This window comes from Zosterops lateralis (assembly GCF_965231275.1).
Source record: "Zosterops lateralis genome assembly, chromosome: 17".
Classification (NCBI taxonomy): domain Eukaryota; kingdom Metazoa; phylum Chordata; class Aves; order Passeriformes; family Zosteropidae; genus Zosterops; species Zosterops lateralis.
Window position 1 is genome coordinate 2,000,084 of NC_139777.1, and position 274,376 is coordinate 2,274,459.

Below are 274,376 nucleotides of genomic sequence, written 5' to 3' on the forward strand. Positions count from 1 at the left end.
TGGTTTCCTCTGTCTGGAGGCTTGGGGAGTGTCTGAGAGCTGCTGGGTGAAACCCTGGGCTGGAGACATCTGGCCAGGGATCAGATCAGAGCATCCCGCTGGCCCACAGCCCCTGCTCTGCCTCCTTGTTTGATCACACACAAGATGTTTGTGTATGCACAAGTATAACTCATGATGACACAGGGCTTAAGGTTGTGAAATCTTTGAGGCTCTTCTGGGTATTCCTGTGGGAAGAGAAGAGTTATCCCTCAGATAATTTCCATAGGGAAATAGTTAATCTCATGAACACCAGAGGTTGTTTTCTAAAGGGAAGGCAGGGCTGTGGGGGAGCGTGGTTAACCATGTAGAGTGAAGACAGGCTAAAACTCATAAAGGAAAAATATATGTAGGAGTTTATAGATGTGTATGAGTGTATTAGAACTTCAATTTGAGATCACTGACTGAGATTAAAATGAGCTGCTGTAGAGCTACACCACTTACAGAGAGCTGAGAGCAATGTTTTGAGATGGATGGTGGCCCCACAACTTGATAACTGAGAACATGCACAGTTGTTTAAAGTCTATTTCTTTAAAGTGTTGTTTTTTTTGGTGTAGTTTGAAATAATGAAAAACTTACTTTAGGATTAATGCTCCTCCAACTTCCTGAAAATTCCCACTCAGTTTTGAATGTCTGTGTGCTCACTCTTGGGCTGTTGGGAGTTAAATTTTCCTCTTGACTCAATTGTGGAAACAGTCTTCATTTATCGTTTCCCAGTTTAGCTCCCGTATTAAAATTATAACAAGGCTGGGATTTATTTTTGTCTTGTGTACATTTATCTCCTGTGTATCCTTGTGTCTATTTTTAGACCTCTGCTCCATTGCTAAATGGATTGGCCGAGTTCTTGGGGACAAAATATTGAAGCATATGACTTATTCTGCAATACCCCCCAGCCACTCAGCTCTGCAGTATTCATAGTGCCCGGGTTTACCCAGTGCTTGTCACAGCTTATTTTAAATGCTGAGGATGCAGTGGGCAGAGCCAGCAGATAGGAGATCTTAAATGGCATATCAATTTGTAAGTGAAAGGAGAGAGGAGGTGGACCTGGAGGGGAAGCTCCAGCTGAGAATAAAGGGATATAACAGTGGGGTGTGTTTGGGAAGCAGCTGAGTTGTATGGCCTGGGTACAGCCCCCTTGTTTAGGTTTTTTTTATTATTATTATTATTTGGACCTTTTTTTTTTTTTTTTTTTTTTTCCTTGACAGGATATTTCTGTTTCAGACTGAGAATCAGGAAATGTTGAATCCTCTGGAAGAGGACTGATGTGCTGGTTGGATGGCTATACGCTTACCATTTTCTGAGTTAAAAAACAAGCTTTACATGGGTTCCAGCCATGTTTCAAAGCCCCAGTGGCTTCTTGCCAGTCAGTGGCTGAACACTTGTCCTCCAATTTCTACCTGACTTCTTTGGCTTGCACAGGAGTGATTTGTGTTTCTGATGATCTTTCCTCCTGGTTCCACATCCAGTCTGAGCTAGCTGGGTTTTTTTGGTCTTTCAGGGATTTGCTCTGTTTTATAATTTAGCTGTTGAGTAGCTTCACCAGGTTCTTGCTTTGCTTTCAGGATCTGTTTGTCCATGTGGCCTCTGATGTGTCTGCAGCTTCTCTCCCAAGTGTTAGGAAAATCCTCAGGCCTCTGCACACTGTATTGTTATACCTTTCAGAGGTCTAGTTTTTGATGCCTTTAATTTTATTTTTTTTTTAATTGCCTGGGCAGTGCTTTTGGCAAGGACATGGTCCAGAACTCACAGAAACAGAGAGGACTCTTACTGGAGTAAAGCATGGCATGGGATCAGATTCTTGATTTGGTTTTTATTCCCTTCCACTTTGTTTCACTGAAAGATGTGACGAGCTGCTTCCCTACTCTGATTTGTTGGATATTTTTTCCCTTTCTCTGCTGTCTGCAGACTATACTCTGCTACTGGACTTCTTGATCCAGTTGGAAAGACATTGCCTAGTGATGCCAGCTTTTGCACAGATCCTTGAATGAGTCGTCTTTTTCCACCTCCTCCCTTCTTTGTGTTCCTCATCCAACATCCTTTGGTTCCTACATACGTGCCACATGCTTCCTTTGTTTTGCCTGTGTTAACAGAATTTTCTGACGTGGGAGCCTGTTCCAAAGGATGTGGCTTGGCCCTTGCAAAGCTTTTTCTCTCTGCTGCAGCTCCTCTGGTAGAGGCAGGTGTGCCCAGTGTGCAGTTTTACCTGGGATGGGTGTGTTTTTTGGAGGCTTTGGCTTGTGGAGCAGGGGGATGGTTTAGCCCTGGCCATGCAGCTGTGGGTGCAGGAGACTTGGAGCTGCACATAGGACTGAATTGCCTGAAAGATTTTTTTTTTTTTACTGTGGCCACAGAATTGCTTGGCAGGTGGAGGAGAGTTGATCAAACAAACCTGCTTCCACCAATTGTCCAGCTTTGGTATTTCTTTGTGGTTTTGTTTTTTTATTTTTTTTTTTTTTTTAAATTTCATGGACTTTAAAGCACGGGTGATTGAACAGCTTAATTAACTGTGGGAACTTCTGGAGAGAACTTACTGGGATTTTCTGCAAACCTCGCTGCCCTTTTTATGTTTTTGGCACAGCAGAGTTGCTGTGAGCAGGCAGGCTCAAGAATGTGGCCCAGGTAAGATTTTATCACCTGAAGAGAGATCAAAGGGCCTGTGCAGTTGACTCTGTTTGGCTGTTTGCTGGTGGGAACCAGTCCCTGACCTGGTATCCCTACCTGGGCAGGCTGCTCGTGGAGCCAAGGTGCACCTTGGGCACACTGTTAATCTTTGGATTATCTCCTCTTCCACCTGACACCTCAGACTATTTCAGAGGCCGTGGAACTGGTTGCAGGAGGAATATCAGCAGTGTTGTTGTGGTTGTAGGAGCTTTATGGAAACCTGGAGGTTTGTCATGGCCTACCAGCGTGTTTTCAGAGGTGATAGTTCTTCTCCAGGTCCTGTCAGGGAAGTCATCATGTCTGGATCCCTTGGCATGGATAAACAGGTGCTTTCCAGGCCATAAGAACCACCTAAAGGTGGTACAGGAGCTGTCAGTGGCTCCTTCTCCAGGGAGAGCAGGAAGACCCACCTTGGAATAATGGTGGTTATAACAACAAAGCTCTGACTTGTGTTTCCAGCGTCATTAGCAGCGATCAAAATTGATTTTCTAACATATTTTCCTTGTGCTCCCAGCAATTTTTCTGTGGTCAAATCTGCCTTCTTTTCTTGTCCCTGTGCATGAATGGATTGTGTTTGGAGCTGGCTTCCAAGCTAGAGAGTCTGCTTCATCCTGACACCCAGCACTGAACGTGCCCTGAGTGTCCAGAGGCTGTACACGATCGAGCACACACTTAATAGGTCTGGAATTGTTAAAGGTCAAAGATATTATTGCAGAAGGTTCATTTTAAAAAAACCAACAAACAATATTCTATAAGAGTTGCTGGTGGTTATTTCCTTTAAATCCTTAGATTTGGGGTTTGAGGGGTAAAATTAATAAATGATGTCTTAAAGCTGAATAAAGAAATCGCTATTGAATGTTCTAATATCTTACAGATGCTGTGAGGTTGTGGAGTTTTATTTTAAATTTAACAATGGGAGTTGGAGTAGCTCCAGCACCATAAAGAATAGTCTGTTTAATTAAGGGTTTAAGCTGGAGGAGCGTGTGTAGTGTGTGATGCCATTTTAAAGTTTCAGTGAGGTTTTGTAGTTGTTATTCCTCATCCTGCATCATTCATCCGTGGGGTTGGGATCATGGTGGGGCTGGGTGTTCCTTACCCAGAGAGCAGATGTTGATCTGTGTAAGAGCAGTAAGGTTTCTCCAGATGTTTTAGCCTTGACTTTGCTGTTTTCTCTTTCTTGTGACTCCTGATGGCCACCTTAAGGTGCTGTCTTTGCAGGCACTGTGCACACGGTGTGTTACACACAGGAGGAAATGCCAGCTTTGGTTTTCCCTAATAGTTTGAGGTTTTTCTTCAGGCTGTTTTTTAGTCATGTTCTTACAGATGTCATCTTGGTCATAGCAAATTGGGATGGAGGTTTTGGGGGAAGGGGCAGGAGATTTGGATCAAATGCAGCCTGCTCTGGAAGGTGTCCTGATACATGTTGAGGTTTCATTGCAATATAGGAACATGTGGCATTCAGCAGAGCAGGGCTAAGTCCCATCCCCATGGAAGTTCTTCACGTTCTGTGTGGTGTGGCTTGTTCACCTGTAAATGGGGTGAAACCCAGAAAATTTGCCATTAAAAAGAGACCAAATTATTATTCTTACCTGTGACCCTCAGTCCTCATTAGAAAAAACAACATTAAGAGATTTAAGGTTGGCACCTCTTACACTTCAGCCCATTCTAAGCTCATGGGATTCAAGTAGATGCTCCATGACAGGTCTGGTTTTTCTCTCCCCTCATGTGTGGCTCTGCTTGGCTCTGTGGTGGCACAAGGGGTATTTAATTATCAGCAGCAACAGCTGCTGCTCTTGGCCACCTTGCACACTTTGGTAAAGGAACCAGCATCTGCCAGGGTGTGCTGCATCCTGGTTTGTGCTGAGATGATTGCCTGACTCTTTTTATTTATTTATTTATTTTACTGTGGGAATTAGGAATTGCAGCCTTGTATCAAAGGCTGAGCAGCTGTGAGCCTGACATGTACCAAGGAACCTGTATGGTGTGCATTTAGTCTCTCCTGGTATGTTTATTCCCATAAAATAATTAATTGAACTAGAGCTCCAAGCAGTGTTATCACCTCTACACATTAGAAAATCATAATCATGCTCTGCAACTTAATGAGATTTAGAAAGAAATGTTCTTTTTTTTTTTCTTTTTTTGGTTTGCCTTCTGGTTTTGAGTGTTAAAAACTCCCAAGGGTTGTGCATTTGAGCCTTTCCTGGAGATCATGAGGGCAGTGGGCTGCTGTGTGCAGAGGGCTGGCCATGGAGAGCCACCAGTGCAGAGTAAGAGCCTTTGGGTTTCCCAGCATTCTTGCCAGAAATGGAGCTGGGTTGTGAACACTGGCAACACTGTCTTGAGAACTGAGCATTGAGAATGGAGCTGTGTTTTTTGTGGTGGCCTTGGCTCTGCTGTTTTTCAGTCTTCCTTTTAATTTCTATTGTTTTCTTTGCTTATTTGCTAACTTGCAAAATTCAACAAATTGCAGAGGATCTCCCAGCCCTTGGGGTGAGTTTTCCTCAGGGCTGCAGCGAGCCAGCACACGGTGGTGGCACTCACTGAGCTCATGCTCAGAGGTGTAAATGCCACTGGGACCTGCTGGCCTTCAGGTGATCAGGGTCTGTGCCATGTGTGGAGCTGCTGGGGTCATCCTGGACAGTGTGTCTGTGTGTAGTCAGGGTAAATATTAACTTCCCATGATCTTGGAGGCTGCTGTGTGGGTGTGTGTTAGCTGCTCATTTCAGTAGGATTTGGTTGAAACCCTATCATAAGGCTCCTTAACTTCATCAGTCTTCCTACACTGCTGACATTAATGATGGCTTGAGTGTCTTTTCCTCTTCTGTTTGAATTTTGCTGCTGTTTCTCAGTCTTGCCAGGATGTATTACTGTTTTTAACTAGTTCAGCTTCAGAATAAGCCCCAGCTGTATGGGCAGGTTGTCCTACACTGCCACAGGGGCACAGGGCATCTCAAGTGCAGCTGGTTCTCCAGGACATCCTGCAATGCTGTCCCAAAAGGACATATGAATTCTCCCAGCATTTGATAAGAGTGGATTTGTAAAGCATCTTGTTTTCCTGAAGCTCTGCGTATCTCACTTGTAGCCCCACCAGGCTGCTGTGGCAGAGGGCAGTGACAGAACCACATGCACAGAGTGTTAGTTTGTGGTCTGTTTTCACTCAGGCCGGACGAGCTGGAGGAGAGCCTCGCACGCAGCTCAGTGGAACCAACGAGCAGAGCAAATGGACCTGCTGAGTAACAGACTGAAATAAACCTGGAAAAGCCCAGATGGGGTTGTGGCACTTACTGCAGATGCTGTGTCTGTGACAAATCAACAAATCCAGTAGATGGGAAACTGTTCCTGTGTGCTGTCCCTGGGATGAGGAGCATCCCCTGCTCCACCGCCCGGTGGCCCTGGACTGTTCATCTCAGCAGTGCAGGAAGGAAATGGTTAAAGGAGGAGAGGTTGTCAGGTTGGGTTAGCCATCAGATAGCTAATATTTTAGAGGTTTTTCAGAGCTAAGCTATAAAAAGGCCGTAGCAGTATTTCAACTCGCCCATTGTCTGCTGGAAGCCAGCCAGCGTTGCCATGCCGACGAGGAATTATTACTTGCTGCCAGAGCTGGAGGAAAAGCTCATACTTTTGGCTTCAAAACAGGAGGGGTGGACTTATGTAATCCACTGTGTTTATAGGCTGAGACTGGCAGGAGCATTGAGAAATAATTACAGGCTTTCCATTTCATTTCCAGATTGGTTTTAAGGCTGTGTGGCCTCGCTTTATTTATTTATTTTGAAGTTAAGAGGGTGGCTGCTAAAGATGCAGGAGGTGATGTGGGGATGCTGCTAGGTAAGTAACCCCCCACTTCCCTGCCCCGGCCGGCTGGGCGGCTTTTGTTTTGGTGGCGTTTTTTTGTGTGGAGAACTAAACTAGGCCACAGCAGAAAGAAGTTGCTTTGAAAAAAAAAAAACTGGGACTTGGCCCGGCGACACAGAAACAGTGTTTAATGCTGGAGGCTGAGCACACACTCCTGCGGTTGCCCGGCTGCTCTGCTGGTGGAGGTGAAGTGTGAGGTTTTGTGAGCCCCTGCTGCTTTCCGAGGTGATTTTTATCCCTCCTTGGTGGGGAGCATGTAATTTTAGGGCGAGGAAAAAGGAGAGAAAAAGTTTGGAATTTTTTTTTCCCTCCCTTTTGGACGTCTTGGTCTCGCGTGTTGCTCCGTCGGCTGGAAGAGGGGATTTGTCAGTGGGATCAAAGCAGTTTTGCTGATGTTTCGTGCTTTTGAGAGGTGAATTGCAAAGTTTAGCCTGTAATTAATGTGGGTTTGTTTGTCCCGGGAACAGTCAGCAGATGATGCTGTGATTTGGGTTTGCCTGAAAAGCAGCGCTCGGTGTGTTTTGACCTGGGTCAGGCCAGTGGGAGTTTGCAGCTGCAGGGAGTTACTGCTGGGGAACTCTCCTGCAGAACTTTGGGAATGGGTGGTTTTGCTGGTTCTGAGGGTTGTGGTGCTGTAATCTGAGGAAAGACAATTGTAGGGTGGTGGGGATTGCAGGAGAGATGGTGGACTTTAGCTGGGCTGGAGGGGAATGCTGCAGGTGGGACGGGAGGGCTGTGCTGGGGCAGAGTCAGAGCTGGGCTGAGCTGTGCTGCTCCTCATGGTGCTCAGTTCTCCTTCAGTAAATGAGAATCTTGCAACTGTGACTTTTTAAACCTCTCTAACATGGGGTGTAAAGCTCCAAAGAGTGAACAAACCCCATTTTTGGAGGGGATGAAGAATGCTTTGATATGCTGCAAACTTGCTGCAGAGATTACAAAGGTGTATAGAAGCTGCAGTGTGCTGTGATTTTTTTTTTTTTTTCTTTCACTCCTACTAAGGAGTTACCTTCTCAGTCCATGCTAATCTGCTTCTTCCTACTGTTGTACGGTGTGTACAGATAAAATATCCCTTCTGCTGTGCCAGTCTGCTCTCAAGAGTGGACTCCAGTGGTGTTCAGCACTTGTGACTCAGAGATCCTGCACTTCCATATGACCATATTTGGGCCCTGTCTTGAAACTCAGGAACCCTGTCTTGTGTACTCAGTGGAACTGATGTACATAACAGCTTGTTGAATGCACACTGCAGAAATAAACTGCTTCTTCCAGTTTTCCACAGTTACAGGAAAAAAACTTGGGAGAGTGGTGACATGCTTTCAGTGGGGAAATGTCCCTTGAAACAGCAGGTTTGCCTGGTGTTATCAGAGACGCATGGGTGTGTTACACAAAATAATTCAATCATTTAATGATCCATAATACTGCTCTAACTCCTACCACAGATGCTGTTGGATTCAATGCAAGTTGGATTTGTTACTGCAGGGGTTTTTAGGTTTGGGGTTTTTTTTTCCCCTCTTTCTGGGATTCATGCCAAGATGAACTGTATGTTCTGTTCGTAAGAGCTATGAGTAATGTATGTGTGAATCTATAACATAAGTAATATGAGGATATAAAATGTGTGAGTGTGCAGGATCTGTGTATCCTGTGTCTGCAGAGCACCTCACACACGCTCCGTGTGCGTTCTCAAATGGGGTGTGATACATGTCTGGGCAAAATTAATGACATGCCTTGGAGTTGCTGCTCACTGCAGAGCCCTGTCTGATGGCCTCATCACAGAGAGCTGAGCTGAAATCCCAGTCACAGCCACGCTTTGGCTGCTTAATTGCCCTTTTGGAGGAGTTACAAATTAAGAGCTGGAAGTCCCTCCCTGTGCCTTAACGGAAGCCAGCCCTAACGGAGACAAGAGGGATGCTTGTACCATAACCTGATGTGTTCTGTGGGATTGCTGGATCAATGAGGTGTCTGGGGGTTTGTTCTTTGGAGCAAACAGGGGTACAGGGAGTGCTGGGGGTCCTGCTCTGCATCACCCCAAGTGGGTGCTGCTCCAGGAGCTGCTGTATGAGTGATGCACTCCAAGGCAGGCCTGCTGCTTTTAGTCAGATTTTTTTTTTTCCAGATGAATAAAATGGGCTTTCACTCATAAATTATTTTTCTTATGTGAAAAATGAGAAGGTGGCAAGTGGCCAATTTCTCCGCCTCCCTCTTCCCAGCTCCGATGAGGTCATTGCCTCTTAAAGTTTATACCACGCACTGTGAGACATGGCTGGAGGAGCGAGGAGGCAACAAATGACTCTCCTGGAGCGGGTGGGAGTGATGGCCCCCCATCCCTGAAATGTTAGTCAGCCGTAAGTGATACCTGGGCAGGCACAGTGGGGAGGGGGCCTGCTACAAATCTCTGAGAAAAACCTTTCTAGGATCAGATCCGTGTGGGAGGGGAGTGCCCTGGTCACTGCTCTGCTCCAGGTATGGAGCACAGCAGGATCTGGGGTGCTTTGGGTGCTCCATGGGGTGCTGGTGCTGTTTGGTGGGCTGCCAGGTGGAAGGAGGCTGGGTATGTGCTGTGCTGAAATGGGACCAGCAGCAGTGCTGCCATTCCTGCTCTGAGTTTGCTCTTGTGTCCATTTACTTTTCCTCGGGAATTTCCTCAGCGCTGTTTTTGCGAAAGTTTGTGACCCAATGGAGGATCTCTCTAAGACCTTTGTGTCCCTGGCTGAGTGGCTGCCTGGAGGAGCTGGTTTTCTTTTCCCTTGAACTCCATGCTGAGCTGTGTGTGGATTCCTGAGCTATTGTTTTTTTTCTGTCTGTCCCCCCCTCGCCATCCCAGGGTGGAAATGATACGGAAACAGGAGTGCCCAGACCATGAGGTGGTCCCTGGGGCTTTCCTACACACTCCTTCTACCCCAGGAGGGGATTTGGAGAGCTCTACCCTCCTCCCCACAGCTTCCACTGGGGTACCTGGGGACAGTGGCCCACATTGTCTGTGGTTTTCAGGTGCAGCATTGGCCTGAAACAACTCTTTCTTAGGTGCCATCATTGATTATTGCAATATCAGAGCTTATTTACTGCCTGGTGCCTTTGCTGTGGCTCTGATTTTGGCTGGACTAGGCTGCACATTCAGGAGTGGTCAGGGAGAGGACTCTTGATGAGTCTCTTACTGTTGCACAGCCCTGTCATTGCTCTGTGGAGGTGTGATGGGCTGAAGAAGTACAGATGGAAGTTAGGGAGGAGTCCTACATGTCACTGTGCTTTTAGGCACAAACTTCATTTAATAAAACCCAACCTATATTAAAATTTCTCTTGCATTGCAGCTTGTCTGTTCCCTGGAGATCATTGAAGCGTCCTGTTACTTCCAGCTGCTCTTGTGCTGCTGCACCCCAGTGATATCTTCCCTTCACCAATTCTTTGTCTTTTCCCTTCTCCTTAGCAGCCTCATGGATTTTTTTTCTCCCTGTCGACACAATACAATCATTCCTTGTTAGCCTATCTTGCTCTTTCCTCTTTCAAGGAAGGGAAGGAGCAGGGGAACCAGATCTGATAATTCCAGTGAGTAGAACTGTTCCCCTGAGCCCTTTATAAAGAAATAAAAAGGCTCTCCTTCTCTCTGCTTCTCTTTGAGTACAAGCACTTTACCCTCTTGGATTCCCTGCAGGCTCCTCATACTGCTAAAATTGAAACATCAAGATGTCTGAGGCAGCAGGAATTACCATCAGTGTTTTGACACCTGGAGGTACAATTTCTATTAGCTTTTATATAAAAACAACACCAGTTTTGCCAACAGAGTTCTTGTTAAATAATGCATGAAGACCCCACTCCTGACAGTCGGTATTTTTCTTCCACTTTCCTGGACTCTTGGATAATGGCTTAATTTTTTGTGACCATTGGGGAAAACGATACACACTCTCATGTGGAAATATGTGTGTGGACACACAAGTGCTTAACCCCCAGGCAGAGAGTCAATTACCCCATTTGCTAATTAATGTGGGGAGACAGGGGAAAGCAGTTTGAGGTTGGTCTGTTGAGCGGGCTTGGATCACTGTTTTATTTTTTTGGAAAACAGCAGAACACACTCCTCCTGAGAGCTCTGATGGCAAATCAGACTGTTTTCTGTGTGATCTGAGAGGCCCTGGGAGAGGGTCTGCGTGCTCCCAGACAGGGATGAGCACAAGGGGTCATCAGGAATGAAAAAGGGAAGCTCGTGGTTTTGCCTGGATGGTGCTCGGCACGGAGCATATGCTGTGTGCTCACTTTTGGGGGAAATGAAGTGAAACAGAAGGGCACAGCATGTGGATGTGACTGCTAATAGTGAGAATCAAAGTACAGTTTTGACATTTCTAACCTAATAAGTGGTGCTGCATGCGAGAGCCTGCTTATTTTCCTTTTTCACCATGAGATGCTTTGACAGAGGAGTAAAGTCCCAATTTGACATTTCTGTCATTTTAACTAAAGAGAGAGATTACAGTAAATTGGATTAAGTGAAAATCTTCTTCAGATGTTTGTGGTTTGGGCTGATTTATGGATAGATGTCATTTGAACGTCATTCTGCATTTTTTAAGCATCTGCTTGATGGTTGCTTTTAATGCTGTTTCTGCAAATAGTCCACGCAGAGGAGGGAAGGCTGAGCAAGCAGCAGCACCCCGTGACAGAGCTAATGCTGGTGTGTGGCATGGGGACAGCAAAACACTGTCCTTCTCACGCTCCTGGCCTCACAGTGCCAGATTCCGTAATGGGTGCTTGCTTCTCATTTGAGTTCCTGTTATTAAACTTCGTTATCTTCTGCTGAAAGTCAGTTAAATGGGATTTAAGAAGTATTTTTTCCCACCCTGGAGAGACATGGTTCAGTGCACACATTCCGTATCGTGCTCTTGGCAGATCTGGGGTTGCCTGTTGCCCTGCGACCGGCGCTGACGTTCTTCTGGTTATGCTGATGCAGATCCTTCACTTCACCATTCCTGTGACTTTTCCAGGACCCAAAATATTCTCCTAAGCATGTGCTGGCTCACTGACATGAGCAACAGCATGTGAAAATACTTTGTCCATGCGTGGATATTTCCAAAAGATAGTGTTGAAAGTTCTTCCATTAAACTTACGACCTGAGACTTCTGAAATTTATACATCCTTGGTGGCTTTTAAGCTATTTAGAAGCTGCTGGTGCCATTTGGAAAGCTGCATAATCTCTTGTGGGTGATGATGTAATCAGCACTGTAATCAAATCTGCCAATGATGTCATTGCTGGAGTGAGTAGTCCAGTGTTCCCTGGTGCAGTGATTAGTGGGATGAGATTGAAGTGTCAGTGCAGTTGGTGATGGGAAGTGGGATGTTCCCACCCTGGGAGGTTGTAGGGCAGTTGTTGGCCAGCACTGATCCTGGAGCTGCCTGGGGCTGGGAGTGAGACTGTAAAAATTGCCTTAATTATCTCAAGGGTTGTCTTAAATTGTGTCTGTGTTTATTTTTACTGTCCTGGGGCAGGAAGGCACTGCCCAGGTGTAAGTTACAGAAAGGTGCCATGGGAAGCAGAATGTATTGAATCTCATCTTCTTAGGGTGAGCTGGCTGGTGCTGCTTCACATCTTCCCTCCCATCTGAGCCCCAGTGGTTTGATTTGCAGGGTCTCAGCACTGCCAGAGTTTTCTTGTGCTGCTGTTGACACCAGGGCTGTGGTGTTCTATTTTCTGCCTCTGTGCTCACCTCAGTGCTTTGCAGCATCCTTGCAGCTAAAAGACAAGATTTTGCTTTTTGTCATGCAAGCATTTTGTGCCTTGCTAGTGACTCAAAGGGTAATTCTTTAAACATTTTCTATGCTATTTTTCATGATATGATTATTAGTAGAAGATCACACTACTGAGGGAATATACATTTGTAATCCTGCTTAATGGCTGATCGTATCCAGCTGAGTAACTCTCATTGCATAAGGGACAGTGACCTGAAATCTTTTTAAACCATTGGACAGGATGCCTTTCCCTTCTCTACTTAGCACACATGGGTGTGATACAGACTTTAAATGGTTTAAAGTTTAACTGTTTTGCTTTGAAATTTGAATACCTGCTGATAACTAACCTTTGGGTTGGTGTGCCGGAGAGAACGGTGGTGCTGCAGGGTGTGAGTGACTTTAATGTGTCAGTCTGTGTGTTAAACTGCATCTCTTGCTCTTTGGGATTGCCAAGCAGCATTTACAAAGGTTACCTGGCATGAATAACAGGAGGATCAAACAGAAGAGCTGGATCACAAGGCTTCTCAGGCAGGTTCATGAGAGGGGCTGGGGTGGGAGCTCCGGGGGATGGCTCTGGCACTGGGGGAAAGCTCTGCTCCATCCTCTCCATCACATACCCACAGGGAGGGCAGTGTGTGGTTGGAAGAGGTGCTCCTTCATCTGCCAGAGGTGATAAATCTCCTAGTGACTGGCAGTGGGGAAGGAAGAGGGTTTTTCCCTCTCTGATGTGGGTGAATCGGTGCTGTCTGTGATGGATTCTCACTGCGACAGGCTCTAAATGGGAACTCCCAGGGGAAATTAGCCTGCAGCTTTTGCCTTTATTAAATATTCTCCAGTGCCATCCCAAAGGACCACTTTCTAGTGCTCTGCAATGTTTCATCTGTATTTTTAACAACACCTACATGGAATGTGGCAATACATGGTCTATATTTATATTAAAGCTTATGCACAAATAGTTAAGAAATGATAGATTGCATGTTCTGTTCTTCAGGTCTGTAACGTGATGGGGTCCTATACGTAGGTGTGGGAATCTCAGCTGGAGATATTGCAGATTATTACAAAGTCCAATAGCTTACTTAGAGTTAGGGCTTATAATGATTGATTTAGCCATTTATTCAAACACCTATTTAATGATTGATTAAGCCTTTATAAACTATTTGCAACTTTTAAAACGGGACCTGATGTATTGTAGCTCCATTAGCATCCAGCTAATAAAACAGGCTGTGGACCTGTAACACCGATTTAGTTGACAGAAATTATATTTCATGTGTTGAAGTATTAAGTACCTTGTTACAGATAGTTCTTGGTGTGTTTTAGGCACAGAAGTACAATCTGCTCCCTTGCTTCTGCCTGGTGTCTTGGGAGCAGCTGTGGCAGAACTTTCTGCATCCTGCTCTGTGTCCAGAAGTGTGCTGTATTCTGGATTTTCCTAGAATCTAAAAATGGGTGTGGTTTGAAATGACCATAAAGATATCTAGTTTCAGCCTCCTGCCCCCCATAACTTCCACTAGATCAGATTGTTCAACCCCCCATCCACCCTGTCCTTACCTTTATTTAACCAAGTACTAGAACCTAGAGATAAATTCTGTACACAAGATTATAGAAGACGGGCTTTTTAAAATCTGACTTCTTTGTCTGTGCGTAAAAGCATTTTTTTTTTTTCCATGAACTGCTCAACTTTCCATTTGCTTGAGCTGTACAGAGCTGGCAGCTGGGATGAGCTGTGTAATGGGATATCTGAATCGCAGCAGGAAAGCAGCTCCAGTTTAAGCAGACCTGATTTAAAGGCAAATTCAGTCAAACCAGTACAAACTCCTGCTCGGAGAAATTAAAACTGCTTAATATCCAATTGATGGCACTTCTGCTCAGGTCAGCAACTGCTGCTGAGGGATCCTCAAGTGGACAATGAGTGGAACCTCTCAAGTGCAGGCTGAACAAGGTACATCCCTGATGCTCTGAGCTTCTCATGGGGCTGTAGGAGGTTGGTGAAATTTGGCAAGGGCTGACTTTTGCTCTGTCCCCACTCCTGCCTAAGTAGATGACTTTCTGCCCACATATCTTGGTGACTGGTGTGGGTCTGAATGGTAATGCTGTCCTCTTCCTTGGCAGTCTGAGCTTGTAGGGCTTGGAAATATTGTGGCAAGGCTGATGATGTAAATGAGCACATGGGGACGTGGGAATGGTCCTGCCCTGTGGGTGGCTGATGTAAAAACAAAACCGAGAAGCCTTTTCCAGGCTTGGGCTGGGGAGCAGGGAGGTGGTTTTGTGGAAGGCTGCAATTAATATTTCTCCTTCCATGTTACTAAACAGTTCAGCATTCATTTCTTTACCTCCAGCATCTGTCTGCAAGATTTGTGTGTTTGTTTCTGCAGATTTCCTACTCCTGGGCAACCGGCCACGCCGTAGGAAACGGAGGGAGAAGGGGTCGGCTCCAGTGGCCTGAGCCCATTGTTCAGTTCCCAGCCAGCTGTTCTGCAGCTGTTTGCACTGCAGAGACCACAGTGGTTTGAACAGAGGGGGTTTCCCAGAGCTTACCCCTACTCTGGGCAGGAGGTGATAGATGAGGGTGCCCTCTCTGCCTGTGGCTCCCTCCAAGGTGGTGTGTTTGGGTGTTGTGTAGAATGCCAGGTGCTTCTCTTGGTCGTGGTGATAGAATGAAGAAAATTGAGGTTTATTTACCCTATCTAACTGCTCAAATATTTTCTTTCCTTGATTTTTTTCTCTTTCTGTAAAGTTTACCTCTTTTACCCAGGGATAAGAAATAAACTGTGGGGGGACACTAATGAATTGCGAGAGGGGAAACAGCAAATTCCCTTTTGGGTAAGAGTTTACTGTTCAAGCCTTGACCTTGTTAAAACTCGTTAACTCAATAAAAGTTCGAGTATTTAAAGACAAGCCACTTCTTCCTGCCTTGAGGGGCATAATTAAGTCATTCCACACCCCTTAAACCAGAGCTGTGGGAGGAGGACTAAGGAACTCCCTACCCTGCCTGCCTAAATCAGTCAACAACCTTCCACCTGGGTCATCTCTGTCCTGCACCTCTGAGCTGTGTGGAGCCACTGCTGGAAGGCTCTGGAAGTGCTGGGAGAGTCTGGCAGTGATTGTGTGGGAAACCTGCTATTTCCCAACTGCTGGGAGGATGACATTGCTCCTTTTGAAGGATAGGCAGCTCTTCCATTGGTTGAAATTGTGGTCAAGTGTTTTGTATTAAAGCAGACTGAATTTCCTGAGTAAAGCATGCAACAAGAGCTTCACGATGTGTGTGTGTGCTGTGTTCATCCATAAAAATTCCTGTACAACTGTTCCTGGACAACTTAAAAGCTGCAGAGTTATCCCAAAGATGGAAACTTGCTGTTTCTCCAGTTTGAAGTGGCGTGTCTGTGCCTACCAAGCTGTAATCAGTGCCCACTGGTGTGAATTCTTCTGGAATTGCAGCTCCAAAGATGGACAAAGAAGGACTTTCTCGTGCCAGAGAGCCCCAGGAGCACACACACACTGCCCAGCTGTGCAGTTACTCCCAGAGGAGTAACCCTGGTGTGACTGCTTTACACCTGGAGTGCTGTGTGTGCCTCTTGGCTATTTAAAAAGCATTTAGCTTCATTTTTGTTCTTTTTTTGGTTGGATTTGTGTTCCCTGGGTGGGATCAGAGGCTTTGCAGGAGCAGTGGGAAGGCACTTACAGGCACCACAGCTATTCTCAGTGAAATCCAGCATCATTGGCTGCTCCCAGTAAAGCAGCAGGGTTGTTAAAGGCAGTTGTCTCGTGAGCAGCTCAACTGCCCAAGCAGAAGTCCTGGAGATTTGGGGACAATAATCGTCTTAGTTATCCCTGTCTAAGCTGCCCTGTTTCAACTTGATACCACGGGAAACTCGTTGCCTCAGCAGAGACAATTTTGGACTCTGTGTCTCTTCCAGCTGTGCGTGACAAACGTTCATCTTCAGTTTAAATCTGAGGCCTTCATCAAGGTTATTAGCTCAATGCATGAGAGTACTGGGAAGCATCCTTAAGTACCTCCCAGATGGACTCTGGAAAGATTATTATGCCGTAATTTGTTTCTATAGCTCCACAAAAGCACTATTTGACCTTGAGACTGTGGCTCTCCTATTTCCTCTGCTGGCATTTCCCAGTGCTCTTGGTCTGAGTTCAGTGACTCGAGGATAGAGCTGCTGTTTGCCCAGGAGCTGTGCTGCCCATTGCTTTGTGTCACACGTTTCCCTCGTGGTTTTGCTTCTGTTCCATGGCTGATAGGTTGGAGGGTGAGAAGCCCTTTGGAACCTTGGCCCTGGGACAGGTGGTACCTGCTTGTGCCTGCACAGTGGCAGCAGCAAATTGGGCCAGTGACTCATTTTAGGAACAGCTTGACATTGGCAGCTCAGGGGTAGTTAAGTAGTTATTAATTATTATTACTAAATAGCTTTGAGTTCAGCAATTGCTAAACAGGATGGACTGATAGCCCAGGGACTGGGCATTTTGCCAGCAAACAAAGCAAAAGTCTCCCCTCCCTCCCATGTGACGGGGCAGGGACACCAGAGTCTTCTGACCCCAGTGCTCATTGCTTTTCCCTGGAAAAGCAGACACTTCAGGATATCTCGTCTGTGTAGCATGAATTACAGTCACCTTTCAAGGACTCCTGCAAACTAGTCCTCCCAGGCTCCCAGAAACCTGTAAATGACAGGCTGAAAACCACCACCCCGAGCCCAGGAGAGGCAAATGACAAAAGGTCTGACCAGGCTGCAGTTGAAGAAGTGTCCTGATCACCAAGGCAGGACTCCTGATCTGCTGGGGAGTGACTGACAGCTTTGGACAGCTTGTTGTCAGCAGGACTGAGCTTGGCAGGGAAGCACTGAAATCCTGTTTGCCCACTTGCACGAGTTCAGTTATTAAACACATCAGGAATCCCCATCTGTTTTGTAAGCCTGTCTCTAGAAACATAACCCAAAGCCTGGCTCCTGCAAAGTGCCGTTTGCCTTGGAGTGAAGCTGGAGGGAGCTGGAGCTGTGCGAGCCTTTCCTTCTTTTCAGGGTAAGACTCCTCTGTGGATTCAGAACAGGTTTGCTGCAGTCTGCAGTCCAGGCACAGGGCTGTGGTTTATCTACAGGGTATTTTTGACAAGGGGATGGAGGAGGAGGAGGAAGTGGAGGTGATGTTCTCCTGCTCCCCTTCCCTCACTGCAAATTGTCCTCATTGTGTGCAAACATTGGAATTTTTTGGTGCCTCTAGAGAGACTTTGACTTTCTGTCTAGAAGCTATTAATTACCTAGACAAGAAAAGCAGAACATAGCCAATTAATGGCTGCTACCACTTGGACCTGTCTGTCCGACTGATGTGCTGCGAACTAATGAGCAGCTCCTTTCTCTGGGCCACCAGTGAGCCAGAACTCCTCATCAGTGTTCCTGGGGAGAAATGAAAGCAGCAGCAATGTGCAGGAACAAATAGCAGGAATTCAGTTATTAACCTGGGCTGAAAATTGACTCTATCTGCTAGTAATTACCTGGAGGATATTAGGAGGAAGGCCTAGGGGAGGGTTCAGAGCTGGAATTTGACAGACCATCACAAGTGGCTGAGGTGGTGTTACCTCAGTTCCCATCTGGAGTTTGGGGTGCAGGGGTGTGCTGAGCATGTGGAACAACTGCAGTGAAAACCAGGGTTAGTTTAAAACAGCTCTTCTCCCAAAAGACTCCATCCTTCAGTGATATTTTATGGCACAGTTGCATTGCATCTCATATATTTTTGAGTGCCTTGGTTTACAGGTCATTTAATTTATTTGCAGGCTTCGTTTCGGTTCCCCAGGGTAATTCTGTTCCTTTGCACGTGTCTTCCTAGGGAGGCATTAAATTGTGCAGTTTGTCATAATAGTTCAGCTTTTATGCTGGCAGTTGGTGCTCTTCAAAGATCCTCGTGTGAAGTTTAGACTCCTGAATCATTAGAGGATCATGAAAGAAAAGGAATAATTTAGAAGGCAAAGATGTTTTGTCGCCTTTGAAAATTGGGAACGTGCGAAAGGAGAAAATGTTTAGTGGTACAATCTGCCTCAAAGAACTTATCTTAGGAACTCCAGAAAATGAATTTCCCTTCTTTATTCAGGATGTAAATAACCGAAAATGTCACTCCTGAGCTGAGTAATTTGTTCAACAAAAGGATCTGGAGGAGATGCCTCCCCTCTCTTTCATGAACGTGCCCGAGACATCAGAGGACCTGTCTCTTTAGCAACATGAACTGAAGGGTTTGAAAATCAAACGAGCAGCGTATTCTGTGAAAAAAATATATATAAATAAATCTCGCAGGTGCCTCGTAATCTGCCTTGCATTTTAAAAGCCTTGTTTGTCTGGGCAGCCTGGGCTTTAGGTGAGCTCCTGGGAGCAGCAAGTGGACGCAGAGGTGATGTGTTGTTACAGCGACGGTTGTTAATGTGCTGTTTAATGCACTTGGGAGTGTGGCTGAAATTGCCATATGCTTACAGTATCATTGTCAGCAAGGAATTGCGTGGGTTTTTTTTTTTTTTTTTTGATTTAAAACTTGCTGGTGTGTGTTTATTCAACTGAGATTAGAACTGCGTAACAGTTCCAGCGTTTAAGTCCGTGTTTAATGTAAGAAGGGGGGTAGCTGAAGTGGGGAAGATGGTGTGAAGTGTGAGCAGGGGAGAGAGAGAAATGGGCTCTGGAAGTGGGGAGAGAAGGAGCTGTGCCCTGGAACAGGCTGTCTGCACTTGCACCATGGTTAAAATTGCCTGGATCCTGTCCCAGGTGGATGTGGCAGCACAGGGTGAATGTGAAAAACGAGGTTCACTTTTTAGTAAATTTTAAGGAATATGTTTAATAAAATAATTAAGACAATTAGGAGATAAGAAAAAACCAAAAACGGCCGGCCGGGTGACTTGGCACTCAGCCAAGTCCACACCTTGCTTTCTCAGAGACACTCGTTAAATACCCTTTTCGTTATATCGATATATGAAATTCCATAAACTAGTTTCCATATTCCAGGAACTGCCCTGCATGGTCCCTCCTTGGGTCCGCCTTTTTAGAGCATGCGTGTTTCGTGGCTGTGTCCTTGTTATCGCGTCCAGCTTGGGCCTTGGTCCGTGCTTTCTGCGGGTGGTAGATGCTGATACTTGGTGTTATCAGTAGCAGAGTCTTCTTTACATGTTCACTGGATGTTATCCCAACCAAACAGACAGTTCAAGCAGCTGCCACATCAACTACTCCCTTTATATCTAGTCTTACCAATAGCAGAAATAAACTTATATCCTTAATATCCTTACTATGTTATTAATCATATAGCACACATCTTGCGAAAAGCCAATTTTATAATACACACATATAACAAACCCCACCTCTTCTTTTTTTATAATTAATTTGGCTTTGAGCCATATTCCTTGTTTTCTAGCTTCCATTATTCCTCTTATAGACACTTACTTTCCAACCAGTCACCACTGGTTCTTAAGTTTTCCACAATTTAATATTTTCCCAATTATGAATACAACTATCTAATTTGGATGGGTTATAACAGTGACTGTCGATACGGGTATGTGTAATAAGAAAGGAACCTCGGTGTCTTTTCATATAGGACTTTCAATAGTATCTGTAGCATGATTTTGCCAATATCCTTTAAGGCAAAAGACAAAGAATAAGTGAAGTGACAGAAAAAGGAATAACAGAGGTCTGGTATGGCTTATACCTCCACCCTCCATGCCTATGGGGTTGCTACCCACAGCAGGAGTATATGATCTTCTTGGTGGCAAGTACAGCGGCCAACCCAGTCTTGCCCTCTATTTCCTTGTTAATTCTTTTTGGTTGTTTGTTTGTTAGTTTTCAGACAAATTGCCTTTGACTTTTTTTTTTTTTTAACCGTAATTCTCTCCACTGTTCCTCAGGTATTTCCCACTCAACAGGCACTGGTAATCCCCATTTACTGGGATATATGTACACATGCATCACTAAAAGGCAGTAAAGTCTTTTAATCCAAAGGCCAGCTGCAAAGCCTTTTTAGAACTGACAATTAATTATGCTGGCCATAGCTGCACTTTGAGTAAAACTGCATCTTTAGTTCAGCTATTCCATGTACTGTGATTTTTCCACATGATCATTTTACTGAAATTAGGGTGTCATCTTCCTCTCTGAGGAATCACTTCTGCTACCGTTTAATTTTTGAAAGCTTCCACCTTTTAACTGTAACTAGGATTGAGGGACAGGTTAAAAAGAAATTTAAAGAGAGAAAAAAATTTACTCAACAAAAAATAACTTAAACTACAGAGTGAAAAGGAGAAAGAAGAGAAAAAAACCAACAAAAAACAACAGAAACTTCTTTTACCCCTTCTGATGTTAGAGTTTTATCATATTGAAGGTTTCTGTTGGGCCAATCCTCTGCTCAGCCTATTCTTAGGGCAGGAAGACAAGGAATTCTTGCTATTCTAGAAGATTTTCCTTCACTATTTAGGAGAACTTAAAAAGGTACATACACTATAGGATTTATTTCTATCTAAGGCAAACACACTCACTCAATTTGACATGCATTGATTTGAAAGATTAGATACTCCTTAGAAACTTCGATAAGAACCCCCTTTGACAATCAACACCACCAGTTTTGTGAGCTAGGTCTCATCTGCAGCCAGCTGGAAAACTAAGAAAAAAACCAAAAAACAAACCCTTCCAAAACAGTTTCTGCAAAATTTATAGTAATTTATCAAGCAGGGAAATAAATGAAACTACTAGAAAAATTTTGCATATACCACAATAATATTTCCAAGCAGCAAGTATCTTGTCATTCATACTATCTCTCCTTATATTTCACAAGAAAATCTGACATCTTCTTATATAAAAAAACCAAAACACTTTCAAAAGTTTCTTAACAAAGACACACAAAGAACTGCCCATAGAAAAAGAAAAAAAAACAAACAAACAACAAAAAAAACTTCTCAACCAATATCTACATCTCAACCTCTGTCTAAGAGGCGAATGACAAAGTTTTTCCACCTTATAAAGTTATATAATTAGTACCTTAAATTATTTTTGATCCACCCACTTGAAGAGCAAATCTTTATATCCCTTCTCATGACTTCTAAATAGTAGAAGAAAAATTTGCTCTTGAGAATAAACCTGACAGAACTAGATTTCTATCAGTAATTATCTGTACCTTGTTGTGGGGACAACGCTGCCAGCGTAACTGAAGAATGTCCTGTATTGGTTACAAATGTTGTGTGTGTACACAAAGGAATCACAGCTCCTGTATTAACTTTGACACAGTACCAGTTTAGTTGAAAACTCTTTCCTTAGTTCCCACTCTGCCGGGTAGTAGTTCACCCTATATTTTGTGAGCACTAACATATCCTCTTGGTATTTCACATAGGCGCTCTTCTCTGCCCTCCTTCTTTAAACAAAACAGATTAATAAGTAATAAAATGTCTTTAAGTTAGTATGAAAGAAGTACCTTAAACACACACAAAAATAGAAAAAATAAAAGAAGCAAAAACATATTGTTTGTTCTGTAAGATATAAAACCTAAAATAAATTAGCCAAAATGTTAGGGATATGGAGCCCGTCTTCTTCTTGTGATTTTCATGTACCTGCAATATTATACAGTGGAGTGACATAAACACTTTCAAAAAAAAACCAATATTACATATTTCAATTTCAACTCCCCACACTAGAATTACTTGAAAGTCCATTTCCTTTGTAGCTGTGAAGAAACAGAGGTAGCATTTGACAGACCGGACTGATTTTTAGGTGTTATGCAGAGAAGTAAAACAGAGAAAGTCCTTTGTCCAAAACTTCCAAATTTACTTGAGTCTTTTCCAGTTCATGACCACTCAGCTCTGTTTAAAATTCAACTTTGTATCACCTGGTTTAGATGCTACAGTTCATTCTTGGGTTCTCACACCGGTCTCTTGATTTTGCTGACGTTGATTTAAAACTTGCAGCTTTAGTTTTTCAGCCATACCGCAGCTTCAGTGGCCTGCAATACCTGAAAAAGCATCTTCCCACTGTGGGGTTAAAGAACTTCCTCTCCCATTTTTGCAATTGTAAAGCTATACCCTTTTAACATTAATTTCTCTTTATTTCATAATTTAAACATTATCTCATAGGGTGTTACTTTCAGGTTCCAATCTGGGTTGCATCTGGACTCCCAACATACATTTTACTCATGGCATTTGAGCATTAATTTTGTTTAAAAAAATTCCCAATAACAAAAGATCTAATTTCATCCATAATTCCTTCTTCTTCTAATTCCTTCTTATCAAACACCAGAACTCTCACAACTCTTTTGACTCCAATCTCCTGTTCCATTAAAACTATTCCTTCCTATTTCTGAGGTCACCCCCCAGCATTTGATGTCTTATAGCTATCTCTTTAGGCAATTTCAATGCACTCCCAAAAAACAAAAACCAAACCAAACAAAAACAACTTCTAAGACCTCTAAGAATTTCCAAAATTCTCAAAAAACCTTTCAAGACCTCTAACATAAGACTCTCCAAGCTTCTGTCCCACCTTCAGGATTCCATCCAGTCACTGCCTGGTCTCCTCTCTGCCATCCAACAGCCCGAACACCACCCCCTCCCTTTTTCCCCCGAGGCACAGAAAACTCATCAGCTCAGCAGCACAGCACCATGTGCTGCATACTCTATCTTTCAAAACAAAAACTCCTATTTTACTTCAGCAGTCTATATTACACATACATTCACTCAAGAACAACAATAACAACAACAATAAAAACTCTTCAAAATTAATTTCCCCATTAATCTGCAAAACTGCACCAATTCTCTTTTTAGACAGCCCTCTTGAACTTGAATTCTTCATTAATTCCCTTGCAGTTCCCCCTTTTCCATTCAGACATTTTAACCGTTTCAACAATTCACTTCTTTAACACAAATAAACTCCACAACAATCACACCTCTTCAGCTGCACTTACTTCCACTTACACAAAGACAACACAAAAAGATTGGTACCCTTTTTTAAAAAAAAAATTGTTAGTTTTTACTCATAGGTATTTGACTAACCCCCAGATGTTCTTAGATTATCACACTTTTCAAGCCTTTAGTATTCCTCAACCTGGCAGCCTTTTCCAAAGCCCAGGTGTCTTGGACCTTACACCTGCAAGGCTTTTTTGTGTTTCTATCCTCAATCTGGCAAAAACCCCAAAATACCTATATTTGGCCAAACCCTAAATGCTCTTGGGTCTTACGTAACCCTTTTAATTCAGCAGCAAGTCTAGGTGTCCTTTGCTCTCTTCCTTTAAGGGCTCCAGCCCCTTTTCCTGGGACCCCGTCCCAGACCAGGGGGTTCAAACGTTTCCCCCCCCCAGTATCCCGTTTTCCCAGTGGGTTGTATAGGAAAACTATCGGCTCCCTTCCTGAGGGTCCAACCCCTCCCTGGGACCGTCCCAGCCACCCGGGGTTTTTTACAACCCCTCTTTCCTCTGGGATCCCGTCCCAATCACTCGGGGGTCGCATTCACACTTTTTATCTTTTGCTTCACCTCTGTGCTAGCCGTTTCCCTTGCGAGATAACGAACAGCATGAGAAGCCACACCACACTCACTTCACCAGTCTGGGGTATCCAGCCAGTGTCCCATTCACACAGCACACAGACCCCCCTTTTAACCCGCTCCCCTGAGAATTACTCACAACCATTTTCTTCCTCAGGTTCTTCGTGCACGAGGTTTTTATGGAGCAAAAATACTGCAGTTTTAGGGAGCCTTTTCCCTTTTCCTTACTTGCTTTTTTCTTTCTCCTTGCTTGTCTCTTTGGATGTTTACCTGCAATCCCCAATTCTCACCAGGAAAAACAAAGTTTTGGGCCGCCAAAAACCCAGGCGGGGCGCCTCCCTCACTCTGCTTTTCCTGGGGTTTCAGGGTCGAGGTATATCCCGGCAAGAGCCCCCAAATTGTGAAAAACGAGGTTCACTTTTTAGTAAATTTTAAGGAATATGTTTAATAAAATAATTAAGACAATTAGGAGATAAGAAAAAACCAAAAACGGCCGGCCGGGTGACTTGGCACTCAGCCAAGTCCACACCTTGCTTTCTCAGAGACACTCGTTAAATACCCTTTTCGTTATATCGATATATGAAATTCCATAAACTAGTTTCCATATTCCAGGAACTGCCCTGCATGGTCCCTCCTTGGGTCCGCCTTTTTAGAGCATGCGTGTTTCGTGGCTGTGTCCTTGTTATCGCGTCCAGCTTGGGCCTTGGTCCGTGCTTTCTGCGGGTGGTAGATGCTGATACTTGGTGTTATCAGTAGCAGAGTCTTCTTTACATGTTCACTGGATGTTATCCCAACCAAACAGACAGTTCAAGCAGCTGCCACATCAACTACTCCCTTTATATCTAGTCTTACCAATAGCAGAAATAAACTTATATCCTTAATATCCTTACTATGTTATTAATCATATAGCACACATCTTGCGAAAAGCCAATTTTATAATACACACATATAACAGTGAATATTGCAGCATGCTAGGTTGCCAGACAGGGGGTTGGGCAGAAGAGGAGGAGGGTTTGGTTTGCTCCTTTGCACAGCCCATCTTGCCCCAGCAGATGTGCTTTTTAGTTTCAACTCTTGCATTTCTGTATCTGGAACTTTGGGGTGGGTTTCCACCACAAAATGGGGCATTTTCAGCAGTTTTTCCATCCCTGGGGTTTTGCCAGTAAGTTCTGTTAGTCTGCTTTTGCTGTCCTGCACTGGTTTTCTTATCTGTCTCCTTTTTGGCATCTGATTGTCACTCCTTTCCTTTCCTTCTCCAGTCCCCTGCCCTGTTTCCCTTTGCAGTCCCAGTGCCCGGGTGGTTTCATGTTTAGTTTTTTTTTTAATTTCCTCTCCAGGCGTTTCCATTTGTCTTTGCAGATCATCTTCAACAAAGGCCTTGCATGGTCTAATTTGTTTTCTATTTCCAGCCCGGACTTAAAAATAACTCCTTTGTTCCATGAATGGCCTGTGCACGGATCCAAATCCCACCTCCCCCCCTCTTTTTTTTTTTTTTTTTTTTTTTTTTCTTTTTACAGTGTGGGGTTTCTGTTTCACTGTTCCTTGTCACTATCTTTAATTACTTGAAGTGTCCCTTTTGGGCATTTAGGCTGCAGCTGGCAGTCGGGAGCTGTGGGGTTGCGTGTGGCCCCTTGTGTGTGCTGGCTGTCCCCACTTCCCTGGGAGCAGCCTGGGAATGGGTTTGCAGGGCTCTGGGTGCCTTGGCACAGGAGCAACGATGCTGTTGCATAACAGGAGCAGCTCTGCCATCACTGTCCCTGCTGACAGGCTCGCTGCTCAAAGAGCCATGCGTTGTCTGCGTGGTTTACCAGTCTCAACTGCAAAGTCGGGAGGTGCTCGTGTTGTTTGGATGGTGTCAAAAGGGGGGAATCCAACAATGGGAATAGGGAGGCTAAAGGAAAAGAAGCACGTTAGGACTGGATTTGAAAAGTAGAGGTTCAAACCAGCCGTGTTTGATGCTGACCTGAGGCTGGAGCCATGGCCAGGCTGGCACTTGGTGTGTGGCTTGTGCATTTTAATAAGACAATGTCCCTGCAGCTGGGGATTGATGACCAAGTGCTCCTGCAAAGAGAAATGGGTCAGTCTTGTTCTTTTAAGTACATACATGTCCCTTTGGGAACCATCACAAGGTCACTTGCAGCCCCTCTGCTGCGGGCTGAGATGTATTTAAAGCATGTGAAATCCCCTGCAAGTGCTCCCCTGACAAGGAGGAGCGCTGGGGCGGGTGCACAGATGTCTCGTCGGCTCTTGGGGAATCAGATCCTCCCTCTGTGGGTTGGGGTCTGAGCAAGGGCTGTCAGGGACAGGAATCACAGTGCACAGTCAGCATGTCCTTTCCAGAAGCGTCAGGCTGGGAGCAGCTGGCCTAGCAAACCTGCTTTTCGAAATGCTACTGGGAATGGGGCTGGCAGAATCCAATGCTCTGACCTTGCTCTGCGCCGCTGCAGTGCCAAGGTCTGTACACAAATGCTGGCAAAGGTTATCTTGGGGCAGAGCTAAATGTGGGTCCCATGCCCAAAATAGCTTGGAAAGATTGAAAAGGAGAAATACAAGTGGCAAATCCTGCTCTGTGGCTTTGGGCAGTGATAGGAGCAAGGCAGAGAAGTCATCTTTCATCGGGGCTTGGAACCGGTTCTGTGTGGAGCCATGCTGTGGCTGGGAGAGCTGATGCAGCCTGATTGCAGCTATGAGACAGCAAACCAGGATGAGAGAGAGACTTCAGCTCCTGAGCTTCTGACATCCCCTCCATGGCCTTAGGGACCGGTTGTACCTTCTTACAAAGGCAACACCCTGCTCTGAGCAACTCTGTCGTGGTGCTGCAAGGTCCCTTCTTCCCCCAGATCTGCTGCTGTAATTGCTTGTGCATCCACACCATTGGTCAGGCAAGGAAAAATATCTAGTTCAGAAGTCATCTGGACAAAAGAGGGAGGAGAGCTCTGCCAGCAGGGAATTGGACAAGAGCTGTTTTGGGTATTGATGTTGCAGGAGCTGCTGGGAAATTTTAGGGTCTGACCATCATGTGCAGAGTGCTGCCAGTCTGGCTTGGCTTCTGTACTCCTCCAAAGCAAGGAAAATGTTTTAGGATCACATGCAGGTACAAGCCTTGATCCCTGGAGTTGAAATAACTTCTCTTTCATGCCACAGAGCTCAGGATGTGCCTGATCTTTCCTGTTGACCTCGTGCTGCAATGTTAATGTAAAACCTCTGTGCTCTGCTGTGATTGAACTGTGGATTCCCGGGCTGCAGACATTGACATTGTCGTCTTTGTTGTTCTGAATAGAGCCCTAAATTTGTGGCAGACAGCCTGCTTCCCCTCTTGAAAGGGCTTCATAGATACAGTACATACAAATATTTGTGTATAATGTCAACTGTCTTCCAAGAAAATTTCATGCACATATTGATTAGACAAATCCATTAACGTTATGTGGTGGTGGTGCATTTCTTAGGAACGTCTCTCTACTCATTTTCATCGCGTCTTAATTATTTCTGCTTCCACTAGCCCTTTAAAGCAAGAGAGAGTAAATCTCTTAGCTGCTTTTCAGGTCTGGTTTTGATCTAGAGCTGCACGTCAGTGGGGTGGAGGCCAGTGAACAGTGCACTCCTCTGTGCCACACACAGCTGGGTGCTGGGGTTTTTTAGGTTGGTTGGACTCTTGGAGGTGGATATAACAGCTCAGTATTAATTAAGCATCATTACAAAGATCTCCTTAACTTCTATTTCAAAATAACACGAGTTGACTGGAGGATATATACCTTTTGTTTCTTGTTTGAGGAGGAAAATTGTCATGTACTTAGCATTTGATTAAAGATGACTTTGTTGTTTTTTCCAAAAACTGCATCATTTAATGTAATTAAATACAAGCTTTGTTGTCAATACTCTTCAGTTAAATGCACTGGTGAGTGCCAACAGCATTTCTCTTATTTGCCATGTCTGCGTGGTGTGCTGGTACTAGTTTTTGCCTTTTAATGAGGGGTTTTGTAGTCATTTTGTGGGCTGCCTCTTAACGTCTTCTGTAGACCATCCATGGTCCGTAGACCACAAGTTGAGTAACATTACTTTGGACTTGGGAAATAAAATATTCTGTTAATCTTATTTCAGCATGTCCTTGCTTTAAAAAAAAAAAAAAAAAAAAAAGTGTATTTTGAACTCGAGCCATGTGTTTTCATTGGGATCTTTAGAACTTCTCTGAGAACAGATGAACCGGTATTTTCTGTGAGCTGGGAGTGCCTTGTTGTTCTCACCTTTAAGATAGATGAACTAAGGCACGGGGTAATTACAGCAACTGGCCCATATTTGTGTTGTGTCAGGGAAGGCAGAGACCTCACCTGGGAATCCTGCTCTCCCTGAGGAGTCCAGAACAAATCAGGAAACTTTGAAAAGCAACAAGTGCGTTGAATGATGTTAATTACTTTTTGGTTTTTTTGCAGCTGGATTTGATTGCAAACCCCTTCTTTTAGACCTGCAGGGTTTTAGCAGGGTCCTGCCTGTATCAGTGTAGGCTTTGGTGTGGTAAAGGTCCAGGATGGAGCTGTGCAGCCCTGTGTTGTGGGCTGGGAATCCAGAGGTGACTGGAAGGTGTTGTGCCCCTCTTTTGGCTGTGAATGTGCTTGGCCCAGTGCTGTGCACTCCTTTAGCACAGGGACACTGCTGGGAGCTCCCCATTAGCCCAGGGACACTGCTGGGAGCTGCCTGGTGCTGGGGCAAAGCTCTGTGGCATGTGGGCCAGCCTGCAGCAACTTGCTGTGGCTTGTAGTCTGCTTTTGTGGTGTGAATTGGGAGAACAGGTGATGGGGAAACAATTTTAGACGGTAAATGGCACGTGAAGAGGAGGAACAGCACAGCAGGGTGGTGGCAGGGGGAGGATGGGGGTGTTTTAAAGGCTTCAGCAGTGGGGAAAGAATCCTGTGAGTCTTTTAGCAGGTGAAAATAAACAGGTACAGGAGGTTCCACAGACACTCGCCTCCTCTGCAGGTTCATGTTGTAGCCTTCATTCTGGTTTTGGTGATAACCTCCAGCTTTCTCCTGTTCCTAATCAGAGCCCATAAATCTCCTGGTACCTCGTGCTGTAATGGCTAATGCAGGTCTATGGGTAAAACACTCTCAGATGGAGACTCTGACTGGGGGGGGGAAATACCTTTCCTGTGAGACAATGTCTGTTCTTCATCAAAATCAGTTGAGAAAGTAAGAACTAAACAGTTTGATTTTAAAGATTTAAAGAGCCTGGCTGCACTCTCTCTCTCAACTTCCACTAATCTATTCCTATTGTTCGTGTTCCTCTCTTAAAAATAATTAATAAAGAGTTTTGGAGGAGGAAGAGGAGGCACCCCAGTGTGTTTTGCTGGGAAGAGGTGGCCTGGTGGTGTCCCAGCTGCACCCAGTGATCTGAGGCATCTGTGGAGCTGCCCCAGTGCCTTGGTGACCTTTGGAGTCCTACTGTGGCAGAAACATCCAGGGCCTTGTGCTTGCACTGGGATCTTGCTGGTGACCTGCTGTTTGCAGATGTGGAAATGCACAGAAGGTGCTTCTCACCTGTTTGCAAGGACCCTGTGATTTTTATTTTTGTTTCCGCAGGGCTTCTAACAAGAAGCCTCAGTAGAGGGAGAGGTGTTTTGCTGCCCTTGTTAAAGAAAAAAATCCTTTTGTGCTTCTGCTCGTTTGTGATTAATGCAGGACATGGCTCACAGACACTGTGCCTTGGTGCAGGATGGTTTTGTTGGCCCCTGTGTTTTCATTCTGTGTCTGTATTCCTCTACTAGACAGTTAACTTTCTTTTAGTTGTGCACACCAAGGCAAAAAAGCTTTTAAATTGTTACAGAGCACGAAACCATGTGGCTTTGCACCTGGTGCTGTGTTTTAAGCTGAACTGCTGATCTGAAGAGTTTAAAAAAATAAAAAAAAAATCCTATTTCTTTTACTGTAGACAGCTGCCTCAGCATGGTCAGGTCTACCTGCTGTGCTTCCAGGAAGCCTTGGCTTGCTGAAAGCTGCCAGGGACTCTGGGTTGGAGTGTGTGTGTGTGTATGTGTGTGTGTGTGTGTGTGTATATATATATTTACATGTGCTAATTAACTTGTAGGTGGCTGCAAGCCAAAATGTCCGAGTTTAAATCTGTTATTGGGAAAGTACCTTAAATTACTGCAGATCCCTCTGAGCATTTGGAGCCCTCCAGAGCCCCATGCACGTGTCCTTGGCAGCTGCAGGGAGGGTTTGCCCCTAGAGCAGCACTTGGAAGGGTTGGGAGGGTGCTGGTGTCCCCTGGGTGGGTGCTGGTGTCCCCTGGGTGGGTGCTAGTGTCCCCTGGTGTGTCCCTGGAGGGTGAGCACAGCAGGTTTTGAACCACATGCTCCTGGCACAGCCCCCAGCCTGGGGTGGGAATCAGTGATTAAAATCCCATCCAGTCGGAAGCAGGAGGGGAAGTGGGACAGTCATACTGGAAGTATAACTACGCCTGTTCTGGGTGCCTGTGAATTCCCCCACATGCACAGGGGCTTTCCTGCCCGGGGTGGATTGCACTGAGCACGCCAGGCTCCTGCATGGGGAGCCTGTCTGGACTGGGATGAGGGTCTGGCTGCTCCCAGGTCACCGGTGCTTCCCTGGGGTGGCAGGTAAGGTGCCCTGGGGCTCAGCAGGGCTGTGTGGGTCCAGACTGGGGGGAATCCCAGCTCTTGTGCAGGGAGAGAGCTGAAAGCAGCAGGGACCTGGTTGTCCCTTTGCACCCTGCCTTGAGAGCTAAACCTTGTCTTTTTCTGTTTGTCACTTGGTAAAATACCTTTTTCAGAGAGACTCACCTGATCCTCATCAGGAGCGTGGTGATGTCTTTGTGTGTCTGTCATCCTTAGGCTTCACTGAAAAGATGATTTCTGTAAGATTTGACCTCTGCATGAGAGGGCCTCCCTGGTCTGCCTTTCCCCTGGCTGTCTGTCGTGCCTTGGCTGCCCAGGACCGTTGTCTTGGTTTGGTTTTATTTCTGGCTGTGAGACTGTGTTGGTGCCAGCAAACCAGGGAGGCAGCCCTGTGCCTGCCTGCAGCAGATAGCAAGGGGTTTATCAGCACAGGCTCATCTGTGGTCTCACAGAAGGGAAAAGAAATACAAAAAGAAAAGCTTCCTCTTTCTTTATTCTTTTCCCCCCCCCTCTTTCCCACCTCCTTTTTGGTTTTTGTACACGCCAACTGCTGTTTCAGTTGAAATTGCGTTGGCTGGGGCTGGTTGTGCTCCCCATGCACAGAGACCACAAGTGTGGGGAGAGGCTGCTGGGAGCACTGGAAGTTTCCTTTGCTGTTCCTGGTGTTCTGCTGGAAGAGTTTGATCCTGCCAAAGACCTTGCACAAATCCATCCATAACACGTACCTGCGCTGGGGAGGAGGCGTGCACAGCGTTGGGTGGGATGTGGAATGAGTTCCAGGGACCTGGGGCTGTCCCTGCTTGGGATCAGTCCTGATAACATCTCCTGACCCAGGCAGGCAGCAGTGGCAATTTATGCCTTGTGTAACTAACTGGTAATTTGAGAATAATAGTTAGTGCACCTCACACTGACAGCGATGAAGGGCAGCGTTTAGACCTTCAAACAGGAGGCTTAAAATCATCACCAAGCAAACAGTGTGAAGTATCTATAAGTAACTTGTAAATCTCTGCTTGGAGCCAAGAGGCACCTTCCCACTTCCTTGGTTTTCCTGATTTTGTTGCAGCTGCTAAAGGAATTGCAACAGGTTGTACAGGAGTGAAGGCGTGGGTGACAGGGATGTTTGTGAAAATACCCTCGGGGCTGTGGTGTGTTTTCTGGCACTCGGTCCCTGTCAGAAGGGCTGATCCAGGTGGCACTGGAGGTGTGTGACATGCTTTAGTCCTGGGTTTTATTGTAGCTTCGTGGATGGGCACAGCTGGAGGTGAGGTCAGTGCCTGGTGTCCCTCCTGTCGTTAGATCAGGGAGCTGCAGAGGCGGCCACAGCTTGGAAAGAAGAGCATGGACGTGTGAGAGTGGGGATGTTGAAAGGGATGGGCTGGGGAGGGACCTTGTGCCTTTTTGGAGCTTGTGTTGAAATGCCAAACTTCTAGGCTGTGCTTTTGGAAACTGAGTCACCCTGCAAAAAAATTACCATCTTCAAGAGACTTAGAGACAAACAGGACCCAAAGAGAGAGCTGGCAGTTCGGCTTCCTGGTCCTGCTGGTGGTGGGTGAAGGCTTTCCAAGGAAATTGGGTGGGATAAATTTAGGAAAATCTTATATTCAAACTTCCTATGATAGGAGTAATCTACAGAAAAATACTTAGCAGTGGAGTTTGCCAGATGGAAAACAGAGCTGCTGGGGAATTGCACTGAGAGCACTGAGGTTTTGGTGATGGCCCAAGGCCTGATGCTCGGTTGTCTCGTAAGACCACGATTTTTAATTTTAACCCTCTTGCTTTCCTCCTTCCTTCCAGCTACAACACAGAGAGCACACACACAATGAAGAGGAGCTCTCGGCTCTCCTAATCCTTTGCTGGTGATTTGGAAGCAGCCCCCGGCGCCGTGCCCTGCTCTTTGGCCATGTCTGGCTCCACGCAGCCCGTGACGCAGAGCTGGCGGGCGGCCGAGCCGCGCTACCCCCCGCACGCCATGTCCTACCCGGTGCAGATCGCCCGGCCGCACGCGGTAAGGACCAGCCTTCCCTTCCCTGTTTGTGCTGCTGTGTGTCCCTGAGGGTGACCTGTGCCTCAGGGGGCCTGGTGCACTCTGCTGATGAAAAGGGCGAGGAGATGGGGAAATCTGAAATTTGGAAATCCGAGCGCTGTTTGTTGTCTGTGTTGTGGGTACGGCCTCGAATGTGTTCCGGGGATGAAAGGAAAAATGGGGCCAAGGATCCAGGGTTGTATGGCAGATAAAGGGGTGGTCCTTGAGGGTCAGGGTCTGATAAGGATGGGGAAAAGTGGTGCAAAGGGGTAGATATAAACTGGGGGAACACTGCAGCAAAATTAACCCAGTGGGGTTCAAGGGACAGAACAACGTTCTGGGAAGGGTACGTGAGGCTGAACAGACATAAACTTAACAAACCAAAAAAGCAACAAAACCTAAGAAATATTAACACGTGGCTGCAAAGGCCCATGGGAGGAAAGTTTTTGTCACCCTAATCAAAAGGGTATTTGCACACACTGTCCACTCACAGGGTGGGAGCCACGTGGGTGTCCCCAGTGCTGGGCAGTGGTTCAGCTGTGCCGGTCATGGATGCGGCTGTTACAGAGAAATCAGACCATTTCCGTGCCTGTGGTACAGGATTTCACTGTTCCTCTCTCATGGGATCCTCTTTTGTTTCTCCATATGGTGCTTTCAGTTTTTTCTCTCCCTTTCCAGCTTTTTCGTAAGCACTTGCTGTGGTGGTGCTCATGGGCTCTGGCTCATCATTTCTGGGCACTGTGTCCTGTTTGTCCTCCTGGGAAGAGCACCCTTGGTTGGGTGCAGCATCCAGCCTGGGGGCAAAGGGGCAGGTTTGACCCTTCTTGTGGAGCAGGAGCAGGTGCCCTCCAGCCCCTTTTGGCATGGCCTTTCCCTGGCACTGGATCACAAGGGAGGGACCATCCCCTTCTATGTGTGGGCTCACTGCTTCCCAGGGAACCCAGTCATTGCTGCTCACACCCACATGAGAGCTCTTCTGGTTCCCAGGCAAACTGCTGAGAGGGAACCTGCCTCCTGCCCTCTGTTAGCAGACCTGTCTCTCTTTATGCAGCTCTCCTGGGGAGCAAAAAGATAACTGAGCTGCTGAGCTTTCCATTTTATCCTTCCCCCCTTTTTCCTCCCTCTCTTAGTCTTGACCTTTAATCTTTTCTCTTCTTGGATCAAGGCATAAGCTGGAGATGTTCTTTTTTTTATTTTCTGGCTCTGTCTTGTTGACTGTACCAGAACTCACAGAGGTTAATTCACCTGGATCCAGCCTCTCCTTTCTGTGCTGTCTCACTCATGCCTGTGTTTGCTCATCCCGGCTGGGTGAATGTTTTCAGTTTAAGCCTTTAACGGAAGAAACTCTTCTTAGTGGAACAGCTTTAGTCAGCTCAGGCTGCTTAAAGGAATCTTATTAGGTGCTGGAGTATGGCTCACACTTCCAAGGGTCTTTGGAGCTGCTTCTTGGTGGGTCACAGTGGGGTGGAAGTCGGGGAGGAGACCTTGTCTGAGGGTTACGTTTGACAGTGACAGCTACTGAACGGTCAAATTCAGTCTGTGCTGGTTTTAGTGTATGACTTGAGAGCCTGGAAACCCATGAAATGCCAGTGAAATTCCCTCATTTGCCCTCTTTGCCTGGTTTCAACGGTGTGGCACAGGGAGCAGAGCTGGAGATTGGAAAGGCTTTGAAATAGAAACGTTAAGGAGGGCGCGGGACGAGCTCTTGGCTGCGTTTGCTGGCTCATCTACATCGCTCGGGGCCTGCGTGCTGCTGCACAAAGGAGCTTTTCATCCTGGGTATGAGACACGCTGACCTGGTTCGATTTATGGGAGCTTTGCTTCCATCAGTGTGAGCGTGTTTGTTTGGGGCCTGGAACGTAACCAAAAGCATTTGTCTCAAAAAGAAAATCCCAGTTCTCTTTTTATCAGAAACCCGAGCGGGAGGAGGATGCGACCAGGTGAGCACGATCTGCAGTTGTTGCAAGACTGTGGTTTAAAAGCAAACCAAAGGAACCTCAGTCTGCAGTGTGGAGACTGATTTTAAAAGAGTGTGAATGGCTCCTGTCCTTGGGGTGCTGAGCCCTTCTCTCCTGTGAAATCCCAACTGCTTCCCCTTAGTGCTGCGACAGCAGGATGAGCAGAGCAGGGCAGTTGTTTGCAGTGGGCTGGAGCTGGGGGTTTCTACAGCCTGCAGTGAACACTGGGTTTATTCTGTCGTATTAATGTTGGAAGAAGTTGCTGGCATTGGCTTCTAGAAGCTATTTTTACAGGCACATGTAATCACCCAAAGTAACGCGACACCTTTCGGGTGTCTGGACGCAGGAGAGGTCCGAGCTGAGAATTTTTTTTGGATGGAAAGCCAGAAGACTCCTCTGAGCAGACGTGTGCCAGCCCCACACAAACCAACACACCTTACCTGTGCTGGGAGGGTAGGCAGAGTGTTTCTGGAAGCGTGTCCCTGCATGATCTGCCCCGCCACTCTCAGCTGTTCACAAACACGTGTCTCCTGCTCGGCGGCGCCGTGAGCTGGAACCTGGCCATGGCTCTGGGGCTGGGGCTGATCTCTGGTGGGATTGCTTGGGAGAGGAGAGCCCAGCTCCTTTGAAGTTGCTGTGCTGTTTAATATTAAAAGTCAGCGGTATTTGCTTGCATGTCTTGGCCAGGTCAGTTTTGTCATGGGGTGTGTTTGCACAGTGAGAGCTTGTTTGGAAGAAACCAAGGGAGGCCAAAACCAACCCGACACTAACATGTCTTGCGTCTAATTAAATTTTGGTTCTGGTTTGTTGCGTTCCAAGACATCCTTCCCTGAGAGCTGGGAATTCGTCAGCTCAGGGATCCTTATCCTGGTGGTGGTGGTGGTGGTGGAAACGCCCTGGGTCACCTCCTGGGCGCGTGTGCAGGGCTGAGCACAGCAGGGCTGCAAATGCTATTATAATATAAATAAATAATCACAGCTCAACTGTGACGGTCGCACCCAGGGAAATGCGGCGCGGTAGGAATGCTGAGCTCAGAAATGAGCCGTGACATTATTTTAGGCTTGGAGACACTTTATGAAAAGTGATTTAAAGGATTGCAGCTGTTTGATTTCACAGATGAGGCAAGTGAGAGGGGATGTTGTGAAGGAGGCAGGAGGCAGTGGGAGCAGGCTGAGGGATTTTTCTTCTCCTATTATAAAGCCCAAGGGAATATCCCACAAAATGGGGGAAAAAAGAGTGTATTTCAAGTAAACAAACAGAAATATGCTTTGTACATATGGGCACCTCCTCCCAGCAGCATGTTCCACAAGCTACTGCTGAGTTTGGAGCTGGCAGAGGAGATCCAGTACCGGTTGAGTGAGGCTGTTTGTTGTCTGGTTTCACTCTTGGTTGCCAGCTTTGGGCACGGCTGTGAACCCGTGGGTCTGACCCAGACTGAGCTCTCTTCAATGGCTGACACAGCAAACAGGCTCTCCCGCAGGGTAAGCAACATACTCAGCTGTCTTCCTCCTCTTCCTCCTCACTGGGAGATAGCTGGTCCCAACAGCTCTTGGGAAGGCTGGATGTGAAAATGGTGCTGAATTTTGTAATGACCGTGGATTTAATTCTGTCTTAGTAGATAATGACTTGCAAAAAGCTTTGACAAGTCAACATGATTTTAACGGGAAGAAGGAAGCTTAGTGGAAAGGTTCTGGTTTGTTTGACTTTCTCGAAGTAAAACTGAAATCTCCAATAATCAGCAGTTTCTCTGGAAGGGCACGGAGTGGTTCTTGGCCAAAGTGCAGGGAAAACATTTCTGTTTTCCATATTCATTAGCTGTAATGTTGGGGTGCGCAGTTGACTTCTGTCATGTTCAGCTTGGAACCAGAGGAATTGTTTGAATGCTCCGTGACCTTTAGCTAAAGGTGAAAAAACACATTACTTACGCTCTTAACCTTCTAATGTGTCCAAAGTTCATGCTCTCTCAAAGGAAACTTTTCCATGAAGGATATTCATTTTCAGGCAACCTGCAGATATTTTCTATAAACAGATCAATTTTCTTACGTAGTGCACGTCCCCCTTTCTTTTTAAAACCTCTTCATGATCAATATTCCCTGGGAACAGAAGGGTTCCCCTCTTTTCCTCCTGTGAGAATCCAGTTTCTGGTTGTGACCTCATTACCAGGTTTCCTGCTCCTGTTAGTGCCCTGGTATTTCAGAGCAGGAATGGTGTGGCTTTGGATGTAGGCTGGACTTTCCAGGAGGGTGATATCAGGTGCTGGAAATGCTGGGGGTTGGGGCACACAAGGTGTCCTCAAGCAGAAGCCTCTGTGACAAAACAGCTTCTGCTTTTGGGGTGCTTTTATGTACTAGAGATGCTAAGCAGGATTAGGGATTGGTAGGTTTGGGGTGTGTACACACTCATATGAAATTGGTGCTCCATCATCACTTGAATTCCCCTTTGTGAGCACTTTTGCCCTCCCTACTAAACAAGAAGCTTATTTTGCCTCCTTCCTGCTGTTTGCCCCCATTACCTGCACACAGCTTCATCTGGGATGGAGAGGTGAGCTTAAGCCCTCCTCAACTCCTCTGCTCCAGCTTTGAGACCATTGTGCTTTTCCTGTGCCACCTCTCCTGCCTGGGAGCAGCTCAGTAGTTCCTTCATTAAGCTCCCCACTGGCAAAACAGCCCTTGTGCAGGAGCGTCCCGGCCCCATGGCTCGTTTGCTTTGGCCCATGATAAATAACTTCCTTGTCTGTGTGAACCAGAGACAAGAGGTTGGTGCAAACTTGCGTGTTGATTTGGTGTCCGAGCCAAAAGGTGGCCTGGGGGGAATGGAGTGCCTTCCCTGCCCAGACTCCTCCTCCCAGCAGTTAGAGCAGGGCCAGTTGAATCCAGTGTCCTGCTGTGGAAGGTGCTGTCAGGAAGAGCAGGCTCCGGGGATGGCAGGAGCTCTCTCCTCTCCGTGGTGACATGATTGGGGTGGCACAGCAGCACCAGGTAAGCCTGCACAGGGGCACTGTACTGTGTGTTACTGCTGCTGTGTTGCTTTTCCTTGGAGGAGTTTATTCATGCTTTTGTCTCCTGGGAGCAAGATGCTGGTCTGTGTCAGTGGTCCAGGAACTGGCAGAATGGAAGAGTTTATGGTGCAGCACCTCCCAGCACCAAGAACAACCTCCTGCTACCAGCTGAGCGAGGGGTGTCCTGAATTCTGCCTACTGGGCTCCAGCTAATGTTTTAGGAGTGACCTGAAAATAAAAGACATACCTTGGAAATACTGACTCTGATCAGGTCTGTCACGAGAGCTCAGTGCTATCTCTCTCGAGTACCTTTCCAGTGACAGATTGCATTAGCTCTGAGCAGCTCAGTGGTGGATTTCGGAAAATTGGCTTTCTGCTCTGAGACTGAGAGAACATGGAGGTGAAAGAACAGGACACCTAATTCCCTGCCCTAGGGTCTCCCTCCCATTGCTGGGAAGAAGTTGGCTTACAGCAGTTTGTATTTAAATCTTGTTTTCTCTAGGATACAGCCTTTGTCCAAAACACTTCTTTTACTTCAAGCTACAGTAAACTTTTGTGGTTGCTCCCTAGTCTTCTTTTTGGACATGATTTGATGCAGAAGGTGATGCTTTGCTTTTAGTTGATCTCAAGATTGTAAATCCACAGGGGAAGAAAGAACTTTCACTGCTTATGTGGTTTGGCAAAGCCACTAAAGCCACTTTTGGAGCCTTTTCCTGTGCTTCAGGCCTGACTCTGATTGCGCTGCCCCACCAGCCCCTGGAGGCACCTTCTGCAAGACTGGGGACTTTTGCTGGTTGTCATTGTCACAGCATTTATCCAAAATACTGAGCAAGTGAAGGATTTGCTGTGGAGGTGTAAGGAAGAGTAGGAGAGAGTAAGGGACATGGAAAGCTGAAAGTCTCCTATGTGGACCTGCAGACAGGTTGCAGGTGTTGCATGGGAGCAGGTGTGGAAGGAGGTGGTGGTAGCCTGTGCTACAGAAGAGAGGTGATGATGAGCTAAATGACCTGGTGCCTTTTAAGGCAGAAAGTTTGTGCTTGCTGTGTGAAGAGAGCTGCTCACCCTGGACGGCTTCAGGAAGCACAGCACCAGGCGTGGGGGCTGGAGGAAGGGCAGACGGGTCATTCCCGACTCAAAGGCGCCTGGACGCGACTGGGACAAAAGTCTTGTGATGGAGAGAGGCTGAAAAGCAGCACTGTAGTGGATGTGCTGCTGCTCTGTGGGCACCTCTGGCTGCCGGGGAGAAGGGCTGGCTCCAGCACCCAGCACCAGTCAGATGACTGGGAAGCCACAACAGCTGAGAGCTGTCCTCACCCAGACGTGACTCCCACATGAATGGCACATTCAGACAGGGCAGCCAAGCACTGCTGGCAGCCCTGCTTTGCTGGAGAGGTGGGGAGAGGGCATGGGGAAGGGTGCAGTGCTGTGCAGCTGGTACAGACACTGTCAGCAGCCGTGGCCTCGGTGCAGGGATGGCAGGAGGAATCAATGCCTTCCAACAAGGGGCCACGCGCAGTGTGGTCACCTCTTAAAACAAAAGGCCAAGTCAGCAGCTTCTGTGAGATGGATGGCAGTGAGACTGTCTCAGAACAATAAGGGTATTTGTCTTTTCAGCACATGTTGCATCGCTGTAGGCAAGATAAAAATGCGTGTATTCAGCCAGGTTTTTATTACTGGCCTTATCTTCAACAGGGGAGCTGATTGTGGAGGAGTTATTGTTTGGTTTTTGTTGTTGATATTTTTTTCTTAAATCTGCAGTGAGCTTCTCACAGGGTTTTGGGGAGGAAGTTGGGCAGAGAGCATTGCGCTAGTGGGCAACCTGTTTGGATCAATAATTACCTCCTTTGCACTTCAGAGGAGGTGTTTAGCAGCAGAGGATGGTTCCTCTGGGCTGGGGAGGCTGAGCATGGTGGGTTGTGTGTCACACTGGTCCCCTCACAGCCAGACCTGTGTCTGGACCTTATGTGACAGCTCTGCTCCCACACTGGTTCCTCCCAAACCTTTCCCCTTCCTCTTACCTTTGAGAATTGGCTTTGGGAAAAATTATTTTCTTCAGGCAAACGCTAAGAAGTGCATTTCTTGGTCTGATGAGCAAATGCTGTGCTGCCAGTGCCAAGGGGTATCCAGGCAGCAGAGAACTTTTCCTTTTATTGCTAAAATAGGTCACACTCACTGCTGGGAAAAAGAGATGTTAGACAAGTTCTATTTCCAAAGTCGAGGGTGTGCAGAGCAGGGGTGGGCGACCATCCCTTGTCTGTGACAAAGCCACCAGAGTGGTGGCCAGGCTGCTTTGTCCACCCCACAAATTAATTGCTGGATGATCTGAGGCCCTGGCATGTTCCAGGTTGGGATATGCTGCTCCATGCTGGCTGTGTGGTTCTGTGTGTGCAGGAAGCTCAACAAGCCCCCTGCTTCCCCAGGAGATGGGGTGGCTTTGCAGTCCAAAGCTGTGTAGTCACATCTTGGACATCATGTTGGGCTGCTCTGGGCCACGTGGAAATGCCAGAGCAGCAGCTGTAAAGTGTCCAGCTGTGGCTCTGTGTGCCACCAGTGCCACAGTCTGGGGGGGCACCAGCCTTGTGCTATCACCCATCACTTCCCCTGTGGTTAACAGTTCCCAGAATGACACGCGAGCTGCTCGCGAGCAGCAGGGACAGACCAAGGCATCCTTTGTGAGATGAGATAAGGGCCAGTTCATGAGAAGTGAAATAAACAAAGATGTTTTGGCATTGTTTTTTCTCGCTATTTGTGCCACACCATTATTAATTGGCCTCACTGACTGTTTCAGCAGAAACAGCGCATCGTTAGGAAATAAAAATTATTTCCCTGGGTGAGCTCGTAACGAGCAGCCCTAACCCATGGTGGAGGTGGCGATGAGCTGACATTTGCTCCCCGAGGAGCGTGTGCAATGCCCAGGCCTGTTTGCCTGCCTGCCAGAGGTGACAAGGACAGCGTGGGGCAGTCACTGGGTGAGCAGTCACTGGGTGAGCTCTCCGTGCCGGGGAGCTCGGCAGGTGCAGCGCTGCCTGCGCCCGATGCCGTGATTCGAGGTGTCGACGTTCTCCGCCGGAGCCGGCCCAGCTGGCGGATGTGGTGGCTGACCCCGGGCTGCCTCTCCTCGGCGTCACGGCAAAACAAGCGCCCGTGGTTTTTGAAGCAAAACTCCGTCTTACACCGAAACTCAGCGGGGAGCTCCCGGTTGCTTTCTCGGTTGAGGACGTGGTAAGCGATGAGGACGGAACTCAGGCTCGAGCTGTGCTGCAGGCTCTCCTCTGCCTGCACTCAAGGTCTCCGTGGGTTTGCTCCAGAGCTGTTTTCCAAGGAAGCCAGAAGCACTGGGTGCTTGTACTCATTTTTTCTGCTGGTGGGAGGAAGAGAGGAGGAGCAGTTCACCCTTCTGTTGCAAGACCAGCTCCAGGCTTCCTTTCTGCAGGCCTCCTATCTCTGAGGTCTTCTCCTCAGAGGCCAATTCCTGGAGCTGTGGGGAGGCCATCTGGATGGAGCACTCAGTAGATGTCTGTGTGGATGTGCTTGGAGCTGGAGCTGGGAGTGCAGGGTCAGAAGTGCTGCTGGCTGTGGCCTTGTCTGGCACCATGTGCTGCACGTCAGCACCTGGGGATGCTTCCAGCATCACTCTCACACCTCCCCTTCTTCCTCCAAGGAGGAAGACCTCCTTCTCCTTGGAGATCAGGCAGCCAGGACCCAGCAGGTGCAGGCAGGGGAAGGAGAAATGAAGCACAGCAGCAAGTGCACGTGTCCAAAACAGAAAGCGAGAGAGGCAGAACGGCTGCGCCACTGCCTGCACTTGTTGGCTCAGTGTGGGGGTTACCCTGAGGTCGGGGACAACACTGAAGAGTTGGCTGGAGACTTTATGGTAGGTAAGGCAGCAGGCTGAAAGCTTTGAAAATCATTTTAAAAGGTGGGGGTGGTGAGGAAGCTTCTTCCTTTTCCATTCCGTTGGATTTTCTCTGTGTCTTCTGTAATGCTGTGTTCAGGAGCGTGGCTTTAAACAGTGTGATTAGCACATCTAAATGAGCCTGGTAGACTCGGGTTATTTGGGGTAGGATTTACAAGGAAGGGGATGGAAATAGTGTTCTTGGCACTCCCAAATCAAGGGATAACACAGAAGCCTTGAGACTCAGGGTGCTTTCCCTGGCTCTCCCTCCCAGCACCTCACACAGGAGCAGCAGGGACATGTCCAACTTTCCTGGTGGACAGCAAAGGTACTTGGGCTGGGCCTGAGTACCTCTTCAGTCTGCTTGCTGCATGAAGAAGTGTGTTTGAATGAGGTCAGATTTGGGTCTTTCGCATTTCATTTATCTAAAGACTTTTCTGTTGCTGCCCTGCTCTGCTGGGGTGGCTTATGGTGATGCTGTGGCACTCTTGGTGTCTGTCTGGCCATGGCAATGCTGCTGGTGTTGGCCTCCTCTTCCCAAAATCTGATTTGCCAGAGCCCCTGACTATCCATGGATTTTCTGCTTCCTTGATTTCTGTCATGACATTTACTGAATTCATGAAAGTACATTTACTGAATTCATTCCCAAAGTACATCCACATGGGAGCACCTGAACCACAAGGAACAACAGAAAAGTTGATGCAAAAGGAAGAAAGTCCTTACTGGAGGGACTTGGAGATTTGAAAGGTCTGGAGAGGGTGCTCTGGCAAATCAGCAGATTTGTGGGGTGGGAGGAAGCTTTGCAGAGAGCAGGAAGAGATGCAAAGAGAGGGAGGGGAGAGGAGAAGCAAAAAAAAAAAAAAAAAATAGAATTGAGCAAAACCCAGCTAAACAATGGAGAGGAAAGAGGGGAACACATAGTTTGAGGCTGCAAGGTTCTTTGGTTGTTTTATTTCCTGTCTTGGAGTTGCCTATGAGCAGGTGCTAGAAATTTGAGGTCAGGGTGAGGGCTAAATCACATTTGTGTGATTCAGTGGTGGGGAATTCAGGTGGCACCCACTGGGTGCTGCTCCTGTATCTGTGTGGAAGGTGCAGTGGTGCTGGCAGCAAGGTGTCTTTACAACCCTGCTGGAGAAAATGAAGCCTCTTCTGAGTCACAGAATCATTTAGATTGGAAAATACCCATAGAATCATCAAGTCCAACCATTAGCCCAGCACTGCCAAGTCCATCAGGCAGTTTGAAGGCAGCTCATAAAACCTTTCTGCTGTTTGCATTTGAAAAACACTGTTCACAGCTCACAGTGCAATTTACTGGAGTAACTTTCTGAGCAATTAATCCACCTACGTCCTGCCAGGGCTTCCACGGTGCCTCTTAACAGTCCATCACAGGGCATAGAAATTTGTCAATTTTAATCCTCCTCACTAATTTTTTAGGTTTTGTTTTCTCCTTGTAAAACCCAGCACAGGGATGTAAGCAAGACAGAGCAGGTCAGAGTCACTTCAGGCCATGCCAGCAGGTTCTGAGCTCCACCAGCCATTTTCTGGTGGGGTTAAAGGAGGCAAAAGCTCAGCTGAGTGTGGGCAGGGGGGAAAGGAAAAACAGATGGTTCTTGGGACATGCAAGAGCCTTTTTTTTTCTCAAGGGCACAGCCTTTGAGCCTCCCAGACGGGTAATTCTTGTTTATACACCCACAGAAAGTGACGGTCCTGGTTTTGGGCCTCTTGGTGTGTCTTCCCAGACACGATGTGTTTGTTTTGTAGGTGGATGTCAGGAGCTGCATCACTCTTCCATTTAAATATTTATTTTGAATTTAAAACCGGGACAAGTGTGAACGTGGGGAAGCTTGTTCGTAGGCAGGGATTCTGCATTGGCTGGGCCTGGAAGAGCTGATGGGCTCCCTCACTTCTGATGTGATTCTGTGTTTGTCCCATCTGTGGCTGGAGTGATGTTCTGTCCTTCATGGATGGAATGGACTCTAGAGCTGAAGGAAAAGCAGCATCATGGGGTTACATCCACCCAAAACACCTGGATTTACAGCAGAACAGCCCTGTGAGGATAAATGGACACTGTCCAAGTCTTGCTCTTCTTGATGTGGCAAGAACCTGTCTGCAGACACCCCTTGTCCCAGAGCTCTGGGATGGCCAGGCTGCAGTTGGGGCTGGCAGAAGTCTCTTGTTCCTGGTGTTTCCCAACGTTGGTCAGAACAGAGAAGGAGCAGCACCACACTATTGCCTGACAGTGGGGAGAAATAAACTTGGTTCCAAAAACTGGTGCAGCTTTCTAGGCACAAGAAGTGGTGGCCAGAGGACATCACAATTCCCCTTCCTTCTCTCTTTGATATTTGGCCTTTTCAGCTTTTGTGCAAGAGAGGTTGGGTGTGAAGTAGGGAATCTGCTTTTCTTGGCTCTTCCAGGCCAAATGTTTATAATCTCTGATTTTCTTCCTGACTTTCCAGAAAAACTCTCATTTTACTCTCTGATGGTCAAACATGTTGGGCTTTGATACTCCCTTCTGCTCCACAACCTGCTGGAGAGCAGCATGACATCCATCCACTTCTAGGCTGCTCTTTTCACTTCCAGCTTGGGAGAGGGGATCTCCAGGCTCAGGTTGTTGCTATTTAAGCTCCCAAACCCTTTTTTTGTCTGCCAGGCACCTTGCTGGGGCAATTCCCCAGCTTCCCTAGGGCTGGAGCATGTTGATCTTCACTACATCAGATCAAATAATTCCTTTTGCAGCTGTTGGGGCTGAGACTCCCCTGCCCACATCAGCTGTGTGCATGTGCTGTCTTATTTATTGATTTATTTTTTTTCTGTAGACCCTGAAATTCCTTTTTTTCTTTTTGAGGAAGTTAAAGCTTTCTTGTTCCAGTTGAGAACTGTTCAAAAATAGACTCCCAGGTGGAATTGGTTCTTCTAAGGTAAATGTGTGTCAGTATTACCAGGGTTATTCTATGACAGGGTTTTTCTATGCCATTGCTGAAGGTCTTAGTTAATTAGATGATTAGTCTGCTGGTCAAGTATCTATCTGCAAATAAAAAATAGCAGTTGAATGTAGCTGCCTAAAATACTGCTGCTGGAATCAGTCTGTGGCACAGAGCAGGAGGGCTTCTTATTTAATTAAAATCAGGAACATACTGTACTGTACTCTCCAAGGGTCAAGGAACAAAAGGGACATACACATAATAAGTAGCAAACTGTCCTTTCAAACCCCCTGAGCTCAGCCCAGGAGAGCTGTGTTTAAAGGAACATTTTCAAGATAACATTTGTGATTTTTCTTCTGTCCTTTTCCCCCCTGCTTTTTTTCTTTCTCTGAAGCTGAAAGTATCTCATGACTTAATTTTGTTATTACCTGTTCTTACTCTGGGATTCACAATTGTCATCAGCACTGCTCAGATGCCAAAAATCTGTGTGTGGATGCTCATTGGCTGGGTTGGACTTGCTGGGGTCCTTTCCCAGGAGCCAGCTCTGCCTGCAGGAAAAGGCTGGGGGCAGATTGAACAACAAGGGGCTGAGTTACCATTCCAATGCAATGTGGGACTGGGAGTTATTATGGAAACTTTTTGGGGAGGGCAAAGCACTGAGCTTCGTGGCCCAGTGCTTCAAAGGAGGAATATCCACATGGGTTTTTTTGAGTTGTTCTGTGCTTGCTTGAGAGTTGCCACCAGCCTGACGAGCTCTCCTGTGTTTGTTCCTCTTGCAGGACGTCGCTCTGTTGGAGTACCAGCATCATTCCAGGGATTTTGCTTCCCACCTCCCGCCGGGGTCTATCATGCAGCCGCAGCGGCGGAGGCCGTCCCTGCTCTCCGAGTTCCAGCCGGGCAATGAAAGGTACTCCTGGCTCCCTGTGCCAGCTTTTTGTGCAGGGCTGTGGTTGAAAGCAGAAGGGTTGGGAAGACCCAGCCAGTGGGATGCTGTTTCTGGATATTGACTGTGCTCAGTATCAGGTTCTTTCTGCTAATCCGGTGGCGCCTTCACCCTCTGGTTTCTTACCTTGGACTGTTGTGTGTTTTAAAGAGGTCTTGGAAACAACAAACAACACAAAAACCACCCCCTCGCTTCTGTGAAGCTCCACGTTGCTGTGACTGGTTGAGTTGGCTTCTTCAGCATAGGAAATGAAGCCGTGTGTGGCTTGGGTTTGGTCTGTGGCTCCCGAGGCTGCAGGGAGGAGTGAGAAGAGCTCATTTCCTCCCCCATCTCCGCTTCCTCTGCTGCTGCTCTTCCTCCCCGCTTTCATTGTTTTTGTTTCTCTTTCTGCATTCCCCTCACAACTTTCTCTGAGCTGCTTTTTTTCCTGTCTGCTCCCTTCATGCCTCGCCCTGTGTCCCTATTTCCTGTTGTAGCCTCGTGGGAGGCTGGCAGAGTTTTTTAGGTGCAAGTCAGGCAAGTGCTGTGGCTGGGAATGCTGTACAGGCTTTAACCACAGGAGCTGATTTGTTTGAAGGACATCACTCTCACTCTCTGTTTCAGTGCAAAACTCTGCTCTCTCTCTCACAGTTTCTCTTCTGCATTTGATATTTAGTGGTTTGGGAAAAAAACTGGCCTGGAAGTGAAATAAGAGCCTTGCTACAGGAGATATACACGAAACAATTCTTCTAATGCTTGTTCCTTAGGCTAAGAACAAAACCAGTGAAGAGTCAGAGATGAATCTGTTTCTCTAAAATCATCACTGTTAGGGGAAAGAAGTCAGAACTCAGGGTGCTGGATGCATACTAAATACAGACAGGATCCTCTTTTTCAGATAGGTTGGGTTCAGCTTGGTGCTCAGCAGAAACAAACCCTGACAATTTGAGAATTTGGAGGCACAAAGTAGCTTCCAAAGTTCATTTTGCATCTGGACATGCCCTTCTGAGTTATGCCTGAGGCACCTGCACGTACAGAGGGTCGTGCCACTTGTGATAACCCATAATTTATTGCAGCACATTGCACTGCCTTGGCTCGCTTTGATTTCTCAGTGCTTTGATTTCTTAGCACAGAGTAACACGGTTAAGTTGGAATTGGGTCAGATTTAGCTAAATTTGGGGGAGATGGGTAAAGAGGACCCAGCAGCATGCTCCTGACTGATTTTGTTTTTCACACTACTGATGGTTTGCAAAATGGAGAAGCAGTTCTGCTCTCCAGTAATACGCTGTTTAAAAAAAATGTATCTTGGTTTTTCTGTATCACTGAAAAAAAATCCCAACTGCAAACCTTGGTGTCTGCTGTACCACATGCCTGATCTGGTGTGGTCACCCAGGCATCTGCCTTGGGCTTCCAAATGTTTCAAAGTCCCCAAACTTATTTTTGTGTTGACAATCACATGAATGTGGGTAAATGATAATCAAAGTTGTTACAATGTGTTACACATCCACATGCTTACCATGGTACATCATTTTCAATCTGAATGGTGATGTTTTGGCATGCTATAAAAAGAAACTCTTTTAACAACTTACATTTCATCCCTTTTCCTCTTAACATCCAAAAAATAGTACTTTTGCAAAAAATATTACTGTGTATGTAGTAAAGCTAAAAATACTGCTTCAGTTCGGCTGACATCTTGTGCCAGAATGCTGGGACATAAACTCATTGAAAATTTTTGGGGGCATCTGGGGATGCAGAAAGAGGGGGGGAAGTCTTTGAAGAAACTGTAAAGAATTTTTCAATCCAATGTAATTAGTTATTGAGGTGGTTCAGATTGGGTACCATTGGGGTTGGGGAGGTGTTAGTCTGTTTTTCAAAGCCGACTGCAATTTCTCTGCATCTTTAAGCTCTACACTTCAAAATCCATTCTCTGGAGGCTTTGCTGGTTGACCTTTGTGGTCCTTTGAGGAGCTGCTGTAACACAGTTCCTGCCCTATTGCAAGAGGAGCCCTTTGGGTGGTGATCACTCACCTGAGGGTTCCATGTCCACAACCCTGGAGCTCCTAGAGCAGGTTGGGTTGGTCATTGCTGCCCTCCCCAAAAAATAACTGTGGCTTTTCCTGATGCAGAGCAGAGCCTGGATGAGGGAGGGTGGCGATGGCAGCCGTGGCTGCAGCTGAGTCCTCCTGGCAAGGCTCAGCTCCTTGGCTTTGTTCCTGGGCTGGGATTGATGGTTTCGAGCAGAGGCAGCTGGCTCTCGGCATGAGGGGCTGGGAGGAGGGAGACCAAGGCAAACAACATCCACAACACGGCACAGGGGTGGGCAGAGGCAAGCACAGGGGTGTGCTGTGTCTGAAAGGAAGCCCCTCGCTGTGGTTCCCTGCCTGACAGCCCAGCTGGCACTCAGTGATGGTGGGCAGTGCCAATCCTCCCCTTGGAGCAAGTGTCAGCAGAGGGGAAAACCCTTCCAATCCCCCGTTGCTTGGGGAGTTCAGAGGAAGCAGCCTGTGTGCTCTTGGTTGTGGTTCCTGATGAGCTTCCAGGATTGCTCTGCTCCTTAAGGATATCAGCTTGCAGGGCTGGTGCAAGTGGGAAGTGGCAGGCTGACAGCACTGGAGATGGAGCTCTGTGTGCATTCCCAGATGGACATCCCTGCCATCACTCACCCAGGGCACTGCCTGCAGCTGGAGACTGGTGCAGCCCTGTGCCACTGGGTCCCAGTTCCTCTGAGCCCACCTGCCTGGTGAGTGGCTGCTATTTGCCTTCCTGTCCTGGAAACTGCAGGGATTCACTTGGTGCGCTGGTTTTAGGGGGTTATCCCCTATTTTGGCTTTACCTTCTCTTTGGACAGATCTGTGAAGCCTCTGCAGGCTGTCTGTGCACGTGGTATTGGAGGCTTGACCCTGGGGATGCTTGAAATCCCAGAGAAATAATTAGGGCTTGCTTGGATGATCTTCCTACAGCTGTGCATGTTTTCAGTCTCTCCTGGCTGCAGTTTTGCTGTAGCCACCAGGATGGTGGTTAGCTGTGATTCAGTGGAAAGGGAACAAGAGGTGAAGTGTTTCACCACGGGCACAATGTGTTAAGGATGAATCAAATGTTGGTTGGCAAAAAGGTGTCGAGTGGTAACTTGCTGGAAGGAATGGAATGCTGAGATGGTCCTGCATTTTGGGACTTCCTGGACAAGAAGCTTATTGGGGAGGTGCAGACTGCTCTTCTCCACATACATCAGAATCAAGAGTTGTCATCACCCCTTGGTGGTTGGGCAAAGAAGAATTGAAGTCCCTGTGCAGCAATTCTGTCTGGAAGAAGGAAGGAAAACCTGAACCACTCTGAATCTCTTGCTGTAGGGAAAATTGGCTCTGCCTGTCTTTGCAGGGATGTGCTGCTCTCCGTGATGGTTTTTTTGGTAGCAGGCTTTTTCTTGGAAGGATCCACAGACTTCCCCTTAGCTTGTTCAGTTGGCTGTGCCAACTGGTCTGCAGGAGCGAAGAGAAGTATTTCAGGATCTGCTGTTGGTACAAGTCGTACCATGAATACTTGCAGTGGAATGTCCTGGCAAGGTGACAAGGATTAGGGCTTTTTTCCCTCTTCTATATATATTTTGGTCCTCAAAAGAAGTGAGAAAAACTGGGTTGAGTGTTAAGTGGCAGGTGCCAGAGGGTGAGGGATCTGAAAAAATCAAGGAACTGGATTTTTCTAACTTTTCGTATGTGTTAGGATTTTAGAGCAAGGTTCCATATTAATGCAGGAATGCTGGGGTGGATACATCTCTCTGCTTCCCTGGCAGAAAATGTGGCTGTAAATAAATGGTATGTGTGTTAACACAGTATATTCCACCTTTATCCAGAATGAGATGAGTCACTATTTTCATAGAAGAGCATTTCCCCAGTTCAGGGGACCACACTCCTCTTTCAGAGCCGTTCTGCTTAGCAGGCACAAGGAGTCTGAAGGGTTTTCCCACTGCTGGTCTGCAGGGTGACATTTAGGATACATTAAACAGCTGCTGTGTTTCTGCAGCCATCTGAGATAGCCATGTGCAGTGTGGCACACGGAGAGCAGGCCACATCACTGTGCCTCTTGTTGGGATTAATCCTGCTGGCCCAGGAGCCCAGGGAAGGGTGGGAAGCTGGAGCAGAGTGAGTGGTGCTGGAAATCACACACGGCTCTCAGTCTTCATCTGTGCTGGGCCAAATGGCACCAGCTGCTCCCAAGGTAACAGCACGACCAATTTGGTTTTATTTATGGTTTTTAATTAAGTTTCCGTTTTTAAAGGTGATCCTTTTCTCAGGAGTGAGCAGCGCTGCGGCTGAAATCCCCACAGCCATATATCTGTGTCTTTCACGCTGGAAATGATGTACCAGGAGCTGCTGGGTTTTTTTTTTTCCTCCCCATAATTGAATGCAGGAAAACAACATCTGGAGAGGGCAGGTGCTGGTGTGTGGGCACTTGGGGACAAGCCTTACCTTGCAAAGCTCGGGTGTGGGCTGCCTGGCATGCCCGTGGATGGACATGGAGCATGGCCAAGGGCATGGGATGTCTCTGAAGCCATTGGTTCAGGAGTGTTCCAGCCACCCAGGACTGCTAAGAGGGCTTTACTGCCCTGCTGCAGTTTTGTATGCCTGGAGAAAGCATGTAGGGGAGCTTGTGGAGAGAGACAAATATTCCTTCTCTTTCTCCCGAATGAGGCAGTGGCATTGTGTTAAAGCTTCTGCTGGTCCTGTCCATGAATAATTCAGTCTCTGTGTATGGGGATCTTCAATATGCAAGTTTTAAGTAAAGCATCTGCTCTTATCTCAGTTGCAGTTGGTTTGGAAGGAGGTGGCTGAGGGGTTGTGCAGAGACACTGCTCCCTGTCCATGTGTGGGAATGCACAGCCTGAGCATCCCCAGGATGCACCTGGGTGCTTGGTCAGAGCTCCTGAGGACCTGAGAGTCTTTCAGCTGGGCCACATGGTGAGCAGAGCATCCTGCCCGAGGCTGTCCCACACCTTTGGCTTGGGAAGACTCAGTCCTGCTGCTGGCAGACTCTGCTGAGGGCGTGGGAGCAGCTCCATCTTCCCGCCCAGACATGCAGCTCTTCCCATCAAGTCACGATGGTTTATCTCCCTCTCCACCTACATGACGAAGGGAATATATCAGCTGGTCCTGGACATGTTTTGGTAGCTGCCTGGTGGCAGGTTTGCTCCTACAAAACCTCCAGTTCCTCTCTTTAACAGGTCCCAATTTGCCCAGTCTCACACTCTGGCTCTCATTAGCTGTAAAGGGGTTGTTGAAACCTCTGACAAATCTTGGCGTTGGCTATAAATAATTCACTTCAACACCACTGGTTTTCTATATTACTGTCTCTCAAAAGCATTTTATTGTTTGTCTGTACCTGTGGGGGTTGGATACTCTTTTTAGAACTTATTTTTTGAGACAATTTCCCACCAAACCATCTTAGCTGGAGGAAATAAACAGCCTCAGCAAGGCAGTCATTTGTCTTGGTTCTGGTTCCAGGAGACACTGAGAATCAGTTTTCCAGCCTGGTTATGTTGTTTGGCCCCATGGTGTAGGGAACAGTTATTTGCAGATGTGTGCTCTTGCTGGGAAGTTGGTGGGAGCTGGCTCAGAATCGCTGCCAATGTTTTCAGCCCTTGATGCAGGAAGCTTCAGGAAGTCAAGCTGGGTTTGCTGGATGTTGCAGAGTAGCCTTCATTCCTCCAGCAGACACCTTCTGCTGCTCTGCTGAGGGAGAAATGGGAAGGGTTGTGCTGCTCTGAGGAGCCAGACTGTGGGTTATTGGTGAGGGAGAGCCTCCTGAAAAGTTTGTACTTGCCCATTTCCCAGTGACTTGGCTTCAGGAAAATACAAGTAAGATCCCTCATGGTAAAATGTCATCACTGCTCTTACAAGTCCCAACCAAGGGCAGCTCAGGGTACCTCATTTGATCCTCTTTCCCCAGCTCTCAGCTTAATGACGGGAATCAATAATTTTAGAAGCCTTTTCCAACCTTTAGAATTCTTTGATTCCTTGATAACCAGCTTCCAGACAACCTGTTTTTTCAGCCCATCTTGTACACTTGCTGGAGCAGGCTGCAGGTAGCCCAGGCTGCAGGTAGCCCACATTGCTGTAGGATTTTATCTGCTCCTGCCTTCCTTACACCCTGAGCGAGTCTGCTGAGGAATCGCCCCTGATGAATGAGTAACGCAGCTCCGCAGCTGGGAGGGTGCGACCCGTTTGTCGGATTAGTAATAAACCAAAGGTCTCATCTTGGGTTATCTTGGTCTTCTGGACCTGGACCTACCCTGAGCAGAGCTGTGTGGGGGTGGTTGGAGGTTGGGCAAACCCTGGGCACACAGCCTTGTGTGTCAGCACATCTCAGGCTGCTCTGCTTCCCCGAAGTGTTCAGTGTTTGTGGTGAAGGACTCAGGTGAAGACTAACCTGCCCCACTTTGTAATTAATGCTGGCATTTGCTTTGCTTCATTTAATTATGCACAACTCACATGCAATTAGAAGCACTCTTTCCCTTCAGCAAAGTAGGAATCTCTGGAATAAACCAGATGGGTGGGAACTATATGGAAAATCCAGCAAACCCCAAACTCGGTGTAATGGGAGGGTTTTTCAGGCAGAGTCATTTTTGCACTGACAGCAGCGTCGCTCGCTGTATAAAAGTCTGTTGTAAAGAGCTTGCTGCAGGTGTGGAGGTGAAGAGTGAAAGGTGTGAAGGCTTTAAGCAAAAGCATTTGTGTTTGCAGCCAGGACAGGCTGAGCGGGTTGTGTTGGGCAAAGTAATCTCGGGAGCGGCTGGAAATTCCAGTGGATAAAGTTAATAGCCGTTCCAGTGGATGTGGAAATGGAAATAAAATAGCACCTTATAACATTGCAGCTGCTTTCCCTGGCGTGGCCCCTGCCTTGCTGTGAGTAACCGCCTTTGTGGAGCTCAGTGGTGCTCTTATCTTCAGACTCCATGGGTTTTTTTTTTTTTTCTGAGTGGAGCAGTTGTGTCGAGTTCCTGACAACTGCAGAGGTCTTGGAGCCTTCCATTGTCAATTAGCAGCTTCTTGGTAATACGGCCTTAAAAAAGGGGGAAGAAGTGAAAATAAATCTGATTTTTAATTGCCTCAGTAGAGCAGGGCCTTGGGTGTTGGAATATTTTAGCACCTGCCCAGCTCAACAGTTGCTTATTGTTCCTGGGTTTTACAGCAGAGCCTGAAATGCTGGTGTGCAGCTGTGGGCAGGCAGGGATTGAGTGAAGGGCTGGGACCAGGCAGCAGGAAACCTGAGAGGTGCCAGGAGAGATTTCTGGGCTTGCTGAGAAAAGTTGAGGATCATTCAGCATGGAAGTGTTTGCAGGTGAAGCGAGCTGTGCTTCAGTGCCAGATTTCAGGGCTGTTCAGCTCTGGAGGGTTTGCTGTGTGAGCTGTACGTTCTGTCTGGGATGTTGGAGCACCGAAGGCAGTGCTGGAGCCTTGCCATTCTCCTGTCCCCTTTTTGCTGGGGAGGAGGATGAGCCAGATTCTGTTTCTGTGTGTCAGCAGCAAAGCTGCTGCCCAATCCCAAGGCCAAACCCACAGCAGCAGAGCTTGGCATGCGTGTGCTTTATGTCTGCTGTTGATGTTTAATTAAGAAAATAACCTCCCTAATTTTATCTTGGTTGCCTGGGGCTGGGTTAAGGTGGTCAGGGAAGGGCACAGGGCAGTGCTCAGGGTGGTGATTCTGAGAGTGTGGATTTCTACAAGAGCTTCTCCCTGGACATGATCCAGAGCATTACAGCTGCTGGCCTCAGGGCATTCTGGATCCTTCCCTTTTTGCCCTCTTCCCTGAGATTTTTATGATCAGCAGTTGCAGTTAGTGAGTGGGGGGCTAATGATGCATAAGACCCCCTGTCTTCTATGCTTTTGCTGTTTCTTTTCTCCTTCAAGCAGCTCCAAAGGCTGTGAAGTTTGTTAGTGTTCAGTAACTGGGGCGGACACTTTGCCACCAGCTCTGGAGAATTGCAACAATCTTGTTTAAGGGGAAAAGAAAAAAAATGCAGGTTTTTTCACAAGCTTTGAATCTCCTGTGCTTCATTTTGGTTTTTTTAAGAGATACTTCTTCCCAAAGTGTTAAAAACACACCCTTGGAGCTGCTGCAGCAAAGCTGATCTTAGGGCATAGTAAAAGGTTTAATGTATTTTTGTAGGATCCCTTTACAATTCCCATGAGAGAACCCTGCTGAGGAAAACAGAAGTACAAAAAAAATTCAACATTTGTTAAAAAAAAAAAAAAAAAAAAAAAAGCAGAACCAAGCCCACTCTCCAGGTATAACCAACTGCATCACATTTAACAGGTATAAGATGTTTGAGCTCGATGTGACTCGTTGGTGCAGTTGCTATCACTGGATAATGTGCCTTTACAGCCTGCCAGGTCTGTGTCAGAGACGTGCAACTACATGTGGCTGGTTTCTTTCCTCCCCCATCCTGGAAAAATAAATCCCTGCTGTCTAGCCATGGAGGAGTAGGCATTTTTTCCCCAGCATATAATCTTTGGTATTCCTATAGAAGATACTAAATATAAACACTGGGGCAGGTATCTTTGACTAAATAAGCCAAATGTGGAATAAGGGGGCTCTGCTTGATCTTGGAAGCAGGGGAGGATTACAGTTCCCTTTACAATTGGAAGCAGGGAGGATTTATGGGGTAGATTTGAAGATTTTCCAAACTTTCCCTTTTTCTGGCCAGTCCAAGCCATGTGTCATGACAGGGAAGACTCAGACCTGCAGCACTTTGTCCTGGTGTAGGGACAACCACATTGATGTGACAGGAGATGACAGAAGGGCTTTCCAGGTGACACAGCAGCAGTGCTGAGCAGGGGGACAGCAGGGTGGCCCCTGGGCTTGGAGGGTGGTGGTGGTCCTGCTCCAGGATGTGCACCATGCCCAGCAGCTGAGCCTTTGGGTCTGCAGGGACCTGAGATGTTTGAGTGCAGGGCCACCTGGCCTCCCCACATGGATCCTTCTGGAAAATCCAGCTCTGTCCTCTTCAGATGGTTTGCAATCATGGAGTGGGGAGAGCAGAGGTAGTTTATTTTTCTAAAGGCTGCTTTCCCTTTGTCCCCAGATCTCAGGAGCTGCACCTGAGGACCGAGGGGCATTCCTATCTCTCTGACCTGACCAAGCCATCAGACTTGGAGTTCATTGAAACCAAGAGGCCACGCCTGGAGCTGCTGCAGGACCCCCTGATGCGGCACTCGCCTCTCCTGAACCAGAGCCAGCAGGGAGGCACAGAGGATCTCTCAAAGGTAAGGGGCTGGTGGCCTGGCCCACCAGCATTTTGGGCTTGTGTAGAGCTGCCTTTGAGGCTCTGAGCTGCTGCTGAATTCATTGTAAATCGTGGTTCCCAGTGCATCAAGCATTGGGAGGTACTGGATGGTTTTCTCTGAGGTGGGGTGGCTATTTTGGGGGAACAGAAGCATATCAGCTTTCCCCATATCTGTTACAGTCATGGGCTTTTTTTACCAGGCTATTAGACCCACCAGAACAGTTTGGAAGCTCCTGTAGGCTGAATTAAGGATGGTCATGTCTGGCTTTTCTGGATACTCTGCCTTGATTTGATTTTTACTTGACGCTCCTCATTTATCACATCTCTTTATTTAATATTGATGTTTGAAGGGCTGGAATCGGTTTCTGGTGGTTCTTTAATATAATCTTCCCCAGGAAAGCCTCCCTTGTCCCAGTCTCATTTAACAAAGCAAATCGTTTACTTACAATTGTCCCCTCTGCACATGGAATAAATGTTGCAAAGAGAAATCCCTTGCTTGTGTGCCTGTTTGGATTTACTTTCATCTCCTCTCGGGGTAAATTGTATTTGATTTTACCTCCAGTTTGGACATGCTCCTGGTTGGCAGGAGAGCCTTGCTGGATAAATGTGCTGGGTGCAGCTGACTCTGATGTCAGTGCTGAGAGTCGGTGCAGCTGCAGGCTGGGCTTGGGAATTGCCTGAGCCCTCAGTGAAGTGAAAGGGAAGTCACATTCATAGCCAGGAAAATGGGAATAGTTTGCTATATCCCTGTAGGAGCTGTGTGAAATAACACACAAACAACAAAGCTCTTCCTGGGGAGTGCTGGGATATTCAGTCATTTCTTACCTGTACAATACTGGTGGGCTTTACCTGAGATCCCTCTGACCTCTCTTCAGTGAGAAGGTTATATAACTCTGGAGTAGTCCAGATGCCAAGGGAGGCCTGGAGCATCTGAAGCATCCTCAGGGGATGTTGGTTGGGTGGCTGATGAAGAAAATGCACTGTTGTCCACAAAACAAAATATAGCCCTCCTCAAAGATAGGAGGAAACCAGGATGACTTTTCTGTCTTCACTTTATTCCCACCAGCAGTTCTGTTCTGCCTCTCACCAGAAAACCATGGATTGTCTCAACTATTTGTTTCTAATAGGCAGAGCTGTTCTTGAGGAATCAGTTCATCAGTTTAGGGGCTGCATTTGCTTCTTGGTCTGTGACACATTTCCAAGAAGTACATGCATTTTATGGGGCTTAAAACATTTGTTAATGAAAGAGAGAGGGCTGAGATGCAATTCAGCAAGAGGAGATTATGCTTTTAGTGGAGCCATTTGTAATTTTAGAGTATGGAAGGAAGAAGAAAATGTGGTGTCCCTGACTGGTGAGAGCCTGAGTGGAGCTGGGATTAGTTGCTCTAAACTAGCAGGGGCTGCTTCCAGAATGGGTTTGATGGAGGACTGGATGATCTCAGTGCTGTTCAAGTGTCTGGGAGCAGAAGGCAGGGACACAGGGTCTGTCAGCCTTTGCAGCTTGGGAAATTGGGTTAATAGCAGTGTTTTGGCATTAGTCCTGTGCAGTTGTCCTCTCAGACTAGTCTGTATACTGCTGGTGGACATTAGGGCTGTGGAAAAGCTGCTGAAGCCAATGTATGCTCTGCTCTAAGCCTCAGCACGTTGGAGCTGCTCTGGCTGTGGGTCCAGGGGAAAAGCCAAGAGCCCTTTGGGCACAGCTCTGGGCAGTGGCAGATCTGGTGGTAGAACCTCTTCTTGCACCCACACTGAGCCAGCCACAGCTGAATTCATCACTGGGCTCTGAACTGACCACCCAGAACAGAAGATAAAGACCTTCCTCAGAGTCTGTGCTGAGGGAGACGTGTCCCAGAGCAGTGGCACACACACATGGTGGCAGGACATGTGTCCCAGTGACCAGAGCTGGAGAGAGATGTTTGCTGTTCTGTCTGTGCTGCTGACTCAGTGTCTGACAGAGTCGCTCAATACTTTATCTAGGGCAGCTCTGCCAGCTGGGTGAGCTCTTTGGGTGAGATGCACCACGTGAGCCCAGTATTGCTAAACACACTGCTGGTTGTTTAGACAGAGTATCCCAGGAGTTGTTCTCTTACCCGTTACCCCATTCCTCATTGTTGTAGTCACTGCGTGGGGAGGAGCTCGATTTACTCGCCGGGGTAAATAGTGCTAGGACTGGTTTTCATGGTGAATTTGCAGATTGAGCTCGTTTTTGCACAGTAAGAGCTCCACAAAGCCCTCAATAAAAAGGGTAGGGGTTTGGTTACACACTCTGGGCGCCAGCCTGACTGTCCCAGGGGATGTCCCTGGAATGGATGGTGCTCTAAGGCAGTGGATATCTCTTGGTCTCTCCTGGTTTCAGAGCAGCCATTGAGCTGAGATGCAGAATTAGGTCTGTGATGGGATGTAAGTTTAGCACATCCCTGATAACCATTGATAACTGGATTTACCAGTCTTCAGCCCAGGGGAGAGAAGTCAGCACCATTCCTGCACATTTCCTAGGCCTTTGTTTAGAGCCATAATCTGTGCTCTGAACACAGACGGAACAATTGATGGGGCAACTGCAGGTAACAGGCTTCAGAGTTTTCCCTCCTGCAAAGAGAAATGGATTTCTCATGTTTTTTGTTCCTCATCTACCTCTCCCAAACAGGAGGAGAGCTGGGCCCCTTAAACCCTGTTCAGTATCACTGCAGCCTCACTCCAAGCAAGGCTGTAAGGAGAAGCTCTTGAATCAGTGCATTTTCCCTGGAGAAAGCAGACACAATTTTGGGCAGCATTCCTTTCAAAAGCAGCAGCTTTCAGCTAAATCTCACTTGGACAAGTAAAATACTACCTTTCCTTATGAACCTCACATTGCTCATATCCTCAAACACTGGTGTTTCTTTTCAAGCCGGAGGCTGAAGGTTGTTTCCTTGCCTGCTTTACCTCACTTCAGCATCTTTTCCCCTGCTGTTGTGTGTTGTCATGCTGCTTTGAGTGCTGTGGTCCTGGGCTCCTGCTGCTGGATGTGGCCTGGAGGGGAGAAATGAAACCTCCCCATGCCCTCTGTGCCAGCTGGGCCTGGTGATTTTTCTCCCCAGGAGGGTTCTCCCTTTGGCTGACAGGAACCAGAACAACTAAAGCGGGGCTGTTTTTTCAGTCACTGCAAGCCTGGTTGTGGGATTCACTGCAAAAGCTGCTGTGGTGTGGCTTTGCCAGGTGTGTTCTTGGCAGAGAGGCAGGAGCTGGTTCCCAGGACCCTCCGTGGCTTCTGCTTTCTTTCCAATAAAGTCACGGATCTCCCTGATGTAACAGCAGGCAGGAGTAAAGCAGACAGCCCCAGAGCAGGCCAGTGATGTTGTGCACCATCCCTGTCCCTGCACACACATGGACAGGAACAGTGACCATGGCACATCTGGTCAATCAGTGCCTGCTCTCCCCTCTCCAGAGCTGGAGTTTCATCCTGCCTCTCCCCTTCCATCTCTTTTTATTCCTGTTACGCTTTCACTGTTTTCCCCATTTTTATGACTGCTCTTCCACTGCTTATGTGGTTTGCTGCTCCTTCCTATAGGATGTGAGTCAGTTGTGATCTGCATTTAGTCCCCTTGCAAGGGCTGGCTGCACTTCAGAGTGGCCTGTTGCTGGGACAGGAATTCACTTACAGGGAGCCATGTAATCCCACGGGAATGGGGCTGGGTGGAGGCTTAGGAAACCTGAACCGTGCTGCCATCTGCCCTGGCAGGCTGCTGGTCACTGGGTAAGTCTCTTCCCCTTTCTCTATCTCAGATTTCCCCATCTGTACAAGGGACAATGCTACTTCCCTCTTTTGTAAAATAATTAACAACTGTGGATGGAAAAAAGGCAATTAAGAAGCCATGTGTTGTTAAGACTTGGACTCTGCTTTACATTGTGCAAAGGTTTTAATTTCTTCCTTTTCTGCATGAGCATTTTTGTCGTGTTATGGACTGAAAAATTGAGTAAGAAAAGTGTATGGGGAGGGTAGTCTTGGAAAAGCTCTAAGGTCAGGAAATAGGTATGGCAAAACAGAAATTAGGGCAGAGGGTATTTTGCTTTCATGCATATCAATGTAGCTTTAAAAGCAATTAATTGAAAAAGGAGGAATTAACACATTTGAAATGCCTTTTTAATGATGCATTGAAGCCAGCAGCATACATGCCAAATTTCACACTGGCTGCCTGTTCCAGAGCCCAATTTACAATGAACTCCTGGAAGACAGGCTGTGGGATGGAAAAGGCTCTTGGCCAGGCTGCTCACTCCTGCCCTGGCTGTGGGCTGGCAGGGCACTGAGGACAGCAGAGAGGCCTTTTGGGAGCTCTGCTTCCTCCCCACTGCACTGGCTGGTGCCTTGGCAGTGCTGGTAACTGCTCCATCCCTCAATAGGGGAGAGGAGCAGGAGGCTCAGGTCTCTTTGCCGTGGTTACAGGGTGGAGGAGCAGTGCCACAGCTCCCAGCACACATAAACTGGGCCTTGCTGGTAAATCACCAGTTGCGTTTCAGCTCCGTGGCTTTGTTATGGGAACATCGATCTGTTGCTGGGATTAACCTCTCAGAGTTTCCAGTGGGTTGGTCTCGCAGTTATTAATGAAACTGGCTGGAACTTGTGTTGACCTTGGCAGAGGCCCCAGTTGGCTTGGAGGTAACTGGCAAAAGCATAATCTCTAATTGAGTAATCCAGGGCTGGGGGAAGGGAGCCGGGAAGGGATGGACACGCAGCAGCGCTTTGAACCGGGAGAGCCGCGGTGCTCCGGAGGGACGCGTGGGAGTGGAGGGCTCAGCACGGCGCTCACCAAGGGAATTAACAGGCACAACCAGGCTGCATCTCGATTCCGGCACCCCAGGCTCTCCCTCCTGGAGGAAACAGCCCGGAATTCCAGCGCCTCCCCATGATTTATTGCTGTGGAACAATAGCACGGAGGGGCTGGAGAATGGAACAAGCTGTGAGCGTCGGCCGGCCCTGGATGTGTGTCCTCCCGTAGCCTCTGAGTTTGCAGCGGGGATCACTCTGGGCTCTCCCTTCCCCACAGGAGGTTTGTTTTTCACTTGAGCAAAAGAGCTCTGGGCTTGTTTCTTGGGCTTTTGGGGAATGTCTCAGAGCAGGGAGGGAGAGGCTGGTTTCCCCAGCCATGCATGAGAAAGGGAGATGCTTCCTTGGCCAGCTGTGGCCAAGCCCTGCAGGACACCCAGGCAGAGGGATCCTGTGGAGCTGTGCTAGCACCAATGGACACACCAATGCTGCCAGTGTTGCTCCATCCCAGTTATCCCAAACCCAAGTGAGATGCAGAGACCTGTGCCAGTGCCTGGCTTGACCAGCCCTGTGGGAAATGAAATTCCTCAAACGCTCTGCCATGAAAAGAACTTCTTGTCCTGAGGAACTGTGGTGTGCTCCATGCTGTGTGGACTCCCCACCGCTTCTTGGAGAAGTGGACTTCTGTAGAAGCAGCTCTAACCTCAGATCTGAGCAGTGAAATGAAACAATTTTAGCGGGTACAAACACACCTACGTCTTTCCTGCTTTTGTCCTCTTTCCCCTGCAGAGAACAGCAGTTCTTGTTAACTCTACTTGCAGCTGTGCAGCTGAGCCAGTGGAGTTGGGCACCCATCAGGAGCAACTGGTGTGGGGTTGTGGAGTCCAGCAGCTCAAGTGGAGCTGGAGTTGTCGAGTCAGGAGGATCCTCCTGTGACGTGTTTGACACCCACCCATCTGCCGTGTGCTTGCTCACACTGTCGGCTTGTGCCTGATAAAAATCTGGTTGCAAAAAAAAAAAAAAAAAGTGATTTGGTGGGGTGGGGAATTTACGTTAGCGGAGCAATGATTCAAAGCTATTTCTGGGAAGATGAGGGACACGTTGGCATTCTCTGTGTCATTCCAAACATATTTAAAAGCTGAAATATTTGCGTTGTTCACGTTGCCACAGCACAAACACTTCTGGCTAGATTTTCCTCCCTGTTCCAAAGATAATTTCCAGATCATGGGAGGATGGGATGAGTGTCAGTGTGTCAACCTCTGCTCAGTGTGAACACACACCTTTGGGAGCGTGTGCCTGTGGTGTGCAGGCAGAGTGGCTCTCCTGCATGCCTGGCAGTCCATCCCATTGCCCACTGTGCCAGGATGGCTGCAGAGGGTGCTCAGCAGCCCATGCCATGCACCAGTGTGGTCAGGAAGCCAAGGGAAGAGCCTGAGGAATGTGGTATCTGGAATCTCCGTCCCGAGCATGGACTTGTGCTGCTTTCATTGGAAAAACAGATGCTTTTGGGCGTTGCATAGTCCTTGTGAGATGTTTGGCTGCTCCATCTGGACCTGGGCTGAGGGGCGAAGTATAGGAGCACTGTGATTGCAAGACAACTGGTTTCATTCCATTTCTCAGCTGAAGCTCCTGCTGCCAAAGAACTGAGAGGCTCGAGTATGGCAGGAAAAGCCCTCATGGGCTGCAGAAACATTCCAGAGGCGGGATGTAAAAACCTTTGACCCTTCCCTGAGCTGCCTGCAGCCAGACTCTCCCCTGCCCTGTCTGCTCCAGCCTGCAGTGGTCCTCGAGCCACAGACAGCAGGGCCAAGGCTCAGTGCAGCTGGAAAACCAACAGGAAAACTGATGGTGCCTCAAGCACAGGCTGTTTCACACTTCTTCAGCTCGTTTGTGGTGACCGACATCCAAAACAACCTTTTAAATTGCCTTTCAAGCCACAGCGGTGGCGAAGGACGGTGTGATGAGGCTGACTGCTCCTGGGAGCCTGCTTCATCATTTACATAATTGGACTTTTCTGTTCCACTCAGTCAATATTACAGGGCTCGAGCAGTGTGACACCTCACCTGAGCTGCTGGAGGGAAAGAGAGTCCCCTGACTTTGTGTGCCTCACCCCTGTAATTGGAAGAAATATTTCTGGCTCTGTGCTTGCAATAGGCAGTTTGCTGAGCTGGGTGTGCTGTGTGGATTCATGGGGACTTTTCTTCTCCATCTATGAAATGTTTGTACATGTTGTGTGTATTTATTTTATCTGATAGCAATAATTCTGATGTGCCTCGTTTTGTCCTGGAGATGGAGGAGAGAGGAGAGGTGGTTTGCTGCTTTGTCACTCCTCAGGTGGGACTTAGGAAATAATGATGGTATGGCAGGAACTGATACTGGTCTCCAGAGCATGAGGATGGTGTGGGGTGAGGTGAGGACAGCTGTGCCAGCCACTATTTTTGCCTGTGCTCAACCAGTTATGTTCATTTGCGTTAAAAAAGAACCCCTCTCCTGGAATAAAAGTCAAAGGAAGAATTTGGTCCTGGTAACAAGAAGGACATCCTGGCTATTTATTTTTCCCTTGCAGTCTCATCCTGATGTGTTTTTCTTTTTTTCCCTCATGTTCTGGGAGGGGGTGTGGTGCTGCTGGGCAGGGAGCATTGCTCCCACTCCTACCAGACCCAGGCACGCTCTGGGATGGGTTATGTGGGATTTGTCCAGTTAGTGCAGGCGACCAAGCAGCAGGAGATTGTTACCAATTTGCAAACACATGCATCTCACAGATGTTGTTCAGCATCCCTGCACGCCCCTCCTACCCAAGGCACTTCCTGGGAACAACTTGGGTGACTTCTCCATGGACATACAGCAGCGAGCACATTTTTGGCACTGTCCTTCTCGATGGCTGGGAAGTGCAGCCCATCAGCAATCCTGACTCACACAACAAAAGCCAGAGAGTTGTGACACCCATCAGATTGATTCTGGGCGCTGTGTTTTGAGGAGGAGGGTATTTCATGCTAATACCTTCTTTCCCAGCGTGGGGTGGAAGCTGTGGAGGAGATGCAACAGCAGTCAGTGGTGTTTGCCTGCTGCAGCTCGAGGGGATGGAGTGGGGGAGTGATTTCAGAGATGGATTTGGCAGAGACGAGGTGCTGCTCTTTGTGCCTGTGGTGATGGAGCTGTAATAACATATTGAACATGGCAACAGCCCTTGCTAAAGCTCTGTGACTTCACGTTCGTGCTTCGTGGAGCCTCATCTCTTAACAACACCCTCAGCATCCATAACAAGAGAGGAGCTGTCGAGTGCCAAAGGGCCTAGTTAAAATCACTCGCTGAAAACTTCCATTCTTTTGGACCTAAACTTGCTTTTTAAACAGAAAACTCCTTGGCTGTGTTTTAGGCAGAGCACATTCAGAGGGTTTTTTGGCTGTGCAGCCTGGTGCTGCCTGGGGGGGCCGGGGGGCGATGGACTCTGGTGTGTGTCAGGAATTCTGGCTGCGTGCTCAGCGAGCAGAGAGGGGTTGTTTTAGGACAAGCTGACAGGCCCTTGGCTTGTTCTGCTGCTCTCGAAAAATGTAATTCTAATTCTTGGCACCTTTTTCCAGGAGGATAAGGAGCGAGAGCACAGTGGAGCCTGTTCTCTCTGTCCTTGGAAATGGGATTTTACCCGGCGGCAGAGCAGTGTGCTCTGTCCTACCCCAGGTTTGGGGGAGCTAAAGCAGAAATCAGTGGAGAAGCAGTGCGGGATGAAATGACCTGAACCATCTACTTGCAGTCCTGACCTCTGTCTAGTTACTCTTTGGTCATCTCAGTGCTCTGACAGAGCATTTTCTGCTGTCCTCTGGCAGTGCCAAGCAGGAGAGGAGGAGATGGGCAATGGTTGTGGTGTTTCCCAGTCCTCTGCTGCATCCTGAGGGATTCTCCCAGGGCTGCAGAGCCCGTGGCATCCTGCTCCAGCACATGCCCACAGCAGATTTCTCTGCTGCCCTGGAGCTGTATCCTGTCCTCTGCCTGCACAGTAATGCTCCCTTAGGCTTGACTTTGAGCAACGTGCTCTGGTCACTGCCCCAACAGGGTCTGATTCCTCTCCTCCTGTGCTGTTCCCTGAGGAGCAGCAGTGATCCTTTCTGCCTTCTGATCTCCACTTTGGACTCTGTTGTTCCCACAACTGCTTAAAAAAGAACCTTGCTTTGTGCAGATCAAGCTGTTCCACATGGTTACGTGACCAAACCAAGCCCAGGCTTTTATTTCGAGCTGCTTTCCAGGTCTGTGTTATTTTATCTCATGCCAACCATCTCAGGTATGATGTAGAACAGAGTGCCCCCAGCAGTTAATGTGTTTCTGCCTCGGCAACAGAGAGAGTGGCAGATGTAAACACAAGAACATTGCAGGCTTTCAAACACTAAGAACTCCTAAAGAATAGGCAGGTGTGTGTATATAAATATATACAGTGCATTGTATGAAAGGCTTTCAATATGTTTGGAGAGAGATTTGTAAATTCGTGAATTCATGTACTTTTTATAAGTTTTTAAGTAATTGAAAAGCCTACATTTTTATAAGATATACACACAAATACGTATCTGTATATTTATACATGCTGCCTCCTATCCTTGTAAGCTGTTTTTTCAAAGGCTTCTTCTAGCCTTGTTCAGTGATTCTTCCTTCAGCTGCCACAAGGAGAAAGACTCCCAGTCTCAAGCAAAGCTAAATATTGATTTGAGTCAATCTGGGTGCACTTGGAGACATCACTAGTGTTCATGAATGCAGCATAATCACTGATTGGAGTGGGGAAATTTCATCATAAAGGCCCCAAAAGGGAGGTTTATTATTGCTTTCTTCCAAATGCCTGAATTTTATTAGCTTCAGTCATTCTTGGCAGGGCAGTGGAATGGGATTTTATAGTTAGCAAAGGAAAAGTAAACACAGTAATCATTTCACAGCCCTATGCCTGCCAAACCAAGATGGAAATTCCAGCCTTGGTGGGAAGCTGCTGCTTTGCTAACAGATAATAACAAATTCACTGTGGGCTTATTCTTGCTATGGGAGCTGAGACGTTCAGGTTTTTGTGTAATGCCCTGGTCTGGGGAAGCAGAGGTGCTTCATGGTTCTCTGCAGGAACAGGCTGGGCAGAGCTTTGTGGTTTGAGCAGCTCCCGTGGCCATTTACAGGTAGAAATGGTGTTTCTGCTCTGGGCCTTTGGGAACTGCTCTGTCCCGTGCTCTTGTTGGTTTTTGGTTTTTCCGTGGTCAGTCTGGCTCTGATCACAGAGCCGGGTGATGCTGAAGGTGTGACACATTGGAGACACCTCTGGATAGAGGGGAGGGTTATTACACCAAAAAAACTCTCCGTGGAAACCCAAAACTCTCACATAACTTTTATGTTGCATGTTTTCCTGAGCGTGTTGAGGTGCAGGGCTTGGCTGCCAGCTGAGACCTGGAGCAGCACCTGCCTGTGTTTCCTGGTGCTGGGGGATGCTGTTTCCTCCCACCCTCCTGCCCCTCCAGCTGGGGATGGTGCTGGGAGTGACCACAGGATGCGAGTTCCTGATGGAAAACCAGCGGAGGAAATGGCTCCTCAAACAAGCAGTGAATGTCGAGGCAGCCCCTGCCTACACCTCGAAACCACCTTTAATTTCTATTTCATCCACAGGTTTTACATCTGTAGTATTTCTTATCATACAATCATATCCATAAGTCCTTCCTGTCCCATCTTTCCCAACACGAGGCAGCCCCTTCCACGTGTCTGCACAATTACTGGAACAATAAAGCATTGAGCGCAGCCAGGGCTGATGGATGGTGCTGCTGAGCACCACCCGTGCTCCTGTCAGCACAGACCCTGCCAGGGTGCTGATGGCAGCAGCTGGGGCTGTGTCCCACCCCTGTCCCCTCCTGTGTGTGTCCCGAGGTATGAGGGATGTTTGGGATGGTCAGTGGATGTGCTCTGTGTGGCCTTGGGGGCTCTCAGGCTGCTGGTGGGTTCCTCAGGCCAGAGTGTCCCCGCTGTGTCCCTCATGGTTTCTACAGCATTTGATGTCCTGCTTCATCTACCTGAGAGCACAGGCAGAATGAAGCTGTCCATACTGGAGCGGGGAGGTGGGGACCTGCAGGTGGCAGGTGAACTCCTTGGGTTCAGTTGGGAGCAGTTACTTCAGTTTGGTGGCACAGTTGGAGCTGGAGCTGCTGGGATTGAACTGGACTGTGCTGCTGGGACTCATCATCCTGTGCTGGATTTGCTGTGAGTCTTGGGAGAGTTGTTGGTGGCCTTGGCTTGGTGCAATGCAAGAGGAGGTTTGGGTTGTCCCATAACAGACCTCAGCCGCTGCTCAAACCATTTTAGATTGTTTTTGCATTTCCTTTTCCCATCGATCTCCTCCTCAGTAGGCAGCTCAGTCTGTGGGATTTGGGGAAAATAATTTTGGGTGATGGTTGGGAGGGAGGGAGTGTGAGCTGCCTTTAAGTGTATCTCACTTGCAGCAGTAGCAGTTAAATAGAGCTGTCTTCAATCATTCCCTCCCCTCTAAATCTGGTTCCCCTTCAAGCCAACCTCCCAATGTTGATGTTGTGTGCCATCCTGATTAACTCCCAGACAAATCCCTGCTTCAGAGTGCTGCCCTGGGTGTATCCCGCTGGGTTGTGTGTGCCTGAGGAGTCCCTGCTCCTCCTCGGCCTCCTGCCTCCTCCCTGGCAATAGGAGGAAATTTAAATGTTTCTGAAGAGCGACATTTCAATTTCAAAAGCTGTTCGTTCAAGTGCGTCTGGAGTGGGATTTCTCTCCCCCACTCCTCTCTGAATGGGAGCTTTAGAAGTCTCATTTCCTCTGCTTGATAACACCAGGCTGAGAAGGGCTTTTGTCTTTTCATTTCCCCTCAATTTTTTATTTTTAAATCAGCGAGGTTTGGAGAAGCTGCCGTGGTGGATTTTTCCCTCCTCCCCCTTCATCTTTGTTCATGTGCTGGAGGATGCACCTGGCATCACCCAGTGAATGAGCTGGAGCTTCCTGGGGCACAGCCCACCTGGGAGCACCCTGGAAGCAGAGGAGGAGGAGGTTTGCTGGCATGTCCCTGCTGTGGAGCTCCTGAAAACCGAGGAAAAAGAGGTTTTCTGGCATGTCCCTGCTGTGCAGCTCCTGGAAACCGAGGAAAAGGAGGTTTTCTGGCATGTCCCTGCTGTGTGCTGCCCTTCCCGGCCATCCAAAGGGGACTCTGGTGTCCCAGCCTCCCAGGACAATGCTGGCTGTGTTGGTGCTGAGCCTGGCTCAGGACCCAGCCCCTGCTTTCCAGCCCATGACTCTGCAGTGGCTCTGGTCCCGCTGACTGGTTGCCCACCCGCTTTTCTGGCTGACGTAGCTTTTCCAGTTGGCGTGAAATGATGGATTTTTGACGGGATGCTCGGCGGAGAGCAGATGTGAGAGGATGTAGTGCCCAGCTCCCACTTCTGCAAGACTGATGGGTGTGGATGTAGGCACTGTCCCAATGGCATTTGTGCTGTTCACTGGAATGTTGCACTGGTATAAAAAGGGATTTTTTTTCTCCAGAATCCTTTTTTTACAACACTCAAGCTTGCTTTTCACATGGCATCTAGGCCTGGAGGGCTTTCTTGAGGGACAGCTGGGATTTTGCAGACTCTATTCCAGCATCTTCTGTCAGAGGGAACTTGCCTGCTGGAATTAACATGGACCTTAATGCTTCATCCTATGGTTGACATGCTGGAAAGACCCAGAACTTGCGTTATTGCATGTGGTAATTGAAAAAGGATGAGTAGTATTGCAAAAAGAAAGAAAAAAAGGGAGGCTAAAGCTTTCAAAAGTGTGGAGTGAGTGCTCCATTCCCCTGAGGTTTGTTGGGTTAGGTGACAAGGTGCTTCCTAGGCTGCTGCAGGGGGTTTGGGGATTGTGCCTGCACCCCCAGCTGGGGGACCCTCCCTGCCTCCCTAAAATAACCCCCTGAGCAGCAGGCACAAGTAGAAATGCAAAAAACAGGCTCTGATGATGATGATTCAGAGATTCCTGAGAAAGCTGCCCGAAATCTGCTGACCCCAGGGAATTTAAGGGAGGTTTGAGCCCCTGCAAGGAGGAGCCAGGCTCTGCCATGAGCTCCCCATTACCTTTAAAATGTGGTTCTGCAGCCAGGGGTGACCCCACTGCCTCCCTGAGTGCCAAATTGGGCAATTAAAAATTTCCCTCCCTGCCTTGGCACGTCATGTAATCGGAGGCGTTTTTCACAGTTTGGTCCTTTTTAAGAGGCTTCAATCGTGGGCTCGTGTGTGCAGTGTCAGCACGGGTGGTTGCTGGCTGAACAAATCACTGAAAGAGCATTAAAGCTGCAGATGGGAGGAGTGGAAGAGCTTGCTGCTCTGTGCGTTACTCTGATAACCTTCACTTGTTTGCTGGAAGCAGCAGGAGCCTGTCTTTGCTGTACCTGCCCCTGTTCTGTGCCTGGGACAGGCTCTGTGTTGTGCTGAGAGGATCCCTGGCTGTGCTGCTCCATCCTTATCCTCTGGTGGGTGGTCTCAGGCTTTCTTTACCTGCCCAAACCGTGCATTTATTCCCAGCTCTTTTGGGTGACTTGCTGTTGGCCTGGAATGCTCCACACATGTCAGTATGGTCCTTCCATCTCAGCTTTTTCCTTCCCTTTGCAAAGTGCAATACCTTTCCTGCAGCTTCCCAGAACCACTCTGCCTGCTCAGTTCCAAGTCATTCCCCTAAGGCAAGCACCAAGATGAGATTTTTATTAATTTAATTTTTTTTCCTTTGGCTTGGACACTTTTTCAGTGTTAACAAAAGGCAAAATTGCTGGCAGAGAGTCTTACCAGATGTATCAACTGTACTGAAGATGCTCAAAGAAGAAAAAAAGTTCCCAGAATCTTTCTGAATGTTGCAGAAAGGCATATTTTCTTGTAAACTCGTTCTTGGAAGTGACAGAGTTGTTTTGGCTGAAATTCCCTGTTTAGAAAAAAAAAAAGAAAAAAGAAAAACTGAAAATGCCTGAAGCCGATTTTCAGCATGGAAAATTTCAGTCCAGACAGTCACTGTTTGAGGAAACTTAAGGTCAGCTGAAAATTCAGGGATGCAGAATAGGCAGTGCTGGGGAATTCTTAATGAGAGGTGGAGCAATTAGCTCCTCGCCGTAATGAGTAGATGGGTAGGTGAGAATTCATCACTCCTCCAAGTCAGTGGGGAACATTCGCATTCAATGCAATTATTATCCACTAATGGGGAAACGCAGGAAGGGAATGAAAGGCACAGCATCCATTTGTCGGGTAATGCCTTCGGCGGCTCTGGGAGTTTGCCTGAGTAAGGTTTTCTGGATTTGACCCGTTATTTTAGGCTTTGAGTCCATGTTTGGTGCTGCTGCTGTAGAATTCTTGCAGTCCTGAGACCCAGAGCAGCATCTGTTCACTGTAACACCACAAAGCGGCTCTTTAGGGCACAAGCCAGTTTTGTGAGAGCAGATACAAGAATTTGGTTACTGCATTTTAACTGAGGCTCTGGCTGGTGAGGTTTTACCACCCCTCGTAAATCTGCCGGGGAGGGGAGGCAGGGAGGGAGGGGTCAGCATTTGGTACTGGTTTTGCAATGAAATTGCTTCAAGCTGTTGAAACATTGGGGAAGTTTTTTGACCTACTTTCGTGCAAGCTTTAGAAATTGTTGGGATGTTTTCTGCTCTGTCTGCGTGGAATTCAGCTGGATTACGGAGGAAAGGAATTTCGTGGGCCTTGCTCGTAAAGTCAGATTTATTTTTAAAAAAGAAATTAATTAAAAAAAAACCACCGCACTGGTTTTGTCTTCAGACAGTTCCTTGGTCTCCAGCTCCATGAATTCCTATGAGAGCACATAGTGGGCTGCACCCAGTGAAAGCAATCCCTGTTTTGCACTTGCCATGGAGAGTGGGGATGGAGGAAAGAGGTGGATGATGCTTTGGTCCCACACCTGGCACCTCTCAGGAGCTCTGCTTGGCCTTGCAGGGGAACACCCGTGTGCTCCTGGCTGGTGAACAGCCCCCCAGGTGCTCCCCAGAGCACACCCACATCTCCAAACAGCCCTTGGAGTATGTGAGGACACAGCCCAGCATGAGCCCAGCAGTATTTAGGAATTAAAACCTCCTTTGAAGGGGCAGGCTGCAGAAAGAGCCGTTAGCACAGCAGATGGCCACGAACAAAAGAATTGCAGTAACTCGATGTACTTTTCACTGCTCAGACTCCCTGACTTTCTGTACTCGTGCATCTCCCTGGGGAAACGAGGCATTAGTTTTCAGCTCCATAACTTTTTCCTTCTGTCAGTGCAGTCATTCTGGGGATTAAGATATGTCAGAATGTGTTGGACACTTCTCCAATTAAAAAAACCAAATTCCTTTAGTCTGTGTTTGGCTCACTTAGGAGTTTTGTGTGCATGTTTTTACCTTATAAACCTGACGTGTGGAGGGGTGAGGTGTTGCTTTCCTGCTCGTATCTCATCCCAGGGAGTGTGGGAAGCCCTGGGGGGCTCAGTGTCTGCTCAGAGTGTGGTGCTGCACATCCCTGGGCTCCTGGACAAAGGAGGATGAGCTGCAGTGTGGCACAGCCCCACATGGATGGGGTTTGGGAGGGGTCCTGGCTGGTGTGGTGCTGGAATATTCACTGGCTCAGCAATGCTGTGAGAGGCTCAGGTGGTGGAGGCATCCCCACAAAGGAGATCCCCTGATCACAAGTTCATATGAAGTTTTTTTTTTTGGGAATTAATTTGAGCACAAATTGAGTGGCCACAGCCTATCCTGCCTGCTTTGGCAATCTTCTCCAGCCCGTGAGGACATGAGATGTGTGAGTGGGCAGGAGTTGAAGATAACACCTCTTAATCCCTCCTGGTGCTCCAGCATGAACTGCTGCTGCTGGCTGATAATTAGAAAGTGAACAGACTGTGGAAGAGATGATGTTGGCATCCCTAAATCTCTGTCCTGGGCTTGGGGGAACATCACTAATGATCTGGATTAGAGCGGCAGAGAGAGACCTGGGCTCACTGAGGATGATATGTAGGGCAAACACCGTGGGCTGTGCTGGAGATCCCAAAGCTTGTCCCAAACAGAAGCAGCTCTGTTTCCTTGGGACAGAGTGATGGAGTTTGGAGGTTTGGGAGTGGAGTTTTTATGCAGTCGAGGGATCAGCAAGGTCAAAATGCACTTTGCAGTGAGAGGTAGGTGCAGATGGAGCAGAGCTATGGATCTGCTGTCTCCTGAGGGTGGGAAGCAGCAGAGAAAAATGGCCCTTCAGGAGGGCTGGGCTGCATCCAGCTAGAGGTGATGAGCTGAAGCAGGGCACAGCTTTTTAAATCCCTCCAGCTCCCAGGACTTCTCTGTGAGTATCACAAGCAGGGTCAATAATGTGAAATAAGCAGGTGGAGATGGGCTGGTGCAGGTTCCAGTGTATCCTGGGAATCATCACATCCCAATGTGATATTTTTCTTGTGGACCAGATGTTGGTGTGTCTGAAGGCAGGGACATCAAATTTACCTGGAGATTTACTTGCTGCAAGGCATCAATAGGCAGTTGGCTTATCCTTTCCCTTCCTCTTTTTTTTGCGTGTTTTTGAAGTCACTGCTTAATAGCGAATAGATCCATTAGCTATGCTGGGAATTTTTATTCCTGAGCATGTAGAAGAAACCCACCCCAAAGTCTGGCCTTGCTCTTTGACAACCTCCTCAGTGATAATTGTTTTCTTCAGTGCCAGCACCTCCTCTTGCTGCGGGGAGGTTTGTGCAGCCTCTGGCCCCCTCACACCCACCCTTGTTATCATATAAATCACAAAACAAGGCCAGGGATAAACAGGAGCTGCAGTAGCTGTTAGCCATGTGTAAAAACAAATCACATGGAAACAGTATAATTACTGAGAAAATATCAACTTGAGTAATGCAGTAATTGTTTCCTTCCCTCCAGCAGATTTATTCCACCTCTCGCGGCTCTTGCTGGTTTGGAAGTCTGTGATTTCACATTAATAAGAAGAATTTCACATTTCACACTGCACTTGCTCAGGGTATGACACTGTCTAGAGCAGGGGAAAATATATTTTGAGGGTTTCTTGAGAGCTGTGGGAAGCAGAGCACTAGTTGAAATATCTCTGACCATTGGGGTCTTTCCCATGCTCTGAGTGGACTCATCTTTGCAAACCTCTTTTCAACTCACTTTTGTGATTTATAAGAGTTTCTTTATGCCTTCCATAAATCAGGGAGCTCTGCTTTTTGGATGTCAGCACTACACAGACAAGATTATTTTTTTTCCTTTAGTTTTGGTTTTTCCTTCTTTTTGCTGCTTGTCATTTTGTTGATTTAGAGAAGTGCTTTTGACATGACCGTGCCCAATATGTGAGGTCCAAGGACACACTGCCTCTCTCTATTGCTGTAATCATCTCCTAATACCAGATGATGATGATGTTTCTGCTGTGACTTGCAGCTATTTCCCTTACTCAGCTTTGCTGCTCTTCTGCTTTCAGATTCCACAAGGTAAAAAGATAAAAATGTATCAGGAACCAAGTTTTCCAAGGTGTTTTATGCCAAGTAGGAGTTTAAAGATGCCCTGTCCTGCATATTGCAGATATGAGAAAGGATCATTTGTTTCATGTGCACAGTGAGGAGCCTTTCTCTCCTGAATTTTTGGCAGGTAGCTTCCTTTCCTTTAGAAAAACCTACCCACCTACAAGCCACTGCCACTTCCCCTTCCTGTGCCTTAATCTGAACGAGATTTCATGAATGCCTAATTTACCTTTTGCTTCTTGTGGTTGTCCTGCTCCTCTTGACTTGAAAAAAAAACCCAAAACCACAAAAAAAAACCCAGTTGTGGGGAACACAAAGACTTCCCCCTGCAGCAGGCTGACCATTTTTGATATCTGATGCTGGGAAGGTAAAACAAGTTGAGATCTTCTCTTCAGGCTTCTCCACAAAGCTCTCCTGTTCTTCTAGCTTCTCTTCTGAGTGGATGCTGGATACAACCAGCTGAGCCTTTCCATTGCCTTTGTGCTCCTGGGGTTGGATGGGGCTGAGGCAGGATGGTGACAGAGAGGTTTTGGGGTGTTCCTTGGCTTTCTGTCCCTTGATGGCAGCAGTGGAAGGGCGTTGGTGGCTCCAGGCTGCACCCAGCAGGGACAGGGTGGAGGTCTCACAGCAGGAGCTGTTGAGATCCCAGGTGGTATCTGCATATCTGCACTCTCACCACGTTCAGCATGAGCTGCAGCAAGGCTGGTGAGTGACCCAGAGCCATCATCCACGAGCCTGGTTAGATGGGGGAGCACAGAGAGGTCCACAAGCCTCCATCCAGCTCTATCATGGCAGGAGGACCAGCCTGGGCAGAGGCTCAGCCTTGAGCTTTCAGGGGTGTCAGCACAGAGAGGAGGGTGCTCAGCACCAGCTGGTGCAGGACAGTGTTGGCTTTCGTCAGGGCTGCTGCAGTGAAGGTGGCAAAGTTGTGTGAACTCCTTCCCTTGTTTGCCTCCCCCCATCCCTCCCTCTCCTCCCCTCAGCAGCAGCTGCAGTGTGCTGCCTGCCCAGCCTGGCAGTGGTTTAGGGTTACAAACAGAGCCACCACTCCTCTTCTCCCCCTCCAGGAAAAGAAATCCATCCACTCACTAAGCAAATGAATGGATAAACTTTTAATTAAGGCTCTGGGTGGCAGCCAGAGGGGAGTGTCCTGGGTCAGGGTAGGCTGGTGGTGTGCCCTGATCCCATCTGTGTGGCTGTTAAACAGCTGCCTCATCCCAGGTGTGCTCATCCCTGGTGGGCAGGCTCATCCAGGCATGCAGCTTGTGTTGGCAGAGATGGGGCTCCTTTGCTTGGAGCTGCAGAGGGGAAGGCTGGGGTGCAGGAGGGGTAGAGTGGCTGCAGGATGCTCCTGGCATACCAGCTAGTTGGGCTCAGCAGAGTTGTTGCACTGCTAGGGGCAAAACTGAATGTTTCAGTGTGTTTCCCCTCTGCCCTCAGCCTGGGGCTGTTAGAGCTGCTCCCTGTCATGGCCACAGAGGGTTTGCTGATCTCTCCAGCCTCTGACTTGAAGGGTCTTGTTGAGCTGAGAGCCTCTTTACCTGGAATTTGAAAAATGTCAGCTCAGTCTATTTTTATCTCGGCTCACCTATCCCCTTTTTCTCCATATTTGGATGGATGCATTCAACATCCAACACTCAGAGTATCCCCAGGGCTCAGGAAGAGATGGGGAAAGATGGCCATGAAGGAGCTAGGAAGCCTCTTTCCCCCCAGGGGCTGCCCTCCTATCCCCTTCTCCTTCATGCTGCTCTTGTCTCTGTGGCACTGTCTGAGGAGGACGTGACTGTGGTGTCCCATTTTTGCAGAGAAGATGTTGTAGCCTTGAGCCCTCTGAAGGGACAGTGGTGCTGGCAGCTCCTGAATATGGATGGGTTTATTGATCTTGTAAGAACACGAGCAGCACTCAAGGTGGTGCCAGCCTCTGAGGCTTTGTCAGGAGGAAGAGCTGCTGTCGTGTCCCTGGAGAATAACCTGGTTCTCTTTGGAGACGCTAGAGGTTGTGGAGCACTGTGGTGATGTGATCTGACAGCTGGTACTCCCTAGTCTAGCAGGTTCTTTTCTATTTTTTGGAGGGTTTTGTGTATCTCAGAAGGCTGGGAACAGGCCAGGGAGCTGTGGGAGGATGAGAGAAGGATCCAGAGTCTCCTGGGAGAGAGATGATGTGGCTGTTTTACCCTTGGCAGGATCGTGGCCTGCCTGGCAAACTGGAGCCTGTGTCTCCGGTGAGCCCCGCGCACGGTGAGGCCGAGCTGGAGCTGCTGCCCGCCCGGCTCTCCAAGGAGGAGCTCATCCAGAACATGGACCGCGTGGACCGCGAGATCACCATGGTGGAGCAGCAGATCTCCAAGCTGAAGAAGAAACAGGTAAGAGGCTGGAGGGGAACATGTTGTCCTTGTTTCTGCATTCTGCCACAGGGCCCTGTCCTTGCCCCTGCCTGGCCGCAGAGGGGAAGTGGCAATGCCAGTGCACCAGGATCATCTGTGTCCCTGTTGTGACATGTTGTGCCTGCAGTCTGGAGCTGGTAGTGACGAGGTGAGGGAGCTTTGGAAACCCAGCTTGTAGCTCTTTGCATGTCAGAGAGCCTAAAAGAGAGGGAAAATGTGTCCTCAGTGCCTTGGCAGTGGATATGCAAGTGGTGAGCAGCAGAGCTGGAAGCACAGCCTGGGTTGTCCAAGTCATCAGTACAGCCCAGCATAGCACAAGGTCTTTTCTTTTTCCTTTCCAGCAATTGTCTCTGCCAGGTGCTGTTGTTGTTGCCAGTATTCAGTACTGGGCTGTTAAAAACGTTGCTGCAATGACCAAATGGCCCTTCTAGTGCATCCAGTCCCCTTTCTCTGGGGCTTTCCAGCTCTGCAGTCTTGAGCAGCATCTGATCCAGCTCCACTCAGGGCTGTGCTTGAGCAGGGATTTGAATCTGATCTTCCTGGCTGCAGCTTTACCCTGCACAGGAGCACTTCCCAGTGAAAGGATAACCCACTCAGTGTTGGCCTGTACATAATTACCATAAAGCCATTAAGAGATTAATATGACAAAACCTTTAGGGACGTCCGTGAAAAAACCCACAGACTTAAGGGCTTTCACTTCTTAAAGCAAATCACTTCTCTGCCTCTTTTTTTTTTTTTCTGGTTGCTTTGTTTTTTTTGCTTGGGATGAGTTTCTGAACTCCCTGATGGCTGCTAATCCCAAACTACCCAAGAGGAATGACCTTTCCCAAGAAGTTGTAGCTACAGTAGGAATTTGGGAATGGAGCAGAACCTCTGTTTGTTGAAGCTCCATATAATGAGGACATGCTTGTTCTTCCCCATCAGATCTATATTTTCTCATACCAAACACAGTCCCTTTCTGTCCTGCAAGACAAAGCAGGAATATTTTAATTTTGTTTTCAAACAATATGGCTTAATTAATGTGAAGGATTTTTTTTTTTTCACATGTGTTGCTTCATATCTGCAAAGGTTTTTGAGTGCTTAAGGAGAGGAAGCCAAGAGTGGGCAGAAGCAGCTGTGCTGGGGGTGTGAGGCAGCAGCTCTGTGTGCCAGCTCATGGGGCCCAGAGGAACATCTGGAGTGATGGAAACCACAGAGGTTCCTCTGTCTGGTTTTGGTGGGAGCTGGGTGAAGGCAGCCCTTCCCCTCTCCCTCGTAGGAAGATCAAACAAAATGTTGGTGTGCTCTCCCAGCTGGCAGTCTGGCTGCTGGTCCATGTTTTTTTACTCACATTTGAGGAAAGAGATACAAATCATGGTCATTTCCTGCTCTGGAAAAGGGCTCCCTGGGTGGGATGTGTACCTGGCAGGGCAGGTCCCTGTTGTCAGGAGGACTGACAACTCCAATGATCCACTGCCTGAGTTTTCAGGGATGCTGCTGATGCTGACAGGAGCAGCATATGCTCCTCGTCATTAAAATCAAACTGTCCTTCCACAAGGAAATTGGGTTTTTATTGTTGGCTGCTCAGTTGCTTTATTTCTTCCCTATGAACAAATTTTCTGATTCTTCCTGCCCACAAAAATTCTCTGTTAAATGGCAAAGAAGGTGAAAGTGATTGTTAGCAGTAAAAATGTCCCTTCCCTTCCTTTTATTCTTTTTTTTTTTCTTTTTTTGGCACATGGTGGCAAAGTCATATAGTAGCAAAACTGACCACCCCCCACTATGGCCTCCTTCCCCCTCTGGCTGGAGCTTTCCCCATCCCAGTGCTCCAGCAGAGTTAGCACATCTGGGAAGAAGTGTTTTTGGAGCAGGGGGTCCTGTCCGAGATGCTCCAGGAACGTTTTGTGCATCTGTGCATCTGAGCTGTCAGTGAGGGAAAGCAATGAGCCTGGAACAGATACTGCTCCTGCAGGAACGTCAGTGGAGCAGAGGAGAAATTTTATGCAGCCAGAATATCCTAATGCTTTTCCCCTCTGTCTTTGGGAGGCCTTCTCAGGGTGATTAAAGACACTTGTGTGGAAAGGCTGTGCAAAAAGAAAAAAAAAAAAAAAACCCAACCAACCACAATCCACCATCTCTCTCTTTCTGGTTGTTCCAAAAAATGGCAGGGGAGGCTCTGCCTGGACTTTGCAAGAAGCAAAACGTCTTCAGCAAGCTGAGAAACCTTCCCCAAACCCTGCACACCCCTGGCAGGAGGCCACCTCCGTCAGCCATCCCCCGCTCATTCATGCGCCATATGCGCTTAAATCTCTCGCTGAGTCCTCTCTCCCCCTCTTCCTGACAGGGAAGGATAATCCTTATGCATTTATTCCTGGCAGCGGCACCGGGGAGCTGAAGGAGAAATAAACTGCTGGGCTGTTCTCTGCAGTGGCGCCTGAGCCTCCCTGGGCGCTGAGCTCAGCCAAGGGCTCTCCGGGAGTACAACACTCCCACCTGGTGATGGAGGTGGAGCCGGCCGGGTGGAAGAGCTCCAGGGTTTCCCCCTTTCCATCGGGCTGAGTTTCCTGTGTTCTCTTTGAAAGTGGTTTTTCAGAGCTGCCCCTGTGGCTGGAAGGCTCTGCACTCCCCGGGCAGGTGAAACATCCCAGTACCCAGGTGAGGGCAGCTGTGACAACCTTGGCTTCATCAGGCAGGTGTCTGCAGCACGGGAGCTGGTACAGGCAGGGAAATGTCACCACCTTCCTGAAATGTCACCCACCTTCCCACCAGGGCTGCAGCCTGCAGTGATTCCCCTGTAGCATTTGATCCAGCCAAAGGGTCTCATTCCTGGAGGGGGCACCTCTTCCACTGGGAAATGGGTTGGCTGTAGGAGCCAGGGCTGTGGCTAGTGGTGGCATCTTGCAGCCCTCCAACACTGCTGCCCTGCCTTCCATTTGGAGAGAGGAGGGAAGTCTTGGGCAGCCACTGCTGGGAGGAAGGAGGGAGTGTGGAGCCGTCAGGACTCATCTCTCATCCCGCTCTCTCCCTGTAAAGGTCACAGTCCCAGCCTGGCTTTTGTGGCAGACCTTTAAGAAATCCATTTTGTCCCTGTCTGGCAACCCTGACCTATTTTGCTTTGCCATTTCCCACGGCTCCCAGGAGTAGCTGTCTCAGGCTGCAGTCCAGTGTGCAGCCTCCAGCCCCTGCTCACATCCTCACCCCAGCATCTGGCCCTTTAATATCCATACAGTGCTATGCCACAGCGAGTAGAGTTTAATTCTCTACTGTATTTCAGCTATAATTAGATTTGTATTTTTTCTTCTAATGAGCTGTTTTTAATGAGCCTCCACTTAGTGGCAAACTTTCGTTTCCTGATAGGCCATCAAACCCTCTCATCTGAAATCCCTTGCTACGCACCCGACCACTTGGCAGAATTTTTGTGGGTTTCCAGAATGATATAGCCAAGTTTTGGATGCTTTGACTTTGTTTTTTTTAACACAAATATTTTCCCTAAGAGAAGTAACGTATCTGATCCTTTTTGCTGGTGCCTTCTTGGGAGTTTTGGAGTTTATCCCATGGGAGTGAGGATGTGTGATAGGGTGCCTTAGGAGGACACTGGGGAAGAGCTGGCAGGTCCTGGAAGTGCTGCTTCTGTGCCAGGCCTGATGCCAAATACTTTTCAGCCCATGTTTTCAGCTGTGGCTTCCCAGGGAGCTCTTGTCCCCTGTCCTGTGCTTTGGGCCACCTGAGGTGTGGCCATGGTTGAGAACAGCAGAGGGCTGGGGGCTGCTCCTGTAGTTGGAGCCTTCAGTTGTGCCACCACGGTGTGGCTGTTTGCAGGCAGGAAGGGACAGATCCCTGCAGTGCTGGGAAAGGTTCATCCCCTTCCAGGGTGCAGATGGTTCAGGCTGGGCAGTTCCTGGCTGTTCTCACTCGTGGCTGAAGTAACTCTGAGGCTGTTGGTGATGGCAGTTTATGTGACACAGGCTCTCCAGTGCTGCCAGAGCCTGCTCCCCTCTCTGGCTGGCAACAGCAGCTTTTTTTGGTGTTCCTATACTGCTGCTTTTCACTCTGTGGGGAGAGGTACCCACCTGTGGGGAGGTGGAGTCCGCAGCATGGGGTCCTTCATCCTTTGAAACACAATTCTACAAGTGTGAGTTTTCTCAGCCAAGCCATTAGACCTATCTGGGTGCTTAAGTGCTTTCTTGTGTTCATCTCAAGTGCATCCTCCTGCCCTGGTGTACTAAAGGTGTCGTCAGCAGGAGCAGAGATGATGGGGAGGAGGAAGAGATGCTCACCTTCTTCTCAGGCCACCAGTCACCACAGTCTGTGGGTGGTCAGTGTTGTGCTCACCTCTGCTGCAAGCCAAGTCCCAGGTGCATTTGCTTCCCTAGTACAAGACTCACTCAATTTTCCTCATGCTTCAACAGGGGATGCTTTAGCTGCAGGGAAAAAAAAAAAAAAAACAAACTGACAAAGATTTGAAGATTCAGAGCCTAGCAGGGAAAAAATCCTCAGCGTTTTTTGACAGCCTTTCCCTCTCCTGTGCCTGTGCTGCCCCGCAGCTGCCGCTCTCCCTCCTCACAGGCTTGGCCCCAGGAGGAGCCTGGAGGAATCTGTGATTTCCTCTTTCAGCTGAGCAGTTCCTCAAACTTAGGGGAAGGGCTGGGATGTCTCCTCCCACCTTCACAGTGTCAGGAGAGACGGTGCTGCAGGTGGAATGTCAGGTTTAGCTGCTGACCGCGGTGACACTCCAAAGTGCAGAGATGGCTGGTGCACAAGTCACTTAATGGAGAACAGTCATCCCAAGGCATGTCCTCCAACCACTCCATTGAAAGGTGAAGGGTGAAGAGCAGCCTTGCTCATCACCCCTGGCTCCTCCAGCTCTCCCTGCATGCAGCAGCAGCTCCAGAGGCAGGTAGCAGCAGGAAGCCAAGCTGGAGCTGTGGTTTCATTTAAGCGCTCCCAGTTAAAATCGTTATTTCTAGCCTCAGGCCCGTTCCAGGAGGCTCCTTTGAGGGCAGCTCCTCATCCTCCATGCCTAAAACACGCCGACCCACGAGCACAGGGCCGGTGCCTGGGGCAGGCCAGCGCTGCGCTTGCGTGGCTGGGGCTGCTCTCCTCCCTCTCTCCCTGTCCCTCCCCAGCCCCAGCCTGCCCGTGTCTCGCAGGAAGTCTCCTACCATGGCGCTCTCCGCCTCGGTCACGGCACCACAGACACTCTCGTGTGGACGGGGATGGCTGCGTTTCTTGCCGTGACTCACCCTCCTCCTCCCCCTTCTCCTTCCACAGCAACAGTTGGAGGAAGAAGCAGCCAAACCACCAGAGCCTGAAAAACCCATCTCTCCCCCTCCTATCGAGTCCAAACATCGCAGCTTGGTGCAGATCATCTACGACGAGAACAGGGTGAGTCTGGAAATGATGGAAGTGCAGACGTGTGTTTGTGGCATGTCACCCCAGCCAGGGATGGGGAGGTGGGTAAGGATCAGGTGGGGGATTTTCCTGGGTGTTACCTTTGGGGTGGAAGGAGTGGGAGTGACAGGAGCCCTGTCAGGATGGTGCAGATGAGCACTAATGTCTTCTGAAGAACCTACCTGGGGGGTTTCCTGTGATCAGTTCAAGAGATGAAGTGCTCAAGAGATGCTTCAAATTCCTCTCTGTTAAACAGTTTGCTTCATCCTCTCCTCCTCTGCGAGTGAACCAGCTTGCAAGCTGCCTTAAGGGGTGGGCTTTGACGTGGTGGGTGGGCTGCACGCATGGAGGGTGACATCTGTGCTGCTCTAATACTGGCAGGCCAGCTGTGAGCTCTCCTGGCTGCCCCTAAACCCCCCAGGCTGGAGCAGCAAGGATGTGGATGCAGCCACGGCTGGATTTGTGGATATTTGATGCTGTAAATAGCATTAGCAAAGGTCAGGCTGGCATCCCTGGCTCTGGATCTCTGCCTTGACCGCTCATTTGTCAGCCCTTGCCTGTAATAGCAGCCTGAGGAGAGATGAATTTTGCTGTGTGCATCGGAGCGATGCTCAGAAATTGGGCCCTTTGGTAGATAATCAAGCATATTCATTTTCATTTAGGTGTTGGATAAAAAGGATGATTTTGCATAAAAGGAAAACTACTAGTCGCTAATTATTTTGAATTGCGAGGCCTGCGATTTCACTGGGAGCTGCAGAAATCCAGGTGCCTGACTCCTAAAAAGAAAAAAAAAAAAAATATCGCCTACCCTGCGCTCCCAGGCAGTGCAATTTTCCTGGTTTTCCTTTTTCCATCTGCTTCTGTGCCTGAGCAGTAGGAAACCCAGTGCTGGCACGGTCTGTTGTGTGAGTGGGTGAAGGCTGAGGTCGATGTGTTCGAAGCATTAGCAATTGCCAGCTGGTGATGGCTTCACACACTGGGCTTTGGGGGCAGGTGCAGAGTGTTCCTCAGAGCCATTCTCACCACCCAGTGCCCTCTCTGGGAGTCCTGGGCTAGATGGCTTGTGCCTCCTGTGCAAGGGGGGAGGCTCAAAAAAAGTGAGCTCTTAAACACTTTTATTCTTGTTCATTTGAGCCCCATCCTCCTTGGAGACTCTTGTGTAGCTGAACCACATTAGAGGGGGGAGAAATGGGTGGTGGTGGTGAGGCAGGAGGGAAAGGTGATGTTCACTCATCACATCCCCAACAGCCTGCATTGTAGCAGTCCCCATTAGCTGGAGCTGGCTCAGGGCTGGCTGTCCTGCCAGTCCCCTGTCCTGCTTTGTCACCTCTCATCTCTGCCCATGCCAGCCAGTCACACATTCCCTCCCACCACCTTCTCCCCAGCAGGCAGGATCTGCTCTCCAAGCCTCACCACCACTCAGGGTGGTCCCTTGGCATTTCTGCCCGGTCCCATGGGTGGTGGCAGAGATTGTGGAGGGCAGGCATGGAGTTGTACATTTCTCCTGGAAAGGCCAGGGCCATAACACCTGGGACACTGTCACACACAGTGGGCAGAGCTGGTGGAATCCCTGTGTCAGTATTAGGCTGATCTCAGCCAGCTTGCTGCCAGGAGTTTCACCATTAACCTTTGTGATGTGTGCATCCATTCCAGGTGGGTGCCCAGCAAGCAAAGTTCCCATTGGACACCAAATGTTTGTATAATTTCACATCTGGTTCTGTGTTCATGTCTGAATTATCCCAGGGATGGGCAGACAATGATTCTTCCTTGTTCTTGTAAAGTCCCCTTGCGTGTCGTGTGTGAGGAGCCTGCCTGTGGGCAGGAGACTCCAACCAACAACCTTCCCTTTGGCTTGATAGAAACCAGAGCAGGCTGCAGGCAGGTTCCTCCTTTGGAGAAGACAGGATCTGTCTATGGGCAGCAGAGAACTGACAGCATCCCTGCCCAGCTGTGATGGCTGAGGGGTGGAAGGACCCTCTCCAGGACCACAGCAGGGACAGGCTGAGCTGGGGCTGCAAGGGGAAGAGAGTGCTGAGTGTTGTCTTTGTCCAGGCTCCAGTGACAAGGGTGGGGATCAGGATGTAATTGCCCTTCTAAAGAACATTTCACGGGCTCAGCTTTCAGTCTCTCATGTATTGAGTGTTTGGGATACATTTTAGGGGTGACTGCTCTTCTTTTGAGGCCAGGAAGAGGAAAATTGGAAGAGGAAAGGTCTTGGGATTAGAGTCAATTGAGATTGTGGTGGAAAAGAGTGGCTGGTGGCTATAGGGTGAGTTTGATGGCAGCAGGTCCTCCAGCTGTGAATGTGGGAGAGGCCCAGACACTCCTGTGCTGACCTGCAGCTTTACAATTAATTGCAAGGTGAGTTAGTAGGAGCAAAGGACTACAAGCCAGGTAGAAATGTATCGATTTAGAGTGAGGAAGGTCACTGAGCCAAATTTTAAGCTTTTCTGCCTCTCCTGTGCCGTGGAAAAGCAGTGAAGTTGACGCCTAGAGGTCTCCTTGTGGGAAAAGCATCGGTAATGGCTGAGCCGGGGCTCCAGCCCAGGCACAAAGGGAAGGAAAGCCAGATTTACTCGCATCGCTTGGCTTGTGGCTTGCTCCAGGGAGGCAGTGCACGGCAAGAAATGCAAATAAAAAGAGGATATTCAGGCCTGGGGAGGAGGCAAGAAAGGAAAGCGCCCCAGAGAAGCGCTGGCAAAGCCTGAAACGATCTTTAAAGCGCAACGCTGTGGAAGGGGCAGAAAGCCAGCCCTTGTGCCTATCCCCGAGCAGGTGGGAGACAGCAGCTTCGTGGAGGGGCTTCTGCCTGGCTCTGGCTTGGCTTTTTTGTGAACCGTGGGTCTGTGCTCCGCCGGGCAGGCGGGCGCTGCCGTGCCCCGTTCCCACCGCTCCTGCCAGCCCGTGCACACTGCCACCACTTGTACCCCGAACAAAGGAGAGACCAAAAACGGTCCATGGGAGAGGAGGGGTTACGTGAGGACACAGCAGCTAGAGAAGCCGGAAAATCAAGTTAGCCAGCCATTCTGTGACCTACTTTCCTTTTGGCGATAGCTGTGGCTTTGCAGGCGTGAATAGTTTCTAATTTTAGCTTATGGTTCATCAGGGAAGTCTATATATTTTTTCTCACCGCGGTGCTGCGTATGGATGAGGGGTTGGGATGAGGGCGGCGCTGGGCTGCATCCGATTTTTCTCCAAATTCGGGTTTTTTGATGCTAAATGCCCATCATGCTGCTGTTCCCTCTTGTGACCTACTTAACGCGTGCGATTGGAAAAGTTCCTCGGTGTCAGGAAGGATAATTATGGAAAATGTGACCTGTAATCCCCTCTTGCCACACTCTGCTGGACATGTAATTGATTTCCAGAAAGAAAAAAAAAAAAGGTGACTGTACAGATTCTACCGGGGAAGGGTGAGAGAAGCTGCTCTTGACTGCAGTCAAATCCTGGACTATGAGGCCGTGGTTGCATTTGGGAAGCTTTTAGGGGACTTGGATTGTAGAAGAACAGTTGATAATCAAGATCCAGGTGTCTTCTCCCCTGCTATGTGCTGACCAAAGCCATTTTCTCTTGTGTCCGAAGATGGGCTGTGAAGTTGCACCAGAAAATGTACTTTTTGGGAAACCTTTGCAGCATAACGCAGAAAAACACACATTTGTGTATCCGAGCCAAAATGTCACCTGTACCATTTCTGAAAGGATTTATGAGAATGGGAGTTAATGTTTTGGGTACTGTCTGTGGACTAACCTGAGAACAGGCAGTGGGCAGCATTGTCAGAAGCATTTGAGTGCTATTTTCAAAAGTGTGTTCAGTCCTTAAGAAACAAAATGATGTTTGGAAACAGTTATGGGGGCTACAATTGCCTTAAAGAAGTGCTGTGGGAAGCCCAGGGGACAGTTTTGGCTGTTCAGGGGCTCCTCTGCAGGAGTTGAGTGCTGGCAGGGTCAGGTTGGGATGGATGCCTCAGTTGATCCAAAGGCTGACAGTGATGGGGACATTGGCAATCTCCTAAATCAAGCCCTGTGAGTGATTTTAGTGTCTCCTCTGCAGAAGGAAGCTGATCCCTGCTGGTTCTGGCACCTCAGAGGTGGTGGCTGTGTGACACAACCTCCTTGAGGGCTTTAATTTGCACCTCTGGGATGTGTTATTGTATCAACAGAATTTACCTTTCTTCCACCTCAAATCCTCATAACCAAGACAGATCATATCTGTGTATTTTTAGCTGTAGCTTTATTCCACTGGGCGTTCACGGGATTCCTTGCATCCGCCTTCCCTTGAAATCGATTGAACATACCTGGGCTTGAAGATGTTTTTGTGTTTTAAACGGAAATTTCCAAGTCCCTTGCTAAGCCCAGGGAGGAGAGCAGCACTGCTCTGTGCCTTTCCTGGCATACAAGGCTGGCTGAGCTCTCCTTGGCAGTGTGTCCTGGAGGAAGCTGCTACCCAGCAGCCCACCATGGCTTGGCTGGGTGAATTCCTGTATGTCCCAAAAATTCCCGCTTATGTGTGCTCAGAGGTACCTGTGCCATGTCTCTGACCCTTGTGGTGATGTGGAGCCCATGTCCAGCTCTCTGTGAGCCACATGCAGGTGGTTGGAGGTCCCTGCAGACCTGCCGTGCACCAGAGCCAACAGGAATCCTGCTCAGAGCCCAGCAGACAGAAAGATCCGTGCTCGTGTCCCTGCAAACCAGCTCACGTCAGCTTTCTGTGAAACATTGCTCTCATTTATCAGGGAGGGAGGGAGAGGTCACGTCAGGACGTGGCGTGACTTCGCCCTGCGCCGCCGTGCCAGGGAGGGGACACCTCGTGCTGTGACCCACCACAGCGTGCCCAGGGCTGGGGCCAGTCCCCTCCACGTCGCCCCTGTGGGTTCCACCAGCCACGGGAGCCCATCCCTGCTCTGCTGTCAGATCCCTGAAAAACTGGGTTTGATGCAGTGGAGGCAGCAGCAGCAGCAGCGTCTGTCTTGCTCTTGAGATTGAGCTGGTGGAAATCAATAAGATTAAATTTTAATTCGTTTTCTGTCTTGATGCTTGTTCCTTCAAAAGGGCACAGCTATCCGTCTATAAATTCAGCATTGTGCTGTAAAATTGGAATTCAAAGGACTGTTTGGAACTTTTTCCATCCCCTGCCGCTGTTGTGTCTGTGCAGAGCACATTCCCAGCTATCCGTTTACCCTCAAATACCTTCATAAAGCATTAATGCCCTATCCATAAATAAGAGAATAAATAAATGAAGGCTTTTAGCATTGCAAAATATAATCTTGCCATTAACTACTCACAGACACTGAGTGTGACTCAGATCCTACAGGGATTTGATGTCTGTAGAACTCTGATTTTCTATGAACTCCTGATTTACATGAGAAAGGGGAGAATCGGGCCTGCCTCATCAGCACGGAGCTGGTGCAGTAAATAAGACCTTAACAGTAAAAGTGCTTTTGAGCATTTAATCTGCGGGGCTTTTTTTCAAATTCTAGTTTACGTGGTAGTTGGGATGGGGGCGTTTAGTATTTGGCTGATGAAAGGGCCTTGTTTGTTTTGCTTTTGTTTCCAATAACTTTTATTCTGTCTCATCTGGGCTTGGTGATGCAAAATGGGCTTTTAGAAAATCCAGAGGAAAACTGGAAAGGCCAGAATTCAGATATTATTGACATTTCTGCAAGATTTCCAAACAAGATAAAATTTAAACAATTACCTTAGAGTCACTGAGAAGCTTTTAATTTTTTTTTATTGGATTTTAAGGAAACTTTCATTTGTTTTGGCTTTTTAATGGTCCTGGTGTCTGTTTCAGGATCTGGAGTTCCCAATAGGTGTATTGACATAGAAGATTTGTCTGTGATTAACCCAGACCAGATAAGGCCGTGTCCTGCTTTTTCAGGTCTTAGAAGGAGTGATGAGAACTGCAGAGCTCCCAAATCTGCTGGAGGCTGGAAGGCAGACCCTGCAACACAGCCCTGGCTCTTGGGTTGGGTAACTGGAGCTTTCCTGTAACTGCTGCAGGGCTCAAACGTGGATTTCTGGAAGCTTTCTGTGCAATGCCAACACTTTGAGCAGTTTTGCAGTGGTGGAATGTTCAGCCATGGTTTGCAGTGGCAAAACCTTGCTGGCACGTCACTTTAACTTTAGTGTGCCTTTGAAGGGCACTGTAGCCTTGCAGAGAGCAGGGCAGGATGAGATGTGAGTGGAAACCCAGCTGTGTCTGGGGGCTCCCACACTGGCCATGGATGGGGTGTGAGTGAGCCAAGAACTGAAACTGTCTGGCAATGATGAGCCAAAGCCAGAGAGTGGCAAATAACCGAAATGAGTGGTTTTGTCACACTCTGTGCAGGGTGGGTGGGGACTGGTGTGAACACACGGCTCCAACGTCACCAGTTCCCTCTGTTTTCTTACTAATTGTGATGAGTCATTTGTAGCCCCTGCTGCATCACCTGCTGGCCCCAGCCTTGGGGACAGCTCTCTGTCACTGCTGGTGTGGTGGGGAGATGGCTCCAGCTCAACACAGGGAGGTGGGGAAGCCTGCAGGGCAGCTGCATCCCATGGGCACCCCTGGAGAGCTTCAACCCCTGGGCCAGGTGAGAGGGGCTGGGCTCACTCCATTGAGGCTGACCAAGGTTCCCTGGTGCTCAGGGTGTTTGGGTTCAAGGAGAGCCCAGGGGAGGGCACTCATTCTTGGTGTGCTGAGAGCGCTGTGCTGGCCATGCCTGCAGGAGCTGGAGAGGGAGGAATGTTGTTTTCCCTTCCACTGGGGCTCATCCCACCTGCTTTGTGTGGAGGGCAGCAAATTGCTGGGGTGGTTTGGCTCTGGGAGAGAGCATGCTGAGGTTTAAAGGAGAGAAAAAAATAGTACTTGTGGTTGTAGGAGTGAAAATCTTTCCCTATGGAACGGGCATTGCCAGGTTGTGGTTTGGTCCCAGCACATTTTTTGGCTGTACTGTTTGCTTTCTGCTGCATGCCGAGAGAGGTATCTCGCCTCAGGATTTCCATGATTTCTGCTGACTTCAGCCACGCTTCTCCTGAACTTTGTTTTAAACCAAATCCCATTCCAGCCTGCCTCTTTGCCATGCTGCTCCCACAGCCCCGCCTGGCCAGGGAATGCGGTGCCAGGACGGGAACTTTTCCCAGCACCGTCCTGTGCACAGTCTCCTTCCTCTGGAAGGGCTTTGCATATCTGTGTGCAGGACATGCCTGGTCCCAAATAGAAACCCTCCCATTCCCCAGCACTGCTGCCTACGGGATGCTATAAATAACCCCGGGAGCACAGTTCAGCTGCAGCAGCTTTGTGCTGCATTGGAACCGTGGCTGGAGCCGGTCCAAGAAAGTGCCGCCTCCTAATTTCAGATCCGCTTTCTCAAAATAACTCCTGTGTTTCCTTCTCTTCCATTTTTAAACTTCGCTTTAAGAAGAGCCCACGCAAAATCCCAGGCTCTCCCTCCCCTGGTTTTGGTTGCTCCTCTGCCTCGTGGGGTTGGCTCGTCATCCCCACGGGAGCTCACATGGCCGGAAAGTTGCTCTCCTGCCTGCTTTCCCCTCCCAAGCCTATTTTTAAGTTTCTTCAAAGGAGAAGCAAAGGGCTGGAGTTTTGCTTTGGAAGCCAAATGTTCTTCAGGCGAGAATGAAGATTTTTGTAGTCTGCAGGGAGGATTTTGCTGTTGGCGAAGATCTCTTTAGCTCCAGGCCCCTTGGAGGAGCATGAGCTGGGGTAAGAGCACAGTTTGCCTGCCTGTGCCCCTGCCCAGGGGGAGACAGGTCCTGTAGGGGCAAATGCTGCTGCCTGATATATCTGTGGGCTCCCTTCTGAATCCATGGGCCCCACAGCGACCATATTCTTGGGTCAGACACGTTTCTTGAGGCATCAATCCCTCCAAAAATGCACTTGGAGGTCCCTTCATGAACCCCACTGCTCCACTGCTGCAGCAATATTTCAGGATTCTCTACCAGATTGAGAAAAGGGGTCTTTGCCTGCTTGCTGGGGAGCTGCAGAGGGACTGTACAAGTTGTGAGGATCTTCATGTATCTCACCAGAGGTAAAGGCTGGGGTTTGCTTCTTGATACGTTTCCTTCTGTTAAACAACAGGAATGCAGGCACAGGTGGGGTCATTCAGCAGATGTAGGATTAACCCTGTGGTTTTCTTCTGCAGGGTCCATCACTAAACATACTCCTGACAAAATCAGTATTGGAACCACTACTGGTGGTTTTCCCTTTGGAAGGGAAAGGATTTACCAGGAGTGCTGATGGTCTTTAGCTGCTGCAGGAAGGCCTGGGGGAGGCTGCCTTTGTACCTGAGCAGTTTGAGGTTTGCATAAATTCTCCAGTCAAGCTTCTGGCTTGCTGGGTCCCTAGGCAGGAACACACCTCCCTGTGTGTCTGTCTGTCCTTAGAGATGAGCCCTAGAGTGGTGGGAACCTTCTGCTGGGTGTTTTATGTCCTCCCCAGTCCCGCAGTCAGCTCTCACCTCAGTCTGCCAGGCCTTTCAGACAGCTCATTATGGTTCTGCTGTGATCTGATAAAGGCAGCAAGGAGCATCAGCAATTACAGTGGGTGTCAAGTGTTAATTGGGCAGCTTTCAAGATAGAGGCATTTCTTTGTGTACGTACAAAGACATGACGTGCTCGGAATAGCTTCTCCTCCTGATCTTTCGTTCTGGAGACGTGTATATTGCAGTTGGTTAATGCAAGACAAATTATGTCATTCTTCCTGATTCGCCACATGTTCTGCCTGTGGTGGTTTGCCTCTGGCTTGTCTCATTAAGTTGTCTAAACATGGCAAATGCAGCAAGCTGAACACACTCAGCTTTTTTCTCGAAGTTAATCTCATTGTACACACGGGCCTGCAGCATCACCAGTCCCTTGCTGTGCCATCCCTGCTGCCAGGGATGGTGCCCAGGAGAGCAGACCCACGGTGGGACTGTCTGCCTTGAGTGAGGCTACAATCTTCCACCTGTAATTATGCAGAATGCAATTAATTCATTTGCTGCTTTTTGTCCCAGGTATGCATCAAAAAATTTTCGGGAAGCTGATGCCTCCTGCTCACCAGCAACCAATGGCAGGCAGGGGGGCATTGGCCAAATCATCCTCTTGGCTGCTGATGTAGAGAGTTTTTAGCAGTTTTAATGATCCTTCCTCTCCTGAAAATCTTACCCTTTGGTTTTAATTTTCTAAGATTTTATAATGCCACAGTGCTGATGTTCTCCAAGGTCAGCAGATTTTATCGCTCGTGAAGACAAAAATATTAAGCTCTGGCTCAGAGTTCTCTGTTGTGTGATGAATTTTTCCAAGGGGCAGGTCCCTGGACAGGCTTGGCTTGTTCCCATTAACAGAGTCAGGTGGGCAGTGGTGGTGATGGTGATACCTGTGAACTCCAAGTACACTGACAGCAGGGCTGATGCCTGCCCTGTGTGGGATGGTGCCACAGCAGGCTCCCTGCATGGTTACATCTCTCTTAGCATCCTTAAAGTCACTTTTAAATTGCACAAAAAGCTTTGTGTCCTCCTGAGCGTACAGTAAATACAGGAACTGGAAGCCTCTCCTGGTGATGCTGTGGTAAAGCACCTGCTGCAGGCTTTGCAGCTGGGACAGGGCTGATTTTGGCCATGGCCATTTGACTGGGTCCTGAGCCCCACCATGGACAGGGTGACTCCTGCAGCTGCTTGGGGTGACTCTTTCAAAGTGCTCGTGTGCAGATCAGACTCTGTGTGGGTGCACAAGGCTCCAGCAAGGAGTCTGCACACCTACAGCTGCATCAGTGCTTTTGAGGACCAGCCAGCAGTGGGGGGATAGATGGAACTTTTGGAAACCCTTCACAGGGGTGGATATGGCGGCAAGCAGCAGGGCCAGCCTTTGGCAAGACAATCCTTGGGAAACTCAGCCTTAGACAGGGTGAGAGGTGCCTGATGCTGGAGAGCTACTTGAGCCAGACCCTTGGAGCTGAAATCCCTTCCCTGCCCTGGGGGAACTTTCCCCAGGGTTTGCCAAGCCCCTCTGGCTCTGCCAGCAGCCCAGACCCCAGCCCACCCCTTCTCCAGGCCTGGGGCTCAGCTCCCTGTTTTAGCCAGCTGGGGATTTTCTCTCTCCTTTATCCCAAAATAGCTAAAACTACCTATTTTATCTGAACCTCTGAAAATCCATCTCCTCATCCCCATCACTGTCAGGTATTTGGCTTTAGCAGCTCAGCCCATGGTGCCGGCAGCACGCAGTGATCTGGATTTATTGGACTGTCAGTAACCCCCCTGCACAGCCTGGCTTTGCTAGGAAGTGCTGTTTACTGAAAATGTCATATTTTATTTAGACTCCTGCTACAGCCAAGCCATGTCTTTTTTTTTTTCAGGCCTGTTTAATTAGTAACCACTGCACAGCCGTATTCCTGGGTGGTTGTTTTTGGGGTTTTTTTTGCCTTTAATAAGCACTAGGTATCCTGGCCAGGGGCGGGAGGGGATGAGGAAAGGCTCCTCTGTGGCAGGGAGGGGAGGGAAGAGAGAGCACGACGAGGAGCCAAGGGCAGCTCAACTCTAATGATCACATGCTTGTCAAGCGATGAATCCTAGAAAGGGCATCTCTGTGTACGTGCAGTTTGCCCGCCCTCCGCCTCCTCATCCTCCTCCTCCTCATCCTCCTCCTCGCAGGGCAGCCACGCAGAGGTACCAGCCACAGTCCCCCCCACCTGGCACCCAGAGGGGTCAGGGCTCTGGGTCACTTCCTGGGCACAGCTCGGATGTTTTAAAGTCATGATAACACCACTGCCTGAGCTCTTCGCCCACGGGTTTTCCCTCTGCGGGTCCAGAGGCTGAGCTGAACCTTTCCACCCACTCTCAGGCAGGGATGGGATTTGTGACGGCTCTGTGGAGGTTTGAGAAGTGGTTTTAGCAGAGAGCAGAGAACTGTGACTTGTAACTGATGGCACAAATAACTTTTTTTTTCTTCCTCTCCCCTTTTTCTCCCTGCAGAAGAAGGCGGAGGCTGCCCACAGGATCCTGGAAGGGCTGGGTCCCCAAGTGGAGCTGGTGAGTGTTACTTCTGGCTGTGGGGAGGGGAGCCAGGTTTGGAGAAGTTCCTGGGTGGTGAGAGATCACAGCACCCTGTGTGTGTGTGTGTGTGTGTGTGTGTGTGTGTGTGTGTGTCAGAAGGAAGTGTGCTGCTGGCCCAGACCTCTCGCTGGCACTGCACCAACGCAGGAAGCAGAGTGACTGAGATGAGTACTGAAACACAGGCAGACACATACACAGAGCCCTCCTCGGGGAGGTTTAACCCTTTGGTTCCCTCCTCACGCTCTGCAGTGGAGCTGGAGGGTGGAAGGGGCTCTGGCACTGTCTGCCTCCACTTGGGGTGCTGATGGCTTTGCCTGCTGGTGGCAGACACAGCCCCAGCAGTGTGGGGCTGCTGCCAGCTCAGCTCGAGGTGCTGTCTGGAGGGATGGCTGCTTGGACTCTCCTCTGTCCCACCCACTGAAAATTGAGGAGGATGCTGAAGGGTGCTCTGTGAGTACTACCCGACTGCAGCTGCCACAACCTACAGGTATCAGGACTCACACACTTCCTATTTCAGTCTCTCTCATGCACAGGGAAGCTGAGAAAACAACTTAGAACAAATTGTCAATTTTGGGCTGCTCCCTCATCTGGAAAAATCCATCTGTAAATCAAAGGACTGACTGCTGGAGGGGCAGCTGGAAACACCCCCCTGGGGGCTGAGTCCTGGAGAAGGGTGCCTGGAAAAGGAGCATTGGCAGTGATGCTGCTGGAAGGATCAGACCCAGTCTGACAGAGAATGTGCTTTGCAGCAGCCGTGGGATGCAGCGGAGGGAGCCGTCTGTATGAGATGGGAGCAGGCAGCTCACAGGCTTCGACAGCTGTAATTTGCACTTGCCTTGTGGGGGTGGCACTAATTGCTGTCTTCCCCTGTGCTTAAGGGAGAGGTCACACGTGACAAAGCCCACTTCCTTGTTGGGGAGGTGACACTCATCATTATTTCTCTGAGTCACCGGGGTCAAACCCTTTGCTCTTTCTGCTCTGGAGATTGGCAGTGCCCAGGGTCGGTGCTTCCTCATCCGAAAGATGTTGCATTTTCTTTCCTTCCTCCTCCCTTGTTTGGGTTGGGGTTTTTTTTCCCTCTGTTTTTTCCTTTTTTCAGTTTGTTGATGTTTTCTCCTCGGGTGTTGACACTGCATGGTGGGGGCTGTAACAGAGCCCAGTGCAAACCTTTCTCTGTCTCTGTGCCTTACTCATCAGAGGGCAGGGGAAGAGGGGAAACCTCAGTGAGAAAACCCAGCTGGGCTCTGTGTGCATCCTGCAGACTGTCTGGTCCATCTGCCATGGGAGAGGCACTTCCTATGGCCCAGTGCCCCACACTGGGCACAGCAATGCCCAGGACCTGCCAACGGCCCACGAGAGACAAGATGCATAGTCACAGCTTCTTCTGAGCTGGAAAGGAAGCAGCTCCAGGAAGAAGAGCCTGCTCTGCCCAATGCTCATACCTGCTCCACCGTGTCACACACCACACGCTCCAGCCTTGGAGCTGCCACAGCCCACGGGTCTCCCAGAGGGAGGTTGAGCATCCCTGTTCCAATCCCGTCCCTGCAGGGGGAGGTGTGGCTGTCACCAGGAGGGTTGTGTGTTGCTGTTGGCTCTGCTGGGATGTCCTGTCCTGGCTGTTCAGAGGTTGGTGCCTTTGGAGCAGTGCTGGATGCACACTGGTGTGGTGATGGGCAGCGTGTCAGAGCTCGTGGGGTGAGGTGAGAGATTGTGGTGGGAATTGGTCAGGAATGACACCAGTACTGGGTGCTGGTGCTGCTGGCAGGTTGGAGGAGGAGGATTTCGGGGAAGCAGGGATCCAGTTTGAGTCCTGGGAAGCTGGTGCTCCCCTCTGAGTCAGGAGGAGGACAAGGTTGTGACTCAGTTAATCAGGGTTCTGCTCATTTCATCCCTGCCATGTACTGGTACCATTTAAAAAATGTCTGTGTGTTTTCCCCAGGGAGAAATGTTTTTGAGATGCATAATCTGAACCCTGCAGTGTCCAGAAAGCAATTGAGACCTTTCATTCTGTTTTATTTCTAAAGAGCTTTCAGTAAATCCAGGGCTTTTCCAGTAATAGCTTTGCATTGCAATTATGTTTTTCTAAAATGTCATCTTCCATAGAAATGCATTACGTGTTCCTAACCCTGGAGAAACACTGGTTATGTTTAGAACATCACCTTACCTATCTAACTTGTGAGCTTTACTTCTGCTTACTTGCTGGGAAAGGTGGAATTAGGAGTTGTGGATGGCTCTGAGAGAAGATGCTGTTTCTCAGTCCCTGCCCTGCTGAGAATTAAGTTTCTTTAAGTATTTAGTCTGTAAGTTCTCTGTGGATAAATAGAACTTGTCTCCTGGGCTTCCTTCACTGCATGGGCCGAGTTATGGTGCTGAGGCTGTTGTGCAGATAGAAATCTCTTTGAGATGCTGGTGTTACTTGTATCTTGGGTTTAGGTCCCAGAATTCCGTGTTTCTGAGTGTTTGGGCATTTCTTTTACAGTGATGTGTTCCAGTATTTGCACGCTAACACTTAGGTTTGCTAGCTAAGACCCTAAGTGTTCATATCATTTATAGGTTGTAGTGGAGAGGAATCATTAGCTTTTGGTCAGCTGGTTGGCATCAGAGCATCTGTTATGCCCATGTGGACATGAGCATTTTCTAACCCAGGTCCAAACCAAAATGTTAATTCCACTGCTTCTCCCAGGAGGAAGGTCTCTGTGACCTGCAACATTCACGCTTCTTTGCTTTGATATTTATGAGCAAGGAGAGAAGAGAGACACTTATTTCTCAGAATTTCCAGTTCCTGCAGTCCTCTTCTGAAAGACAATCACTGGTCAAGGCCTCCCAGCGGTTGCTCCAGCTTTCCAGGGTGACTGAGGATGTGATGCTCTGGAGCTGCAGCTCCGTGGTGCAGACCTGCCTCTCTTGAGCTACGTGATGAGACGGATGTCTGTGTTCCTCTGAGCTTTCCAAGCGTGAAGTGCACAGCCACCTCTGAGCCTGGAGTCCAACCAACAGATCTGAGAGGATTCGTGATAGAACCACCCCTGGGGAAGGGATACCACTGAGAATGTCTTCTTCACAAGGACCTGCTTGTCCCTCTCATCTGCCCTGGCTCTGCCAGCACAGGGTGGCCAGCACAGCTGTCTCCTGGCAGATTTACCCCTCGCCAGGTAACAGACACCTGGACGCTGCCGTCAGCCCTGCATCCCTCCTGGAACACTGTGGTTCATCTCCCTGTGCCTGTCTGCCTGGGGATTACGTGCCTCTGCCTGCCCCTTCCGCCTGGGGATTACGTGTGCTTTCACAGAGAAGAGGGACACGTCCAAGGGCAGCCACAAAGAGCAGCTGATGACCTGCTGGTGCAGCGGTGTGATGGAGCAGGGAGAGCTACACAGTGTCTGTTCTCTGTGGATTGATGTGGCTGTCCTGTGTGGCAGCAGAGTGGTGAAGCAGAATCTGTGTCTTACAGAGAAGTAGAAACAGGCTGTGTGGAAAAACAAGCTTCTGTGCCAAGCACCTGTGATGGTGACAGGGAGATACCACAGAGGATGTGGGAGTAACACCTTCTTCAAACCAGAGGGGAAAGGGACCTATCTTTGTTTACAGGTCTTGTCGCCTCCAGTGCTGCTCACCTGGTTGAGCAGATGCTTGGCAGATGTTTTGGTCTTTTCCTGTGTTAATTCTGAGATGAAATTGGGTAAACTCAGAGCACAGCCTCAGCCCTGTTGACCACAGGAGGAGGGTGAGCTGCTGTGTGTATCCATGGTCAGGATGCTTCAACCACACATCCCTCTGTCTGTGTTGGTCACAGATGTTAGATGCTCACAGCTGGTTTGGGGAACATTTGTGGATGAACTGCTTGAGTACTTGGTGATGTTTTTGTGGTCAGACCTGAGCTGTGCTCTTTAGGTGATGGTTGCTGGTGATGGTTGAGCTATGGCAAGCTTTTAGTTATCCCAGTCTCAGCAGCTTAAGACAATGAACAGAAGTGTTGAAGGGCTTAATCCTGAGCCCCCTGTCAGGCTGCTGATGTGGACACAACTGGTGGCAGCCCCTGGTGTGTGTGCTGAGCTGTTAATTACAGTGGGTGGGATTGAGCCTGGTCTCTGTAGCATCTCTCCCTTCCAGAGGTGGGACCCTCCAGGCTCCCAAGGGTAAATCCCTGGGAAGGCAGAGGTAGCGGGGCAGTGACCAGGGATGGATCCAACTCTCCTGACTCATCACTGAGGTCCCTGCCATAATCCCCCACTGAGGATGTTGGGCTCAGAGCAGCCCTGGGGAAAACACATTTGTCTGCTGGAGCCCAGTTACCCCTCCTAAGGGACAGATGAGCATCGCTGTACCCAGAGGTGCTGGGGGACTGTGGTGACATCCCTGGGGACCTGGCAATGCCAAAAACTCCTGGGGCAAACACTTGTCCTGCCTTGCAGCCGCCTGTGCCCGTCTCCCCAGGAGGGCTCAGGCAGGCTTTTACCGCGTAGACATAACAACTCTGAGCTCACAGACTGTCTCTCCCCGCTCCCTGAGCCCCGCTTTCCCCTCGCCTCCCCCGTGTCGTATGTTCCGAGGCGCAGTGCGTTGGTTTTTTTTTTTTTTAATCGGTGAATAACAGCCGCGTCCTCGCCGTGTTTTTTATCTGGACGACGTCGCTGTGAGCCGGCTCACTCAGACACTGCCTGCCCTCCCACGGGCTGAGCCGGGATGCACCGGGGCTCTGCTCAGAGCCAGCAGCCTCCAGTACGGCCGGGAGTGGGGCTGGGGGCTCAGGGCTGGCCATCTGCGGCTGCTGAAGGGTTTTTAAGTTTCTAAATGTCACACCGTGCCATTTATGCCTTCTTCGTTTCTCTTATTTGTTTCAGCCGTTATACAACCAGCCTTCAGACACCAGGCAGTACCATGAAAACATTAAAATGTAAGTACGTGGCAATAAAGCTGTTTTAAATGTCAGGTTGGGCAGTGGGCTGGAGCAGGAGGGGTGTCAGCTTGCTCTCCCAGACCCCAGTTTAAGCTGCTGAGGAATTGTGAGCATCCTACTAGAGATGCTCTGGGTGCTTGAAGCACAAACCAGCTCCAGGAGCTGCAGCTTAAGGTGGATGCTGAAGGTGCTGTTTGATTTTCTCGGGGTGGGGTGGATGTGGGTCCTTGATGTTTTCCCAGACAACACTTACCTTTAAGTGCTTTCCTCTGTGTTTCACTCGTACTGAAATATGAAATCAGCTGCCTCTGTGTGTGTGTGTGTGTGTTTGCATGCGAGAAAGATGAGGTAAAATGAAAAGTTGCAATTACAATTAGATTTTCATGAAGGACCTCTTGAATGTCTAATAACAACTGGTTATTTCAAAGATACTTACTGAGACTTAGCAATCATCTAATTTGACTTATCACCTCAATACATGATTTAATCATCAGCATGTGTTTAATAACCACAGTGACTTCCTGAACATAGAAGAACTATAACAGATAATGAGAATAGCGATAATTGTGATTATTGTTGGAAATTTAAATAGTCAAACCAGATCTGAAACTTTTTATCTGCCTTGAATGAACTGATGATTGCTCTGAGCTGCCTGCAGCGTGTCTATTTTGGTAGCAGCTCGGTCAGCTGGTGATAATCATCTTTAATAATCTATTAACAAAAGTTAATAATCTCTTGCTTTTCAGCGCTATGTTAATTGATCCCGGGGGTTTATAAAGGAGGAGTTCCTGTACCTTTGCTCTAGGGGAGCATGGTAGGAGGTGGCAATGTTTAGGGCTCTGTGTCCCCAAGGGCTGCAGGGAGGAGGATTTGGTGATGTGACCCCAGTGCTCGCTGCCAGGCCCTGCTCCATTCCTGCTCCACCCAGAGCTTCCTGTGTCATCCCAGCAATGCACTCCCTGCAAAACATTCAAACTCAGCATCTCCCCCAGCCTCTCTCTCAGGGCTCAGGGGGTCCCTGTCATTTCTGGGGGCTGATGGTTGATAAACCACCTTGTGTGGCCCAAGGACGTGCTCTCTGCATTGCTGGTTGTGTCTCACCCCTGGCTCTGATGGGGAGTGGAAGCCACCAGCTCTCAGGGACCCTCTCTTGCCTTGAAGGGCCCCACAGCCATCCCAAAGCAGGTGGCAGTTTCAAGCTGATCGCTTGCATTGTCCTAGAAAGAACGAGTTAAAAGTAGATTCAGATACTTCACCCACTCTCCATTCCCCTGCCAATATTTGTGGGTTTGTGATCACATTTTCCTGTGATTTAAACGATTTCCTGTCCTGGGTTGCTGCCTGAAAGACGGGTGCAAACAAGAGAGAGCTGACTGCGCAGGTCAGGAGTAAAACTGTTGGTAAGAGGTGAAGCCTCATCAAACCAGCCAGGAGAAGAGATGTTCCCCTCCATCACTGTCTCTGTAGGCATCTGCAGGGTTATCCCCACCCCAGACAGTGACAGTCCCCATGTGGCCGTAGCAGTGGCAGTGACAGACCAAGGAGAGGTTGGAACAGGCAGGCTTGGGGTTAATGTTCGCTGTGATTAATGCTGCAAAAATACGGGAAGGAAACCACACATTTTAATGAAAAGCCTCCGTCTCCTCCTTCCAGAAACCTGGCAATTAGCTGCCTTCAGCTGGTTATTGATGCCAGCCAAGCACAGTTACAGATCTAGGTCAGTGAAAGGCCCCTGAGCACTCTGGGCTCCAGATGTTGGCTGTTTATGGCCATGGGTCTGTCTTGGGGGTCCTTGGGTCTGGTCTGCACTTTGCTACTTGTTGGTGGACACACAGAGAAATTGGTGTGTCTTTTCTCCCATCTCTCCGTCCATGCTGCACATTAAAGGACATTTTGATGATTGGGAGGCAGATAGGAAATTAAGATTTTGGAAATTCTTCCAAGCAAATGATTCAGGGTCCTTTGACCAAGAGCAAAAGATATTAGACTTCTCTGTTTTGACTGAGTTACGCTTGTATGTTCACATGTGATGTACAACTTTTCCACAAGCTGAGTTTGAAGATATTTTTTGTCTTTTCCTTGTTCTTAATATGTTTGTGCCTTTCTGCTCCAGAAGAGCAGCTTCTGCTCCATAGCCTGGAGGTGGCTGTTTCCATAGAAGATGGAGTAAATCCTCAGGGTGCTGGGAGACACCAGCCAGATGCATTAGAGCATCAGGACAGCTGCCAGGACACCACAGGTTATATTTTGCCAAGGTGTAATTGAATGCAGATTCTCCAGAACGGCTTCACCCTATGCAGATTTAGCCATGATGAAAAAACCTTTTGGCAGATTGCTGGGAAATCATCTGGGTTGTGATTCTGTCCACAAATCCTCACGGCATCCTGGCTGTGTTGTGCCAAATGGAAACTGCCCCCATGTAAAGCTGGAGCCTCATGGGTACAAGATGGCCAGGCTGTTACTGTCACAAAATACTTTTATAGCTTTTTTTTGTTGTTGTTTTTAAACGCTTCTTAGTGTGAATTTTTTATTCTCAGTTGAATGTTTGCAAGTGTCAGTGGGAAGGCATTTGAATATCAGAGAGCCAGGATTCCTCGATTTCTCCACAGCTATACTCTCTGCCTTGCAACACTCATTTAATTCTCCCTTCTTGTTTGCTTTGCTTTTCAGCTGGGATGAGTCACATATGCTAATAGAGCTGACTGGGGAGTTACCAGGAGAATTTCTACTCTTTACTAAAATGTTACCGGTCTCTTACATTCTTGGAGTTTTATGGCCTGTCTCCTATTCAGTACAGTTAAAATTAATTTCATGCCCCAGTTCATTCCAGTGTTTGCAGCTTCAAAAGCTTTTAAGTCCTATTTAGCTGCCTGGCTGTGCTCCGTTCCTCGTCTGCGCGGTCCCTTTGGTTCACCTGTGAGTGCAGGCTTCGAGCAAACATGGTTAATTTTGTATGCTACATCTGCTGCGGGATCCGAGGCACCCTTGAGTGGTTTGTTCCGAAGATTTGACCTACCTTTGATGGGACTGTGTCCTTTCTGTTTGAAATATCTGCATTGTCAGAGAGAAGGGGCTCTGCCGCTTCTGCTCATCAAGAAAGATGGTATTTAGTGCCCTCATTTCATAGGGATGGGGTGAGCTTTGAAAGAGGAGGGCAAGATGGCATTTAGTGCCCTCATTTCATAAGGATGGGGGTGAGCTTTCCCCCCACTGTGGCTGGCTTGGCCCTTGCTGTTTTTCAAGGTGAGAATTTTTTGGCTTTGCAGCAGACTGAGAAGTTTCTTTAAGATGCATCACAGCCCTCAGCGCAGCTGGAAACCACTCAAGTGATTCTGCATCAGTTGAGGAGGCTACAAAGACCCTTTTTCTACATTTTGATGAAATACAACAAGTGCAGAATATGCTGGTGCACGAGTGAAGCACCAGTGCCTCTGGTCAAGGTCTTTATTTCAGTGCTTTGCCAGCTGGTTGTACAAGGATGAGAGCTGCCCTTCCCACCCTGCCACTGTAGTGACTCCGCGTATTCCCCAGGCTCCAGCTCCAAAGATATTAACCTTCTTTCCTCTAAGTGTTTGAAAAATGACAAGATGTTGTTCACATGAGCAGGATCAATTACCTGCTGTCTGTCTGAAGAGATATTCTCCAAGGGGGCCTTCGTCTCTACGGCGGGAGATTCCTGCTCGGTCAGCTGTGAAAAACAGCCCGGCAGGACTCTCCTCCCCCCTTTCCCAAAGCAGTCATCTTGCAATCATAATTCTGTGAGACTTGTATTTGAAAAGCAGAGTGTGAGCTTCCCTGAGCCTTGAAAAAGAAGACAAAAAGCAAAGTGAATGGCTCAGGGTAAGTGCATGCAAGATGCTGTTCGCAGCGTTTGCTTCAAGCCTTTCCATCAAGAACTTCTTGTTTTATGCTGAAATTCAGGAATGTTGGGGTGAAACCAGGCTGTGTGTCCCCTCAAGATGCTTAGAGAGGAGTTGGAGAACCTCTCTGAATGTACAGATGGAGAGCTTGGTGTGATTTGGGTTTTCTCACGTGCCCAGATCCAGCAGCAGCAGAGCTGAGTGCACTGTTAATATTTGCACATCTGGGTTGCTGTCTGCAGCTGAGAGCTTCTTGGGGAGAGGGCAGGAAATCTGCCTCTGCAGAATCAAAGTCTCAAGTCAGGATTTTCAGAGAGGTTTCAGGGTTTCTGAATCTCTTTTTGTTTTCCAAGTGCCCCTCCAAAAGAGCAGAACAGCTGTCTTCTGAAAATCTCAAACTGTGGCTTTCCAAATCACTTGTCACTTTGGGAAATTTAAGTCATCTTTTCATTACTTGCTGTTTAGGGGATTTAGTAGCACTGGATTGCCTCTAAATTCATAGTTGAAGCCTGACATGTAACACAAATGTTCTTTCAAACCCTGTCATTACTAATGCATTCTCTTTCAGGTCTTTTTATTAGTGCTTGTAGACATTTTCCTCATTAGAAATTCACCTAGCAGCTCCCTGCTCATCCCATTCAAGGTTTCTCATCTCTTTTATTCTCTATTGGCATGCATCAAGGCAGCAGATTACTTAGTGATGAATTACTAAATGATGGAGACACACATTGCTACCTTCTGCTTCTTCCTCTTGCCAGTAAAAAGCCAAGACTGGTTTGGGGGGGGGCTGTTTTGCAACACTTGAGCTTGTGTTGTCAGCTTGGGCTTCAGGGCAAGGCAGAGGTGTTTCTGGGCACCAACAGCCTGCCTGACTGCACATCCAGAGTTACAAACCTCTGCCAGTTCACCCTCAGAGGTACTGCTGGTACTGGGGGTTTAGTCAATCCCAATGCTTAAGGGCTCTGGGGTAAATAACTAAAGATGTGCTTTGCTTTTCTTCCCCAGAAAGTGTTTCTAAATATTGCAAGGAACTGCTCTGAACAGCTGGCTTTCCAGAAGCGTGCCCTGCCTTGGGGTTAGTGGGTTACAGTGTGTTAGCAGCTGGAGCTGTGTGCTCCAGCCATTTCAGAGCAAGCCAGGGAATGAGTGCAGTGACCTGTGAACAGGGTGAGCTGCTCCCTGCCCTCACTGCAGGGAGTCCTGTGGCTGCAGGGAATCAGCGACTGCCCTGAGCTGCAGACTGGGATCCTGGCACCAGCCATGCACAGGAGCAGGGACAGCAGGGGGGAGGACAGAGCTGTTTTGGTCTTCATTGCCTCTGGGCTGGTTTCACCTCGGAGCGTTCTTGCTGTGCTGCCCAGGTCTCCTGCTTTGCAGATCTCTCTTCTCCCTGTGCTTTGTTTGGCCGGAGCTTCCAGGAGCTTCCTCAGTTTCCTCCCCTTGCCTGCGTGATCCATCTTGCTGTACAATGGCTTTGCCAGCTGCTCACTGCCTCCTTCCCATGGCTCTCTGCAGTTTGGTCCCTACTTTGTTTGCTCTGGCTGATGAAAGACGTTCCTGTGTAATTAAATACCCCTGATTAGTTTTTGCTCAAATAGCAAACTTCCTTTCATCTCCGTCTTGCACCGGTTGAAGGTCTCCACAGGCTTGGCCAGGTGTGCTGCCGTGCATCAGCTCTTTGTGTCCTTTGGGAGCCTTATCCCAGGTTTTTGGCAGGGTGCACACGTGGGTACACAGCAGCAGGGACACGCATGCGTGCGCCCACATCCTTTTAACGTCGCAGCCTCCGGGAGGATCCGCGGCCAAGCCGTTCCTGTGGACCTGGGCCAAGTAACTCAAAAGTCACAGTTACAGGTTTCTCTCCTTGACTGGCTCCATTGTGAAAGGCACAAAACAAAAGCAACCTTTGGGCCAAGGCAGTGAAGGTGGAAGCAGCTGCTCCCACAGGGTTTGGTTTGCTTTGCTGGGAGTGGGAGATGGGTTTTGCTGGGCAGTTTGGAGAGTGGCTCTGAGAACTGTGCTCCTGTGTGGGGCTCACCAGTCAGGGCAGGGGGGAGAGGATGAGTTCTGCAACACTCAAGTCAGGAATGGAGGTGGGCTCCATGCACTAGATGAATTGTTGACCCCAAGGATGGAGATGTGCCATCTGGCAGCCTCCAAACACCAGCTCACCAGAAGCTGGGGGGGCTCTGTGTCCATCCCAGCCTGCCCAGTCCTTAGGGACACTGCTGAGGATAAGGCAGGGAGCTCACATATCCTCCCCACCCGGTGTGTGCTTCATGCCAGCCCAGCAATACTTTAAACTGCCCACAAGAGTCACTGTTGCTTTATCTAAGGAGCTCCCCATCCCTCTTGCCTGGGAGCCGCCAGCTTTCTTCAGCCCTGTACGGTTCAGATCTCCATCCCTGACTCTTTCCTTGTGCCCCAAAAAACCACAGGACTCGGGCAGGGGAGGAGGAGAAGGAAGGAAGGCTGGCACCTTGCACAAGCAGCCTTTGCCATGTGCCACTCCACAGTGGTTATTTCTGTGGCAGGCTCCCAGCAGACAGCACTCACCTTCCCCTGTGCACAGCGGTTGTTCTGGGCTCTATGATTTGCCCAGGGAGCAGCAGCGTGTGCTTGGGAGACACGTGGCCCGAATTAACCTCGCTGCAAAAAACGGTTTCTAAGTAACAGCGGTACATGTAGCAAGATAAACTGTGAAGCCTATTTATATTTACCGAGATTGTATTAACCTTTGAAAGGTTGACCTTATGCAAAAGCAAAACAAAACAAAAAAAGATAAAGTGGCAAAAACATTCAGGGCATGAGGGGGTTTGTTGTTGTTTTAATCCTTTCACTCTTTGATTACTTCAGCCTTGGTGGTGGTAAACATGCACTGGCTTTCAAGGCATTCCTGATTTTTGCAGCTGCAGAGCCATTAAGCCTTTGCCTGTATTTGCAGTTTCAAGGTCAGCCATGATGCACAACTCAAGGCAACCCATCAGCTGCGTAAGAGCTGCTGATTTCCTTCATTTGCTCTCCTGTTTTCTAAGAACTTGTGCAGCAGATCCAGCAGCAGCAGCAGCCTGTCAAAGCCCCACGTTGCTCCTGGATGTCACCCAGGCTGACACAGGGAGGGCAGGGATTTATTTAGCTGGGCTGACCCCAAGGGACAGTCCATGACCCCTTGCTGGGGACCATCCCACACATGCTGGTCATTAGCATTACCCCAAAGGTTTCCTTGTGTTAGAGCTTCCACTGGAATTAGGAATAAACAAACAACAGAGATGAGTTTGTTGGGCACAGTGACCCTTGCAAAGAGCTGAAGCCTCAGAAGGAAATGTGTCTGACAGGGTCCTGCAGGAGGGTTTGCTGCCCACTGAGGCACCACACAGTGCTGGAGCCACTGAGGAAAGCTCACTGTGTGTGATGTGAATGGATGCAGGAGCATGTGAGGAGCTGGGGCTGGCAAACAAGTGCTGGAGGGACCTGTGGTTCCCAGGGCAGTGCTTGCTGTGGGATCACTGTCATTCCTGTGAGTGCCCATGCATGGTTCAGTGCTGTAGCAAGAAGAGAGTTTAAAAAGGGAAAAAAGTTGATGGTTTCTGCAATGTTCTCCATTCCGAAACTTAGCCAGGACTGTCCCTAGTCCTCTCTAAGTGAGCTGGGCCCTCTGCCCCTTCCCAAACAATCCCGTTAACTGCTAATTATGCTGAGGGATTTACAAGGGGAGGAGGGTGGTTTTTCCCTTCCTGCAGCCACACAGGAGGGGAATGAGGAAGCAGCAAGGGTGTCTCTTCATTCAGCTAAATCCCACAGAACATGCCTACATGAGACTGCTAAGCTCCTGATCAGTAATTACACACTGCAGCTCTGCCTTTAATCGGGATAAAAGACTTAAGGAAACTCCTTTGCCCCTGGTCTCTACCTTTTACCTAGAGATTTTATTGCTGTGAATATTAGCAACAGGAACAACCACAGGAGCTCAGCTCTGGGGCTCATGCAGGCTCTGGAAGCTTCTGCAGCCTTTTCAGCTCTGTTCTGCTCCCGTGCTGCTTCTCTTTGAGCAGTTATTTCATGCTGCCTTTAGAAAGTAGAAAGAAGAAGAAAGCGAGGGGGTGTCTGGGCAGACGCCGGGGTGGTTGGGGTTGTGGTGGCTGGTTTCCCCCTCGAGGTCCTAATTCTGCAAGTGGCTGAACTCTTCCTGGCTGGTTGTTTGCAGCTTTGTCGGGCACGGCTCCAAGGAAGCAAGAGGTCAGGAGATAAGTGCTGCAAGTCCTGCTGTGATCCTGCCTCTTTATCAGGGCCTCCGAGCCCAGGGTGAACATGTGTGTGCTGACATCCTCATGGCTGCTGGCCTGGGCACTGGGCTGTCCCTGCCTGGTGGTCTCTGCTCAGGGGGTGCCACCTGCTGCCATGCAGGGCTTGGCCTGAGCCCCCCAGCTCTTGGGCACCCACTGGGGTTTTGCAGAGCTGCCTGAAATTAATGCAGGAATAGCCTGACCCATTGATAGATGCAGAGCTGAGCGTCTCCCCACGTGGGGAAGGTTTGCAGTGGAACTTGATTAATTTAGTTCTCAACTTTTGTCCTGATTTACCAACAGATGTGAGTGAAGTTCCCGGTCTCAGAGGGTTTATTGGTCTTTCTCTAAGCTGGCTCGAGCTCTGAGATAAGAGCATTTGCTGTTCTCAAGTTGGTGCAATTCCAAGTTAAGGTGGAAACTGTGCTGCACACTCTTTTGGGAGTGGGGAAAGCCAGGCTGTGTATTTTAGCCGCCTCGTTAATCAGATCTCATCCTTTTTTTTTTTCTCTCTCTCTTTGCAGAAACCAGGCAATGCGGAAAAAGTTAATTTTATACTTTAAGAGGAGAAATCATGCGCGCAAACAGTGGGTAAGTGATTCCCTCAGACCTTATTTTCTATGTATAAACCAGCGTAATTTATTATATGAGAAAGAAGAGGATGATTTCCAGCAGAGAGGTGCCGGTACTCTGTACTTTGCCTGTTGTATTAACTGTGGAATCTCTCCTGCTTAAAAATAACATGTGAAGGAGAGGTCCCCAGCCTGCTGCAGGCAGCACCTCCCTCTGTAAGTGCCTCCCACAGAGCAAAAACGTGAGGTTGGCTCAATCACAGCGGAGCCCATCATTGATCTCAGAAAGCCTATTCACAGCATAAATGTCTATTTTGTGTGTAATTGAACCCGAAGAGAGGTGTGAAACGAGCTGACTCCGTTTCCGGGTGGATGGTCTGAAGGCTGCTCTGCCTCCTTCCAGCTGACCACAGAGCAGAGTTTGAGGAATTTGTGGTTTCAAAACAAAATTCAAGCTCCGCGCCAGTTTGTTTCTAGGCAGCGTTGCCTGCGGGAGAGTTTCAGTGACCTTTAAGGAGACAGGTCTTGGTTGGGCAAGGGGCAGGGCAGGGCTGGTTATGAGGCTTCAGAGATGTTTGTTGCAAAGTCTGCAGTTAGTAGAGGAAAAAATTCAGCTGGGTTTCACAGTGCATTTTTGGTGCTGACAGTTGCAGTCGTTCCTGGCAGGAGCTGGAAGGCAAAGCCAGCACAGAAGAAGAAATGCCAGAACAACCAATGGCTCCCAGCAGGAAGGTGGATTTTGCAGTGTCTTTCAGTGATGGGTGATTCAGCTCACAGGGCTTCACGTTTCATGAGCAAGATGTAAATACTGTCTCCTGACTCCTTGTCTCTGTCCTGGGGCAGGCTCAGGAGGCTGTGTTAGTGTCTTGCATTGGCAATGGTACAGGTTTTCTCAGTGTCTTAAGGGTTGGTTTTCAACAGAAGTGCCAAAACTGGGAGGAAATATTGGAAAAAAAACCCCAGATAACAACTCTGGGAAGTGGTTTGGAGGCTGTACCTTTAAAAGTAACTTCCAATACATACATTTCTGAGGCAGATACCACATTATTTTCTAATTTATTTCAAATAACGCTTTTCCTTTCCCATGCTTTGTTTTTTGCCCCTGTTTTCTACCAATATTCCAAAAGCCACAGATCTTTCATTGCCAAAGAATGATCGTGTCTCCCATTTGTGTGCAAATACATGTTCATTTAGACACGTCCATGATAAAACTTCTTCCAGGGCAAAGGGGGCTTACAACTCCATCAGGATATGGCACAGCAGCTGGGTGCTGCTCTGGGCACCTCCCCTCCTGCAGCTGAGGACTTCTGCACTGTGGGAAGTGGGTCAATATTCCCTTCCTCAGAAAAGGGATTGCAAAGCATCATGTGGTTTTGTGTTGGAAGCAGGAGGGAAGTGCCAGGGAACTGCTTTCTGGTGGAAATGGCTGGTTACTGTGCTAAACCTAGAGTGAGTTGCTCTGTGTGAATATCAAGGAGCTGGGGGAAAAGGTTTAATTAGGCTGCAAGAGCACAGTTCCTAAAATACGACTTGCAGTAAAGTCGCCTGTCATGCAAAATAGGTGAATTTCTGCCAGCCAGTTTATTCAGTGTCCTTGAAAGGGGATTTTTCAGTTTAGGGAAGCATTTTGCCTATTCTACAAAATAGGCAACATACGGTTGCTGAATTTGCAAAGTGAATACATTTGCTGATTCTGTTTGCAAAATGGGTATGCTTAGCTATTTTTCTGCCTATTTTGTAGCAGACCCTATTTTTAGCAAAGCCCATCCACATGCCAGCGTTTCTTTCTGGCTCTTTTACTTTCTGGGGTATTGTTGCTGCCTGGGGCTGGCTGGAGCAGGGTCAGTGCTCGGTCGCCACAGGGTCCAGCCCTGAGAGCCCCATCCCAGAGGATCCACAGGGCTTCCTCCTGTCTCCACTGAGGTCAGCACAGCAGAAGACATTTAATTGCTATCGGGGTGATGATGCAGAGAGGGAATGGTGAAGGGAGCTGTTCTGGGTGTGAGAGGTTCATCTCCATCAGCCAACGGAAGAAAACCGCGTGGCTTGCAGAGGAATTGGACTGGTTCCTCCTGTCACCTTGGCTCTTCTCCTCCCCTCCAGAGAGCTGCAGCGTTCCCTGGAGCTGTGAGAGCGTGGGCTGCGGGAGGGCTGGGGCTTGGCACAGCCCACGAGCTGCCTTCAGCTGCTACGGCAGCGTTACTATTCATCCATTTTTAGATACGCATGTCAGGTCCGATTTGGCTCGCTATCACTTACTGCTGTGATTGAGAGGCTGATGGGCTGCTGAGCCCAGCCAGGGAGGGGAGCACAGGGGGCACCAGTGCTGAAAGCCAGCACAGATGGTTGCTCAGGAATGGACATGCTTAGGGCTGCTCAGAGGAAGCCTGGAGAAGGAATAGATGCTTCTGTTCCTGAAGTGCCTGACCAGGAGCTGCTTCTCCTGGTGGTGGAGCTGTGATGATCTGAGGAGTTCACAGGGCTGGAAGGTGCCTGTAATCTTGGCTTTTGAATGATGCAGGAGATCACAGGGAGTGTGTGTCGCAGCTGGAGCAAAAAACACTGGATGGGGATGCTACAGCCCAGCTGCAGTGGGGTTTGAAGTTTGCATGGTGGGGAGTTAAGGAAATGCTCAGCCAGTCCATTATGAAGCCGTGCTCTGGAGGGCAGAGCTGTGCTAGGGGGAAGCTTTGGTACTGCTGCCCTGCTGCCAGGGAGTGAGCTGCTGGGGAACCAGCAGTGTGATGTTGATGTTACTTTTTCCATCTTCAAATGCCAGTTCCTTAGAATAGGAATTCTGGAGAAAGCTTTTGTCAAGTTGGTCCGAGGAGTGGAAGAAAAGGAGGAAAAAGAGCCGCCCTGCTGGCTGTGAAGCAGCCAGGACCGTGCCAGGTGGCTCTGCTGGGGTGGTGGCAATGCAGGACCCAGCACTGGCTCATTCCCACAGGGAATGACAAACCCTTCAAAGCCTCAAGGCTTCTCAGCAGACCCAGCCCTGGTGCTGGGCTCTCTCCCGGCCGTGCCGCAGGCTGGCAGCACTGGGCACCAGCTCCATAAACTTCACGGGGTATTTTTAGCTTCTTCCCAAATGTGATGCTCTGAAAGCAGGAGGATGTAGCAGATTTGCTGGCAGGGTGGGAGCTCTCGTTTTCAGGGGGCTGATGGCATTGCTTTGGGAGAGGTGAAAACTTAGCAGCTGTGATTTTGCCAAGCTGCCTCAGGCTGTTGGTGTTACCTGTAGCTCCTGATCCAAAGTGTGAGATACCCCATGTGGGTTTTAGGGCATTTTAATTTCTGTTCTCCTTCCTCGTTTTTATCTTGTGGTTGTTTCCTTCAGCTCCTGATGAAACCCAAGCATCTCTATGCAGGGCAGGACAGTCTCTAGCTCCAGGCATCCAAGTGGGAATTGATTTATTTGCAGGGGAAGGTGTTAATCTGGCTCATCTCTAGGGCCTGAGGTGCTCTATCTGTCTCACATTATTGTTGAGGTGCCTCCAAAAGGCCAAGGAGATCAAAGATGTGTTGCTGTTCTTGGATTATTGCCAGGTCCAGGATGGACAAACTAAACCCATTGGTGTGACAAGGGCAGCAGATTGCTGTGTGTTTCTATTGGTTTGGGGTTTATTTACCTCACCCAATTTTTCTTTGTGGCCAGAAGCAAATGGGATGAGAATAAAGTGCATCTGGGAAATCCTGCAGCCTCAGGCTTGTGGTCATATGGCAGTAATGGCAAGAGATGAGTTTATTTATTTGAAATCTGGATTTCCTGTGTCTCTGTTGTGGCACTGAGTGCACTGGTGCTGAGCCACCTATTCTGGAAAGTGGTGTCAGGGTCAGGAGTGACCTGGGGCTTGCTATTAGAGCAACATCTGCCTTCACTTCCTGATTTGGGCCTTGGAAGGCCTTTGTCTGACACAAATTGAAACCCTAAAACCCCTCTGGTCCCTCAGATGTTCTCAGCTGAGGCTGGGCACCATCACTGCTGCCACTGTGGTGGCTGTCAGGGACCAGACAGGCATTGTCCCACCATGGACCTTCCCTGTGTGTGAGTGTTCTCCTCCAGCAAGAGTGGCTGGAGGAGGGAGAAGAGTTTTGGGGTGTAATGGGAGGAGACTCATTTGCATTGCAAATCTTATTTTAATGTTACCAGGCTTGTCCCATAAATACCAGTCAGAAATGCAGTGCTGACCTGATGGTTGGCTGGGTGGGTGTGCCATGAGGATGTCACCTGGGGGACATGGTGTGGACACCCTTTGCAGTGCCCCGTTTTGGCAGATCCTGGGTTTGTTGTCAATGGTGATGTGCTTGTCATGTCATGTGGGCCAAAAAGAAAGAGCAGCAGCAGGAAAAGAACTTTTGCTTTCTAGGGTGATGAAGGAGCTGAGTGTGAGGCCAGGCCACCACGCTGTATGGCCATGGGCCAGGGCTGGGTGCCTGGCTCTAATTCTGGGGAGCCCTTTCATGGAGCTGCCCCATGGCCCCAGTCCCATCATCACTGCCAGCACAGAGCAGTGAATGCTGAGGCTGCTGTGTGTGGGTAGGAAGGGGTGCCTGCCCTTGGGCACCATGGCAAGCTGTCCCCAGCACAGTGAGCTGGTGGCTCCAAAATTACAGCCCTGCACACGCTGCTCACACAGTGGGGACCAGCTCTCCTGCCCCCTGTGCCTCCTCCCAAGGCCATGTTTCAGTCCCTCCTTGCTCAGTGGCCTCAGGCAGGCACCTTGCTCTCTCCTGGGGTGTGGAGCAGGGGCTCCCTCCCCAGCACAGGGCATTTTTGCTGCTGAATCAAGCACCTGGTGGGCCAGAGGATGCTCAAGCAGATGTGAGGGGTGGGCCAAGCCACACTGGGTAAGAGTCCCAATTCCACCAAACATGTTGGGTCTGGAAGGAAAGAGCCTCAGAGTAGCTGATGGCCTGTTTTGAGAATTCACCCTCGGGTTGGTCTCAGGCCCTGGAGCATGTCCATGTCCTAATAAATTGTATTTCTTTAAGCAACACAACTCACACTCAGCCCGAGCAGCCATGGAGGGCCAGGCCTGGAGGAATTGCCCTTCCCAGACACATCTCTGAGCTCTCTCTGTGCCTCTGCCCTTTCAGGAACAGAAGTTTTGCCAGCGCTATGACCAGCTGATGGAGGCCTGGGAAAAAAAAGTGGAGCGCATCGAAAATAACCCCCGGCGCCGCGCCAAGGAGAGCAAAGTGCGGGAATACTATGAGAAGCAATTCCCGGAGATCCGGAAGCAACGCGAGCTGCAAGAGCGCATGCAGAGGTTAGAGGAGAAGCGGTAGGAAGGGGCTGAGCTGGTATCAGACAGCCTTTCTTTTTTCTTGGGGAATGGGTGTGGGGTTTGTTGGCGGGAGGAGCAGGCTGGGGTGGCTCTCGGTCCCGTTTCTCCCTCTCTAGTCGAAGTGAGAAGCCAGCAGACTGTGAGTCTTGCTGATTTTTTTTCCCCAGGGTGGCTCAACACAGAGCCAAAAGGAGCAAAAATGTCAGGAATGTGACTGACTGCCTGTCTCACCTCTGCTGCTGATCTCCCAGCTGGCCACATCAGAGCCAGGGGTAGCTCCCTTGTGCAGGCCAGCTGGCGGGGACAGCACTAATTCCTGCCTCATTGGTGTGCCCAGATTAAGATGTGCAAAACTTGCAGGTGCATTTGGTCATGTTGATGATTTAATGTGTGCACATGCTTTGATGGGAGGAGAAACATCTGCAGAGGTTATTGGAATGACCACAGACAATAGGAAGGGAGTGAAATGTCTCGCTGGAAGGGATGTCCCCTGTCTCTCCCAACCCCTGTCCATTTTCCTCCCCTCATTGGAAGTGCAATTGAGGTCATGTTGTTTTCTGCCAGGAGGAGACACGATTTCATGATCTCCACCCTTTTTGCTGAAAACTCCCTGTCCTTTCCATTTCAGCCCTGGCATCTTGCCTGGGGTTACCTGATACCCAAAAAACCTAAACCCTTCTGCAAGCATCCCATCGTTGTGCCCCACTAACAGCTGGGTGGGTCCAAACTTCCTAACTGATGGCTTTATTTTGTCTGAAAGAGAAAGGGAGAAATGGTACTGAGAGATGTTTTAATTTTTTACCTGTTTAATAAGAAAAGTTGTATTTTTTGGGGGATATGTGGCTGTGACTATAAGGGAAAGATGTCAATGGATGGGTTTGATTTAAAACTTCCCACAGCATTTGCAAACCAGATGTGGTGGCACAGTGCTAATGGCTCGGTGTTAACATCAACACCTTTGTGCCATTGCTGTGGTGGGGTGAACAGGAGAAAAAGTGGGGAGAGTGTGGTTGGGCATGAAATGTCCTTTTGTTCCAGCAATCCAGGAGGTTGACACAGGTAAGGAAAGTGGTTTGAGGCTCTTAACCTGGGAGCCCTAAATGCAGGCTCCATTCCCACAGTGTGGGAGGGGGTGGCCTGGCTGGAACGTTGGGATATGGCTGTTATGAAGGTCAAAATGGTCTTGAGTGTGGTTTGCTGGTTATGAAATGGAACATCAGTCCCTGAGTGTGTCACTGCCCTCTCCCAGCAGGGTAGGACAGAGGGGCAGTGGCGGGCTCTCCATGTCAGCCGCACGCAGCGAGCACGAGGTGTCCGAAATCATCGACGGGCTCTCGGAACAAGAGGTGAGACCAGCTTCTCCTTTCTCCTCCTCTTCACCCCTCACTCTGTCTTCTCTGAGGAAGCCAAGACAGGACTGAAGTGAAGTTCACAGTGAAGTCCTATGCCAAATCCCACAAACTTTAGGTCGCGCTGAGGTTGGAGAGGTTGCTGTGATGCCAAACACACTTCCTAGACAGGATCCAAAGTCAGAGGTTTAGTTAATGTGCACCAGCATCTTCCCAGCCATGTGAGAGATGTAATGGAGCTGTGCAATGGTTCTGCCAGAGCAAAACATGGGCCTGGTGGCCAGTAGGTTGGGTTTGTCAGCATTTAGCAGTCTCTTAGGGACCTGAAACTCCAGCATGCTGCACATCCTGGGTAGCACCCCACAAACACCTCCTGGCTGTGGTTTAAACTGGAAGTGAAGATGGGAAGGGGAAGGGGAAGGGAAAAGGAAAGGGAAAGGGAAGGGGGCCAGTGCCCAGACTCGCTGCTGGGTGGAGGGGATTTTCTGTTTTGTTTTGTTTTGTTTTGTTTTGTTTTGAATGGGCTGTGCAGCTTGACACAGGGGAATCCTATGGAATGAATGGTTTGTACGTGAGCCAGTTGGCCCACATCTTCTGGGAGTGCTCCATTCATCTTGAAACATCCCCGTGACCTCGGCTTCGTTTGGATCTGGTTTCACAAGGGTTCCACTCTCTTGGCACGGAGGCGAGCTGCAGTGAATGGATCATGTTTGGGAGGGGAGAGCAGCCATTGCCCAGCAATAGCTGGGATGTTTGCTGCCTGTGTGCCACGGCTGATCCCTCTCTGGGATCTCAGGCACTGTGCTCTTAGCCAGTTAAGGTGACAACGTGGAGGACACGGATCTTGGAAGCAGAGGGAGATTTCACAGCCCTGCAGAGGTGCTGGCCAAGTGGAGCCTTAGCTGATGGCCTCCATCCATCCCCCTGCACAGTGTGCTGCTAAACTCCACCCCAGCAGCCACCTGCTGAGCCCCAAATCTGCTTTGCTTGTCTCAGAGAGACCTTAAGAGCTTCCAGCTCTTCCACAGGGTTGGAAGGAGCAGGGAGGTGAGAGCTGGGGAGCATCTCTGGCAGCAGGGCCAGCTCTCTGCCCTGCCCAGCACATTGCTGGAGAGGAGGGGGATCTGTCTGGTGGGGTTTAGTGGCAGCACTGAGCCCTGTGCCCTCAGCTGCAGGCAGTGCTCTCACCAGCATCTGCACAGGGCCTTCTCCTGTCACCAGGGGCAGTCCACAGTTACCCAGGTTGATGCTCCAGCTGTGAGCTCACCTCCCACCATGAGGAGGCATCTAGAGCAGCCAGTTTCTAAACAAGATCCTAGTGAGGATGGGGAAGGCGATCACATGTGTAGAAATGTCCGTATCTGTGCAGAGATATGTGTTTTAGGAGGAGGAGGATGAGGTTGGGTCTGATCAGGCACAGCAAGGAAGCAGAGCAGCACTGGGGAGGCCAGAGTCAGCAGCTTCTTGGAAGGGTTGGCCATTAATGTTCTCCCAGGAACCAGCATCTGGCTGTAAATTAAAACAAGCAGCACTTGAGACCTGGCTTTCCTGGGTCAAGGGTTGAAGTTTGAGCAATGACATCCCAGGTGACAGGGAGGACTCAGACTGATGGTGCAATTGAAAGAGGATGGCCAGAGCATCCCTTCTTCCCCACAGGGTGAACTTGTGCCAGGGGATCACCAGCAGCTCAGCCAAGGGGACAGTCCCAGCATTTGAGCAGAAGACAGCACAAATGAGACATCACATTGGCCTCTCTGTTGCAAATACTTAAGGAAACCAGTGTGCCCAGTCTGTCCTGTCCTGGTGTGCAGCTGGGGCTTTGGATGAACTTTGTGCTCCATAGGATGGGGTAAAGGCATCACGTCATGTCCCAGGGTGTTGCAGTAAGGAATGACATTTCAGTGTCATTTGCAACCTCCTGGAACAATTCAGGATTCCTGTGGAAGGGAAACATGATGTTTCCCTCTGCCCACCCTTTCAGAAAGCTTTGCAAAGCTGGCCCACTTGGGATGGGAGGCTGAACCTTCATGTGGCTTTTGGAGGCTGGCAGGGGGTCAGCATTCCCCTCAGTGCTACTGCTGCTTAGACTTGTTTCTCATCACAGTCAGGAGCTGTTTCACTTAAGTCAGACGTTTCCACACAGGATCTTGAAGCCTTTTATTCCAAAATGAAAGATTAATTGTTTCCTGGCTGACTGCGATAGCCTCTTTCAGCGTTTAATTTACAATTACTCGGGCAATAAAGCTGTCTAGTGCTTGCTTTTGAATTCTCCCGTTCCTCCTCCTGTCCTTTTTCCTCTGGAACATCTGTCCCCTACGATCCCCACAGGCCTGTGGTGCTGACCAACTGTTCTCTGTGCTTTCCCCAAAGAACCTGGAGAAGCAGATGCGCCAGCTCGCCGTCATCCCGCCCATGCTCTACGATGCCGACCAGCAGCGCATTAAATTCATCAACATGAACGGCCTCATGGATGACCCCATGAAGGTCTACAAGGACCGGCAGGTGATGAACATGTGGAGTGAGCAGGAGAAGGAGACCTTCCGAGAAAAGTGAGTGCAGCCCCACACAGCTCTGGCTGTGCAGCCCTTGGGGAGTGTGGGCAGGATCCGTGCAGGGCTGCAGCTGGAGCCCCAGCACACACTAAGGCATGAATTTCCCAAAGTGCAATTTCTGGACTTCTTGTTTTTTGCTGTTGATTGGGCTGATGGAAGAAAGGTTTGAGAAAAAGACCTGATGGAGGAGTGAGTCTCTTGTCCCATTCTGAGCTTGGCTTGTCCCCCATGGACACATCCAGAGTTGCTCTGCTGCCCCTGGGCACAGGGTGATGCTTCTGCATAGAAATTTCTGGCCTTGCTGTTTGGTTGGGGTGTTCCTGCCCCTGTGCTGGGCTGTGGGAAGCAGCTGCTTGTGGCAGGGTGAGAATGGGAAGTTTTTCAGCTTTGTATCAGCCAGTTTAAAGATAAGGCCAGGGAAACCCAGCACTCCATACACATTTCCTTTCTAGATTGTCATGCTTTCCTTTGGGCACTGTGTGTCCAGGGGGTTTTTGGGCTGTCAGCATCCAAGCCCCTTATGTAGACCCCCTCAGGCTGCAGCTCCCAGCTGGTGCCTGTTCCTCAGTGCTCTGTCCTGCTGCCTGCAGGATTTGCCACCGGCTGCTGTTTCCATGGATGCCTTCCCACATCAGACACGTGCAGACTCTGGCTGTGGTGCTTTCTCCTGTTTGCAAGCAGTGCTTGAGAACAGCTTGCCTCTATCAAGCGAGATCACTTGTGGAGTCACTGATTCCTTCCCTGGGTACCCCTGTGCTGTCAGGCAAGATGTGGGTGCTCAGCTTGGTCTCACATCCAGACTCCCCTGTATCCCATAGCCCAGTGGGGATCCAGGTCTGTTTCCATGGAGGACTGGAGTATCCTTAGTGCCCCCAGTGTGTTGTGAGTGTCTGTGAAAACAGAGCTGGAGTTCAGCTTCCAGTGGGATGAGCTCTGCTGGTGCTCCCTGCTGTGAACCTGAGAGATGTGGAGATACACGGGTACACTTTGTCCTGAGCAGCAGCAGCAGCAGCAGCACTTAGTCTGGCCTCTGGACAATCAGGGGATGGCTCCAGGGATTACCAGCCATGCTGGAAGCCTCTCTGTGTCCAGGATCCCTCCTCCTCCTGTTTGCAGCTGAAATAATTAATTGCCGAGATGGACCGAAAAAGAACAAAACAAGCAAACCGGCTCCAAGCCTTTGATAGAGGAGAATCCTCGTTGCTAATTAGCCTTAAAATGTGCCACTCCAAACAGCGAGGCTTGCCACAAATGACGCAAAGGCTAATTACTTGGTCGTTAATGGCAGGGCTGTGCCTGGCTAATGGGGCTGGAAGAATCCACACCCAGTGTGTGCATCCTGCAGTGCACGGTGGATTCTGTGTCATCACCGTGGGTGATGCAGAGCTCGAGGCAGAAATACAGCAGGGTTTCAGGGCTCTCACAAAGCTCATTTTGAGAGATTGGTATTCAGGAGCTGTAAGGAGGGTGGTGTGGGGAGTCCTGCCCCAGCTCTCCCCCAGCCTGGCGTGCTGGTAGCCCAGCTGCCTGCTGTGCTGCAGCTTCTGGCCTGGGTTTTTAAGGTGAACTGGAGTTGTGTCATCCGTGACTGTGACCTGGAGCTGGCCTCCTCCTGAGACCAGGAAAACCTGGTTCAACCTTTTGCTCAGCCCAGTTGGCAGGGGCTCTTGGAGTAAACAAGCAGGCACTGCAAGGCTGACAAGCTCCAGGTCTGAACTATTTCAGCTGTCAGAGCATAACCACGAGGAAGAACCTGATTTGATTTGCTTTTGGGCAGGATTTCAGGTCTCTGTTGAGAGCCCATTGCTGGCCTACTCCCAGGGAAGCTGTCGTTTGCTGGTGAAGGAGCAGGGTGCTGCTCAGACATTGAGGCTGTGTTGTGCTGGGCAGTGTGAGAATGCAGCATCCATCTCTCATTATGGGGAGATGGCCTGGCCCATGAAAAAGAGGGGATTGTTATCTGCATTGGCCCTGACAGTGTGTTAGTACTATTGATAACATGGCCTTGAAAACCTCAGCCCTGGGTTTGTGCTGTGTGCAGAGTGAGGAGCCAGCTCTGGCTCCGTGCCCTCATCTTGGTTGTCTGAGCAGCCTGTCTGGTTTGCTTTCTTCCTATTTTTTTGTCCCCCTTAGCATTTCTGGTTTCTTTTTTGTTCTGGTGACCAGTTGTGGTGACAGGGATCTTGCAGTGCCACCCAAACCATATGGGAGTTCTGCATCAAGAATGGAATCACTGTGGGTGACAACACCCATGTCCTGCTGCCATGGCTGGAGTTTGTCAGGCCCTCACTGAGTTCAGCTCAGTGCCTTGACTCCAAGTTTGGCATTGGGACAGAGCAGAAAAAGCAGGAGAGAGCTCAGCCAGTTGCCCCAGGGGAATCACTGGCAGGGCTGGAGACATGGATCTCCTCACCATATCCTACCCCTGTTACACCCACACCACAGCTCTCCCACCTTTTGCCTCTTAGCCATTTCCCCAGGGCACAGAGCTGGCAGAGGTGCACGTGCTGAACGTGGCTCACCCTGGCTGCTCATCTCCCTTGGGCAGAGCCTGTGCTGGTGACCACCTCTCCTGCCACAAAGTCACCACTCACCAGGCTCTCCATGCTTTGGCAATGCATTGGTTAACTGTGCTGCCAGCAGCAGCACCTCCTGCCAAGGGCTTGCTGGCTCTAGATGTTTCCACACCAGCTAGACACAGGGATTTGTTGGAGGAGGCATCTCTGCTAGTGGGGACAGCTTCCCCTGAGCGGGCAGTGTACCCTCCTGGGCTGCCAGAGCCAGAGATGAGCTTGCTGACAGTTCCTCCACTTGCTGGGCATGAGGCAGCGTTCAGCAGAGCTGCTGTGCCACTGGGGATCTCTTGAGCAACTCAGCATTGTGGCAGCTCTGTGCTTCCTCATGGGGTTTGGGTTTCCCTTCCTGTCCTTTGCAGCTGCTCCCAACAGCCCAGCAGGGCTTGGGGTCCTGCTCAGCACTGGGGCCACCCATGGCAGTGATGTGGGGTGTGATGGCAATTCCTCACCCTTTCCTTGCCAGATCCTAAGGCCTTGCCCGCCCTCTGTGTCTGCCCTGTCCTGCTCTTGGTACAGGCTTGGGTGGCCATGGGATCGAGCAGGGTGATGAGCAGCTCTCTGGCACTGCTAGCCCTCCTTCACTCTCCCACCCCATTTGCACAGTGAAGCTCCCAACCAGCCCAGTCCCACTGGGCTAAATTTAAAGTTCCTGTCTTTCTGGGAAGCTGAGCAGCAGACAAGTATTTTCTCAAAGCCCAGAGTCCCTCTGGGAGCTGCCCTTTCTGCTCTGGGCACACAGGGCATGGCAGCGTGGCTGTGAGGGGGTCAGAGCCTGCACTCATAGTAACCCTCTCCCTCTCCCTCTGCAGGTTCATGCAGCATCCGAAGAACTTCGGCCTGATCGCATCCTTTCTGGACAGGAAGGTAAGCCTGCCTGCCTGCCTTTAACCTGAATTATGTGCTGTCTCTCCTCCCTCCCATCACTTGGCTGTTGGTGCTGGAGCTGCCAGAAGAAGCTGGGCCACCTGTGGGTGGTGATGGTGGCTCCAAGCCCCGGGCAGGGTCCAGACGCCTCCTGGCTCCCTGCAGAGACAGGGACTGAGTCAGCTGCGGGGAGACAGGGAGCCGGGAGCCGCGAGAGGTGTGAACGCAGCCAGCCTGGCGCGTGGGCGGCGCAGCCCACCCCGGGATCTGCCTGGGGAGCTGCTTTCCAGCATCTCCCCGAGGCATTTTGCACCAGCCAGGCTGTCACACCCAGCTGCCCAGCACAAAGCCAAGAGGGTCTCTTTGCTCAGGGAGAGAGAGGTTTTTGAGGGTGGACTGAGTCCCATTTCATCCAGGATGTCCTGGAAGCACACACACCTCCCCTTGGTGTCTAGGAATGGTTGCTCACAGGAACTGCCTGACCTTTCCTAGACCCCATGTGTTGTGTTGCTTGGACTTTTTGTTTTTGCTGTTAATTGGGTGATGGAAGAAAGGTTTGAGAAAAAGATCTGATAGAGGGGTGAGTCTCTTGTCCCATTATGAGCAAAGCCAGGTACCTTCTGTGGGACAGGCCATATGGGCAGACCCATCCTGAAAACACGCTATGTCCATCACATGAATACTCTCCTGAGCAGGAAACATTTGAAAACTGCTGCTTCTCTGGTCCTTTTAGTTATTTGCATCCTCTGTCCACCTCATGCAGAGTTTCATGCACACAGTGTCCACTCACTCTGGGGGAACCACTCTGCTCTCAGGGGTGGCCTGCAGAGGTCACTTCCATCCTAAATTATTTTCTGATTCCTCGTAACTCAGGCTGGGGAAATAATTTATAAGACCTTGACCTTCCTGTCCAAAGCAGCAAGGAAGGCCAGCAGCCACCTCCTGCTGCTGCTGTTGCTGTAAGATCCCAGGCTCCTCATCCTTTCACACTCGATAAAGCCGAAAGTGGTGGGACTTGGATGATGCTCACAATCTAGTCTGTGTTCCAAGCTGTAAAATGTCTTCTAATTTTATTTGTACTCGTTTGTAAATCAGGCTGTAATTATGATACAGAACACATCCATTATCCTGTTGGAGAGAGATGCAAAGTATGGCTCAATGTAATGAATTAATAGATTTTTAAATTGCATTATAAAAAAATAGTGATCTTAGCCCTTGGAACAGATGACTGTAAGTTTTTGTGTTCGCGTGTGTGTGTGTATAATCAGGGCTAAATTAGAAAGAGATCCAATTAACACTTTAAAAGTTGCAATCTGTTTTTGCAAATGGTTCCACTCCTTGCAGAGGGATGGGGTGAGCACAGCCCCCGGGCACCCCCGGGCACACACAGCTGCCCCAAGCTCCTGAGGACTTGTGGCATGATGGATCTGTGGGATAATTTTTCTTCACTAAGCCACTGATTCTATATATGAAGGTGTAGCCCAAGGCTGGCGTTCAGGTGCTCACCCTGTTCAGCAGAGGACTTCTCCCAGTGTGGCACACTTTGTGCTGTTCCAGGAGCAGGATATGTCCTGGCCGTGACTCCTTGTTTTCCTAACGTGTCCAGTCTGTGATGGTGCTTGTGGAGCCAAGCTCTGGAGTTGGGATGGCAGCTCCTGAGCGCTGGGATCTCAATTTGGCCACAACAAAGCCCCAGCGTGCTCGAGCCAGCGCGTTTAGCGGGTGGAAGTAACACCAGCTGACAGTCGGGTGGCAGGTTGTGCCTCGTGTAACTGCAACAGAGGCTGACAGGCAGCTCCTTCTTCTGCCTCTGGTTGCCACGGTCATCTGGGGTCAGCCCTGCTTTGCCTCTAGCACAGGGTGATTTCTGCTCAGCACCCCATCTCCAGCTCTGCACACCTGCAGGACTGCCCTGCTCTGTCCTTTGCAGGGCTGAGCCTTTTTACTAGGACACTGCATTGTCCCCTTCTTCCAGCTGCACTGGAAGCCTTAGGGGGGGAGGTGTGGGGAAGCTGTTGGGCTGCAGATCTTCAGGAGCAGCAGGAGACCTGGTGATGACCAGTTCTGAACTCTGCTCCTGGAAGTCTGTGCCCCAACAGCACACGAGGACAGGACCTTCTGTTCCCTGACCTGCCCGTGTCATTGCAGACGGTGGCTGACTGTGTCCTCTATTACTACCTGACCAAGAAGAATGAGAATTACAAGAACCTCGTAAGAAGGAACTACCGGCGGCGCGGGAAGAGCCAGGTAAGAGCTGGAGCAGCGTCATCTCTCAGGCTGAGGAAGGAGCTGCAGCATCTTCTCTGAGCCTCCCAAATGCTGCTTTTCCCCCTCCTCACATGGAGATGTTGCTTGCAGGCTGTGATGGGTTGTGGTTGTGCTTTTCAGAATGTGCTGGTTAATGGCAGTTGGTGTTCATCCATCCCCATGCCAAGATCACAGTATCTTTAAACAAACAAACAAATCCAAGATGCTTAAAAAAAGGGAATGGAATGACTGTGGAAAACCTGGCTGTGTGTCAGTAGCATGGGGTTGCCCATGCCAGGCTGAGTTGTGTGCAAGAACCAAGTGAGGTCTGTGTGTCTCTCTCCTCTGGAAATGGCAGCCAAGGTGCCAGTGGTGACACCCAGCTGGGAGTTGGGTGGGGCTCCTGCTTTGCAGAGCCTGCCCAAGGCTCTTCCTATAACTGTGGGAGGAAAATGACTTGGGTGGCAGTGACTTCTGGTGACACTTCAGCATATACATCCATCTGAAGTGCCAAAGGGTGTCCAAGATCCCCATGGGGATCTCCCTTGGGCTGGCAGATTTGGCACTAAAGCTACTGGAGACTCTTAACCCTTTATTTAAGGGCAGAGCAGATTCCAGGGCACCATGAGGTGCCTGGGGGCAGGTGGCTGAGTCAACCCGTACCATTACCATGGCCAAGATACAAATCTAGACATGACCTTGGCAGTGTTGCTGCTGATACCATGATACCCAGGAACAGATAAGTGCTAACCTTTTGGGAAGGTGCCTTATCCCCATGAAGGCTTTCAGCCAAAGGAAGGTGCTGCTGGTGGATCCCCAGGTCTTTATTCATGTCACAAGGAGAGTGAGGTAGACACAAAGGGACTATCTCCCCAGATAACGTGGGGATAAGGATGGAAAAACTGGCCTGGCTTGTGACACCACTGACATCAGCAGATCTTCACGCTGCATGGCCATAAAAAGCAGCACTTGGGCCTAGATCCTGATTGGGAAGCAGATAGGTAGCCTCACTCCAATTTGATTTCTGCAGCATTAAGACATCAGAATAGCTAGCACATGACAAATGTCATGGACAGGGCCCAATTTTCCCTTCTTTTTTTTCAGAGACATTAGAGATGGATAAAGCCCTATTAGATTATCCAGTCCCTCTCCCAGCAAACACAGGGTGGTTCCCTCCAGTACATTTTTATAGTGTTTACCATGGTCTGTTTTGTTAGATCACAGCAACTAGAACATGAGGCCACATTTGTTTCTTGTTAGCGGTGGAGACATTTAGCGCAGCTCATTCTGGTTTCAATGTTAAATTGAGCAAGTGTGGAGAGTGAGAGGCTCTGCTCTGCATTGGCCTACCTACCCCAGCAGCCACAGACCTGCCCATCCTGCACCCAGCAGGGACTATTTGTGTTTTGGGGTTTGAAATTATCCAAAGCATGGCTGGTTGCAGAATTTCCCACGGTGCTTTCCACATGCTCCAGCCTGAGCAGTGGAGATGTGTGCTGCCCTTTGGAGCCTCGTTCAGTGCCAGCCTTTAGAAGCAGGGACTTGCTTCATCGCCTGTAGGACTGTTTTTGCAAGTGGGAATCTCACCAAAGGGAACAATTTACACCTCCCCTGGAGCAGACCTCAGCCAGAACATCGTTGGTTTTGAAAGAGGAGCCCCCCTGAGTCTGCGAGGAAGCGACACAGGGAATATTTCCCATTACTGTTGGATGCTCAGGTGGAAGGTGGGATGTTCAGACAAGCTTTAAGAGCCAAGGACTGGCTGCATGATTCACAGTAGGAGAGAGGTGCAGAACAGCAGCTGCTGCATTCAGCCTGGAGCAGCTCTCCCACAGAAATCTTTGGGGGTTTTGAAACTCACACTTTGTGCTGTGATACCTCTAGTATTTGCATCCATTTCCTGCAAGACTGCATGAGGGGAGTGCTGGAAGAGCCTGAGTGCAGGCTTGGGCAGGGCATGCTGCTGCTGAGGGGCTGGGTCTGTGCTGCAGGGGAGAGACTCATTTTAGGGTGGCATTTTAAGGTAATAAAGGGATTAATATGTTGTTAAAAATCCTGCCACAAGCTGGTGGGAGCAGTGAAGCATCTCCTTTGCACCTCTTCATGGAGCCAGGGTCTCCCCTGCGGGCGGTGCTGATGGGATCTGCTTCCACACACAGGTCTGGGTCAGTGTGTGACTGCACAGACCATCATGGGAGAGGTCAGATACTGGCAGACCTGGAGGGCTGGGATGGAGAGATGCTCCTGGTGGCATTTTGCTTAGTGAGTCTTTTCAGATGCAGCTCAAATTCTGCCTGTGCTGCAGGAGTGCTCATTTGGGAGTAACCTGTCCCAAAGGCTCAGCCAGCACCCTGCTTGTTCCCAAGGGATCCTGGATTGTTTGGAACCCTGTGCAGGCCCCTGCAGGTGTCTCGTTCTGTTTTCCAAGTGGCCTGGTGAGGAGTGGGGACTGTGACTGAGGGGCAGCAGCACTGGGTTGATGTGGCACTGCCAGCTCTGCCATTACCTGCCCAGTCTCAGCAACCAGAGATGGTGACAGGATAAAGGACAAGAGGACACACAGGGATGGGCAATGTGCAGGGAGGAGACAGAATCCTAGGCAGCCTTCCTCCAGCACATGGAGATATGGCTTCGTGTTCCCAGCATTGCCTGTGCTCCCAGCACACATTTTCCTGCTGGTAAACGTTCAAGCAGTTAAACACCAAAAGGAGAGCTTTAATTAATTTAGAGGAGGGGAGGAGAAGTTGGTTTTTGTATCAGATGAGAGGAGAGCAGATGAGACCTGATACAAAGAGCATTTCAAGTGGCCCTATGCTGGTTTTTTGCTCCTTTTCTCACAGAGAGGTCGGTGGTCTTATTTGCTGTTGGAGGCTGCAGGGAGCTTGAGAGCGAAGGGGAGATAATTACACACAGAAAAAAAGCTGCTCTGTGTCAAGACTATCTTTGTGGCCTACTTATTAAAAGTCCATTAAAAAATAAGAATCCCACTGCTCCCTGGCGCTGATGGTCCCCTGGCAAAGGATATTCCTCATAAAGCTGCTACTTACTGCTGAAAAATCTCCTGCCAAGAGCAGGGACTTCACATGATTCCACTTCCAGTTTGTCAGAAAAGGGAGCAGCCGCCCACTCTGAGGCAGGATGCTCCCAGCACTCCTCCCTCCTTCCATGGCACTGCTCAGTGGAAAGTACCCACATCCAATAGGTCATAATATTGAGGCTCCTGAGATTAAGATCTTTCTAAAATAATCCTCTGTGTTTGTGTGTAAAAAGGCAATATGACCCTGCGAGGAGGGGAATTGATGGGAAGTTGCTTCCTCGTTGCCATTTCTCACTGAAAAAAAAAAAAAAAAAAAAGGAATTTGTGCAATGATAAAACAGTCTGATCCAATAGTCAGTGTACGGTAATAAGCACAAATTTGCATGAGCTCGTAATGACAAATCCTTGTGTTGATGTGTTCATACAACTCAGGGTCTGTGGTAGTTGCTCTTCAGGGTATTTCAGTGTCTCTCTGTGAAACCTCTAAATTCTATAGCAGGCACACCGAAACTAACCGTGTGCTTCCTTCTTTGGGAAGCTGTTTTGTCGGGCTGTGGGAACACAAGCATTGGGCTGGAAGGAAAGTGACTTTACTTCAACATAATTATTCCATTTGGAGTGTGAGATTCATATTCCAGAGTAAATTTGCATTGAATTTGGAGTAACATTGCCCTTGTGGTAGTGGAGCAGCTGCAGCATGCCAGATATGCTTCTTGCCAGTGAATTCTTTGGGGGGGAAAAGCCACACATGCTGGGATGGGCAGGTGGGTGGCCATTCCATTGGGCAAAGCTGTCAATGGGTCAGTCTTGGCAGTGGGACTGTGGGTCAGTCCGTCAGCAAGAGGATGATGGTCAGTCTTGTCAGCAGGAGGACAGTGGTCAGTCTTGTCAGCAGTGGGATGATGGTCAGTCTGTCAGCAGTGGGATGATGGTCAGTCTGTTGGCAGGAGGACGATGGTCAGTCTGTCAGCAGGTTGATAGAGGTCAGTCTGTCGGCAGTGGGACTGTGGGTCAGTCTTGTCGGCAGGAGGATGGTGGTCAGTCTGTCGACAATGGGATGATGGTCAGTCTGTCGGCAGCAGGACCATGGTCAGTCTGTTGGAAGGAGGACGATGGTCAGTCTGTTTGCAGAAGGACCATGGTCAGTCTGTCGGCAGTGGGATGATGGTCAGTCTGTCGGCAGGAGCACCATGGTCAGTCTGTCCACAGCAGAACGATGGTCAGTTTGTCGGCAGGAGGACCGTGGTCAGTCTGTCGGCAGGAGGACCATGGTCAGTCTGTCAGCAGCAGGACCATGGTCAGTCTATCAGCAGCAGGACCATGGTCACTCTGTCAGCAGCAGGACTATGGTCAGTTTATCAGCAGCAGGACCATGGTCAGTCTATCAGCAGCGGGAGGATGGTCAGTCTATCAGCAGCACGACCGTGGTCAGTCTGTCAGCAGCAGGACCATGGTCAGTCTGTCAAGAGGACCATGGGCGGCTGGAGGAGCCGCCTGCCCGCCCTGGGGATGACTCAGAGGGGATGAAGTCATGGTGTAGGGACGGAGCATCATGCCAGCCCCTCACTGCTGTCAGACAGTGCTCACGTATTCCCTGGCCCGAGGGCCATGTGTTAGTGCCGACACTTTCGAGGAGTCACTCGGTGGCCCCCGGGGGAGTGGAGCAGCCCAGACCCCCCTTCCTGCGGCCAGAGCGGTGCCAGAGCCGTGCGGGCAGGGCGGGGACCATGGTGTGACCTGGCGGGGCGGACAGCGGCTCCCCCGCCGGGCCCGACAGCCTTTCCCAGGCCCACCCTCTTCCCTGGCCTCTGCCAAAACCCAAATCGAATTATCCGTCCCGCCGTCTGTCCCGCCCTCCCCAAACACAAGCCGTTCCCCTCACCAACGTGGATAAACAGCCCCAACCCAGATTTTTATAAACAGCCCGCTTACTTTTTTGGCAGAAGTGCTGTCCCAGCAGGATCTGGCCAGGTTTGATATTGCATGGGTCCTGGAGCATTAAGAAAAACCTGGCCAAGCAGGTTTCCCTGGCCACCAGCAGCCCTGTCACACTGGCAGGGTTTGGGATTACAAACTGTGCCTGCCCACAACTCCAGGGCTCCCTGCACCCCGTCCCAGGTGCAGGAGCAGATCTGCTGTGCTCCAGTCTTGCTGTTATGCCAGTGCCTCTCCTCCCTCCCCAGGGATCAGATCCAGAGCTCAGCAAACTATTCTAACTCTGTAAATTGTGCAAGTGCTCCCACTCCGGTAACCACAGCAGCTGATGAAAGGAATGATGCTTGTTTCTGGGAACCATTTGATCTTCATCAGTCCAGGGAGCAGCTCCTCATTAGTGATAAAGAGTTTGACAACTTCTCTTCCAGAAGCAGGGAAATACTTGTCACAAAATCCTGGTTTAATCATGCAGCACATCATACAGACACAGCTCTGGATGTGGCCAGTAAACTTTGTGCCACAAATAACCAAGAAATTATTCTGCAGGCACTTAAATCTGTGCTGACTGGAGTGTTGTATCTAAAACAGCACTGAAATTATCTGTGGATGAGCAGGGGCAGGCTGTGATGGAGATTGCCTGGTTGGGAATCATGCCAGGCATGTCAATACTGGGACATGGGTTCATCTTCTGCCAGTGAAATGTCACTGCTGGGATATAAAAGGGCTTGAATTTGACTCATTTTCTGGACAAATCTGCAGTGTGACAGGGCTGCTGATGGCCCAGGAAATGAGGCTGAGACTGCAGGACCAGAGAGAAGTTGAACTTGGTCAGACCCTGTGGTCCTGGTCCTGCTCAAGTGTGGCCTCACAGGAGGAAACATCTCACAGGGTGTTTGTCCCCTGGGTGCTCAGTGCAGGCTGTCACTCTTTAAACCTGCAGAGAGATTTATGTCAGGATACCTGTCCAGGAGGTGAATGAGGTATGAAACACAGAGAGAGTTGAGATCAATTCTGTAACCCTCCCTTGGCACCTGCTCTTTCAGTCTGGACTCCTGTTGCTCCCCCAGGTGTGCCCTATAAGGTCCATCGTGCCTGTTCCCCCATCACAAGGGTGCAGCAGCTTTCCCGCAGCCCTGCCGCCCCTCCAGGCAGCACAATCGGGCAAACACAATGGAAACTTGCATTCCTGAAATCCCAGCTGCAGTTTTGGGGGTGATTTAATGAGAACAGCATGGCCATATTTGGGAAAAGAATCACAGGATGGGTTGCCACAGGAGGGTGGCTGCTTGGTCCCCAGGTCCCCATGTGGGCTGGTGACAGTGCAGGGACAGCAGGGACACTTGTGGGCTCAGAGCAGGGACAGGCATCAGCAGACAGGGACACACAGCCACATTTCTCAGGGGTAGCACTGGCACAGGCTGCTGATGGCCCCTTTGGCCCTCACAACCAGGCTCTGCTGTGCTGCTGATGGGATCTGCAGGTAGCAATAACAGAACAGTCACTTTAGCGAGGTGACCCTGCACTCCAGCTGGCGCCCAGGTTGGGATTGTGGTGTTTCTCCAGCAGCAGGTGGATGTATCCTCCCAGCCAGTGCTCCACCACAGCCCTGCCCACGTGAGTACTCCTTGGGGCAGGGTTTGGGATCTGGGCTGGGCATTGCTGAGCCCAGCGAGGGACCTGCAGCATCTTTACTGCAGGACACAGAAGAGGGTTGGATTTTGGGATGAGTTGTTTTTTCTGTTGTTGTGATCCAGGTTTGACTATGAATGGATGGGAAATAGGTCATGTCATTGCTAAATTGCTTTCTAAAGCAGGCATGGCTGAAAATCCCAGAAATCTGCTTCTACGAGGACACAGGGCTCGCTTTGCCCCTGGTTGTTCGTGGCGTGTGTGGATGCTGCTCTGCATCTCACAAACTGCTGACCTGGCACCTTCCTCTGTTGGCAGGGCTTGGAGAGGGGTTGGTGTGTGGCCAGGGGGCTGTGAGCAGTGGGGAGCAGGGTAAAGCAAACCACAGGGAAGAGAAAACACGTGTTCCCTGCCCGGGACAGAGCGGGGGCTCATCTCCGCTGCTTCCAAACGTTATGCTCTCTTCCCTTCGGGTCATTTTTCCCTTCACAAGCAATCAAATCACTTTTTAAAAAACTCAGCAGCGACCCAGAAAAGAAACATTTCCTCTTATGGAAAAGCCCTCAGTGGTTCAAGGAAGGATCTGGTGAGCAGGGTCCTGTAAAAAATCACTTCAGTGCTTCCATGGTATCACAGAGCAAGAAGTGAGGAGGAGGCAGTGCCAGCTGTGCTGGGCTGAGCCACACTGGGCCCTGCCTGAACGGTTCCTGTGCCCAGCAGGCTCCCAGTGCTGCCCAAGATGAGCCCATGCTTGGGTGAGTGCACCCAGGAATGCTTGTCCTGTGGTCTGGCAAGTGATGCAGGGTCCAGCATCACTCCAGTCCCACTGCCAGCCCCTCTGCTCATCCCTGACATGCTACATGTCTCCAGGACCCTGCTTGCTCCAGGACCAGCAGCCTGGAAGATGGCACAGGGCTTTCCCATGGCATGGTAGGGCAGCCTGGCTGCAGCTGCCAGCTCTTTGCTGCTGGCACGGGCCATGTTTGGTGGCCTGTGGTGCCCAAGGGTGTGTCCATGTCTCCTGGGACACTGGGCACAGCCTCGGTGTTCTCCATCTCTGCCATGGGATGAATGTGTGTTGCAGAGTTGGCTGTTTGCTGGTAGAGGAGCAGCCCAGCTCAGAGCTGTCACAGTTTGAGCTGTGCCAAGCAATCCCCATGCTCTCTATCATTCTTATGAAATCTGAGCCTGGCCCTTTGATTTTTTGGACTCGCTTCCACAGCCAACAGCATCAAACCCAGCCCTGGGACACGAGCAATCAAAGCCGAGTTGCCGGCAGACATTCCTCTTCCTCCCCTTGTTGTTTTGGCAGCGGCTTGTTTTGCTTTGTGGTTTCTCCCATGAGTGGAGGGTGCTGTGCACAGTCGTGAGAAGCCAAGGCTGTGTGGCTGTGGGTGGCAGTGAGGCCTGAGGTGTTCCAAACCACTGCTCCAGGGGCTCCAGGCCCTGGGGGTCGGTTACATGACACACATATGTATTTCTAAGCCATGTTCCCTGTGCTGTGTATCCAGCCTGCCTCAGGAGGTGGTAGGGACATGTGTGGGGGGCAATGTTTGCAGTGGCTGTGCAATATCAAACCTCAGACGTGGGTGCTTCTGCCTCTGTTGTGGCATTGGCAAGGAAGGAAATTCCATGGGCACTTCGGGTGGCTGGTCAGCGTGCTGAGGGTGCTCTGTGGCCAAGTCCCTGCCCTGGCTCTCTCTGGTGTGACCTGCCAAAGGAAGAGCTTGAAAGCAGGTGGAAAGACAGATACAGCTGCATGGTGCCAGCCCTGCTCCTGGCAAAGATGCCCTGCACAGAATCTGTGGGGCTGGGGAAGGGGGTAAGAGCCAAGTGCCAAGTCCTGCTGGCTGTGCTGCATGGAGCATCCTGCCCTGTGGTGCCAGTTCCAGACCCTGTGGGATGTTCAGGGTGATACCAGCAGGCAGCCCTGGATGCCCACAGCCATGGCAGCTGTGCTGGGACTCCTGGAGAGGCAGCAAAGCAAACCCCAGGCGTTCCTGGCCAGCGTAGCACTGGCCTTTTGTCTTTAGCTTATCTCGAGCTGGTTTTAATTTGCAACTCCCTGATTGCGTGCAATGACCTTGGCCTGAGCCTGCTCTGCAGCTGAGTGCCCTGGAGAACATCATAAATGCCATTGATCTGAAGTCACACTCTGGAGAAGTGAAGAGCTGGTGCCCTGCACGTGGGAGAGGCGGCACAGCTGAGTGGGTGCTCCCAGCTGCCTGAGGGTATGGGGCTCACACTGGTGGGATGCAGCTCCCTCCAAAGTCCCTGTCAAGACAGACTCTGGTGTGACATGCCGGGGAGAGGGTTGGCACACGTCCCTGCACTGCCGCAGTGAGACTGTGGCAAGGGTGCAGAGCCGCCTTTAAACAAAAACCCGGAGCTCGCTGCCTGCAGTAGCTGGGAATGAGCTTGAGTGGCACCAAAACCATGTGCCTTGCAGCTCAGCCTGGCATGCACAGCTCCCTCTGCACCAGGGTGTACAGGCTTGCTCCCTGCTGATTTAAGGAACAAACAGGAGCTGGTGGTTCCATCTCCTCTAAGAGCCCAGGGCACCGTAATGATGGCAGGGGAGGTGATGCATCTGCTATTAACCAAATGGCATTCCCTGTGCAGCCAATCTGGCCTTGAAACCTGGTGTGGGAAAGAGGAGATGCCAGCCCCAGTGGCACTTGGGTTCAGGGACAGGCACTCTCTCAGTGCCAGCACCATGACCCAGTTCCCCACTATCATACCCAGCAGCAAGTGGTGGACTTGGGGTGGCAGGAGCTGGTAGTTCTGATTCAGGAACTGGACTGCCAGGGATGAGCTCATTCCTGCTGGCAAAAGTGGTGTTTTGGTGCATGTTTTGAGAGTGCTGTGGCACAAGGAGTGAGGGGGTGGCTGGAGGGAGGGCGTGGGTGCCTCAGTTGCAAGGTGCACGGTCCCAGTGGTTAACGCTGGGATGTCCTGTGGGCAACAAGGGAGGTCCCTGTTCCTGGTCCCCTGCCACAGCCTGGGGCATCTCGCCACAAAGGGGATGGCGAAGGCAGCAGCGGTCGTTTTCTGGAGGCTTGCAAGTTTGGAAAATAAATAGCCCCGCACTGTAGGTTAAGCTTGGCATCCTGGCGGATTAATCACGCAGGCTGCAGCCAGCACTGAGAGCCCCGGTGACGAGAGCTGTGGTTTATAGATGATGATTCATCGCTCGACTTAGAGCGACCACGTTATTCCAGCAGATTGCAAAATCATAAGAGGAATGTTGTGGTTAGTTTACGGCTTAACTATGCAAATCGTCAGGAAGCCTTCAGAGCCGGAGAACGTAAGGCACAGCGCGCCCGGATGGCTGGGCGGTGAGCAGGGGCCGGGAGCCGGAGATGGGGCTGTCGGGGACCGGCCGCTCGCGGGAGCCGGGGAGCGGGGAGGTGAGTGATCCTGGGGGAGAAGAGGGGCCGCGGCTCCCGGGGAGGAGCTCCCGGGGCGCTCCGGAGCCGAGGGACGCGCTGCTGGGGCTGCCAAGGGCTTTGCTGGCTGCTTTCACCCTCTCCCTGCCATAGGCTCCGGCGTCTCCGGCGGGGCTGGGGAGGGCAAAGGTGGGGGGAGCCGCTTCCCCCACCTCCTCCTGCCCTCTCGTCCCGCTTCCAGAAGCAGGCAGTGCCTCGGCAGAGGAAGTAAACAGAGTGGGAGGAGCTGCACCTCTTCCTCGCCAGGGCTCTCTGTCTGTCCCCGCCAGTCCCGCTGTCAGCGCGTTGCTCCGTTCTCAGCAGGGTCAGCATCCATCCCCCTGTGCGGCTCCTGCACAGAAACCCCCACAGCGCGCTCGGAGACGGAGCTTTATGGCAGCAGAGCTCCCCGTGCCGTGCCCGGAGGAGCTGGCCAGGCAGGCTGAGCCGTGCCAGCCCGGCCGGGAGCCGGGCACTGCGGGAGCGCCTGTGCCCGCGGCGGGCCCCGGGAACGCGCTGTTCCCGGGAGAGCTGGCAGCGCTCAGCGCCGCTCCAGCTGCGCCGCGGCCGGCGGGACTGCGGGGCAGAGGTGAGCAGGTGTTTGTCATTACGGAGCGGAGGAGGCCGCCTGTCCCCCTCTCCCTGCACTCAGGGCAGGGTCGGCCTCTCGCTCACGCGTCCCCGTGTCTGATTTTGTCCCGGGGCCTTTTTAAATAAACAGGATGCGTCGGCAGCAAAAACAAGCAGCAGAGATGCTGAGGAGGAGGAGGAGGAGGAAGGGCGGTCCGGGGTTAGAGCGTCTGAGCTGGGAGGGAGGGACAGCCCTGCCCTCTGCCACAGGCATCTTACCTGGCCTCGGGCACATCCCTTGGCCCACTTGTGCAAGGTGGGGAGCACGTCCCTGGTTTGCATCTGGGAGGTGGAGCGCCTCATCCCCAGGACGGCAGAGGTGTAGGTGGAGAGAGGTTTAAGCTTGCCGGGAGCTGAGCAGTTTTGGTGCCGGCCTTTGGGGTTTCCGCTAAGGGCTGACCCACCTGCCAGTCCACCTCCAGCCAGGGCGCTGTGAATCAGAGGGAAACATCAGCTGGTAATTGGGGAAGCATTTCCTGGCCCGTCACGCTTTGGGATGGCGTCCCGTCCCTTGAATCATCATGCAGAGCTGGTCGGTGTCCAGCACTAAGAATAGCCTCCCCACTCGGCGCGGGGGCAGCGCGGTGGGAACGGGGCCCGGCGGGTTCCTGGTGCTGCCCAACCTGTGCCATGGCATGGTCCTGTCCCAGAGCCACTCTGAGGTCTGGGGTACAGCACAGAGCATGGATGGGCTGGGCCAGCTGCCATGGGGGATGTCCTGTCTGTGTGACATTCGTAGCTGAGCTCTGAAATGGTTTCATTCAGCACCCCGGGGTGCTGATCCCCACCCAGTGCCAGCCCCACAGCTTCCAGTCCAGCATGTACCCCTGGGTGTGATGGAAGGGGGACATTCACGAGCAGAGGCGTTTCCTGGGGTGTTTGGCAGGTGCCCTGCTCTGCGGCCAAGCTCTAGTACAGGAGATAAGCCATCACTGTGGGCTTGCCAGGGTTCAGATCAGCATTTGGCTGGGAGCCTTTCCTCAGATGAAGACATGAGCACAGCCTTGGGTGGAGCTGGGTCGGTTTTCCCACCGTGGCCTCATGGTGATGATGCTGCCCATTTCATGTATTTCACCTGGTTGACAGGTGAGACCTGTCCTGTCTGTCCTGCTGGGTACAGGGTGCTTTTCCCACCTGGCTCTCGCTCCTGGCAATGGGCACCCAGCCGTGGCCAGAGCAGGGCAATCACTAGAGGGCATCCTTGGATCGAGATGTGCCTCTGCACTGGGAGAAGCCTTAATTTGTTGTCCTACCAGGCTGGGCTTGAATCGTTTGAGAGGAGAGGGATGTGCAGTGGCCACTGAAGCCAGCCCAGTGGGGTTTGCCCATCCTGATCATGCCAAAGCTTGGCAGATGCCTCTGCAGGGAGGCACCTGTGTTGCTGTGTGAGCCACCAAGGCCACTCTCATCTCTCCCTGCCCTCCTGCTCCTGTGTTTGCAGGCTGGTACAGGGAGCTCCTTGGCATCTTTGCCATTCCAGCCTGTTTCTCTGGGGAAAAGCTGCAATGGCTGCTCAGGCTGGCAGCCCCCTAGTTCAGACAACTGTAGATACAGGATAAGATGATGCTGAACCTTTACTGGACACTCACTCCAGCCTGAAGCTGGGGCAGGTACTTGTGTGGTCACAACTGGGTTTAAATCTGAAGGAGAGCTGGGACCTCTGGGATGCAGAGTTTCCCCCATCCATAAAAAGAAAATATTTGCAACTGGGTAGTAGAAATACTGTGAACCTCATGTGGGCTCCCTTCCCTTGCCAAACCTTTGGAGAGGAGAATGCAGATGGGTGGTGATGGCCAGGGCTGGGGCAGAGCTTGTCCTGCTGCCTGCCCAGCCCTTGGAGGTCACAGCCCTCACCTCATGGGTGTCTGTCTGGGCTGAACCCACACAGGGTTCACCATGGAGTGACTCAGAGTCAGAGAGTTCAGGGCAGTGCTGGGGAAATGCACATGATGGATGCCCTTTGCTCCTCTGCAGCCAGTGCAGGCTTCCCCACCTTCTGTTCCAGCTTGTCCACTGCCCTCCTCCTTCTCCCCTGGATTGGGGGCTGATGAGGGCAGTACACTGGGATGACACTTCCCTTGGCCACTTGCTGCATGAGACAGCCTGTTCCCCAAGCCTTAGTGATCTGTGGACTTTGGAAAATCATAAGCAACCGAGTGCTCATCCCAACTGTTCCCTGACTCCCTCTTCCCTGGGACCTCCCAGCCTTGCATCCCACAGAGCAATTCCCAGAGCATGAGGAGTGTGAGTTGATGCATTACAGTTGTGTTCTGCACGTGTGCAGAGGTGCTCCAGGGGCTGGCCAAGCGTGCCAGGATCCTGATGGCACAGCTGCCTCCCCCTGTACAAGGAGGAACTGAAAGTCTGTGAGGTTTCAGTGATGGCCGTGCCTGGGTTTTAAGGACTTTTGTTCAACCAGGGCCTGAAAGTTTTCTCGTTAAACTGCTCCATTTGACAGCTCCGTGCTTCTGATTTTAGCACCAATCCATAGGGTCAAAGAGCTCTGCTTGCACCCACTGCTGCTGCTGCAGGATGCCTGTGTTTGAAGCAGCCTCCCAGTTCTGCAGAGTGGGATCAGGCCAGTCCTGCTGGCTCAAGGGATATGAGGACACCTCATCTGTACTTGCTGTATGGCTGCATGCCAGCCAGACCAGCCACCTTGTGCTGATAAATCCGTTTTAAGGCCATTTTACTCCCCATTACATCACCAAACCCTTTCCCAAGGGGTGGTGGAAGCCCTGCAGGCTGGGCAGGGGCCGGGTGAGCCCGGGTGGGTTTCCTGGAGCAAGCAGCCTTGCATTAGCCAGGAGCAGGATGGTTTAATAAATCATTTCCGTCTCTAATTTCTACTTCTCTATTCAATGCCTCTCGTTTGCTGGTCACCAGAGGGAAGGGAGGTCAGGGGAACCAGGCCTCCCCTGCAACCTCCTTCCTGCAGCTGTTGAAACAAAATCCAGAACTATAATAATCACTGTGTCCCTCCCTGGGGTACCGTGGTGCCTTTGGTCTGAGCAGCAGCATTGTTGGGGTGGTTGGGCTCACAGCATCTGCTGAAGGTGCCAGGTGGTAAAGAGAGGGCAGAGAGGGCACCATCCCTGCTTGGTGATACAGAGCTACAAACATTCCCCATGGGCTGTGTCAGATACTTGGGAAAAAGATCAGAAGCATTGATATTGCTGAGCCTGGGGGTGTCACTGGTGCCCTGTCTCCTTCATGCTCCAGCAAAATGCATCCAGTGGCTGCAAATCACCACCCATGTGGCCAAGCCACAACAGGAGGGTAGTTCTGACCTCCCTGCCTTGCCCTCACATCAGATCCTTGCTTGTTGCCTGATCCCAGGGGAGCAGCTGGGGCTGTCCCACTGCCTGGAACAGGAGCCAGAGTGCAGCAGCGATGCCTGATCCTGAATTACCTCTGATCTCCCTGGAAGGCTTTCGGCCCTTGTGGCCTCCACCAGTGCCCTGCCTGCACCCTCTGCCTGCAGCTCTTTCTTCTTGGCCACTTGCCCCCAGCATTGTTTCCCAGCAGTTGTTTGGGTTGGCCCAGGTGCTGCCCTGTGTCCGCCTCAGCGCTGAGGGCTTGGTTTATTTTATGTCCTTTGTTTTGCAGCAGCAGCAAATGCCCCGGAGCAGCCAAGAAGAGAAAGATGAAAAAGAAAAAGAAAAAGAGAAGGAGGGAGAGAAGGAGGAAGACAAGCAGGAAACAGAAAATGACAAAGAAGAACTGACAAAGTAAGGACCACCCTCCCTGCCTGGCTCCAGTGGGCTGGGGCTACAGTGGTGGAATGTGATGATGGGATGCAGCATAGTCCAGAGCTGCCTGACCCTGTTCAGGATTGTGTATGCCCACCTTACCTCCTCTGCAGGGAGGGAAAGACAGATCCTCCTCCTCATTCCTCATCCCTACTGCTCCCAAACTGGGAAAGCAACACGATATGGGGGATTTTTTTTTGCATCAACCCAATCAATCTGCAAAGCCCCCGTGATCCTCCAGCTTGTTTTGTTGTTACGAGAGTCTCTGGGAGCTGGAGGAGCAATCGGGGCGCAGCGGAGCGCAGCACTTCACCTTTAGTGTTATTGATGTCAACGTGAGCAGTCCCAGATGAAGAGCTCCAGCCAGCCCTGCCTCCCTCACGCCGAGCATCAGCTCCGTGGCAGGGGAAGGTTGGCACGCAGACCGCTCGCTATCTGTAATGGGCTTAATACTTGGTTTAAAAGAACATCTGGCTTCATTATAGCTAGGCTGCAAAGACATTTACCAGCAGGTCCCTTTCAGGAAGATAAATGAGGAGGAGGCAGGGATGAATTTGAATGGTCTGGTATTAAACCTGTCTCCGTCAGGTCTCTGCGTGCACTTGGTGGTGGAGCCGCAGCCAGCTGCAGAAAGAAAACCCCACCACAAATCACCCCACCACCAATCCCAGCCAGGAAAAGAGCCTGCGTCTGCAAAAAAGCTGCAGACCTGCCCCCCTAAAAAACCAACAACAAAAAAGAAAAATCCCCAAACATGTGCGGAGAAATAATTGCTTGACCTAAAAATCAGACCAACCAAACAACATTTTGGTTTTTTTTTTCCTTCTCTCCCTGTTTTTGCAGGGACAAGAACGACGACACATCTGGAGAAGACAACGATGAGAAGGAAACTGTCACCTCCAAAGGTCGCAAAACTGCCAACAGCCAGGGCCGGCGCAAGGGCCGCATCACCCGCTCCATGGCCAACGAAGCCAACAACGAGGAGGCAGCCACGCCACAGCAGAGTGCAGAGCTGGGTAGGTGGCAGAGGACAAGGGAACCCTGCCCTGGGCTGGGCTTTTGGGGTATCCATTGTGCTGGGATGGGATGTCACCCTGCTCTGCTCCCCGCTAGTGGAAGAGGGGTTTCCTTTGTGAAATCTTTCTTTCTGGGGAGTAGCAATGATGTTTCTGTCTATTATGGGAATTACTGGCGTGGTTCATTAGGATAAGTAGGGGCATTTGTAAGTCTGGGCAGTCCTGGATGAGTGTTAATGGGTTTTAAGGCCTCAGAGGCAAAGTGTTGCAAAAGACAAAAAGGGAAGCCTTCGGTTTTAGCAGTGCTTTGGCAAGGCTTGTGTCCCTCCTGCACTTGGAGCTGGTTCCCTTTGTGGCTACTCTGGTTTCCCAGTCCCCTCGACCTCTGCACAGGACCCTGCTCTGCACTCCCAGGCTGGCCTGGGTCTCTGCCACTTCTCCTACCTGCTGTTTACAAATTTGTCTGGAGCCTGAGCAGCTGCATCCTGTGGGATCTGCTCCTCCTTGGCCTTGGGCATTGGGCTGGTCCATTTCCATCCATGCCTGATGCAGCAAACAGTGCTGCCTGTGGCATCCAGGCTCTGCACCAGCCCACAGCGTGGCCACAGCCGTGCCACACTGCCATGCTGGCCTTGGGCTAGGTGGGAATTCATGGCAGCATCCACAGCCCCACACTGGGCACATCTGCCTCCGGCATCTGCAGCATCAGTAGTTGCCACCCCAGGGAGCGAGCTCATGTATTGACTTACAGAACCCAATGCATCGAGGAATTTGGCTGATTTTCCTATATTTTCTACTCTGCCAAAGTACAAAATTATTGCTGCGCTACCTAAGGCAGGTAAAAATAAAAGCAGGGTGACTCCTCTCGGTTTCCTTGCTCTGCAGTTTCTTGCTTGTGCTGTTCCATGTGCTATAAATCACGCGGAGGTGTTTCGCCTCCCTGTTCTCTGCTGACAACTGGCTGAAGCCTTGATTGCGAGCGCTCTGTTTTCATACAGGCGATATAAATAGTCCCCAGCACAACAGAGCCCTGCTCTCTCCCTCCAACTTGTTCAGCAGTGCTGCAGAGAAGCAGCAGCTAATGCCAGTAACTTAGATGGGATTTTTTTTTTATCCTGGTATCTCAGAGTCCTTGATAAACTTCACTGCGAACACAGAGGAAAGCCTTTAGACCATGTTAAATTGGGAAAAAGGAATGGATCAATTCCAGTGACATATCTGAGCAATTGATTTCGCTTTATGTCTCTCCAATAGCGCTTTAATTTAGGTTGGCTAAGAAAGTTATTGCATTTTAAATACCAATTGAACATTAAAAAAACAGCACAAAACCGTATTGTGGTTTAACTGCAGCATGCCAGAGCTCCCTGTAGGCATCTGTTTCATAACTGTGCAACCTCAGGCGATGCCATTAATCAAACCAAACGGGCCGTTTCTGTGACATTTCTGTACCATACAATAACAGCCATCACCAGCTGAGCCAAGGGCCTGCACGGCGTTGGGGACACTCGCTTTTACGTAAACGAGCCTTGTGGCCCCGGCTCTGCCTCCTGCCAGGGGGAAGCAGTGAGGTATTGATTTCCCTCCCTCTTGGCTGCTGTCCCAGGGGTGACACGGTGCTGGGGGAGGCAGTGACCTGTGCTGTTTTCCGGGAGGTGACACCTGCAATCGTGCTCAGCCGGCTCTGAAGGAGATTCTTCTGCCCAATGCCCTGGGCATTGGAACCCACACTGTCTTCCCACAGGGTCTCAGCTTCTGGTAGAGCTTCTTGGAAGATCCTTCCTTGTCTTCTTGCCTGTATTCTTTATCCTGAACCTATCAGCCTGTTTTCCATTTTGAAAGGACACTGTCAAAACATCTCTCATCACTGTTGAAATAATGCTTTGCCTGTTGTTTAGAGTAATAACCCCTTGGCAGCCTGAGCCGGAAATCTGTTTCCTTACCGAGTTGTTTTTTGTCTCTGACTCACACCCCAGTGTGTTATTGTAGGGTTTGCTCTGTGCCAGGCTGCCAGCAGGACTGGTGCATAGTGAAGGCTTTATGCAGGACCTCGGTGTCCCCAGCACCTGCTTGGAATTGGGGAGAGAGGCAGCATCAAATGCTGACACCCCTATCAGCCTCCTGGCTGGAGCAGCATATCCCCTTCTACGGGCACTGCTCCAGACAGGCCCCCACTGTTGCTGGAAGTGGCTCGGAGGTGTTGTCCAAGAGCCCAGTGATGGCACAGAGGGAGCCCGTGGTCACACGGCCAACACCCGTGACAGATGCAGTCGGCCAAAGCCACCGCTGAGGTGACGCTGTTTCTCCGTCTCTGGCGGTCCCACCCTGCGTCTGCCTCCTCCAAAGCACACAGCCACAGCCAGCTCCATCTTAGCTACCTGTCGTTGGGCCAGGGTGCGTGGCACCATCAGCAGGAAATCTGCTGCCATTCTCAGGCCCAAAGGGGAGGTTTGGCATCACTGAGGTGCATCCTGAGGGGTGTCGTGCATGGGGTACACGTGGTGGTGTGGAAAAGCCTCTCAAGCCCACACCATGACAGCCTTTCTCGTGGGAGCACTTCTGCACTGCGTGGGGTTTTGTCATGCCTCCAGGGAACAGGGCATGGGACGGGGTTTGGGTGTTGGGACACCTCCTCTGAGCTCACTGGGCTTGCTGGCTCCTACTCACAGCTGACTGTTCTCTTTCCTTCTTCCTTCCCAGCTTCTCTGGAAATGAATGAAAGCTCTCGCTGGACCGAAGAGGAAATGGAGACGGCTAAAAAAGGTGACACACTCATTTTCTTTATTTTATCGGCTGTGCTGGAGCTAACCCAGCAATTGGAGATAGAAAGCATCTGACTGCTGGCTTTGGTGTCGTGTGGTGGGTCCTGAGCAGTGGGGCTGGATCCTGCCTGTCCTGCTGTTGGTTTGTTCCCAGCACGCCTCAGGGAGGGTGTGGGGAAGGCAGCGAACGGTGCAGGGAGTGTGCTCAGCTTCTCCAGCCCCAGGAGCTGTGCCAGCACCAGGGATGGCTGGGCTGTGGCTGGAGCCATGCATGTCCCACAGGGCAGGAGTTGGCTGTAGGAAATGGTGAAGACACGTTGTCCGTTGGAGCTGCTGGTGCGTGTAGCGTGCATGGGGTGTAGTTTCACCCCACTCTTTGGAGCTTTATGGCCTCAGTTCCTCAGTTTATGATCTGTTCCAGGCACACAGAGAGTGTCTGCCTTGTTTGCAGCTCTGGGATTCAGGGAGAGGATGGTGAACCCCAGCACTCTGCAGGCACGTGTTGGGGAGCTCTCGAGAGCCAAGGGCTGCGGGCACCGTGGAGTGACTTTACATCCTGGAGCTGATTCAGAGCCTTTGCTGAGACCGTTTTTAAAAAGTGCTGAGTGTAGCACAGCCCTCCTTGCCACTTCCCCTCCTCGTGCCGCTCCTGCGCCAGCTCTTTCACTGCTTTAATTTTTTGCCAAAGTCACGTCCTGTTGATGGGCTGTCGAGCTCACGTCCCCAGCCCGTGCATCCCGCTTGCGTTGCTGCCGACTCTCCTGGCCCGGAGAGGGTTGTAAATGGGAAATTAAAATGGAAATGAGCGCCGTTCGGGGATGGCAAAGGCAAATAGGCGTGTTAGCAGGTTCGGCTCAGCTTGGAAAATGCACCTGCTGCTGGGATGGTGATTACATGTTCTGGAGCACCGGCTGCCCAGGTGCCGATGGGAGCTGTGGACTTGGATTACTTTGCCTGTGAATATCCCAAAGTGTTTGGCTCGCTCGCCTTTAAGCTGTTCCAACCCTCTTTTACAACCCAGTGCCAATCCTGTGCATTGCTGTGAACGGGGCTCTCTATAGTCACAAAACTTAATAGATAGACTTTAATCAAGCAAACTGGCCTGGGGCCAGGTAATGGGGTGAGCAGATGCTGGCAGGGGAGGGTCATTGGAGGAATCTTTTCCGAGCACTGCTTTATTTTGGAGATCAGCATCTGGTTGTTAAAAAGTGCCTCTTGTTTTATGCTGGATGCTGGAGGTGCGCTTAAGGAGTCTCAGCACCAGCTGCCAAAGCCTGTGTGAAGGAAGGATGAAGCGTGGGAGCATGTAGCACTATTCCAGCCCAGGGGCCAGGAGGAGGCCGGGAGATTTGCTGGTGTAAAGCCCAATGGCTGATTGTTTCTCCCTTCGTTACAACCTGGGAAACTGAGATTGCAACACCAGACTTCTACAGAAAAGCCAAATTCCCCTCTGCCAGGAAGCAGCCGCATTAATGCTTCGAACTGGCCGTGTCTGGCATTTCCAGGGACGTGTGTGGTGGGGGTTTCCGACTCACAGCAACTGTGAAACTCCGGAGGTAACCTCAGAGCCTGGAGGAGGCGGTGGCAGAGCTGCTGCCAGCAAGGCTGGGCAGGGTCAGAGGGAGTGGTGGCCTGCTCAGGCTGGGCTCAGAGGCACAGGCACAGTCTCTTCACTGTAAGGACTCGGCCACCCAAGGCACCCTCCTCCATACTGGTACCAGTAAAAGCCCATAGCTGGCTGGTTTAGGGAGTTCAGCAAAATGTGAGCCCCAGGGAAAGTCAGCCCTACCACCTTTGGGGTATTTTGGCAGATGGGGATGGTTGGTGACCTCTGCTCCAAGCACCAGGAGATCAGCCCAGCCCTGCTGTCCACCCCTGGCTCTCCTGTGTGTGGCATGAAACTCCATGTCATTTGTGTTCAGGGAGGTGAGAGAAAAACAGCCCTGGGACAGAGAGAGAGCAGAGCTGCCTGCTCTCCTCCACAGTCACAGAGCTGCACAGGGAGTTTCCAACCAGGAGAAAGCAGGATTGTGTCTGCCAGGGGAGACGGTGAAGGGGAGTACCGTGTTACTAAACTTAAATAGAGGAACAAAAACCCAGCAAGAGGAAAGTTCTTGCTTAATGACACTTTCATTATGCAATAAACTTCGATTCAGTAGTCTGTCAAAATGTGCAGAGATTGGGATAACGATGGGGGAATGTGTTTTTCTGATATTATCTCCTTGCGCCACGGCTGTGATCCTTAAAGCAGGAGGTTTTGATTTAACCAGAGTTACTCAAGGTTTTTCCCCCCAAGCTGGGAAGCAGGCAGCACCCACTGCTTTGCTGCCGGGCAGGGTGCAGAGGCATTCAGCAGTGGGATGGGGCTGCTCCTTAAAAGGCAACGTTGAGGCAGTTCCTGCCTTTGGGAGACCTGCTGGATGAGCCCACACAGGCAGGAGTTCAAGGTAGGCTGGAAGGGGATCTGCCAGCAGTGGGTGAACACCAGCCTCAGCAGTGGGTGGGTTTATTGTTCCCCCAGCCCCTCCACCAAGTGTCACCACTGGTGCCAAAGCTTCAGGGCAGCCGCAACCGCCCTGGAGCTGAACTCGGTGAACCGGGAGGTTTCGACATGACCTTTGTTAGTCTTTAAAGTCTGGTACCTGTTCTCGCCCAGCTCGGGGTTTTCCCCGTGGTGTCTAACAAGTGGTTTTGTTCTTTGAAAAGAGGCGGGTGGAAGTGGCAGGTTCTTGCTGAGGTCCTCCCGTGCCTTGCCCAGGCTCTGCGCTCCTTGTCCTCAGGGCACAGCCAGCCTGGGGATCTTTATGCCTTTTCCCACGCTGAGGACACGGAGAGGCCACAGGATGGAGTCAGCGTGATGAGGCAGAGGAGGGTTGGGCATGAATGTAAAATACTGATGACAGAGAGCTAAATAACCCATGAAAACTCCTATATAGTTCCTTTTGGGTAGATATAAAATATTCCCTTGGATACCGAAGGCATTCTTTCGAACGCTTATTTTCAGTGCTGCCAACAATTCATCTGAGTTTTGGACTGACCTGAACCATTTTTTTCCCCCAGTTCCATTCTGTTCACAAAACTAAAATAAAGTCAGCCACCCTGCATCACCTTTGAAATGCAGGAGCTGGTTGGGTGATGCTGGGGAGCTGGCAGCTCCACACCTTCCTCTCTTTGTCTCCCCTGTGCTCATGTTGGAGCCTTCCCTTCCTCCCATCAGAGCTATTTACAACTGTAAAAACCTGCTGATAGTAGTAATAGTGGGCTGGAGAAACTGGTTTGCAGCCTATGCCTGTCACTGCACGTTGTCCTCCTGAGTGGCCTTGTGGTGGGATGTGCCTTGGGCTCTTCCATTCAGGTGTCCTCTATCCAGGCAGGGTGCAAGGGCAGTTCAGAGCAAGGAGAGCCCAGCCTGGCTGTCCCAGTGTCCACAGCCAGAGCACTGTGTGTGCCTGGTGTTTGTCACAAACTCTGAACAAAGCGACCTGGTAAAAATCACCAGGATGGGGCAGATTGGGTGCCATGAGGGCACAACTGTGCCCAAGGCATAAATTAGCCACGCTTCCCCTGGTGAGTGAGGCTGTGGTTGACTGCAGTCCCATCCCCGCTGTCCCAAGCTGGTGCTTGGCTGCCTTTCAGCCAAGGTGTTACCCCCAGGACTGTGCCTGTGGTGCTGGTGCCCACCGTGCCCCCAGAGCTGCACTTTCTGCCACCTTTGGCTGAATGTTTCTCGAGTGTGTAGGAGCAAACTGCGAGGATTTGCTTAGTGAGTGTCAGTGAATGGAACACAAAAGGCCTGTCAGGAGGAACTGCTGGGTAATTACTATAATTTGCTGCCTACATTTTAATTTTGAGTATTATTTTTTCAACAATAAGGGAGCGGGAATAGTATCCGAACCAGGTGAAAGAAGAGAGCTGGGCCTGCCAGCAGTGGCTGCTCCTCGTGTACTCACTGCCATGCTGGACCAGAGGGGATGGCACATCTCCAGGAGCAGGATCCTGAGGGGGATTACTGTCCCCTCCTGTCAAAGGATAGGACACAGCAAAAAAGAAAGGCTGTGGGAAGAGTAGTAAAACCAGGCAGGTCTGTGATCAGGGTACAGGCTCAAGGTTTTGCAGCAGGTGGATGTAGTGCTATAAGAATTATCCATTTCAAAAGGGAGACCTGGGAGCTGAGGATCCCTAGCCAGAACCAGCAGAAAGGGGACATTGCACTAGAGCTGAGCTGGTTGGGGTTCCCAACTCCTTGCAAGGTGTACCCACCCCTTGCTTGGTGACACTGCCTCCCTGCAGAGAAGTGGCAGGATGGGTGTGAAAAGGTGCTGGGAAGTTCAGCTGCAGGACACATCAGAGGCATGCTTCTGTCCAGTCACCAAATGAGAGAGGCCCACTGGGAGCACAGCACAGCAGGCTGGTGCCAGCATCACCTGAAGGAAGGAAGGGCATCACCCACGAAGGAAGGAAGGAAAGAAGGGCATCACCTACTGTGGGTAGGAATAACACACTGAGCCAGCTGCCTGTGCCATGGTCCCTCCAGCTACACCCCAATGCCTGTGGGGATGTGGGCTCCCCCACACACCATCCCCACTGCTTCCCTTGGCACAGCATCAGGAGCCTGGCGTGCACCTGGCTCTGCCACCCACTGATCCATGGCCCTGGAGAAGTTACTCACCTTCTCCTCTGCAAACCACCCCGAGGTCAGTGCGGGAAAGCGATGCAGACCACGCTTTCGGGATGCCTTGGGTGGTGTCGCTGACTCCACAGGGCTGGTCCTTCTCCAGAACAGGATTGCGGCACATTTTGGCTGTGCCGTAGCCAGAACTGCCTCCATGTTCACTCCCGAGAGGGTGTGTGGGCGCAGGAGGTACTGAAGGATCATACCAGGTACCGTCGGGCGTAGGGAATAGTATCACTTAGTTTTCCCCCTATAACCTTGGTCTGGTAATCCACGCGAGCTCCCATTAAGGGACCCTTTTACGAGCCCAGGGTGGAGCTGGGCAGCCATACCAGAGAGCCTTGGAATAATCTCTGGTGAAAACCCCCAGAGAGCAGAGAGCAGAGATCTCCTGCGCTGCCCCTTCTCCAGGTTTCTTCTCACTTCCCCGAGATGCTGAGCACAGTATCCCGCTCTCCGAGCTCCTCTTCCTTCCAGCTTCCACTTGCTGTACCGGAGCTGGGTCTGCCCATGGCCACAGCGGTGCCAAAGCTCTCCCCATCCCTCCTGTGCCAGGGCAGGGGCCGAGGTGTCCCGAGCTCGGTGCGGCTCTGGGCTCTCCGGCGCGCACGTCCCCAAAGAAAAGCGCCTTTGATTCACTTGAGAGCGGAGAAAAAAACTATTAGCCAAGCTTTGTTTTCCTGGATCCCTCCCCCTGCCGCTGACATTCAGCCGAGAGCGAGGGAGACAGAAAGTGAGCGAGGGAGGGCGGGAGCGGGTGCCAAGCGCCGCACCCCTTGTCAGCTTGGGTCAGCGCCACGTTCGTTATTAATGCTCTGTCTAGAGGTCACATTCAGATGCAACGAGCCCCGGGTCAGCCAGAGGAACAGATTAGAGCTTGCTCGCTGCTCCGCCACATACCGACGGCACCGGCTCCCCGTCCCCGGGCTGGCAGGAGCGGAGCTGCCGCGCTCCCGCCCCTCGGCTTTTCTCCTGCCTTTTTTTTTTTTTTTTTAATTTTTATTTTTTAAATTATTATATTTTTTTTGGCATCTCCTGAATTATTATATTTTTCGGGGCATCTCCTGAAACTGCACAGTCTCCCTTATAGCCCCGAGCTGCTGAGCAAGGAGATGAGGTAGGGGAGAAAAAAAAAAAAAAAAAAAAAAAAAAAAAAAAAAAAAAAAATACTGGCGGCGCTTCCATCCACCTTAAGGAGCGCGGCTGCAGCGGGCTGGAAAACGCTCCGGAGAGCGGAGAACGGGAGAGCGCTGGGGCCGGAGCATGTGTTCCCACCAACTTCTGCCATCGGGGTCAGCACTCTGCCGCCTGTGACCTGCTTTCCCAGCCTCGGTGCCTCGGTTTGCTCGCCGCTCCCGGCCGCCCATGGCTCTGAAATCCTCTCGCCCCCAGGATTTAAGGAACCGGCTTTGCTTTCTTCTCTGTCTCCGGCTGCTGCGAGGGAGCGAAAGAGAAATGCGTGGGGAGGGTGTGAGCGGAGCACTCGCAGCGCTTTGCCGCGGGCTGCCGTGCCCGGGGGGGCTTTGAAGAAGTGCCCCTGACAGCCGTGTCCTTCCCAGCCCGCCCGCTGCACACTCCGGGTGTGCTCCCTGCCCGCCGGAGCCGGAGCACGTAAGTCGGGTGTCGGGGGCCCGAGGATGGGGTTGATTCACCTCCAGGGTGTGTGTGTGTGTGCCTGCGGCAGAGCCGCGTGCGGAGCCCCCGCCCCGAGCCCAGGGGCTCAGCCTGGCTGGGGATCTGAGAACTCGGTTAGTCATAGTTTCAGTTGCGATGCGGAACCGAGGGCTGGAGCGCCGGGGACTGCGGGGCAGCGGGAACGGGCTCTGGGGGTGGCTCTGCTGAAGGGGCTCCTGGAGAGCCGGGAGCTTTCCGGCACCTCCGGGGGGGTGTCTCGGCTGGTCCCTCCCGAGCGTGCGGATAACTACAGCGTGGGAAGCCAGTGTTGCTGTTTTGCTCTGGTTTCATGGAGAAGAAGAGTGGCGGGGCTCCCTGCTGGTCCCGCGGGCACGGGCTGCAGGCAGCCTCCTCCTCCTCCTCCTCCTCCTCCTCCTCCTCCTCCCCCCCCCCTCCTCCCCAGCAGTGGCCACCTGCCCGGTCAGCTGCAGGCTCCTCCAGCAGTGTCCCGGTGAGCAGGGGCACAGCCAGCCTGGCCAGGGGGCAGGACAGCCAGGAGCTGGCATTGCCTGTGCCTGGTAAAGGTCACACCACGCTCTGGGGACCACTCACGGTGACATCCATCACCTCCCCATCCCCGAGCCCTGCCACGCCAGGTCCTGCTTCCTTGGCATCTTTCCTGCCAAAACACCCGTTCCCACGGCACATCCACACCGCTGCCTTGATCAAGACACACACACAGTGTGTGGATTTCAGCTTTGCCGGGGGCACACAATCAGCCTTGGCCCGGCTGTCACACTTGGTGCTGGGCCACCAGAGTGGTGATGAGCAGAGGGACAGAGCTGCTTGTTTGCTTTGGACGGCAGCAGCGGGTTGTGTCAGAGGGGATGGGTTGTGACACTGGGGACTGTCCTGTTTTCCCCTGCGGCGTTCAGCAACGGCAGGGGGAGGACTCCTGCCCCACTCGTTGCCTCAGGGTTGGTGGCCGGATGTGATTTTTTATTTTTTTATTTTTTTTAAGAAGTCCCAGCCCGTCAGCGGGATGACAGAGGTCGTGGGTTTGGCTGAGCAAGGCTGGGAGTTGCAGAGTTAAACCTCAAACTTGTTTCTTGGCTTACCGGGGCCTTTCTGGTGCTCAGTGCATGCGATGCCTCGTACATGCAATTTGATAAGCCTGGTGCTGGGACGGGCAGGATACAGGCACCAGCTGGATGTTAACTCCTGCTGTGCTGGGTGCTGCTGGTTTTCTCCAGGACCTGGGAAGCAGAGAGGGAGATTTCATCTCTCAGGGGGTACATGGTGCCATCTGTTCAATGCAGCCATGCCCTCAGCCCTTGCTGTGCCCTCCCCTTGCATGGGCTCACAGAACAGATCCTGGCTGGGGGCAGGTCCTTTGGGCCCAGTTGCGTGTGGCTGTGCTGAGATCAGCCTGTCCCCTGGGGTTTGTTGTTGGGCTGAAGCAGAGGTTGGGCTGGCACTTTAGGGCCAGGCTGACACATGGCAGCAGCTTGGCAGGAGGATGGCAGCAGGGCTGGGGCACAGCTGCCACATTCCCAGGCACAAACAGAGCCGTGCCAGGAGCCCCAGTGTGGCACTCACTGTGGTCCCAAGCCCCCATGGTGTCAGAACAGCCAGGGAGGGGCTTGGATATGGAGCCAGTGGTCAGTGCCTGCTGCCAGCCACACAGAGCTCTGTGGTTGGTGGTTTTTGGGCAGAAAGCCCCCCAGCAAAGGAGAAAGATGTTGTTAGCAGGTTCACTCCCTGCTGGATTTAATCTTGAAGTTACCTTTCTGTGGCAGTATAGTACCTCTGGACTTACAGGCTGCATCCTGTGCCCTCACAAGGTGCAGGGAAAGGCTAGGGAACTGTTGGCCTGATAGTGGCATCACATGGGCAGTCAGGAGAAAGCTGGGCTGGCAGTGTCCCACAGGCTGGTGGCAGCTCCAGCCCCATGAGACACCACCAAGGGACAAGCCACACGGCAGGAATAACTGCAGGCAGCAAGGTGTTACTTCCCAGAAAGCCTGGATGGTTCTTTCACAGGTGAACTCCAGGAGCCTGAGGTGCCACTGGGCTGTGGTTGTAATTTCTACCTCCATCTGCAGGACATGGGGTGCCCAGATACCTCTGCAGAGATGGCAAGGGCAGAGGGTGCTGACTGTCTCCTTCCTCCTCCTCATCCTCCTCCACCCTGCTGGGTTTGCCCCATGTTCAGGTGGCACCATCTGGCCAGGATTGCCAGCCCTTGGCACAATGCCTGACCTGGGAAGCTGCTTTTGCTCATGAGCCTGTGATCAGCACTAATCCCCTGGCACGCCTTTTCCCAGCCAGGGACATCACCTGGGCTTACCTGCCCGGGCTTCCCTCTCCTTCCCTAACAGGGCTGTGTGCCTTGCCACCCCTCCTGAAATCATCACTAGGGCACAGGAGGGTGGGAAGAGCCTTTGCTTCATGTTAGGGGCTGAGAGCAGCTGTCCCAAGTTCTCCTGGGTGTGCCAACACCTGCTGCAGCCATCCCAAAGGATAGGGAGCACCGCTCGTCCTCGTGACTGCCAAGACACAGCTCAGGGATGTATTTTATTCCAGTGACAGTCAGCAGAGTGCCTTTTTTCCCTTTGGAAAGAAAAACAGGCTCTCATAGGTCATCCCCTGGCCTAGAAGCCACTCAGACAGGTGCTAGTGACCATATTGTTCCTGTGTAGTTTGGCTTGCACGGAGGAGGTTTCCCGTCCTGTGTGGATAATGCCGCCCTTGTGTGAGTGCACCTGGTGTTAAACCTTTCTCCTCTCTGCCTCCTCCATCTCCAGGTCTCCTTGAGCATGGGCGGAACTGGTCGGCCATTGCCAGGATGGTGGGCTCCAAGACCGTGTCGCAGTGCAAAAACTTCTACTTCAACTACAAGAAGAGGCAGAACCTGGATGAGATCCTACAGCAGCACAAACTGAAAATGGTGAGAGCCCCGTCCCAGCCTGCGTTGGGCACCGTGGATGTTTCCTAGCAAGTGCTTGGATGCTTTCCACAGCCAAGGGGGGGCCTGTATCACGTTGTGTGAAAGCTGTGGGGACTGTGGAGTGGCACGGGAAAGGGTTGTCCACCCATCTGTCCCTGGGAGGTCTGGATGAGGCAGAGCTGCTGCGTGGGAGATGCCTGGGTGTCTGGAGTGTGGCTGGTACGCAGGGAGATAAGGAGCAGGAGGAGGAGTGGGGCTGTGCTGTGTTGGCCAGGATGCAAGTTCTGATGGCTGTGCAAATACTTTGTCTCTGGTGAGATTGTGCTGTTCCACTCTGGTGAGCAGAGAGCCCAGCTGGGCCACATGGGTTTGTGCCTTGCAGGTTCTGCAGTTACCTGCAGTAAACTGCTTTGCTTTGCCACGAAGAAAATCAGGGATTTAAACTGCTTTGCTTTGTCATGAAGAAAATCAGGGATTTAGGACAATGTGAGGAAAGCCTGGCTCTGAAAGAGGTTTTCTTCAGCACTGCAAGCAGATGTGCATACCTCTCCGTGCCTCAGTTTCCCCTTCAGATGGGGCTAATGCTGCTTCTTTCCTGGCATGTGGTGCAGGGTGTGAACGTAGTGGGGCTTGTTTGGTGTTCTGGAGATAGCTTGGACTGCTCAGAGACACTAAAGATTATAATTATTTCATTTGTAGAGTATCCTGGGGTTCCCAGTTTCTGGCTAATAGAATTCACATGGCTAAACCCCCAAGGGGTGCTTTGAAAATGCAAAGGACAATGTTCAATGCAGGAATCTTTCCAAGCAAGCTATTACAGCAAGAGTAAAAAGAAAGACAGGAAAACATTCAATGACTCACCCAGGAATTTAATATCCTAGTCAGTCTATAGGAATGAGAGAAAGAGAAGACATCGGCGATTCTTTTTTATTAATTCTCTATGCACAGAGACACTCCTGTGTTCCCATGTTTCACGGAATTGTTTTTAGAAACAAAGCAAACAAACTATATAAAAGACCCCCAGACCCATATAAAGGCTGGAATGAAATAGTCTGTGAAATGTGCATCAAGCCCTCTGAACATAAAAAGTTACATTAGAAAGATATCATTGTTCATTACTGGGGAGAATCTGAAATAAGATCATACAGCTTTGCTGGCAGTGGAACCGGTGTGTATTAATTTACTCTGCTCCTTAATGTTGCAGAAATTATATCACGGAAGTGTTTTTCTGCAGAACCACATTTTTCCCTGCATCCGTCCCTCCAAGGCAGCCGCTAGACTTCTCCAGTCTAATTGCTCACTCTCACTTGCAGTTTATATCAGCATCATCATTTTATTTTTCGAGCATTGGAGGCTGTGGGATTCGGTCGTGGAGAAGAACAATGAACATTCAGCTGTTATTTATTGTACTCTATTGTTTTGTGGCAACAGCAGATGCCAGAAAGCTGAATAAAATGAAAGAACAACTGAGATTAAATTGCCATGGACCTTCCTTCCTGACTCCTAAATATAATCCCAACCAAACCCAGCCTCCAAATCTCATCCTATAGCCAGTATGAGCCATGACCTCTGCGGAGGGAAGCACGTGTTGATGCAGTTTTGCCATGACATCCACAGATTATTCCCTGACCTCACCACCACCAGCTATTGCTGATCATGTGCAGGGAAATGCAGTGGTTCTGCATTTCCTCCTCATGCTAAGTGAGAGTAAACTTAATTAGCAGATCTCATTCATTTCCCAAATGGGGCTCGTTAATACTGTAGCCTCCTCTTCCGGGTAGGTGTGACACCAGGACTGTGCAGGTTACTCTGGGCAGTTGTGCCAGTGTGGGAAACAGACACCAAACCAGTCGGCTGTACCCTGGGACAGGCAGCCTGTTAGTGCTGGGGCAGGGTCAGGCCACCTTGAGGCTTCACTTTATCTGCCCTGCTGTGTGTTTTGGCTTGGTTTCGCTGCTGCGCCGCTCGGATGTGTCCCAGGCATCAGCGTCACTTAGCCTTGACCTTCTGCACAGTGCACTCACTAATCTTGGCATTTAAGGAAAGCAGGGCATTGGGATACATGGTGTCCTCAGAGCTGCTCCTTCTGTTAGTGGCTGGAGATTAGGCACTGTCTTCACTGGGATCAGTCTGTGGTGTGATTGTCACTTTGGTCTACCGACTGCTGGGCTTGTTTTGGCTTGTGCAGGAAAGAGAGGCCAGTTTTTCCCTGGGGCTGGGGCTGGTTCTGCTTGGAGACCAAGTCCTGTGGACCTCCTCTGAGCAACATTTCTTTCATTCCTTGCTTTTTTGGATGGTGCTGGCTTTGCACAGCAAAACTGCTTCAGAAGTGCAGTCTGGTGGCCTCTGCTCCTGAGGAATGAGTGTGTCTGACTTGCCTTGGTCTTGTTGTTAGGACAGGCTAAGCCTGATGGGAGCTTCCCACCAGGGTGGCTCTGTGTTGGTGGCAGGGTTTGGGAGCTGTTTGAGTTGTTGCTGCCACACCAGGTGGTGAATGCAGAGAGGCCAAATTTGTTGGGATGGCCCAGAAAGACACTGTGGAGGAGTGGAGGCATGGAGTGACCCATCATGTGGGGTTCCATGTCCTTGCTGTGCGCAGCAAACCTTGGTGGTCTTGGTGAGTCAGAACGCTTGAGTGGCACCAAGTCCCGGATGCTTCTCAGGAAATATCTGGTGGAAGGCAGAGGGGAGCAACACTGCACAAGGAGCCTGGAGCTGTAAGCGTCACAAGAAGCAAAGTAGTGGCCTTGAACACATCCCGAGATGTAGCCAGGATCTGCTGCCTGTATTTCTTATAGCTTTCCCTAAATATCAGCAGTGGGGTCTGCCCGGAGAGGGACCCACGGTTGCCCCTGGGGCCACTCGCTGCTCTGCTCTGCCAGCAGCTGCCAGCCCCAGGCTGTGGCCAAGTAGGGTGCTGAGGCAGAGGCTGGTTCCCAGCTAATTCCCAGTGAGGAGCCTGCTCCTGCCCGAGGCTGAGTCACGGACCCGTGAGTAAGAGGCAGAGAAGTCTTTGCCATAGTAACGTCGGCGCTTTGTCACCGCCTTAGCGTGATGGGGAACTGCTGCTTCACACAGGAACGTGCGGGGCTGAGTCGCTGCCGTGGCAGAGGCGCGAACACTGAGAGCACCAGGACACCACCAGCAGGGCTGGGATGGGGCAAGGGAACCACAGAGCCTGGCGTTCCTCCCGCTGCCTCTCCGCGCCTGCACAGAGCTGCTTCTCGAGTGCCTCTTCTCCCTCTCTCCTGCCCAGTTTGATAAAAATAGATTTTGAGCGAGCAGCGTTTCCAAGCAAAAAGCAGTTGTATTTGTTTGTTTTATCTGGAAGTTTTCTAAAGGATTGAAAAGTTGGGGGTGAGGGAAGGGGGGGGACCAGCTCTTCCCAGCACAGGGATCCAGCAGCAAAGTTAACGTTTCCACCACGGCTTTATCTTTTCATCCATGTAAATAAACGTCCTACACACGTCACTCATGTGGGGTTTGCAGGGAGAGCCGGAGATGATGAGCCTGTTCCTACTGGTAATATTTACTCAAGCAACAAGAGCAGGAAACAATAGCAAAGCCGAGACTTTTCCTTTAGGTCTGCAGGAGGGAGCAGCTGTCCACGCCCTCGTGGCTGTGGCACGTGCTCCAGCCAGGGAGGTTGGGGCTGTCTCAGGGCAAGCCAGGACACCAGGCAGTCACCTTTGGGATGCCTTGCTGCACTGAGCTTGCCCACTGTCCACCGGTGACAGCTGCCCTGGCATGGGAGGCAAAGTTCTTTGGCAGCACCTGCCAAAGGGGTCATGAGAGCAGGTGCACAAAAACATTGGCAGGGCCGTATCTGGGGCATCAGCTTCATTATCTGCAGATAAGCTTCGAGTCGCGGCCACACATGTTTGTGTAGCTGGAGGTAGAGCCTGGAAATGCGCAGGACCAACACGTCACACGTGTGTCATGAGCAGATGTGACCCTCGGGCTCTTTCCAGCCCTGCACTGGTGACCTCTTGCATGCTTGTCCCTTGTCCATGTATCTGTGCCATTTTTCCTCGTGAATGCTTGCTGCTGGCTGAGGCTGGAGCTCCCTGTGGAGCCAGGCTTGGCCGTTACAGAGCAGTCAAAAGTTTTTGGCCAAGTGACACCACACTGCCAGGCTTTGAACAGGCAAGTCTGGTCCCAAAGCCTGGTGCTCAGAGGTTTTACCCAGCACAGGGGGTCCCTGGCAATGTGAGCATCCCTCTTGATGCTTTGGGAAGGATCAGTGCTCTCTGCTTTCCCATAACTCCCCATAGGCTTTGCCTCTCACTGTTCTTCCTCTTCTTTAGGAGAAAGAAAGGAATGCCAAGAGGAAGAAGAAAAAAGGCGCCGCTGTTCAGAACGAGGAAGCCGCCTTCCCTCCCGCAGCTGAGGACGAGGAGATGGAGGTGTCGGGGACGAGTGGCAACGAGGAGGAGATGGCAGAGGAGGCAGAAGGTGAGGCAGGTGAGGGCTGTGGCAGGGAATGTGCTCAGCTCTGCTGATTTTGCTGCCCGGTCGTGGCAGAGGCACCACACACGGCCTCTCTGGGGCTGCAAATGTCAGCACTCACAAGGGGTCTGTCACCCCAAAGTCACACCGAGGTGACGCTGTCTCACAGCACTTGAGGCATTTTGGATGCCTCTGGATTTCACGCTTGCAAGGAGTGCCCTGGATCACTGCCCTCCTCTCACGTCTGGATGGATGGATGGCTATTTTGGGATGGCTTTGGTTTCTGATTTCCATCAGTGCGCTTTCCAAGAGTGCACAGCATCCCAGGGCCTCCTGTAAATCACATTTCTTGGGTCCCTGCATGCTCTTAGCCACCACTCTGGGCTCTCATGGAGCTTATCTTGAGCTCAAGGAGAGATAAACCCCCAAGGTCTGTGTCCACCCATCCCATCAGGGCATTGCTGCTTTCCTGGGCAGTGGAGCTCCCAGAGCCCAGCACTGGAGCAAAGGCAGGGGAAGCCGTGGTCTCCCACCAGCAAGGCTGAAGCACCTTGGTGGGGCTTTTCCTCCTCCTTTCCCTTTTAAGGCAGCATTTTTCTCCCTCCCAGCCTTAAACCAAAGAAAGGAAACAACGTGAAAGTGACAATTTTCAGCTATTTGTCGCTTAGAAAGCGCAGCAGTTTGGAGTCGAGAGAAAATGTGCACGATTTTCCAACAATGCCCATTTGACTTCTGTCAAAGTAATTTAATAACATAACCAGCACTCTGGCACCACACTGGTTCCTGGCCTTAGCACCCAGGCTAATGGGACTTGAAATGGGAAATCTTTTCAAATCGTCCTTGTGAGTGACTCATTACAAAGCAAATTCCAGGTAAATCTTTGTGCGAGGTGATACGTGACTCACAGGAGCAAAGTAAAAGGTAGTTACTGCTCTTTGTAAGAGTGCCTGAGAGGAAGCAACATGATTTTGAGATTAGAGACGGATCTCTTCACATGCTTCTGAGCCTCACTTTCCAAGCATCGGCTCTTGTTCTGCTGCTGGGGTGCCCTATAGAGTTGTGGGAAAGCACAAGCAGGGGGATGAAATGTAATGGGAATGGATGTGTCAGGGTGGTGTTACTCAGGAGATGGGCACTGGCTCCAGAGTGACTTTTAGGGATGCTCAGATAATACCTTGCAGTTGCAGGGGCAATGTGGCCAGTCCAGGGATAGGGGAAAGACTCTATGTGGGAGTTATGGTGTAGACTTATGGATTCAGCATCTGGAGGGAATGCAAGGAAGTCTAGAGCTTGGCTGAGCTTGGGATGAGCCACTGTTGGATGTCTCAGCATGGCATTCAGAGTTGCATCAGGTGGCATTTGGGAAGAGTTTTGCCAAAGCCACTGTGAACTTGTGCTGGCTGGGTGACAGGACACCTCATTTCTTGTTTGCAAGTGAGTGAGAGTAGAGAAGACTGAGATTCCTGATGAGTGTGGTACAATTTCACTCTGAGGACAGATAGATGTGCTCTGATGTACAGCTCTTAGGACACAGTCCCTCTGTGGCACTCCTGACCAGCATTTGAAAGCTGGCTGAGCTGCTGTCTAGAGAGGCAAGTCAAGGAATGCATATGAGGAAGCCTTTGGGGCATGAGCGTGAGAGCCCTGCCTGGTGGGGACACGCTGGGATGGGACTGTGGAAATCTCCTGGTGTTCCTGGCCCTGGCCATGTTTGTCCGGCAGAGGCTTGGAGGGAGTGATCCTCTCCCCAGCTGTAGAAACAATCTCTTGGCAGCACCTAACTCTGAGCAGTGCATGGACACTTGTGCTTCCAGCTCGTATCAAGCCACTGGTGTCAGATCTGGGAATGATCCTTCCCATGTAATAATTAACCTGTCCTGTAGCACTGCCAGCGCTTCCCTTTCACCAGCCCTGACCTCCTTTCTTCTGCCACCGGTGGCTTAAATAACAACAAACACGTGTAGTGTTTTGGGATGATCCCGGCTGCTCCAGGGGTGGCAGAGCCAGGGACACAGGTGACGTAAGTCAGCGAGTAGGGTGCCAGTGAGGTGCCTGGTCTGGGGCAGCTCATCATGTGCCATGGGTGAGAGGGCAAGAAGGGAGCAGATCTTGTCCTGCCAGACCAGCCAGCAGCCAGAGTTTTCCCTTAAAATCCAGCTTCCCAGTCACTCAGTCTCCAGGCTTTTGGGCGTGTGATTTTGTGTTTGGGTGGGGGTTAACAGTCGTGCTGGGCAAGCAGAGAGGCCCCCAGAAGAGCCCTTTGCTTAGCAGGCTCTGGATTGGGGATCCCAGCACAGTTCTCCCAGCCCCGGGATCATCTCCCCCTCAGAGGAACGAGGGCGTTCTCTTCCCAAGGGAGGGGGTGGAGGCAGCGATATGGGAAGCAAGAATCTCAGGCTGATCCTTATTTTTATTTCTTCCCTTTTCTCAGCTGCAGTAAATAACAGCTCCGACACCGAGAGCATTCCCTCGCCAAGGCCCGAAGCCAAAGAAGGAGGCGAAAACGGGGCCAAGGCACCACCCGGGCCGGGAGGTGACGCCGGCACAGAACCGGCAATCAAGTGGGAAGAGGCTCCAACATCCCCCGAGGCTCCCCCTGCTCCCCCTGCCAACCCCCCTCCTCCTGCTGCTGCCAGCCCCCCGCCGGAGACAGCTCCCGAGGAGACACCCAGCACCGAGGAGAAGGTGCCGGAGGACCTGGTGGTGGACGTGGTGAAAACGGAGGAGCCGGAGGAGAAGGAGAGCGAGGAGCCCTGCAAGAGCGAGGTGAAGAAGGAGGAGAGCGAAGAGAGCCAGGAGAAAGACAAGGGGAATGACAAGAAGGTGGAAAGCGGCGTCAGCAGCGCGGGGACGGCGGGGCCGGAGGGGACGCCCAAGGCCGAGAAGAAGGAGAGCCATAAGGGCAGTAAAGGCCCCGGGGTGAACCCCGACAGCGACTCCAGCGCGACCTGCAGCGCAGACGAGATGGATGAGCAGGATGCTGTGGACAAGAGCAGGTAGGAGAGGTGGGACAGGGGGACAAGGGCAGGACCCAAGGGCCAGCTGAGCTTTTCTTTTCATTGTGTGTCACAGTGCCCATGGGTGCCTTTATGAGCTCCTCCTTGGGAATATCACTGCTCAGGCACTCCCCCAAGCAAAGGGACTTCCCAGTTGTGTCCTCCTGTGCCCCCAGCCCTTTGGCCGTTGCTTCCAAAGGGGCTGTGACACAACAAGCAGTGTGATGTCCCAACATACGGGTGCTTCTGGGGACATGGCCGTGGGCAGATGTTGGGTGCAGAGCCACTGCATCTGCTGGTGGCAGCTGCCCATCTGGGTGACGCAATGGAGCGGGATGTGCTCTCAGGGACACTGGAGCTGTGCTGGTTTGCCAACATCCGGGGTTGGGAATGGTTTCTGTCTGAGTTGGCACTGGCAGGAGAAAAGTCATGTCAGAGATGCGTTTCCAGTGCAAGAGGGGGCGAGTTGCTCCTTTGGCAGAGATGTTGCTCAGATCTGTAGGGGCAAATTATGCATCCTGGCCATAAAGGCAGGAGAATGTGGTCTTGTGTGAGCTTTTCTGAGGCCATGCCAGTGGGTCTTCACCTGAGACACTGCAGTCTGGAGCCCTCCACCCACCCCTAGGCCTGGCAGCCAAGAGCGCCTCAGACCCTTCATGGATGGCTCTGGGCTCTGGGGACAGGGAGGAGAAACACTGGCCTCCTCCTTGGAGAAACATCCTGCTCCCCTCCCAGCTTTTCCCACAGGGCCCTCCCCACCCAAGAGCCTCACAGATGGAGAGAGGGTTTTCTGTGTTTTTTTAAAAAAATATGTATGAATACACACATCTTTGTAGCACTGAATTTTGTGATGGCTCCTGGGCCAGGTAGGACTTTATGTACACCCTGCTGTTGTGTGTAGGGGCATCAGTCCCTCCTTGACTCAGAGATGGGCAGGGATTGAACCGCATCCTGAATCCAGTGTCATGCAAGCCTTCTGTAGGCTCACGGGGAGCAGTTTGGCAGCAAGATAAGTGCTGCCAGGCTGGGCAGGCTGTGTGCAGCACTGTGGATGGGCTTATTGAAAAAGCAACTGAGCAAAGTGATGGGATGAAGTCGGAGGGAGCTGTTGTGCATCCCACTGTTCCAAATGGCCTCCGTGCTTCCCCTGTGATTGATGCAGGAGCCAGTGGATGAGCACTGCTCGTGGAGGAGCATCCTCTGGGGTGCAGCTGGAATAGCACTGGCGGGTGCCAAGGGGCGGTGCAGGTGCTGCTGGCCCTGGCCCCGTGGCAGGGCTGAGGCCTCTTGGCTGCAGTGCTCCTCTCCAGCAATGGCCAGAGTCCAGCACCACCCCTCCCCACCCTCCCCTGCTTCCCAGGCAGGAGCAAATCTCCCAGTAAGGGAGAGTGAGGCCAGCAGGGCTGTCCTCCTCCAGTTTAACATTAACCCAACCAAAAGCAGGGCAGCAGTGGCTCATACCAACTTCTCAGCACCAAAGGAGCAAGTCGTCTTGGGAACGACTTTTCCATCACAGCTCCTCGCTGAGTCAGCGCCTATCTCGCTTGTCAAACAGTTACCAGCTTCCAGGAATATTAAACATTAAACAGGCGTCCCGCAGCTCCCGGGCCACTCCTCTTATCCGGTGTGGTGCTGAGGCACGGGCGATAGCAGAGCCTCCTGGCATGGGAAGGCTGCAGCTGACGCTGGCATCGGGCTCTTCCCAACCCCGAAGCACCCACAGGGCCGATCCTCAGCTGGCTCAGAGCTTCTGGCACCAGTGTGCTCGCAGTGGGGGGGACTCAGTGCCCTTCCCAGCTGTAGCTTTGCTCCCTCGCCTTCCCCCGTGGGCCCAGGGCTGCTGGTCCACGGGCGTTGGCGCAGCCCCACTGCCGCAGCGTGACTCGCGCTGAGCCGGGACCGGGGCTGCCGCGTGAGCCGCCCCGTCACCGCATCACCCGATGCTCGCCCACCCACCCAGCGCCAGCGGGGCGTGGGATGCTCTTCCCTGCGCCTGTGAAAGCGTCAAGCTGTCCCCGGCATCTCCCAGAAGAGGACAGAGGGTGGCTGGGGTGTTCCCCGTGGTGAGAAAGGAAAAGGGTTCAAAGTTGGGGCAGCCTTTTTTTTTTTGGTCCTGCTGCAGTTCGCGCGCTAGCAAAGGCATGTCCAGGGTTGAGGAGGCGCAGCCTTAACTCATCCGAGCTGAAGGAGGCAGCTGGTTGTCTGTGGTTCCATGCAGCGAGTGCTGCAGGAGAGCTGCTGCAAGCACAGCCAAGATGTGGTTCAGCAGGAGGTCACACCAGATGGGGACATGGGAGGGAGGCCACACACAGCTACCACTGCAGATCTGCAGCATGGTGAGGAGACACCTGCACCAACCAAATGGGTGCTGAGCATCCCATTGCTGGCTCAGCTATAGGTGCAGGGACTCTGCCAGGCCAGTTCCATGTTGGAGCCGTGTCTCTGGCATGAGGGAGTTCATTGTGGAGATCTGGTAGCCGTTGCCTTTGCACAAGTACTGTGGAGTCATCTTTGGCTGGGTCATGTGTCTGTGTTGGGTCATCTGGAAGTTAAATTAGTCCCTATCCATCACCATGGCAGAAGGAAAAAGAGTGTGGGAAATGGAGTGTCATGGTCATCCCCAAAGCTTTGTGCCTGGGAAGGGACATGTCAACACTGCTGAAGGCTCAGCTGTGAGCCTGCCAACCCCTTCCTGCTCTGACTCTTTTTCCACCCTTCTCAGTGCCATCACCCATCTTAAGGCACGGTCCTTGGGTTTGGGAGGCTGGGTTGTGCAGCAGGTGGATAAGAGATGCCAAGAACTGTTCATATGGTGATTTCCAGAGCAAAGCACCCAACAAACATCCCATTGTCTGGCACAAGATCTGCTGGGAGGGACGTAATAAATTAGGCAATTTGCATACTGATGAATTTAATACTGACTTTGGCTTCCGAAGCATCAGGATCCTGGAGGGCTTCAGGAAACCTGAAGATCTTGAGGGTGCTTAAAGGGACTTTAAGGGTACTTAAATGTACCTCTTCAAGCACCAACAAGTGCACGAAGCAGATGCTGGGGTGGCAGTTCCACAGCTCAGCCCAGCATGAAGGTCTTGGGAACAAGTGCTGGGTGCCCTTGTCCTCAGCCCTGTGTCTCAGCGGATTTTGGGGCATTGCACCCTTCCAGGAGTGTGGCTTCACAACACCCATGTGGCTCCACAGGCAGACATCATTGGGATTATTTAGGGAAGAGTTCAAATTGGCTGTCCCTTGGTTGGTTTCCCCTGGGTGCCTAACCCTGTGGGGTTGCAGTGTGGAGGTGGGTCCCCTTCCCCTCTGGTGCCAGGCACTTTGCAGAGTGAGGGCTGGGGCAGTCCCAGCACCATGATGAGTTTATTCCCCGCACATGGCCCCGCCACGCTTGTTTATTCATCCAAGGGTGAGCATGGAATGACCTTGAAATTTATAGGCTGAAGAGAACACTGAAATAACAGCTAAAATAAACAAATCAAGCTGTAAAGCTTGAAAACTATGAACTGGCTTCAACATATTGGAGTCAGGAGGGAGAGAAAGCAGAGATGGCCTGGGCAGACGTGGTCCCTGAGGTCTCAGCTCAGGAGCTGGACATGCTGAGGGTTTGACCCATGGGCTTTGTTCACCTCCATCCCACCCTGTTTTGGTGGCACAATGGAGATCCCCTCATATTTGCACAGGGGCTCTGCATGGCTGGCTGAGTGTCTGCCAGGAGACTCAAACACCCAAGGGGAAGAGCAAGTGGTGAGGGAGCAGAGCTGCTGGGCTGCTGAGTACTAAATCCTATCCAAATCCAGCCTCTAGTCTTTCAAGTGACCCAAGGGCCTGAGTTGTTACCTGCACATGGTGGCTTGCCCTGGTTTTAGCACCTTGATAAAAGACAGTCCTTGAAGAAGAGCATGAAGCTGATCATCAGCCCTTGTGAGCTCTGGAGGGTAGCATGATGTTCAAATGAAATCGAAGCTGGTCCCCTCTCTCCATAACACCCAGCTCTGGAGTCCATTTTCCCTCAGGTTTATTCTGGACAACAGCAGATTGGCTAGAAATAGCAAGGGGATGAGGGAAAGTGGGCTCAAGGGCCTCTTGAGCCAGACATAAGGGTCTTGTTTGAACATGTAGTCCCACGGGGGTTGTCTTTGAGCCCAGATTCCCAGCAATTAGCAGTCAAGCATGCTCCTCTCTGATGCAGAAGATGTCCTCTGGGTTTGGCAGCACAAAAAGGGCTGCAGGGTGTGGGGGGAACCACAGGTCACACCTGTCCATGGCTGATGTTGTGTTTTTGGGTTTCCAGGTTGCTGTCCCCCCGGCCCAGCCTGCTCAACACCGCCAGCGACACCAGGCTCAACTCCTCGCCGCAGAAGCCGCTGGACCTGAAACAGCTGAAGCAGAGAGCTGCTGCCATCCCTCCCATTGTGAGTACCCTGCTGGAGAGGGCCAGGGCTGGGAGCACAGCCTGTGCCTCGTGCATGCTCTCCCACTGGGCTCCGTGGTGTGCGTCAGGGCTGCAAGGATGTGCTCATCCCTGGGGATGGCCTCTGGTCCGCAGAGAGCTGTGCCTGGGCGGTGCGAGCCCCCCAGCCAGGCAAGGTGCTCCCTGTGCAGATCGTGTTCCCAGCTGCTAGAGCAGCTCTGCCAGCAGCATTTGGATGTCTCTTGAGCTCTTTTATCAGAAAATCGTGGGAGGTCTGGACAGAAAAAGCTGCTCACTGCCACATGACTGCTGCCTCCCATTGCTTTAAAAAGAAAGAGTGCACCTTCCCAGCCCTGCACTTCATCTCGTGCTTGGAGGATATCACCTTCCTCACCCGGGAGCTTTGCACAGTCCCTCTTTTTGACTGCCAGTAGCCACGTATTGAAAGTACTGATATAGTGGCTTGAGCTGTGAGAAGAAGCATCCTGGTATCTCCAGGGTCAGCACTGGAGGAGCAGCAACACAGGGCGGGCAGGGAGGAAATCCCTGCTTTGGGGTTTGCATGCTCAGGGAGGACCCATTCCTGATTCTCCTCCAGTTTCCCATATTGCAGCTTAAGATGTGGCTGCTGTCATGTAACTTCTGGCAAAAGCTACAAGCATGTAACTATAGAGGTTTTGAACAAGTCTGACTCTTTCCTGTAGTATCACCAGCACCGAGCTGATACTCTTTGTCACGGGCTTTTTTAATCTCCTGTGGCTAGTGAGCTCTGAAGCCCTGTTTGGTCTCTGCTAAGACTTGCCATGATAGTGTGGGGCAGGGGCTTCTCATAACTCCTGATGTCTTCAAGATTGTTATGGAAGTCAACAGCACATAATGAGCATCACCAATCTTTACTCCTTTGCAGATTTCCGAAGGTTTCTCAGAGGGGGTACTGCAGAGTGGAAGCGCGAAGCCTCAGGTGCCTCCCCACGCCTTGGCTCTCTACCAGCAGCAGATCACGAAAGCCCACGAGTCTGCCCGCGAGGACATGCCCCCGAGCAAGCTCTCCCAGCAGCAGCAGGCTGAGAAGGAGCAGCAGCAGCCCAGCAGCAGTCCCAGGGGGAAGAGCCGGAGCCCCGCTGTTGGTGAAAAGGAAGGTAGGGCTGTGTGCGTGTCGGTGCGGGTTTATCCGCGTGGAGCACCCGGGGTGTGCAGCTGTACGCAGCCAGCAGCTCTCCCCCTCTTAGGTGAAAGCTTGTTTTGACCCCTGAAAGCTCTTTAATAGCATCTTGAGGCAGGACGAGAGAGGCAGGGCTAATTTCCCATGTTCGTTAGACAGTACATGATGTCTCATTGAGCCCACAGCAAACACCGGGCAGTGTGCAGCGCTGAGGAGGTGAAGATTGCCTTTATTAGAGTCTGCCATTCACCAGAGAGCAGAGGGGCCTGGAGGCATGCCAAGGCTCTGGGCACAATGGCTCTTTTCTACCTTGCTGGCTTTCTATAAAGAATGCTTTTAATGCACAGCGGGGACCATTATTTCATTTAAAATCAATGCTAATACTGTGACTCGGAGTCCAAAGGTTCCTGTAAAGATTCCCAGTGCTTTCTCCCCGGAATAGCTCTGATGTGGTTTGGCTGCCTAATGAGCAATTCAGAGGTTCCCACCATAGAGCCTCTGAAACATTATTAGCCTGAGCACCTGGGGATCAAGGTTAAGGAGAGAGACGGGAAGTCCTGATGAGACCATCCTCTAAATGTGTTTTTAATCTGAGTGTTAGAGTCTGTTCCAGTTCAGAGTCTATGTCTCTGCCCCCCATAGCCAGCCTGTGGCCCAATTGTTAAGGAAGATGAGAGGTTGTCACCAATGGCACAGTCAGGATCAGGGAAGTTGGTCTTGGATGGGTACAATGTCCACCAGTGCTGGATCCTGAACAGGAATGGGTGCAGCTGCAAAAATCACCTGCTTGTGCATGGAAAAGGAGGTTGGATAAAACTGTACTGAGGAGGCACTGGACTTGGGCTGTGATCTTTGCTGGAAAATCACTGCACTAGTTCACTGTCCAGGAGCCAGGATTGTAGCAGCCTGCTCTGCAGTGTCCAGGCCAGGTAGTTATTCCTCAAGCTGTCGTGTCCCTCTGGACAGAAGGATGTGCTTGCCAGAAGAGTTGGTTGCTGGCACTTGGCCACAGTTTTTTCAAACAATAAATAGCACCATGTGTGCATCACACCTTCAGAATGTTTTGCATATAAGCAAGGAAGGTGACTGCTCACCTTGCAAGAAAGGGAGTTGCCCCTAAGTCGTGGTGTTGCCACCCATGAAGTCCCATTTCCAATTGATCTTACCCTGCTGTGCTCCTGTTTGCTTCCCAGATGGAACAGTTCCCCTCCAGCTCTTCCCCCTCAGTGGCAGGTAATCAGGTTTGTTCTCCTGTGCAGATCTGGTGCTGCACTGATCAGCTTCCCTGTGAGCTGGGTGCCACAGCCAGCACTCCACCCTGGAGCTCTGCATTGCCTGTGTCCCAGTGCTGCAGCTCCAGCTTTCTCCTGGCCACAGGAGGATGAGGAGATGAGGCAGATTAGTGGATATGGGGTACAAGAGGGGGTTGAAGTCACCCACTCCACTCTGTGTCCTGCTGGCACCATTATCAAATACGAGGATCTGTTATCCAGGTGGATCTTTTGTTGCTTTGTTCTCTGTGAAGCACTAATGATATGAAACACTTTATTCTCTCTTCCGTACAGCTCTGAATCTTTCATGTTAATGAAAGTAATTATGCCTCCCTATATCCCTGCAAACATCTCAGCAGGTCTTGGGCTCCAGCTGTGTGCTCTCCAAGCCCTGTGTGGCTGTGCATCTGTGCTGGGTGCCACAGTGGGTCTGGAATGCCTGTGGACCCCAGGGAGACATAGGCTGGTCTCCCCTGTTCATGATGGGAATGCATCTCCCTTTTAAAAAGCAGCAAGTTTGTGATGAGTCAACCTCAAGGGGAGAAATCAGCTCCCCCAAAGCCTTGGTTTCAGTACAAGTATGGATTCAGGCACCGTCTCAATTCTGTCTCTGCCTCTTGGAACAGATCCTGGCTCTGGGTCAGGGGTTAGAAGGGAGATAGCCAGATAGTCCTGGCAAATCTGTGTGTATCCCTTCTCTTCCCTGCTCTCTGAGGCATCCCAGTGAAGTGGCAAGCATCCAGACTGCAGACATCGTGCTGCCACATGGCTTGGAGTTTAAAAGGGAGAGTCCAGCACAGCCTGCAGAGCCTTCTGGAGAGCAGCCCTGTGCCACCTCTCAGCGAGGGCCTGACTCCACCAGAGCAGGTACTCCTGTTCCTCCCTGGCTCGATAAGAGAGCTTGAACTCCTGCAACCGCTCCGGAGATCAACATCCTTCACACCACTCTGGATCCGCTTCAAAGCCAAGTCTTGCACACATCCTGGCCGAGGCGTTGGCTGCCTCGCAGCTGCTGGCTGGGGCCGTATCGGCTTGGAGGGTGGCCAGCCAGCCAGCCATACCTTCCTGAGCACTGCCCTGCCTTCCAAGAGGAGCTGCTAATCACAGGGCTGGGCAGGGGCAGGCAGCCCTGCCTGGATCTCACCGACAGGCAGACGGATCCCTTTCCCCAGCGCCCGGTCGCCGTCGGGCATATCTTCGGTTATCGCTCGGCGGTCGGAGCGCCAGCGGTTGTGTTTTGTGTTGATTTAGTTGTGTTTCATTTGGCCTTTGTAGGCGATGGGGAGCCAAGAGCATTAATTTGGATGACGGATCATATAAACTCTGACTCCTTCGCTCCCATTCCAGGGACTTGATAAACGGTAATAGGAACTCTCTCTTCCCCGTGTAAGTGCTATTTTATCAAAAGCTGGCTGAGTTATAGCCACCCTCTAATGCGGGGGCAATTAGGAACTGGCCACATTTCACAGGCTGGAGAGGCTTGCAGGGGAGGGGACGGCTCCCACGGGGAGGGGAGGAGGACGAGGCTCTCCAAGAGCCATCCAGGGTGCACACAGCCTTGGCTGACAGTGCCTTGGCGTCAGGGAGCGTCTTCAGCTGGGAGATCCCAGCGCTGTTTGCCCCCACACGAGCAGAGCTGAAAGGGGCCAAGCTGAAGGGGAGAAGATCGGGGAGTGTGGGTGTGCCAGAGACTCTCCACCAGTGAGGAGGATATGCCTGGATTCCCCTCTATTGGCAGGATGAAGGGATCCTCTTTGGGATCCTACATGGGGACAGAAGAGGCCACAGCCAAGGTCTGGTCCCACCAGGCTGCAGAGGTGCGAGTGCCTGCACACCTCTGTGTGCCCAGAATGGATTTCTTCTCACACCAAAGCGGGCAAGAATAATCTCCCAGCTTCTGAGTACACTGAGCATTAATAACGATAATGTAGTAAAGCCTCATTAAATTGGGCCTCTGATAATCTACTTGCCCTATTATTAGGCTTAGCAGGATTCAGCATCTATTTTTATCAAAAATTGATGGTTAAAGGCTGGGTTCATTTGTGACTGCTATTGTTTACTGCCCAGTTTCTAATTTCTGGTCAATGTGAATGTTGCACAGGTGGATCTGGGGAGGAAGGGCAGTGCAAAATGAAGTGTTTATTGATTACAAGCAAATCCTACCAAACCTGCCACTAATCCATCCAGAAAAGGCTGTCTCATCTGTCTGCTTAGCCAAGCGTGAGGATGCACTTGGCATAGAGCTGGTGCAGATGAAGCCTCTCTTTTCCTCAGCATCTTTCAGCACATGGCAGGGTTCAGGTGTCCCCAGCACAGCTCCTCCATCATTAAGCTCTTCTTGGCCTCCCATCAGCCTTTTTATAGCCAGGATGAACCCAGCCTGGTACCCAGGATGCCCTGAATTTTGGGAAGCTTTTCCTGCCTCACAGAGAACCAGTGAGCCTCCCTCATTTCCCTCATTTGATTGTTCCACAGAGCCCATCTCCATCTTCATTTGCCTCTGACAGTCTCAAGCAGCGTGCTTGTCCCAGGTGTTCTGAGAACATCAGTGTGTTATTCCCTTGCTGTCTGAGAAACTGATGCCATTATTTCTGGCCTCTTCCCACAGCCTACAAATGGTTTATAGCCTTTAAGAGCAGCTGAGCTTTCACATCTCTATGTGATGTGGGCATGAGCCTGTCCCTGGTGTGCTGGCATTGTAGTGGTCCTGGCAGTGGCCTGGGGCTCTGCAGGCACCCTGTGCCCAGCTGCAGACCACAGTGTGCTCACCAGTGAGCTGGTGCCTTCTGGATGTCCCCCATGCACCAGAGGGATGCCAACAGTGCTGCTTCTTGGCTTTAACCTCAGAGAAGGATCTGGCTGCATCATCACTAATCCTCCAGCCCTGCCATGCTGGGATGATGTGGAGCTGTGGCCACAGGCAGGAGCTGCCCAGGGGCAATTCACTAATGGCCAAGTCCTGGCAAGGAGCTGGACTCTGTGCCCAGCTGCATGCCAAATGCCATCTCTCCTGGGTGAGGTGGGATGGCACCAGGTCCATGGAGCTTCAGGCAGTGAGCACCAGCAGAGTCACCAACACAGACATCCCACTATACTTCAAATCTGAGTAAAATAAATACTGCCAAATCCAGGCAGTGACACTGAGCTTTTTCCTTTTAGCTTTGTTGGGGAATTCAGCCCTCACCTCATGACCAAGTTGGACTGAACTGAAGCCATGCCCTGTGCTTGGAGCTGGCTCTTGCTTCCCTGCCTGTGCTTACAGGGACTCCTCACTCATGTTGGCCACTGACCATGCAGTTTCTTTCTGTGTCCTTTGCAGAAAAGTCCGTGCATTTCTCAGCCATTGCAGAGGCTCAGAAGCTGAGTGCCGAGTCGATGGCTGCCTCGTGCTGGCCCCCTGTCCTATCCTACCCCCGGGATGTGATCAAAACTTCTCCCCAGGCGGAGCCCCACTTGTTCCAGTATAACCCACCAGGCAAGTAAAACCCACTGGCTGTGTGGAGTGTGCCCTCCCCTGCCCGATGTGGGACTGAGCACAGAGGCTGTGCTTACAGCCAGTATCACAGGTTGGACTATTTAAAGGTCCCAGGGTGGCCAACTCTGGCTGGGGCAGGTGTAGGGATGTGTCATAAAGCAGTGTGGGTGCAAAGTCAGGCAGGTTTTATCCCTCACTGTGCTATCCTTTCTGGGTGGAGGGCAGACAGGTTGGGCACAGCTCATCCTCTGGCTGCAGAGGGGACGAGGCAGTAATTTAAACTATTACAGTCCTTTCCAAAATGACTATGTGACTTGGAGCCTCATGCAGGCTCCCAGCTGGCCAGGTCACTGCATCCAGCCCCTGCTCCCTCCCGTGCCCCTTGGCTCTCTGATGCTGCAGCTGCTCTGCCTGTCCTCAGTCTCACTCACATTTGTGTTCTCCTCACAGGACACCCCATCCCACTAAACCTGCATGAGAGCTCTCGCTCAGGGCTGCAGAGACTAGCCAGCATCTCCAACCCTCCTCCCCTCATCTCCTCCACCAAGCACCCCTCCGTGCTGGAGAGATCCGTCGGATCCATTTCCCAGGTAGGGTATTGGTAGGTGTGAGCAGGGGAGGTGCCTCACAGGGACCATCAGTTGCTCCTGACCTCTCCTCTTGCCCCACAGGGAATGCCCATCCAGCTCCACACACCCTACAGCCCCGAGCACGCCAAGGTCCCCGTTGGTTCCATCACCATGGGCCTGCCACTAACCATGGATCCCAAGAAACTGGGTAAGGAATTGGGAGATGAGTTGTTTCTCATAACTGCTCTGAGAGCAGGAGGGAACAAGCTTGCCAGAAGCGTAGGGGAAAGGAGGAGCACAGGGCACAGCAAGGGAGCACAGAGAGAACTGCTAAGAGGATGAAAGGATTAGTCCATCAGGGGAGCAGAGACACAGGGAGCTAAATTTGTGCAGTATAGGAAAGCAACAACTCGGTCAGGGACACTTCCCTGCCTATAAATACTCTCCAGCTAATACTGTGATCGAAGAAAGGAAATATATTGTTGCTCCCCAGACTGGTAGGATAAAGAGTAAATGGCCTGAAGTGAACAAAGAAAGTGTTTAGTCTGCAGATTTGGAAGCTTTTCTTAACAGCAGGAGGGAATGGGTGAGGGATCAAGCCTGGGGAGGAGGGATATGAGCTCTGTTTCCCACTGCGTGTGGGTTCTGTTATAAACCAGCACAGGGTTTTCAATATCAGCTCTGGTCCCGGTGTGGGCAGTGCCAGGGCAAAGGATCTGGCTTTGCTCAATGACATTTGTGTATTCACCACCCTGGGGAAGCCCATCCCAAAGAGTTGGGAATGGCAAAAGTGCCCTGAAGGTGCTGCCTCCGGGCTGACACAGCAAAGGACTGTGGCCTCATGTCCTGCACCTATGCTGATACATGGTTTATGTTTTCCAGTGCCTTTTCCTGGAGTAAAGCAGGAACAACTTTCTCCTAGAAGCCAGGCCAGCCAGCCAGAAAGTCTGGTTCTTCAGCCGTCCCAGGAGGGCTCCATCCTGCGGGGTGAGCACCCGGGGTGGGAGGCGCGTGCCCCAGCCTTGGGGAGGGAGGGAGGGAGGGATGCTGGTACTGCCAAGCCTGCTGAATGCCACACTGGCTGCAGCTGCCTGCTGATCTCAGGTTTGACTTCTGGAATTGTGCCCAGCCAAAGGGTTCTCTTTGTCCCTTTTCTCTACCTCCCCAAATCAGATCCTCAGGCATTGATTCTGGTGGAGATTTTATGTTCAAGAGGCACTTGAAAACTGAAAATCGGTTGCTTAAGGCATAGCAAGACATGTTTAAATTACATTAATTGGTATTTTCATGCTCTTCATTGTTGCTACTATAGCTGGACAGGGACCCCATTTTGGTTAAATAGAGTCCTCATGGGTTTCTTTTCCATTAACCAGGCAGAAGAAAATAAATGGAAAAGTGTTGCTTTTTAGTGCAAGTTCTGGTTTGTGAACTCCCCAGTAAGTCGGGAGGCTGAGTGTGGTGGGCTGGCTCCAACCCGGGACAGATCTGTGTGAGTGAACTCAAGCCACCGTGAGCTGCATCTCACCACAGATCTGCTCTGATCACATCAGGAGAGGCTGAGCCAGGCTGTGCTTTCTCCCAGGCTCATAAATCTGCCTGGCACCTCCACAAAGACAGCAGGGAGCTGATAGCCTCAAAATACCTATATTTTGCCTCCTCTCCACCCCACACTCACTCAGAGATGAGTTTCTCAAAAGACTTGGGTACAAAGAGTTCTGCAAGGCTTGGAATTGAACACTGACAGCTCTTGGAGGGTCTCCCCTCCAGTACCACAGCTTGCTAGAGACTGGGTCAAATCCTGCACTTTGTAGTCTCAGCCCTGCAGGTTTTCTGCTGAACAGCAAATCTGGCCACTAGCTCACAGGTTTTGTGTCCTACAGGTACTTCCCTCAGCTCTGCCTCGGGAGGAAGCATCACCAAAGGAACACCCACATCCAGACCCCCTCCAGAGTCACCCATCACCTACCGAGGGTCCATCACACATGTAAGTCCCTTGTCTCCCCTGGGTGCTGGCAGCTACAGTGTGTGGTGCTGGACATGGGCACTGGGGGTTTGTGGGGCACACTGGGTGTGCAGGACAGGGCTGTGCAGCAGCTCTGTGATGCTCCCACCCTGTGGAGCCCCTTAGAAAGGTCTGCAAACAGCCCCCACTTGGAATGATGTGAGTGGTGTCCCACCAGTGAAGACTGCAGAAGAGCAGAGCCCAACAAACAGCAATGCAGCCTTACAAATACCTTTAAAACCAGCTTTGCCTTCTGTAGCTATCAAGAACAGAGGCAAAAGCAGCTGTAAATGGCTCTGGCAAAATCATCTTGCCAGGGCAAGAAAGTGGAGCAGAGCAAAGGAGATGGGTGGAGGGCCCAGGCCAGGTGGAGGAGGGAGGAGGCTGTGAGGGGCAGGTGAGGTAGTGAGAGCTCCTGCCAGGGCTGAGCGTGCTGTGCTGGGGGTCCTGCCCAAAGGCTCTTCAGCAGGAAGATACTTTGGCCTTAATCTCCACCATCCATCTTCAGAAGAGCAGCTGGCAAGCGGGCGATAGTTTCTTGCAGTGTGAGTTATTGCTCATCTGGTAACAGAGCGGAGAGCATTGAAAAAAAAAAATCTGTTTCCCATGGGGATTTTATCTGGCCATCATTCAGATATTTAAAGACATTCAGGCTCCAATTTTTGCCTGTCTTCTTCAAGGAGGATGACCACGTTCGCTTTGGCCCTGGGGACCTGATCCTGAGTCCTGGCCCAGGGCAAAGGCTTAGCTTGTCTGGTGCCCTGTGTCCAACAACTGCCAGGAGTGGGTGCTCAGGGGCTGTAAATAACCCATCAGAGCAAACACTTGCTCCGTCCTCTCAGATGCTCCTGCAGCAGCTGTGGGCAGCAGTGGGTGGGCATGAAGGACCTTGAGCACCATGTGCCAGTTCAGGAGATGAGCAGAGTTTGCTGACACGCTGTTATGCATCCAGTTAATGAATCCAGCCAGCTAACTAATCCATCCAGATTCCTTTGTTTGGCTTGGGATTAAGGTACCAAGCCCAGACCCAGAGCATTGCCTGGCTCTCCTGCTGGGGAGAAGGAGCCCCCTGTTCTGGCAGCAGCTCCTGGTACCAGAGCTGATACTTGATCTCAGATTAGTCATCCAGTTCACAGGAAGCAGATCTTGAATATATGCTCTCTGCTCTGAAGCCATCTGTCATCACTTGCTTTCACATCCCCTTGGAGCACGTGTGCAGAAGGGAGGTGACTTACCTGGGGCTGGGAGAGCCATTACCGGGTGCCCAGATCCACTGCAAGGGTGATTGACCAGAGCACTGAACCCACATGCTGGCATGCCCTGGCTTCTGGGGACTGCCACTGCTCTGAGGGCTTGGTAAAGAGCAGGGGCACGCCCAGGCTGGAGTGGGGAAAGAGCCTGAGTGGCACAACCTGAAAGCACCAGCAAAGCTGGTGAGGACATCACATCCCCAAATCTTCCCTCAGGCAGCAGTCCCAGGGCTTGCTGGGGTTAAATGAGCTGAGTAGGCAGGTGTCAGTCAGGAGTTTCACTCTGACAGCATCACTGTGCCTTCCCAGAGATGGGGAAGGGGCACTGTCACCCCGTGGTGGCTGTTCCCAGTTGGCACTGACAGGTTACAGTGGCAGAAGGGTGTTAATCACCAGCAACTCCTCAGGGACATCCAGCTCCGTGTGTTTTGAAGGAGATTCAGGGGGCAGGTGCTGTGAGCTGCCTGTGGCGAAGGAGAGGTTTTAGTTCACACTTGGGTGTGTGTGTGGGGAGCCTGCTGCTGTTCCTGTTGGAGAGCTAAGGCAGGCTCTGCTCCCCGACCTGCTCCGGGACCGGTTTCGTTGTCGCCTGCCGTCTCGCCCGGGCGCGCTGCCAGCCGCCAGCTCCCGCACACAGGCAGCTCACTGAAGGTCACGCTGCTGCCAGCAGATGTGCCTGGGTGGGCAGGACATCTCTGTGGCTCCTGTGCCAAGCTGGGGAAACAGGCTTCAGGGAAAAATTGCTGGAGCAGTGCCTGCTGTCACTAAGGTGTCCCTAGGGGAGCACCAGCCCTGTCCCCCAAACCTGGGGAGAGGGAGCAGGGCAGGTAGCTTACTCCAAAACACACCAGGTGAGAGTTCCTGTTGTGGAGGTCTGTGCTCTCCTCATCCCCTGCCTCTTCCCAGCAGCCTCACACAGATCACGTACCTTTTTACCGCTGCTCGTTATCATTCTCATCAATAATTAAGCTGCAGGTCCCTCGCTGTTGGCTGCGGCAGGAAGCGGAGGCCGGGTGTGCTCCCTGCGCTCAGCTTCCCGCGAGGAACAGCCTGTCCCCGCACGGCGTTTGCTTAATTGGTTGTGACACTGTTAAATATGGATCTTGGTGGCTTTCCAAGGGCACCCCGGCAGAAGTGCTGTACAAAGGAACCATTACCAGGATAATTGGAGAAGACAGCCCCAGCAGAGCAGAGAAGGCGAGGGAGGATGCCGTGCCCAAAGGACATGTCATCTACGAAGGGAAGAAAGGCCACGTGCTGTCCTACGAGGGTGAGTCCTAATCCTCTCTGCCTTTTTAGGGCAGATGCCAGGGGTTTGTGCCACTGTGGCTGGGACTTGGGAGCTATTTGAGGAAAGGCTGACAAAGTACAACGGACCAGCCCCATGTCTTTGCTTCCAATGTTTCTCTCCCTTCCCACCCTGGTGCCTTGTGTCCGTCTGTCCCATATGGTTATCTTGTCTTAGAGATGGCAGGCAGAGTTGCAATAATTTTGGGAAACAGGGAAAAGGAGAGGATCAGATAGGAAGGTGTTAACTTCATCCCTAGCACTCTGAGCTGGAGGGGGACTGATTATGAGAGTGCTCCAAACTCTTGTACCAAGGTGGACTCAAAAACCTGCAAGATAGAGGCAAGTCAGGTAGTTTGACATAAAGGCTTATTTGGATGTCAGATTGTCACCTGCCTTGACTTGGGCACTGCGAGGCTCTTCCAGCATGGGGCTGCCCTGCAGGAATCCTCCTGGACCCAGCCTCAGTGTCTGGTGAGTTTAGCTAGAGCTGTTGGAGGTGGTGAAGCCATTCTTGCATCCCACAAGGAGCCTGTCTGGGGATGTGTTGGCTGCTGCCGCACCCCCGCAGCACGGGAACGCTTTTCCTCGGGAACTGCCGGCGGTGCCTCGCTGCATTAGTGGTGCCAGCAGGTGGTCACCAGCTGCTCCTGCCTGCTCTGCGCCTGCTCAGCCCCTCACAGCACTGGACATCAAAGCTGCTCTCTGTGTCCTGGTGCCTCCCTTTGGAGATAAGCAGATGTTGCTCTCCAGTGGGGCTGGAAACAGCTCTGTCCTTGCCTTTCACTGTGTGCTGGGTCAGGCATTTCTGTTGTGGAGCTGGACTCCTGCTGGCTTCCACCTGTAGTCAGCAAGAGCCAACTTAGAAATGCTGCAGCCCTGAATCCTCTTGGGGTAAAGCACTGGTGTGTGCTTTGGTGTACAAAGAGATGGCCATCCTCATGTGTCACCTCCCTTCTCGGTTGAGTTTGGAGACGACTAAGGAGCTGATCCCAATCTCAGCTGCCTCAGTGGGAGTCTCTGGAAAGTTGCTGTGCTGCTTGAGCCCTCTGCCTCCCTCCCTGGGGCACAGTATCCATTCCAGCCTCCCTGGCAGCCTGGGCTCTGTGGGCAGTGCTGCAGGCAGTGTGTCCCAGAGAAGTCCCTTTCCTCATGCCCACAAGTGTAGGCAGCTCATTTCATCACAGGCTAGATTGTCTTATCCAGGGCTGGAGGCAGAGGGTTCAGGTCAGGCCATGGGGACAACTCTCAAGCTCCAGCTGATGTCACCTTTGTGTGTGTCCTGGGACCACAGGGACCTTTCAGGACAGGGCTCTGTGCTGTGCCTCTCGCCTGCCACATGGAGACTGGCTCATAGCATGTCCCCCTGGGTCCACTGTCAACTCTAGCCCAGATAAGAAATGTCACCGTGGAAGACTTGTGTCTGGATGCCCTTTGGGACAGTTGGCAAGGCTTGGACCAGGAAGTGTTTCAGGACTTGTTTGTGCAAGAAGCTATTTTAATCACCTCTGCCCAGGCTGGGGGTCGAACGAGGCTGATCTCAGAAATAGAACCATCAGGGAGAGACAAGGAGGGCTCCTGGCAGTGAGGGCTGCCCGTGCCCAGAGCTGGGATCCCACTCCAGGCAATGAGGCAGAGCTGCAGACCAAACTCTGCCCTGTTGTTTGTGTCAGCCCGAGTCTCCTTGGCTGCAGCCTGTGTCCGTCACCTCTCCTGCTACCCCCCATGGACACAGATGAGGAATTAATTTCTTCCTCTCCCCAGCAGCCTTTTACATGCTTGATAGCGTTTATCACGTCTCAAGGGATCCCGTGAGCTGCTGCAGCCTTGCCAGCCCTCCCTCTCTCTTTCCCCCTGTAGAGCCCAGCAAGGCTGAGCAGCCCAGGAACAGAAGAGTTAAAAAAAAAAAAAAAATTAAATAAGAAAACTGAAACTGTTGGTGATTATGAATTTTGGCAAGCAGGAAAAAAATTGCAAATTCTTTAGTGTCATGAGGGTGCTTAAAATAAAAGAGCTGTAATGAGACGAGATCCTGTAGCATGTGTGAGCTGAATTGTGCTAGATTGGTTATTCTCATCCTGCATATGATTGCTGATGGCTTCTGCAAGGCGAGGGACGTGGGTTTGGAATGGTTTCCTTTCTGTTTAGTCTCTCTTCTCCCTCGCGCCCTCCCCCTGCTTCCCGGTGGTACAAAGGGTGCCTGGGAGCACGTCCCCTCCTGCACAAGGGCTGGTGGCAGCAGATGTGCCTTGATGACAGGGTGCAGGCACATCACCAGCACGGTGCTTGGCTGATTCTGAATGTCACCCCCGGATTTCTCCTGTCAAATGGAGCTGAAGCAAAGGCTCAGGCACGGACCCCCTCTTGTTTCCCCACACGCAGCCCCAAACGCTTTGTGGATTGAGTGGGTGCTGATTGCGGAAACCAGCAGTGGGTGTGAAGTTGTAATAATCCCATTTTATTAATTACTGGTTTTGCCAAGGAGGAGTTTTGTTCCTGATTGTCCACAATAGAATGAATGTTTTTAACTTCCCTGCTTTCTTTAATTGTAAAACCACCTTCTGTGCCCACAAAGAGGAGGATCAGGGCACTGGCAATCTTTGGCAAGGGCAGCCTGGGCAAGGGATAATGGGCAGAGGCGTTTGTCTCTCCTAGCTGACATCCTGTTTGGAGCTCGTGGCATAAACCTGAGGCATTCAGCTGGATCAGAAGCTGATGAATTCACAGCTCACTGCACATGATGGGTGCCCCTTGCCCGGGGTGGGTGTGATGCTGCCTGGCACAGGCAGGGCTGTGCTGGTGGTGGGGCTGTAGCTCAGGACAGATGTCCACTGCTTGTTCACAGGGAACCTGCTCTAGCTTTGGATCAGGGGGCAGCCAGGGGTCTCTCCTCACTCTAGTGCTCACTCCATCAGTCTGCTTTGCACCATCTCTCCCAGTTCCTATGTGTGCTCAGTGCTGTTTCAGAGGAATCATTCCCAGCTTTGCTTCTCCTCCGTTTTCCCTCATTTTCTCACCCAGGGAGTGTCTCGGCAAATGTTAAGGCTGGCCAAGATCCCAAACAGTAGGTGTCTAGCAAAAATCAAAACAAACAGGGGAAAAAACCAAAACTCCCCAGACCCAAAGAGCCAAGTTCAGTGGAACTGCAGCTGCTCCCACTGGCTCGGGGCTGTCCTGCTGCCTATGGGATGGCCTCACCAGGGAGGGAGGGAATGGGACACGACAGGGTGGATGCTCCAACCCAAGAGGGAGGCACAGATCTGGAGTCTGAGGCAGGCAGGGAGGGGAGAAAACACCAGCTGAATTTCCTGGAAGCCAGTCCCGTGCAATATTTCTGGCACCATGTAGCGGCGGCTGAAGCTGGGATGGGATCTGACCCCTCAGCAACGCACACAAACAGCAGTAAACACCCTGTCTTGGCCCGTGCTGACTTTCTGTGCCTCTTGGTGTTCCACAGGTGGAGTTGCTGCTTCTCAGTGTCCCAAAGAAGACAGCAGGAGCTCGGGAGCTTCCCATGAGACCACAGGAACTAAGCGGACCTATGATATGATGGAGGGCAGGATCAGCCGGGGCTTATCAGCCCGTGATACCTTATCTACCAGCATCGAAGGTGGGTCTGGATGAAACCTTTCACCTGTGTTATGTTAGTGGCCTGTGGAGATGTTGTCTTGTCTCCTGTCTACATGATGCATCTTCCTGTTCTGGCAGTGGTTAGCTGGTATCCCAACAGGAGAGCATCTGACCAGCATGGGGAGAAAACAGAATGTAATGTAGACTGGCCTATTTGCCTTGAATATTTGTCCTGACAGACCAGCTCCAGGAATAAAAAAATTAAAAATAATTTTAAAAAAGCATATTTGGGGAAAAAAATTAATAAATAATTTAGAAATTTTTGGCATTTATCCTTGTTGTCCCATGCATCCCTGATAACACTGCTATGTATTCTTGTAAATGAATTCCTGTGTCACAGCCTGACTTTCCCTCTTGGATCCCTTCTAGGTCTCATGGGTCGAGCGATCCCTCCAGACCGACACAGTCCCCATAACCTAAAGGAGCAGCATCACATGCGAGGCTCAATTACACAAGGTGAATAAAGCCTGTGAGCACAAGATGAGCATGGACAGGGAAAGCATCTCACATGCATGGCCCCTTGTTCTCATCGTCAGGGTGGGACAGGAGGAAGCAAGGGTGGGCACAGCAAGGTCCAGCTGCAGATCTTTGCAGCCCCTGCTTTGTGCTAGAGAGATTTTCAGTCTCGCTCAGCTTCTGCCAACCTAAATTCTGCCAAAGTCAGGGACAGAATTGTCAGTGATTGGCATGAAGCAGGTTGAAATTAGTGTGAAGTGGGTGTAGGAAGTGGTGGTAGATGTGAGATGGACTGGTTCCGTTAGCAGTATAGCTGCTCTGTGGGCTCAGTTGGGTACCAGTCCCTGAGTTACATGTGTTAACTAGAGACCCCCTAGAAGTGAGTATCTGCAGGGGGACTGGGAGCCCAGGGTTTTCCTGGGGAGTCTCCCTCTGCATCCCATCATCTGCTCGGGGTTTGCAGGAATACCTCGGTCCTATGTGGAGGCCCATGAGGACTACCTCAGAAGAGAAGCCAAACAGCTCAAGAGGGAAAACACTCCACCAAGGGACTTATCTGATGCCTACAAGGTCAGATCTCATGATCTGACTCCTCTGAAAATGAAATCAGCCCATGAAGAGCTGGTAGCCACAGTGAAAGAAGCAGGAAGATCAATCCATGAGATTCCCCGGGAGGAGCTGAGGCGGACACCAGACATCTCTCTGACCAGACCTCTGAAGGAAGGTTCCATCACGCAGGTGAGTATGGAGTGAACAGTGGATGAGGTCAGTTCTGCTCAGACTGCTGCCCTTGCACAGATGCCAGGAGCCATTCCCAAAGTAAAAGGAGAGCAGAGAGTTTTGTTTTGCATCACTAGCAAGAACTGACTCTCTGCTTAGGTACAGGTTGTCCTGTCCCATTCTTTGAAGGGATCTCTTCCAATCCAAACCATCCTGTAATCCTTCCCCGCAGATAAATACAAAACCCAGCAAACCCCTGGCACATCAAGAAAGCAATGATCCACCTAGATGTGTAAATTAAAGAGGACCCGTTTGCCTGTTTTTCAAGGACAGAGTCAGCTTGGGGCCCTCAGCATTTGTGACTCTGGGTGCACATAAACTTGGTCTCCTCCCTTCATGGGCAAGTGGCAACCCAGCAAGGCCAGTGGTTAGGATGAAACATGGCATGCCAACTCCTGTTGGCCTCCAAATATTTGCAGGGTTCCCATGGCACCTTGCAGTCCTATCCCATTTCACAGTGTGTGTAGGAGAGAGGCGTGATGGGCACAGCCAGCCTTCAGCAGTGACTCATCATCATCCTGTTGGAGCACAACAAGACTTGCAAGATGGGCCCTCCACCCTGCCCCATGCTGAGTGGTTATCTCCGCTCTGCCGATGGCTGTTGGCTGTTTGACTGAGAAAACTTGGTGTATTGACCCACTGAACGAGGCATCCTGAGTGCTGTTGAAACTCAGTGGGATGCAGTCACTGGGCTCCTTCTGTTCTAGGCCCTTTTGATGTCCCTTCTGCCTCCTGTCCCCAGGGTACCCCACTGAAGTACGACAGCGGCTCTTCCTCCTCGAGTACCAAAAAGCACGATGTGCGGTCCATCATCGGCAGCCCCGGCAGGACTTTTCACTCTGTGCATTCTCTGGATGTCATCCAAGACCCGAGGAATCTGGAAAGAGCTTACGAAGAGAGCCTGAAAAACAGGCCAAGCCCTGTGACAAACTCGGGTGGCTCCATCGCCAGAGGGGCTCCTGTGATTGTACCCGAGCCGGGCAAGCCCCACCAAAGTGCCCTGGGCTATGAGGACCACCAGGCAGGGCACAGCACGGCGTTCAGCAGCCACTTGCACAGAGGGTCTCCAGTCTCCACAAGGGAGTCCACGCCACGGCAACATGAAGGTACCTGGCAAACCTTTTATTGGATGGTAAAATATTTAACAAGCGAGCAGGTGAGGTGCACGGGAGGTGGCTGCTGACCCCACCTGCCCGGGGGGTTCCCAGCAGGTGCCTGTTGAACCCGTTCTTCCCAGCAGCCCACGCCCACAGCTGACTCATGGCACTGGGGTGGCTGCCAGGGACAGCTGGGGCTCAGTGCCCTTCCTGGGGGTGCTCACACTGTTGAAGTGAGGGCACCTCACCTGCACCAGGGTAGCCAAAGGGAGACTTGGGTCAAGGTGTTTCAAAAGTGCCCTCCCTGTCCCAGCAGTGGCAGGAAAGCAGTGCTTGGGACACTGGGTGGGACATGTTCACACTTCTCACTAACACCAGCAGTGACCTCCTTGTGCTGAAGAGTGTGGCAGCAAGGCTGCACCACAGTCTGCTTGTGCAGGCCAGGATGAATACACAGATTGCCCAGCGTGAATGTGCTGGAGTGGAGGGATGATTTGGGAAAGGCCTCTCTCCCAAGGGACAACTGGGACTTGGCCCACCCCAACCTTGGTGGTGTAACAGGGCATGGCAGTGCAGAGAGGAGGGAAAGGTCCCTCGAGTTCAGGGTAGCTACAGTTGTCCCTGTGGAACATGCTTGGCCAGAGGCATCCCTCAGGGACATGGCTTGGCCGCAGTGCTCAGTCTCTGACTCATTTCCTTCTGCTCTCTGCAGGGAGCATCACTGCTGGGAAGCCAGTGTCCCAGGACAGAAAGATCACCCCCACATCGAGAGAGCTCACCAACTCCAAGTCTCCGCACGCCCCCGTGCCCGACCACCACCACCCCATCTCCCCGTACGAGCACCTGCTCCGCGGCGTCAGCGGCGTCGACCTGTACCGGGGACACATCCCGCTGCCTTTCGACCCCGCCGCCATCCCCAGGGGAATCCAACTGGAAGCAGGTACCTTAGCTGGGGGCACAGTCTGTTATTCTCCTCCTTATGCTCTGAAAGCCTGAGGTTGGTTGGGGGCACAGTCTGTTATTCTCCTTCTTACGCTCCAAAACCCTGAGGTCTCCAGCGCTTCACATCTGCATCCTTTTCTCTCCCAGCTGCTGCTTACTACCTGCCAAGGCATCTGGCTCCGAGCCCCACGTACCCACACCTGTACCCCCCGTACCTCATCCGGGGCTACCCGGACACGGCAGCCATGGAGAACCGGCAGACCATCATCAACGACTACATCACGTCGCAGCAGATGCACCACAACGCCGCAGCCACGGCCATGGCGCAGCGGGCGGACATGCTGCGCGGGCTGTCGCCCCGGGAGCCCTCCCTCGCCCTCAACTATGCAGCAGGTCCTCCCAGCATGGCATTCCAGGGGTTTGGGAGCAGGATGGGAGGGGGAGGATGGGTCAGGCTGGCACTGCCAGCTCCGTGTTGTCCTGACAGTCCTCTCACTTCTCTCTCCAGGCATCATCGACCTGTCCCAAGTGCCACACCTGCCCGTCCTTGTGCCCCCTACCCCTGGCACCTCTGCCACCACCATGGACCGCATCACCTACATCCCTGGACCCCCCCAGACCTTCGGCAGCCGGCACAGCAGCTCCCCACTCTCCCCAGGTAATGCTTTTTCAGTGGGAAAATGACTGAGCAGGATGCTCATAACCAATCCAAGGCCATGGGCTCAGCATGCCAGGACTGTTTGGGAGACTCCAGATTAATTCTCACTCAGGGACTGGCTCCCTCTCTTCCTCTTGTTGAGGGCTTCCTTGCTTTTCCCCCTTCTCTCCCCAAAGCAAACAGCTCTGTGGAAGGTCATACCCTGGAGATGGCGCCAGGACAGTTATTCCACAGTTTGTCTGGGTTTTGTCGCGCTGGTTGCCCTCGTCTGTCCTGCTCCAGGTGACCTTGGATGGAGCCATTCCTTATCTGCTCTGCAGACACAGCGATGTGAAGAGCAGGCAGCATTCCCTGGGGAATTGCTGTGTCTGCAGCCCTCTCACTGCCTTTTGGTTGGGTTTCAGGAGGGCCCACGCACATGACCAAACAGTCAGGATCATCGGTGTCCGAGCGGGAACGGGAGCGGGAGCGGGAACGAGAGAGGGAGCGTGAAAAATCCATCCTAGCCTCCACCACAGTGGAGCATGCACCTATCTGGAGACCAGGTAGGCTGGGGAGGAGTCCATCCTCCACCGTGGGACCTGTGCTGGGTGGAGGTAGGGTGAGGGCTGTCGGGCAGAGAGCTAAAGAAGCCCTTCGTTGTGCTCTCCCCAGGTACAGAGCAGTCCAGCAGCCGTTCGTCCTCCCACTCCCACAGCCACCAGCACTCTCCTGTCTCCCCCCGCACCCACGAGACCATCCAGCAGCGCCCCAGCGTGCTCCACAACACGAGCATGAAGATCATCTCCTCGGAGACCCCCACCCCTTCCGTCCTACGGTACGTTCCCCCTACCCACCATGGTTTCCAATGCTTGCCTGCACCAGCACTTAGTTAATGAGCACCTCTGAGAGGAAGGAGTGAGGTTATTTTTCCTCAGTGGGAGCAGGATTGGGGCTTTCATGGAAGTTGTGATGGGGAGAGGCACATTTTAGTGCCCCAATTCTTTTGTTTTTCATGGTGGCTTTTCCTGCTGCCAGGAGAGCAAGTAGGAGTGTGCCTGCACCCAAATACAGGTATTGCTTCTCTTGCTGAAGATTGCCTGGTTGTGGAGTTATCAAGGTCTTTGGATAAGGGACTGTGGTTTTTATGTTCTCCAGTCAATGCATTCAGGCCCAACAGCCTGTGGCCAGTTACTGTGGTGGAGGTTCCATCCAAGCCCTCCCCACTGGCCCTACATGGCCCAATGATATCCTCAGGAGGCCTGAAAGGAGCTCAGCCAGACAAGACTGAAAACTGAGGCTCTGATGACAGCATTCCCTTTCTCCCTGCACTCCTCTCATCTCAGCCTTGTCTTCATTTTCCTTGCAGATCCTCCTCCACCACTACCACGTCACCGATCCGCTCCGCCGCCTTCCCCTCGGCCTCCACCCTGCGCTCCTCCCTCAGCACGGCCGATGGCTACGCGGCCCCTCTGGACCCGGCCCTCCTGCAGAAAGAGGCCTCCAGGGCCCGGGAGGCCAAGGCAGAGCGAGCCCAGACTGACAACAACAACGTCTACACCTCAAAGCTGCCCAGTGGGGCCAACCTCGAACAGTCGCCTTCGCCCATTAAAGCCATGGAGTCGAGACCTTTGCCCGCCTCCGGACCTGGTTCCTCTCATCACTATGGCAGAGGACAGGGGAAAAGCCAGCAGCACCACCACCCTCTGGACCAGCAGCACGCAGCCTCAGGCTCTGAGCAGCACAGTAGAGAAAAGAGTCAAAGTAAACGCTTTGCCATGCAGGAGCAGGAGCTCCGAGCACTTGGTAAGACCACCACGACTGCGGCCAACTTTATAGATGGGATTATCATGCACCAAATGTGTTGTGGTAAGGGGCAGCAAGAAAGAGGCAGGCTGAGTAACAGCCCCACTATGGATGGCCAGAAATTGTAGGGCAGAGGTGAGAGAGCTGTGGCCTGACACCCATTTTATTTCATTATTTCTCATTTTTACTAGCACATTTTAGATACTGGCTCCATCAGATCCCCAAGTGTGCTCGTCCCTTTTTTATTTTTGCATGTTTTAAGGATCTTCCCTTCTCCCACCCTCTTTTAGTTTTTCCAGTTGGCAAGTCCTATTTTGCAAATGTTGTCCAGTTCCTGGTATTGCTTTTTACAGACAATAGCCATTTGCTAATTCTGATTTCCCCATCCTTAGAAATTCCCAGGCAGTCTGTAAGGAACAGTTGTGGGTAATAAATCAAACGAGCAAAGCGGAGAGCTGGGACTGTGAGCGTGACAAGGCTGCTGGCCATCAGACAAGCACCTCCCTGCTCATGAGCTGCAGGATCTCTGAGGGCTTTGTGAATGTCAGCTTGGATGGGGTCCCTGTGCTTGGGGTGACCTCACTCAGGGTCCTGGTGCTGTGTGCTGCCCAAGGTGGGCACTGTGGCTGTCCTGGGATCACTCAGCCCAGCTGTGCTCAGCAGCCATTTCCAGAGCAGACCACAAGAACCACCTAATGGGAATCTTGTGTAAGACACAAAAGCACTGGGATTAGTTATTCCAGTAGAAACTGCAGGGAGGAGGATGGATTTCAAGGTCTGGGTCATTCTTAATGGGACCAACGTTCACCCAGAACATTCATCCCAACTCCACTAGTATGCAGAAATAACAAGCAGCTTGTGGGAATTTTGTGGGACCCCATCTTCAAGTTGCAGCAGCTGCCTTGGCTGTCAGTACTGGGAGTTTCTGTCCCACTCCCCATAGCCCAAGGATGGAGAGGATATGGCAGCATGGCTGAGGAGAAGAGCTGCATCCCATCCCACCCCTCAGTCATGTCTGGTCATGGCACCTCCTAGCAGCCTGTTGCTTTGTAATGCACTTGGAGGCCTCCTGTGCAGCCACCTCCACTCTCAGGGCATCGCTGTCCCTCTGAGCATAGTGGGGGTTTCAGTGGGTGGAGAAAATAGGGGAACAAATTGTGAACCTGCAGAGGTTGGGTTTGGTGTCTGGATCTCATGCTGTTGCCAAGAGCTGCTGAGTGTCCAGTTCTGCAGGAATGAGACATCACCTCTTCACTGCAGCCATCAGCACAGCTGGACATCAGAGGTGGCCCTGCAGTGTGACCTGCCAGGTCTTCCCTCGTCTCTTTTTTCCTCCACTTTGCTGAATATGTGATTCTACCCACAAGCAATGGTGCAGCAGTGCTAAGGAAAAGCTAAGTGAGCTCCTGGTTTTAACTCCCTTCCATTTCCTCAGGCTTTCATGGAGGCTACAGCCCTGAGCGGATGGAAGCAGTGAGTCCTGTGAGCTCGCCCAGCCTGTCCCATGAGAAAGGGGCCAAGCTGCTGCAGGACACAGACAAGGGGCATGGGGAACATGACCTGAGGCAGAAGCAGCAAGGTGAGGACAGGGGCTGGCATGGGAGAGCCCAGGCTGGCTGTGCTCCAGTGTTGGGACAGCATTTGAAGAAGGGGACACAGATGTCATCTCATTCCTACTCTCTTGTTGGTGCCCCCCAGGCTCACTGAAGGGCTCGGCTCCTGAAGCCCACCTGCAGCACCTGCGGCAGCCCGACGGCCCCCAGTGCCAGCCCCTGCAGTCCAGCCAGAGCATCAAGGGCATGAACCAGCGGGTTGTCACACTGGCCCAGCACATCAGTGTAAGAAACTAACTTCATCCACCTCCATCACCTTCCTGCTGGGGCTCCAGGGAGGAGGGAAGAGCTCGGTGAAAAATGTCTGGTGGGGATGGGCTGAGAGTTATGCTGAGACCTCAACTCCTCTAGTTGGGGGCTGGAGAACAGGGGGCATCACGAGTGTTCAGCCCAGGTATTTGTGTCCCCGAGCAGCCCATCACAAAAAGCTATTGCAGACAGGAGGCAGAAGTTCCATCAGCAGGGATAAATCACCCTATTTCCCTCCTGCTCACCCTCTTAGCTGAGCCCAGCAAGGGAAAAGTGAAAACCACATCTCCATCTCTGACTCTGTTTTCTTTTCCCTCTCTAGGAGGTCATCACGCAGGACTACACACGCCATCACCCCCAGCAGCTCAACTCCCACATCCAGGCCCCGGTGTACTCGTTCCCCGGGGCGGCGTGCCCGGTGCTGGACCTGCGCCGCACCCCCAGCGACGCCTACCTGCCGCAGCAGGAGCACGCCGCCGCCGCCTCGCGCATCTCCCCGCAGGGCGAGGGGGGGAAAAGGTGAGCTCAGGGCTGGCAGAGGTGGGCTTCTGCTAGTCTGAGCTCACACAGACCCAGGTTGGCTCAGGGGAAAGTTGAGTGGGTGCCCTTGGCTACCTGGTGCCATGGTGAGGGGTTGCGCCAGGGGCAGATTGGAGTTTGGCATTGCTCTCCTAGGTGCTGTTCACTGCTTACACAGCCCAACTCCTTTCTCATCTGGATGTCTTTCCCTTGGGGTAGTGCCTCTTGCCATCGCTGTTGTCCTAGAGATGCTCTTTAGACCCTCTTAGAGTCCATGTATAATTCTCTTCCCAGTCACAGGATAGTTTAGGTGGGCTGTTGAGATGCAACATCTTGAGCAGGTTGTTGTCACAGCTGGTTGAGTTCAGAATATTTCCACTATTGGAGACAGCACCTCTCTGGCCAACCCGTTCCCAGCATTTCAGCACTCTTACAGGAAAATAGAGTTTTCTCATGTTGGGATGGAATTTCACGTGTTTTGTTTGTACCTGTTGCCTCTTGTCCTGTCGCTGTTCTCAGTCCCTGACCACAGATGATTCCAAAAAACCTGAGGCAACATGTTTACCATTGGTTCAATGTTAATTTTATCTTCATCTTTCACAGTAAATCAGAAGTTTATTAGACATGGGTGCCCTGACAACTGCAATTGTTTATTTCAGGCACCACCTGTATTTGTTTTAAAGTCACTCTCAAATCCCCTTGCTGCTACAAGGCATGTCTGGTTGCTGTTGTATGGAATTAAAAAATGGGTCTGTCTTCCCACCCAAACACCCACCCAGATGTATCCAGGAATGAGTGGTGCCTTGTCAGTAAATGGGATTGTTCTTCCCTGCTCTGCCTGATCCTAGAGCTGGCTTTGTAACATCAAGGAAAAGAGCCCAGCCCTGACCACCCAGTGATGAAAAAAACTGGGGAAAAAAAGAGAAACCACAAAAAGAACAAAGACGTGAATTCCCAGAACTCGCTGTGAGGAATTCCTCGCAGACTCGAGCCTGGCTGTCTCCCAGGCTCTGGCCATGAGCAGGCATCAGGGGCCAGTAGTGCTCCTCTCCAAGCTGCCCCAGCTCCAGGCCCCCTCCTGCAGCCACCCAGCTCCTGTGTGGCCCTGACAAGGAGGATGGGAGGTGGTGAGTTCTGCCTCTGTTGTGTTCACAAATACAGAGAATCAAAAGCAGCGTCTCCAAAAGGTTAATACCACAGCCCTCCACAGGGATCCATGTGGAAGGTCCCTTCTGGGCTGCTGTGTTTGGGGTGGCTCAGCTGTCCCACTTTCAGGGGATCAGGCTCAGGGCTTGGCTCAGCCCAGCTCTCTCTACCCGTGCTGTGAAAATCACCAGGAATCCTTCTCCCCGTCCCAACCCCGAGCTGCTGCATAGGGACAGGGTGAACTGATGGCATGTCCCGTGTGTGCCCAGGTCCCCGGAGCAGAGCAAGGCGGCGGCGGGGCCCGACAGCTGTATCGAGCCCGTGTCTCCACCAGACGGCGTGGGAGAAGCCGAGCACGCCAAGAGCGCCCCGTACCCCGTCCTGTTCCGCGAGGGAGAGCCCATGGACCAGAGGTACTGCCTGGGAGGGGATGGGGATGGGGGTGTCCCCACACATGGCCTGGCCTGGGCTGCTTTCCTTGCTGCCCAAAGCTGTGTCCCATCCCAGGGGTTGTATTTGTCCTGTTCAACATCACAGGGATACATTTATTGTTGGGATAGGGAGAGAGGTTGGACATGCTGAGTATCCCAGGGGCTCCCAGCCTGATCCTGAGCAGTTACACTGAGGGAGGAGTAGCTTTAGGTAGGACTTTGTGCAGTGGATGTTGCAGAGGTTTCCAATGGTCTTTTGCTCTGCAGGATGGGGTCCAAATCCCCAGGAAACAACACTCAGCGTCCGGCTTTCTTCAGCAAGCTGACCGAAAGCAACTCTGCCATGGTGAAGTCCAAGAAGCAGGAGATCATCAAGAAGCTCAGCACGACCAACAAAAACGAGACGGAGTACAGTAAGAACCTGTGGGGAGGCAATGCAGGGCACCAGGGGAGGAAAAGCCTCGAGGACACATGAAGCAGAGGAGATTTGGGAATGGGTGCTGCTGTGTTAAAGGGCTGGGAGCTCCCAGACAGCTCTGTCTGCACTGAAGGGTCAGACTCAATGGTCCTTGTGGGTTCCTTCCAATTCAGAATATTCTGTGATTCTATGAAGTACAAGGTCCAAATGTTTCCTAGAATGCTGTGTACTGGTGCCAGCAGTGACTGTGTATATCTGTGGAGATATACAGAGATATACTGGGAGACTTCCCAGCCCAATCTCTGTGCTCTGGGGCTGTCAATCCCACCCAAACCAGATAACCTCAGTAGGAAGGAAATAATGAGCTGAGCATGGAGAACACTTAAGAGCAATTGATATTTTAATGACTGGCCAGCCAAGCTGAATCCTTCCTCCTTGAGATGCATCTCCCCCCAGCCTTACTTTAAGCCCTACATCAATATTGGTGCAGCTCTGTAAAACTAACCAGGCTGGCTCAGATTAGAAATTCAGCCCGTTCATTCATTAACCGCTAATAGAGTAGATAGGATCATAATTTAATTTAGCCCAGCATTATACAGTCAATACTAATTCAATTTGAATCCATCTTACAACTGCTGCATTGGATAAGAGGGACCGAGCTGTCTCGTCTCCTGGATGATGTTACCATGAGCCAACAGCATTGTTATGCCCCTTTGGGGACATGTGGCTGAACCCCCTGACCTTCCACACTTTCCCTTATCAAGAAAAAATATATAGAAATTGGATACGCCTCTTATTTGATGAGAATTTCTGTTATTCTAAGGAAAGCAATATCCAAGTCAAACAGCTCAGCTAAGAGGGAAAATATTGATTTAACATTTCTTCTCCTCCTCCTTGCCCTCTCCGCTGCCCAGACCTGCTCCTTGGATAAGGGGGCATTGAGCCTTTGAAAATCCCATAGGCAGGAGAGAGGGTTTGGCTTCATGGAGCTTGTAATCCCCAGGGCAGGAGTGGGGGAGGGAGGGAGGCCAGCACTGAGCACAAGGCATTGCCCTGGCTTGCAGGGCTCTGCTTTTTTGCCCTTTCCCACCTGGTGAAGGTGCCCACTGTGGATCTCCCAAAGGCACTGGGAGTTATTCCTGATCCCAGCCAGCCCCCACAGTCCCACCCCTGTGCCTGAGGCAGTTGGGCTGCTGTCCAGAGTGCTGTGACACAGAGATGGGAGTCCTGCCATGGCAGGTCCTCCCAGCCACTAACCCACATGTGCTGCTCTCTGTACTGAAGAGCTTCTTTGTTTTTCTCCAGATGTGGGGCAGCCTGGGACAGAGATTTTCAACATGCCAGCGATTACTGGAGCAGGTAACTCCCCACATACCTGTACCTCATTTCCCACAGGGCTTACAGCTATGGAGAGCATAGCTCAGTAGATTAAAGCATCTCCTTCATTCTGTTTTCCCTTAAGACCAAGTGTAACAGTTTCTGGGACACACCATAACTCCTTGCTGGGTTGGAGAAAGGGCAGTGTAATTCCTTGGAAAGCCTGGCAGAGTTTGAGGAGAGATGAAAGGTCAAGCAAGGGTTGGCCATCTTACACCATCAGAGGGTTAAAGCATCTTAGCAAAGTGGACCTCACACCTGGAGAGAGCACCCTGCTCTTGGTGGGACCTTGTGGTCACCGGTGGGTGGGTAGGAGGGCAGTGGCAAAGGGGAATGTCAGGGTGGGCAGCAGGGTCTCTCACTGTGGGCTGGGCAGGATGCAGGAGCCAGTTGCAAAAGCAAACTGGGGCAAGAGCAGCACCCTGTTCTGGGCAAAGTGGCATTGTGGAGGACCAAAAGGGAGATGAGGGGTGCTGGGACAGAAGGAGGTGTTTCCTGGGAGTTGGAGGAGTGCTCAGGCCCACCACCAGCCCAAGGGGGAATGACAGTGGGAAGCTGTCACTCTGTTGCCACCTGCAACATGTCCAGGTGGGCTCATGAATGGAATGAATCCCCACTGAGGAATACTAATTGCTACTTAATTGATTAAGGATTAATGCTCTCCTACAGCAGAAATGCCTTCAGGTTGTTAATTTTAAGCAGGAGTACAGCAGGTTTTCACAGGCAAGGACAGGAGATGCTGTGGGCAGGGGTTTGGTGCCATGGGAGAGCCAGTGGTATAGGACTGTCAGTGGAAATGAGTTTGGGAGAAGTGAGCTGGCATCAGCTGCTGGGGTGAGCAGGTGCAGCCAGGTGGGACCTGAGGGGCCTTGACAGACAACATTTGAGGGTCAGTTTTGGCTAGAGGGGACCAGCAAAGACTCTGCCTGCTTTTACAGCAAGACAAACCTTCAAACCAGAGTCACGGGAACCTGGGATCTGTCCCTTTCCAAGCAGAGGGGCAGGGATCCCAGAACCAACACCCCAGGATGGGCTCAGCTGGGGGTCCTGGCAGTTTTGTGTCTGTATTTTGCCCTTGCTTGTTCCCTGTACCTGCCACCGCGGGAATGACGGTGGCGTGGCTGAGCCTCTGGTCCCTGTGCGGTGCTGCTCCATAACTGCATGGCTTGAGACTCACACCCACGCGGACACTTCGCCTCTGCAATCCTGTCCCGCAGCCACAGCCCAGCCCGGGGGGCGCTGGGCCCCTGGGAACCCGGCCTGGGGAGAAACGGGGGCGGGGGCAGAGGGCAGGGGGCAGCTTGAGGAGGGACAGCAGGATGGAGGGACAACAGGATGCTCCCCTCTCCTGATGTAGCCCCACACAGGCAGGCAGCTCTGGGGGCTGCCTGCATCCTGTCACCCCAGGGCTAAAGCCAGGCATGTCTTTCTCATCAAGTGTTTTTGTGGGGTACTCCTTCTTCCTTCCCTGACACTTCCTTTATGGGAAACGGCCCCAGCCTCCAAATTCCTGGCACACTGACTTTTGCTCTGTGTGCATACAGACCTCACATCCCAATGACTTTCCTCCTGCCCCTGTGCCGAGCCTGGCTGGGTTGGGAGCACAGTCCCTGCTCCTTGCAGATGCTCCCTGGGGCTCAGTGACAAACCCTTGTCCCCTGCCCCCTGGGAACCTTCCCAAAACCCAGAGTGAGTCCCATCCATCACCCCGCCAGCCCCCGCCGAGCCCCGGGGCGGGATGGAGCGGGAGGAGGAGGAGGAGGACGGGTGCATCGCAGCGCTTTAAAGAACAAGATGACAAAGTTTGTTGCTTTGCGAGAATGTGCTGACTGTTTGTTTCTTCCCTTCTCCCTTGTCTCCTTTCTCCCCCTTTCCCCGTCCCCCCCATCTTTCTTCTCATTTGGCTCCCCCCCATCTCCCATCCCCTCTCTCCTCCCTCTCCCGTATCTCCCAGGGCTAATCAGTTGTAGGAGCCAGTCGGTCCAAGAGAATTCCAGTACCAACATGGGGTTGGAGGCAATAATTAGGAAAGCCCTAATGGGTAAATATGACGAGCAGTGGGAAGAGCGCTCACCTCTCAGTGCCAATGCTTTTAACTCTCTGAATGCCAGTGCAAGCCTGCCCGCTGCTATGCCCATAACTCCTGCTGATGGACGAAACGAGGACGTGCGCTCCTTGCCAGGTCTGCAGCCCTCTCCACCTTCACTCTCTCTGTGTTAATAATTCTCAGCCTTTTTTATCTCCCCATTTACAGGGGGATTTATTCCTCCCTCCCCCCCCCCCTCCCCATTTTTGTTCATTTTGGTTTTCTTTTCTCCCCTCCCTCCCCCCAGCTTTGAGCTTTGTGGATCTGCTGATTAATCCTGTTTGATGTTAATTTAATAGTCTCTAAAGGTGCTGTTGCTTTCTCTAAACCACTGACTTGCTCCTTTCCCTATTTGTTGGTTTTTAATATCTCCTTTTCCTGTATTTTTTTTACACAATGGAGAAGTTTATGGGGGTGGAAGACCCCCTCCCACCCCAACCAAAAAATCAAAGACATAAACTTAAATAGCCAGCCCCAACTGTCTGTAAAACCCCAGTGGGATCGCTGCTGCCAAAATAGGGGAAGGTGCTGAGAAGGGCTGGTGTGGAGGACACAGGGCAGGGTGGCATTTCCCTCCCCACTCCAGTCTCTGGGGGTGTCAGGGCAGAATCCAGCCTGGGATCAAGGGATGGGATCTGGGAGCACCTGGAACAAGAGGGAGATTGTAAAGGAGCTAAAAGTGATGCTTGGGGGGTGATAAGAGAGGAGAGCAGGGAGAGTGAGCTGCCCCATGGGCCCTGGTGGGGCTTGCAGAGCCCCATGGCAGGGTCTGCTCAGCTTTGGGGAGACTTGAGCAGAGATAAGAGGGTGGTTGTGCAAATCCCCAGTTAGGAAAGGAAGAGAGGAGGGGGACCAGGGATGGATGGGGGAAGCATTTGTCCCCCACACACAAGGGCAAACTGCCTCCTCATGCGAGTGCCCTGCACAGAGCATGACACCACTGCCAGGGATCACCCTTGGAATCCAGGCACAGAGCCCCTGGCTCAGGAATAGATCCTGGGTGCACATGTGCACCTTCCTGCAGGTCAGCTCACAGCTCTCTGGGCCAGCTAACACCAGGCACTCTAAAGCTTTTTGCAGAAAAGCTTTTCTGGCTCCTGCATGAAACCAGCAGCTTCTTCCAGCTGTGCCTCCCCATGCCTGGTGGAGGCTGCCTGGTGCTGGGCAGGCAGGGTGGGATGCAGAGCCCATCCATCCCTCCCTCTTGGGGAGCTCCCCCTGGTTTATCCGGGCTCACCTGCCCGACAGAGGCCCTTCTGGCTTCAAACCTTTTAAAAACTGGCTAAACATCCCCAGGGGATTCTGCTGTAAGGAGGGATGAAAGACCATCCTGGCCATGTAGACCATGAGAACGGGGAGTGTGCTCAGGGCTCCAGCACCCAGGCAGCTCCTGGGGGATCTCGGCCTGTGCATGTGGGCATGGAGCTGTATTCGTGAGCCGTGTTTGTGGGCTGAGCCCCAAGCCACCTCAGGAGCAGATCCTGCAGGGAAATGGCCAAAGCCACACGGCCTGTCCTGCCCCACGTCCCTCCGTGGGACAGCTGGTGGCATCGCCCCACAAAGTGGAGCAGCGCAGGAGGGGACAGAACCCTCCTCCACCCGCCCCATCACCATTCCCCGCTGTCAGCCCGGGGCGAGCTTTCCTCCTGCCACCAGCCATTTTTGCAAAGCTCCTAAAAGGGAAGCGCTGGGAACCCGCACCCCCTTCCCCAACCCCCTGAGCCCTTGTCACAGTGAGCCGGGTGACAAGCAGGTTCCTCTCTTTGCAGGAGGAGGGGGGAAGCCAAAGATCGCTGCCAGACCCAACAGCCGCAAGGCCAAGTCCCCGGCGCCGGGTCTGTCCTCGGGCGAGCGGCCGCCCTCGGTCTCCTCGGTGCACTCGGAGGGCGACTGCAACCGCAGGACTCCGCTCACCAACCGCGTCTGGGAGGACAGGCCGTCATCCGCAGGTAGGGCTGGATGGGATGGGTCACCAAAGGGACCATAGGGTTCTGTGAAGGCTCAGGAGAACAACAGGGGAACAGCCACCCCGCAGTGCTGACTCTCTGCTTTCCTCTTCCCATGCAGGTTCGACGCCGTTCCCCTACAACCCGCTGACCATGCGGCTCCCCAGCGGGGTGGTGACGGCGGCTCCCAGTGCGCCGCTGCCGCAGGGCACCCCCGGCAGCCAGCACCACGCCTGGGACGAGGAGCCCAAGCCCCTGCTCTGCTCCCAGTACGAAACCCTTTCGGACAGTGAATGAGAGGAGCCAGGGGCAGGGAGACGGCGACCAAACGTGGGGCACGGGGAGCGAGTGGGACACCCGGGGCGAGCGCTCACACCACCCCGGCCCCGCCGGCTCTCATGAGCGAAGATGCAGGAGCAGAGCTATTTCATTTTTCCCTTTTCCTTATTTTTGTTTTGGTTTTTTTTTTTCCCTTCCCTCCCAACCAGCCAATTTGGTGGGGGATAATGTTTTTGTTGTTTTTGGTTTTTTTCTTTTTTTTTCCGGGTTATTTTTTTTTTTCTGTCTCAACATCTGGAAATTTCTGCATCCTCTTCGGTCTGATAAAGAAAAGAGAGAAAAAAAAAAAGCCTTAACGAGACAAAACCCAAGGAACCCATCTTCGATCTTGGCAGCCGTGCTGGGCGGTGACACCCCGCGCTCGAGAGATGAGGAGGGACCGTGAGCGGCCGTGTGTCCGTCCCGGGGCCGTGTGTCCATCCTGGGGCCGTGTGTCCATCCCAGGGCTGTGTGTCTGTCCAGGGCCACTCGGACGCTCTGCTGTGGGGGCTGTGGGATGTTCCTGCGGAGTTGGCAGCGGCCGGTGGGATGCTCTCCCCTGGACCCGGCCATGGGGATGTGCCTCAGAATTGCAAAAGGGTTAAAGAAAAAGATGAAAAAAAAAAAAAAATACCCACAAAAAAAAAAAAAGGAACGGTTGAGAAGTGAAACAGGACAGAACGTCCCTAGGGTCGGTGACCCAGAATTCCCATGTCTCAAGACGTGTATCAGCCCCTCGACGACACGCTTCGAACGTGGCTGGGAGGAGTGGGCAGGGGAGGGAGTGACGAGCTGTTTCTTAAAGAAAAAAAACAACCACACAAACCAGAAAAAAAATCCTGGTCCCTTCGATGGAAGCAATCCCGGGTCACTCGGAGCAGGCAGGGATGGGATGTCCCCGGGCTGGCTCACAATGCTGCCCACCAAGGGACTCGGTTGCTTTAAGTGCATTGTTTTCTGAATGGTGAGAAAAGGCAATTGTAAATTGTATTGGTCTACAGGGTATATTTTTGATACCTTCAGTGAATTATGTCAATATTTTACGCAAGGAAGGACTGAAAACACAGTATTACATGCTGTAAAAGAGGTTCTGTTCTTACATGCAGGCTTTGATGCATTTGTCCATTGTATGGAAGGGTTTAAAAAAAAAAAAAAAAGGTAACAATGATCCATCAAAGTTATCTATGGGAGTCAGGAGAATGTATGTACTTAGTTTAAAAAAACAAAACAAAAAAAAAAAAAAAACCAAACAAAAATCTTGCCATGGTTGCAGGGCCCCCCGTTACACACACCTTTGCTGGTTGTAGACGTTGATTCTCCAGAGCCCTCCAAGCTGGCCAGGGCAGGGGCAAAGTGGGCAGGAGGCCAGCATGGCAGGGAGTTCACAGGAAACTTTAAAAAAAAAAAAAAAAAAAGGACAAAAAAGTTAAAAAAAAGTTTTTATTGTATTTTTGTGATACACACGAATGCTCTACTTTACATTATTTTTTTCATTCCATGATGTTGGCTCATATCTGCAGTTACATGGTTAAAGAACAAAAAATATTAGACTTTTTTTCATTCACTTCCGCTTTCTCGCTCTGGGGGGGAAAAAAAAAAAACAAATGGCAAAAAAAAAAAAAAAAAAAAAAAAAAAAAAGAAAGAAAAGAAAAAAAAATAAAATGTATTAAATGCTTTGCATTCTATACGCTAGAGGAGCCCCAGCCCTGCCCCCGGCAGCCCCGCGGGCTCAGGCACCGTCACCTTCCCCACGGATCTTTCTTTTCCCCCTGCAACGTTCCCAGGTTGATTCTGATTTCAAAGCAAGAGAATGATGGTGTTTGTTGTTTGTTTGGGGTTTGTTTTGTTGTTTCTTTTTTTTTTTTTCTGTCGGGTTTTATTTCTTTTTGTTTTGGTTTTTTTTTTACAATGTACAGGTTTTTAAATGTTCATCGATGTTTGTGTCTTTTTTTGTTGTGCTTTTTTTTTTTCTTTTTTTGTTTTTTTTTTTTTTTAAGAAAAAAATCCGAGACAATGCACAAGCGATGTGGAAAGTCTTTGCGTTCCCAGGTTATTGCTGCTGGTGTCTCCATGGCTCTGAGCTGTACAAACTCACAGAGCTGATCTCTGGGGGAAAAAAAAAAAAAAAAAAAAAAAAAAAGCTATTAAAATGTTGCAGATTCTGCTGGGAAACAACAAAAAAGAATTATCCAAATCTGACCCATCTTCAAAGCCGCCTCCTTAGCTGATTCAGAAAAAAATAACAGAAAAAAACCCCAACCACAAGAAAAGAATAAAGTTCCCACTTGGCACAGTAGCAATACTGTGTGCTGCTTGGTGTCTCCAGATGTCCAGGAAGGCGCTGGTGGCTGCAGAGCTGGCACAGTGGCACCACAAACCCTGCCAGTGACCCAGCGAGGGCTGAGATGTGGCCAGAGGGGTGAGAGAAGGGCAGTGCAGCTGCTGCTCTCAGCAGTTGGAGTGAGCACAGCAGGGATGGAGGTGCTGGGGTGGTATTTGGGTCTCTCACCACACGGGCATCCCATGCCAACCCTGCAGCCCTGCAGGGTGTTGGGACATCAGGAAGGGGCTGCAGGCAGGAGCTGCAGAGCTGCCTTGTCTCTGCCCCAGCTGGGCAGGGCTGGGTTGCACTCCCTGATAGCCACGGGCAGCCTTCACCAGCAGCGTGGGCAGCAGCCAGAGCCGTGGGATGGAGAGAGAAGAGCCTGTCCCACCCTTCAGTGCCAACCCCGGAGCTGTTTCTCTTCTCTTCTCTCACTTCCACTGTGTTCCATGTGTGCCAGGTGAGGGGCTGGGGCTGGCCAGGAGCCCAAAGCACAGCAATACCTGAGGCTGTGCCATGAGTGTGGCAGAAGAGTTGTAAGGTATTGGTGAGGTTGTTCCATCCCTGTTCCAGTGGGGTTTGTGCTCAGTGCTGCTGGCTGGATGTTTGGGCAGATGTTCCCCACCAGCTGCTGGGCAGGAGGGGACAGTGCTGTGAAGGTGCTGGGGTGACACTGGTGACACCAAGATACTGCAGGGCTCCAGCAGCCTCACTCCCCTGCTCGGTGGGATCCTCTGGCATTGTTCCTAAGCAGGGGAACATGACAACATTGCTGATGTTCCCAACTCTGTGCAGGAGCTCTGCATGGCCCTGGCTGTGCCATGTATCCCCATCCCGCCTGCCCTAGGCTGGGGGAGCAGCCAGGGATGCAGGAGACCAGCTGAGGCCAGGACAGGTGGGTTTTGCTCCAGTAGGATCCCACTCCTGGGGAGCCCCCCTTGTTGAGAGCTCAGCCCCACACTTGGCCACAGCACTATTTGGTTTTGCCACTCTCTGTCTTGCTGGGTCTCACCACCCACACCCCAACCCCTCCTGGAGCTGCCTGTGGCTGGCAGAAGCAGGGACGGGGATGGAGGGACTCTGAATTGAGCCCTAGAGCAGCAGCAGCAGCTCCCACTGGGGAGCTCTGGGTCCCCTTGCTCTGGTGCAGGAGCAGAGCATCCTCATGATGGAGGTTAATTAATTTCTGTCAGATCAATGAGCTGGCAGTGTGTGGGCAGGAGGCCCAGAGCAGCTTGGTGGGGATCCCCCCCCCAGACCTTGGAGGCTGCAGAGGGATGGCCCTGCTTTACCTGCTCAGATGTTGACCCAGGGGAGTGTGGTTTTGGGAAATGAGGAGGCGCTGCTCATGTAGGTTCTGGAGTTTCCCCCTCTGGTCTTCATTCTCCCAACCGAGGCATCCCCAGGCACCCCAAAATCTCACAGCAGGGTCTGGCAGCACCTCCTCGTGCTGTCAGCTGCAGTTGTGCAATCCAGGAGAAACTCACATTAAAACTATTCCAAACCCCCGAGTTTAAACTTAATGTTTACCAACTTTGTAACTTGTACAAACGCAAACCAATCACTGGACGATTTGTCTCTTGAACTGTATTGGGGAGGGGAAAACCTCTCTGTGTGTACCCAGCCTGTGCACAGCTGCTGTGGAGGGACTTGTACCACACTGGGGAGGCTGTGCAGAGACCACCAGGTGTAAATAATTCCACGGCTTGCTCCAGAGGGGAGGGGTTTATTCTGCTAAAGGTGACGGGTTTGTTCACTGTTACTGTGCTCGGTGTTACTGAGCGGTGGGGGACAGTGGGCGACCACTGCCGTGCTGGTTAAATAATAAAAAAGCAAACAAACCAACCCAAACCCCCAAACTTCTTTGGCAGCAGGAAGCAGCTCCTGCCCCGTGGGTGTGTGTGAGCCTGGGCAGGATGAGCTGCTCAGGGGGCAGCAGGTGAGGGGTGGGGGGTAAAGGGACCCCTGTGCTGGCATTGATGGGGTGTCCAAGGTACAGTGGGCTGAGGGGACCAAGGGGTGGTGGCAGCAGGCACTGAGGGCACAGGGAGCACCCCTAGAGCCTTGTCTCATTCACCCAGGACTGTAGGAAGAATTGGGGGAAGTTAATGAGTGACTACCTAATTAAGAAGTGAAACCTAATTAAGAAGCCCTGGGGTCTATTTGTGGGTCTAAGCTGCTTTACCTCCAACACTAGTCCCATGAGGTGTGATTAACTTCACCTGGGAGTCTCCAGGTCCCCCTCCCACAGTGATGCCATGGCTGGGGAGCACTTCCCACTGCTGGAGGGGGTGGTTGAGGTGGGGGCCACTGAGCTGAGGGGGATGGCTCTGCATGAGCACTAACTGATTATTGTATGGAATTTAGTCCACTGAATGGCTCTAAGGTGGTTTGAGGGCCTTCTGCTGCCTGCCTTTCCTGGGGCTTAGAAATGGATTTTACACAAATGTTGTTTTCCTGAGCACAGCAAGGAGCATTTCAGCCAAGGTGTATCCCTGCCTTCTCCCAGCACTGCCTGGCTGCTTTGTCTGCCCAAGGGATATCCAAAAGGTTTTTTTCTCCATGCTGCTGAGATTCACCCTGGATCACCTGGATTGCTGAGACACCCTCTGAAAACCCCTCCAAGTACGTACCCACACTGACCAAATCTGCCTCCTCCTGTCTCTGTGTGCTCCTCCAGCAACCAGCTGCCATGGCAATGCACCAGGCAGATACTGCTGGCTCTTAAAAATCAGCCCAAAGCTCTCTTGAGACCAGTGATTTTGTTGAAAAACTTTCATGGAAAAGGCTTTTTCCACTCTGAAGGCAATTAGAGTAAGTTAATAACCAGTACAAACAGGAGCTGGAGCTGTTCAACCTCTCACATCAGGGTTTAAATGCTGACAAGGGCTGACAGCCATCTCCCTAGTCAATAATTCACACTGATGCTGAAGAAAGAGAAGGTGGGAAAACTCTTATTTCAAGGCCAACACTTAGAATTTAATGATGGGTAACTTTAGGTCTACTTGCAAAGCTCTTACATAAAGAGATGAAAACGAAATGGGACAAATGCAGATGGCTTTGAAAACCAGCAATAAAAAGATGTCAACAATCCACACTCGCTTGTATTTTAAGTGGCAGACAGGAGTTTTGGAGGGAAAAAGGAAGATAAAAAATACCCCTTGATACCTTTGCCCTGGACAGGCTGAGAAGGTGGAGGAGCATTGTCACTTTTTGGTGACAAATTAGTGTTTAGTCAGGATTAGAATTTTTTTTTCCTTCTGGAAAGAATTAAAACAAGATGGTTTTGTTTGGGGGTCTTTTTTTGTTTGTTTGTTTTTGTTGTTTTGGGGTTTTTTTTAAGCTGGTCCAGGTTGAGTGACAAGAGGGAGAAAAGGGCACAAGTGGAGGCTGTCCCTGTTGTGCACCCCAGGACACTGCCTTGGGCACCAGCACCATCCTGGGGCTGCCTTGTGGGTGATGAAGGGGAGTGTGATGCAGCTGGGGTGTCCAGCGATGAGCAGGGCAGGATTTTTTTTTTAAAAGGGTACAAATCACACCAGAATACCACACTTCTGTGCTGGCAGCACCCAGCCCTGTGTCCTCCCACGATGGTGGCCCACAGCCCTCACACAGCAGCCCCAGCAGAGCAGGGACTCCCCCAGCTGAGCCTTGGGCCAGAGGCTGTTCCTGGGCTCTGCACAGCAGGAAGCATTTTATACTCTCCTGACAATTGCAATCCAAATAGCCATTCATCAGTTCTTGTGATTTGCCATGAAATTATATATGCTCTGTGATAATGATGCAGAGGGCTAAAGAGCTGATCTTGGCAGGAGATGAGACGGGGCAGGCTGGCAAGTAACTTGGAAGGGAAATAGAGCAGCTTTTGGTGGGATGCCTGGCTCTTATCAGCTCTGGGACCCTGAAAGGCTGTTGGGCAGAGGTGTCCAGGCTGGCTGAGCTCTGCTCAGCTTCTGTGTTATCTGGGGAGAACTGGGTTCATAGGAGACTTGGGAACGAGTGTCACTACGTGCATGTGTGAGTAACAGCTGAATTAATTGTCAGGTTTATTTATCCTCTCATTTTTTGGCCTCCTGCAATTACCAAAAAGGATTTGTCAGGGCTCCAGGCAGTGGAGTGGTAATAAATCACTGGCCACCGACAGGAGGTTGGAGCAGTTGTATCTGGAGTGATCCGAGATTGGTGTTGGCGTTACTGAAGGGCAAGAGCTCAGTGGGGCTGGGGGCCTGCAGCACAAGCAAACAAACCAACAAACCAAGCAGCCAGCTTTGCAGAAGTACTCCTGAAATGGACACACAGTGGAGAAATCCCCTAATAGGGATGCAGGGAGGGCTGGGGAGGTGAAGCCTGGGCAGCCACCAGCACATGGGACATTGCCAGACCCTGCTGGGCTGCAGGTCCCTCCCCCTGTGGCACTTGGGTGACCAGAGTCACCCCTGTGAAATCCACAGCATCTGCCTGCATGCCCTGAACTAGAAATCTGCTGAAACAGAGTTGAAAGGTGAAATCCTTGTGCTGCAAACACAGCACTTTCTGGATCCTGCTTTCCAGTACTGGAGGGTGTCCGGATCCCACCGAGGACAAACCACGTTCACCTCAGCTGCAGACACAGCTGACAGGTGAGGCTCTGTAAAAGGAGAGCAGGCAGAAAGGGCTGCCCGTGGTGCTCAGGAGGCCAGCCCAGAGCTCAGTTTCACCACCAGCATCGTGGGGAGTGTGTGGGTCACACTGCTCCGAGCCCCTGGGTTTGCAGAGGCCGCTGTGTTTCCCTTCTTTGGAAATAATCCCACTGTCCCTCTGTAAATGCAGGGAACCTGATGAAGCACAGGGTGTTGCAGGGGTGGTAAGCTCCATCTGGAGAGCTGTCTGCTTTGAAGTCGGATGCTGTTTTAAACTCTGCAGGGTACTTTTGCTTAGGAAAAGCAGCAGTTGTCAGTAAAGACTGATCTTGGTCCAGAAATTTTTGCTGCTCCCCAACTTCTTTTCATATTTATTAGTCATTTGCAATCTCTTTGATGACTAAATGCATGTTCAGCTTGGAGAAAACTGTTGCAGTGTTTGCTGAGGTAAGTCAGGGCAGAGGAGATGCTGACCACGCTGACCATGCTAATGATGGTGCATCTAAATTAGTCATTATTAATTGCCATGGCAGCCCCAGTGCTCCTGAGCAGATGCTGAGGAGGCTCATGGAGCCAGCAGGAGCCCTGGGGGGGTTGTTCTGAGGTCTGACCTATGGGCAGTTGTTCCATAAGGCCGCAGGTCAGTATTTGTGGAAAATGTGCCTTGTGGGAGAGGAGCAGCACCAGGAGCTTCTGGGGGTTCCTCTCCTGCCCCCAGTGGCACAGGAGGAAGGGAAGGTTTCAGGAGGAGCAAATAACCAAGCAGCACCATCCAGGAGGTTGCTGTTGAAGACACTCCATCCTAATTCAACACGTTCCTCAAACTGCTCTGCACAGTGTGGCCTGATGGGCCCCAAATCAGCTCCACTGAAACAGGGATTCTGAAGAGGTTTGCACTCCACTGACTGGGGTGTTTGTTTGCTGAAGTCCAGATTTCAGCTGTGAAATTCTGATCCAGCTCTGCCCTGGACCCAGGAGTATTTTCTGCTGCTGTTTCGTCCTGAGCCCTTTCCAGAGAGCAAAGCAGCTGCCAGAGGTCAGGCACAAGGAACCTGGTTGGTGTGTGCCTAAAGATGGGTGCCAGGTCTGGATCTGCATTCCAGTTGGACCAAAGCAGAGCTTCCCCCATGGGGATGTTAATCCTGAGCCTTGGCTCAGAGCCATCTCCAGCTTTCATTGTTTTGGAACTGGAAAAAAGCACCATGCTGTTCAAGGGAAGAACAAGTCCTCATACCCCAGCTCTATACCCCAGTGAGAAGTCACAACTGTCTCCTTAGCACTGAAACCCATCTAACTCCACCCCAGTGGACTAATTTTTAAGCTACCAGTCTCCATGGACTGCCAGAACATCCTGCTTCCCTTCAGGCCAGCCAGAACCCCTGAGCTGGAGCTGCCTCCTCCATCCACTGGTGAAGGAGAAACCAAATAGTAGAGGTTGTTCTTGGGTCTCTGAGGGGGAGAGCAGCCTTTTTATTAGGTTCAGATGTTGCTTTCTGCCCTGGGCCATGCTGGAAAGTAAAGCAGAGTGTGTTAATGTTGGCTGGAAGAACCTCAGTGGAAACAGGCTGGAATAAAGCAGGTTTCTCCTGTGCCCATTTCCTGGGGGAATGGGGGAGATGGGCCAGCATGGGAGGCACAGGCACGGGCAAGGAGTCACCCCTTGCTGAACTTCCCTTACTCTCTAAAATCTTCCAGTAGTGAGTGTGGCTTTAGCCAGCAACCCACTTCTCCAGGGCTCTCAGTACCTGCTGTCCCCTGGTGAGTGGCTGCTGTCCCCTGGTGAGTGGCTGCTGTGCCCTGGTCAGTGGCTGCTGTCCCCAAGCCAATGGCACCCACAGGGAGAGCTAGTCCCAGTGCTGAGCTGATGGGTTCCTTCTGGATCAGTTCCCTGTTGGGAGATGTGGAGGTGGAGGACTCTCTGTGAAGGGCAAGGCTGTTCTCCAGATGTTTTTTTTCACTATTAGGCAGTGTTTAAACACACTGTGATTTCTCTCCCCATTTCTTTCAGAGTGCACATAGAGGAGAGACCCTTGGAGGAGGGAAGTGAGTGGCAGGGGGAGGGCAAAGAAAACCTTCCCAGAAAGTGCTGAGCTGGGCTGCCAGTGAGCAGAGCTGGGCTCCAGAGGGTCCCTGCTGGCCAGTGCCAAGCCTGGAGGCCTTTGGAACACGTGGCTCATTAACAGAGTGGCTCAGGCTCACTCACGGGGCTGGTGCTGCCAGAACAAGTCCCAGGGGACTCAGAAAGGGCCCCATTTGCAGAGTTCAGGGCAGAGCTGGAGGCAGAGTAGAGCTCTGCTTAGCAAAGCACCCTGAGCCTCAAAGACTGCTCCCCCATTCCCTGCCCCACTCCACCTTCAGTCCACTTGGAAAACAGGCTCAGACTAGAGCTGGAAGGATGCTCAACTCCTCTCCCAGATACTGAGGGACCTGCGTGGCTCTGGGTGCTCTCTCCTCTGGGTCAATGTGTATCTCAGGGTAAAGCCAGTGCTCAACCAGCCAAGGGTGCTCCAAGAGACACTGCCATCCCAAAATGCCTCATTAGCAGCTGGACTTGAAGTTAAAACCCCATTCTGCCCCTCCAAGGCCATCCTCCTTGGCCACAACAGGCCCATAATATGATGTGCATCATGGCTTTTCCAAGCCGTGCTCGTCAGCAGATAAAATGAATATCCTGGAAGTGCAGGCGCTAAAAAAAAAAACCTCCTCGCTGTCGGAAGCACAGCAAAACCCATCTGTGAGTGGAAGAGGTCAGAGAAGAATACAAAGGCTTTTATTTCCTGGAGGCATTTGTCAGCAAGACAAATGTGGGGGTTTTTTTTAAATTTGCTGCCATTTCCTCGCTGGCCGCCCACGCGAGCGCCAAATGGACTTTCACTTGCATAAAGCTGAGTGTTGGCTCGTGTCCTTTGTAATCCAACGCTCAGGAATCAGGCAAGGAGTCTCCTGGATCCCTCTTTGTTATCAGTGAGTGGGGCATATTTAAAGGATGTGGGCAGATTTCAACACTACATCTACAGCTAGTTTATTGCTGATGCGTTCCTCTCCTGCCCTTGTTATTTATGTTGAAAATGATAAATGAGGGATTGATGATTCTGGCTGGTTCATGAATAATCAGGTTATTTCACGGCAAAGCCCCAGGGGAAGGTAATGTTTCTACAATCCTCCATCAAAGAGAAAGCAGTTTGCACGCCCGTGTGTCTGTTGTTCATTCCTTCACTGTTTTCTGTGGGTTTTGGAGTGGTTTTGCATCCCTCCCTTATGCCCAGGCACTCCCATGCTGCATCCCAGTCCAAAGTGTTTCCCAGTCTCCCTTGGCACCATCAACAGCAGCCACTCAGTGGAGACCAAGAGTTTGGAGCAGTTTGGTCTCCGGAGAAGGAGATGATGGGCATTTCAGGGTCCTCTGATGGGAGGGTGCAGCCAGGAGCGTGGGGAGGTGCATGGAGAGCCCCAACCACAGCAGTCAGCTTGGAAAGAGCCTATTTGTATTTCAAGGAGCTGCAAATAGCTGCTGGTCTCAGGATTTGCTTGTGAGACAGGAAGAACCTTGGGGAGATGATCTGAATGTTTATGTATATAGAAATGTCTAATCACCAGGCTCAGAACAGGCTCGGGAAGGGAATCTGGAGGTGGTTAGCTGGAGAGGAGGATATTTTTATGCTAGAAATGTGCTGTCCGCCTGTTTGTAGGGTAGGAAGGATACGATGAGAATCAAAGGCTTGGCAGGATGAGCATTTTCATCCTCATAGATGTGAACTCCCCATCTGTTGTGGACACCAAGGCGTGGAACTGTTTAGATCCAATATCATTATTAGAAGCAGAAAATAGAGCTCATAAAACTCCCTCCTTACACCCCAAAAAAGCAATTCCAGGACCCTTTATCCTACTTGAGAACAAGCCATTCCTGCATTAATTTCCCTGCTGTGACTGGGCTTGTTGCCAGGAGAAGGAGACTCAGTGCTTTGGCAGAAGATGCACGGCCCTGGGGCAGGTCCTTGCTCCTCTCCAGTGTCACCAGACCAGGGGATTTGGAAACAGAGCTGGGGAAGGGCAGTGTGGTGGCCAAGCCACGTTCCTGCCAGGCTCTGGAGTTTTTCAGGGGCTGGATCTGCAGTGGGAATTGCTCCCACAAGGAATGGGATGGAAACCAGCACTGGATCCACATCCCAATGGTTGAGCAGACACTGCTGAGGGCAGCTGGCAGTGGCAGCCTTGGAAACCACCATCCTGCCACCATGCCAAGCATCCAGAGGCCCCATGCAGCCACCCTGGAGGCTCAACTGCTGGAGCCAAGGTGCCCCCTGAGCCACTGAACCTGTGACACAGGACACGAGGAGGTTCCAGAGCTGCATCTAAAACTTCCCAGGTGGATTCAGTCATCCTGGAATGGGTTCTGGGGGAGACAGCTGAGAAGCCACAGGCTCAGCTCAAGGACAGAGATGGATCTGCTGTGAAAGTCTCCCATTCCAGTCTCCCCACAGAGATGGATTAAGTGACAGTTCAGTGTCCTGTGCCAGAGGAGACAGTTCCTAGAGGTGGCCATTGCTCCAGTCATGCTTCTGGTGATTCCTTCACATTGCAGGAGATTCATGACATTTTTGAGGACAATATAACCTCCAGCTGCTTGGCACTACCTAGAACTTATGAAAACACTTCTGCCAGGTCCAGGCTGTGACATTGCCATCTGCTGATGGAGAGCAAAGACCCAGCCTAAGGTTTTGCACATGGTATTTCAACTGCTGGTTTGGCAGCAGGGGGACGTTTTTACTGCTCCAGGATCAGGTAAGGCTCTTTCTCTGGCAAATCTTTCCATTGTTTGTTAACTGTAAATAGCTGTGGAATGAAATTTGATGAAGGCATCTATTGTTTCCTTACAGCTCCGCTTTGTTGAGTGGAATAGGGATCCCAGCCATGTGGAGTTTTATTATTATTTAATTTGTAGCTGCCCATAATCAGCAAATTCTTTTAGGTGAGGCTTTTGGCGTTTTATATTCAGCATTCTTGCTGTCTGTAAAACCAGCCTAAACCTTTCCTTCTGTTCCTAAAGGCATCTAGTTTAAATTCAAAGTCCATCCATTATAACTTCAGCACCTTGTAATCCCTCAGAGATATGTGCAATTACTCTCTGAAATATCCCAGGAGCAAAACTAATACCAAGCATCATCTGCTTAAATTTACAACATCCAACTAGCACAGTAAAAGCCACTAGCTTAGGGGTTAGCTCATCTGAGCACACTTGCCAAAACACATATCCTGCATCTAATACTGCTTTTGCTGCTGAGGATTTAGCTGCCACCTCAGGAATCTTCATTGGACAGCATTCACATTTTATGGTTTTATTTAAATAGCAGGAGTGGATGCACATGTCCTTCATCTGGCATTTGGGTGTTAGGCAGTGAACTCACCCAGCCTGTACAACCCCTGCCTTCTTCACGTTGTGTTTCCTCAGGTTCTTAGCCATGAGATTGTCTCCCATCCCTCATCCTGGGAGCAGTTCAGCCATGACTTGTGTCAAAAAGCTTGGGATGAGGACATGGACACTTACCCTGCAGCTGAAGCAAGCTTCTTGCATAACATGGCTTTGCTTCTCCTTTCCATTCCTTAGAGTTTTACAGCCGTTTTCATCCAAGCCTATTGACTTCATCCCTATAAATCCAATGATTTTTCCATAAGGATTAGTGTCAGATTCTCCCTGCAGACATCTTGGGTCTTGGAAGACAAAGGAGTGCTCTGCTAATGGCTGGCTGGTGAGCCTGAGGCATTCACAGCAATGGCTTTAAAATGCACTTCATGGCCAGGCAGGGTTTTAGCCCCAGTGCAGCTCATCCACCATCGTGATTTGGGAGGCCAGGACATAGGAGGGATCCCAATAGTGCACTAGAACATCGATACCTGGATATGAAATAAGCATTGTGTGGGTTCTTCCTGCCCTTGAAGGCCATGGAAAAGCTGGGAGAGGAACTGTCTAGACCCAACACCAAGGCTTCATAGCTGGGGAGAACAAGATGAAGCTGAAGAGGGAAATTTAGAGCGAAGAAATGGTCAAACTGACAACCAGGGAAATCCTGAAAGGTAAAACTGCCTCTGAGAGTTCCTCCTCAGCTTTCCCTGGACACACAGAGCAGGGTTTGCACATCACAGCACTGACTGACTGTGCCACAGCCAACCATCCATGGGAGCTGGGCTGAAATCCACAGAAAGGGATGGATACAACAGAAAAATTCCCTCTGGATGGAAAAAGGGCACCAAGGAAAGGGATATGGAAGAAGAAGGAAACTCTGCATACATCAGCATGAGGGTTTGAGCATTTTATTACAGTATATAAATTTTGTCTTCTTAAATTACTCTCTATGAGTTGAACAGAAAGGGATTATGGTGGAGGAAGGAATATACAAAAATAAAAGGATATTGTGAGCTACTGCATCACCACATATACAACAGTAAAGTACTTTACAAGCATTTAGAGAATCAGACTTACAAAAATAAAAATATGACACATCCTTATGCATTTCCACCACTTTTAAGTTCTTCCTTCTCTAACCTTCAGACACCTTTCAATCCCATCCTCAGGTCACAATTCACATGATAGGATACTCTGCTCATTTTGATGGCCATTACAGTATCTGAAAAAGAATTAGTGCCTCCCAAGACTTATAAAACCCAATGGTTATAGAGCTTTAGGGGGGATGTTCAGAACAGATCAATTTGTGAATGATCAGGTGATCCTCAGGGAGCAGACTTTATCTGGCAATAAAAATCTGAATATCCCACAAGAAGATCCATCATCCCCTATAAAGCATTCCCCCATCTCCACAGAGGCACAGCTCCGTGCATGTTTGATTGATACACAGAGTACCTCGTGAGCCTGGGGAATGCTGATGCTCACAGACTTCAGTGGGACCGAATGACTGTGACAGAGGATGGATCTGATTTTGTTTCAGCTCTAAAAAAAGGCAAAGATGCCTTTTCCTACAGGAAAAGAGGCAAGTTAAAACCACAATGGCTAATTATCCTAGCTCACAGTGTTCACACACAGAACCACTCACCTCTATGTCAGACTCACTGCAGTCTTTAGTCTTCAGTTTGCTCTACAAAGTCCTTTTTGCTCATTAGCCTTCTGGTGACCCCTCCCATTTTTTTTAAGACACACTCAACATAAATAGTAAACAGCATTCACTTCTCTGACCAGCAGCTCACTCAAACACTGCTATCAACACCCAAACACCATTTCATCAGTCCCAGAAAGTGTGCACCCAGGGTGCAAATCTGTCTGTATTTCACATTGAGGAAAGTAGAGCTGGCTTAGGAAGGAAAAAAAAAAAAAAAAAAAAAGAAAAAAGGCAAAAAATAAAGACAAGCAGTAAACTTTTGGTCAAAGTTGTTCTCTGCAGTTTGTGCAACGTATTCCACAGCTTCTGAAAGTTTAATATTTGGTTAGGGTTTCATCTTTTTGGCCCCAAATGCAATGACAGCAATGCAGACAGACCAGACATGAGCATGCTCTGTTGCATTCCAGGGCAAAAGGATCATAGGGATGAAGGGGAGAGAGACCCCCCCACCTTTGAGAGAGGAACTTTCCATATTGAAAAAAACAATCTTCCCCTCCATCAAAAAAAGATAAAGGCAGTGTCTGACTTTATCCATCAGGCTGGCAGAGCTGTGGGCAACATGCATGAACATCAGGATCCTGGGGAGAAATAGTGTAGCCACAGTCCCAGCTGTTCAAAGAAACTCACCTTTCCATGGTCTAAATTTATCATCTGTATATCTTTGAGAAGATATGCAGGAACAAAGATCTGTTGGCTGAGATTAACAACACTCCATTTACAAGAAAAGCACCTCCATAGTGGGACTAGTTGTTCCTTTTAGATGTATAAATACACCACAGGTGTGGCACAAGGCACTTCTTGGCTGCCCACAGTGATTCTTCACTGGCAACACAAAAACACAATTCAGTTTCTGGTGTTTAGGCAAAACAAAAAAAGCCATTGCTTTTCCCAGTGATGAGTAAGATGAACTTTGGCTTTTCTACCACTGCCTAACCCAGCCCCAGGGATGGGAGCAGCAGGGACAGAGAGTGGACAGGCAGGTTGGGATGTGTGCCCAGGCAAGGGTGAAGGCTTGACCCTCTGTGGTTTCCTTCACACAGAAAAAAATAAAGTCCCTTTCCAATGCCAGCTTTTGCTGAGAGGAAAAGCAGCTTGTGATGGGCCCATGGGAGATACCATATGAAGGGATTTTTCAAAAATTTCTCCCTATCTCAGGCACTTGGCAATGTCCCAGTTTGGATGTGGTCCAGGGTGATAGTCCCACCATAGCCACACTGGCTACACAGCCCAAAATGTGTTCAGCAGCCTAGAAACCCAAGCTGCTTTCTATCTTCTTTTTTCCCTAACATGGCAAGACCAGAAAAGCTGCTTAAACTCAAAGGAGCAGGAGCATGTTAGGTCACTTCTAGTGTATTTGCAGAGAAAACAAAGCATGAAGCTTCAAAGAGGCCTGGGCTGGGCGTGTGGGACCCTCCAGTGCCAAGGATGCAGCCCTCCACTGCACCCTCCTGGGGGTCACATCCACCTGTGAGACTTTGCCTCAGCAGCCCCTCTCCCTTGTGTGGTGAAAGTCCAGGTTGACGTTCAGTCTCTCTGCTGGATTTCTATTTGCACACTAGGTTTTTTTGGCTTGCCTTGAATTCTCTTTTACTGTTGCAGCTGATATTTAGGAAACAGAACTAACAGTGGACAGAGAGGGCAGAAACCTGCAGCCAGTTATGATGAAAGGGATTTTTCTGGCGAAAACCTGTCCTGCTCAAAGACCAGCATGATCAATAACAGCAGCTTTGTGCTCGAAGCACGGGAATAATGCAGCTGTTAAAAAGGAGCAAAGCCTGATGTGTGGTCAGAAAAAGGAGAGTCTGAAGTCAGCTCTGAAGCCAGCCTGTCTCCATCAGTCCACTCTGTCTGTCATCATGCAGGGATCTCTTGGGTGTGAGTACTGGCCTTGCTTTTGGACCTGGATTACACTGGAAACCTGCCCCTTGGCACAGACTCTCAGGGATGCAGGCACTGAGCCCTCCAGAGCCTCCCTGTGTCCCCAGGAAGGCAGAGGGGTATTTCCCCTGCTCCCAAGGCTCCCTCAGCAGCACATGGCCAGCAGGACAGACCTTAAGATGAACTAAGAATGAAGTAAGTGCATCACCAACCTCAGCACCCTGGGACCGCGTTCATCCAAGCGCCAACTCCCTGCTGCCTAAGGCAGCTCTCCTGTTGGCTGGAGCCCTGGGGAAAAGGGTTGCTTCAGGCATAATAATCCCTCTGGAGGCAGATGCTGCTTTTCTAGGCTTTGATGCTGACAGACAGTGACAGCAGAATCTGACCAATAACAAATATAATCCTTGTTTGTGTTGCTGTAAAGAATTCAACAGTAGGTGGAAGCCTCGGAAATCCTTTGAGAGGTTTCTTCCTACCAAGTCCTAATTCCCAATAGAGAGGCAGAGTACAGCTCTGCCATAACACACATCTTTCAGCACTAATGATGCTTCAGCTGTCAGGATTGAAGTTTGGATTTAAAGACTTTATATTTACCTCTGGTGGAAAAACTGTGCTACATTTTAAACAAGAGAACTCTGTTTTATAAAGGTCACAGTTCTGGTCACATTTACCAACTGCTCTTTGAAACTGATGGAAAAAGTATCTTTATATGTCACTAATTTTATTGTTTTTTCAAGTTTTTCAGACTTTTTTTTTTTTTAAATCTCAGTGGGTTTGTGCGTCAACTGTTCTGGGCAATCAGCTACGTCTTGTTGACATTGTTAATAGGCTTTCTGACTTGGCTGCTCAGCTGTGTTCTGAAATAACTCCATCAGACTCACAGCAAGTCAGGAACAAAATGGAAAGTTTAGAAGAGAGAAAGCTGGAAATTAATTTCCGGAGATGTGTGGTTATTTCTAAGTCTGAGCAGCATGAAAAATTCTTGGTAAGATTTTTGGAGACAATTCTGTGCTATTTTCAAAAGTTATATGTTTATGGGAATCCAGGCTCTTGCAGAGTTTCAGCAAGAGACCAAAGTGAAGATATACCAGGAGATGGGATTCATGAGTAGGGAATGTTTTACCTTAGCATGGCTGCACTGACTCCTGCTCACTGTTTCTTGGTCCTTTTGCAGAGACAGTTCAGCAGTTTGCAAAGTACCTGGTTTTTACTGCTACAGCCTGGCTGATTAAGGAAAATCTGGATGGATTTGGGCTCTTCAATCCTTCAAACTCTACAAAGTCTGGCTGCTCCTCTACAGGCAGAAAAGCTGCCCATGCCACAAATATGGAAACTATTGAGAGGGTGAGTTAACCCTGCCCTGGCTTCAAAGAATCCAGGGAGCATCTTCCTGCTCTACACTCTTCTCTGCAATACAGCCACACCCTGAAACTCAGGAGGGCTGCAAGTGCATACAGATCCCTTAAATTAGGTGTTAGAGGCAGTGAACAGCACAGCACACTTGATCTGACAATATTTTTGATAAAATGGCACAGGGCTCCTAAATCTCTCAGGCACTTTTAGAAACTAGCCCTTCAGCTGTTCGTTTGCCTCAGTCTCCCCACTTACTCCTGGCTGGGCTCACAGAATATGTGTCTGTGCATCAGAGCAGGCCTTTCTCCCATCTCCTGGCTGTGCTCTGCCTTGCTATGGTACACAAACATCCAGCTGCTAGCAAGAGCTGGGGGACCTGTTTAAAACTTCTTTTTCTTGGGATCACAGTCTCCACTCCTCTCAGGAAGTGGAGTCACTGAGGTGCTGTAATAGGGCAGCTCTCACTCAGATAAGCTGCTGGAGCAACCTGTGATGCACTGGTACAAATAACCACCTCCTCTGCACTTCAGCTCTGAAAGAGATCTGGCCTGGTGTGTGCTGGGATGACCAGACGCTGACTCTGCAGTTGGTCTTCCCTTTGCAGAGACCAAAATAGCTCTGAAGCTTACAGTGACTCTCACCTATGTGCTAGACAAGACCTACAGAGCTCATAAGGCAGGGTCCTTTGTCATCTTGATTTCATCTAAACACAAGCCAAAAATAGATACGCTCGGGGGGGGGGGGAAAAACAAAACAACAACCCCAAAAAATAAAATCCAGATCACGAATGTCAGGAACGTCGCAAATTACAAGCCAGCCTCTCACTGATCAAAACCATCCTGTGCCCTGCAAGCCTCCTCCCAGCCAGTTCAGCCTCCGAGAGCTGCTCTCCAGCCACGAATATTCAGTTGCCACCGAGCAAGGCCCAGGCAGAGCTCCCAAAAATCAGAGGGTCTCGCCGTACATGACGCACGGGCTGGTTTCCTCGCAGAGTTCCAGCTGCACGCTGGAAGCGAACCAGCGCTTGGCACAACCCAAGCTGTAGTTGAGGGTGGTCCGGTAAATGTTCTTGGCACGCTTGGGGAAAATGATGGTGGTGCTCTGAAACCTCACCGGCTTCTGGCGGGGCTCGAAGATCAGCTGGGACTTGTAGTTCCGCCAGGTGCAGTTGGGAGCGGCGATGACGGTCTCGCTGTAGGTGGTGACGGTGGGGATGGCGCCGTAGAAGATGTCGTCCCGGTAGTGCTTCTCCGAGTCGTACTTCACCTCGGAATTGCACCTACGGAGGACAGAAAGGCATCAGGAGGGCAGCCCAGGCAGCAAAAGAGGCAAGACAGGCAGGACTCTTCTCTTAAGAGCTGGCAGCATTTACCAACCTCTTGCTGCACAGAGAGTGGGGCAGATGCTGACTCTACAACCCAAAGCCAAGAGGACTCTGTGCTGCTGGGGAACTGTGCTGGAACCCCACCTTGCTGTGAATCCATCTCAGCATTTCTGCAGTGTGGTCATACCAGGGTAGAAAACACCTGGCTGCACAGGCTCCAAGCAATGCTCCTCTTCCTCTGGTTTTCTCCATGGGTCCCACTTAGGCCTCAGCTCAGCCCTGAGAGCTACACTGGAGGGCAGACAACCACCCTACCTTCTTGCCATCATTACACAAAAATGCCCAAACCAGCTAAAATCTGAGTTCTGGGAGATGAGGGGTGAGGTTACTTGTTGGAGCCTACAAAAAACCCAAACAATGCTGAAAGAGCATGTAAAGTAAAGGGATGTTGTGGGCTATGGCTGCACAACACACAAGCCACTGGTCTCAAAGGAATTGGCCACCTGAACTGCCAACAGATGAAGAACCACAAAAGGCAGGATGTCACAGCCCTGCCTTTTTTTTTCTGCAGTCATCCAGAAAGGATGTGCAGACCCCAGGCCAGAAAAAGGGCTTTTTCTGGAATCCCTGGCCATGGGGAACAGCAGGACTTCCACTGGTTTTCCCCCGCTCCCCAAACGCTCCTCCAGCAATCAGCAGCCAAGGAATGTGCAGCTCCACGTAAAAAAGATTAAAAGCTGGGTGTGTGCTTGTCATTACCTCCACTCAGAGGGGGGCTGACTGATTGTGCACCACGTGTAATCTGAGCTGCTGTAATGTATTTTGCACAGCTAGGGTGTAAGCAAGTCATTCAGCACACATAAAACAAGACTCCGCTGTAATCACCATAAAAACATGCCCGCTGGCAGTTCCTCAGCCAGCAGAGATTTACTGGGGTACATTTCCAGAGAGACTTTTGCATAGGTTGAGGGGGTTTACAGTCCTCCCACTGTCCCTGCCCCAAGCTTTAAGTGTTCCATGCTGTTTGCAGGGTACATTCCACATCAGCGAAAGGGCAAACACCAACATTTATCCATCAGCCACAGCACCAGCCCCACAGGAGGGCAGAACATCTCCACCACTGACTCGAGGGACTATCTCCTCACATGGAGGAGCTCATTCAGTCTCTCTGGGCTGTCTAATGTTGGTTTCTCTGTGGCAAGAGCAAGCAAAAACAGGTGCCAATTAGAAGGGTGTTGCTTCTTCTGAAGATACAAGTCATCTGGGAACACTATGAAGACCATCAGATTACTTAGTGGAGGCCATCAAGCCCACAGATGGTAATGGTTTTCTCTCATAGCCTTGGATTTTAGCTGGCCTCGGAAGGAAAGCTGCCTTCTGTTAAAACCTCCCTCCAGTTCCTGCCTCCTCCCCTCTGCCTGTGCTGCTGTCAGTGGCTTTAATTCAGGAATCACCCTCCCACCTGTCCTTCCCTTTCCATCAAAATAACCATGACTCCTACTTGTAAACACATTTTAATTTTTGGCAGAAGCACCAGAAAAAAGACAGAAATCCCCATCTACCCACCCAATCCCATCTGTACCTGATTTCCTGCACGGGCTCAGGGTTGACCTCAATGCTTTCTCCAAAAAACACCGGGTACATTCGAGGCCTTATCTCTGGCATGGATGGGTTCAGGAGGAGATAAGGCATCTGCAGGGAAGGAGAGCACAGCAAGTGTTAGGACACAACAGATGGGGCTGGTACAGTTCATAACATGCTGTGGCTGGCAGCTGAGCAGCCTAGCACAACACCTGGACTGTCCTCACCTATGAACACCTCCCTCTGCCCCAGCACACCTCCCAGGTACGTGACTGTGCCCACATCTCTGTCCCTTCAGGCTGTAGTATCTGTTCGTTGAAATTTAACCTTGCCTTTCCTTCTTCCTCTCTTGTTTCTCATAGGAATTGCAATTGTTTTTGAGTTATCTTTAGCCCTGATATTGCCTTTACTGCCAGGAATTAACAAGTCTTAGAAACACTCAAAATGTGTCAGCATAGAGAATCACTCCATGTCTGACCTAACACAGCAATAGGGCCTAAGGCTGCTGACTTGAAGGATGTAGGTCTACTGAAGTGAGACATGTGTATGTGTTTTTATAGATATACATACAAATACATACATAAAATCATGTATCCCTTGCAACAATCCAGGAGAGGAAGTGATAGACTTGCTGTTCCCGAAGCCTCCATGCCAAAAATGGCTCTTGTGCTCCAAAGGACATTCTTGTTAACCATAAAACTGAGGGTGGGGTGAGACACTGGGGCACCTTGTGGCCTCTGCAATGCAGGAAGCCAGTTGCATTCCAGGACTTTATATAATGAATGGAGAAGCTCCAATTCTTGACAGCAAAAACTGGATTTTTAAGACTAACTGCACCATGAACTTACTTACTCTGATAAATTGTCACAGACCAGCCTAGGCTCCTCTGCCCACCACAGAAATGACTAACCCCACTTCTCTGTACTGGAGTGCTCCTAAACACACATATGGGGATGTGTTCCCACATATGGGGATCCTGTGGTGCCTGGACCAAACCCAGCAGCTAATTCAGCCTAATCCTGCCCTCCTGGAAAAATGTCACTGCAGGTTTCAGTCTCTGCCACTGCTTTTCTGTCAGCAGATATTTATGACTCACAGGGACACAGGATCTCTTTAAAGGAGGTGGCTGGCAGGCTCTGTGCAGGGTCTGTAGATGGCTAGCTGAGGTCTGCTTTCCCCTACTGGTTTGGGCTTTGTGCCTCAGGCTAAGGCAAAAAATGTCACTGCTCCATCTGAGTTTGCCAAGCCCTTCAATTCTGCGTCCCAAAGCCACAAAGCTGTTTCTTCTTTTCATACTGAAATATCCCTGCACTTTACAACTGTGTAAAGTTGTATTATAAAGTAAAATGGCCAACCCCTCTTTTTGATTGAATATTTCTGTTCCATTGTCAAAACAGAACACTATCTGTATAGTTATGGGGGGAAAAAGGAAAACATATATATGTTCACTCTCCCTAGCAAACACTGGCCAAAAGGCAAAGTTCATTCCTGAATTGCTTTCAACACTCTTGACAGGGGAGGGCAAGGGCAGCCTTTCTGGTCGTAAATAAAGCTCTCTGCTTCTGAAATGTGAATTGTTTACATCAGACAAGCCTCAGTTCACAAGGGTGCAGATGTCCAGCTTGTAACAGTCCGCACTTGGCCAGAGCTCCTTCTAAAGACATTCAGTACATAAGAAGAGGTTCATTTGGGTGCAGGAGTCAAACACCATTTGCACACGCTCATGAGCTTTGTGAACAGCAGGCAGGCTGCCCTTTGGGGGTTCACCTGCAGAGGGATGCAGATTGCTTGAACTGGTGAAGGAAAAAGGCTGGGGATCCGTGTCCCTCCTTTTAAGAGGCAGTTTCAAAGAAGCGCTTCCAGGCAAACAAGCCTTCACACTTCTCGCTAACAAATGATGACACTAAGTGCGCTCCAAACATCCCCAGGATGCGGGAGATGTTACCAAGTCTTTCCTGTGGCTTAGCAGGAACATTGCTGGGGCATCTGGCCCCCAGAGTGTGGATGGGAAAAGCCTCCCCAGCCCGCTGAGCTCCGGGGGTGCTGCTCGGTCAGAGCGTGGGCACAGCGGCAATCGGCATCTGTGGAAAGCACAAGTCCCACAGCAGGGAACAGGAAAGAAGAACACACTGCAGGAACAACACCAGTGTGCACGGAGAAATGGAGCTGCTGGCATGCATGACTGACATCAATTAGAGTCAAAGATTTGCTGCTGAACTTGGTGAGAGCAGGATTAAGGGCTCTCCAGGTTAGTTCTGGATGGGGCGATGATGAGACTATTCCCATTGGGGGTTACAGTTAACCTTGCTCTGGGCAGGGAAGCACGGCAAAAAGGCATTTCATGTGCTGTAGATGAGCACCAACTTCAGATCTGCAGGCTGGCTTAGTTTAGAAATCTAGAACAACTGTGAATATTGGCAGGCCAAAGCCAGGATTTCTACTGCCTGTTGTGACCATTACAGACTCAGACCTCTCTTCTGTGAGCTGCTGCAGGTCAGAAACCATGAAGTAACCTGGAAGTCTACACACAGAAGATGTAAGTAACTTAAAAAGCTTGGCCTAAAAATAGGTATCTCTAAGACCCTGCAGGCTGCTCACCAAACAGCAACTGATTTACTTGCACAGCGTGAAGGGGTCACTAAACAGCAACCACAGGTTTCACACAGCAGCCACTGAAAGGCACTTCAGGTGACATTTTGTTTTCCCTCCAGTGATGTTCTGAAATGTCGGCTCCTGCAAGTCACCTGGAGCTGGGAAGCAAGGAACAGGGGATATGTGCTTTCCAAAAGATTTGTCTTTGGGGCTGAAATGTTATATGCTTGGCACATGTCAAAAGCTGGCTTTTTGGCAGGAGTTTGACACCAACTCCTTCCAATCTGCTTTAAGGAAAAAAAAAAAAAAAAAAGAAACAAAACAAAAATGTTCTGCCTGTCAGAAAAATACTGACTCAATTCTTTTTCCTTCTGCACAGGAATGATTGAAAGAGGAGCACTGGACTGCTGAGCTCCCTTGAGAAAATCAGAATCCCTGGCTCGTTTCGAGGAATCACTTGGTGATCTCCAGACACTCCACAAATAAGGCAGGTTTCTGTATTACCCTGCACTATGGATAGGCTGGCAGGGAGCAGAGCTTGCTGCACACTCCCAGGGGTCACTGATGGTGAAGAGGAGAAGCCCACATCACTTTAGACCAGGCTGTCCACACGTGATCCATGGTCGAGGTCTGTCTATCCAAGGGTTGCTGTGATGGAACGTTGTAGTGGGGACCTGATTCATCTGTCCCCAGTAACTGCAGCTGTGCTGGTACTTACCAGATGCAGCTTCACAAAAAACACCACAACCCTGTCATCTTTAAGGACAGAAGGAGTCTGGTAGGCAAGGAAGGTTGAGAAGACAAAATGAAAGATATCGGAGACATCAAAAAAGTGACTCCCATGTTTACAACTTGATCCAAGGTGAATATTAGGCAGTAAATGAGCTATTACTTTTATTTCTTTTCCAGTATATAATTTGTGTCAACCAGCAAAGAGTTACAGTATTATTAAAAAGCTGAAGAGCTTTCTTGTTTGGCTGCATTTTTCCCTCTGCCTTAACTCTGATGCCTTTCAGGCATGTAACGGCCTGGGCAGCTAAACTCTGCTTTTTGCTAGTAGCAGATAGATAAACACAGATAAAATTGGTTGCTGAACGGAATTCAATCTACAGCTCAATGACAGCATTGACTGTTCTTTAGCTGCCAAATTCCAGGCAGCAAAGCAAGAAAAAGGAAAGGAAATTAACGTGACCTGAAATAAATAAACCCCCAAAACCTTTCCCCAGAGAGCACAAGGAACCAGAACTGACTGACTCCTTTTGCTATGGTCATTATATGGAAGGCACTAAGATGTGGCATTAGATCTCTAGGGACCGTAAGAGGAAACAGCTTTCCAAGTGTCAGGGCTACAAACAGGATACAGCTTCCCAAATTCCCAGCTCCTAACTTAGCTAGGGCATAAGCAAATCTCTCACCACATTTTCCCACTATGGTAACATGTCAGGTCCATGAAAATGTCACTTTACTCAGCTGTTATTTACAGCTATAATGAAAGATCTGGCTGAGTTATTTGACACACATCTACATTCTCCGCTCTAGAAGATAAGCAATATTTGTTTAACAGACCATTTATTTTCCCAATATCTGCACGTATTGCACATTACGAGTAATTTATAGCAGAGCCGGATGAGATTATATTGGGAGGTGATAACAGAAAATGCAAACCTCAGGTAGAAAGCAGGGCTTTATTATTTCAAAGAATTACATCCTTCCTGCTTATCTCCCTCTTTTATTTCAAGTGGGAAATGTGTGCTGCTTTGCTTATTGTCCACGGGGTTACGTGGGGACACAATGGAAATTCAAAAGCTAGAAGACATCACCCTCAATGTCTTTCATCAGAGCCACACTTTTCAGAGCAGATGATGAGATCCTGATGCCTGATGTTTCCCTGATCTGCCCAGAAGGGATATCTGTCAGACCAGGTGAGGCAGATAAAGTGAGGCCCAGAGCCATTTCCTGTCCTTCACCAAGGAGGAAGAGGAGTGGGTGCATATCCAGAACTGGATGGGGCTGAGGGACAGGGAACAGCCAGGTGAGATTAGCCTTTGTCACGAGAGGAGGAGAGTTCCACAGGCAGGGAACTGAAGCTGGGGAAATTCCTGTAGGATCCAGCCCCGTGGGAGTGGCTCAGAAGTGGGTCAGGGTGCCAGGCTGCCAACAAGCCCTGAGGCAAACCCTGCTGTGGTGCCAGATGGGTGCCTTGCTCCCTGCACCAGCCTGGGGCTTGCCCAGAGCTGCTGGGACCCACATGGCCTTGGAGTCACATCCCCTGCCCCATGTGTGGGCTGCAGGCTGCCTCAGGTCAGGGTGCTGGGCCTCCCTCTCACGTGTGCTTTCACTGGAGGTGTTGGCAGGTATGGAAATTATATATGGAAAGCCTTTGATGGCCATGTTCCTGACCCAGCTCCTATAAAACATTGCCCCATTCCTGAAGCACTTTCAGTGCAGGACAAGATGCTGGCTCTGTGACCCAAAGGGTCTTCAAAATGCTGCACGTCAGGAAGAGATGTCCTGGGTTTTTTGGGTTTTTTTTAATATGAGCCATTAATCCAACAGGGTTGGCACAAATGCTGACTTGGACCACATTGTTGGGACCCTGCTGTTGTCTGTGAAGGCTGTGCCAAGGTCTCCTTTTCCATCCTTGAGATGAAGCTGGAATCTCCTCCCACCACCCAGGAGTGATCCTGAATCATTCTTGCTGCATCAGCTCCCTACATCCCTACAGCTGATTCCCTGGGATGCAGCCCCACAGAAGTCAGTGCTCACTGAGGCAGGTTGAGTGTACAAATACTTAAGTCTTACAAAGTAAAAGGAACTCACTGCAGTGGCAAAAGCTCCTTTCACCGTTGGGCTGGAACATAAAATCTGCTGCTTCAAGAAGGCACAATGGATAGTTCTGCAGATGAATGTGAGCTTGATGTCCCCTGATATCCATTAAGAGTTGTGCGATGAATGCAAAGCACTTATTTCAGCACAGTCCACAAGCAGTTCTTCTAGACTAAATCTGTATCCCAGGGCAAGAACAACAGGGAAAACTCTAAGCAGATATGGGTACTTTGAAGTAATTTCATTCCCCACGCTTTCAGCAACTGCTTCTTTGTGCATATTATTAGGGATTTATTTTGTTGTACCCCTGTTCCTCTTGACCCAGCTTTACAGACACAGTCTAGAGAATTCAGTGACACAAGTCAGAAGAGTCAATTTAATAATGTTTCAGATTTAAAAGACAGAACTAGGTAAAAGTCACCTTCTATTTTCCTTAGGATATTTACACTTAAGCACAAAACACTTGACAAATTCCCTACATGGACTTTATTTGAAGAAATAAAAGCCAATTTATCCTGCGCTACAAGTAAAATGAAGGAAAAAAAAAAAAAGTCCCTAAATGGTGTTGAACTTGTGGTATTTATGACTCTGGCCCTAAATTGCCTTTCATATTTTCTTGGATCCCAAAGCTGTTCCCAAATTGGCTGGTTAAATGTGAATAAATGGTGCATTGTCTTTGAAACAAAGTTGTGCTTATTAAATAGCAGAGAGTTTACTTTTTCAGAGTCACAGTTAATAACACAGAGCAGAGAGAGCACACATTTTACACACAAGAAAGCCTTCGATAAGGGCATGCAATCTCCTTTCATGAGAAGGGCTGTCCTAAAGCAGAAAAATTTTGTAACATATTTGTGAAGTTGGAGCAAAATAGCTGAGTGCAGAAGAATGCAACTGGGTTCAGACTGGTGGTTTGATAGTTCTGCAGCAAAGAATAGTATGAAATACTTCGCTCAGATCTGGAATGTTGTTTCCTTCACCTGACAGCAATTTATTGTAACTGTACATACTGGAACCTTGGCTGTTGGAGACTGAGTTTATATATGGTTTTATAGTATTCCAACACAAAGAGTGAAGGTTGTGTTCCTGGCTCTGTCACGTTTATAAGCAAAACAAACACTAATATAACAGGCGATTAAAAACGGCATTTCTTGGTGTGCAAATAGCTGCAATTATTGATTTGCCAATTCTGCACGCTCTGATGAACAGCAGAGGAACAGACTTGAACAGAAGCAAATTCATGGGCTGCATAAATGCTCACAGATCTGCAAGCCCTTGTAAAATGGCAAAATTAAAGCTAATTAGACACTGCAATTTAGAAGTATGAAGCAAGCAATGCTCTCCGTATTTTTCCTGCTTTAATATCAGCTGCAAGTACAGTATTTGCACAGTGGAAATGGGAGGAAGTGAAACTCTCTGCAGTCAAATAGAATGAAAATTCCTATTTACTTCATTATTTTGCAAAGAACCAAACGGAGTTAAAGAGCAGAGCCCAGCACCACTCTAAATAATACAGTCCAACTGGTTTCAGCATTTGGATCCCTGCAACCTTCTGTACCTGCTAAGAGCATGGAATTCCATACATTCCCAATGTATGGAACCCATACTCCAAGCAGGAGTCCAGGGTTACCCTTGCAATGTGATATTTGGAAATGGATATTTGGAAACATCTACAGTGTGAGCTGTTCTGAAGTGTCTAAAATGTTCATTAATGATCAAAACAATTGAAAAACTTAATTTTACTTTACACAGATAACAGGAATCACTTTTTTCCCTGTAGCACTAAAACTCTCAATCCTAACAACCCATGAACTGAAATAAATAAATTTTCTCATGTTCTTTCTTTTTTGATATCTGAGGACTTTCTTGGATGGTGTGGTGGCCAACTGTCAAATGACTGGAATGGAGACTGTCATATCCCCATTACAGAGTTTTGCAGACACCTCCAGCCCTTGCTGGTTGTTTTTTTTTGGTCCAGCAGCCTTTACTCACCTTCCTCCCCCATTTTATTTTACAGGCACATAGCAACAGCCTGATCCTGCCAAACCAGAGGCGTGTGGGTAACTTTGTACAGAAACACTCCCATGGAGGTGGCACACACGCCCAGGCATCTGCAGGTAAGGCTCCATGTGAGGAACTGCAGAATTAGCAGGTTTGAGATTTGACTTTCATAATAACACCTCACACCCTCTCCACTGTGAGGAGTCATTGTTCATGGGGAAGGTTTTGGCATGTTCAGGAGTAAAAGGCAGTTTTCAGCAATGTGCTCAAAAGCCCTTAGAACTTGAGAAAGTGCACGAGGGTGTGAGGAGTCATGGCAAAATGTCTCTGTGGGGAAGAAGTCTTTGAATTGTCACTACACCATAGGTAGATATATTTCTCTCGTGGAAAGATCTGCGCTGCAGTTTTCATTCCATATAGAAGCCAATTAACCGTGTTGAATACACCTACAAACATCTTTTACACACGTTTTAAAAAAATTTTTAAAGAGCCCTGGGGAAGAACTTTCATCATCCTTTAAAAACCTCCACCACCATCGCTCTGAAAGTTTTGTTTTTTAAAAAAAAACGGGTTTTTTATAGCTCAGGGATAGAAATAAACAAATAAAGCAAAATAATAGCTATCATAAATCTACCCAAATCTTACTCCACATTGAACTGCTTTGCTGGCACCGCATCAGGCTGACCGAGACCTGCGGTGCTCTGCCAGCTGTCTGAGCTGACAAACCACCACCACCCCCGGCTCCGCTCGGCCGCCTGCGGACAAACCTTTCTCACACAGGCTCATGCCACACAAAACCCCAGCAAAGGGCAGAGACACACAGCCCTGCCCAGACCCTGTCCTGCAGCAACTCCCTGGACACACATCCCTACCCTGCCCCAGCTAAAGGGCAGAGACACACAGCCCTGCCCAGACCCTGTCCTGCAGCAACTCCCCGGACACACATGCCCCAGCTAAAGGGCACTTTTGTCTTTCTTTCAGCCAGAGCTCCGGCAAACGTGGCTCCTCGCAAAGCAGATGTGGGATGCCAGTGATGGCTGGGAGCCAGACGCCCCTGCCTCGGTCCGGATGGATGCAGCTCCAACCTGTACCTACCAGCCAGAGCAATGTCACTGAGAAACAATTACACTTTTCTGTTCCGAAGGTGGGCAGGGGAGCTTGGTTCAGACTTGGGTTTCACTCCCCACACCGTTATTAAGAGTTCGCCCAGCCAACACTGCCAACACTCCGTGAGGGTATCCAAAATTCCCTGCCCGGCGCTGGGCCAAGCCCTGCCTGGCACAGCAGCGGCGCTGCCAACACCGGACTGCAGCAGGCAGGGGCAGCCCGGAGTGCCCTCGGCCGGAGAGAGGCACTGCTGGGGTAACTCATCCAGGGGTGCCCGGGCAGTGATCACAGGCTCCCTCCTGCCTGCCCCCCGCTCCGGGGCTCGGCCAGCCTTTCCCCGCGGGGCCCGGAGGGGACAGAGCCCGCTGTGCCCGGGTTTGGCTCTTACCACTTTGCCGTCCTTGGCCTCTCGCCGGTGGCCCGGGGGCTCCGCGCCGCCGCTGCCCCCTGCCCTGCCCTCACCGGGCGACAGGGAGTAGAAGGGAGGGCTGGGGCTGGGGGGCAGCCCCGAGTCCGGACTGTCCAGCAAGCCTTCCCGGCTCTTCTCCTTCAGGCTCTCGTCCATCCCTTGCAGCTGGAGGTGACCTACCATGTCTGGGGGACAGCGAGGGGGCCGCGGCGGGAGAAAATCCTCCAGCGCCGCCCGCCGCGGAGGGAGGGAAGGGGAAGGGAGCCCAGGGGGCCCCTCCTGAGTCCCGACCGCCGCTACCGGCCCGCCGGAGCCCGGGGCTGCTCGGGACAGCGCCAGCATCAGCCGGACCGGGCTGTCCCGGCCGCCTCCCCTCCACCGGCCCTGGCCCTGCCCGCCCGGCCGCCCCCGCCCTCAGGCGTTCCCGGGGAAGGGAAGCGGGGCCCGATCCCCCCGCCCAGCCCAGCCCAGCCCCGCGGGGACGAGCCGGGACGGGCGGCAGCTCCCGGGGCCGGCAGGGAGCGCTGGGCGCGGCGGGGACCGGGACGGGACGGGACGGGACGGGACGGGACGGGACGGGGATGCGCCGCGCTCGTCCACAGCCTGCGCCGCCCGCCGCCTCCCGGCGGCTCATTTATCCGGAGAGGGTGGGAGGGAGCCGGGGAGCGCCCTCCCCTTCCCCCGGCCCCCCAGCTCTGTCCCGGCCGCTCGTTCTCGGGCGCTTTCCCGGGCGCGGAGCTCGGTCGGTACCGCCCGGCCGCTCTCCCTCCTGAGGGGACGGGGCAGGCCCCGCCAGGCCGGCGGGAGAGGGCTGTCCCCCCACACCTCCCCGTGGGCTGTGGCTGCCCTCTGCTCATTCCCTCACTGCTCTCCGAGTTTTCCCTCAGTTTGGTTCCATTTTCCCCTGCGAGGTTTTTGTCCCTTTTCGGTCTTTGCGCGCTCCAAGGCTGGGAAAGGGGCCTCGCCGCATACAACACACCCTCACAGGGCACAGCTTCCCTCCACTCATTCCCTCACTTGTGTCCCAAGTTTTCCCGCACTCAGAGCTGATTTCCCCCTCAGTTCTGATTTTCATCATCCTTCTTTCACCTCCACAACCCCAAAGTAAGCCTTTCCCCTCAGTGTCGTGGCTTGTGGGCATGAGGGAAGAGATTTTCCTCTCAAGAACCATCATCCCTCTTCGCTTTGAGGAGGCAAAGGGCAGCTTCACCAAGGCAGCAGGTCACCATGGAAGTCTTGGCTATCAAGGTACACAAACCTACCATATCCCCTCATGGCAGCCCTCACTTCTCCTGCTCCCTCACACCTCCTGCTCCCTCACACTTCTTTCTTTGGCTCCACAGCTCCTGGTCCACAACTGAGGATTCAGCCTCCCTATCCCAGCCATTGTGTGGTCAAGGCCACAGTAAACACCATGGAAGGGCATCCCAAATCACAGCACAGCCTCGAGCCAGGAGGAGCAGCATGTGCCAGAGGTACTGCCACCACAGAGGGGAATGGAGAGTCCACATTAACCCTCAGGGTTCAGAGAAGCAGCAGTGGTTAAACGGGTCAGGCTGGCTGAAGCCAATATGGTCATTTGTTGCACAATAACCGGTTGCGGCTAATGTTACCTTGTCCACAGCCCTGGTTGTGTTTTTCTCATCAGGTTTTCTCTCTACATAGAGTCTAGACTGTGAGAAACCTGGGGCAAGCCCACTCATATGGCTCAGATCAGTGGAGTTTTATTCATGGCAAATAGGTTTCCATGGGAAGCTGTTGAAATCCAACTGGCCTTCTCTTGGTCCGAGTTATTGGCACAGCACCCAGTGGAATGAGACTGTGTCTGTTTGTGCTATGAAATGGACAAACATAATGCTTGTTGTGGCAACAAATGAAAATGTGAGGGATCTGATATTGAACCTAGTGGTAGAGGCTTCACACCCAAACCATGAAGATGGTGCAAAGTACTTGGGTTGAAGCTAAGAGTGCCCCCACTGCATCCTCCTGAGGGAGCAGATCCCACTGTAGGGTGGTAAAGCTGGATTTGTTTAGGTGTGTTCTTGCTCAAGTCAAAAGGAAAGGCTAAGGATGCCCCAAATCCACCTTTGACTGAAATGAGGGGCCCTCCTCAGAGTGACTGAAGCGATTTGTATGCACTGAGCTGTGCAGAGGAATGTCACTGATTTGTAAATGTCAAACAGGCACCGAGCAGCCCACACACGAACCTCAGTGAATTCTTACCTCTGACCCTCTCGCCGGCTCCAGCAGCTGCACAGGCGGATTTAGAGCCCCTTACTGTAAGGGCTCTCATGTCTCACACAGGCTATGGCTGATCTGAAAATGTCAAAGGGGACTGAAGGTCAAAATTTCCATAAATTAGTCCCTGGCTTGCTACCTATCACGTAATAGGATTCTCTGGCCAGTTAACACTGTGAAGTCAGGCATTCAGCCCAGCAGTTCCCCTGCAGCCCAGATCCCCTGCCCCTCTCCTGAACTGTCTCAAGACCATGTGTGCAAGGGGAAGGAGTGTCTTCAGAGCTGCTTTCCTCCTCGGAGAGAAAAGGAGCAGGACAAAGAGACACTGGTCAGGGGTGAGTGCACTGTCCTTTCATCCTAGAAAGCCCTGTTTTATCTTGGGGAGCAGTCGAGGGGAGACTGGTTTTCCTGCTTCTTGTTTTGAGAGAACTGCAATCTAAACTTTCCCAGACCTAAATAATGTATGTTTCTAAAGGTAGATTTCAGTACAACACGTGTTCAACTCAGAAGTGGTTGTTATGGTTTAGGAGTTGCTGAGCTTCAAACAAACACTGCTGAGCATCCCCCAGCACTGGTAAGGATGTTGATTTCACTTATGAGTGGCAAAACTGCTGCTGGTTCTGCAGGGCATGTTTTCACACACCTAATGTTGACATTATTATTATGGTTGTTCTTGTTCTGCAGCACATTTGTGTGCTGTGGTGGTATTATTGTTGTTATGGGTATGATTAGTAATCTGTTTAAAGTTAGTTGTGGGTTGCTCACCCAAGTTGAAACTCTCTTGTGTAAAGCACAGGGCAGGCAGGTTGTAAGAAATCCTCCTGTCCTCATGGTTGTGATAGAAATAACTCAGACCTTGGTCAGAGTCCTCCTGGAGTCACAGTATCTTGCTTTTGGCCAGTGAAAATCAGCCTGACTGGAAACTGAGTGGAGGATTCAGTGTGGAGATACACATGTATAAATGGTGTGGTAGAATTAGGCCTGGTGAAACAGGATTTAAATATTGTACAGTGCCCTATCAAAGGAGGAAAAGAGAAAAACAACAGATTTTTTCAGCTGAGGCCACGTTGCTTTACTGAAACCCTCCTTAGTTCAGCACTTCTTAATTTGCTGGAAGGAATCACTAGGGACTGTACATTCCTGTGTCTTGGCCTGGGAAAAGGGAAACTGGGCCCTTGTGTGTATGGTGGGACAAGGAGGAAGGAAAAGTCTGGAGGGGAGTTTTCTGGAGCAGCTGAGTAGAGACAAACAGGTGCAAGCACAGTGGTACAAGGGCAGCAGTGTGAAGGCACAGCCTGGGGGAGAGTGGCCTCCACTACCAGCACTATCTCCAAAGGAAAAACTCTGCCTAGCTGTGAATTTGAGTGTAAAACAACTGTAAATAAGGAGTAGGGAGTCAAGTAGCAGAAAACTAGGGGATATTCCAGCAGGACTGTGTCTGTTAAGATTTACTCTCAGGCGGTGCTGCAATCCTGACAACAACAGTTATGGGGCTTTTTGAAGCGTGCATTTCTCAGAGCTTGTCCAACTTTATTTTTTCGTTGATCTATTTGTTATAAAACACAAAATCCCAGGCCCAGTCCTGAAACAGGTGGGAGGTCATAAGAGAGGGACTGTGTGGGCAGTGGAGGCAGGAACCCAGACAGCCCTCCTGATGTGAGCAGCCCTGCTATCCTTCCTCAAATCCACTGGGATTCAAGCCTCTCCATGCTTTTCTGAGTCCTCTGCCTTCTGTTTTCCTAGCTATTCTCTTAGCTAGATTTGAGTACTTTAGGAATCTGCCGTCCCACAGACATGGCAGAGAGTCAGCATCACGTGCTAAGTTTCCTTCCACTGCTGCCAGGCTTGAAAGACAAATACAGTGAGGGAAGAAAGAGACAGGATACAAACACCTACATCAGGACTTTTTCTGAAGCAGGCTGGGTGGCAAAACGGGAAGAATGCTAGGAATGTCCATTCTGGTTCACTGTCGAACCCAATCCTTGGGAACACCCACAGTGTAACTGTAGTCCCAGTAAGAATGGCTCAGGCCACGGCTGGATGTAACTGTGCTCTCTGGTTCCCTCCAAAGAAGAGCAGCTTTCCCTCTCTGCCATGGGCTCCTGGCACCAAAGCAGCAGCATCACTGAAGGGAATTATGACCACAGAGCAGGACCCAGGTAGGTCAGACCCAGACCACCCTTGCCAGGCAAATTGCAAGTTGTTCACCTCAGCCCAAAATAATTCAAAGCATGAGGGCAGCAAACCACTGTTCACTGCACAGGTCCAGATGTGATACAAAGAGCAAGAAGCACATCCATAGTGCTGGACCTAGAAACCACATGCCAATAATGATTAATTTTGCAGTGTAGCAGAGTTCAAATCAAAGGAACATTTCTGCCTGAATAGCAGAGGCTATTTATCAAGAGAGAAAATCACCTCCTGATAGGTCTACTCGTTTATTTTTAGGCAGCCCCTACATCAGAAATTTTTTCAACCTCGACTCCCGAGTTTTGGCTGTCTGCTCCAGTGAAGGCCACAGCCCCCTCAAGTGATGGCTGCACCTGCTCTGGCCCTGCTACCCTCACCAGACAAACAGCCCTCCTAGCAGTGACTTGGAACAAAATGTCTGGCAGGAAATGGGAATGAAAAGCACAAAAATCTCCTTTTGTGGGGTCAGGAGTGCCTGTTCTTGGCAATAAATCAAAGGAAGCAAATTTCCTTTGAATAGCCTGGACTTGAACAAAGACGGTCCATCTCCCAGACAAGGTAGCAGACTTTGTGACTGCAGGAAAGAAGGATGATCTTTGAAGAACATGCACAGGGTTGTATGAGAATGTTGCCTTTTCATATTTGACTGCAGCGTGTAGATTTGTGTCACAATCCAGACAAAAACCCTGACTGAACACTGTATTACAGAACGAGCAAAGGCTCTGGAGCACAGAAAAATTGTCAAGACTCCTGCTGACCCTGCTGGCCTTTGAGTAGGGTGCCACATGATGAGTATTCAATTGCCTGTGGTGTCCAGTCAGAATTCACTGATGTTATTACATACCTGAATGAAAACACACCTCCCTGCCTTTCTGCCCCAGAGAAGGAGCTGCCTGTTATCCTGTGAAATTTCCTCTGCTTGTCTGTCAGGGCTGCTGTGCTGTAATCTTGGAGGATAATCAACAGCGAAACCATTCATAAATCACAGCAAACAGAAAAGACGCCGGTAGGGTCTTAAATTTCAAGCCTGTGAAGCCATCATTTCAACAATGACAGTCAAAGGGGAGATTAAGAATTCTTTTACATGGAAAAGTTTTTCTTGGAAGAGCAACCCTCTCTTTGGTTGCCTGTAACTACAGTCATGTGGATTTGATTTTTACACGGCCCTTCTGCCTGCTTGCAGGGAATGCTCTGCAGCCCCAGAGGGCCTGTTCTCTCACCAGACTGGCGTGTGGAGGGACAGCAGCAGGATTGGAATAAAGCATCAAAAATTAAGGGCTAAAGGCTTTGCCCAGTGCTAGCAGAGGCCAAATGAGCTGCCTGTTTGGGAAGCAGTGGCAAGATGTTCCAGACTCATTTTGGCTCAAGTCCACCCTCCCTCTGGGTCCAACTGCAGAATGGGACTAAGGCTGGTGCCTCGTTTCATGGTGCAAGTAAAGTATTTGGAGATTAACTGTACTTGCACCTCATGGTGTTTGAAGCTGTGAGGGTATTGTGAAGTCTGTTGCCAAAAAGGGAATGCAGGGCTGGATTAACACCCCACCTGGAGGGCAGGTGATTGCTTTCTGATCCAAATGGAGTCTTGTCTTGCCCTGTTCATTTGGATCAAGTGCTGTGCTAGGAAGAAAGGAGGGAGACTGCATAGTTCTTGCCTTCCCTGCTGTGGATGTTGACCAGCAGTGAGAGCTGAAGAAAATGCAAGGGGAGCAGGAGAAGAAACACCAAGTGGAGGAATACAGTCTGTATGCATCTACTGTGCTTTCTTCAGATAGTCTTCCATTTAGAGTGGGAACAAGGTGACATTCTGCTGGTTTGTTTACTCTCCCTAATTTCTAGACATACACTGTGCTTCCTACTTCTGCTTTTCTAGCCTGCTTGCTCTTGTGACAAACAAGGGAAAATGCCACAGTGGGAAGGATGCTTCTGTTCTAAGCATGGTTAAAGAAGAAGAAGAGCACACCAAAAGGTACTCTGAAGAATTATAAAGTCTTTGAAAAAGCAAGTATTTCATAGCTTAAGATTTTCGGGATTTTTTTCTTTTTTTTTAATGGAAGAAGCACGGATAACTGAGGATAACTCTCCTGAAGGAAAAAAAAAATAAAAATCAGATTTTCCTTGTAAACGATCATTTAAAACACAGGACCGGAGCAGAGATGTAAAGCCTCACGAACAGCTTAGAGATGAAATTCTTGACTCAACAAATAGGTGTCATTATAAGAACTCTTACAGTTCATATTCTTGGCTAGCCTGTTGTGATAGTGTTGTGTCTGTTTGATTTACGACACATTATTCCCTCCTGTAATGTCTAACAGTCAACGGCACATTTCTTCTCCAGCCATCCACCCCATTTAGCACATTTATAAAGCTTGGAAGGGCAGCTCTCAAATTGCCTGTTGGGATGGGGCACGTTGAAAACGGCATGACGCAGCGACACGTGATGGACAGTGGGAGAGATGGTCTCTTAGCTCTATTTCCTCTTGCTCTAAATCAGGTATGACATGAAAGAAATTATTTGGCACCATATGGTGACCTGAGGATTGGAAGGCCGTCTTCTTCCAAGAGCAGTAGCTGTCAACCTGTCACTTGTGGAAGAAAACCAAGAAAAGCAATTCTAGTCAGCTTAAATTCACTGTAGAGGAGCTGCGTTGCTGCTGGGAGTCCACAAACGTGGGGGGAAAGAGTCAGAACTCACTGTCCTAACTTTTCAAGTTAAAAGTCTTTGGTTCTCATGTCTAAGCTAATACCCCACTGAAAACCAACCTGAGGATCTCCCCTAGTGAAAGAGTGGGAGCTGAGAATGGAGCCTTCCTGCAGGATCTCAGTCCATAGATGCCGTGACTCACTAAATTCATTGTTGGAGGTCATTTGCTGAAAAGTCTCCTACTTTTTTATTGTCATCAGCAGGCTCTTAGCAGATCCCTCACACACAGCCCTCCTCTGGGGCTGTCTAGGGGTGAGCCTGTATCACTGGGAATCCACTCAGCCTTTTCTGATTTCTCTAATCAGAGGCAGAGAGAGCCTGACCTCTGTGTGGTGCTCGGAGGGCCTGACCTGGGTACCTCTCCCTCATCAGTGCCTGTATCCAGCTGCTCAACAGATGGGGCTGAGCCAAACCCTCCAGCACAGGATTCAGGCTTGGGCAGGCTGGGCAGTCAGAGCTCTCTGCATTCACTGAATTGCCATCAAGGTTTCAGCATTGGTGGATGGCCAAGTGTGGTCACCTGTCCCCTGACAGCTGGGCTGAGACCACTGGAGTCATCAGCTAAATTACCCTGAATTGATGACCTGCGAACTCAAAGTTCTCATTATGCATCCAGCTCCCATTTCCTTTTGTATTTCTCTCATAGAAAAGTAACAGGAAAAGCTATTACTGGCTTTATGAAATGTAAGTTCATACAGTGTTTCCTATAAGACTTCAAGCAACTCCTTGTTAAAGCAGATAAGTTAATCTGTCTTTTGATTCAGGTCACAGTACGTTTTCAGCTTTAAATCACCACAGTACAGTAACTAATGGCATTTGCCATAGAAATGATGTTGAAAAAACAAGGAATCTGGGCAATTACTAGATGTATATTCCTGGTGAAAACAACCCACGTAAAGACAGTGTCAGGGAAAAGGATGATTGATCATCTGGATTTTGCTCCCTTGTGTTTTCTTGCCCAGTTTCTCCACAGTGCACTGTTAACTGTTGCACAATTATCGTAATGAAACCTGCCAGCAGACTTTTCTGCATGAGGAACTCTGGCACTGTCAGGAGGGGCTCAGCAGGGCTTTTTATCCATGGAGGCTGAAACTGCACAGCCAGAGCACTACAGTCCCTTCAGGCATTCAATTTTCAAAAATACCAAAGTAAGAGTTTTACCAGAGTAGGGTTTTTTTCCACTTTCAATTCTTGATAGAATGCTGTAAGTTCCAGTCTTGTCTCAGAGCTCATTGAAGTCAATGCAGAGACTTCTGGTGACTTTAATTAGTAGTGGTCTGAACCCTAAAACTGATCAAAACTCCCACCAAGCTGTAAATATGGAGGTGTTCTGTTTGCATTGCAGATATAATATTTGGCTACAGAGCAGGGATGCTTGGAACTGTTTCCTCTATGCTCTCTATGCATCTTTGAGATGCCTGGTAGTCTTACTGGATTGTTTGTAATTATAGTTTTGTTTATAAGGTTAAAAAAAAAATGGCCAGTTTCAATCTCAGTGTAAAACAACTGACAGTTCCCCAAGTCAATGAGTGAAATGTGGTTTCTCTTACAGTAGGTGTAGTTTTGTTCAGCTGTTGGCCACTGGTGTGAGAGAGTTTGTTCTCATGGTACGTCTGCTCCACCCACATGCCACAGCTCCATGGAAAAAGTTCTAATGCTGAACCTGCACTGTGGATTTTGCAGTGTGCAGGGCCAGCCCATGAAGCAATGGGAAGCAAAGAAAAATCAATGTGCAATAGAAAAAAATGTGCAATACAGAGAGATTTTATTTCAAGCCTGTTCAAGGAAAAAAAAATCAAGGACAAACCCAAAGCTTGGAGCTCAGAGTTTCTCGCTGAACGGTATCGTTCTGAACTGCCTTTGGAAAGGTGTGTCACTTGTTCTCTAGACTGCCACAACACCCTGGGATGCTGTAAAAATAGCTGGCAGTGCCTGACTGACAGGCAGGAGACGTGTGACCCTAAATTATGGTGTTTTCCTTTTCATGATGAAATGAATGCTGCCTTAGACAGAGGCTGAAATACATCTGTTTGCGGTGGGAGCGCCATTTTAGGCCCGTTTCTTTTTGAAACTGGGGTTGGAATTGCCAGGGATCAGCAGAGCTATGGGCTCACAAAGAGGGCACTGTCTTTGAGGAATCTTTACATAAGCCCTGCACAACCAAGGCAACAGGAGTTTGCACAGCTGCTGCTGGAAGCAAACATGTACTTTTAGCTGACCTGGGCCGATGACTTCGGGCGTTAAATCTGACGCTTTCCAGATGTACAGACCTCTCCTGCCACAGTCCCCAAACACTCAGTCCCCAGGTAAAAAGGAAAATAATAACAATAATAATAGCAATAGTAAAAAGACACTATAAATACCACACTGTAGTGTGTATTCCAGACCTGACATTTCTAGGTCCAGTTCAAAGGTGAGTGACATTATCTTCTCTAAGAGTTGTTTTGAACTACACTTAGTTCAGAGCTAATTAGTGCTGCATCTGTCTTGCATCTCATCTCTGGTCAAGCACCTTGTTTAGAAAAGGTGGATAAATATCTGAACCTGCTGGGAATTGGCAAATGTCTGTCTGTGAGCATAAGACCCCAGAGAATAGCCCTAAATCTATGCTGAGCCCGGAAGCATCCACAGGAAAAAGGCATCTTGCCAAATAATCAGAAAATTAAGTTTTGTGCTTCATGGCAAAACAAAACTGTGCATATCAAGGGACAGATTTACCAGCGAGGATGGGATGGGATACTTGTGAAATATTGTCACTGGAAAAGTGACAGGGAACAGGCTGGCTGCTCCCCCACCCTGTGTCCTGCCTCTGTGCTGCTGCAGGTTGTGAGTTGTGCTGGGGAAGTCACTGATGTCTGCACAGCAGGCTCTGGGTTGACATTGTTCACTTGATTCTCAGAAGGAATTGGAACCTTGTCCTTGATCCAGACCCAGCATACATTGTTTTCCTCCCTAGACTGGTTATTTTTAACAGTAATTCCTGCCCTCGTGCATCCCTGAAGCCTTTGAATGTTCTTAGGGAGAGTGATTAAAGGGCGTGGGGTGCTTGAAGTGGATCATTTATTTTATTCCATTTTATTTAGGTGTGGTATTTATAAAAGCTCTAAAACTGGCAGCGAGAGAAAGGCAAATATTCTTCTGAACTGGAGACTGCCCCAAAACAGACAGCTGCAGCCCAGCCTTTCCTTATTTTCCCTGCCAGTTCTCTCAAGCATGACCTGGTTTGAGGACCACCTTCAGTGAGATCAGAAGGTGATTTTCCCTGTGCTTTGGTCCACAAGCCACTTCACTTGCACACCACCTGTCAGCTGGGTGGCAAGTGAGACAAGAATGAATTCTGGCCTCCCTTACTTGAACCATGAACAACTCCAGGAAAGACAATGATGCAGTGAAGGTGAAATTAGATCTGAGAGAGCCTACAAAGCCCTAGAGATGTGTTCTTGCCATGGTGAGCTGAGGCATCCAGGGAAATGATTAGTCAAAACTCTCTCTCATCAGCTGGGGATTCTTTAATCTCTCCTCCCTGGTGCATTGCGTGTCATCCTGTGAAAGGAGCCTGGAAATATGAAGGCGCACAGTTGCCAGAGAGAGTATGGCTGTTTGGTGCTCATTTCTGCAGGAGTTTTCAGCTACAGAGCAATAAGCTTCTCACATCTTCCTTCCTCACTTTTCTTGGTTTCTTAATAATAGCAGTGCAGTGAACGGGAGGTTTGCTCTCTTGAAACTTTTGTTTTTCTCTCTGGCCGCCAAGAAACATCAATGTTTCCAAAATTTTCATGGAATAAAATTTCAAAAGATCTTGCATTGCATAGGGAAATAAGTTTTGCTCCAACATTTTTTTTATCAAAAGTTCTGGTATGCTCCAAATTGATGCATTTCACTTTAGTTTGTTCTATTAACCCTAAAAGCTTTGCTTTAACTCCACTCAACTCTGAACATCAGCCTTGAGTTGTATTTCTCTCTAGCAGCTCTCATGCAGTAACTTAATACCTGTATTTTTCAGGGAACAGTGTGTAGCTGCTGTCATGTCTCAGAGACCTTAAGAGTCTGTGCACCATGGCAGATGGAGTCCTCGAGGAAACAGCCTGCAGGAAAGATGAGACATCTAAACCACAGCCCAGTGAGACTGTGTACTTATAGGAAAATGAGGTTTTAATGGCTTATTGAACACATTCAACCCAAAACATAGTTTCTGACTTTGTTCCAACTGGCCCTGAAGAAAATATTTCTTCTTGACTTTTCTTAATTGAAAAAAAAAAAAAAAGTATTTTTCTTTTTCTATTGTGAAAGGGAAGAAGGTTCAAAATCAGGATGTTTTTCTCCCTGAAAATTTCAATTTTGTGAAAACTGCCTCTTTACTGGGCAGCCTTCCCAAAGGGAGTCCCCAGCCAGCCCCAGTGCTAATATCAGTGCACAGTGTTTGGAGCTGATCCAAAGGTCATTCACACCATTAGACATTTTTATCGTGGACTTGAATAAACTTTGGACCAGGCTCTTTTGGCAAGAGCATGCACAGTCTGGAAACCTAAAAATAAATCCTGATTTGGAGCCATCCACAGCTTTTCAGTCACCATGATGGTAGATTGGTATGGAGTTGTCAGAGAGGTGATGAGGTGATTTGGTCTCCTCCCTGGCCAGAGAATCTTTAGCTGTTTGTTGAAATAAACAAGGGAGAAGATGATGTTCCACAAGCTCAATGTTAAGACGTCTTGATGAAGAATTTTCCTGTGAAGCATCAACCCTGGAAGATTGAGATGGAAGGTGTTGTCTCGAGGGATGATCTGGTTTTCTCTTCAGGAAGCTTTTCAGCAGTAATAGCTCCTGGAATATGTAAGACTGTCATCCTCGGCCTAGGAAATGGAGAGGACCCTCCGTGATGCAGTTTGTCTGCCACAGTAGTTTTGGGGGCCAGCAAAAGGGGCTGTGCCAGAAGGGAAGAAAAACTGGTCAAAGCACAGAATTTACACTTTTCCTTGTTTGTCTCCTGTCCACGATCTGAGACTTCACAGGAATCCGGGGTGAGAAGAAAACCCTCGGTAACAATGAATCTCTGTCCTGCCATTCACCATCACTGTGCACCATGGAGGGATTGCTCTGAAATTCTGACAGGGAGCCTCATGCTGTAATTGCCATGTCTAAACCCTTTCACCTGGAGTTCACTCCAGCTCTCTACAATGACCTGAGTCAGATCTGTGTGTGGAAAAAGCAAAGTGTTTCCAGCATCTCAATTTTATTTCTACTGGCACAAGTGCTTCCTTGTGTCTGGTACTGCTTGCTGGCTGATGAGCCCTTGGCTGAACACAAGTAACTGGTCACTTGCTGAGGTTGTGTAAGTGGCCACATGAGGCAAAGAGGTGGAGAAAGTTAGAGGCCCTTAGTCAGGTGGCAGGCAGTGGGTTTGCTTGTGCCCACAGACTGTGGTGGATGTCAATTCTAATTCCCACTGTGCTAGTGACAGCATCCTCCTGGAACAGTGGTGGTGGCTGTGGTCAAGCCACCAGGAAGTCCATCCAAAGGGCTCCATCTTCAACTAGTTGATCTATTTCCTTCCTATATATCTTTTTCTGTCCATCTGGGTATCAGATACTTTGTTTTCTGTCCACAACAGGAAGGAGTTTGCCCTCTCCATGAGGTTTATAGCCACCACTCTTTCCTGTGGGTCCTTCATAACTGGTTGTTGTGATTCTCCTGATTCCCAAGACAGCTCTCTCAGCTGCAGCAGTCCCTGTTTAAGGGTGTTAAGTTGTGGCAGTAATAATGCTGGCCCTGGTGAGAATACAAATGTGTAGTTTGTTGATCCTGGCCTGCAGAGCAGTACTACTGCCTGGCAACTACACCGCAAGAGCTGGCAGGCAGACTGATTTCCAGCTCACTGCTCTGAAAGGGGAAAGGGTGTTTTCAAATTTCTTCTTTCCCTCCGTCTCCTCCAAGTCAGAGCCTGCCAGGAAGCTTTGGAGAGAAGCTCTGGTGTTCATCTGTGCCTCCCAAGCTGAGTATGATGGCCAGGCTCTTTCTCCAGGACTTGGATACCCAGCAAAATTTACTAGGTCTCAGCAATGGGTAGGGGTCACTGGGGGTTGAATGTGAGCAGCATGTGGGGCAGTGAAGAACGGGGGTCCTGACAGAGCATGTTTCTGGGGGACTCCTGCAAGAAGTGGGAGTCACTTCTAATCATCCATAACAGGCTAATTCTAAAAGCAGGAGGCGGGTTCCAGATGCTCGTGTGGTCACACGTTGCAGGGAGCATCACACACTGGTGCCCCATCACTGAAGAACTGAAGCACACACCAAAAATGCTTGGCTGAATCAGCTTGTGCTTAGATGTCCTGTGGCTTACTGTGAATTACCCCTGCTGGAGGACATCAGGGACACATTCTGGGCTGCAGCATGTCACACCTCCACTCTGCCTTGCCCAAGGATGTGAAGTAATTCAAAACCTCAAGAGGGAAGGATGTATAATTCTGTGCTGTGCCACTGATATTTTCTGAATCTGCAGTGTTTGATCCAGGTCCTCTGGGACACCCAGGAACACCTTACATTCAGTTATTCTGAGGTTGTATTCCATGTCTGGTTTAATGGGACTGTCCTGTCTGACAGGGAGAGGCAGAAACTCTGGAGAAATGGAATTTATGAGCCATGTCTATCACTGGCACTTTGCCACCACCCCCTTTACAAGGAAACCTGCAAACTCTTTTTGGGAGCAGCATATTGTCCTAAGCACAATCATGTGTTCACTGCATAGAGCACTTAAATGTAAGTGTGTGTGTGTGTTAGGGGCCAGCTTTTCATTGAAGCCTGGTCCCATTTCAGTCCCTCTTCCTGAATGTTCAGTGTTCAGAGGCCTGAGCTAAATATGAGTGAAAATGTGCCAAGGGGCTTTGCTGGGGTTGCTCACCAGCAGAACAACGATGCCAGCAAATTAGGGGGAAAACAAGCACCACCTGATTTGTTCTTGCTCAAGGGCAACACTCATTTATGCATCCTGTTTGCTCCATATAACATGGGTACACATATGTTACCGTGTCCAACCAGCTACAAAACTGCTGTGGATCCTTGGGGGCCCTTGGGGGGCTGGCATTATCTTTTCTCAGGATGTCAGGGAAATGTTTACATCCATGGGGCACAGTGTGAATTAGACATTGCTCTATAGCACAGTGTGAATTAGACATTGCTCTATAGCAGAGCCTTCTGATTTAATTTAGGATGGGGCAAATGCAGAGCACAGAACAGCCCTCATGCAGATGTTCCTGTGTTTCTTTGAAATGTTTGAATTATCTGCAGGGCTCCATAAAGAAGCAAAGGCTCAATCCAATGGAGTTAAGGTGACACTGCTTCCTGTCTGCCATGGGATCATTTTTTGAGTGCACTGTGGTCGTGGTCTATGAATTTTAGGTAGTTTTTTCTTTAATTTACCTTTTACAGCAATATCATCTCCAGCCTTGACAGTTTGCAGTATCAAATTTACCTGTCAGTATCAAATTTACCTGTCAGCATTTGCGAAGATGACAAAAAAGCCTCCACGCCTTCCAGCAGCACCCTGAATTTGGTTTGGAACTGGGTTGGGATGGGATGTCAGTTTGCACAAAATGCACCCAGGAACACTTCACCTGCCCTCAGGGAACAGCCACCTCAGGGTGAAAGGCAGCAGCTATTCCATGCTTCACATAAATAGTGATAGAAGACTATGGCTGAAACTTCAGAGGGGGATCCATATTGGCAAAAATTAATTGCCCTGTTTGAAAATGATCTAAAGGGAAAGGTTAATGCCCAGGGATTGTACAGGCACAACCTTGATTTTCCATATGCTTTGATGTCTCAATTAGTAGAACTCAGGGCAAGGGGGAGCAACTCCTTGGATGTTTCCAGCTTTTTTGGGGGGGAAGAAAAAAAAGGTTTATTTATTAGAATAGGCAGGTCACAATTTAACTGAGAGATTGTTAAAGGAATTCAGAGCCTGTGGGATTTATGACAAGGTGATGAAAGAAGAACTCTGATAGTTACTCAATAAGCTTCTTTTTCCAAGAACATAAAGTTTAAAAAAAATAAATTTAAAAATGAGGATTTTTTTTTTTTATGAATGGGTTCTTGTGGTGTGCAGGCTGCTAACACTATCAACATTGTTTCTGGGGAACTCCAGGCATCTAATCAATCTTCATTCTGTAAGAAAACGTTCCAAATTATACGAAAACCACATGGCTTCTCCTGTTTGTAGGGAAAAACCTGACCTGACCCCTTCTGTGCTCCAGAATGGCTGAGTTCCCACCTTAGGAACTAATTCCAGCAGGAGCTGTGATCCATTTTCATTGTCCTAGCACACAGAAGAAGGCACTTTGTGTAGATGCAGCTTTCCTTAGGATCCCAATGAGGGAGCTCATCCAAGTGTGGAGGGAAAGATGGGACTGGGATCATTACCATGAACATCCAGGCCATTCCAGGCTGTTTGTGTCTTTCTCATTATCTGCCTGAGCTTGTTTCTCCTGCAGACTCCCTGCTGCCAGATCATTCCCAGAGGTTCCACTCCTGTGTCAGACTCTGGAGTGCTGTCTGCTCCTGCTCCAGCACTGCCCAGTGCAGGGCCAGCCCTTGCTGGCTGCTTCCACAGGGCACGTTACAATCCTGATTTAAACTGCACAGGGGCTGGGAGAAGCCACCTTCAGACAACATCTCTTCCAACACTCTGAGGGCAGTTGCTTCCATTTGACCTTTCTACACACACACATCATGCCACAGGCATGGTGGGTGTAAAATAAATGTTTGTTACATGTGTATCTATAAAAACACAAGTTCACAAAGCAAAATGCATTCTTTTTTCTTTGAAGAAAAGGGACTTCTGCTGAAAAGATGTTATCTTTTGAAGACTAGTAGCTTGTCTCTTAAATTACCCTGCTGTTGTGCAGAAGTGTTGTGCATTCTGGTCACTAGTTTCAAAGCCTGGTTCAAACCAAAGCAAAGTGCAACAAGTCATCTCTGAAAAGCGACTGAACTGGAATAGCTGTGAGGATCAAAAGAAAGAAGCTACTGACAAGACAAATGGGTTGGCTCTTTGGACATAGGCTGCAGTGACAGGGCTTGCTTCCAGTTCCCAAACATCAGCAAACAAAGGAGACAATGTGAGAGTCTACATCTTGGCTTATGAGAACAGGGAGCAATGTGTAAATAAAATTAAAGGCAACATGATGTAGCAGAGCACTAGACTGGGATCCCTCAGGTGGCTGGACTAGCTGGGTCATGGGAGCCTCTCTGTTCTTCATTTTTCCAGAGGACATCCTGCTCTTTTGCAGCAGACTTTGGCAGAGAGCAGGATGAATTCGTACAAGAAAATAATCCTTCACATAAGAAAATCTTTTTCATATATCCTTACATAAAGAAACCTCTCTTCAGGTGCTTATAGCACAAAATGCCATCACAAGAACTGAAATCTGTCCTTGTGTGTTTTTCTTCTTGTACTGCTGCTGTTCCTGCCCTGATTAGCCACACCTGAGGTGGTCAACGGTGCCCTGAGGGCATCAATGGTCCCTGATGGCCCTGAGGAGCCTCACTGGGGCCTCCACCCACACTCTCTACCTACAGGGTGGGCCCTGGAGTCCAGTTCAGCTCAGACCTGAGGCTCTCCTCTCTCTCTGAGCTGCGCTCTGGGAATGTCTGCTCATGGACTTTGTATGTCATCCCTGAATCACTGACTGGTCTTGTCTTGACCTTGGATGTTCCTTGAACTTCCTTGGTGATAACTGGACTGTTTCTGACCCTGCCCTGAGTTCCCAGCCTGTGCTGTGGATGCAGCTGAAGTTGGCTGCCACCTCCACTGCTCTGCCCACTCCTCTTGGGGATGCTGGGGCTGGTTGGCACAGGGCTGGCACTGCTGGCCTTGTTACTCTGCTTGGTGTTTGGCTCCCTCTCCTGAAAGGAGCAGCAGGCTTTTGGCACTCCCTGACAAACCCTCATGCAGAAGATGCCCAGTTAGCAAAGGAACCGTTGTGAATAATTGCAGCTTTTCAGGTCACAGCACTCTCAGGCTTTACTGGCATTCCTGGCCAGATCTGCTTCGGGCTCTGCCTGTTTCGAGACCAGCTCTTTCTTCCCTCTATCTGTGGGGAGCAGCAGATGTCTGCAGAAATCTGGCAGAGCTGATGCTTCGTGGATTAGTGACACATGACTGAGTTCATTAGGCTGCTGCAGCTGACTCAGGTTACCTGCCCTCTGCAGCCCATCCAGAGGCCAGAAGGCTGAGGACCTTTCCTTTAACATTAAAAAAAAAAAAAAAAAAAAAAAAAAAAAAAAAAAAAAAAAAAAAAATCAGGCCAGCAGCTACAGCTGTATGGCTTCTTGTGTGCATATCTAAGTCACATCTGGATTATTAGACAAGGTATCCATAATGTCACCCTCCTGCCTCAGCCTAGCAGTGCCAAATGCCCCAGCACACTCCTTCCCTGGGACTGGCAGCACAGATGTCCCCCACCCGTGCCTTGGCTCTGCGTGGCCTCACGTGCACACAGGGTTAGCCAGTGAGTAGCTCCAGGCTCTGGTGCAAGGCTCTTTATTCCCACAAAAAAAAAAAAAAGGAGAAAGAAAATAAGTCCTCTGAGGTGAACCTGCCTGTACAAATGTTTTTCCTACTTGAATGTTTTCTGAAATATAAAACACCTGCCATCTGGGTAAATAGAACTCAAGGAGAAAGAGGTAGTGTCTAGGGCAGGTAAGCCTGCCTGGACCTTCTCAAACATATTTGGAAAAACACAGTCAACTGGAAAATCCTAAATATCGGTGCTTCAGCACTGCTGCCCTGGTCTTTGTTGCCCAGAAAGCTTTGGTAACTAGCATTTGTATGACAAACCAAAATATTTAATGGTATGTACAGGCTCAAACATTTCTCAGTGGACCAGTCTATCTTATCAGGGACAGAAACAACTAAGAAGGCCGTTATCTGAATGCTGTGCTGGAAGCAACATGGTCTAGGTGAGGGATGGAGAAATACTTTACTATATCCTGCCATCCCTCTGGCCTTGGACCAGGTTTACTCTTCTCTTGACAATCAGCTCATACTTTTTTCCTGGAATTCCAGAATCCAGTGCCATTAAAGATCCTGGCATTCAATGTGCTGCTGCACAGCAACCCTCAAAATGTACCAAGCAAAGGTGGGTCAGGGAGATGGTGAAGACATTGAGGTTTAGATGACTGCAAAAGCAGTGGCACATGTCCCTTCATGACTGTTCCTTAGCCATGGGAGCAAGTGGTTTGTCCTAGGTCAAAACTGGGGCAGGGTGAGGCCTAGATTGCCTGACTGCTGCTTTTTTACTTCCCACCCTGCAGGCTATGAAAAAACATATTTTATTTATCCAGGAGACCAAGGCTGCTCTGACAGCCAGACTGGTTCCCTGAATGAGGAAAAAAAAGGGGATATTTTTGAACCCTTTCTGTGGAACACACATGCACTTGCTCTCTCCTTCTTAAATATCATCAAAGAAAACCGAGAAAATTCAGCAAGAAATGTGTTTTGAGCTTTCCTTGTGTTTTTGTTTCTTTCCAAAACAGTTAGATTTCCAGACAAAAAGAATTGGGACTTTGCTTTGAGTTTCTTGGCTCTTCTCAGTTCATGTTTCCCTGGCCATTCCTTTATTCAAACAGAGGCTTTTGTACATAGTATATGAAGTTGAACCGAGGGCAAATATTATTACAGTCTCATGTTCTGAACTGACACCAACCAAGCCTCCCTCTGCACTGCTCCAGCAGGATTTCATGTCAAGTTGTTCCCCTGCTCCAAAGGTCTGACTGTGCCCTTCTTCAGCACAATCATCTGAGTTCTTTGACTCTGCAGGGCAGGACTGTGAGTGATGCTCTTGAGAGAACACTCCCTACCTGACTCAGACTGGGTTGCACAGCTGAAATCCAGGTGCTTTGTCTGGGGAAGGCGAGTGCTGAGACTTTCAGTGGCCTTCAGAGTCAGAAGAGGGAAAGCAGCAGTTTGATCTGGACCCTGACTGTGGACAGAGAGGAGTACAGAGTTCAGAAATTGAAGTGGTTGAAGGAAAGGCACTCCTCTAGGGACACAACAGAAAAAAATAACTGGAGGATAACATCCAAGACCAGCCTTGAAGCTCTTAATAGTCTCTTCATGATGTCTCCCTACCTTCATCTGACTCTTTTACCATTTTGCCTTTTCTGGATGCCTTCCTCTTTCAGCTGGTCCACTAATTACTTCCTTGCTTAACTTTGAAGCCCTCTATGGCTGTTACTTATTTTCCCTCTCAGCTGGTTGATTGTTTTCATCCTTTGCTCTCCTCTTTAGCAGCAGCAAAAAGATGGCAAGCAGAAGAGGTGTGGGTAGAAGAGACTAAGTTAGTAAGGAAACAAGTCCTATCCCTTTGAGGAGGAATCCTGAGGAGATTCTGGATCTAGTTAAATATTCCTGCAGTAGCAATAGTTGTACAGGTGAGGAAACTGTGGCCTGAGACATGCTGCCACTGTGGTGGAGTACTGCATTGTAAGAAACTTTTGGTGGGTGCTTTGGGGTCATGTTTTCCCCACTTAAGCCTTTGGAACTGGGATTTAACAGAAGTTACAGGTACTAGTAAAGCCCATAAATATACTGAAGTGCTAGATTTGATACTGGGAGAGGGAAGTCTGTATGGCTGCTCCTGGGCTTTAGGAAAAGGGCATGAAGGAAAAGAGCATTATGAGCAAATAATTCCAATATCTATCCAACTGCTCACCTTGCCCTGGTCTTTTCTGTCCCTATCAATGCTCTTGTTGTCCCAAATCTTTCCCTGCTTTGGAGTTTACAGCTCAAATGCAGCTTTCCCTTGCCCCTCTGATGGAAGCCTGCATGCAGATTTACCTGGCTCTCCCTGGGAGCTGGTCCTTCTTGGTGTGACTGCTGTGTCCTGGGAGCTGTTTTGGCAGGGCTTCTTTAATCCTGTGCACTTTGGAAAGTTTCCAGACTGTCTTTTTCTGTCCCCTTGCAGACTCACAGCTAATATGCACATTGCTTTAATTTGTTCTTCAAATGAAACCCAATTATACCTGTAGGTGCCTGGCTGTTAAATCAGTAATTTACTTCATGGTAGCTTAGTGTATTTTTTAAATGCCTGGTTTGCTGTGGGGTGTCTGTTCATTGCAAGGCTGTGCAAACCTGTAAAACAGCACTGGAAAGAATTTCTTAAGGGGAATAAAAGAGGCTCAAGGTGAACCATGCTTCTTCTGTTTACCCTCAGGGCCATAAAAGAACTAAAGTGTTGGTGCTGCTTTACAAGCTTTTCAAATTTGTGGACTCTCTCATCGTTGGTTTGTGTATTTGTTAGGGATTTTGAGAAGGAGAGGGACATGGCCTTCTCCTTGCATTCTCTACGTGGTACCAGTTTGGATTGTGTGAGGTGGGAAGAGCTTCAGGTGTCAAAGTATCTCTACATCTCAAAACATCTTTTCCAGCCTCTCTACTGACATTGCATCTTCCCATGTCCTGTGCCTCATCTTGCACCTGATTTGGGCTGACTCTTCCCAAATTAAACTAAGTTCCCTGGTAGACTCTGGATATATAAATCCCAGGAATTTTCCTGAATTACCTTTAAAAAACCCAAAAAAAACCTAGAAGCCAGCGATTCGGGTCATACATGTTGACTGCTGACCGTGTGGTAGCTCAAGGGGGTGATATTCAGATTTTTGGCTCTCCTTTGCCCAAGTTTGTTGTCACTTCTCTGCTCCTCCAGAGCTGAAGGCAGCAAAGATGGACACTCCAGATGGAGCCCTGCCTTGCCAGGGCTGCTGAGAACTTGCTGAACAGATTGGATGTGTGTGTTCATCCCGGGATAAACAGAGCAGCGTCACTGAAACCAGCGAGGCGGGGCCGCTTAATGCGCTGGGAGAGAAACCGAGATGGGGAAAGACCGAGAGCAGTGGGCCAGGGAAGGAGGGGTTTGGGCTGGGAGGAGGCTGCCAGGCTGCGTTTCATCCTGCTCCATGGCAGTGGTGCTGCAGAGCCATCTGCAGAGAGTAGACACGCCCGGAGGAGCCGGAGCAGCAGCTGCTGGCAGCACCAGTTGTGCTGAAGTGGGGGGAGCAGCCCTGCACAGCCCGAGGACTCCATGAGCAGTAGTAGGTTTATGCTGCAGCAGCCAAAACTTTAGTTTAAATAAACCAAATCTGTCTAACCTCAAAGCTGCAGGCATTCATCAGCCTTCACAGAGGCAGTGTGTCCTGCGGCCAAATGGGACGTTTGCCTGAGGATTTATCCTGCAGGAGCCTTTAGTTCCCAACTGGGTTAAAATTCTAGGCAGTCTTCTGCACAAAGCTTCACTGATCTGCCTCTGAGGATGCTTGAAACGGGGCCAAGGATCTTTGTGGAACAATTCTACACAGCCAGCAGCACCAGTCTGTGATGGCTAAATTGCAGTCCTTTCCAATCCATGTGCTTTTAGTTGGTCCTCAGGTTCCTGGTCCCCAAAAGTAAACTCTTTCTCTCAGCTCTGTTTTAGCATACATGTCTTTAAAGCAGAAAAGCAAAGTATTTCAAAGTGTGGCTTAGGCTAGATTGTTGTATTCAGTAAATGGTATAAATTGGTATTTGCCTCATTGACCATATTCCTCTCTGCTGCCTATCCCCTTACAAAGTAACCAGCTACATGTAGCTTTAATAGGAGGCTCAAACAATATCATGGACTGACTTTGCTCAGATGGGTCCTTGGAAATGAGATGAGAATCAAAAGACATTTCTGCCCTGCTGGGAACAGCACAGGGTCACCTCTCTTGATAATGTGCTGTGCTTTAGGTCTTTCTAAGAAATGAACAAGGCTACACTTTCAGCTCTGAAATCTTGGTAGCCCCAAGCTTTTGGGAAGTTCTGTTTCATTTAGATTCTGGCATTTACTTTTGTTTGCTTGGACTATAAAGACCTTTTTATTCTGATCCTCAAGAACTGTTTACCATCCAGCACATGTGGTCTGCATCGCTCACACTAAAATCTTTTGAGGACTTGGTAACCTTTTCTAGTTCTCTGATCAATGCTGGCTAAGGAACAATGGTAAAAGCCCATGGAAGTCTGTTGCCCAAAATGTGCTGCCCCTGTTCTGATTAGCAGCTTCAACTGAGGTGGACGTTGGTGTCTTGATTTTTTTCAGCAATGCTGGTGCCAATCTGGAGTCACTATGCAGAACTGACAGCAGGTGTGTCAGTGTAAAAGCAGAGGGCAGCTTTGCCACCCACTTTTGTGTCTGTATGGAAAGTTAAGATCAGTTTTGCTTTACTATTGACACTTTCCTTTAGTCAGTTCCAGTTCCATGGACAGCTCTTAGCTAAGGATGCATAAAGCTGGCTCCAGGGCCTCTGTTCTCCCTGGACACACTCTGCATTGGGCCTAAGTGGAATTTCCTATGCATGAAAACCAATGTTTATGCCCTGCAATAGCTTTTCTATGAGCTCTTATTACTCAGAGTATCCAAGAAACAAGTCTTGGCTTCAAGATCCCCTGTGCACAGTTGAGGGGAAGGGTGTTAACCCAGTGGGAGAAAATATTGCCTTCCTGCAGCACTTCTCATTTAGCAGCTTGGAAACTTGCCAAAGAAGCAACTTCCCATTGCTAAATATTGCACTGTAAATGTCTAGGAGAGGTGTTTGCAAAGCCAGGGGAAATGGGCCATGCTGGTTTTTGAAGAGGAGGAAGATGAGGGGAGGAAAAGCAACGGCAGATTTACAGTGGCTGCTGAGAACGTCACAGCAGCAAAGTCCTCAAGGGAACATTTTGCCTGTGCCCTGGATCAACCTGTGCTCCTACTGAAGCTGTCGCTGGCTGAACAGGAGATGCAGTGAAGCCTCTGAGCTGACATGTTCCACTGAGGTGTGATACTGTGGAGTTAAATCCATGTACACAAGGAGAAGTCAAATAATAATTTTTTTAGTGACTAAATCACAATAGCTGTATCAGCACAGCTACCTAAGGCTTCTCTCCTTTTATCTACAAATCTACCAGCACCATCCTAAGTGTTAATTTTAGAGGATAAGCTACATATCTGCACATGTGGTTTAGAGCTCACTGCTGATCTGAACCTGCCTTTCTCTAAAGCTTTCAGCATGCCTGAAGCTCTGTCTTTATGAGCTGCTTCTCTCCATAAAAGAACTAAACCAGCTGTAGAAATCCAGTTCCCTCCACCCTGAACTGGGGGAGTTTGTGGGTCAGGCACAGAACCTGTCACCTCCTCCTGTGAAAGATGTGAAGTTGTTGGTATCACCTGCTTGGGGTGGAGGAAAGAAGAATTGGGTCCATCAGTGGACAATTTAAAGAGTTGCCCTTCCACATTCCACGTCACATGCAGAGGATTGCCCACCACAGGACTGGTGTGGCAATGAAGGGCTGAAATCAGGCCCTCAAGGGACCCTCATAAGATCATGGTGCTGGAGCAGCTCCTGTGGAGAAGGAGCTGAGGTCCCAGGAGCCCTGGAAATGCAGAACATAAACCCATCCCCAGCCAGGTGGATTCCAATTGCAGGAGCTCTGCACTGAAGCATGATTATAAAAATAATTAAATTATGTTTAATTTCACTGATGGGTTTGTGTGGCTTGTAGTGGCCACAGCTTAGCAAGGCACCTCCCTAAAATTAAGCACACTGCTACCTCTGTGCCCTGCTTTGCTTTACTGGAGTACAAAGAAGTCTGGTTCTCTTCCTATCAGTTCATTCTAGCAGCAAAGTGAAATAACTGTCCACTGTGCTGGCCTGCTTGTACCTCTTGGACTCTGTGCTTAAAGAAAAAAAAAAAAAAAATAGAAACTCGAGGGTGCAAGTCATGGAATGGGGGGAAGTCCGTCACTTCCTCAGGAAACACCTATAACAACAGTGCTTGGAAAAAATATTCAAGAAAACCTCTCCTGTTTTGATTTAAAAAAAAAACTTTTCTGCTCTAACTCCACAGCATTCTCCTTTTATTTATTTTCCTAGAGACATGGTCCAGTTTTTATGTTTTGCTGAGTTAAATGAGCAATAAGTAGTAATCAGATGTTGACATAAAGTTATGTGTACACCTGCTGACTGACTCATAAAGAACAAGAATGCTTTTAGTTAAGAAATGGCAAGAAAACTAAAATACAGCAATTAACTTCACTAATAAGAAACCCAGGCAGTTAAATTATATACATTTATTAAATCACACAAGACTTCTGAATGACCTTTTTAGTTTGATGCTGCCTGATGAAAGCAATTCTAGTTTCAGTTCTGATTCAAAAAATCTGGAATTCTTCAAGGTTTTCCAGCCAAACTGTGTATTTAAAGCTTTCAGGTGAAAGGGAAAGGGAGTGATGGTGCCCATCACTGTAAATTGTTATCTCACCCAACTCTGAGTGCCAGTTGGACATGTTACTCTTCATTTATTAATGCCTTGTTGAATGCCAGAAGGTGTAAAATTATCACTCAGTGCCCCAGTCAGGAACACAAGAGGTGCAGGAATAGTGAGCTGTGGAGATGTGTGTGCACCTGTGTCTCCAGAGGCACTCGAGGTGTTGAACTGAGGGTCTGCAGTGCAGAAATGTGGGAGCTGCTGCCATTCCAAACACCAGCAGAATTGCTGGCTGAGGGCTGGGGTGGGTCTAGGTCTGAGCCCACTGGAACCCCTGGGGATTTCTTGCAGTTTCTGTGGGTCTGAGGGATCAAGAAACAACAGCACTGAGCTCCACTTATAACTGGCCTTGCCAATTCAGATATATGCTGTATTTCCATACTAACTGTGATCTTTGAGGGCTCTCAGAAGACCTTTTTATTTATTTAAATACAGTCTTCCTGGTTTTAGTTGAGTCTGACTTATTATAATCAACTCTCTCAAGGAGGTGACTTTGCACAGGTGCTGGACATTGTAAAGCTTTAGGCCTCTTTGCAACAAGCCCAGAGTGAGTCCAGAGCTGTGACATCTCTGTGAACAGCATGTCAGTCTTTAATGGTTTTTCAGTTAAAAAAAAGCAAGTCCAGCAAAGGGTGAATTTGATCCTCTCACCATGTGGTGGAGGGAAATCAGAGAGGTGGTCTTGAATTTCAAGCATGAGACTTGAGTGCCTTTGAAGTAACTCCTGGGCCAAGAACAGTTTCTTAGAAACCGGATATGTGATGTGAATTTTACAGCCTATAACTGCTTCCTAGTTAAGACAGACACTGATAAGCTGTACTCATGAGGTGTGCAAGAACTCCAAGGGTGTTTGTGGTAATGTCTCAGTGATCCCTTGCCTGGCTCATTTACAGGCTGAATTAGTGCTTGGGGAGCCTGGGAATTCACAGCTCTTGGTTAATGTGTATTAATCCAGAAAAACCACATGGGAGTTTTGGTCACAAGGGTAACACAGAATGTCACAACACAGAATTAGACTCTTGACGTGCCAAATATCTTCCTGGTGGTGGATGATGGTGTGATTTGGGGGGCTCTGTATGTATAAAAAGCTGCAAGACTGGAATTGAAGGGCAGCCCCTCAGTGAAGGAGCAGGGTTTGGTGTGCTCTCACACTGACAGTGCTCCCAAGGAGGACCTCAGCACAAGGGCAGACCAGAGCAGTCTGGGCACGTAGCTGGAGCTTGCACTCAGACAGCATTTCTGAGCTGAGCAAGTCTGGTCTATCAAAAGGCTGTTTGACCAGCCTGCATTCCTGCTGCTCCTCTCTCCACCAGGCAGTTTAATGGGGCTGCTGGGACAGAGCTTTGCTTGTTCAAATTTCAAAGAGCATTGCAAGGAATGCAAGGAAGTTGTTGGACATGTTAATCAAAGGAAAGTCATATTCAGGAGTTTGATTTATACCTGTGCACTACACACAGATCGTGTAGGCTGCTAGATTGACGCTCAGGGTACAGGTTGTAAAACTTCTCACATGGATTCTGCCCTCTGCTCCTTCCAGCCACATCAGACTGGAGGCAGCTCGTATCTGTGTCCCAGATGCCTCGTGAAAGAGGGTCACACTGTGATTGTTGAGAGGCAGTTGTGCCCTCAGAGCTGCTCCGTACCTTCCTTTGCTTTCTCCTCTTCTCCAGCTTGGATGTGTTCACTTGAAAAGGACTAGGACACCAAACAGCCCTTATCCAGAATCTGACCCTGTAACAAAGACAGTGCAGTCCCTCCACCCAGAAGAATCACTCCTGTGAAAAAACAAGAGGGTATATTTATCCCTGTCTACCACATCTGCAAACTCCAGCTGGAATCTAAAAGCTGAGCTAACGTTTTTGTTGTTATTAGTGCCTCTTTGTAGGAAATCCTGCCTGGAATTGCTTGCAGAATACATCCTTCACACTAGGAAACAGCGATAAGCAGCGCAGTGTGTGCAGCGCTGTAGTGTGCCCTCCTTCTGCAGCTCACAGCATGGAATGCAGACACTGAAAGGCCACCAAATTGCCCACAGAATGTGTGCTCATGCCTGTGATGCTCTTGGGGAGATTAGGAGCCAATCCTGAATTCTGAGCTCCCATTACCAGTGCAGCTCGTTCATGAGGCCTCAAAAATGCTGGCAGCTTTGATCGTTTCAAGTCGTAGCATATAACTGGGGATGCCAAGCTCTGACTTCAAAGTCTGTCAGTCCCCAGATCCATAAACTGATCAGCAAGCACTTGCATGTCATCATGCAGAAGGACTGATGAAGGGGTGGGGTGGGAGCACATTCCTTCCTTTCCCAAAACTCCTGGGCCATGCCTGGAGGAGGCTGGATGCTTTGGTGTGATAGCTTCTGGTCTTTTCCTTCCTTCTTCACGTTGTAAATTATTTAGGTGTCAGCATCAAAGATCAGAGAGAAGCACAGTGAAAAAAAAATCTCAAGTAAATGCTTTATATTCCTTGGGATCATCTGTCCAAAGAGCTCTGCTTGCTTTGTGAGTATGGTCTGTGTTCAGCCACAAAACATCCCTATAATAGTTTACAGCTGGGGAAACTGAGGCATGGGGCTGTTAAAACGTGACTTGGCCAGAGCATCTGCACAGCCTCTGCCAGAGCTGGGAGGAGTGTTCTGTCCCCTGACAGCTCCTCTGCATCTGCAGGAGCAGGCTTCCTCCCTCCAGCAGCTTGCCAAAGGCTGCACGAGGGACACCCTGATCCTACTCATCTCCTGCTCCTACACATCCCTCCCGTGCTCTGTAGCAGCAATGCTGCTCCCATGGCAACTCACTGATCCCCCACACCCAGCCTGCTGGCCCCTCACCAGCCCTGTGCCTCCAGTGATACACACCCCCTTACCTCTCTGCATTCCCATCCCAAAACATCATCAGCCTCTTCTGCAGAACCTTGGCCCACATACAGACATTCTGGGTGAGTTCTTATCCATCTAAGGCTCTCCAAATTTCTTTCACTTGATTTTCCTCACTGGAATGGAAAAGGGCAAATGTCTAGAGATGCTCTTAGGAGAGACTTTCTCCAGGCTCTGCTGAGCTTCATGCTGTTCTGCTGCTTTCCTGGGTCAACATACAGGAGTATCAAGGTCCCTGTGGATGTTTTCTGCTCTGTTGAATTAATCCAGCTGCCTGAAGAGGAGGGATGTCTTGTTTGGTGTCTCTTCATCATGTAGATTTGACCAGCAGTGGAGTTCAAGGTTGCTATAAATAGTTTTGTGCCTTGTCACAGGAGTCACCCATTTATTACAGTTCTCTTCCCTGTCAACAGCCTTCCTCAAAACTGGCTGTAGCAAAAGTTTTGGAGGCTGTGAGTGCACAGCTCTCTTTGAAATGCCCTGATCTAGCATGACTGCAGCTCCCTGACTGGGGCAGGGATGTCTGATGTCCTGAAGAGCTTTGCCTGCTTCAGACATCTAGTTTTATAACTTAACAACATGGCCTGCAACTCCTTGGTGGATCCCTTCTCCCGGAACAGATCTTGTCATATTCTTGTCAGTTCTGCAACCTCCTTCTGCAATTTCTGCAATTCTCCTAGGAAAGACACCTCAGAGACCTGTAGATAAGCAGAGGGGGACTATTTTTCAATTATGACAGGAGAATAAGAGACTCCCTAATGTGAGTTGGACTTCCCAACATTCCTTCAGGAAATGCATCATAAAAGCATTGCTTTGCTCCCTTGTGTATTCCCCTATTCCCATTTTAAATTAATTAAATCCAGCCCCCTCTGGGGTGGAACAGAGCATCCACTGGGCAGCCTGTGGTAAAACCACCTGCCTGGGTTAAACATGGAGCAGCAGATGATTTTGTCTCTCTTGCAAGGTTACGTACAGTACAGGGAAGCTCTGTAGCTGGCCCAGAGAGAAGTGCCAGGCCATGGCTCTTAGCTCAGACAAAGACTGCTTGTGCTGAGCAAGGTGGCTGAAGGTGAACTGAGGTTTCTCAGAGTCCTGAGCCAGTGGGTAGCTCCTGTCTGGAGTCTGGTTGTTGTTGGCTCTGTGTAGGCTTTTGGGTGCTGGAGGAAGTAGGTGTCCAGAGGTAGTAAAGTTTGTGCTCTTGGCAGATCCTACATTGTGCCCAGGGTGCTGGCAGTTTCTTCACTGTGTGCATCTGCCAGCAGGATTTCTGTATTGCTCAGTGGGATTTAAAGTTTCCATGGGCATCTGAGAAAGGCTTGTCTGCAATCACTGAAAGGCAGAGATCAAAAAGACACCCCTATCATTACTAAGGAAGGAGAGGCATTTATTGCTTGGGTACCAAAATGAGGCTTTCAGGACCTGCCATTGGCTGCTTTCTGATGTTAGCCAAATCACATATTTGTCCTCACCTCTAAAATAAGGACAAATTATTCCTCAGCCCTTCCCTGCCTCACTGTGCAGCTGTGGAAGAAAACCTGGTAGGTACTGGTTTAGTTCGTGTGTTTTAGCTCCCGGTACTGTAGGGCTTTAACAGTAATTCAGCCCAAAAGAAGAAATCAACTTACAGAAAAGCTTAGAGAATGTACAGATTGTAACCTCACCAAAAGGATGAAACAAATATCTGATTTCTGAAAGAGCACACTAAAGGGAATCCTCTTTTTCTAAAGCCTTTCAAAACCTTTTTTTTTTTTTTTTTTTTTTTTTTTTTTTTTTTTTTTTTTCTCTACAGCTTAGGATAGTGAGGCCAGCACTCCTCAGGTAAACTTGCCAGCTATTAAGGGAATGTAGAACAGCAGATTGTGGAGACAGAAACCTTCAGCAGTGTGTGCTGTAGGGAATGGTGTGATCCAGGCCTTGGATGAAATGCTTCAGACAGGCTAATTCCAAATCCTCTGACATTCATACAGAAAACTTATCTTTTTTTTTTTTTTTTTTTTCCTTTGGCTGTCTCACCCCTGTGACCCAAAATTCCTGGTCCTTCTCAGCTTCATTCTGTGTTTGGTCCCTATAGCCTCCACCTGCATGGAGACATAGAAAATTAGCATTTTTACTTTGGTCTGATCAAGAAAATTCACACAGGGCTTTTAGACTGGACGAAGATTCCTAGTGTCCTGCTGTTAATTTAAGAAACTTGTTCAGAAAAACTTTTTAATGCTTGGAGGAGTTGCATGAATCCAAAGAGAAACAGTGGGCTGTTGGAGAGAGACCAGGGACATCATGTTTGCCAAGTGATGGATTTAGCTCTTGGTGGAACACCTCAACATCCATCTATCCTGGGGCTCCACCCTCTCAGTGTCCCTTTACTGCCTTAACGTTTGGATTCTTAAAACTGGCAGGTGCCTGGATCTGCTGGGCAGGTTATGGCCTCGGTGCTATTTTTATCTACTGACTTAACAAGCAGTTTGAAGAGCTGTAGCAGGCAGGAAATAAAGTCCCTCTAAAAATACAGAGGGTAACTTTTAAGAGGTAGATTTTTAATTGCAGCTTGAGGGAACCATTTTTTAGTTTCCATGAGTCTGCTCCTTCTCATCTCCTCTGCAATCTGGAGCTTCCCCAAAGAAGAACTTGTCAGGGTTGTAGCCTTGTGGCCCCACGAGTCTTCTCTGGCATCCCTGCCAAGATCAGGCAACAGCAGCCCCAGGTTGTCTCTCCAAATCTGTGCATCTGCAGTTGGGCTGAGGGGAATCCAGAAAGGGGAAAACTGAGGAAATTGCTTCCCTCCCTCTTTGGGGTATAAAATGTTCTCTCCTTTCAAGTTAATTTGTTCTGCGAAAGTTCCCCTTAAAATAATTTTCCAACTACTTTGAAAGATCAAATAGATTATATTGAAAGCTACTGTAAGATGAAGTGCCCATTTGGATTTAATAAATGCTGGTTTATAGAGTTCGGCTCGTTATTTCTTTGGGATAAACCTATAGAGAATGGAAGGGAGGAAAGATTTTAATGTTTCTGAAAAACTTATCCCACGAACAGTAAAAACATACCCTAGAAATATACCAGCCACAAAAATGACATCTTAAATGCAGTATTTATGACTTTCTGTATTTGTTTTGCATAAACTTTTCTGGTTTCTATTACACAGATTGATTTATGGAGTTTATTTGGAATAAATGTAGTGCATATTTGAAACAAACAGAGTCCTGGCCTGTGAAGCACCCAGGAGATACAAAACCTCTGTATGGTTCAACCTGGGAACTTCCAAGTCCTTTTTATCAGACTATCTTTTTTCCATTGAAAATAAAATGCAGAAAAATAATAAGAAATTAGATGAAGAAAAGCAAATTGGGAAAACATATGTAGCTCGATGTTTCAACTAAAATTGGTCTGAACTTTGTATTCAGCGTATTTGTATTCATTGCGTTCCTTAATGAAATGTTCTTTATCCAAATGGAAATTTTACCACGAATATCATTTTTCACAGATTTGTTTGGGAGGTGTGGGGAGCTGACAGGGGCTGGAGAGGATTGAAAACTTCTCAGAAAACATTTTGATTTTACTGAAATTCATGTAACTTTAGAAGGCACACCAAACTAGAAACTTCTTAGTAACTTTTCCATTAACTTCAACCTTTAGGAGTGAAGGGAAGCAAACAAGGAGAAATTTGCCCATAAACCATCAGTTCTTGAGCTGTAAATGAGCTAATTGCATATTTTAGCAGGTTGGGGGAAAAACAGTAAAACGAGGATTGTCTGTATTGATTTATTTTTAAAGCGCATAGGTTACATTTATCTCTGCTTTCCTCCTGTTCCCCTGACAGGCTTGGCATCTGCCCTGTTCCTTCCTGTAACTGGATTACTTGTGTACTTTTAGTGCATTTCTAGATTGGCTAAAATAGTACCTTTTCTGTATATTTTAGAGGGGGTTTGCCAGTCATCACAGCACAAAGATCCTCTCAGAAACCCGAGTGATGTCCTTTACATGCCCACAGCAAAGCACCTGGGTTTTAAATACCCAGTAAGTGATCTGCACACTGATAATTGCTGGGCTAATAAAATTTATGATTATCCTGAATTATGTTATTGAAAAAATTGCTGGCAGATAAAAACTGAGGCTTGTCAGCTTTTTAATAGCTAAAAAAATTATACTTTAAGCTGCATTTGCCTGCTGCCACTGGGTCTGAGTGGCTGCAGACAGGAAGAGTGTATGGTCGTATGCTGCTCAAAACTAATCAGTGGGCTGTTCTCCCAACTGTGTCATCTTTCCGAAAACCATCTGGTATTTAATGCCACGAGTCTATTTTTCACAAGCTGCATCGAGTTCTCTTCTGTAAGAAGATCCAAGGCTGTAGTCAGGTTGTCATCACCTGTGCTAAATGAAACGAGGAGGCTCCCAGCAACCATCCCCCTGCTGGCCTGACCAGTGTGACCCATGTGGTCATTCCCTAACCCAGACCCATCCAGGAGGGAAAGTGGCTGCAGGTGTAAAATGGCTGTGCAAATTAACTACCTGTGGAGCTGTTCTGCTCCATCTTTTGGGAGAAAAGAGGGATATTTTAAATCTAATCTTTAGTAGCACACTGGATCATAGCCTTGGCATTGTCATGGACCCATCCAGATTAAACTCTGGTTTTTTTTGAAAGCCTAAAGATATGCTCTCACATACTGTGGGTCTCATCAGTGACCATGTTTGATGGATTCAGTGCTTGTGTGCTTGAGTTCTGCCTGGCAATTTGTCCTTTTCCCTTGTAACTACTTGTGTGTGACTCTCCCGGGAGCCCCACATTGCTCTGAGAGCACTGAGACAAGTGGGCCTCTTACCCTGCCAGGCTTAAGCACTTAAGTAGGTGACTGCCCATAATTAGGAACCATTTGATGGAGAAATAATTGACCGTGGCACATGAGTGCTGATGTAACCAGGTTTAGGAAGCATCTTTTTCATGCTGGCTGAGTACAGAGCCATGGGGAATGGAGCCATAGAGAACAGCACTAAGGAACAAATCCTGTCCTACAGCCTGTGTGCACAAAAAGCTTTGATGTCCAATTGTTAATTGCTGAAAGGATTGCACAAATTCCTCTGGCAAGGCCTTCCTTAAGCATCGGACACTGCACTCTGGCAGGGGAAGAGCTTTGAGGTGGCTGTGCTTGACCCACTCTGCCCCAAGACAGCTTTAGTTGTAGTAATAGTCTTCTGTCTCTCAAGTGGAAGTTTTTTTATTTTGAGCTGCCTATTCTTTGGAAGTTATCTTGAGCTTCAAAGAGCTGAGTTGAATAACTTTTCTTTGCCTTGCTTTGCCAGAGGAAAACCTGGGCTGCCTGATTTCTGATGTGCTGCTTGTTGTACTTCACAGCCCTATTCACAATAGTGTGGGGTTAAAGAGTAAAATGCTACAGGTAGCAGGATGTCTGCAAACTGGTAGGAGAAACTGGAGCCTGATTGCTCTGTGCACTTAAGAATCTCCAGGCATATTGGCAGAGGCCCAAATGTGCCCAAGAGGCCAGGATAGGAGAGCTGGGACCATTGTTCTTCTTTGGCTAGCATGGCACTCATTGAGGCACAGGCTATTCCCGGGGGACCAGACTCCCACTTCCCTCTCCAGCTGCTAGTTTTCCCTCAGAAATCTGTTTTGCTCTCCTGTATAGAAATAACTGTGATGTACTTTAACACGTCTTGTTTGTGATGGCCCCCATCCAAAACCTACTGATACCAGAGGAATGTTTTGCAGGGACTCAGAGGGATTTTAGATCTGATCCAAACCTTTGCAGCTAGTTTTGTATTGCTTTCCTGCCAGGATTGACTGACCAGCCACCAAACTCCTGAGAAAATCAGCATGAAGTGTCAGTCAGGGTTCAGTTCAAGTGACAGCTAAATTTGCCTCTCTGGAGATGAATGAGAGCTGGTGGTCCTGCAATGCAAACGACCTCAAACAAAGCCAGCCAGTGTCCACACCAGCAAGCTTTTAAATCATACAGTAGCCTTCAACCATTAACACTTCAAACACCATCTGGCCCTTTGAAAAGGCAGTTCATTTATTAATGTTCCTGTTAAAGTCCCTTCCACACTCTGTTCACAGGGTTGCCTCCTGGGTTGGTCAGACCCCGAGTGGCTTCTTGATCCCACTCAAGCAAGGATGAAAACCAGCCCTGAAATGCTTTAGGAGGATCCAGTGGTGGGATGCTGAGGTCTGGAGTCTCACACCTCCCCTCCAGTTTTGGGTGAGTCACGGCTCCTTCCTCTCTCTGTCAAGGCTGGGAGGCTGCTCAGGCAGACGTGCCTGCACTATGGTGGCTGTAGATCCAACTGGCACCCTGTTGGTTCTGGGCATGGCAGGGAGTTTCTAAATTCACTGCTAGATCCTACTCATTGGCATGTGCCTGAGAGGCAGCAAAGGTCTTGGATCTGCCACGCTCTGGGTTGTCACCCTGTCTGACAAGAAACATTCTGGGCTGTGAGTTGGAGCTGCAGAGCTGCCCTGAGATCTTTTCAAAAGTCTGTCTCTGGGTTCTCTGATCACAAGGCGGTGCAGGGCCTGTCTTCAACTCAGATTGCCCACACAGAAGTGTGCTGACCTGCACACTCCCCTTGCTGGGCTTGGATATCTCTGCTTTCTTGATTTCAAAAATGCTCCTTAGAGCAAAAAAAACCCAGCTATGTTGTCTTTTCTCCTGTTCCATGGACAGACACAGTGCAAGCAGAGCAAGCATGAATTGCACCACACTTGCTGCTTTACCAGCTGGCCAGGAGAGAACAGTGCTTGCTTCTGTCTGGGCTGTGGGGCTGGAAAGGTGAGGCTAGCAGCAGGAGGCAAGACAAATACGAGCCTGTTTTTGATTTGCCATCTGACCCCTGCCAGCTCAGAGCACCCTGTCTGTAATCGTGACCTAAATTAAGCCCAAATGCCATGAGCGAGGCTGTTGCTTTCTCTCACAATGCAAGTGTTTCCAGGTACCTAGCCAGAGATTTATAATCCACAACTAATTACATTCTTGTTTGTGTCTGCTGTCATGCTGGTTTGGGCTTTCTGTGGTTTGTTAAGTCCAGGAGCGTGCCTGGCCCTTTGTGCTGCCAGCCTGTGTGTGGAGACAGCAAGGGGCATCCATGGCTGACAGCTTAGCAAGCTGCTGGAGGAAACCTGCTGGGCTGGGCTGGCTGTCTTTAGTAGCCCAAATATCATGGGAGACATTTTGGCTTGTTAAATTCTTGACTGCACAGGTCTGCTGTCCACGGTAGGTTCACTTGATGGAAATAGCTCTGGCAGCAGCCCAACAGCAGGAACACAGCTTTTCTCTTACATGTGGAAGGAGACAGAGGCTTGGTGTTCCCACCCAGCCAGCTCTTTCCTTGTTGGTGGCAGATGACCAGCACCTTCAGCTGAGCTTAGGTGCAGTCGTTTTGCTATGAAGCTGAAGATAAATCCTTGTAAACAAAGTCTGCAATTGATTACCAGTAATTACCACAGCTCCTTCTGTCAGGGTACTGGAAGGAGCAGGATGGAGTAACAAGCCTTGTGATGTTACATGGCTCTGCAGTGTTGGCTCTCACAGGCTGTGCTGTGCTGGGGACTGGGCAAACCCTTTGTGACAATCAGTGTCTTGTCCCACAGGGCAGACAAGCTTTCTTTCTGCACTGAAAACTCTCCCCAGAAATACAGGAATGGTTTCTGAAGAAAGCCAGGTGGGTATATGCAAAACCACTGTCTTCTCTGAGGAGCCAAACTGAGTTTTCACTTGTATGTTCTGTGCTGCTTCCCTTCTGCCACTTAGTGCCAGGTGACACCACCACAGCAAGATTTAGGCTCCCCAAATCGCTGTGGAGGAGAACCCTAGAGCATATTACTGGAAAAACAGTTCCAAATGTAATATATGATCTCCTCTACCCTTTGTCTGCTTTCTGTGTTTCCTCCCTGTGCCAGGAGTTCTTGAAGTCTGTGCTGTGATTGTGACATTGGGGCAGACGAGTCAGGCAAATACTTCACACACACACACACACGCGCGCTCCGAGCAAACCAGACATCCGGTATTTAGAAATAAACAGCGTAAAGAGATTTGGGAAAGTCATTGTTCATGCCAAGACATTTAAGAGGCATCTTGGTTCAAGCAAAAGCCTCAGCTCATTTCCATTTTAATTTTTTTTTCACTTTGTTTAACTGTTGAGTTAGTTACTTCAAACCAAAATGGATCGTTTCTATTTCCAGTGGATCAAAATTAAGGTAATCTGTCTTCCACTTACATTTTCAGGTGCTGATTTTCACCCAAATATTTTATCTGTCAATAGACAATCATTTTACTTATGGAAAAAATGTTTTGTTAAAGTTTCTACCCATCCCTGGTAATTGGTTTCCATTGTTTAAGAGGAAACTCCCTCCTTCACTACCCAGTACCTGAGTTAGCAGGGATTGGGGGGAGACAGTGGCCATTCAAGAGAGGTGTCAGACTCCACTGCTGTGTCCTCTTTGCATCACAGTGTCACTCAGAGGGCTAAAATCTACAGACACCATTGTATATAGACTGGACACTATTGGTCTGCAATCCTGGAAATTTGGACCAAATCCAATCTGGGTTTAGCTGGTTTTCTTAAGGGTCAGCAGTCATTAAAGGTGACAAGAATCTTGGAGTGAGACCCAGTCTGCAATCACTAAACACAGGTGCACAAAACTGGTGAAATAATAAGGAAAGTATGGCTGCATAGTGCATGTGCCCTGAAATGTGTGCTTAGTTGTGGGATTGTGGTTTGTCTTTGGTTGTGCTGTATATTTTTGAAGTGGAATTGAGGCCAATGGTATATACTTTGTCTCGTGTGTATTCAGATTTATGTGGAATGGATTTGAGAAAATATGACAGATGGGAAATAGATGGATGTTTTTTTCCATGCAGGTTGGCAGTTCCTTTTACCTGCTAGCAGCTTAAATAATGGAAGCTGGGTGATGACCACACATTAACACTTTCTGCTGCTCTGAGTGCTTTTCAAGAAGGGAGCAATTATTTCTAAATCTGCTCTCCTTGTAGTCAGGCCAGTATTTGGAATTTAACTCGTGTTTCAGATCAGTTTCAGTCACCCATTTTTACCTGGCAGACCACTTGCAAAGATACTCATTGCTAATCAAGACCTAATTTCTGAAAGATCTGTGCATATTAGATTTGCTCCTCTGTTTGTAAATAGAATTGGGGTTTGGTTTTTGGAAAACATGAGCAGAGTCTGGGAAGTTCATGTTCTGACTGTGTCCGGTGTTCGTCAGGGAGAAATCTGGCAATGTTTGCTGTGTGCTACTGGCATAGCTGAACATCAGGAAATGGAACCACTTACTCTTGCAGCCCTCAGGGGTGTGCTGGCCTCTCTCTGGGATTGAGGAGAACCTCCCTTGCCCCAAGAGAGAGATGGGGCTGAGTGAAGAGGGAGTCCTCTCCATCCACAGTGGCCAGAGGGCGTTGGAAGTTTTGAGAGGATTCAGCTCACTGAGTTGCAGAGAAATAGAGATTTTGTACCATTTCCCTGTTGAGATCTCCTGCTTTCTTAATCCTCCTTCCAGGCCTCTGTGATGCAGATGGGATTCCGTTCATTGGGCACATGGTACACCTTGAAACATCTCCAAGACACCAGAAGTGTAGGAGAGAAACACCAAGTGGAGGTTCTGTGGATCCAGGGTTGGTACATTTGTTGCATGCAAGATGATGCAGTGTTGAAAGAGACAATGCTGACAAAGATGTCTCTTGTTCCCTGCGTGCTTTGAGTTAAATTCTGCCAAGGAGGACTTTTCATCCTGCAAGCTTGGTCTCTTCTGTGGGGCTGTTGGCAGTTATTAAAACACAAAGCCCTTCTTGCCTACAAATCCATGTGCTTGATCTTTCCAGTCCAAATCCTACAAGTAACATGCACTTGTCCCCAGGGCAACTTGCTCAAATAACCACAGCTCTGCCGGAAAAAGGGCCATTGGAGCCTTAGGGAATTGGGAGGAGAGATTGAATTATTCCCAGCATCCAAAGACCAAGAGGTTCCTTCTTCTTCAGCAAATGTTTTCAGTTCCCACTTGGTGAATTATTGCTAGGGATTTTTTTTTTTCCCTTCAGTGTTTCCATGAATGTGGTTGAGGCTCTGATCCAGGAAACGGGGGGGAAAAAAACCTCTGAAAAATGTATCGCACCATTTCAAAACTCAAGTGGAATTAATTAAATCCAAATTTCAACAGTGTGTCCAAAGTTGAGCTGGGCTCAAGACACACTTCAGAAGGTTTGATTTCAAAACAATTCCTTTGAGCACATGCACATAATTTAGGGAGATTTCTGTGTATCCAGTGCAAGGCAGGAACTGGGAGCTGCTGGGTACCTGAGCTCAGAGAGAAAAGGTAATATTTGCAGGCCATCCGGAAAAAAAACTTTTTCTGCCTGATTCAGTTTATCCTAATCCTCTGCTCAGCAAGCTGCAGGCTGGAAAAAGAGTCAGGAAATAATGTTGTGGATTGGAGAGCCAAACCATTTGAAATGGAGATGCTGTGGCTGGTACACTCACAGTTCTGCAGTTCTGCTCACTGGAGAAGTAAAAAGATGTAAAAATAGCTAAGGAACAGTAGAGAGAAAGTGTCCAGGACACCAGGCTTGGGCTGAAGCAAAAGAGTTTGGTAATGAAAACTTTTCTGACTAGTGGGGGATGTAGGACTTTTCCCAGCTCCACCCCTGAAAGGGAGGTTACCTTGGGGGGTCTGAGTGCTTCCATCCTTTTATCTATTAAATTAAGATAATGTAATTTACTGCCCCAGAGAAAACATGATGGATTTTAAAAAATAGTGCTAGTAGGCTGGACCTTTCTCAGATGTTTTTTCAAAGCCCACATGCCAAATCCTTTCCTCATTTTCATGCATGTGTCCCAACTAGCTATAAGAGAGTTACACATGGGTCAGTGAGGAGTAGAGCAGGCTCTTTAAAGTAGTATTTAACAAATTCTTTCTGTCATGCCTGTTCCCTGGTTTTTCATTCATTGTGGAGGAAACCAGCATGTCTCATTTACTCTTGACTTGTGGTGGTGGCCTGGGAGAAAGTTGATGGGGAGGACTCCTGCATGAAAGATCAGTTGTGCCTATTTAGTCTCTGCAAATGGGGAGATTTTGCATTGAGAGCCTGAAAATGGGGGCGGTTCTACCTCATTTCTGCCAAGCAGTAACACATGTTGTCAATATTTTTTCCTGCAGATCTTCTGCCTGGGCAGGGATGATGTGGGTAAATGTTCTGATGTGGCTGTATTTATGTGGAAATATATATATACACACACACACATATGTGTGTGTGTGGCTATATGTTTTGGTGGAATTCCAGGTGCACTGAGAGCTGATGAACTCTGTCACAGGTGAGAGCACAAGCATTTCTGTCAGTCACTCTCTGGGAGAAGGGACACAGCAGATCTCTGCTGTACAATGAGTTTTACAGACTTTAAGTTCAGCACTGCCAGAACAGTTATCTGTAAGTCAGCATTACCTGTTGCTGCATATCAGCAGGTGTACCTTGAAATACTGGGGAATATTTTGGATGGGGATTACATTGCCTTGGCAGCCTGAGAATCCCAGAGTCATGCTTAAACCCTGGAATTAAAGCTACTGAATTCAGGGCTCTGACAGGTTGTCTGTCATCTATCTTGTTGAACTCCATAGCAGCTAGACCTGCCAGTACAACAGGGATATTGAAGGATGAGATGAGTCCATTTGTTTCAAAGACCTCCCAGCCAGATGTTACCCCTGCTGTATTGCATATGGCTTTCTTCAGGCCCAGAGTTAACACTGAAACCTGAGCCAGCTGATAACAAGGGCAGCAGCACCAGCTGGGTCTCTGTGGCTTTGCCCATCCACCTTTTCCTGGCAGCTCCAGCACTGGAAACACATTCACAGTGTGGTTCAGTAGAAGCTCAGCAGCTCGAGCATCACAAAGGCCACAAAAACACTTCTCCCTTTGAAATGGCCTCTGACAGCCTGTTTGATGCTGCAAGTATTTTGTGGGTAAATGGCATATCAGAAATTCATTTCCTCCTGCTTCCTTCTGCATTGTATCAGCAATGTTGGAAGTCACGTTGCCTGATACCTCATGGCAGCAGCATGAACTGAAAAAACACAATGAAATTACCTAGACATTCCTTTTCCAAGCTGAAGAAATCCTTTTTTATTTTTGCCACTACCTGCTGGATCTCCTACTTTTCAGTTTGCTGAGGCCTCTTCTGTTGGTTGGCCCATGTGTGTCCTCCATCCCTTTATCCTGGTATCCTGCAGCTTGTTTCCTTGCAGGTTTTTCATGTCTTTCAGAGGTAAAAAGGAAAGGGAGGAAATTATATAAGTATAAAAATACAATAGTTTCATATTCCCATTTGACTGCTCCTGGGCTGCTTTCACATGTGGCAAACATACCCAGACAATTAATCTTGTGCCCCCACAGGGTGTAACTATAAAACAGTGCATGACAGATAAAGATGTATTTTTGTTCCCCATTGTGCTGTGTTTGGGGGATTTTTTTGGAACCTCTGTTTTTGCTGTGTCAGGGCCAGTTACCCCATCTGGACCCCCGGGCATATTCTGGTTGATGTGATAAAAGCAGATCCTCTATGTCTTATTAAAATTACATATTAGGGCACACATTCATTTTTCCTGTCTGTTCCTTTTTTTAATCAGAAGAAACTCATGGTCATGGGAGAAGGGTGGGAGAGAAATGGCTTACAGCACACTTGTTCTAGCAGGGCCTAAGCTGAAGTGTGAGCAAGCAAGTAACAACCAGCCCATCTGAGAATGCTCTCCAGAGCAAGAACTGCTAAACCATTTAGGTGCTTGTACTGCTAGATAGGTCCTGCTTTCCCTGAGTGTCCTTGTGCCAGGGTGGAGCACTCTGGGGAACTCACATAATGAGCACATGCTGCTGCTTCAAGTGCTGGAGGCAGGAAGCCTCCAAGTACAGGAGCAGTGGCTGCTCATTCGTGTGTCTCTTCTGTCTGAGCTGATGAGTTCACAGTGCTGCTCCCCTGCAGTTCTGGAATTTTATTATGTTGTCATCTCTGCCATTCTTTGTGCATCTCAGAGTTTTCTGCATTCTTCCCAGTATATCCTCAATTTCTCTGCATTATAAGCGCTTCTTCTATCCAGGCTTGCTATTTATGTGGATGGGGTTTGGTTTCTGTGCAGAAGGCCCTGTGGACATAAATCCTTTGGGAACTTCAAGAGGATCTACTAGATGATCACCCCAATTTGAAACTGACTTTGGGATAAGCTCCTTGTGCCAATTATAGACCTGTATCTCACAGGGAATGAGAGCAGTGCAGGAGCTGTGGGCAAAGGGAAGGAGCAACACAATGGGCTGGGGTTTGTTTAATGTGTCTGTCTGTGTTGGAAAAGCTTGTGCCCACTGCAGTCCATGTAAAAGCACCATCCCCCAGCAGCTGATTCTTTCTCACACACTCATCCAGGATTTTCCAGACCCACCTCTCTGGGAAACAGCCAGCCTGAGAGAAAAGACCTCAGCAGGCAGCAAGGATCCAGGCAACAGGCACTGCTGCTTATGCAATAGGCAAACATTGTAGTAAATAACATGTGCAGCTTTGTTATTAAGCTTGATCTTGTTAGGGGGGCAATAAATGTTCTCTGTGATCATTTTTCTTGTAGAATATCAACACAGGATAAAATTGTGGCTCTGGCTTTGCTCTTCCTGCTCATTAGAGCTCCATGCTGCTTCATGCCATGGCCTCAATCTGTTGCTGTTTGCCTTGACAGCTGCATGTCCCCAATTTCCTTCAGACTCATTTTGCACATGATAATGCTGGCAGTTCTTGGGTTTTTCATGTCCCTTCCCCCCTGCCCCTTCTCACTTTAACAAAACCAACTTAGCAGCAAATTGTGCTTAATTTAAAAGGGATGGTTTGGGCAAGATACCTGTTTGCTGCAAACCATAATCAGGGACATCTGGCATTCATTGGCTTTTAAAAGCAAAGAAATGACACAACTAAGATGCAGATACAGAGGATTTCCATCTCCTTTGGGGGGAATGTTGTTTTAGTACATTGAACTCAGAAAGATTTGTTCTACTTGCTCCTAGCTGTTGCTCTGGGTATAATCTGGACGGAACCACTTGTTTAATCACATACCACTAAAAAACTAGCTTTGCTTCCTAAAATGTGCTCTTTTTTTTTTTTTTTTTTTTTTTTTTTTTTTTTTTTTTTTTTGGCCTGTTCATCTGCACAGGATGGCTGCTTTAAGGCAGTGAAGACACTTCTAGAACCATCTCCTGATGGTTCAAACTCCACCTTTCTGCCAGAAAAGGCTTTTGTATCATTTCCAGAGCCATGTACCTACACTGTGGCTGGGGAAACTTGAGCTGGGGACACTCCACCCTCACTTCCAATTTCTAGACTAGTTTATAACAGAGAGGCCAGAGAATCACTTGGTTTGATTCACTGGGCATACAGGTGGGAGTAAGAAATGCTGGCCAGGCCCTGGGATGTTGAGTGGTGCCCTGCCAGCCTGGAGCTGTGAGGCAGCTGAAGCAATCCCATCTAATCAGTAGCTATAAAACAAAAAACCAGCCCGTTCTGACACTACAAAACAGTGGAGCTTTATTTGAACTTGAAGAGAATAAATGAGTCTTTGGCATTATGTGGGGAGAGGAGACTGTGCTTCTTGCTGCCAGTAGTGCATACTTTCTAATTCAAGAAGGAGCAGCAAGGCAGATCCCATAGACAGCGTCAGGCATGAACCCAAAAAAATCCTGGCTTTGCCCATGGAGAGAGTGAGAAGTTGGATCCTCTAGAACAGAGGCTACTTTATGAGGAGTCAGAAACTGGGCCACACACAAACTGGGTATGTGAGGGTAGCAGGGCACTGCTCTGTTTCTGCTGAGGGATCCCCAGGCAGGTCACCCTGGGCCACACAGCCTCTATCCCAGCAAGCAGCAGCTCACTCTGCACTGACTCCCTCATCTGTGCATGACAGGATTTGTGTCAGCTGCCTCAGCCTCCCCACATCTCCCCACTGCTGGCAGTGGGGGAGTCTGGATCAGTATGAAACCAGAATTTTATGAAGGGCAGAAGTATAACTCTCCCCACATTTCACTCACTTCTCTATTTGTCATTTCTGGCTGAATCCTTCACTCCTGCTGGATCTTCCCCTGGGAAGTGATTTGAAAGAGCCTCAATAGTTTAATCCAAATTGCCCTCCCGTTCCCTGGTGATGCAATTAATTGAAAGCAGGATTTTTACATCTCTGTTCTGCTTAAAAGTATCCCCTGGCCATCAGGCTCTCCTGCTATGAGAGCTAAGAGTCACTGTGCTGGCAGCCACATCCAGTGTGAGCCTGGATTTCTAAGGGGATAATCCAGGAAGACATCAGGTCCCCCTGTGTGGCAGTCCCAGCCATAATCAGCCTCTCTCACAGTTGTGGGCTGTTGCAGTTCAGTATCAGGAGTAGTTTCTTCCAGCACTGAAGTGCGGTAGCAAACTTAAACCTTTTTCCCCATAGTAACTTGCAGTAGGAGAAGCTTCCAGTGCCTCCCCGTGATGGATTTTCTTTTGAGAATTTCTATGAATCTGCTCCCCTTGCTACAGAATTAATCACACACAGAGATAGAAAACAGCCATGCCTTTGCTAGAGAGAATGTCCTGAGATGCAGTAAATTCCATGTGAAAATAGAATGTCTGATATAGGCAAACTCTAAGGAGACGTAACTTGAATGAGCAAAATTCAGAGAGCTGGGTGAAGTAGGCAGAGCCTGGGATGAGAGAGAGCGAGGCTGTGGCACAGTGTGCCTCAGTTTGCCTGTTTGACAGATGAAGAGAAGAATAATGACTGGAGAGCTTAGGGCTCTGATTCCTATTCCCTGTCAGAATTAGTTGTGAACAGGATAGGGAGAGGTTTAAGAATTAGGTTTAAGAATTTGGCCATGAATTCTGACCGACAGTTCCTCCTGCCCACGCGACCCTCGGCGCTGAGAGCAGACTGTGGCAGACAATTTGCAGGTGGACTCTGAGCCAAGGCTGAGCCCCAGTTTGGCTGCTTTTCCTTATGAAAGGGAAGGCATGTTTTGGTTTTCCTGGGCTGTCTGCAGAGCCTCTCTCTCTCCAGTCTGGGACAGGTGCCAGCCACTTCCAATGCCTTTTCCCAGTGAGTTTAATAACTCTACTTCCTTCATCCTGTCTTGAGCTCTCAAAATAGCATCCTGAGGTATGACATGACACACTCTATTGCCCTGCTGTCTGCTGCAGACAGTGTCCTCTTTCTTTTTGCTTTTCCCTGCTTCAGTCTATACATAGCCCTTGGGATTGGCCTCCTTTGTCATATTACAGATGCCAGAGGGACCTGGGGATAAGAGGGGGCAACTCTTGCGGAGAGCACTGGACTGTGCTGTAGAGTGCTAATTCCCACAGCACTAGGACACATTTTGGCATATCCTGGACTCTCTTAATTTAATTTATCTACCACTTGCTTTGGTATTGGAGCACAGCATATCCCACACACCTGGGTTTTACCTGAGGTGGGAGACCCCATCCTTTTAGGCCCCCTAAAAATGGTGGGTTTGTGCAAACTTATGAAGCACTGATCACAAATCCTCCTCCTCTGTTTAACCACTGACTCTTAGCAAAGCCAAAACTCCTGAGCATGAGTTCATTAGCCCATTGGAACGGTGCTTCCTTGGCTCCTGACTTCCCTCCAAGGCTCTGGCAGCCAGACACCACCTCTGCTGCCAAGCTAAACCTTGCCATGCTGTGTGATGGGACAGGCTGCTCGGCCCACAGCCAGGAATGGGCCTGTTCTCACTCAGCTATGGAGCATCCCTGCAGGCACCCTGCTTGTGCCAACCTCCATCCTACAGAACTTCCATACAGGCTCATATTTCTTTTGAAGCTGCCTTGTCCTTTCATCCACACCTTATGAGGAGAGGCAAACCCATGTTTGTCCCATCCTTCCCTACCAAAAAGCTGAGGCTGGACTGCTGATGCCCCATAGAGGTAGTTAAACAACCCCTTGAAGGGCCTGCCTGCCATGTGAACAGCCTGGCCCAGCCACCTCAGACCTCATTTGGCTGGTTTGGCCTCTTGCAGCCTCTCTAAAAGACATCTCTCCCCCACTGCTTTGTGCTTCTGCCAAGTGAGCTGTGCTGTGCTGCGTCCCTGATCTTTTCTGACATTAATTACCCTTTCCTGGCTCAGATTGCCCTGTTTGTGGCCAGGAAACCAAACTCACTTGCGCCTGGAAGCAAAGCAGGAGGGAAGAGAGAGTGTCTGCTTCCTTGGATGGCCAACTGGAATAAGCAGGTGTCTCTGAGCCCTTCCTACCCCAGGGAGAGCTGATAGAAGGCTTTGCCCATTGCAGCCCAGGCTGGATCCAGCCAACTGCTGAGCACCTGCTCTGCCTGCTGGGTTCTCTGGGAGTGAGGGTGATGGGCCAGCTCTGAATGTGTGCCCAGAATCTTCAGAGATGCACCACAGACCAGCACAAGTGCAGTGAGAAACAGCAGGAGGAGTAAACCTTGGAGGACACCCATCTCCTTCTACAGGTGACTTTTTAGGCCACTAATTTAAAAGTTGTTTTCCTCCACTTCACCTGGGTGCCCGTGGCTTCCTCCCTGTCACCTCTGAACAGCCCTACTGCAGGAAGTCATACCAGTGGAGAGGCACAGGGTCCCAGCTCCTCGTGTTGTACAGCCTGTGGCAGTGTGACAGCCCAAGGATGGATGCTTCTCTAAAAACACCACTGAAGACTCTCCTGGCACCAGCCACATGTTCAGTGCCACCCACTTTCCCAGGGTGACAGTGTTCCTGTGCAGGCCAGAGCTTTGCTGGCAGAATTGAATGCTCTGAGCTTCTGGTGAGGGAGTGCAATTCTGCTGCTGGGGCTTTTGGAGACTGCCACTAGCCTGAATCAGGAGCAAGAGGCTAAGTCAGGGAAAGGTAAACATGGACACTGTGTTGTTCCTGACACTTTTACAGTGCTCTGAAGTTCCCATCACACACCCAAATGAAGCAGCAGCACTTGGAGAGTTTAACTGGCAACTGTCCAGTTACAAATTCATCGTCTGTATTAACTCCTATGCTATGAGCAGACAGAAAGGAAAATCCATACTTTCCTTATAAAGAGCAGCAGCGTTTCTCAAAAGGAGCCCTGTGTGTGTTTGCCACATCTTTCAGCCTGCATCCAACATAAAGGGACCCAGGAGGCAGAGTTATTTCTAAAATACAGCACCATCTAGTGCTGTTCTGCAGCAGGTCACCCACCGCCTGTCCCCACCGCGGCACCGGGGTCCTCTCCTCACTTTCCCTCTCCAGCTTAGGACTCTCTGCCTTTCGGAGTGGCCTTTGATTTGGTCCGTGTGTCAGATGGCACTGGGTTGTCTGAGGGCTGCTTCCACAAGTCTCTTTGTGCCTCTGTGTACTTGCGGCGTTCCAGCAGCCTCTTGCATAATTCATGGAGAAATTCTGTTAAAACTTCATCCAAACCCCAAATCATATGTGAAATGCAGCTGGAAACCATCTTTGTAGACTCGAGCCATTGCAAACATCCCTTCCCCCTGCTTCACCACACCTTATATTCCTGTGTGTTAAAGCCAGGCAAAATTTCTAGTTGTGCAGAAATCCTGGGGCTGAGCGACACAGATACAGCTGTTTTTCTGGGCAGTGGCTGTATCCCTGTGCTCTGCAGAACCACAGAGGTTGATGTGCTATTGCTGAGGGTCCAAAGGGGTAAGAAAGACATTATCTGCAAGTTAAAATTCACAGTTGAAAGCATTGTATTTGCACTAGAAAATAAACTTCATGAGAGTTGAAAACTGCTGATCTGAAGTGTCTGTGGGATAAAAGTGGGATTAAAAGGGATTAGAAATGCTGCAAATATCATTTGCTAGGTGTAGAAGTTGTTTGGCCAAAAGCAGAGGTGGGTGATTATTATGGAGTTAATTTCACATCTGTTCCCACCACCCCATCATAAATAAACAATCTGAAATTGACTGGCTTTTCCCCATAACTTAAAATTCAAGACTTCAGATTAAAACCAAATTCCCTTCAAGTTCTATCCAGGATTCATGCATGTGGTTAAGCCATGTAACATGGTACTGAGAGCTCCTGTAAATTAAAGCAATTTTTATATCAAAGTAACTTTATACTCCCCTCCCCTTCCAAACCCAGGCACTATGAGGCAACAGCCTTGAGCTGCAGCAGCATGGAAGGAGAAACCAGTAGGCCAGGAAATGCTTGCAGTGGTGCTGTGTGATTGACTCTTGCTGCACAGACAGGTTTCCTCCTGCTTTTCCAGGGAGAAGGAATGTTGTATGAAGAAAGAGTAGTCTGGCGATAGCTTTGTCTGATGTAACTATGGGTGGGAGTTGGGATGGAAAAAGTTTCTTCTGTGGTAACCAATACCACAATAGGGGAGGATGCCTGAGAAACTTGTTTCTTTCACAGGCAACTGCCTGATACCTTTTTCCCACATTTATTTGACCATGTAACCCCAAGGAAAACATATTGTTTCTTTGCACCAGGCTTTGTTGTTTTCACTTTCCCAGAGGATGCAGCCAACATCAGCATGAAGGTGTGAGAATTTGGAAGCAGAACTGCTTGCTGTGTGCATAAGGGGACAGTTTCCTTGTGACACCAACAGGATCAAAACTGCAAAGTTTCTATTTTGGAGCCAGCCCTGATGGCAGTAAAAATTGTCTTTTTCAAGTCTTTTATTTATTGAAGCACAAAAGCCAGCAGTGTAGGAACTTGCTTTCCATGGCTCACAGCAAAGGCAGGGTTGGAGGATTGTTGTGGATAAGTTCTCAGACACAGCTGTGCTGAGACTCCAGGAAGTTCTGATTTTGGAGACCCAGGCCACAGTCACAAATGGTCCAGCCTTGAAAATCCAGCTGGCCAAAGCATTTTGCTACTCAGCCATCAAAAACCCATTTTGTAGGTGCTGTGGCACATCTCTTTGGCTTTACCTCCACATGTCAAATGGGCCTCTCTTGCTGATTTTTTGCACAAACAGGAGCTGCTGCCTCACACTGGATCTGCCTCCCATAAGTGCAGCGTCTGCCCAGAAACATCCTGCCCTGAAGGAGAGAAGTTCCCAGACCCTGCCAAGTATCAACATCAAGAACATGTCCCACGGAGACAAGGCCACACAGCAGCTTCCATGTGTCAGCATTCCTACTGAGTCCTTCCAGCAGGCAGCCCAAATTCAGCTGCTCACACACACACAGTTAGGTAAGCTAATATTCAAATAAAAACATTGGAAAATTCACCTTTATGTACCTCTCCTTGGCACTATCTTAGCCTTTCCTGGGCCAGTGTGGGACTATTGCTTCTCTTTGCTTCTAGACCTTTTATTTTTCCCTTTGCCAACCTAATTATGAGTGTCCCAGCTGAGAGACTTTTCCATTTCCTTCATTTGCTAGGCAACCAAATGTCTGTACATTTCCATAGGGGTCTGTAAACATCTCATGGTACATTCTTCTAATTACAAAACAATGTCTGTAGTTGTGTTTACATTGCTATGCTTATTAAGAAGAAAATGCTGGGCTGGTTTTGTGTTATGTGCAACCTGAGATTGTACATTTGTGTGCTGTTCAGAGGAGTATTTAATTGGTTTTTAAGAAATGTATCTTGGGGGTTTCTTGGTTTCTGAATCAACATAGACAGAGAGTTTGCAGCTAGTTATTGTATGAAATTACAGATCACAGGTTTCTGTGAACTTTTCCCTAAGTTTATTCAACTCAAAAAATGCAAGTTGAGTTAAGGAGGAAAAATTGCATGGCTTCAGCAATGAGCCATCTCCCTGGGAGGCACTGCTTGTGATCAGGCACTAAATTTTGGGGCAGTTGGGCAGAACTAGTAACAAATATCTCAAGGTTAATATCTATACAAAGGGGAATCAGAGGTTTCCCACACTTCTAGGATGATTCATTGTATTCTAGGAACATACAGCAGGAATCTATGAGTTCATCAATTCTGATTCTCTATATAATACAGCCTGTAGTAATCAAAATCAAATAGAAATTAATGTCTTTTGAGCTGAATATGTGTTGAGAAAAGAATCCAGTCTGTGTCAGAGGTTTTCGGTAGTGAAGAGTTGATTGCTACCTTAGTAAATTGTTCCATTTATTAGAAATGTTCACTTTATTGCTACTCTAAATTCTCACTTCAAGCCCCAGACACCAAATCTATGTTTTGTCTGCCAGAATGAAAAGTCTTTGGTCAGTTTTTCTCCTCATATTTCTGCTTCAACAGAATATATGATCACTCTGTAACAAGAAGAAATTGCAGTGCTGGATGCTTCTGCTTGAAACTTATTTTGTAACCTTTCAATTCAATTCTTGGCTTTTTTCTGGACCTTTTCCAGCCCATCCATGTCCTGTGAATGGTGAACCCAAGCTCTGTGTGCTCCCAAATGCATCAGCACCAAGTGCAAGGCTGGGGGGGAATTGCTCTTTGTTACTGATGACATTACAACACCCAGTCACAAAAATGTTGCTTGGAAAGGACATTTTTGGAGCCCTGCTCATTATCTTATTTCTTTTTAGTGCTATCTATTCCAGCTATCTATTGATCTGTACTTCAACAATTGCTTTATTTATTGACCACGCAATATTTTTTAAAGTATTTTACTGCTTCTACAGCATAAGCAGAGATCTTTGGAGAAAAGAAGGCTTGGTGGGAATTTTTTGAGGGTTGTGTCCTTACAGAGTGAGGCAGATATTAACTCCCTTTGACAATCTGGGCCTGGCCTCTTTCATTACAAGCCAAAGGCTGCAGTGTGGAGGATCACAGCTCCCTAGAAATCCCCAGTGGGAGTCACTACAGGCACAGCCACACGCTGCTGTCCCCCTCTGCCTGCCCATGACAGAAAGAGCCCAATTCAATGCTAACCCTTAAGCAAATAGTGCCCTGACCTCCCAGTTAGCAGAGCAGCCCTTCTTGCTTATTTTATTCCCGGCATTTGAGCTGCAGCACATTCCAGTTGGGTAAAAAGGCTTCGCTGTCTGGAGCATGCCGGAGTCAGGTGGTGAGCATACCAAGAGCCAGACAGGATACTGAGCTTCCTATGAGAGTAAACACTCAGAGTCATGCAAAGCATCCTTCATTCTGGCTGGGCCTCAGCAGCCAGTACAGCCGCTGGAAAGGAAGGGACTTCACAGAGACAGAGAGATTATTCTCTTCTGGTTTAGAGGCTACCTGGACTTTTAATCACATTTGAAACCCTGGATGTTTAAAGGCTGCTCACTTTGTTGGCAGAATGTACACCCAAATTTCCCCCCCCCATCTGCTGGGAGTTGCAGCCTCTCTCAGGCATCTGCTGTGCAGGAGCACAACCAGAGTGGATGCTCTGCACCTCCTGAGTTTATAGCTAAGACAACACCATGGGATAACTGAGGGAGCTCTTGGACTTATCCCAAGTCTGTTCTAACATAAACAAGAGAGAAATGCAGTGCTAAAGAACAGTTCAGATTTGCTCTAAGTAATTGCACTTCTAGACAGTCTCTCTTAAGGGCTCTGAGCATTGTTACTGCCAGGAGAGGGGCACTGGATTTCTCCTGGTTTTAAAGAAAGAGAATATCTAAAAGTTTCATCTAGCTTCATAAAGAGTAGAGGCAGAGTTCTTTGGCAGAAATTCACTGGTCTATTAAGTCCTCCGCAGCGTTCACATGAAAAGCTAGATTCCTCCCCAAAACTTCATGGAAACCATTTGTTAGGCATTCAAGACACCTTCCCATGTGGTGTGGTTGTTGACATCTGAACAGAGTGGAACAGATGTTGATGGCATCCTCACTGTTGCGTTTTAGAAGCTGCAGCACTCACAGTCTCAAGGCCAATGTGAATTCCAGACTGTCACAGTGAGGATGAGCCCAGGAAAGCCATTGGGATCACAGTAGCCAGCAGGTTCTGCAACAGATGGTTCTAACCTTTCGTCATAATGTTCAGGTGTTGTATTTTATGCTATTTTGGAGCCTCCCACTGGAGTGGGCTGGAAGGAAATCAAGCCCTGTCTAGGCATGTTTGAGCTGTGTTTCAAGAAATCCTTTCATTTCCATAAACAAGTGCAGTTGGAAATCTGGCCCTTGACTCTTGTCTGTCTTTATTCCCCATCTGTAAATAGAAATGGCAGCACAGTCTGGCTCGCAGGGATATCTAAGGACAGAAATATCACCACCATGCAGGAGCAGCTCAGTTAAAACAAGTCACAAAAGCCCATGAATCCCAGTATCCACAGCCAGGTCCCAACAGGATTTTTTTCATCACCTTGTGGAAGGAATATTTTAGTTTTCTGACAATCAATAAAAATGAGATTCTATTCTTCAAAAAGCTTTGCCTTTCATACCGATATCCACAAAGTTCATGGTGTTCAAACAGATTTTCCCAAGCTGGTCTATTATATGTGTTTTCCTAATGGAGAATTCAATATTTTCATTTTTGCTTGCAGAACTGTCTCTACATCAAACTTTGTTTTGATTTTTATAGACTCAAACTCTATTTTTAGGGTTATGTTATTCATTGAGGCTTAAAGCCAGCAGAGTCATCTTGGTAAGTCAGACTTTATGGCTATTTTCATGAGATCAGATGTAACATCAGTCCAGGCTTTTGGAAGGCAACTGCTTTAAGAGCTGCCAGTTAATTTGTGAGAAGATTCTGTAAGGATATTCTCTTCCTATTGTGCATTTCTTCCCTAACAAAACTAAAATATGTTCTAATACTTTAATGCCTGGAAGGGTTTTAATATCTCTTCCTTCTTGTCTAGCAACATTTTAAGTAAAGAACCAGACATGGTACCTTTTCAACAGAAGAGACAATAGCTTAAAAACACTGTGATTCTATTTCTTTTTAGTGTTTCCAGCTGATCTATTGATCTGTACTTCAACAATTGCTTTATTTATTGATCCTGCAGTATTTTTTAAAGTATTTTACTGCTTCTACAGCATAAGCAGAGATCTTTGAAGAAAAAAGGCTTGGTGGAAATGTTTTGAGGGTTGTGTCCTGCAGTGTTCTCTGTCTACCGAGGTTTCCATCATAAATCCTGGTGATAGAATTCCATTTCCTAGAAATGTTCTTTTGCAGATTCTGAATTTTTTCACCAATATCAGATGTGTCCAGTATCCCAATGAAAAGGGTATTAACATGGAAGTTTCAAGATGGGGAAACAAGGTGCTGGAGGGAGGCTCTGTCACAGAGTCTGTAAAGCATCAATAATGAAAATAGATTTCCCTGAAGTGATTCCTTCAGGGAGCAGCAGTCACAAACGGGTTGGTTCTTAGATTCTGGGTTGTTTTCTTTTGCTATACTCTGTTTTCCAGGGTCTCCCACCTTTTTTCCCCAGGCAGCAGGCTTGCAGTGGTGGTCCCAAACTTCTCTGTGAGACACCTGTGAGTCAGGAGACTTGACACACACTCCCATGAAACACCAACTGCTGGAACACACCCTCCTCCCAGATTTATTATCTTGGCAAGCCCCTCACTTTGCATATCTGACCATTCCTTGCAGGTTGTTTCATCCTCCATTTGCCCTAATGTTCTTTCTGTGCTAAGTTGAGCTGAAGATCTGGAGAAGAAATTCATGGTGGTGTGATTTGCTGTGCCAGAAGCAATTGTTATGGCCTGCAGTGGGTTCTGACATCTGTTCCAAAAAGCTAAGCTGTTTTTCCTTCAGAATCTCTCACATTACTCCAAATAGCCACATCCTTTCAAAACATGCTCCTGTGCTGTTCATACTCTCCTCTGGAAACCACTGAAATCCATTCTTTGCCTGTTGAAGGACAAATAAGGCATGTAATCAAGAGTTTGTAGAAATAGTAATACATGCTCAGCAGCTTCTGAATCTTATTCACTTGATACTTAATTGAATAAACACCAAATTTCTAATTGTAAAAACTAACAGACTGGATGCTTTAGAACATTCTTATAAATTACAGTGCTGCTATAGCACAGATTTATATAAATGTTTCTTCAATGCTTAAAAGAACCCCTACCTGTCCTGAACTGGAACATGTGAAATTAATCTATTCCAATTCATTTTGCATTATTCTCTTCCCAAGCTGGAAACCTAACTTATCTGCATCTGATCAAGTGCCAATAATGATAGTCTGTAAGCAAAAACTTACCCAAATTCCTGGCGTGTTTTAGCTTCAAGATAACCAAGTACAGATTTCCAGGGTGTTTCTGTAACTGATTTTGTATTTGGTGTATATTTATAGAATACTTCTCTCATACGAGAGAAGAGAGGGTGATTCAGAGTTTGGTTTTGCACCTGAATTACTGGTGTTGGCATTTACTTCCCAATCACTTTCTTTCAGCTATGGGGAGATTATTGATAGGCTTGACAAGGACTGGACAAACATCCTACCTGGATACCAGGATATTTTATTCCTTGGGATTTTGCTGTTCAGTTCAGCCTTTCCCATGGTGGCCTGGATTCAGTTTGGCTGGTTGCTGTGTGCTACATGTCTTTCAGAGAGTGAATCACAAACTCCTTGAAGTCTCCAGCTAAGCCAGCAGAAGGCACAGCTGTTTATACTTTTATCTTGCTGTTTTCTTTTGCTTTGGGGTCAATCTTAAAATGAAATTTGCCTTGAGAAGCCGAGGGTAATGTGGAAGCCTTTCTGGTTCTGCACTTACTGGAATAGGTACAATCATTCACATTTTGCCCAAAACTCAGTGAAATAGCTGAATATTTTCTAGACAGCTGCCATGTCTAATCACACTTATTTGTGTTTAAATTTTGACGTATGGTTCCCATTTCTGGGAAGCCTTCATGCTGTTTAATGGATACAACATTATTTTAAAATTGTGGACACAAGCAGAAACACTGCTTGACATTAGACTGATTCTGAAACAAGGTAACCCTATTTAGAGTTAATTGTGACCCCTTGAGGGTACCTGGCATAAGAAGCACTGAGAATATTTACAAAATTGGGATGTTAGTCCAAGGAACATTTATTGGGCTTGAAATAAACCCACATTTTTTCTTTTTTTCTTTTCTCTCTCTTTTTTTTTGGTGTCAGTTTGAGAGGTACAAGTATAATTGAATTGGCAAAATGCTCTCTCTGACATTGATTTTTACAACAACTTTACCTTTTAGACAAAGTCTCACATATTATTGATTTGAAAATTCATTGTGAATGTTTTGAGGTCTGGTTTCTGTCTTCTCTAGGGAAGAGAAAGAACAACACACAAAGTACTACAGTGTAAGGTACAGGTCAGGAGCAGAACAGTACATGCAACATTTTCCCGTTTTCAAACCCAACATTTGGCTGTATGACTTTCCAGAGTTTGTTGCTCCTCTTGACTTACTTCTCTCTGCATCTATGACAGTTATGACAGGGGCACGAGCTATCTCTAGATTCATTTATGTGTGTGCCCATGCCCACAGAGAGCTCCACTCTTCAGATGTCAGAAAACTCTCTTAAGAGGAGGAAAAATAGTGAGACATTTTTGGAAAATATTTCCTTCCTTTTGGTTTTAATTAGTGGTGCTCACTTACACAAAGACATTATGATTGTATGAACAAAAAGACCCCACTGACTCTTTTGAGGGGTCTTACACCAGAGGAAACCACATCTACAGGGCAGGCACATTTCCCTAGAGACTGAGAGTACTCAGCTGTTGGAGATGCATTTACACTTTGTCTTTCTTAAGTGTTTGTTGTCTCTGCTGTCATATTTCCCCTCTGGTTTTTTTTTCCCAGGCAATGCTAAATGTCACGGGACAGATGCTGTTTAGGTAGGCATTAGGATATGGCTTGCCTGAATGCTATTCAGTAGTTCCTGAATTTGAATCATTCATTTTCGAAATTAATACTTCCCTATGCAGTGAATCACTTGTGACTCTTACCCTTGTGGCTGGGACCCTAGGATGGACCCAACTCACACACTCTGCATCCCACACAGGCTTCCCTGAGTAGCACAACCCTGTCTCATGTTCCCATTGCCCCCCTGCTCACATTTGTGGTGTTTCAAAGCTGTGTTATGTTGCACAGGCAGCCAAGGGACAGTGCAATCAGAATGAGTCTTTGTGCACTGGGGAGGTATGACATTCTGAGATAATTTCTCCAGTACAGAGCAAGAATTGATCAGCACATGTGGATCCTGGAACTGAAGGGGGACATCTGGGCTTGAAGAAATCCCTTCAGGCTGTACATGTGCAAAGGCAATGCCATGCTACCTCCAGGCCTCACCGAGCCCACACTGTGTGCTGGGTTTATACATATATCCTGAGTTTATTCACGTTCTGGAAAGCTGCCCCAGGAATGTCTGCAATCTGGCATGTAGCATATTACAGCTGCATTGCTGACAGAACCCTCCAGCCGGCAAATCCCAGCCCCTTCCTGCACAAAGGCTCCTCTCTGTAGCTGCAGCCTCAGCTGGGGCATGGCCTCCCCTGTGCAGATGTTTGCTCACCCTGTGTTTCCATCCCAGCAAGGGCAGGATCTGCAGGCTGTGTGCACCCCACCTGCATCACCTGCAGCATCCTTTGGGGTGAAGGGAAGACCCAGCAGATGGATAATTCCTTCTCACACTCCATGGGGATCCTTTCCTCTACTCCGTAGACTCACTTGGGAAATAGTTGACCTGGTACCCAGTACACAAAGCAGAATGAAGCCAAACCACATTTCCTTGGTGACTCTTTGCAAGTGACCTGCCTCAGCTGTAGTGTCCATAAGAAGTACAGAGGAAAACAACAGAACATGGCCTGAGAAGAAACAGAAGAAAACTGAGCAATGTGGCCTCCCTAATTCACACATCTACCCAGATGTCCAGAGCTAAACTAAGTCCAGAGGGCTCTAATGTTGGGTTTTTTTAAAGCTGAGCAGCTCTTCTCATTAGGTATCAAGGTAATTAATTGCCTTAGCAAGGAATGGCATGCACTGCACCACGTTGCTTGCAGAAGTTGCTGATGCCCAGAAGCAAAGATAATACTACATTCCCTCTATCCTCCACCCTGAGAATTCACATCAGTAACAACCCATTAGATCTCAACACTGTTTCCAAGAAATGCGGCTAAAACAGCATTTCTTTGGAGGTAACAAAAATAAATGTGACTCAAAAGAAAGCAATTTACCTAGGAAACTGAGAGCTCCAAACATCAGCATATCTCAGCTTTCCTGGGATTTATTTTTTTTTATTATTTTTATTCTGCATTTCTAAATGGCATGGATTCAGTCCCCGTAGATGGGCCGTGACGGCGCACATCTGGTTTTATGGTTAAGGAAATAGCTGATTGAATCGATACACTCGGCACAGCTGACTGGAGTAAATAAAAGAGGGTTTGAAGGAAGCCTTGTTTTCCCTTGGATAGATGAGTCCATGTTCAATGCTGTTGCAATTGGAGTCTGTGAGGTGACACAAGGGGCAAAGAGCTGTCAGTGTATTTCTTATTAAATGAGCATTCTTGCTCTCTGTCCATCATAACTTTGGTTTTGTGAGAATACAGCTCTTAAAAACTGTCAGTCACTTTCTGCCCAACTTGCCAGTCAGCAAGAGGGAGGAGGCAGGCTGGGCCAGGAAAATGGGACTGACCCATGAGGTAAATGGTTTCCATCGCTGGATTCTGTGATCACACCTAATGATTCTGTGTGGAGTAATTGTCAAACATGAGCTTCTTTGTTCTCACAAGCCCGTGGGAAAGGATGGGGGAAATTGTAGGAGAAATCTGTGTGTCCAGAAGGGTAGCAGAGGGAGGCAGTGGGGGTTCAAACCTGGCAGCAAGTCCTGACTCAGTGTAAATGAACTGCAAAACTCTGGTAGAGCCCCAGGGTTTTGGAGGCCACAAGATCATGTTTCCCTGCTTCAACCTTTTGGGCACAATATAACTGTAAAAGTGCTGGAACAAAAAATCTCAGCCACCTTTTGCAGCAATGGGGCAGTCAGGGAATAGCACCTGAAGAGTTTGTGGGGGTGCACAATGGACCTGACCTCTCTGGATGATCTCCTGGGTGGGCAAAGGCTACAAGCACCAGTTTACAGCTCCTTGTCTGCCAGATGTGTATGAGATTCCCAGAGAGCAACTGGCTGGCTGTAACCATTCCAAGAACTCACCTTTAAGCTGATAATTGGGGCTAAGACACAGATCTTTTACAAATACCTCGGTTTTATTTGTTGCCTTTGTTCTCCTTGTGCAGACCATACCCAGAGTCTTTCAGGGCCCTGTTTTCTCTCGAAGCCCATATTGATCACAGCTGGAAAGTTACCATCCTAAGGAATGGCTTTTCCCAGGCAGTGGGAAAGTTATTTTCTTAGGCACCTCATTGTCACTTCATATTCTGTGGAACTGCTTCAGAGCAGGATCTGTTAGCTTTATGACAAATCCCTTTATTTACATGGAGGGATGGCAGTTTTGGGTTTATCCTTCTAAAACATTGCAAGGAACAGGCCTGCAAACAAAAATGCTGGTGCAGGATTCATTTTGAGCTATC

The 274,376-nt window shown here is 49.6% G+C and overlaps 2 protein-coding genes across 2 annotated transcripts; one reads left to right on the forward strand and one right to left on the reverse strand.

Annotated features, from left to right (window-relative positions):
• Positions 1 to 32,249: 32,249 nt before the first annotated feature.
• NCOR2 (nuclear receptor corepressor 2) lies at positions 32,250 to 189,727 on the forward strand (the record flags this gene model as incomplete). Its single annotated transcript, XM_083874116.1, has 46 exons — positions 32,250 to 32,354; positions 44,924 to 45,051; positions 54,140 to 54,320; positions 73,733 to 73,912; positions 79,184 to 79,297; positions 90,240 to 90,296; positions 95,162 to 95,214; positions 103,885 to 103,951; positions 109,030 to 109,217; positions 110,470 to 110,566; positions 112,940 to 113,118; positions 116,507 to 116,561; positions 118,710 to 118,808; positions 133,077 to 133,198; positions 134,063 to 134,235; positions 136,933 to 136,995; positions 146,088 to 146,230; positions 150,538 to 150,685; positions 153,111 to 153,675; positions 157,976 to 158,096; positions 159,003 to 159,234; positions 163,848 to 164,003; positions 164,454 to 164,593; positions 164,675 to 164,780; positions 165,455 to 165,559; positions 166,453 to 166,556; positions 168,944 to 169,094; positions 172,569 to 172,721; positions 173,111 to 173,197; positions 173,661 to 173,935; positions 174,720 to 175,083; positions 175,787 to 176,014; positions 176,164 to 176,409; positions 176,525 to 176,674; positions 177,079 to 177,219; positions 177,329 to 177,491; positions 178,023 to 178,459; positions 179,895 to 180,038; positions 180,158 to 180,297; positions 180,644 to 180,840; positions 182,256 to 182,399; positions 182,685 to 182,830; positions 184,141 to 184,194; positions 186,167 to 186,394; positions 188,068 to 188,247; positions 188,366 to 189,727. 46 exons carry the CDS (start codon positions 32,250 to 32,252, stop codon positions 188,539 to 188,541), a joined length of 7,485 nt encoding a protein of 2,494 aa, XP_083730242.1. The 3' UTR covers positions 188,542 to 189,727.
• Positions 189,728 to 206,790: 17,063 nt separating this feature from the next.
• Positions 206,791 to 217,880, reverse strand: LOC310916605 (refilin-A-like; the record flags this gene model as incomplete). Its single annotated transcript, XM_083874280.1, has 3 exons — positions 217,662 to 217,880; positions 208,752 to 208,861; positions 206,791 to 207,124 (listed from the first exon to the last, which is right to left on the reverse strand). The coding sequence occupies exons 1-3, from the start codon at positions 217,863 to 217,865 to the stop codon at positions 206,791 to 206,793; spliced, it is 648 nt and encodes a 215-aa protein (XP_083730406.1). The 5' UTR covers positions 217,866 to 217,880.
• Positions 217,881 to 274,376: the final 56,496 nt, after the last annotated feature.